The sequence below is a fragment of the Neomonachus schauinslandi genome, chromosome 3, assembly GCF_002201575.2.
Source record: "Neomonachus schauinslandi chromosome 3, ASM220157v2, whole genome shotgun sequence".
NCBI classification, from domain to species: Eukaryota; Metazoa; Chordata; class Mammalia; order Carnivora; family Phocidae; genus Neomonachus; species Neomonachus schauinslandi.
The window spans coordinates 13428622-13713864 of record NC_058405.1 but is presented as its reverse complement, the minus strand read 5'-3'; the positions used below and the strand labels follow the sequence as shown (position 1 = coordinate 13713864).

Sequence of the window (285243 nt, the reverse complement as noted above, 5' to 3'; positions counted from 1 at the left end):
GTGTGTGTGTGTGTGTGTGTGTGTGTGTGTGTGTGTGTGTGTGTGTGAGACAGAGGAGAGCCTTCCTGAGAGCACATCAAGAGATAATGCCTGCCATTCTGGCATTTTCTGAAGTGGCTTCTTCCTGAACTGTTGGTACACTCTGTGACATGAGTCATGCTGTCTCTTTATTAAAAATCCATCTTCTCCAGCTGAGGCAAAGCAAATATTTACCCATATCTAACTCTGGTCCTAGCCATGGCAAATATCTGCACTTTCTCCATGGAACTGTCCAAACCCACTTGGCATGGCTAAAGGAAGGAAGATACTCTGTTTTTCCTCAATCCTTCCGGGAACTGAAAACCCAGATCTCGATCTCTGGGCCCCTGCCTGGAGTGAATCCTGCCCACCACCACCTGACAAGTCATCTTGGAAATCTGTTTTCACCATGCTGTGGCTCTTCCTGCCTGAATCTACACACCTCCTCTTTTCCTTTAAGATCTACTGAGCTTTGTAACTCCTTCATTCACCACTTCTTTCCCTTACATCCAGTAATTTCCTACTGCTACTCAATACCCAGGACGTATTCCACCTGAACACTGCTAGCCACCATGTCTGCTAGTGTGGTTCTGCCATCCCCCTCCCATTGCACCCAAAGCCCCCTCCTTATACTAACATCTCTTAGAAGTATGGCAGTCTTCTAAACCCCACTTCAAACCTCCCTGCCTCCCTGACTGTCCTGTGAGCATTAATCAGCACCAACTTTGACCTCTAGAAGCAATTGCTAACGGAAGCTAGTGCCTATTTGAGACAATTTATTATGTTCTGCGTTACAGTTATTTCATGGGAGTGTGTCTTGTTTTTCCGGTGAGATTATAAGTCTCTTGAGGGCAAGATTGACATTTTCCCACTTTTTCTTTTTCTCTCTCTTTCCTTTTCCTGCTGTTTAGAGTTTGGGGTATGGAGCTAGATAGACCTGCATTTAAATCTCAGCTCCAGCACTTTCTACCCATGTGAAACCTCTGTGGTATTCATTTTTCTCATGTTTAAATGAGGATAATAGCTACCCCTTCAGTCGTTTTGAGAACTCACTGAAATAGCACACGTGAAGAAACTAGTATAAGTATACGTGCCTGGCACATACTAAATGTTCAACTAATGAAAGTTATGATAGAGTACTTAATTGCACATTCATGAGCCTTTCTGTTCAATCCAGCAAGAAATATTTGAGCACCTTCTGTGAACCCGATACTGTGCGTAGGTGATGGAGGGATGTCAGGAAGCCAAACGACCATGTTCTCATGTACTGTGGAGGCTTTTAAGGCTTCTAGGAGTTTGTAGACTGACCCGAAGCCCTAGAAGAAACCAAAGTAGATAGTAATTATTTCTAAAAATTGATGAGAATTCCCTCATAGTGGTGTCATTTTTTAAAGGCCCTTTCAGTGTATAGTGTATACCCATTAGCATCTGCTATGAGAGTGGCTAAGGGCTCCCAGCGGCAGGGTGTTCCCTGCTTTTTCCCCCTCTGTGCAGTCCCTGTTAACACATTGGAAATGGAGGCTGCCACCAAAGAACCGAAGAACCGATGACCACAGGGCATGGTTTGATGAGTTGTTGATGAGATGAAAGATGGGGTGTCTTCCCATTCTGCCTGTGGGTGGAGATGGGTAGGCAGAGGGGCTGATCACCAGCAGCAGCCTCCCCTATCCCCCCAACTTGTCCCCTCCCCACAGGTGTCGTTCATGCTTGTCGGAGGGCCTGGGGAAATGTGCTGCGGATCCCTTCTAAAGCTCCTGGGAGCCCCATACCCCGGTCTCAGGATGGTCACTGAGTGTGGAGTGTCTAATAACTGTCTCCTAAGTTGAGTGTCTCCTTTTTTCCGGCAGCTGATGCCCCAATTGGAGGGGATCAACCATCCTGCTAAGATTCTGCTGCACTAAAAGTTAAAAATGGAACTTGGGAAAACTGTCTTAAAGCTGAAGCGTAAATGTCTATCTGGGTTATTTTGCTTGAATACGAACTTTTAGAGGAATTCGAGGCTTTCTCTGCTCCCTTTTGTGGGTTGCTCAATAAAATAGGAAACCTTCCACATTAATTCCTGTCAGAGTAAAACTGCAAGTGGTAGAATTCATTGGTTTTCGCTTTTACAGAATGCAGAGTGCCTTGATTATTGAAATGAAATACCGCATTATGAATGTCCCAAAGGACCACGAGGTTTCTTGTCTGAGAAGTGCCCACTGAGCTGGTTGTGGTAGAGGGGAGCGCGAATGCTTCAGAGGAGGGGAAAGGCATTCCATAATGTGCCTGACTCCCTGAGTGTCCCACGGTGGATGCATCAGCGTTTCTCCACAGCATTGCGTGATGTTCTGTTTCTCCGCCCTTGACTTGGCTGATTACTAGATCCATTGATGTCAGTTTGTGCCATAAACTACCCATTAAACCATATTGCCCTCAGACCTGCTGAGTTCAGGTCGTGTCCTCTAGGGAGCTTGGAGGTGGAGAGAGAGCTCTGGGCCCCTTGAGTTCTGTCCACACTGTGGCCACAAGTAAAGAAGAGCACAAGGAGTCTGCATCTCAGAAGACTCCGACCCTGTGGCATTGAGGGGAAGGATGATTTCCATGTTAGTTTCTCTACTCCCCTTCCCTGACCCATCCTTGGGGAATTTTGGACCAATGTTCCTGACCCCCATATAGCCACTGCTTCTGATGGCTTTCCCTCACCCTTGACTCTCTCAGAAAGTCTCCTGGGAATGTTTAATGGAAAAATATAGGACAAGAAAATGGCTCCTTCGCTCAGTGCAGGATTTAGCCATAGTAGCGACCTCCTGTCACGCTCTTACTGTGGGTCTGGCACTGTGCTAAACGTTGTTCACACACTGATTTGCCTGGAAACCCTCCTAGGGAAGTGGCCTTATTATTGATAGTTCCTGTTGAGGAGGGAGGGTCCAGCAATGTTAAATTAGGTATCTCAGGGCAGAGTCAGACAACGAGAGCTGGAGTGTCCTGGTTTTAGAGTCTACACTCTCAGGTCCCATGACAGATCACTCTACGAGTTTAAAGAAAAAGTTTCCCCAAATTCCTATCTTTATTTTGTCTCTTCCTCTCTTCCTTTCACCTGAAATTTCTACTCCTCTGCGTTCTCTTTGCTGCTTACTGCCCTCCGCCCTCCCATCAAACCAAAGAGCAGCTGATATTAAGTTCGTTTGTTCTTAAATATAACTGTGTCTTGGCACCCGAGGTGCTGGAAGTCTCTGAATACTTAGAGCTGTCACTTACTGCTGTCAGTCATGTGGGCTTATTCCGGGCGAAGCACAGGAAGGCTTGCCGGTGGGCAGTGCGTTCCGAGGTTTGGGTGTTAAGGATGGGGTTTTGCCAGAACCGTGTAGCTCAGATTACCACACCTTAACTAGCAATCCGTTTTTGCATCACGAGCCATGGGACAGCACGTGGCTTCTGCTGCGGTTTGCTCGGAGGCTTCATTTACAATGAAGCCGTTGCATCAAAACTGTTGAAACAAAGGTTTTATCCAACGTCCAGCACACGGGAGACAGAGGGCTTAGGCACAAAGGGACGCGACTCAAGGGGCCAGTTAATTAGACAAACCCAGGAGGTGGGCATTCCCAGGGCCCCTGCTCACCTCTTCTGCTACCTGCTTCAATAACGTGAAAATAAAACTGCAGAGGTAGGAGATGTGGAGGAAGCCTGCAAGAGTCAAAGAGCATAAAGACACGTAATGACCACATGCAATTAATTTGCGGACGTTGATTGGGTCCTGCTTTGAATAAATGACTCCTAAAACACATTTGTGGGACAGTGTGGGAAATCTGAATATGGAACGAGGACTGTCGGATTTGCAGGTACTGTTGTTGATCTGGGTAGATGCAGTTGGGGATGGTGGTTATAGAGGAAACTGTCCTTAGTTTTTAGAGATGCTACTGAGGTCTTCAGGAGGAAAAGGTCATGAAACTTACTTTAAATACTACATCAAAAAATAATAAAGTAAATGTGGCAAAATGTTAATAATTGTTCGTTCTTGGTAATGGGTCTGTGGTGTTCATTATACTATACCATGGTGACTGATAAATCTAATGAAATGGAAAATTACCACCTTGGTTTAGCGGTGTAAAGGCAACGTAGTGATTTATAAGACCTATTTACGGGATAATTGCCACGTATACAATGGCCATTAAGCCTATTGTGAATATGTCAGATTCATTTTGGTGAGTCTTTTTGATTCCCAAGCCACTGTGCTCAAGTGCACTGGGAAGGTTGTCGTACGTGGCTGTTATGTGTGTGTACGGGTGGCTCCAATGTTGTGCTCCAGCTTAAGAAGCACAGAGAAGGAAGCCTGTCTGAGGTTCTGACCACCCCCAGAGCCAGGGGGCTCATGGGCCTCCACTGGGCAGATCTGGGAGGCTGTCCAGCCAATGAGGCACCCAGGGTCAGCCCCTGCAGAGCAAGGCTGGGAGGGTGGAGGCTGTCCTCCCTCCGCTTCTCTTTCAACCCCTCCTCTGGCCCTTCACCTCCTGTTCTTGCCTGCGGCTCTTAATGTAAGTATATCCAGGCTGGACCCATTCTCTGGCTCCTCTTACCTGTGCACGGAGTCTCTCGCTTAGCATATTTCCTGCTAAATTTTTCCAAGTCAGCGCCACTTCCTGACATCTTCCACCATTTCACCTGTCCTTTCTTGAAGCTTTTCTTGTTGAACTTTTATGACTCCTCCCGTTTTTACTCTGCTTAAGGATTCACCATAACAACTTTGTTTTTCCCAGTCGCATCTGCCTCTTCGTAGAGGGCTGGTGATGCAGAGTCACTCCCAAACGCATATGCACACACCTTTGGTGAATGTCAAATTTGAAATTGTTCATGTGCTAAGTGACACATAGGAACATGCTTAGAATTGTTCATCAAAATCGGACTATGTGCTTAGCATTTGGAGCATGTCACTGAGTTTCGTTTTTGTTGGCTGTCAGAGTCTTTTCCTCCCAGTGGTAAGAGAAGCTCGAACTCACCTTCCCCTATTGCTGAATTCTCTAGTTGTTTCCCTTATGTTGCACCCTGGTTTGTTTGGGGTAATTTAGGTTTTGAGCATTCTTCTCTTGTTAGTCTCTAATGCCTTTTCTAAATTGAAATTCTTCCTTCAGGGAGCCAAGAGCTCTGATGTTTCTAAATTTACATCTGGGTAACAGATTTGCTAGAGTTGGAATACTGGGGAACAAATTCAGTGTTTCAGAAATTTTATAAGAGTTACATTCCGCAAGGTCTCATCCAGTGAGTTTCGTCATCAGGGACAGATGGTCTACTTTAAGGATGATCAGGAAGTTTCAGAAACATGACATAATGTTTATCTCTCTTAACATTTTTCTTTTTGGTTTGGCTTCTGAGAAACACTCTGTGTGCCCGTCTTACTCTTTCTCTGTCTTTGGCAGATTCTGGTAGAAATAATGTCCAGAAAGGCTTGTGCATTGTTTTTTTATACAGAGAATATATTTGCTTTTGATAATATATTGGCTATACTTTTCCATCTTTAGATCATAAAAACTCCATTTTTTTCTCTTATGAAAAATAATATGCTTTATTTAGGAATAAGCAGATAAACCATAAGCTCTCTGGGAAAGACTATTATAGGAGAAGAACCCAAAGGTAATCATTTTGACCCTAAGTTGTGATCAAAATCATTCTTTATACCTGCCCTACATCTGACATTTAGACACAGCGCTAGCAGCAGAATCTCATGAGCATGCTCCTAGGATGGCATTTAATAGGATGGGTCTGATGACATGATGTATGCTCAGTGATTAAATTAAAAAAATCTGAAATGCAAATCAATTTTAAACCATCTTCGTAAGAGTAGGAAGATGCCCAAACCCAACCATGTCAGTTCCTTTCAGAAAGCAGTATTTACTTAGAGGTAGTAAGGCATGTTAGAATTCTTTAAATTGTTGTGTATGCTGAATATTCTTTATTTAAAAGTAGCACACGTATTTTTTTTCCTCCTGTCTCGAAATGTAAGTATATTATGCCTACAATTTGTTTGAAGCATCTGTGCCCACTACAATTCACACACACCGTCGTCACTCCTCCCTTGCATTCTATAGATCCTTTAATAGAGTTCAGAGTCCTCAAAGCTTGGGGGTGAGGTGGGGTAGGGAGAGCGTGTACTCCTAGGAGTACAGAACGACACCTCTGTGTCGTGAGTCACTCCTGTGCAGAGCTGGAGTTGTTAGCTACTACATGGCCTGTGGCTGTTTGCTCTGGAGACAGACGGAGAGCAGGCTTTCACAGAGCGGGAAGAGCTATGGCCCAGGAATGATGGAGCATTCTCTCCAACAGTGGCGGCCAGAGCCAGGTCACATTTTCTCCTTGGGATTTACATCTCTGCGTATTTGGCTCCCTAAAATAAGGCCCTGCCAACACTGGTCACCTAAGGAACTAAGCCAAAGAGATGGTTGATTTGCAAAACAAAAAAGAAAAAGAAATTAAGTAACAACTCTACACAGAGGGGGTAAAAAGGAAGCAAAACAAAAGAGGTGGAAGCCCAAGGGATGCTAGCCTTCTCATTCAATGAGAATTAATGCATGTGATTATTGTACTATTTATTATTAATTGTATACAAAATGGTAGAAAGTGGTTGCCTTAGTAAGAAACTTTAGTAAAAGTAAGATATTGATAATTCTGCATTTTTTCATTTATTAATTGATAGTACTTGATTTCCTACAAAGAATGGAGCTTGGCTCATCTTATCAAAATAAGATACTCACCTCTGGCTTCTCAATTGTAAATAGAATCATGAAATACTGAATGCAGGGGCCTTGTCTCTAGCCCTTAATTTTTTAAATTAATTTATTAATTAACTTACTTATTTTTAGAATGCATCTTTCAACTAACATCTTTTTAAAAATTTTTTTATTAACATATAGTGTATTATTGGTTTCAGAGATAGAATATAGTGACTCATCAGTTGCATATAATATCCAGGGCTCATTATATAACGTGCCCTCCTTAATGCCCATCCCCCACCCCCTCCCCTCCAGCAACCCTCAGCTTGTTTCCTATAGTTAAGAGTCTCTTATGGTCTGTCTCCCTCCCTGTTTTCATCTTATTTTATTTTTCCTTTAAAAACAACCCCCACCCCAACTGTGTATTGGAAAGTGTCTGTAAGTACTATGAAAACTCACACATTCTCAGGTCTCAGTTCCTCAAAACCTGGAGCTGAATAAGCCAGACATACCGCCCATGAACTTGAAATAGTTATGGGCTGGCTCAGCCTGGGTCATGGGTGCCCCCGTATCCGCATCGCTCTATGCCCTCTGCTTTCCTGTGAGTATCTCCTCCCTGCCTGACCTCCGTGTCAGCTTCCTGCCCTCCATCTTGGAACTCACAACTCGAAGGGACACTCCCAAGGGAATTGAAACATGTTTACTTACCCTAAGGGGAAATCTGGGATATATCTTGTGGCCCAAGGGATAGGACTAGCATGCAGCTTTGGAAAATTTAGTTTTGTTTCTGTGTCACAAAATTTTCTAGTTTGCCTTGAGAATAATCAGAGCTGTTCCTTGGGGAAAAATGAGAAGGTGGTAAATCTTGGTTTTGGTCTTGGTTTCCCAAGAATTACCAGCTACCTCCTCTTAAGATCAAGGACTCTTCACTTCCCCCATACTACCTTGTCCAGATTTATGGTATCAAGTAACCCTACAATACCATGGTAATTGATGATGGTTTTAAAAAAATTAGTATTGCGCCTCCCAGGTAACATTTTTTATTGGTTCTTCTGAAAGCTTAAAAACAAAAAACAAAAAAACAAAAACCTTAGTTCTCAAGAGAATAATCGTCTAGTTGTAAAATTGTGTCAATTTAGTGAATGTTGGGGGAGACATTTGAGAAGATTTCTTTGTCTTTTATCATCTCATCGAAGCGGCCATTTACATGTAACCACTCCCAAGCGAGCCCAATTTGTCTCTGATCATACAACGTAGCCCATAGCTGGTTGGGGGCCATGGCACTCCAGGTAACACAAAAAAGTTTCTGAAGAATCTTCTTGCTGTCAGTACCTCACAAATTCCTCCATGTCCCCCTGCTGTTGAGTGCTACCCAGGAAAGAGGTCTAAGATGCAAAACTGCACATGACTTTCAGCCAGTTGGGGAATAGGAGCTGGTAGAGTAGACACGTTGGCTTCTGGTTTACTGGTCCCCAGTGCTATCTGACTAAACGGATGAAGTGAATAACATATTCAAATAATACGAGAAGAGCAAGTGCTCTTCTTCAGCTCTCGGTACTGTTTTATTGATAGGTAAAGTTTGGCTTTACCTTAGAGATTTCCTTATAATTCTGCCATGCAGCTATTTCCTTGGATTCGTTATAACTATAATCGATACTACGTAACCGCCCTTATATTTTTGCTTTGTGCCTTTATTATATATTTATTAAGTATAGTGGGAATGGTTTTGCCCTGACTTATTTTAGGGCAGCTAAGTGATGGTTATGGAGAAAGAGTTTAAATGATTATTAATGTGAAGCGGTGTAGAATGGGAAAAGGGAGAGTGTGCTCCACGTGAGCCTTAAGCAGCACGGCTTTATCACCAACAGTGGAAAAGACCAGTGTCTGTCAGGACTGTCCCTTTCAGGGAGGGAGGGGCCCGACCAGGGCCTGACAGCTTTCTCTTCTGTCATCCTGTTACACCAGGGATTATGCATAAAACCAGGACACTCCCCTCTCTGCATGTTAAGTGATATGACTATTGTTGGTGCTTCTACCACACGATGGGCTGAGGAAGAGGAGGGAATCGGGAAGGACCTCAACCAGGGACAAATAAGGAGGAAGAGGAACAGGGCTGGAAGGAAAGAAAATTAGAAGCTGAGGAGTGGGAGGAATCTGGAATAGATCTGCAGAGTTTACTTAATGAGTGGTACTCATTGGGGGCATTTCCATAAGTTTGGACTTTCTAACCCACGGGCACCTGGTAGAAGTGCACTTCACCCACCAACTTAAAGTGTGTCCGTATAACTTGCTTTGGCAATGAAATAGGAGGCAGGTGATATGTCTTTCATGTCTAGGTGGAAGCTTCCAGAGACAATGTATGCCCCCCCCATTCTCTTTTTGTTCTAGCAACATTTGAGAAAGTGGTTGCTCCATCAGCTGGATCCCCAGATGACTACCATGAGCAGAGCCCCCTGTCAAACTGCAATGGACATGTGGAATGACTGAGAAATAAACTTGCAGCTTGAAGCACCTGAGATTTGGGGGATGTTTGTTACTGCCATGTAGCCTAGCCTAGCCTGACTGATACAGAAGGAGTAGGCAGAAGCTGAGAAAAGACCAAAAGCAAACATAATAAAAAAGAAAGGAAAAGAGTTAAAGATGAAGAAAAAGGGGAGGAAAAAGATCAAGGAAGATCTGGGGAAAAGGAGTGAGCAAAAAAAAAAAGAATGTAAGAGAGAAGAGAAAGAATAGAGGATGGCAAGAAGAAAGAGAAATGGGAAAGTGGCAAAGGAAGAAGAACCCAGGTGATGGAGGGCATGGCTGCCCAGGATATCTGGGGTGATAACTCGCTGTGTAAAGTGAGTGTATCGGTCTTGATATTACTGTGCATGTTCCTTTATTTCATAAGTGGTTGCTAGCTAGTATCTTTGTAGTTTTGCCTCTAATCTGTATATTTAAGACTGGCATTATTTTTACATGGAAACCAACTAAAACACATGGGCATGAGATGGTGTTTGAGACCGGACAGTATAGCTACATTATCACATAACAGTTTGTTGAAGGACAGAGCCTGACAAATCTGATTCTGAGTTCTTCAGACCATCTTCCCAAGCCTTACCTTGGGAAGCCCCAAGGTAAGGCTTCCACGTAGCTATCTCAGGGGTTACGTGGACCAAACGATTGAACTACCTTGGTTTTCCCCAGGGCAGTTGCACTTTTACCTGATGTGTATAGCAGGCTTCCATGCAAGATTTTATTTGAAGAAAGGGTTTCTCATTTTAAAAGAAAAAAAATTTTTCTAACAACAGATCCAGTCCATCATGGACAAGATATCAAAACATTTCTCTAAGGGCGCCTGGGTGGCTCAGTTGGTTAAATGTCCAACTCTTGATTTTGGCTCAGGTCATGATCTCAGGGTCATGAGATCGAGCCCCGTGTGGGGCTCCCGCTGGGCATGGAGCCTGCTTAAGATTCTCTCTCTCCCTCTCCCTTTGCCCCTCCCCTGCTCTCTCTCTTTCGCTCTCTCTCTCTAAAACAAAACAAAACCCAAAAAACACTTCTCTAATATTGCCTCCAAGCATCATGTATAAAATTAACTCTTCATTCAGAATGAAATGACATTTGCAGTTGAAAAATACGACTTCTTAAGGGAAGGTTGCTGTCAGCCAGGGATCTTCATTGATCAAGGGGCTTTAAGAATGGTCAGTGGGAAATGAAAGATCTGTAGTGGGGGTCCTGTGGAGGGAGGACCCCCTATGTTGCAGGAATGACTGGAACAGGAAAATTGCCTGGAGCTCTCACTTTACAGAAAGCCCTTTCCCTGTTCAAAATCCAAAGCTATGTTCTAGCATTTTCATTAGAATGCATGGCTCGTCTCCGCTCCTTCCCAAGGCCAGGGGCAGCTGCCCGGATGGGTCTGTTCCCCAGGGACCATGACCAGTCACCCAACAACAATAGGGGTGAGGATGAGGATGAGGTAGGGGAGACTAAAATGATGCCTTAGAGGCTGCTTCTGGTGTGGATCTTTCTCTCAGGATAAGCCACACTGGCCACCTCTCTGTGGGAAAGGCAACCCTTGGGTCTGCAGCAGAATCGGGGAGGCTCCTGCTACACTCTGGACCACGACAGACCCCTGTGGGTTTTGGGTAATTTGGTAGGAACGAGGTAAGAGCAGTGTCAGCCAGAGAGGAGTGTCGCACACCAGGTTTTATTGGAAAGGGAACATAATGGCAGTTATCCAAACAGGAGCCGAGACAAGAACAGCATCTGGAAATTTGAAAAGTTAAATGAAACTACTGCGGTGGGCTCCCCTGCTCCCTCGGTTGCTTGTGAAGCAGGCAAGTTGCACAAAGCATGAGAAATTCCTAACTGTGCTTCTAGCACTAAATGCACTGTCCATTCACTTTATATTATCCCAGACTTAGATACTTGAGGGAATATTTTTCATCTGTGGATTGGTGAGATTTCTAAATTCAGAATGTATGGAGGTAATTTGAGCTGTGTTTATATAATACATGTTCGTGTTGGCATTTGTCCCTAACTCTGTTTCTGTAATCATGCCTCCCCACCCGGCACTGTAACTTTGGCTGAGTGTAAAGCAATAGCCCACCAGTGGCTAGGAATGGTCCCACGCGGACAATCTAGAATGATTTTTTCCTGCTAACTAAATAAAGAAATGCTCATATTTACCTGATTCATCAGCTTGCAGATGAAATAGTCCATTTCTCACATTGGTTATAGTTGAGATATTTGGCACTGTAATAATGTATTGGAGCCAATGAAAACCAGAACTTTCTCTGCCCTTAATACCTGGAGAGGAAAGAAATTGCATTAAAACCAGTGTCCACTTGGGTACCCAAGGCAGGAAGGCAGAGATTGCTTTGTCTCATGTCCAGGGCATGTTTTCCAGGAGGAGAAAGAAGAAATTCATGGTTTGAGGAAAGGGGGGTGCCTGAGAGTGAGTGAGGGAAGCCCACAGGCTCCAGAACTAAGGGGCAGTAAATAACCAAAGACATACAGTGCGTAGAGCAGGAGGGGAGAGGGGCAAGAAATGCCAAGGACTCCCTGGCTCTGGGCAATGACAAAGGGAACTAGAGACGAGGAAGAAATCACAACAGAATCAAGCATGGGTCAGGGCTCCGTTCAGCCCAGCCTGCCAGTGTGTGAGCTTGACCGTGGGAAGACCCAGAGTCGCGTGCTTGAGGATGGATGGTTGAGAAACAGGGAAGCTGAATGACTGGGTACAGGGAAAAGAGTAACCACCCAGGCTCAATCCTGGAAGACATACTCATTGACTGACAATGTTCACTGGAGACTTCCATGAGGACTTTTTTTTTTTATGTTGGAGCCTTGTTATATCATTAGAAAATGTTCTGAATAGAAGGGTAGCTCTGTGTGTGTTTTTTTTTTTTTAAGATTTTATTTATTTATTTGACAGAGAGAGAGCAGGAGAGCACAGGCAGGGGGAGGGGCAGAGGGAGAAGCAGGCTCTCCACTGAGCAGGGAGCCCGATGCAGGACTCGATCCCAGGATCCTGGGAGCATGACCAGAGCCGAAGGCGGACGCTTAAGAGCTGAGCCACCCAGGCGCCCCTAGCTCTGTGCTATTCTACCTGTGGATCCTGGGGAGAAAAAATCTGTATTAGTGTCCTAGTCTTTCAATTCAGTAATGCCAAAGAACCGTTAACATCATCGATGGACACATGTCATACATTTGTCAAAACCGATAGAATGTACAAGAGTGAACGCAAGGTACACAATGACTTCGGGTGACTGTGATGTGTCCACATAGGTTCATCAGTTGTGGCATGCGTCCCACTCTGGTGGGGTGTGTGGATAGTTGGGGAAGCTATGCGTATGTGGGGGCAGAGGGTATATGGGAACTCTCTGTACCTCCAGCTCAATTTTGCTGCAGACCTAAAATAGCTCTAAAAGTGAAGGAGCACTGGGTGTTATACGAAAACAACGGATCGTGGATCACCGCATCAAAAACCAATGAGGTATGGTGACTAACATAACATAGAATTTAAAAAATTAAAAAAAAATTTAAAAAGATAAAAATAAAAGTGAAGTCTATTTTAACAAGAAAAGAAAGCAATCCGTGATCATACAGATGAAGAAGTGAAGAGACAGCATCAAATAAAGATATGGATCAGTACTACTTAATTATTTACTATCTTCGGTGGAAAATTTCAAGATTTTTATGCTAAGGTAAATATGCCTTATACCTGATATTGTCAGAATTAGTGAATGTCTTGGATGTAATGGAATCCAAAGAGATGTTTGGGGTAATAATGACTACTCTTGAAAGTGGAAGTGGGGTAATTAGGTCCATTAGTATAAATTCCTATGCATTCCTATGCACTAGCACACATATACTTTTACGCACACACACACATAAAGTTTCACCATTCAAAACATATTTAAAATGCCTAAAGAGGAGCAAAGACTCACACCTAGCTTTGAACTTGGGAACTTTCCGCACAATATGTTTGCTGTGTGTGTGGATTTGATGAAACGTGCCTGTGCTCAAGCCAAGACACACTGTCACTGGGGCTGTGTGGCTTAGAGACACAGGGCTTTGCCAGTGAAGTGTGTGGGTGTAAAACAAGGGAGAGAAAGTGATAGGGCAAGATTCAGCTCTGGCAGGCATTAAAGAATGTAATATTATGCTTCCTGAGGTACCTTCTCATTAGTGATTCAATGAGGACATGTTCATGCTTCAGATGGATGTTTAATGCCTTGTCTTAAGTTAAGTGAAATGTTCCTGGAGATAAATCCATCTGCTTTCTCATGTGCTCTGGATGCTTAGTAAATATTTAATGTCAACTCTGCATCTTCCTCAGGTTCACTAAGTCATTCTCTGCTTTCTCAGGGAACAGCCCTGGCACTTCCTCAGAGAGTAAACCCTGCTCCTTGATCTGTCCCTTCCAGAAAGGCCACCTTCGCATAACTTGGAGCTGACTGGGGGCAGACGTGTCACCCACAGTAACAGCCCACAGTAGCAAAGTCTTTGTGGGCTGCCTGCTCTTCGCTACTCCCAGCAGCTTCTCCAGGTAATTCTTATGGTTACTTCCATTTTATCAAAGAGAATGAAGCTTAGAGAGGGCCCAGCTGCCCAAAGATGAATGGCTAGGAACTGGTGAGCAGAGGCTGGGACCGACATGCATCTAGCACCAAGCACACGTTTATATAATGGACACTTTACTCTTCTGTCCCTGGGAGGCACCACCTTTATCCAAGAATCATTTATCTCCTGGGTTCCCACACTTAAAAGATGTTTCTTAAGGGGATGGAGGCCTTTCCCTCTGGTCTCAACAGGGGAGTCATTCTCCCAGAACTGAAGTTGGGGCCCCACCATGTCACACAGCAGCTCACTGAGAACAAGGTCTCCTGAGAGCCCGGGCCAACAATTCAGAGCATGTTTTCTGATTGTATGTTGGCGCTGTGTGGTTGCCTCTGGTGCCAAGAGTGTTTTTTGTCTCAGAAATTGTTGCCAATTTTGTAACCGAAAGTGGAAAAGTTTTCCAGTCGTCAATAATCAGGCAGCCTACACTACCACTGGTAGGTCCACAGGGCACAGAATGAAAGGAATCAGCATGGCTTTTTCCTTGCCCAGCACACGTTTTTTTTAAGTGATCAGCCCAGAAATGCCATTTGTTCTTCAGAGTTACTCATGCTGAGATGCCTTCTTACCTCTTGGAGCTGAAAAACTGAATTTAACAAGATGAATGGTGTGAACCTTGAGGCTGCATGGAACTGGAGCAAGATTAGTTATTTCTCAATTGCCAAATAAATTCTAACCAATTTATAGACGAACAGGTAATGGCTCAAATCCACAGGATCTCTTCGGGTTGCCCTGGTACTTGGAAACTTTTCCAAGAGGAAATATGTGTGTGTTTTACAAAAGCCAGGAAGAGGGAGTTTCAGGAAGTCGAAGTTACCAAGTTTGTAGCAGGTGACCAAGCCCTGAATAGCATCAGGCAGATACTTAGCAAACATACATGGTAACTTCATCCTCTAATGTGCTTCTGCCCCTGCCCCCAGGGGCTACGCTGACCTGCATATTATTAACTGGAGCACCAGGAAGTCCACCTTGGCTGTGGGGCCTCCCTGAGTCTTGGGAGGCCCTTCTGGGTGGGCCCAGGATAGGAGGAGTGTTTCTGGACCACTCAGATTCGTGGCCTGCCCCTAATACACCGTCAAGTCTTCAGTTGGATTTTCACATTAAAAAAGGCAGAAAATTGAAGTACCATACAACCCAGTAATTCCAATTCTGGGTATTTATCTGAAGAAAAGGAAAACACTAACTCAAAAAGACATATGCACTCCTATGTTTATTTATTTATTTATTTATTTTAAAGATTTTATTTATTTGAGAGAGAGAATGAAATAGAGAGAGAGCATGAGAGGGGGGAGGGTCAGAGGGAGAAGCAGACTTCCTGCTGAGCAGGGAGCCCGATGCGGGACTTGATCCCGGGACTCCAGGATCATGACCTGAGCCAAAGGCAGTCGCTTAACCAACTGAGCCACCCAGGCGCCCCACTCCTATGTTTATTGCAGCATTATTTCCAATAGCCAAGATATGGAGCAACCCAACTGTCCATCTATGGATGAATGGATAACAAAAGATGTATATATTGTGTACACACAGACACACATACACACACACACAGGAATATTACTAATCCATAGAAAAGGAATGAAATCTTGCCATTTGTGACAACATGGATGGGTCTAGAGGGTATTATGCTAAGGGAAATAAGTCAGACAGACAAAGACAAATACCATATGATTTCACATACATGTGGAATCTGAAAAACAAAACAAAAGAACAATGACAACAAAAGAAACAGACTCATAAATACAAGGAACAAATCGGTGGTTGGCAGAGGCGAGGGAGATAGGGGGAATGGGAGAAAATAAGTTGTAAAATAAGTAAGTCATGGGGATGAGAAGTACAGAATAGGGAATATAGTCAGTAATACTGTAAACGTTGAATGGCGACAAAGGGTAACTAAACTTACTGTGGTGAGCATAATATATATAATTGTCACATCACTGTGTCATACACCTGAAACTAATGGAATATTACATGTCAACTATACTTTAATTAAAAATAAAAAAATAAAAATAAAAAGGCAGATTGAGCTCCTCCCTCAGACCTCTAAAAGGAGTGTAAAGCGTTTAAAAAAAAAAAAAAAGATATAAACCCCGACAAAAAGGAGACCACAGAAACCGAATTTTGCATGTTGCAAAACAGATGGATGAATGGCCACTGACTTGGCAGATCCCAGGAAGCTGAAACCTAAGCCAGCAGCAGGTAGAGACAAGAAGCAACCTGATTGTGCTTCAGAAAACCGGGAGTGGTGGTGCCAGGTGGTTTTCAAAGTGGGGGTGAAGCAAGGGCTGGAAACAGGAGAGTGGGTTGAAAGTCTGAGAGGCAGATAGATGCTAGGCTCCTTCTCCCCTTCCCATTCTGCATAAACCCATGAGCATGCCCCCTTCCCCCAACCCCAGACAGGAAACTAAAAGTGTGTTTTTGGAGGGGTAAGCCAGAGGAGTTCTGGCGTGGGGAAAACCCAGACACAGCTCGGGGCAGCCGTAGTGCGCTCCATGGAGCTCTGGTTCTGCTAACAATCAGCTTGGGCTGGGGAAGGCGGGGATAATTTGTAGTCGCTGCCAATTTCAGAGGGATAAATACTCCCACCAAAGCTAATTTTAAGCTAACAACATAAAGTCTCTGATCATGGAGTTGGAAAGAGTTGCACATAATTAGCTTTTTTGAACTGGGCATGCTGGCTCCAGGACCACCAAGAATGCTACAAATAGAGGTATTAAATGGAATTTTACGCACCAAACTTCGAGATCACCTCCACCTTCATTTCCTCTTCTATTTAATGCCCATATTCAGACATCCTGGATAATACCTTATAGGGAGTAAATTGAAAGTTTTTTCCCTTGGAGAATATGACTGATTGGTAAGAGATAAGGGGACCTGGCAATACTTATAGTCATGAGTGCCCTCATGAAATGGCCAACCAGATTGCTCCATAATGAAGTCCATCTGACAACAAGCCCTCCCTATAAAAAGCTTTCAATGGCACTTTATAGACTTACTCATATGTAAGCAGACACCCAATGATGACCAGTAATTTTAGGAAATAAGCCAACTTTAAAAGCCAGAGGTGGAAAAAATTGAGAGCAAAAAGGAATTGGGAATAAAAGAGAAAACAGTGTCATAGAAAAACACTTCAAAAAGACTGGGATGGATTTTTACATTCATGAAACAAGAAAAGGAAGGCTTTATAAAGGAACATTTAGAAAGCAGAAAGAAATCTTAAAAAAATTTTTTTAAAAGGTATGATAGGAAAGCAGGAAAATCTCAACAAATAAGTTGAAAGATAAAGTTCAGGAAACTTTCTAGAAAGGAGAAAAGGCAAATAGGAGTTTCATGAAAAAAGAAAGAGGAAGCAAGGAGGAGAAAAGTATCCAACAAATGCTACAAATTGTCCAGAATGGAAGTCCATGAGTTTCCATAGTAAAGGGGCTACCAATTGTGAGCAAAATGGACAGAAAAGGCCCCAGCCCATGCACATCACTGTTAAATTTCAGAACACTAGAGACAAAAAGTTTCATGAAGCTTTCGGAAAGTAGAAACAAATAATCAAGATTCAGAATGGCATTGAACTTCTCAATACCATGCTGGAAAGTAGAGATAAATGGCCAATGCATGCCTTCAAAGTATGGAGGGGGATGTGATTTGCAATCTAGTACTCTGTTTTCAGCCACACCATCCATTGAGAGGATAAAAAAAGACATAGTCCTATATTCAAGGTCCCCAAATTTTCCTCCCTTAAAAAAAATTAAACCAAAATTTTCTTCCCTTGTACCTTTTTACAGGAAGCAATTGGAAGAGAAAACAGTTTAGTTTAGTTTCGTTTTTAATTTTTTTTTTTTTAGGGAGAGAGAGAACACAAACCGGGGTGGGGGGGGGGGGAAGGGGCAGAGGGAGAGGGAGAGGGAGAGAGGATCTCAAACAAGCTCCACACTCAGCATGGAGCCCGACATGGGGCTCCATCTCATGACCCCAAGATCATGACCTGAGCCAAAACCAAGAGTTGGATGCTCAACCAACTGAGCCACCCAGGCACCCATGAAGGAAGAAAAATTTTAAAACAAGGGAGTATATAAATTAAAAAAGAGATTGGATCCAGAAAACAATCAATCAAACATGGAGTAGCCAAGGCAATCCCCAAGGGCGATGGTGAGAGATCCTGGAAGGACATCTCAGCAGTAAATCTAGAGAACATTAACACCAGATCCTAGCAGAGAAGGAAGCACAGGGCTCTGAAAGAGTGGCTCAAAATAGAAAAATCAAAAGCATACTGAATGTGTGTCTGTTAAGAGGAGATTTACATACACGGTAAAGCATTTGGGGATTAATTAGTAATAGGTACATAGAAAACTGAGCAACACCCTCCACCAAAAAAAAAAAGGAAAAAAGGAAGGAAGCAAGGAAGGAAGGAAGAGAGAGAGAGAAAGGAAGGAAGAAGGATGGGAGGGAGGGAGGCAGGGAGGGACGGAGGGAAAGAACTCCAGGGACTTAAAAATAAATATAAAAAAGGAAATGTGACAATAGTTCACTATATGGCTCAGCTGGAAATAGGGTTCTCTAACATCATAGCAACATAAAAGGCCATATATTGATCCAAACCAACTGTAATATCATTGTATAGGAAGAATATGGGAGGGAAGTGTGTGTGTGTGTGTGTCTGTGTGTCTGTGTGCTTGTGTGTGTCTGCAGGGAGGAGAAGGGCTAAAAAATCAATTCTATTCTATGGAGAACTAAAAACAGTAACGAACACTGTGAGCACATTATTTAAATAAATGTAAGCAAAATCAAAAGGCATAATCAATAGCAGTCATCAAATAGAAATAGTTAACAGTTAAAGTAGTTGGGAGGCAGGCGAGAAGAGGCTGCTGGGATTTTATTAAATGAGACTTGCAGAAAAAAAATTCATTTTAATGCCATGAACACATGTAATTTTGATTAAACAATAAACATATAACAAGAAAGAAATTGTATTTAGAGAAGATGGAAAACTTTAACAAGGCTAGAACTACCTGTGAATACCTGAATGTTCTCTAAATGATTGGCACGAAAGATAGTGTACACTGTTGGCAGAAGCAAGCCATAAAGTGTCATGCCCATCCCCAGAGGTCTGGTGCCCATTCACAAAGGGGTGGCAACAAGGTGGCCAACAATTTGACCATGTCCACCTTATCATGAGATTTCCTAATATTTGGAAAACTTGCTAATGTGCTGGCATCCAGATAAAGTATGCCTATAAATTTCTCCCATATGCTACCATTACCCTTTGACATACTTCTATGTAGTAGGGACTTAACCGAACTCTAATGACCAAGTTCTATGTCTGTCTCATTCATTAGATGTTGACTTTGTGAATTCAGTTTCACGTAGTAAATATTTCTAGAGGACAAATACTCTGTGCTAGACCATGCAGTGTGCTCAGGAACCAGAGCCCAGCTGGCTGGCTGGCCTGCCTTCCTTCCTTCCTTCCTTCCCTCCCTCCCTCCCACCCTTCCTCCCTCCCACCCTTCCTTCCTTCCTTCCTTCCTTCCTTCCTTCCTTCCTTCCTTCCTTCCTTCCTTCCTTCCTTCCTTCCCTCCATTCCTTCCCTATTTGCATCTAATTATGTGTAGGAGCTGGGGAAACTTGGTAAGCAAAACAGATAGAATTTCTTCCTCTTGGAACCCATAGTCATAAAAGGGAACTGGATGTGTACAAAAATTAGACTGGAGATAGATCAGTCTTCTAATTCGCATAAGAATCTTGGATAAGGCTTTTAGTTTTCACAAGAGGATGTTAACCCTATTTTTCACCCAGTTGAGTTTTGAAGTGTATGGATTCACATCAGCATTGCAGAGAGGGAGTGATTAAATCTGTCTGGAAGTAGCAGGGAAGGCAACACTGAAGAGAAGCACATTATATTCTATCCCTAAAGCCTAGTAGAGTCCTTGGCACAAGGTTGGTAGACCTAAATGTTTCTTGAATGGATAAATGGTGGAACGATGGATGGATGGATGGATGGATGGATGGATGGATGGATGGATCGACGGATGGATGGATGGATGGATGGATGGGCTAGTTCATCTGAAATTCACCTTGGCTTATTAAGAAGGTGATTCTAAGAGTACAGAGACCATACACTGGAGATTGTCAATAACTCGGATTGATCCCAAAAAAGACAAGTTTTGGATGGATCTGATTCTAAGGCTTCTTCTGTACAGTCAGGACATGAGTATTCCAGTGCCTTCAGCTTCCATAAGTACAATTTTGAGTTGGGCCTAAACTCCCAGGGGTCACACGCTTTTAAAAGTGTTCATTTTTAGAGCTCTTTGTTTCCCTGGCTTAGATTTCAGGGAACCACTGGACTGGTTACACATACAGACTTAGGAATTTCTTTTTAGATATTTTTTATTTGAGTTAGAAACACATTTTCCATGCTCTCATTCCAGGTTGTTCTCTTTACCAAGGTTAAAATATATGTGTGTGTGTGTGTGTGTGTTTATATGTATTTTTTTTTAAATACAGGTTTTAGGGGTGCCTGGGTGGCTCAGTTGGTTAAGTGTCTGTCTTTGGCTCAGTTCATGATCTTAGGGTTCTGGGATTGAGCACCACGTTGGCTCGCTGCTCAGCAGGGATCCTGCTTCTCCCTTTTCCTCTGGCCCTCTCTGCACTCCTACTCTTTCCCTGCCTCCCTCTCTCTCTCTCAAATAAATAAATAAAATCTAAAAATGAATGAATGAATGAATCAATCAATCAATCAATCATTCCAGGTTTTAAATAACTTTTCCATCCAAAATAAAATTCTGTTCCACTCATTCTCACCCTTGTCTAAATCCAAAGTCATTATATGTATTGAGAAGGAAGTTATTTTCTTATGTTTAAAAGACAATAATAGCTGTTAGGAGACAGATCTCTGTTACAGTGTTAACTCTGCAGTGAAAGAGCCTTCTGGAATCAAACAGTTGTCTCTCAAGGCAGCCGAGTGATTTCAGTTGAGTTGTAAGGATATTTCAGACTGCATTTAGCTCACCTTGCTGAGCTGGCTGTCCCATGCTCACTGCAGAAGGCAAGAAGAAACTCCCCTAATAAATCTCAGGCTGCTCTCATTGAAAGGAATCATCACTTCAAGGAAAGAAGAAATGTAGGGCCACCAAAACAGGATGACTTCTGCTTACTAGAAATAAAGAGCAGACATTTCTTTGTTTCTAATTGCATTTAGTTTGCACTTAACTCTTTGAAACTGTGGGAAATGAGGTAGCACTAACTTCAAGAGTTTGATTGTGAGGTACCAAAACACACACACACACACGCACACAGGTGAGCCCATAAATATGCTTAAAAGGTATACGCCAACTATAAAGGCATCTTTTTGAACGTTAAAAATATTGGATCCCTCAATTGGATCCCACTTTTGGATCTCAGCACTTCACTCTCTTGGCTTTGTAGGTGAGTAACTCAAGGCAGCGTGTGGACCATTGTTTTTATGGAACGCAGTTTATGAGGCAATGACAAACCATTTAAGCCAGTTCTCAGCCCCCACTTATTCTCTGAGGGGGGACGTACTTCCCTACTTGCTCTCAGGGCCTCCGACGGGTGTTGCAAAGGCGTGCAGCCCTGGTTGGCCACAGTCCGTCTGCCCGCGGTGCTCACGTGTCTGCCGCGGCCTGGGGGGCTGCCCCTCTGCTTCATTAGAACCATGCTAACCGTATTTATTGGCATTGGCTTTTCGTTCTCAGAGATAAACACCTTGGAATGAAAATCAGGAATCTCCACTTTCCAAACTTGCTCTCACTAGCATGGCTGCAGCCAGAGGTTGGCTTTATGGCCTGTGGAAGAGGGGTTTATTTTATTTCACTCAACAGTTGTTTACTTTTTAAAGCCTATTTTTTTCTGACACCATGGTTTAGGCAAACGTGAAAAGAGGCAAGGCAGTTCGCACTTAATTTTCCCACGGAGATGGAGAATGTCATGCAAAGTTGTGTTGTGATATCGAAGATGGGATTTTTTGGTGTTTTGGTGGGAGAGGTCTGTTGGTCCTTGCTACTCAAATTGCAGTCTGTGGACAACAGCGTCAGCATCACCTGGCAGATTTTAGAAATAAGGAAACTCAAGCTCTCCGTCTTCTTTTTAACAAGATGCCAAGCGATTCATATGCACAGTAAAGTATGAGAAGCACTGGGTAGGATGCTGTCTTTCATTGATACCAATGCAGATTTATTCCAGTGGCATTTGTCATCGAAAGGAAAACTAGTCCACATCATACTTTGGTTTTAAGAACCCAGCATCCTCTTTTGCCCACACACCTCTAGAGACTTTCAAGTATTTGGCTCGGTTCCCATTGCTTGTTCATTAAAATCATTATCTCAGCTCCTTTTGCAGCTAAGTTGTACCTCATGAAAGTGGGTAACGATAGTCTTTAAATGGGTTTCACACAAGTGTTTGGACTTTAAGGTCTGAAATTTCCAGAGCATGTTGGAACTTGCAATTATTCTAGTAACTTTTACTACTTTTACTGGATTCCAGTAGTTTGGGGCAAAACTTGTAAGGGTTATTAGGAGCTTACATTATAATTAATATTATAACTGTAATATTTTTATGAATGAACAAGTTAAGCATCACATTGAAACATATCTAAAATATGCACGTATAATAGAACAGCATACTCTAGATGACCATGAATTCTGTCATTACACTGATAATAAACCTTCCTATTAGAACTGGGGACTTAAGAGCAGTTGACAAATGAAAGTTTGCCATGGCTTCAGCTGCCCCAAGTTTTGAAAGTTACTTGGAATTGGTAGACACCCTTGCATAGTGTTTGGGATCCATTTTTGAATACAGCGAGTGGATATTTTTTAAAGATAAAAGCTCTATATTTTAACACAAGGGTACAGGGTCTGAGGAGTACATCCAACTGAGATCTATATCAAACCAGCTCTAAGAATGAAAAATCTGTGGGGGAACAGGAAACGGACTGGTTACTGGGCTCTCACCTTGGGTAAAGTGGAAACAGTATGTAAGCAGTGACTCATATATGTGAATTCTTGCAGAGAGGGCTCCTAGGTGAAGAGATGAGTGTATTTTCTATATAACACCTGTTACTTTTAATACACACATCCACACACATAAGTTTCTATGTGTTATGACTGCAATTCCTGCTGCCTGTGGTTTAGGGAAATTATGAAACTATGAAGCATAGGTCCTCTTTGGAAACTCTGGAAAAGATAGGCATCTTGTGCTCCTCACTGTTTTTTCATGGTCCTCAGGAGGAAGTCAAGACAGTCACTAAGGAAGGAAAAGGACATTGGGCAACTCAGTTTCTCCCCGCTGACTCAGACTGGTTGGAGTCAATACACTCGTCTTTGCATATTGCTCCCGAGAGAGCAAACCTATGCAAAATTGTATTTTTTAGTAATTTCCTTTTAAGATCTAACATAAAACAGGTTTATTCTTAATACCTAGCTGAGATCTAGGTGACTAGAGAAGACTATAGATTGGGTGGGGGAGATTGGAAAGTCAGGGCAATCGGGGAAAGATGGCAAGAAACAAAAAGTCTTAAGAAGCTCTGGCTTCGTAGGTGGGGGATTTGGACCTTCAGAGGAAGAGAAGGGGACACCCCAGAAGATAATTTCCATGCCAGTCTGAGTCTGGGCCCACTTTCAGCTGTAAACCACCACCACCACCACCCACCACAATGACAACAAAATCACAACAAAGAAGATGCTCTCCCCTTAAGGGTCAAGGGAGGGGAACAGAGCAGTAAGCAACTCCCCAGGAGTGCTCCTTGTACACCTTTCAGGTCCTGGCCTCACCTTATTCCCCTCTGGGCTATAATATTTGTGCACTGAGAGCCGAAGACAAATGGAGGTCTGATACCAGGTATTTAAATCTATAAATTATAAAACCCAGTCCAGTGGCTAACGGAGCCATGTCGCTCCCAGGACAGCCTTGCCATGAGGGAGCCTCACAGGGACCTGGAACACATCCGCTGGGGTAGGATGGGGGTAAGCTGGTCCAGGCATGGGAAATATCCAGGAGGGGGCTGCCCTGCACAGCTCTGTGAGGTGCTGGGCCAAGCAGCTGCCTCTTCTCCACACTTCATGTTTCCAACTCAGGATTCCAAATCAGGCAGTTCTAAACCCCCCTCAGGACTTTGCCACCTGAGCAGTGGGTCTGCAGCTATAAGAGGAGCCCAGTTCGCCTAAACATTGCCTGAGTGACTGGTGTGGCCGGCGTTAGACAAAAGCTCCCACTGTTCCTCTGGTTCCCATGGGCAAAGGCTGGGATTGTGTCCTCCCTCTGCACGCACATGCACACTCTCGGCAACTGCCCCCCTGTCCTCGGGCTTGGGCGCCCAGTTTGTTTCCTGCATCCTCCCCAAGTCATTCCTATTTGCTCGACCGGTCAACAGCTTGCAGAAAATTTCTTTTACATTGAAAGGAAAATGCTTTGTGTTGTGGTGTGTCAGATACATGGGGCCACTGATGTGTCGGACCCAGTGCGACATGGTCTGGTCCATGCCCAGGTTTAAGGTGGCACTCTAGTTTCATCTGGTGTCACTGCCAACAACAAATTCCTGTTCACTAATGGTGCTGCCCTTGCCTGGAATGCCTACCACCACACACACACACACACACACACACACACACACCTCGCACAGAGCATTTCTTCCTTTTTTGGCAATTCCTGCTCATCAGTCAGGACCCAGATCAGTTTTTACCCTCTCTGTTAAGGGAGTAACTATTGAAACCCTAACCCCCTCCGAATATGCCCTTATTTGGAAACTGGGTCACTGCAGATGTAGTTAAGTAAGATGAGGTTATATTGGAGCACCGTGGACCCCTAATCCAACATGACTGTTGTCCATATAAGAGGAGAGAGAGGCAAACAGACCCAGCAAGGAGGATCCTTAGGAAGGCACAGACGGACAGAGGGAAGGTAGTCATATGACCAAGGAGGCAGAGATTGGAACTGTGGGAGGACACATTGCTATTGTTCTAAGCCATCCAGTTTGTGGTACTGGTTATGACAACCCTAGGAAACTCAGTGACCATTCTTAAAACTCCCAAGCACAGTTTGTTAATGCTTCCCCCACGTGGATATACTTTACTAAGGCACTATCCCATTGGGATCGTTAGGATTTTCATGCCTATCTGTACAACTGATTAATTTGTGATTTCGTTAAGTGTTGCTACCCTGTCATATTAACTGATATCTCCTAGCGCAGTGGTACTTAATAAATACAGAATGAGTCAATGAATGAGCAATTGAGAAGGTTCATGCAAAGTGAAGAAAAATTAAATACTTAATGATGAGTTTGGGTGAAATAGCAGCCCTAGCACAAAGGGAAATAGCACCCTGCGAATATTCCTACTGTGTTGTAGCCTAACAAAAAATTTTTCAAAGTATTGCATTCATGTCTATATTCTCCCTCTTTTAGAGGGATCCAAATTCAGACAAATTTTCACAGTGAAAAAGCAGGTGATTAATTTTCCCAGTTCCTAATAATGCCAACAGGAAGAATGGCTCTAAGTTCCGAGGAACCCCAGTTCTGATTTTGCCCTGATGTGATCCCATCAATGACCAGGTCTCCTGCCCACTATAAAGGTCTGGTGTGGGCCTCCTGGGGGCACAGTAGGACAGTTCTCCTTGCTTCCCACACTGAGAAAAAGAAAACAAGTTCTATTTCCAAAACAAACTCTAAGGAGCAATGCAAAAACATAGCCTGAGGGAAATGAGGAGAAATGAAGGTTTTTAAAATAATCCCTTAAAGGGGGAAATGTCACCTTAATTTAATTGGGGCTTTGCTATTACATTTCTTCTCTATCTGTGACACAGTTAAAGTCTATTATCTAAAGCACTGACCCAAGATGAGCTACTTTTTCTCAAAAAAAAAAAAAAAAATCTTCCTGACATCATTTTCCAATGTCTTTTGTGAGTCCTTTGGTTCTAAATTAATTATTCAAAGGAAAAGAGAGTAAATCAGAATTTCAGTTGGAAGGCTGGGGGCATGAGTAGTTTGAAAACCATATTCAACATTATGATACAGATTTACCCCTAGAAAAAAAATGTTTACATGTTTTAATAATACAGACTATGGAATATAAAGAGTGACAAATCCTCACCCGTATGGGCATACAGAAGACAGACATCTGAATATGAGCAATTCACCCACGGTAGGGATACTCCCCAAAGATGCAATTTATCAGTTTTGAACTTGAACACCATATAATATATTTATGTTTATTGAAAAGAGGCATGTGCTTTAAAAATGTTACCACCGTGTCTAATATTCTCATTTTCTCTTCATAAAAATCACACTATCTATGATATATAGATCTGCCCTTGGATGTCAGGAGCCTTGAAATCTGTTCCCATACCTGAGAGCTGTAACCTGAAAATGAGGCCTGAGGAATGAGTGCATTCTACTATGTCTCAGAAATTATCTACAATATTTTCTCTAAACCTATATTTTTATCAAGTTTTAAATTGATGAATTTCTTACCATATTAGCATACACCATGGCAAGCGAAAGAGGAAGCTTTATAATTTTTGCTGGTGTATGCTTTAATTAAAAAAAAAAAAAGTGGTCCAGAAGTTTAAAAAGATCAGCTTCAAACTCGTCAAACACAACTAATTCCCAAATTAACTTTTATTTACCTTGTGGCTCCCCAGAACTGTCAACCAATGAAGAACAGTGAAGAAAGAACAGATACTATGTAAACAGGAGAGACTAGAAATATTATATGAATACTCCACACCCCATCCCTATGTCCTTTTCCTACTTTGTTTTTTTTCCCTATTGAACTTGGTACCTTCTAACATTCCATAGAATTTTAAACTGTGTTTATTGTCCTGACCCCTGCTGGAAAGTAAGCTTCATGAGGGCATGGAATTTTTTGTATGTTTTATTTTCTGATGCATCCTTAGTGCTCACGCAGTGCCTGGCACATAGTGAGCACGTAGTAAGTATTTGTTGAATTAACAAAGAACTTCAGATATCCTGCAAACTCCAGAGCCCCCATTTTCTGTCAGTGTTTAGTTAGAACAGAATGTGGTACTGTGTTTTCTCAAGGCCTATTAGGTTATGCTTTACAGAAACAATAAACTGAGTAACATTTCTATGACACTTAAGCAATTTACAGAGTGCTTTCTCATGCATTGTCTCATTTGATTTTCTAGCAGCCTCCTAGGGAGCTTTTTTTATTCTCACCATGTCACGAAGGAGGTTACTGAATCTCAGACAGGTTAAAGGATTTCTCCCGAAACATCAGAGGCAGAAAGTGTTAGCACCCAGAGGGGAAGTTGTGCCCTCTGAGGGCAAAGATTATCTACTTTCCCCTCAGCCAGATGACTTCTCATTTCTGGATTCCTCTCAGGCTTGTGCAGGCTGCACCCAAACTGCCTTCTATTCAGCATCCCTGTAAGTGGCCATTTCAGTGACCAATGACTTTTTATCATAAATGCATCTAGGTCAGATTGTTTAATACTTCATAATTTCAGGTAACTCTTACTTGACAACCATGTTCTTATTGCACACTACTTTATCAAATCAAATAGAGGGGATAGTCATCCCAGGTGGTTTCATTTTCTTTCATCCATGTCCTACAACAGTTGATCAAAAACAAAATATATAACATTGTGTCAGACACTCCGTTATACATTAAGAACAGTGATGAACAAGAAAGGCTTTTAATAAATGATTTCCATGGGGGGGGGGGGACAAAAAAACCTCTCAGTAAACTAGGAACAGAGAGAAGTCTCCTCAATTTGAGAAGGAATATCTACAAAAAACCCCATAGCTAATATCCTACTTAATGATGAGAAACTAGAAGATTGCCCACTAAGAGAAGGTACAGGCAAGGATGTCCCCCTCTCAGCCTCCTTTTTAACATTTTGCAGGAAGTTCTAGCTAATACAGTAAGACGATAACAAGAAATAAAAGGTGTATACTGATTGGGAAGGAAGAAATAGAACTACCTCTGTTCAGAGATGACATGATTGATCTCTGTAGAAAATCTGAAAGAAGGGGGGACATTGGAGGGTGAGACGAACCATGAGAGACTATGGACTCTGAAAAACAAACTGAGGGTTCTAGAGGGGAGGGGGGTGGGAGGATAGGTTAGCCTGGTGATGGGCATTAAAAATGGCACGTACTGAATGGAGCACTGGGTGTTATACACAAACAATGAATCATGGAACACTGCATCAAAAACTAATGATGGAATGTATGGTGATTAACATAACATAATAATAAAAATAAATAAATAATTTTAAAAAAAAGAAAGAAAGAAAATCTGAAAGAATCAACAAAAAAACTCCTGGAACTAATAAGCAGTTGTAGCAAGGTGGTAGGATACACGGTTAATCTACAAAAGTCAGTCACTTTCCTATATACCAACAATGAACAAGCGAAGTTTGAAGTTAAAAACACCACCATTTTCATTCGCATACCCCAAAATGAAATGCTTTGGTATAAATCTAACAAAATATGTACAAGATCTATGTGAAAAAAAATGACAAAACTCTGATGAATGAAATAAAAAAGCTAAAATAAAAGATGGTCTATGTTTATAGATAGGAAGACTCTGTATTATCAAGATGCCAGTTCTTTTCTACTTGATCTATAGATTCAATGCAATCCCATGAAAATGTCAGCAAATTATGTTTGAATATCAACAAACTGACTCTAAAGTGTATATGGAGAGGCAGAAGACCCAGAGTGGCCAATACAATATTGAGGGAAGAACAAAGTTGCAGGACTGACCCTATGTGACTTTAAGACTTACTCTAAAGCTATGGTAATCAAGACAGTATGACATTAGTGAAAGAACAAATACATTAATGGAACAGAATAGAGAGCCCAAAAATAGATCTCCATAAATATAATCAACTGATCTTTGATAAAGAAACAAAAGCAATACAATGGAGCAAAGATAGTTTCTCAACAAATTGTGCTGAAATAACTAGATATACACCCATGGGGAAAAAAAATCATCTAGACACAGACTTCATACCCTTCACAAAAATTAACTCAAAATGGATCATAGACCTAAAGTAAAATGCAAAACTATAAAACTCCTAAATAGTAACATAGGAGAAAACCTAAATAACCTTGGGCATGGTAATGCCTTTTTAGATATAATACCAAAGATACAATGCATGAAAGAAATAATTTATAAGTTGGGCTTCATTAAAATTAAAAACTTCTGCTCTAAGAAAGATAATATCAAGAGAATTAGAAGATAAGCCACAGACTGGGAGAAAGTATTCGCAAAAGACATACCTGATAAAGGACTGTCATCCAAAATATACAAAAAGATCTTAAAACTCAAAAATAAGAAAACAATTCAGTTAAAAAATGGGCCAAAGCCCTTACCAGATGTGTACAGATGGAAAATAAATATATGAAAAGATGCTCCCTATCATATGTCATCAGGGAAATATAATTTAAAACAACAGTGAGATACAACTATACACTTACTAGCATGTCCAAAATCCAGAACACTGACAACACCAAATGTTAATGAAGATAGGGAGCAACAGGAACTCTCATACATTAGGTCTGGGAATGCAAAACGGTACAGCCACTTTGGAAGACAGTTGGTATTTTACAGAATGAAACCAACTCCTACCATGTGATCCAGAAATCATGCTCCCTGCTATTTACCCAAAGAAGCTGAAAACATATCCATGCAAAAACCTGCACAGAGATATTTATAGCAACTTCATTCGTAATTGCCAAAATTTGTAAGCAACCAAATATCCTTCAATATGTGAATGAATAAATAAAAAAAGACATGAAGTAACCTTAAAGCATATTTTTAAGTGAAAGAAGCCAGTCTGAAGGAGCTAAATATTGTATGATTCCAATTATAAGACATTCTGTGGAGGCAAAGTAAAAGGCAAAACTGTGGAGGCAGTGAAAAGATCAGTAATTGCCAAGGGTTGATGGAGAGAGGGAAGGATAAATAGCCTGAGTGCAGAGGATTTTTTTAAGGCAGCAAAACTACTCTGAATGATCCTGTAATTGTGGATACATGTCCTCATACATTTATCCAAACCCATAGAATGTACAACACCAACAGTGAACCCTAATGTAAACTATGGGGATAATGATGTGTCAATGTAAGTTCATCAATTAAAACAAATGTTCCTACCCCACTAGGGAGAGGATAATAGGGAAGGCTATAAATCTGTGTAGCTGGAAGTATATGGGAGATTTCTGTGCCTGCTCTTCAGTTTTGCTGTGGACCTAAAACTGGTCTAAAAAAATAAAGTCTTAAAAATACACACATGCATGTGTGTACGCACACACACACACTATGATGGTTTCATTTCTACCTAATCAGTGTTTGGGCATTCCCCCAAATGTTGTCAGCCAGAGATAAATTAGATTAGAAATTTTGCAAAAGTAAGATTTCTCTGCTTTCATAGTTTTCTGAGAAAATTCAACCTGGCTGCAGCCAAACGTATTACTGTATTTTGAAAGCTTTTTCTGTCCCCAAATGGCATCATGAATGCAAAATAACCATGTATTTTCTTTTGCACTTAAAATTCTCCATCTTCCCTGGTGTTTATGGTTTATATGTGAAAAGGTCAAGTGAGAAAGTTTTAATAACAGAGCCAACAATTTCCACCACCCTTACAGCCATTTATGACTGGGGCCACCCTTCCCAAACCTTGTCTGGTGCATGTGTGTAACAGGAGCTCCCCTATTTTATTGGGCTGCTGACAGGGTGGTGTTCTGAGAGGTTGTTTCCCTAAAATGCTGCCATATTGTTTGATGTGGCCTTTCAACATGGAACTCATATGGTACATTCAATTTTACAACTTTAATCACAATGAGATGGCTTCCATTTAGCACATTTTGGAAAATAAATCAATTGCTAATAAAGAAGCTTCTGGTCATTCTTTACTCACATTGCCACCACATCCTCATGACAACCACCTACGTCATCAGAACTCCAAGGCTGAAGTTCTTAACATTTTAACAGTGGCTCTTCTGGTCATTCTGACACTACACATTATAGGGTTATCCTGACTCCTTTCATTTGGGATACTATTCCGTGACTAGGACATCAACTTCTTACTTGCCTGAGTTCATCCTAAGTTCTAAATGCTATGAGACAGTCAAGAGTTACATGTAGGTTTGTGATGTTATTTAAAGGTTGTGTGTGTATGTGAATGACACTAGTAATTATCACTCCCATTTAGGACAGCCTCTGTACTCCCAACTGTAGGATTTTCTCCAGAGTTCAACCATGTCCACTTAATTATAATAATAGTTAATACATAGCACTTGGCACTCATCATGAGCCAGGCGCTATTAGTGCTTGTATTTTCTGTCATTTAATACTCATAAATAAGGTAGGTGCCATTATTATAATTGAGGAAATTGAAGCATAGAGTGATTAAGGATCTTGCCAGAAGTCACACCGCTTGTAAGTTATAGAATTGGAATTTGCAATCAGAAAACCTATTGCCAGAGGCTTACTGATAACCATTACGTTATATTGGCTTTTCAGTATAACAAAAAATACCTTTGAAGATAGTTCTGCAAAAGAATTAGAACTGTAAAATTTTTCTTTGAAACTACCTAAATGTGATCCATGTGTATACATAGTACACTACACACACACTCACACTCACACACATGCACACACACACAGATGTTTGCATACTTCACACCCCTTTCTTGAAGTCTTCACTATATGACTCATTTAAGGTTTGAAACATACTAAGCTGAATATATCCCATCTGTCTACAGAGAACACATCTAGAACTGTGCCCCCTTTCCCACCAGACAAGTCTACACAGATTCCTGTGTGCACCAAACCAAACAGGATAAAAAGGGGAATCAACCTGTGTGCAATTCATTTTTAGCCTGCCACCTCACCTTCATTGGTCCATTCCAGGATGAGGGTGGAGATCCAGGATCACAGACAGGGATCCAAGGCACAATGTGCTCAGGGTACTGCCTGACAGCAGTCCTGCTCTTGTTCCAGTGTCCTCTTCCACCTACCCCTGGGCACATTCCTCTCTGTTTTGTTCTCCACGTAAAATGCTAGAGATCTATTTAGGGCAGAGCTCTGATTTGGATGTCAAATAAAACTGATTGATTTTATGATTCTGTAAAGGTTACCTCAAAAGATGAAATGGTTTCTGCTGCAGAAGAGCACCCATAAATCCAAGCTATTTGTGACAAGTCTTGTCCCACAGTAGGAAGATGGATTCTTGGATCTGCATCTAATCTAGACATGATAGCAAATTTTCCACTGGAGTTGCCTCAGGGGCTCCTGCTGTCTACGTATCACAGAAGTTTACGTATATGAAGACAACATGGTTAAATGAGAATTCGTTGCTTCCTAGAGTAGTACCATGAGATTGAAAAGTGAAGTCACCATAGTATTCCATTGGCAAAATAAAACAACACACCCTACACCCGTTGGTTGGCTCACTGCCATTGGTTAAGAGCCCTAAAACATGTTGCCTCCAAATGATTGAGAAAGTCAGTGCATGACCAGAAGGCTTCCAGCTCTCTGAGCCCTTCCAAAGCTCCAGGAGGGCAAGGAGTTTTCTTGTTTGATGTCATAGAGTGGGTGCTCAAAAAAATTTAAGTCAAATGGGTACACAAATCTTTGATACATCTTGAATTTCTGGATATCCTCAAAACTCTTTGGGATTCTTGGCCCAGCAGATGGAGGATGGGAGCGATGGACAATGGTGACTATGGTAGAAAAGTAGGGGAGAAAACGGGTGAATGGATGGTGTGTGGGTGTGGGTGTGTGTGTACACTTGTCTATAGACATAAGGCAACAATGAATGGCTGGGCTGTGATGCATACTAATCTAAAGCAAGAAGATCCACTGAGCATGTTTACTTATCATTCCTGTCATCCTAAAATGACTACCAAAGACACAACAGTAGGGAAAACTGGAAGTTACTTAAAGACATGGGGTGAGGAAAGGGAGTGAAATTACTGCTTATGTGCCAAGCACTACAGTAGGCCCTTCATGGGACTGACTCTCTGATGCGCAGAATTAGCCGCAAGGCAGAGAGTGTGGATTTGCTCTGCAGGAAGAAGGCTGAATGACCTCATGCATGGATGACTGGCAGCATAATGACTCCAGCCTGGTCTTTTGACTGCAGTTGCTATCCTTTATTCTTCTCAATTCTTACATTTACCCACCCAGTTCAGGCCCACATTGCCACTTGCCAGTCTGCCTTGGCCTCTCTTTACTCCTTATGACCTGAGCCAGACCATATCAATATCCAAATCAGACCATATCACTCTTCTTTAATTGTTTGAAGTGGCACCAAAGGACTCCCCAGATCCAGCCCTTGCACCACATAATTAAAGTCTAAGGCCTCCCCCAACCTCCCCACTTGCCCTCTCTGCTTTATAGTTCCCCACATGCAGCAGGATATTTCTCACCACCACATTTCTGGCTGTTCTGTCACCCATTTCTGGAATTTCAGTCCTTCCTACTTTGCCTGGCTAACTTGGAATCATCCAGCACTTAGCTGAGACCTCAGTTCCTCCAGCAATCTTGCCTGATTGCCAGGTTGATTTAGGGACCCTTTGCTTTATTTCCACACTCTAAATTTCTGTGCTGTAAAAACTTACCACATTATGTTAAAAAGAGTCTTATGTCATCTATCTTACTAGTTGTAAATTCCTTAAAGGCAAGGGCCACATTCTACACATTTTTGTATACACAGGGCTTTGTATGCATTGCTTGTAATAAAGTAAATTTTTAAAATTGCTTTTCTATATTCTGTATAAAAGAATAGAAAAGGGAAATTTAATAGAGTGGAAATGTCATCACAAACTGTTTCTGGAATGATACGGGTGGATGAACCGGGGGAGGATGGGGGGTGGAGGGGAAGATAGGCTTACAAGAGGAAACAGGAGAGCGTTCACGAAGGAATGGTTTCAAATCCCAACTCTGCAGCTACATATTTATCACTGTCACTGACAACATTCAGCCAATGACTGAACATTTCAGGGACATGAGCCTGCCAGGGGACTCTTCCAACGGGCAAGATTTGATCAGAGACTTCCAACAGCCTGTCCAAGATGTTCCCACAACTGCACTGTGATCTTGAGCTCTTCTTATCTGCTCCTTCCTTTCCTCTCTTCTCCCACAGGCACTAGACCTGCACTATGGTCTGGTGGCTCTTCATGCCTACCCCATTCCTTCCTCCTTCATCCTTTATAGGTGCTTCCCTCAGTACATCTCTTGCACATCTAATCCTGCCCTGAGGTCTCTTCTCAGAGGGCCTGACTGACAAAGGGGTACTAAGTGTGGTCTGAGAAAACAGGTACTAAGATGGGGTTTGGAGACTAGTTCATTCATCACCTGGCTGGCGAGGAGAACCCCATCCTGAGTGGAATGTGGGGCATACATAGTCCTTGGCATGAGGTGGTGGCCCTTCTGCTGAAGATTTCACTGGTGGTGACCTAGAAAAATATTTCAATTAGGAACAATCGCGCCTCAGATAAACCTCATTGGCAGAAGTGAATGCCCTTTGCTCTTGCAATGATTCAAGAAAATCACATATTTAAAAGCTAAGAGGGGAAACAATGCCCACAACCACAGCAGAGTTGGCTAATAATTACTAATTTGGCACCCTATAGAGGGATGATGAGAAATTGAAGGTAGTAACCACACAGTTAAAGGCTAAGTATGAGAGTTAGAGAGACTCTGGTAGCTTACAAAGAGGCCCTTACCTTGCTGCAATTGAAGAGTGGACAGAGCTAAGGAGCAAACTCAGGACCTCATAGAGTTGCAGACCTCCCGAGATGCTTAAATGCAAGGCAAACCAAGCTGTTTATGCTAAGATCAGGGCTATGGTCAGGAAAACCTGGAACCTTAAAATATGCGATGGGGATATCTGGATGGATGACCCCAAAGATTTTGGCTCTGCAGATGCCCGTGAACACTCAGAACCTTCTGTACCCTCCCATTCTTAGTAAAAGCAATTACTTCTGCAATGCTGAGGATGCTACAGAGGCTTTTCCCTTGCAAGGCAACAAATGCTTCTCTCCTTTCTTGCCTGCCAGGTGGATAACGAGAGTTAAATCCCAGCATAACCTGGCTGGGGACATATTGGGTCTAATAAAGGAGGGAAGAGATTACTCACCAAGGAGCTGAAAGAATTAGCTAGTGTGTACTGGGAGGATCCAGCCGAGAATGCATGCCTGAGATTAGAATTTGAGGGTGATTGATCAAGGAGGCTAAAATAAATCTGGCTAAGCAAAATTACCTTGATTTGGGGGTACTTTTTTTGCAACACAGGATTAAGTACTCTGGATCCCAGAGGTTGGGGTAAACTCACTGTAAGCCTGAACATGTGTGTCCCACACTGAGTAAAGTGGAAATGCTTGGGTTTCCCTGGCAGATGGTGGAGGAAGGCATAGAAGGCTGGAGTGTAGGCCTGCTCGAGTAGATAAATTACATGAAACCCAAAGTCCTTCTTGAGGTTTATTCCCCTCTAGAGGACTCAGAAGATGCAGCTGTCACCCAGGCCATCAGGAATGCACTTTCAATAGGGTAAATGGCATCATTAAGAAGAGCAGCTTATGCTGCGTAAGAATTTGCAAATGCTCTGAGGGGAAAAATTCCAAAGAATGCAAAAGTTCCAAGGAATGCAGGGGCTTACCTCAAAATGTTTCTCTTCTCTCAGAGATGTTGGTTCCTGAAGTCCTAGAGACCTTAGTAGCCTTCTGATACCTCCCAGCAGATGTTTGATGTATATCGTCTTATCTTTTTCAGTTACACTTAGTAGAAGGTTAGTCTGCAATGATCTACTTAGCCTTTATAGAGATGATATCCCTTTCTTTAGTACCTAAATATGAGCATAAGCCAGTAAATAATGAATATAAACCAATAGTCAATAGATAATGAACATGAATCAGTAGTCAGGGCTCCACAGACAGTTGAGAAAATTCATTAACTTGAGAAGCAGGGATAAAACAAACAATAAAGGAAAAACAAACTGAGAAACAGATATGAAGCAGGGGCAAAAGAATAAAAACATGGTTATCCTTACCAGAGAAACAGGATAAGCTATCACAGCCATGAAAGAACGATAGGATATTATCAAAATGGAACATCTGAAGAATGAGCAGAAGCTTTTGAAATTTAGAAATTATTATAGTACAAATCAATAACTCTGTAGAAGTTTAGGAAGATAAAGTTCAGGGTAAAATAGAACAAAGGAGCAAAAAAGGAAAGACAAATAGAAGAGAAAATAAGAACATAGGGGATCAGCTAATTAGATTCAATATTTCAGAAATAGAGAAAAAAGAGAGAAGAAAATTATCAAAGAACTAACTAATACTTTCCCAAAATTAAAAGAAATGTCTTTCTAGGAAATGCGTAAAGATAAATGACTGAAAATATAAATAAGACTCATTATCATTAAACTGAAGAATACTAAGGATAAAAGGATAATCTGAAAAACCCCCATAAAGGTCAAATGTGTCACATGTGAAGGGCCAAGAATTACAATGGCACCAGAATTCCCAATTACAATATTAAGAGCTGGAAGAAAATGGAACAAGGTCTCAAATTCTGGTGGACAATGATTTTCTACCTAGAATTCTCTAAGATAAACTATCAATTAAGTATGAGTATAGATTCCTTACATTTTCAGACATTTGAGATTTCAAAGATGTCCCTCCTATGTATGTGTTCTTAGAAAGCTACTGGGGATATCTGGATGGATGCCACTACCAAAATGACAGAGGAAACCAAAAAAGAAAAAGACATAGAATCTAGGCAACAGGGGCTTGAATATATAAACAGTCTGTGGGAATTAATCCACAGAATTCTGGTAAAGAAAATGCCAGGATGAGAGCCCTTGGGCATAAGGAGAGAATTGGGGCAGAAATATGAGGGTGGCAGTAAGGAAGGCTTCAATGCCACTAACATCTACTAAAGCAGAATTGATTTATCTGTGTGTTTGACTAGCCTGAGAGGAATACACAATTCTTTTGGAGAGGTTGGGTAAGAATTCATGATTAGCACAGAGAAATGTAATGAAAAAACAAACTGTCCAAGAAAGAAAAAAACAGTAATAGGGTACTTTGTGGCTCAACATGAATAATGATTACATACTAGATGCTAGATATTTAAATAAAAATTACTATATAAACTTTTTGGGAAAAAAGAGGCAAAGAAATGTGTATGTGGGTACGGGAAGTTTCTCTGAGGGCTTCCACCTCATCTTTCATAATAAGGAGTCAATGGAAATGTCTAAAATGAACATTACTTAGACATACAATGGCAAATATCAAAGCAAACAGCTAAAAACATTGAATGTGTTTCCAGGGAATAAATCTTGGAGGTGGAAGGTTGAGACAGGGGAATTATGTTTATTTTTAATAGTCTTTAAGTCATTAGATTTTTTTAAACTTTATACATGTATATATTTATAAAATTAAAGACCTGGCTGGCTCAGTCAGAGGAGCATGTGACTCTTGATCTCGGGGTCATGAGTTCAAGCCCCATGTTGGGTGTAGAAATTAATTAATTAATCAAAAAAAAAAAACACAACTAGTCATTTCCACCATAAGAAAAAGCAATGAGTAATTCACAAACATTTAAGCATCTACCAGTCTCTCCTATCTTAAGACAAAGAACACCACAAGCCTTCCTTGACATTTTGGTTTCTTCAACCTGCTGCTCCATTTTCTTCTCTTCACACACCAGCTTCTTCATGGTGATTATCCTCACTGTCCCCATTTACTTATCCATCCATCATGCTTGTGGACCTCTGCGCTGGTCAATCCCATGACTTCTCTTTCCTTATTTGACAGTGTCAACAGCCTTCTCTTGAGGCTTATCTACAACAATTTCTCCTACTTTCTGTGCTTCTCTGGTCACTCCTCCTTCTCTTCACTCCCTCCAAAGCTTCTGCTTTCTCTATTTAACATGCAAATTTGCTCCATGTACCTGTAACTCAATTCCCAGGTCATTTCCCAGGTTCTTCTCTGTACCTGTTCTGGGACTGACCTTCAGCGGGGTATCTTCTCTCTGCTTCCTTGGACTTAATTCCAGACATGCTTGACTCCTCACCTGCTCTCATCTAACAGGAGGTTACCAAGTTCCGTTGAACTGTGGCCTGAATCTCTGGCCTTTTGCTCACTCTTCTGCCCAACCCCAATCCCTGAGACTGCTGCCTGGGCTAGAGATTGTAGTTTCTACTTGTCCAGGCAAACAAACAACATGGCCCTAAGGAAGGAAAGAACACATGTCAGAGGGACAGAGAAAAAGTCCAGGGAAGAACTTCAGAAGGTTAGAGAAGAGAGCTAGGGATAAGGTTGGAGCAGGATGCTAGAGCTACACGGGGCAAGGCCTTTTATTCAGCTTAAGGATTTGTGTTTTATTTAAGACCGGTGGAATTGTTTGGAGCATGAAATACTTTTGGTCATATTTCCATAAAAGATGAATTTGGATGAAGTGCAGGGAATGTGTAAGATGTGGATGAGAGAAAAACAGGAGTGGTGCAGGTGAATAGTAACAGTAGTTGGATTAGGGTGGTGATAGCTAAGATGGAGAGATGTCTTTGAAACAGGGAGGGATTTAGGAGGTAGAATCAACAAGCCTCTGTAATGACCTCCTGTTAAGGGTGAAGAGAGAAAGGCATCTCTCACATGAGCCCCACATTTCTGGCTTGAACCTTGAGTAGCTGCTGGTGGCAATCAAAGATAAGGAAGATGCTGGATAAGGACCAAGTTCTGTGGAGAAGATCATTAGTTTTTGAGCTTGACATGTGTTGGAGACAGCTAAGTGATGATTTTTAAGAAGCCGGTTGAATATACAGTTCTGGAGCACAGAAGAATTATCTGAAGTGACAGGTAAAAATGGTGTAGTCCCAGGTGTACCAACTTCCTATCACTGTGGTAACAAATTGTCACAATCTTTTAGTGGCTTAAAACAGCACAGATCTATTATCTTACAGTTCTAGAGGTCAGAATCCAAAACGGAGGTCAGAAGTGCAAAATGGGTTTCCCTTAGCTAAAATCAAGGTGTTGGCTCTCAGGATGACTCTTTCCCTTGCCTTCCCAGCTTCTAGAGGCCACCTGCATTCTGCATTCCTTGGCTTGTAGCTCCTTCCTCCATCTTGAAGGCCAGCAGCGTGGCATTTCAAATCTGTGTCTCTCTCTTCCCACTCCCTACTCTTTCTCTCTCCGACCTCTGTTACTATGGTCACTTTTCTCTTTATGGCTCTCACCTTCTGGCTTCCCTCTCATAAGGACCCTCACGGTTTCACTGAGTCCATCTGGATAATCCAGGATGATCTCCTCACCTCAAGATTCTTAGTTTAATTATGTCTGGGGGAAAAAAAATCCCTTCTGTCATGTAACATGACATGTTCACACGTTCCTGGATAGGATGTGGACATCTCTGGGGGATTATTCTTCTGTCTGCCACAGGTATACAACCCTGCAAATGTTTATTGAATAGGTGACTTAAAAAAAAAAACAAATGAGGTATTTTAAATGACACGTTTTTCCCCTCTACTATGACAGAATCAAACTCAGAAAGATAGAGAAGTACGATGGATGAGCTAAGGAAAATAATGAAATTTACAATACTGCTGAAATCCAAGTTGTTTTTACCCAAAAAGTTGTAGGTGTTTTTGATCCTAAAGAAATTGCCCATTTTGAACATGTCTAGGAAAAATAAACAATATCTGAATCCTGGCATCTTGAGAATTTGTTCAGCTTCTTTATGGAGGCATGCTAACCTAGAGTTTGGTGAGTTGTATATGGCATATCAAGCTTTGTTAAGATACCATGTGGTAGGGGGGCTGCTTTTCCTAATCTGCTCACTCTAAGTACTCACATCTTGACTTTCTTTGCCATAGTCGCAGGACACAGAGTACATAGCCACCATGAAGGTGACATGATTATGTCCTGTGAGGTACTCACATAAGTGTTGCTTCCTGCCCCTGTAACTCTGAGATGTACTGTTTGAGACCAAGAAATAGCAACGTCCTCTTAGTCTGGTTATGTCATCATGCCGCTGGACAAACAAGCAAAAGAAGGGTTAGCATTTAGGCTGGTAACTTTGACCCTATCAAGAGACAAAGGGTGGAAGGAAAATGTGTGGATGGAACCCAGGGAATCCCAGGGATGCTGTATTATGATACCACGTCCATTGGATGACTCATGCAGGCTAAACAGAGAGACCCACCTAGGACTCAGAAGGATATGCATGGCAAAAGACTCCAGCCAAAGGGAAGAAGAAGTGGAGCTGAAAGAAGGAACTCAAGAATACTCGGTTCACACTCAATGGCAAGTTACAGAAGTAAAAATGGCAACCATTACTCATTTTTTCTTCATTGCCATGGTATGCATATATTAAATGTTTTACCTGGGTTCCCTTCCCTTTCCTTTTCCTGAGCTCCACTATCATATATAGTACTTATTAGTGGCATATATGCCACTTAGCTTGTGGGTGGAATGAGAATGATGGAACACAACAGAACCAGGGGAGGAGTGGGTGTCACTCAGATAATCTAAACTTAGAGATGGATGGAGTAACTGGCAAGACTCTGGGTTCTTTTCCTTTCAGTGCACTTTTGATATGTGAGGAGAGTTAACTTATGTTAGCTAGTTTGGGCATTTTTTCGAACTGTCAAGATGGGAATAATGATGTGGTGGATTGTAGGCAACCAAGTGGACCGTATTAAGACTACATCAGCTTTTTTTTTTTTTTTTTTTTTTGATGGCACAAAATCATCACCTTTCCAAGGGTATGCTGAATTCCTTCTGTGGAATTATTCCCCTCCATTGTGTATTTTGTCTTGGCAAGGAAACGGAGTTAATCTTGGGAAGCCAACAAGCCAATCTTGGCAGCCAACAACAAAATAAAACTAAAAAGGACAAATGTCCATAGCAGGTTTCACCAACTATAGATAGGTCTAGTGCCATATTTGGAGAATAATTAAACTCAAGATTTTTATAGTGTTAATAAGAGTGTCTAATTTCTCCACGAAGGAGGAAAGTGTATGCAGTTTACCATACAATTACTATATGAATTCAGGTGTATCAAAATCAAACATTATAGGGGAGGGTTATCTCATAAACTGTAATGTCTTTTTTACAAGGATTTGAGGAAAATTTAATCTAACTGTGACTACAGGATGAGTCTCCAATTTGGTTTTCTCTTCTGCTTTGATTGTTCAGTACCAATGATCTGTCTGCGTGTATCTGTTTGTCCCAGCCATTCCCTCCTTCTATTATAATGGAAATTGTAGCAAATTCTCTCTCTCAGAGAAAATTCAGCAGCTGTGTTTCTGGAACCCCATCTACCTCTAATTCAGAAGGAGATTCTGTCTGTTTCCAGTGTACACATAAAATTCCTTCCCTTCATTTATTGCCCAAGACTAGGGTTTTTCTCTTTGGGGGATGAAGTTTGTCAAATGCCTTCCCATAGCCCCACCCCTTTTTTCTGAGCCCTCCCCAGTATCCAGCAGGCTTCCCTCTCTGCCCAGATACTCATTTGTGTTTCTTTTCTTTTTTAAGATTTTACTTATTTGAGATAGAGCGAAAGAGAGAGAGAGAAAGAGCATGAGTAGGAGGGAGAAGGGGCAGCGGCAGAGGGAGAAGCAGACTCTTCACTGAGCAGGGAGCCCGACACAGGGCTCTGTCCCAGGATCTGGGGATCATGACCTGAGCCGAAGGCAGACACTTAACTGACTGAGCCACCAGCCACCCCTCATTTGTGTTTCTCCTAAAGGCACAGTGGCAACCACCTGGCATTTGAGAATTTCATGCCCACAGTTGGGTGCACCTCAGAAAGCTCCATGGCCTGCCCTGACTGAAGGTAGATTCTGCATCCTCCAGTGAACGCCCTCACTTTCTCCTGTGAGGGAGAAATTTTTCTCTTAATGATAATTTCTGATCCTTGCCTAGATGGATGGTGCTCACCTGCCTCCTGATATTATTAAGATGGAGAATTTATTGTCCTATCTCCTGTACCATTGCCATTTTTTTTTCCAGTTGGTGGGTCATTTGTATAAAAGTGCTTCTAGTCAAGGGAGCCGATTGTTTGGCTTGCATGGGAATCAGACAATTGACTATGAAACCAAATCCCCAGTCTGTCTTCAACATTATGCTTTGGTCTGGTCACTCTGAGAGGGTGAATGGAGCAGGAGATTTCAGAGATGGGTATAAACTATTATAGCTTAAGTGCTCCTTAGAGCCCATCTGATCCAAACCACACATGTTAAAATGAGGAAACTGAGGCCCGTCCAACAGAAGGACCTTCCCACAATTGAGAAGAGACTATTCTCACATTCATTCCCCTACCAGCCACTGTTGCTCTTTCCTACAGGATACGGGCCATATCATCTTAGGAAAATTTCAAGTGTACATTCAGTATAGTTTAGCTCTTGTTACACAGCTCTGCCTGATGCTTTGGTAAGACGTGAGAGTCCCTCTCTTCTCTTTAAAACAACGACTTCACTGGACAATGACGACTATTTCCTGGCTTCCATGATGTTTTGCTCTCATCTCCCCCCCCCACCCCCAACCAGTGACCTCTAGCTACTGTCCTGTGGACTCCAGCACTGTCCTGCCCTGTCTTGCCTGCATTCCTGCTGCCACCTCGAGACCTCTCCTCCACCACCAATGGCCAGTGACCATCTCATTCCCAGCTCCTGTGAGGCCTCCATTTCCACCATTTCACCTCCTTTTTGCATTTGGTATTAATGACTTACTCGCCCAATGCCTCTCTGAGTCAGATATATATGAGTTCTTTTGTATGACACTTTTTAGAAACAGTTTTAAATTATTTTTTAAATTATAGAAAGCTTGAGAGAGAAAAGGACCAAAGTATGATTATATTCCCATATTTCTAATGAAACAATTATTCAATTGCTGTATTGCCTTCTGATCTATTTTCACATTTTACATATATTATCTCAATTATTTTTTGTATCTCTGTGTATTTTTCATGCTTTTACTTGTTGCATAGTATTGAGTAGAGTGTTCATACCTTAATTTACAATGATATTTGGTATCCATAATAAAGAACAAAATTCATATCCATGATAGACTGAATTACTCTAAGAAAATTTCCAAAATGGGAGCAAAGTACAAAGTATGTGACCCGCAGTTGACATGCAGTATTGTTCACTGAATAAATAATAACTTAATTTTATAGAAGAAAGATTTCTTGAATCTGGAATGCCTCTGAATGAGAATCAGGTTTTTCTAGACTCTCTCCACATCCTTACAGTAGGCTGAGTAATCACTCTCCCAAAGATGTCCGTGTCCCAGAGATCCCTGGAACTTATGAATATGTTATCTCCCGTGGCAGAAGGACCTTGGCGGATGTGAGTAAGTGTAGGATCTTGAGCTCAGGGGATTATTTTGGTTTATCCATGTTGGGCTCAAGTGTCATCACAAGGGTCCTTCTAAGAGGGAGGTAAGAGGGTGAGAGAAGGTAATCTGGCCATCAGAGCAGAGATTGGGGTGATATGCTTTGGAGGTGGAAGGAGCCATTGGCCAAGAATGCAAGCAGCCTCTAGAAGGTGGAAAAGACAAGGAAATGGGTTCTCACCTAGAATCTCCAGAAGAAATGTGGGTCTTCCAACACCTTGATTTTAATATGTAGAACCCATTTCAGACTTCCAGCCTACAGAAGTGTAAGATAATAAATCTGTTTTGTTTTAAGCTACTAAGTCTGTGGTAACTTGTGACAACAGCCACAGGAAACAAACACTATCCTCTTCCCTCTCAGGGCCCAAACTCTAGAAGCTCTGTACAAAACATTGTCTGGTGACTCTGGGTGTTCTTCAGAACTCTACCTCCCACCTGTCATTTCGCTGCTTCTCCTCATTTTGCTGCTTATCTCCCATGCCTTGTTTTTTTTTTTTTTTTCCCTCTGTACCTAGCCCCTTTGAATTTTGATGAGTGAACCAAGCTGACTTACGTGATCCTCTTCCTTGATAACTCGGCTTTTGTCTTTTCAGTGTCTGGCCTTACCTGGAATCCTGGGCCAGAAACAGCACCTAGTGCAGCATTTGTCCAAAAGAGGAGAGTAGACAAGGGTTTCCAGATCCATAAGACATGGGCAAGCTGTCACTATCCCCAAACTTCCCTGAGCTCTAGATGCATGTGTCCGATAACTTATGGGCATGCTACTTGGATGTGCCCATAGATTCTTAAACTCCACATTTCTAAAACTAAACTCACAATGTCCCCAAATCTTTCCTCTTCCCTTGCATTGTCCATCCTGGCTCTTGGCAATACCCAGTCATCTCCTCCTCAAACCTCAGTCTTACTTGAGATCCTTGTGTGTTTCTGTAGTGTGTATGCCATTCCCATGCTCAGGCAGGGACAACTGCTCACTTGTTTACTTTGGGATATTTATAGTTTACACGTCCATCAAGGGCTGTGGTTAGAGTAGAGCTCTTATTTTTTGGTATAACTTAGCTGTCATCAGCTGTTAACAAAAATTACATATAATTTTTATATGTAAATAAATATAACATTAAAATTGGTTTGTCAATTAATAAAACAGGCAGAGTGACAATCTAACCATATGCAATGCATGGGTTCTTCACTAGAACCGCACTCACTAGTAAACTTCCCTGGACCTTGCCAGTCTAATCACCGGCTCTTTTCCCTCCTACTGTGAATACTTTTCAGTGCTTCTGGAGGTCACAGCAAATCCTCCTTTTAATATCAGCCTAGTGTTACAGAAAGGTTTTTCCTCTTTCCAGGTTACCCTGATGATAGCAATAAAAATCATCACTGTAAATCATGATATAGACATTCATGTTTTGCTCATATGCAGCAAAAGAAGGGGTAGCATTCCACACTTGTCACCTCCAGTGCTCAAAAAGTGTTACTGGGTTGAGATGGCATATTGAAATTGGATCCCAGGGGTTCACCTTGTGATCACTGAATGAGTTTGTTTTGTTGAGACCTCCTGACTTCCACTACTTTATTTTGACCCTCAATAAGAATAGCAAGAAGTCTGTCTCCAAAGGGTTCCCTGATTGGGCACTTTGTCCTACTGGGGATGAGATTCTTAAAGATCTTACCTGATATTTACTAAAAGATGAGTACTTAGAGCTTAGACAGGACAGGCAATACAGAGATGGACAAACCATGTACTTTTGGGAGAGTAGACTAGAAAGTAAGTAATTTTTATTTTTCCAAATGGGATCCAGCCTTATTGTTTTTCTGTCTGTAAAAATATTTTTTCATGACAAAGAAATGAAGGTAAGTATAAACTAAGATATAAAATAAATACCATCTTAAATCCACCGCTAAGATTTTGTCACTGTTTACATTTGGTTCGTATTCTTCCAGGATTTTGCCTAAGCAGCAAGTAACTCAAAGGTTTTTGTCTGTGCCAAAGGGGGAAAAATGAAACAGAGAAGCTAAAAGTGTCAAAAATAGGAGAAGCCATCTTCTATTTGTGCTGTGACAGCAAACATAAGGAGTCAGAGCCCAGAGCCACACATAATATTCCCTAATGTAATTAGGAAGCCAAACCTATCTGTTTCCTTCTGCCATTGGGAACCCTCAAACTATGTAGTATGTAGCTTAAAAAAAATGAAAATGAAACTGACACAATATCTTTCTTTAAATGCACTGAGGACTGAGATATTAGCCCCTAACCCGTGGAGAATTGATGTAGCCCTTGATTTACTAGAAAAATCTGCTGGGGAACATTGTGTTTTCTCATCGCCATCCCTGACAGATTCATGCTTAGAGCAAGGCCGCTTTCGATTGCAGAGGGAGTATTTTCCCTAAATTCACCCACAGCATAATTGTCCTGAAAATGAAGCTACAAAAGGTGAGAAGGTCCTTAGGAGGCACTTGAGCTGACAGATGGCTCCACCGCGGCCCTTATAGAAAAGACAGGGTAATTCCATCAGCTTTCCAGATCTTGGCCTCCTCCTCTGCATAGTGGGGCTAGAAATCCATGTTCAGGACCCCTCCCCAGGATGTTTCCCCTGAGAGCAAGTGAACACGAGGGCTGGGAGCACTCCCATCATACACAAATATCAGGAATTATCATCCCTCCTGGAGCCATAATCACACCCCTCATCTCAGAGCAACGGAAGTTCGTGGAACACACACACTTGCCTCTCCTACCATGTTTCTGTTTAGACCCCACAGCCCACATCGGCCGCACACATATTGAAATACGCAAGGCCTCTTCCTTCACCTGACCTGCTGCTGCTTGCAGCTTTCTCAGTCACTTGGCTGAGGGAAGCAAGCATCTGAATGCAGCTGATGCACGTACAATTTCCATGGAATACTGAGCCTCGTAAAAACCAAGACTAAAGAAGAAGGCAAAGATAATACAAATCTTAGAAGCCTTATTTTTCACTAAACCCACCCTGATTTCCTTTGGGCCATAGGACAGGGCTCCCTCGAGCATACCTTCTAAACTCCTTCTTGTGACATCCCAAGTTCTCCATTACTCACTTCCTGTTCCATCTCTCCCGGCTCATCATTTGCTGCTCCGCCCCCAGCTCTCTTCCCCCAACCTGGGCCGCGCTCTCCGCCACCTTCTTCACTCTCAGCCAGCACTACCTAAAACTCCTGGAAGAACCCTGCCTTCTCAGGCTTCCACACCATCGTCCACACATGCTCCTCTCCCACTCTGGGACTCTCCTGTCCCCATCTGGTGATACCACCTTATCCTTTAAACAGCTCGTGCACCCCCTGACCGAGCAGGCCATATCCTGCCACTCCAAAGTGGGCAATGTGCTCCACACTGCTTATACTTACCTCATCAGAATACCCATCCACTGAATTCTCAGGGCTCAATTTAGTCGCCTGGGTCCCTCAGTGTTGCAGTAGGGGATGGTCCCTTCCATCTTTGTCCTACAGGTACTTGGCATGTGCTAGCATGCAGTAAATGCCTATTGCAGTAAGAAGGAAGGAAGGGAGGAAAGAAGGAAGGAAAGGAGTTTGCTCAAGATGGAAACAGTACACTTTGCTTTTTTAAGATGAAACTAAATGTTTTGATAGGAGGAGAACCAAAATAGTTGTTTCTGTGGGGAAGGAAACACACACATGTGTGTGTTTATGTGCACATATATGCATATGTATATATATGCATACATATGCATACATAACGTATGTGTGCTTTTATGTATATACACACAAGCATAAATATTCTCATTTTCCTGGATCATCTCTCAGCATATCTGCAAGACCCACAGTGCATGAAAATGAAATTAATATGATCGCAACTATGGGACAGATAAGGACTTTTTTTTTTTTTAAGATTTTATTTATTTGAGACAGAGAGAATGAGAGAGAGAGCACATGAGAGGGGGGAGGGTCAGAGGCAGAAGCAGGCTCCCTGCCGAGCAGGGAGCCCGATGCGGGACTCGATCCCGGGACTCCAGGATCATGACCTGAGCCGAAGGCAGTCGCTTAACCAACTGAGCCACCCAGGCGCCCCCAGATAAGGACTTTTAACCAGTTTTCAGCAAACGGTTATCGATGTTTACTTTTGAAACCACACACATAGCATGTGCAGCTGGTGACACTCCCTGGGCCACCTGCTACCTAGTGCTTCTTCAGTAGTGCCTGGTTACAAAGATGAGGGAGGAAAATACCAGATAGCCCAACCTCATATATATTTTGTCACTTAGTCTGTGTTTGGGCAAAAGCGTCCAAACCATGTGTGTCCGCGGTGTGTGAGATGGCATGGGGCTCTGGCCACCTGCCACAGCGGATCCTTTGCTTAGTTTCCATGTGCTGTGTTAGCATGACAGAAAGCAAATCCAACTGGCCACAGGAGGTGACAGGAGTTGAGGCTCAGCCCTTCCTGAAACCAACCCATGGCCTCGCTGGGCTGATAGTGTTCCGAATAAATTTTCCAGTTCCCTTGTCCTGTGTAAATAAATTTTAAAAAGAAGCAGTCATCAACACTGATAGAAAAATGTTTTACAAAAACCAGAATAATTCCTTTTCCTTTGGATGACACTTCACAGATTGTTCAGTGTTTCACACATTATCATTTTGTTTGCTCTCCACAACAATGTTGTTGTTGTTCAAAAAGCAAATGAAGAAAATGAGAATAGAGAGGTAAAGTTGATTTCCCAAAATGACTCGAGATAAGCCTGGAAAACTGATTGTTTATTTTGGATGAGATATTTATTCCGAAACAGAAGTGCAATACAGTGGAAAAACAATGAGCTTAGGGATAGAAGGTATTTAAGTTTGTCCACATGCATTGATAGAACCTGGACAAGTCATTTGCTTTCTCTGGGCCTGCTGTTCTCACCCTTCCCTTTGCACGTCCAAGGAGTTGGTGTATATGCAAGAACATTGTCAGTTATGAAGTGCTCACTCCTCTAGGGGTGACTGCCACCATGGCGAATGGTTGTCACCCCCTGTGATTGTTGTGCTGCAGGAGGCCCGTGTGACAGTTTGAAACCGGAGGCTGAATCTGTGATATCATGAGATTACATCAACTCCTAACACTCTTATGCAAAGGAGAGTACGGGACACATTCATAAATCATGACCTGGTTTAATGTCTTATTGTAACTTACCATCTGTTGACTAAAATCGCTCCTGTTGCTTTGATTTCGGGTGATAACCCAAAGTTTTAGTAAGAGATGGGCACTTTCATTAGAAATTCTCAAATGAGAGGCGCCTGGGTGGCTCAGTCGTTAAGCGTCTGCCCTTGGCTCAGGTCATGGTCCCAGGGTCCTGGAATCGAGCCCCGCATCGGGCTCCCTGCTCCGCGGGGAAGCCTGCTTCTCCCTCTCCCACTCCCCCTGCTTGTGTTCCCTCTCTCGCTCTGTCTCTCTCTGTCAAATAAATAAATAAAATCTTAAAAAAATAAAAAGAAATTCTCAATGAAATGGGCAGTTTCTTCATTTAGTTGGAAAGTAGCGCCTGTAACAAAGTCATGCTATTGTGTATAAGACAATAGAATGAGTAGCTCTGATGAAAGTTTTCACCTGCACCAGAGGTACGAGCATTTTTAATTTACATGAAGACTGTGTTCCAAAAGCTCCCTTATATGTTGGTTGTTTGAGATTTATAACTCAAGTTACACAGTAAAGCATGGTATCAATGTCAGGCCAGCCCAGCCAATGCCTACATAATCATAGTGTGGGCAGAGTGAAGAGTAATAATTCTGCTGTGTTTGGAATTAAAAGGAATTTTGTGGACCAGCATGGTTATCCATGGACTATGGGAAAGTGTCCTCATGAATGGCAACTCAAGGTGCTGTGAGTACATGTTCCTATTTTCACAAGAGCTGGGGAAGACCCATACCCCACTGCATAAGAGGAGTCCCCAGGGGAAGGAGACTCCCTCTGCAGCTGTACTGGGCACACGGCGCAGGATGAGAAGGGGTCTTTCACCTTGCCTCTGCCATGGTGTCTCAAAGGAAAAGAAGAAAATGCTCCACCTATGCTTTGGGGCTTAGTACAGGACATTCCTATTTATAGGACATTCATAATTTAGGTGTTTATAGGTCAGGGAGTGACTATGATGCATTTCCTAATTTTTATTCCCTGTTGTAGACATGTAAGACAGGCAGTCTTTAATTGTAAAATCTAAAAAACAGAAACAGAAATAACCTGGCCCCAGGATGGTCAGCCTTGTTACTATGGCAGTTTGGTTGGCCTTTTCAGGTTTAACATTCAAATCCTCAAATGCAAGGAAACAGTGTAAGAGACTAACATCTTCAGAAATTGAGGCAGACATGAGATTAGATTGAAGGATACTTATTCAGGGAAAAAAAGAAAAAGAAAAAAACTTCATTGTTCATGCTTTCACAAAAATGAACCAGTTATTCAGTTTAGCTTTTATCTGACCCTGCCGCTATCTTTCCAATGTGATTTTTGCTGCTAGGATGGGTAGGACCCTGGACTGGATCTGAACTGTCGCTGGAAAGGATAAGACCAGACCTGATCCACCTGGCAGGTATGAAGTGCAAACAATCAGAGGCAGAAGTGAGACTGAATAATTTGGAATTGAAGGCTGGGCTAATCCCACAGTTTAAGAAAATCCTTAATACTTTAAGGGGTAGGCCATTGGGAAAGCTGAGGAAATTGAGCCCCTCAGTACAGACAAAGGTGCCCATGAGTTGTTGAATTTGAACAGTCTCAGAGGTGCCCAGGTGGGCTGCCCTATTTACTGTCAATGGTTTGGCAATCAGGAAACCAAGATCCTAAGAAGAGGCCAGGGAGAGCTTTTATTCACCAGAGGTTAGAATTACTCCCACCTGCAGAGATTCTGATTGGATTGATTTATGGCAGGCCCAGGAACCTGTGGGCCACACTTTGAAAAACAGTGGACTGAAGGATAGTTTTAGATTTCACCCCCAAGCTAGTAGGTCAGCTGTGGCACCAACAAGGAAGTAAGTTAAGATCAAGGGCAGGTGAAGTCAAAGTGTGTACGGATGCTCAGTATCAATCAGCAGCTTCCCATGCAGGTTGAAACATGCTAAGGAAGCCAGCAGATGAAGAATAAAAACTAGAACCATTCTGAACTTTGGTCCCAAGACAATTGAATCAAGAAGGACTTGGTGAGTATTTTGATGTGATAACTCTGCCCCAAGCTGCTACCCATCCCCACCACTCCCAACTCTGAAGAGTCCAGACATGATTTTAGCTGGGTGATTACATAGAAAACAGGAACTGTTTTGAGAGAAGTTGCAGGCAACAGGGACCTGATGTGGAGGGCTGGACCGGGCGTAGATCATCAAGAGGAGGTCAGAAGTTGAGAAAGTAACAGCAGCACCACTGTCCAGAGGATGGACACATTCCTCTAAGTACTGTCTTCCTTGGACAAGCCAGCCCTGGGGAAAAATGCACTCAATCCGTTGGATTTGGTTCTGCCCAGATGGTGGTCACACCCTGAGGGTCCTTAGGATGGTTGAAGGCAAGATGTGGCCTCGCTGGAAAGGCAGGACACTGAAAGTCATAAATGATGGGCATTGAGCTGATGGGGACACAAACTGGCTGGCTTCTCCCGGGATTAAAGCTGGCAGAATGGGAAGGAAGTACAGCATAGGGGCGAAGAGACAGCTTCCACAGCCAAACTGAGTTTGGATCTTGGTGTTATTGCTTCTTGGCTTGAGAAACTATGGGCAAAATACTTGAATCTTAACTATTTTATCAGTAAAATGCAGATTGATTACAGTTTCTACCTCTTGGGTTCTTGTGGGGATTCAGTGCGACCATTGAGGTAACATGGCTGGAAATGACTGAATAGACACCCCTTATGGTGGATGTTGCTGCATTATGAAGTTCTTCGACTTCTCAGGCCTTTCTCTACCCATCCACCTTCCTTTTGAAGCACTCCCTGACCACTGACTCGTTTCTTGTAGCATATACTATACACTGCGATCTGCTCTGTGTTTTAACACTCCAACACAACCTTGCTTTACAATGAAGTTGAAGCTGAGGGTTACGGAAGGGGATGTGGGTTGGGGGGGATGGGGCAACTGGGTGAGGGGCATTAAGGAAGGCACGTGATGTGATGAGCACTGGGTATTATACGCAACTGATGAATCATTGAACACTACATCTGAAACTAATGATGTACTGTATGTTGGCTAATTGAATTTAAATAAAAAAAAATTTTAACAACAATCAAAATAAATAAAATGAAGCTGCTTGAAAGATTCATCTCTACTCTGTCATTTCCTCACCAACCATTCACCTGTGCTCTACCCCCTCCCCACCTCTTCAGCTGCTCTTGCCAGGGCCTCTGACCAACCATCTAATTGCCAAATCTGTGGGCACTTCGCAGGAGGTTGCCACCCCTGGCCCTGGCCCACTCCCTCATTCTTGGGCTTCTCTCCCTCCTTGCTGGCCATCCTACCAAGGTCTCCACTTCATGAGCAAACTGTACCTTCTCGATGCCATGAAACTGTCTCTCCCCTGTACCACCCTTCCCCTACCCTTTCCAGGCACTCCGAGTTTCTCACCAGGGTCTGTCTATCTCTATTGTGGTCATTTCTCCAGCGCGTTGGGGCAGCCTTCTCACCTTTAGAATATAGAACTTTCCTGTGTCTGGAAGTCTTCCTGCCTCCCACACCCCACAAAGTTTAATAGATCCATCAAACTACAAGCAAGGTTTTATTTTGAAGGTATAAATCTATTATGTTTCCTGTCCCATGCCCATCCACAGTTATTCACATTTCAATAAATGGCTTCATGGACATGGTTCCAGGCCATAAAGTTAGGAATCATCTGTGATTAAATGCTTTCTCCATATCCCACAGCAGTGTTGACAGAAGACAGAACAGTGCTACCTCCAAAGTATATCCCCATCTTGCCATCTCCCCTGCCACCATCCAAGCTACCATGACTTCCTTCCTGGACAACTGCCATATGCTTGCTCTTCCTGCTTCCATTCTTGCCTACCTACAATCCATTCTCTACCTAGTAGCCAGAGTCATGTCATGTCAGCTCACTGCTCACTGCCTTGAAATGCCTCTTTTTAGCATTTTTAATGCACATTAAAACCTCTTGCCTTGGACTTCACAGCCTCCCCTGATCTGACTCCTGATGACTTTTCCAGCATCGTCTTGGGTCCCTCTCTTCTCTCTTGCTGTGCTCCAGCCTCACTGGTCTTTTAGTTTCTGGAGCAAATTTAGCTCCTTGCCTGTCTCCAGGCATAATGTTACCTGGAGCATACTTCCGGAACATTCTTCTGCCTAGAACATTCTTTACCGTGCTCTGTGTATAACTTAATCTTTCTCAGGTTTCAGCCCTTCCCTTCAGTGACACCTCCTTAAAGACGTCTTCTCTGAATACCTCATCGAAAGTGCATTCCCCTGACCCATCATTCTCAGCACCACCTCTTTCTTTTATAGCATTAGTCATAATTTGTACTTATTGTACTCATTAAAACTGGTTTTCTTTCAATGCGCACCACACCTCCTTTAGAATCTAAGTTCCCCGAGGATAGAGACTTGGTTCACCTCTCTGACCTCAATGCCCAGCACAGTACCCAGCTTGTGAGTAGGCTCCTTAAATACTTGTTAAATGACCAGACGAATTAAACTTATTAAATTCAGTGGTCTCCAGAGATTACACAGCACAGATCAAAGCCCTTGGCACCCATCCAGGCCCCTCTGCTAACATCTCTAAGCTTGGTGCTGTGGCCATAGCAATCCCTTGGCAACCTCTAAATGGAACACCTTCTCTCAGGATAGTACTTCTTTCTGGATTATTTTGCCTGTGTCCTTGTCCTCCTCAAGAACTCGGGCATCATCTCCTTTATGATTTCAACCATCGCTTCCCACCAAAGATGACAGCTTACACCCTCATACCCCTCATATATCTCCACGATGGCATGGCTGCCTATTTGGAGCTATTTGTCTCTCCCCGATCCTGCTCTCCTTTGGACTGTATGTGCCTCAAGGACATATTTGTCACCATATTACCAGAATCTAGCACCTTATATAGCACATAATTGGTACTCAGAAAATTTTGTCCTATAAATATCCCTCTCTGGAAGCTTCTTAGAATAACTATATTAGCCCACTCGTATATTAGTGTTACTGAAGTCAATATGTTGATAATTTTAGGCTACAAATTCAATATGGCATATAGGGTGAATTAGCATGATGTAAGCCATGGTACTAAAATTATATATAATAGCATCATTAAACCTGGTATCAGATAATTAGATGTGATAAGTGACTTGAAAAGGTTCTAGGTGCATTTTCACTAATGGTTGATTCTTTGTAATCATGGGCATTTTTAATATTGCCAATTGACATGTTCCTTGGTGATAATCCATTTGCGTTGTGAGAGCTTCATATTCTACAGCATGTTGTCTTTCTCTCTAATGGTAGAGCAAATGTGGCTTTACACATTCATTACACTGGACAGCATCAGTCAAAGATAACTGGAGGATCATCTCCAAGGGTTTCCAGAGTCTCAGCAAGACAAAGGTGTATAAGTGGCCACGTTTGTCTCAGCCTAGAGAACATGAATTTTCAAATCATGTGAATCTTAATCTTTCCTTTGTTTTGTCCAATATTAATTCCATAAAGCAATAACATATAAACCACCTTCTTGTGCCAGGCAAGATTGGAGCTCTGCTCCTCCAGCATGCTCTGTGGACATGACAGAAATCTCAAAGATGGAGGAATGACTGTCTAGAGAGGGAGGTGGATCCAGTGGATATGGGAAGTGAACGGCTTTGCATAGAGCCTATAATTCATCAACAGTTTTTACACAAAAATACCAAGATTGCACTGCATACAAAGTACCACAGACGGTGTTCTGGGGATTATAAGAGTACAGAGTCCCTACCCTTTAATTTTTTGTTGCCACTTAAAAATTGCTTAGTGCTCCTGTTATTGAGGGAAGCAGAATCCAGTTTAAATGGTTCAGAAGACTTTAAAGAAGGTGCTATCTGCAAAGGTGAAGGCCCCGTAAAGGTGGCCTATAGGAGGCATGAGGCACTAGTGGGAAACCATTCTCTCCTCTCTTGGGGGCATGGAGGAAGGGCCCTGCCAGCACTGGACCTATGGCAAGTCATGGTCACTTCCAGAAATGCACCTCCTTCTAGGTGTCCAAGTGATTCAGTCCATAGAGAATCAACTCCAGGGCACAGAAAGGTGGGGTTGAAGGAGAGGCAAGAGGAGAATAACCAGCTAAATTCCACAATTCTAATTACCAAGCTCCCCTCACACACTTTTTTTTTGAACCTTTCCCATTTCCAACCTATTCTTTGCCACCATATGGTTCTGAGAACCAGCAGCCTAGAAACATGCAATTTAAATTGAATGTCTCTCTAATGTCCCTTTTGTGCTCTTTGTTATTCAGATTGTTTACATAGACCAAGGGTCACCAATTACTTTGCCCCTCGAGCTAGATTGTGGAATGCCAGGAAATTGCTTTCAGTGATACTGCAAATTAAAAAGCAGAGTCACAGAACCTCAAAAGACATAGATTATCCAGCCTGCTATTTGACTGGGGGAGGTCAGATAGCCCCCATATTCACTCTCCTACCTGTAAACTCAGCAAAAGGTTTTTCTCTAGTTGCAGTAACAAGTAACACCGTATTTTGCATGTAGATAGTCTTGATACCATGCTTCTACTTTTATTAAAAACTTTACTGTTCTTTGCGTGCACACCCTGTCTTCTTTCCTACACTTCCACTAAATCACAATGAACTGCAGAATGAATTCATAATCTCTGCAGTAGATTCATATTTTTGTAAGTGAAATTAGGTATTGCACATCCGCGGCTAAAAAGATGATTTCTGCTATTCCTAGTTATTGCGTTTTTATGTTTATCCCATTAGTGTGTCAGACTCAGCTTTCTGTTTATTCATTTTCCCGGAATAGTATTGATAATCTCTTGAAAGTTTTCTGCTGTAATCTGTTTTCTTTTCATTTGCCATTAAGATAGTTTTTCATTGGTTCAAGCACTTTTGATCAGCCATTTTTTCCAGTCAGTCATGCTCATTCTCTAGGCTCTCTTTCTTGTACTTTTAGCTCTCTTGATAAAAGTCATATGAACAAAATATTTGTGTTCTTTGATCTACAAATGCACCACTACTTTATTTGAAGTATTTAGAATTCCCCTAATTTTGATTTTACTAATGTAATGTTTCCTTAGAGAATAATATTAATGGGTATTTGGATTATATTAGGATCCAGTTAAACTAGTTAAACATTTGCCTGATTTTTACCCTTAGTTTTTGTGGGGTTTTTTTCCCCCACTGTGATTATGCATTGAGCCCCTAGTTATTTGCTGGAGGTTAAGCCAGCACAGATCCTGCTGTCAGGAAGATTTTATTATAAATAAGACCCCCCACACCCCAAACTGTATCACCTGCCCAGACCCCTGCACTGAATCTCAGACTCACATTCAGCTGCCTTCTATTGAGTGGCCAGTGGGTATCTCAGACTGAGCATGTGACCAGATTTTTGACTTCCCTCTACTAATCTACTTCTCCCTTTCTCCGTAAATGGCAACTTCATCCTTCCAAGAACTCAGGCCAAAATCCTTGGAGCCATCCTGGGCCTTTTTTTCCCTATCACATTCCACAGCAATCCTTCAGAAAGACCCATTGGTTCTACCTCCAAACTCTCCATTCTCTTCTAGGCCACCACTTTCTCTTGCCTAATACAATAATCAATAGGCTTCTCATTGGCCTCACTGCTCCCACCATTGTGCCCCACCTTACAATTATATATGCACTCTTTAATATAATGTCTTCCTGCTAGAATGGGAGATCCAGGAGGGCAAGGAATTTGCCTATTTTCCTCCCTGCTGTATCACTAGCATGAAGACCAGTGCCTGGCACAAAATGGGTACCTAAGACATAGTTTAAAATTCATTAATTAAATTAAAAATAGAAATACCATACTTCCACCTCTGGGTACTTACCCAAAGGATATGAAAACACTAATTCAAAAAGATACATGCTCCCCAGTGTTTATTGCAGCATTATTTATAATAGCCAAGGCATGGAAGCAATCAAAGTATCTACCATCGACAGATGAATGGATAAAGATGTGGTATATATATGTGTGTGTGTGTGTATATATTATATATAATATGTATGTATATATACATGTATATAATATGTATATATATAATGGAATATTATTCAGCCATAAAAAAGAATGAGACCTTGCCATTTGAAACATGGGTGGACCTAGAGGGTATTATGCTAAGTAAAACAAGTCAGACAGACAAATACCATATTATTTCACTTATATGTGGAATCTAAAATGCAAAACAGATGAGCAAACAAAAAGAGACTTGGATACAGAGAACAAACTGGCAGCTGTCAGAGGGGAGGAAGTGGGGGTAGTGAAATAGGTGGAGGGGATTAGAGGTACAAAATTTCAGTTATAAACTAAGTAAATCACAGGATGTAAAGTACAGCATAGGGACTACAGAAAAAAAAAGAAAAAAATCACCGTTGAATGAATGAATAAGCATGAGCATGGACAACCATTGTTGAATGTTGAACGTATGATTGCTACACAAGCCGTCTGAGACAAGTGCTGTGCGTGTGGACATGAAGATTACTTCTGGCTAAAAGACCAAGGGCAGGTCACACCTGAGGAACCTCTGCTCCACTTTATGATCGAATGGAAGGCTGATAGCACAGTGGTTGAAAGCTTGGGCTTTTCATCAGACATGTCCAGATTCAAATCCCGACCTTGCCCTTTACAAGTTATGTGACCTTTGGCAAATCACTTCATCTTTCTGCCTCTCCATTTTCTTACCTGGAAATGTGGTATTAAGGCCTGTTTGCTAGAGTTCCCATGAAGAGTGAAGGGGTTCGTATATCACATCTTGACAGAGCCTGGCATGAGAGGCACATGTTAGTGCGTTGTTGGTCTTGCTGGACAAGTTCCATGGGGGCGAAGATCAGTCAGAGCACAGCCTGTGGCCTATGCCAAGCAGAATGTCTGATCTTTCTGGACATGGGGGGCACACACAAGGAACATGAGAGAAAGATGAAGAGGAGATGGTTGTGACCAGACCACTGAAGACCTGGGATGGCAGCCACAGGTGTGAGCTTTACGCAGAGGCATGAGGGAGTCATGGAAGGCATTGCTCAGGGGCATGGCTAGAATGACATGATCAGGATCATTTGATTCTAGTTGGTGTAGAAGAAGGATATCTGTATGCAATTTACTAGTGCAGCATGGAATCTGGAATAAGACAAACCTGGACTCCAGCCCCAGCTCTGCTGCCTGCCAGCAAGTTACTTCATCTCTCCAAGACCCAGTCTGCTCATCTGCTTCCTGAAGGCAGTCATAAGGCCTACATCACAGAGTGGATATGATGATTAAATGAGGTATTATTAATAAATAAAAATCTTAGATTGTTCTGATATGGGGAGAGCACTCTGTGAGCTATTTTCTGAGCCTCACTAGGGTAGTGACATTAGGCGAGAAAGAAGAGGACAAATTCTGAAGACGTTTTGCAGATGGATTGTAGAAAGACCCGGGTCTTCCTACTACTTAGAATTGAAGAGCATTCTCTTTGCTCTCAGGTGCCTGTAATCAGCCAACATTCTTTTTTTTAAATTTTTTATTTCAATCAATTTAATTGACATATACTGTTATTATTAGTTTCAGGGGTAGAATTATTTATCAGTTGCAATCGGACAACAAAAAGAAATAAAAGGCATCCAACTGGGCAAAGAAGAAGTTTCACCCTTTGCAGACATGATACTCTTATGTAGAAAACCCTAAAGATTCCAGCAAATAATTGCTAGAACTGATACAGGAATTCAGCAAAGTTGCAGGATATAAAATCAATGCACAGAAGTCAGTTGCATTTCTATCCACTAACAATGAGGCAGAAGAAAGAAAAATCAAGGAATCGATCCCACTTATAATTGCATCAAAAACCATAATATACCTAGGAATAAACCTAACAAAAGAGGTAAAGAATCTGTACGCTGAAAGCTATAGAACACTTACGAAAGAAATTGAGGAAGACACAAGTGGAAATGGAAAAACATCCATGCTCATGGATTGGAAGAACAAATATTGTTAAAATGTCTATCCTGCTCAAAGCAATCTACACATTCAACGCAATCCCTGTCAAAATACCCATCAGCATTTTTCACAGAGCTGGAACAAACGATCCTAAAATCTGTATGGAACCACAAAAGACCCCGAATAGCTAGAGGAATATTGAAAAAGAACCCAAAGCTGGAGCCATCACAATTCCGGACTTCAAGCTGTATTAGTCAGCATTCTTACTTACAAGTAAGAGAATCTGCCCTCATTGGATAAAGCGTTTAATCCTGCCTACCTAGCTCATAAAATCTTCAGAAGGTCCCAAGAATCAGGCCCTGAGTCTGTTTAACAGGAACCATGCACAAAGCATCCTGCAAAGACCCTACCGCTGCCACTGGGAGCAGACACCACAGTTCACACCTCGGAGCTGGACAACAGAAGCCAGAACCTCTACCCTTGCTGTCCAAAGGCATCTAACTGCCACCTTTGCCAGAAAGTGAATTTTATTTTTTATTTATTTATTTATTTATTTATTTATTTATTAAAGATTTTATTTATTTATTTGACAGAGAGACACAGCGAGAGAGGAACACAAGCCGGGGGAGTTGGAGAGGAGAAGCAGGCTTCCCGCTGAGCAGGGACCCCGATGCGGGGCTTGATCCCAGGACCCTGGGATCATGACCTGAGCCGAAGGCAGACGCTTAACGACTGAGCCACCCAGGCGCCCCTAGAAAGTGAATTTTAAATGGTGCCTACTCTGTCCCATTGGTTCCCTTGAAGTGGAAGTCTTGCCTGGCTGGTGCTGGTGGTGGTAGCCTGTATCAGACACCTTCACCAGAGCAGCAAGGAAGGCCAGCAAAGAAGTGTATTTAAAAGAGGCTCAGAGGCCACAATTACGACAAGTACCAATTTCTACTGTTCACAGAAATTAGGAATCAGGAGAAAGAGGTTGGAGGTGAAGAGATACTGAAAAGCTGACTTTGGAGTTGAGATTCCAGTGCAGTAATTCAATGGCATACATTTAGTGGACATTTGAATGTGGATTTGGAGTTTAGAATGGCATTATGGGGACGGTCACACAGGTAGAAACTGCTGAAGCAAAGCAAGCGCGTGAAATCATGTGCTAAACTCTTACGGTTTTAGGACATTTCTCCTTGCTTTTGTTTCTTTAATTTTGAGAATTTATTTATAGCTGGTAAAGTAAAAAATACTCAATGAAGCTAAAAAAGTATATTGTATTTCTTTAAGTGACAAATTTATCTTCCTATAAATCAAATAATTATTTAATTCAAAATTTAATTCATTTAAAATAATGATTTTATTAAATAACAGTTACTCAATTTTTGAATTAGAATTATTTAATGTTTAACATAATACATAACCTAAAATTATTTAATTTTTAGAATTAATTTCTTTTTATTAAATTAACTAAATAATAATTAAATAATTATTAGAATTCTTTAATTTTCAGAATTCTTTAATTTTGATCTTGCAGACTTGAACAGGATAACAAATATCTTGGGGACTCAAGAAAGATCAGATACAATTTTATACACAATATTCACATTGTTCGCCAATTTGGGGGCCTTCATGAATTTTGGAGGATGTGTTTTCCTTCAAGCAGTGAATGAATTTTAATCTCTGAATAGTTTTCCTACCTCATAAGGTTTTTGTATCAGCTAGCATTGGATCAGAAGTCAAAGCAGAATTGCTATGTATGAGAAAACATATGGGATCTATTATAGGGGTTAGACCTATAGGCAGGTGCAGAAGCTGGTGGCACCGTCTCTGTGGGCTGTGTCTCTGCACTTGATGTGGAGCCTGAAATGTAGAGCCTTTGGTCAGCCAGATGGATAAATGGGGAAGAAAGCTGGATGTGGTTGAGAGCAAGAACAAACAGCAGCCTACATTGATGAACCGGCGCTCCCACAAAGTTAATTAGAACATGCAAGAGACAATTTGGAGGCTACATCTGCGCCTTATCACTTCCATCAACCTCCACCACCATCACCATGATGCCATGGTGGGGAGAAGCTGGAGTCCTTCTGCACATGCACCTGCTCCAAACCTTGGAAAAGCTGGAGGGCAGATCTTACAGGAGCTGGAGGTGTGATAAGTTGGATGAGGTGCCACACCAATCAGGCCAGCTAGCAGGTCTGACATAGTATCTGGATCCTGACACCGCCGTTCAGCTTTGGAAGGAAATATGGCTGTTGCTTCACTTCCACATTCACATCAGATGTCTCTCGTGGCCACCACTAATCCAGAACCTTTCAAGGAAAGGAATCTGGGAAACAGTTCCAGCTTAGATAAATCGAGACAGCACAGTTGTAAGAATTTATACTCACAGTATTTGCATTTTATAAGTTATCTCTCTCCCACCTATAGAATGGGTGTGATAGAAAATTAATAGGCATTGGATGACAACAACAAAAAATCTTTTGGATTACATTTTTCATGATTTTGACTCTAAACAGGCTTTAAATAAATTGTGGCCACATCTCTTTTAAATTTGCAACTTACTTCATCCCTCCAAAATTCCTTGTATTTGAGTATCTTATTTAATATTCTTGCACCCACAGACAGCACTAAAAGATGAATGAAATAATTATGGAGTATCTTAAACTAAAGGACTTACTGAATTATATGGTAATGAGGCACACTGCTCTGCTCTCTATTCCTGCAGACAGGGTCCAGATGCTTTAGGGAGGGGAGCTAAGTGGCTCCCTCCAGAACCCGGCTGTCTGACCTCCTACCCAGGGTCCCGCCATAGTATGTTCTTACTTATTTCCTTTTAAACTCTACCTTTGTTTATGAAAGTTCATTATTCATTATCCGTCTTTGTCCTTTTTCCCTCCTTTTGACCTCAGACTCTCTTCTGTCTCTGAGATTATTTCCTCCCTCCTGCTCATTAAGCTAATAGACTAGCAAGAGAGAAAAAAAAAAAGTTCTTTGAAAGGCACTTCTTCCTTGAAGCCCTTGAATGATAAGCTTTTAATGATCTACCACTTTCTTCTTGGTAAAATGAGGCTGGGGGTCAGAGTCATCTGCCTATAAGAAGAAAAGTAAGACTTCAAAGACCACCTTATCTTTAGAAACACATCAACCCTCCTGTCTGATTCTCCTCTGAGTTTGTCATTGTTTCTTTCTTTCTCCATATTACATAACAAAGCAATCATACTTATATCATTCGTGTGCATGACTAATGTTTTGGGTTCTGTGAAAAATAATAGCTTCTTTTCACATATTATTTAAAAAACTATTTTTAGACATATCTTGCTAGATATATAGGTAGGCACATAGATGGATGGATGGATAAATGGGCTGGTGGATGGGTAGGATATATAAATAAATATATTGAGTGTCAGAGAGGAAGGGGCTACTTGAAATCATTTATTTTAACAATGATCAATTATTAAATAGTTAATATTTTAATCAATTATTTTAACAATGGTCCCACCTTTTCAAGTTAAGAAAGATTTTTCTCCTAAGAAAATCTTATTTATGAAATAAGATCCTTTTCGGCTCTATCTATTTATAGAAACTATAAGCTTCAGAAAGTTCTAGAATTTGAGAATTCTGAACTACAAACCACTGAAACCTCTCATTTTATATGTAGAAAATTGAGACCCTAAAACGGTAAGTAACAAACTTAAGCATAGGAGCCAAAACTCGAACCTAGATTTTCTAAATCCTATTGTTTTCTCCTGTACCACTTAGAGAAATATATGGCCTAAGCAACTTGCATGTAAAATAGCCTCATTTGATCAGACACCATTTAAGTGTTAATGCTGGAATACAAATGATGCGATTAGGGGGCTGGTAGATTTACTTCTGCATCTGGACCGAATCATATTACACCTATAAGATTATGGCCTTGTAGTTAAACCACAGCTTGAGACTGGATATTTTATGTTTTTAATGACTTGTTTTTAATATTTTTAGATGTGAAATTGGTATTGTGGTTATATTTTTTTGCAGTTCTCGTTTAGAAATACATACTGAGATGTTTATAGATGAGATGATCTGATGTCTTGGATTTGCTTCAAAATAAAATAGTTTTGGGGAAAAAACAGATGAAACCAGACTGGCTGTATTTGGTAATTATTGAAACTGGGTGATGCATACCCAGGAGCTTATTAAGCTAGTCACTATTCCCTCTACTTCTGTTAACATTTGAGTTTTTCCATAACAAAGAGGTAGTTTTTTTTTTAAGATTTTATTTATTTATTTGTGAGAGAGAGAATGAGAGAGAGAGCACATGAGAGGGGGGAGGGTCAGAGGGCGAAGCAGACTCCCTGCCGAGCAGGGAGCCCGATGCGGGACTCGATCCTGGGACTCCAGGAGCTCATGACCTGAGCCAAAGGCAGACGCTTAACGACTGAGCCACCCAGGCGCCCTCTTTTTTTTTTTTTTTAAAGATTTTATTTATTTGAGAGAGAGAATGAGAGAGCACATGAGAGGGGGGAGGGTCAGAGGGAGAAGCAGACTCCCCGCCAAGCAGGGAGCCCGATGCGGGACTCTATCCCGGGACTCCAGGATCACGACCTGAGCCGAAGGCAGTCGCCTAACCGACTGAGCCACCCAGGCGCCCCCAAAGAGGTAGTTTTAAAACGAAACACTGCTCCTGAAGCATTGAAGGTGAGAAGCCTCATCTCTGGAGTCAGAATAGGGAGACTTCCATGCCAGATCTGCCACTTACCAGCATCCTCTTATTCCACCTTTGGAACCGGCAGAAGGTAGCTTCCTCATAGGGTTGTAAAAATGAAATAAGATCATAGTAAAACCCTTAAAACAGCTCCTAGCACGTTTGTAATCACTCAGATTTTACCTAGTATATTATTACTGTCATTGTCTCCATGGTCTACTGTTCCCTCTCCACGCCTACGACAATGGTTAAAAAATAAATGTTAAGGGGCGCCTGGGTGGCTCAGTCGGTTGGGCGACTGCCTTCGGCTCGGGTCATGATCCCGGGGTCCTGGGATCGAGCCCCGCATCGGGCTCCCTGCTCAGCAGGGAGTCTGCTTCTCCCTCTCCCACTCCCCCTGCCTGTGTTCCCTCTCTCGCTGTGTCTCTCTCTATCAAATAAATAAATAAAATCTTTTAAAAAATAAAAAATAAATGTTAAATAAATAAAACAAGTGAATACTATTATCCCAGGATCTGAGCTAGAAGGAGGGCTCACTGGAGTGTTCAGATGACATGCAGCAAGGAAGGCGAAAGGTCAGACCACCAGATGCAGAAAGAAATCCTCTTGATTGGAAAGATGAACCTGTACCCAAATCACAGCAACCTTATATACCCCACTCAACTGAGAAATGGGCACCGCAGGTGGCTTTGGCCTGGGGCTGGACCATGTGTTGTCTGTCAAGGCCAGCAGATTTGGCTCATTGCCAAAGGAATTGTTCTGTTGCCTTCAGCTACTCCTCTCCTCTTCTGTGCTTCGCTTTCTTCCTCAGTCCCCCTCCCACCGCTGACCTTCTTGTCCTTTCTTTCTGGAGAAGTGCCATGGTAGAATGGTGGGGGTAGACCAGAAGGATCTGTCTGCAAGGGCTGTATGGGAGATGGGACCGTGATGGGAAAGGATGTCTTTGCCCAGAATTAAGGAACAGCACATTAGTCATAATAAAGCCCACTTGTAATAAAAAGGTCAAGACCCATTGCTTTGCAGAGGACTTGTGGGGGGGTCATCACTCTTTCGCAGGTGCCCACTTTAAACGCTGTTAAGTGTATGGCTTTGGAAACAAAAACCCGGTATTGTTAATTTACATTTGCATTGATAAATGCAGAACAGATTACTAACCCTATGAATAGAGGCCCAAGTCTTTAGAATATTATGAGTCTGCACACTGGGGCACCATCCACCACAACACCCACCCCCACATGGTAACTAGTCCAGCTTCTGCACTAACCACCTGCATCACCCCCGCAGCAAGCTCCGGGTAAGCAGGCCCATGCTTCAAGGTCTTCTTGCTTCTTTTGCCTCCACCTCAAAAACTGTCCTCTCTGGTATCTCCCTGGCCTGCTTCCTTAGTGTTTGATCAAAGACAGCCTTCTGGGTGTGGCCTTCCCCGAGGGCCTTCCCTGATGACCTTCCCCGACGAGCTATCCCTGCAAATCCCTGCCTGAACCCGCATTTCCTATCCTTTTCCTCACTTTACTCTGCTGCATAGCATTTATCACCTTTTAACACACTATGTAATTTTTTCACTTAGTAATGAATCTCCCCCACCCAGTGCAGGCATGTATTCGTATCTGTTTTCTTCTTTAATAAATCTCCAGTGACTCAGTTGGTTACGCGTCTGCCTTTGGCTCAGGTCATGATCTCTGGTCCTGGGATGGAGTCCAGTCTCTCGCTCCCTGCTCAGCGCGCAGCCTGCTTCTCCCTCTCCCTCTCCCTCTCCCCCTCCTGCTACCCCTCCCCCTCCCGCTGCCCCTCCTCTCTCTCTCACTCTCTCGCTCTCGCTCTCTCTCAAATAAATAATCTTAAAAATAAAATAAATAAATAAATAAATAAATAAATAAATAAATAAACAAATAAATCCCTAGTGCCTAGAGCCTTACCTGGCACATAGTATTAAATAAATATCCGTTTCATTGAATGAATGATGATGAATGAACAAACAAGGGAATTAAGTACTGGGATACATATGAAACTTTTCATTACAAGGTGTTGCGCATTCATTTTTACCTGACAAAGGCCAGTTTTCTCTCCTGCCTACCTAGGGTCTGTCTTTGGAGTTCCAGCTATCTGTCTGAGGATCTGATTTACCCTGGATGTTCACAGCAGTGATGGATGTCCCCATCCTGGGAGCACGGCCACATGACCTTCTCCTCTAGCCCACAACAGGAGAGCATCTAAGTCAGTAAACACTACTTTCACAGGAGAGACACACACATGGGGTGGAGGCTGTACTTTGTTTGTTGGAGAGTCCCAGAGCTTGTCTGGAGAGAGTTTTCAGGACGGCGCTTGGATTTAAAGCCTGGGTCAGTTATCAAATGTCTTACGAAAAGGCTCCTCTTGAAATAATACAGCATCGATTTTAAATACTTTACAAAATATATTCAAAAGAAGACGATCTTGTTAATGTAAGCACATAGAAACCATTCAAGCTGTTAACAAAGTCTTTACCAATATGAAGAACTCCTCGCTTTGTTTCCTTGAACGCATACAGTTCATTTACCGTGGATGCATTTACTTGTAGAGACTGTTTAAAGTTTCTGATTAAGGAAGAAACCAACTATACTTTCTTAAGAATGTTGAAAAAAAATTTTAAACCATGTCGCAGTTGAATGATGTATCAACTTATTTAAGGAACCTTTTCTTCTGAAGGAGCAGGAAGGGGTTGTAGCTCTCCCTATTTCAGCCTGACACCCTAGGCCTTAGAGACATTGAGTCCTCAAGTCAATGCAGTTGTCTATAAAGTAACTGGGTGCTTTCTGCAGAGTGCTTTCTGCATCTAAAGTACGTGACAGGAGCACCGTGCTCCCCCTGGACTCTTCCCTTAACAATAAGTTGGCATCTTATAAGTCCTGCGTTTTATAACAGAGTATCCTATTAGAAGAGTCTAAATATGACACTTCTGTTGGATTACAATTTATGTCAATTTTCCTCTTGTAAGAAGAAAACTCTCACTCAGAGTAAGATTTGTCAGAAGGTAACAGCTGTTTTTTGTTGGACATGGATTTAAGTAAACATTAAAGACAGTGGAGCTTTTACTAAGATGATTTAATAAAGCTCATTAATGTGGTTGATTTACATAGCTGACCTAAATAGAAGACAAAATTCATCTCTGCTGCAGTAATGTGTCATCAAAATATATTAATGTATCAGATGCACTACCAGTGTTAAAGTTTAATTTAAATGTAATCAAACTTGTTAAGACAAAAGGCAACTCGAAGGGAGACATGTTAAAAATAGTAGAAAATAGTTTACATTTATTTTCCTTTGTTTTTAAACCATGCCAAGTGCTCAGTCTGCCTCACTGGGAGAGTATTAATAGCATTTCTCTGTTATGAAAAAAAAAAACCCAACACTGAGTTATTTTTGAGATTATAGATCAAAGCTATTAGATCAATCAATGTGAAAGCCAGTGAGTAGTTGGAGCAGAGCTGTAGCTCTCGGGAAACATCCCTTGGTCTCTATCAGCTATATTCGCAGTAATGAATCAGCAAGAAAGCACTTGACCCAGCAAAATTCACCCGTGCATCTGAATTGTGACTCATGATTCTGAGCCTCGGAGCACAAGGCTCTGAGCATGTTTTCTGCCTTCTGCTTCCACGCTCAGCCCTCCCACTCACTCTTCCTTTGCCCCACAGTGACTGAGGATGTCCTATAGTCCACTTGCTGAGTATGTGATTTTTCGCCCATGAAGACCTCTTGGCCCTCTCACAGCTTTATGGGAAAGGCGGGACAGGGGAATTACACCTCAAGTTTGGTTCCAGTCGTTCCTGACAGCTGAGTACAAGGCCATGGCTGTGCAGTCTGTGAAATGGGAGAATTCAGCTATGAATAGTAAATACAGAAAAAATTGGCCGCAACACCCGTGTTTATTTGAATATTGACGGGAATTATTCAAAGCATTTTTGGAACACTAATTCCTTACCTTCTCTCAAGGATCTGGTGAGGATGACCATCCTGTTGCAGAGATGAATCCTAGGCACGGGGATTGTGGGCATGGTCACATGCTACTCATTGGGAGAGGTGGGACTTGAACTTGGGAATGGGTTAGAGCCTGCGTTCAACCACTGCATCATGAGGCCTTTCAGATGGTAACAACATTCATGATCATGTCGTATTATGCAAAATGTAATGAAGTGGAGAGCATGGGGTTTGGAGTCAGTAATGTGGCTTCCTGTTAAAGCTGTGCACCCAAATAGTAGAGGGAACTAGAGCAAGTTATTTAACTTATCTAAGCCTCAGTTTCCCCTTATATAAGATGGATTTACTAAAACAGGCCCTATAACAGGGTTACCTTTGCTCAGTTCCCTTTGTCACCTGTCTGGCTCTCTTCCCTCTACTCATCTTTGTCTCCCTAACCCCTGTATCCCTCCTCCTCTTTCCTGCATGTACATTGTTGCAAAGTGCAATTCACTGTATGGTGAAAACCTGCGAAGTGCTCAAGAAAACCTGTAAATGGTCTAGGTTGTGCTGTGCCCACTGTCATGGATGTTAAAAACTAGCTAATTCATGAGGGCAAGATCAGGGAAGAGTCTTAAGTCAGGTAAAGGAACATTGTTTGGAGAACTTGTTTTTCTGCAGATTTGCATTTCCCAAGTGCATTATTGATACTACTGGGAGTTACCAAAAATAAATAAATAAGTTTGGGGATAAACAAAATTCAACAGATTTATTTCTTGCAGGACTTCTCAGATCCTTTAAAATGCTAATGAACTGTATGAATCTTCAAGTAGACAATATAGTATGCAGTGTTTCCCAAACAAATCTGTAAGGGAATCCTTTTGATTTTCCCAGATCGTCTTGTAGGACTAGGATTTAGCAGAAAAATATTTGGGAATGTTTTGGACTCCAGTGACACCAATTAATAAATGTAAGACTCAGTGCTTGGGATTGTTTTTGTGACTTAGGGAGTAAGGCAATGAGACTAGGACCATACCTCTGATTCCATTGTGGAGCTGGAACTCGAGCCTTTTGAGGAAGCTGCAGCCTGGCCCAGATTGTACAACAGAACTAGATTGTTCTGAGAACTCTAGAAGTAAAAGCTGATTCATGGATTTATCTTATCAATCTCCTGGGATATAGAAACTCTAGTTACTAGTCCTTAGGCCATTAGGGACAGTGTAGTGAAGTCTCAGTTGTATAAGTATATGGGTCAGAGGCTTGAGAAAGAGTTGAGAAAATAATGACAAGATTTACAAAAGGCTAGAAAAGAGTCAGAGGAGAAACACAAAGATTATCTAAAAGTGGTAAGTCTGTGACCAGCCCTATTATTATCTGCCCACTCACTCTTAGGCTGAAGATATTAACTGGGAAGACATATATGGTTGAGTAGGTTGTGTACTGCACATCTCCAGGGGTGCACATATTTCAAGAATGGTGACTAGAATATTGACTGTAACCTGAATAATGGGCGGGAGATTTGCCAAACATAACCTCCCTGGTCATACACAGTGGCCCTGGACATTAACCTCAGAGATTAAGTAAACTAACTGAAAATGTGTTTTTACAAGGTATCATTTTGGTCTGTCAGTCTCTAACTGGGTTGTCCATTTAGCAGAGTTCTTAAAGGTAGGGGCAAAAAATCAAACAGGCCACCCATGCAGCTAAAAACACACAAGAAATCAATTCAAAATATTATAAAAATAGGATTTGAGTAACTTAATTAAGAATTTTTAAATTAAACCTCTGTATTTCCTTTAGAACATTTTGGGAAGTTGTCTATATTTCCATGTTTCCAGGAAAATCTCTTCCCTTCTTATATTCTTCTACATGAATGCAAGAACCCACCAAAATTTCGCTCACCAACTCCCTGCCAAAACATGTCAGTTGAGTATGATTCTTTGCTCAAATTTTAGGATGAAATTGTGTCTTGAGTTGTTGTGCCACTGAGGGACCTAAATTTTGCACAGAATCCGGGTCCATCACCCACCTCGGCCAGTAGGTTCTTTAGAAACCCAGGATAAAGTTTTCAACCTTCTGTCCCTCAATGTCCCTCCTTGTAAAGTGAAGATAAAGACAGTGACCTCCCAGATTGAATATGAGTATGAAGTGATAAATTATTGTAAAGTGCTTTTCAAAAGAGATAGTGCAATGAATGCTTAATAATAATCTTTCCAATATTGAAGACATAAAGATAAATTAGACAGCCCTTTTGTCTCCTCTGAGAACAATGACAGAATCCGTATTTGGGTGTCAGTTAGTCTAATTGGGGCAATAAGTACTTATTAGTTGATTCAGTATGAAAAAATGTGTTCTAATTGCTCATTTGGTAAAATTTACATTTTTTGAAAAGTTTGAGAATCTTTTGTTTTGCTATTTTCAGTATTAAAAAGTCCTCTAAAAGGAAGATATTGATTTCTAACCAAAAGGCAATTTCCTCATTAGACTTAAATGTGAGATCTTGAGAATAGAGAATTTTTTAAAGTGTGGTCCAAATTATTAGCTCAGTGATGTTATATAACTCAAAGTATATATAAAGCAAAGTTATAAATGCTTAATTATGTTAAAAATAACTTTAAGATTAAAATAGATTAAAAATATCATCTGTGCTTCTTAGTCAGGGATCCAGCAAATTGAGAACTTTTCAAATTACTTCTGGAGCATGACGGTTAATTTGTGATAAAAGTGATAAAAGCTTATGAAGGAAGTCTTTGTCTTGGCGGCAGGGCCTGAGGCTTCCAAAACTGAGAGCCCGATTTTGCCCAAGTGTCAGATGTACGTGGATAGTTTTCCGTTCATTGACAGCAAATATTTCCCGTCAATATATACAAATGTTTGTTCCTATAAATAAGCATCACTTAAATGACTCCCCACAACTGTGAGTTTTCAAATGTTGTTTATTTTGAGACCAAAGCCAATACTTCAACTTCTAAGTGGAGGAGTCTCAGCCCAATTTCTGGTGCAGGAAGGATTCCTGGCACTGATTCAGCGACTTGGGTGTGTGAATTTTTGTGTGTGGAGGAGCCGGTGGGGAGGGGCAGGGGGGAGGGAGGTAGCGGTGGGGGAGGGGGCATCTGATGGGGCGGGGGTTGGGGGGCTGCATGGTCTGCCACTGTGTGAGGGTCCTCACTGAAATTTTGAGGAACCACAAACTTCCAGAGGGGTAGAATCTTTTCTGTGTTTTAGCAAAAGCCAACCATTGTGTTTCTGTCTCCTCGCCTTCAAATAAGGGACTAGAATCTAGATGAATAGAAAGATTTCTTCCAGCTCTGGGATCCATGATCATAATCTCACCATAATCCCTTCAGGACTGGACTGTTTTGCAAAACAGAATAATTACATTTGTAAGTGACCAGGCTTGTTGAGGAGGCTGGCAATGCAACAGGTTGGGGGCACAGAGAGGGAACTTGTGGGCATCAGCTCGGGAGATACGAGGGTGTGGGCAAAGCAGTGGCAGAAATTGGGATGAGTTCAAAAAGAACAATTCTCATTTTGTTTTGCTGGAGCAGAGAGACCTGATGACAGAGTTCAAGATTATAATGACTCAGTGAATATTTAAACACGGTTATTTCTTCCTTTTTCATTAAGCCTTTTAAATGTAGAGATCTATAAAGCTCCAAGGTTTTTAAGGTTTGAGACGTTAGAGAAAGAAACACAGTGACATGAAACCAAATGATGTAAGGTGATGTACATCAGCGTCAGAAAGCTGTTGCTAAGGTGAAGTGGTTTTTCTCTCTAATCCAGATGGAAGGCTCAATAATTGCCCATTTCTGGTAAAGAATATATCCATGACATGATCCCTTTTCTGAGGCAGATAAAGCAAAGCCAGATGCTTTCTCTTTGCACAAATTATTTTTAAAATAAAGATTAAAATTTTATTATAAAACACAACACATGTTCTGGGAAGAAAATTCAGAACATTTTATATAAGTTTGAAATTGTTCATTTATCAAGAATATATACTGAGGTCTAAATGGATAGCAGAAGGAGATCATTTGATGAATCAACCTGAAAAGAGGTAGCCATATTTTTGAATTTAGAAAGGGAAGATAGGGAAACATCTAGAAGCGAAAAGAAGGATCTGGCCCCTTATGATTGCTGATGGAGGGATGGTGGTGAGGGGTGTTCTGGGTGTGAAGAAAGAAAGACAGAAGCCAGACTGAATCAGACTGAAGAGTGGATGGAGCCGTTAGTACAGAGAGAACAGGGCATCGCCAAGAAATAACTATTAAGAAACAAAGGGTAGAACTTAGTGACAAGTTGGTGGCCAGCGCAGTTGAACACAGAAGCCCCTCTCACACTAATGTCTTCCAGAGTTCTCCCCGGACCCTGGAGTGTGCATCTTCTGCTTGGAACACATTTCTTTAGAGGGCCCATGACATGCTTCCTTGACTCGGCTGATCTCTATCATGGGATTTTTCTCAACGTGGCCTGTCCTGTTTATGCAGTTATCCCCCCAACTCCCGCTCAGATTGTCTGATCCCCCTTTGCTGTGTCCCACTGTTCCTTCTATTTTTTTTTTTTCCCTTAACACTTAACACTTTCTGATTCCTGTGTTACCTGTTCTGTTCTATTTAGAGCCAGCATGTTGCAGTGGTAAGGAAATGGACTGTGGAGCCAGCCTGCCTGGGGACAGTGGGCTCCACCACTGGCTAGCTCTGTAGCCCCGGAAAGGTTACTTAGATGCTCAGGTAACCTTTCCCATCTGTAAGATTGGGACAATAACAGCGGGTATTTCATAGTGTTGTGCTCAACACATAGTAAATGCTTAATAAATAAATCATCTCTACCGGCCGCCAACCTCCAAGACTAGGAATTCCCGAGAAGCACTTGTCATGAATGGCATTTGGTGGAGGAAAGGGATGAGTAACATGTTTTCTATAAATTGGTGTTTCTCTTGGAACATAGAGTTTAGACGGGATGAAGATTTGAAAGGGTAGTTATGCCCCTAGGTCCCTACACAGCCACCAGGGGCCCTCTGCTGTCCAGAAATACCTGGGCAAATGGTCTCCGAGATTTGGCTGAGGAAGAAGGCTGTGAAGGTCTGGTCCAGCCAGGATACCCTGGAGCCACAGGAACTTCAGGGTAACTGTGGTGCTAAAAAATGACTGGAAAGTAGCATTGAGTCATGGTAGATGCTTCACGAGTTGTTGACAAAGTTGAGGACCTTTTTAAAGTAGGAAGATGGAGCATCAGAAAGAAGATGTTGAGTTGAATGAGGCAAGCAGATATGGGTATGGCCCAAAGAACAGGAAGGAAAAAAAAAAAGATTTATCTGGACTTGTGTTTCCCAAAATGTATCCCCTAGAATATCATACCAGTTAGATGTTTTTCAAATAAGAGGGTCTGTGATAAAATAAATCCTCAAACGTGGCAAACTATATACCCTTTTTTTGGAGATTCACAAAGCACATTCCCAGAATAAAAGCTCTGAGAAGTCCTGTGGTGAAAGCACATGTTTAATGGCTCTTCCAACATTTCCCGAACCCACTTGGCTGTGGATCCTTTTCTTTGGGAACATTTTGAGACGAGCATCCATAGATCTTGCTTCTGGGATCACTGTGTCATTCTTTAAGCTCCTCAGGGTCATGCCTGTATCTTGCTCATCTTCAGATCGTCCCTGCCTTGTTTGGAACCAATATATGGCAAGTATTCGATAAATCCTGATCAGATGCGTAAAGAAGGGGATCCAGGGAGGGTGGCAATCCTGGGAGAACCAAAAAGAGGCGGAGTGGGGACCGGGAGCTTTGGAAAGAGTTTCATGTAATGGTAGAAAATCAAAACCAGTTGCATTCATTCTTGAAATGCAAGCTTTAATCCAAGTTGCACCTGTTATTTCCCACAGCTAGTCCAACCTTTCACTCAGGGATGATGGTGTCTCCTCTAGTCCACGAGCTCACATACCCTGAGCCCGTGACCTCACCAAGATCACCTTTTTCGTCAAGCCCACCCATTTCTCAACCTTCTGGAAAAGAGGACACTCCCGTTCCATTAAAGACCCTGTCTCTGGAGCTGGGCTGCTCATGGAACATCAGTGAACCATAAAATCCCAACTCTACAACAGCATACGCCATTGAGCGGCACTCAAGTTGTTCTCGATGGCGGGGTGGGGGCGGGGGTTGACTCTTCCTTGGTTTCCACATGCATTGCTCCCAACAACCCTGGGAAGCACCTAAGGAGGTGCTCTGATGTTTGGCCTCAAACACAGTTTCTTACTCATCCTCTACCATAGTTCAGTCTGCCAACATTTTTTTCATTTATTTAACAAACATGTATTATCAGTCCCATGGGTCAGGTTCTATCATAGGCACTTGGAATATACCAACAAACAAAATAGTAAAAGCCCCCTGCCTGTGGGGGGCGTAGGGGGCTTATATTCTAGTGGAGGGGATCGACAACAAACAGTAAAAGTCGATTATACGTTATGACAAATGGAGGCAGAAGCTATGGAAAAGGAAGGAAAAGTAGAGGAAGTAGTTCTCTTCTCATCCAGTTGCTGCTGGACCCCTGTCCAGCTTGACCTCTCATTCAGAAGATGGGCAGGAGGTAAGGGATGAAAGAATCTTCCAAGTCGTCCAACAGGGGCAAGAGAATGCCAGCCACCTGTAGCATTTCAGGTTTGGGGATTCTCTTCTCTGTCGTAAACGCCACATTAATGCAAAGAGGTGGAGACAGGGTCTAAGAATACTCATCCTTTATTACAAGTAAAATTAGATTATAGTGCATATGAAGGAAGCATGGTAATTCCCCAGCCTGCCTAAGAGAAAATAGGGATGAGCAGCAAAAGATATGTGTGGTCTTAATGAAGAGGACTAATCGGGAAAAGTCTCACCGTTCCTTCCTCTTTACGCTTATTTCCAGAATTCACCATTTTGAAAGACAGTGGTCACTGGCAAGTGTCTTTCACCATGAATAGCCAACAGTATCATCATCCTCTTTGTCTCCTAGTCTCTTCTTTTTGCCCCACAAGCATCTGAAATTCTGGAGAACTGTAAGCCTCACCTGCATCTCAGAAGCTTGTTTTCAAATGACCTCAGTTTCAGGGCTGGCGTGTCCAGCAACCTTTGACCCGATCTTCTTTCTGCAACTTCAAGTGCTCTTGGACCTCAGGAAAGGAGGCCTGATGCAAGTATCATGCCAGAAAACAAACACAAAACCAAAAACAGTGGGACAGTTGACATTGGCCAACCCAGGACTTAGTGCGTGGTTCACAAACTGTGCTATGAGTCACCCCGGGGAAGCTGCAGTGAACTCGCAGGGGTTCCGTGAGACATTTTCTATTTCCAGGGAAAACACAGCAGTACTCTCAAAATGTGTCAGATGGTGTGCAAATTACTAATTCAAGGTAATTCAGTTTCAGTATGAGACTCATGCTACATTCCTTTCAATGATACCATCTATCTTTGCAAAGTTGGATTTTTAGCAGTGAGGAATACGAAAAGCAAGTACTGCACAAAAATCATTGTGGACCGGTAAATGAAGCGTAGTGGTTCCAGTCTGATTTCAGGCTTTGAGAATTGTATGCAGTGCCCAATAGGCACGCACAATCTATTAATAACTCATTAGGGTTATTTAAGAATGAAATAAAAATACTACTTTTTCTTCCGAACTTTTTCTATTAATTTTTCAAACAGCTACAAAGTTGTTAAATATAAACAGTCAACTAAGTTGTTAGGACCTAATTACTTATTAAATAGAACATTTAGGTATTTCTTTTGGCCTAGGAGCATGGTGAAAAAAATACAGGATGTCAAAAGTGCTGCAAAGCAGGAAAGTGTGGAAATCTCTACTTTAGTGATCATGTTTTGACATAATCACTCTTCAGTGAAATCTCGCTAGAAATCTAGAACCTAAGGATGATGATAAAATCAGCAGTAGTAATAGTAGTAGCTAAGATATATTAATAATTAATTATGTGCCATGTTTTATGAGGTTTTCTCAGACATCATTTTATTATTTACATGCTTTATGCAATTTATTTCGTTCTGTTTTCCTTACCCTAGAAATGTTAGTCCTGATTTTTCCCAGAGTCTTCTGCCCCTGGACCCATGGAGATATATAGGAACCAGTTGATCTTCCTTGCAATAAATTCAATTGAAAACACTATAACTTTTTTCCTGACAATCATAAAACCAAGTTTTCTATTCCCTGCTACATTTTCAACAATTTGCACATTAAAAAAAAAAAAACAAGCAAACAAAAAACTACTAATCTTTTCTAAAGTATGCAAATTTTCTCCAGTAAAAATCCATCAATCAAAATTAATTCAGCATTGCTCCATGCTAGGCACTGTGGAGGATACAAAAAGGTTTTAGTGCATGGTCTCTGCCCTCAAGGGACTTGTGGTAAGGTTTCCACATAAAACAACTAGAGGAAAATAAAGAACAGTATATACTAAAGGACCAGGTAGACACATGTAGGCTAGAAAAGCATACCGGGAGATTATACTGAGAGAGACCAAACTGTCACAGACCAGGCCCATCTGCAGTGGGCCTTTCTGTCTCACTTCTCTCTTGGCTGTAAACAACCTTCTCCTCCTTTTAAGCCCTCTCTTCTGAAAAGTCAACACTTCCATCTGTTCTAGGACACCTACCCTTTTCCACTCAAAGGAAGATTTTGTTTCTATGGAAATCACCTCCATTTTAAACATCATCAGAGATAAGTTTCCTCTTGACCATGAGCTTGCTAACTTTGGTACATCCAACAAAAGGAGTGATCTCCTAACTGCACTGTGCCTTTTAGCTTTTATATTATTTCCTCTTTCCCTTCTCTAGGATTTTTTTTTTTTTAATACGTATGTAGGCTACATCCATTGTCCCTATGCCTTCCGTGCCTTCAGTGTCGGTTTTTTGTTTTTTTTTTTTTTAGAAAGGAGCACTCGAGTGGGGGTGGGGAGGGCCAGAGGGAGAGGGAGAGAGAGAATCCCAAGCAGGCTCCAGGTCCAGTGCAGAGCCAGACACAGGGCTTGATCTCACAACCCTGAGATCATGACCTGAGCCGAAACCAAGAGTCAGACGCTTAACTGGCTGAGCCACCCAGGCGCCTGCCTGTTCACTATCAATTTTTTGCTTGAACCCTGCATTTCTCTTTGCCACTGTGTTACTAGTGTTATTTTTAAATTTATCCATTTAACCATTCAACACAATTTAGTGTCTGCTATTACATCACCACATGTTCTAGGTACTGGGGATAAACTGATGAACAAGAAAGACATGGTCACTTCTATCACAGACACTAGTGAGATCATAAGTAAGGAAACTATATTCACAATACACTGTGATAATTGCTATGGTGAATACAATGTCAAGGGGCCAAGGAAGTCATGGTGGTCAGGGAAGGCTTCCTGGAAGAGGTGATATGTACATTGAGTATTGCAGGATGGAAAGATGTCAGATGGGCATAAAAGGAATCAGAGCTGTTTTATACAGAAGGAATCCAGGCTGTAAATTAGCAAGAGAATAATACATTCTAGGGATTAAAACTGGTTTAGTAATACTGGGTATTAAGTAGGAAGGAAGTAAGTTCAAGAGGAGTGGTAAGAGAATATACTCAAGAATTAGGCAAGGAGTTTGTCCTGAAGATAACGGGTGTCACGGAGTGACTATGTAGATAATGACATGATAAGATTTGTGTTTCCATTTGGCTGTGGGATGGCTGTGGTATGAAAAGTGAGGGCCAAGATTGGAAGCAGGGAGGTGAAGAGAAGACAGAAGAGGATGAGGACTTGAACTAGGGACACAGCAGTGAAGATGGGGAGACATCAATGAATTCAAGAGATAGGAATCTATAGGACATGGGAGTGTTTGCATGTTGGTAGTGAGACAGAGGCGGGCATAAAAGATGGTGGCCCCATTCACTAACGTGGGAGACATAAGAGCAGTGTGTTCCAATAGAATAAAAAATAAGTTAGGGACAAGGTGAAAATGAGTTATCTCTGGTCCATTCAAGTGATAAATTCGGCATAGAGGTCAAGAGAAAGGGACAGAGTTATAGATCTTGAATTCATCAACCTGGAGGAGATAATTGACAACTTCTGTTGGACCAGTATCTATGGTTTTGATTCCTCTGGCCACCTTCTTTACTTTGACACAGTTCATCACCTTCTTGACACTTTTTCTGTTTGGTTTCTCAACATTCTCCTTTCTATTTAGTATATCATGACTTCAGTAAACATTAATTTTCTTTCCAGAGTTTCAAGGCTTCCACAATTGAGTTATAGACAGAAGGAGGAAGAGAAGAGGAAGAAGGGTCAGGGGAGAGGGGGAGGAAGGGGAGGCAGATGAGAAAAAGAAAAAGAAAGAAAAGTCCAGCTTGGATCTGCAGTATGTTGTATTGATCAATTCATTAATTCAAAACACATATTTATTTATTTATTTAGTTAGTTAGTTAGTTGTATGGTTTTATTAACACAAATATGATGTGCACAACAAGCCGTTTATTCATTTTCTTCATTGCACAGCCTGGCATTGGGATTGGTGACTCTGATTGCCAGCTGGGCTGCTCTTTCCACAATAGCTTTGCGGTTCTTGGAGGAGACATTGTGAGCAATCTCTGCACAGTAAGATTCGTTGCACATCAGCAGCACTTCAAGCTCCTTGACATTGTGGACTAGGAACTTCCGGAAGCCACTGGGCAACATGTGCTTTGTTTTCTTGTTGCTCCCGTAACCAATGTTGGGCATCAAGATCTGGCCCTTGAATCTTCTGCGCACCCTATTGTCAGTGCCTCTGGGTTTCCGCCAGTTGCGCTTAATTTTGACATAGCGTTCTGACTGGTGCCAGATGAACTTCTTGGTCCTCTTTTTAACGATCTTGGGCTTCACCAGAGGTCTGAGGGCAGCCATGATGCCCAGTAACAGATGGCTGCCACCTCCGCAGGCAGCGCCGAGGAAGAGCCAAAACACATATTTATCATTGCGCATCTCCTGTCAAGTGCCAGGCACATACTCAGTTGGATGTTGGAGAGACAGTAGTGGCTTCTGATGCTGGTCAGCTGGCTGAGAAGATAGATCTTAAGTAATTAACCAAATAAACGTATTCCCATGCCCTATAAAAAGTGCTATAAAGTAAACAACATCTATAAAATCTTGCTACTCAAAGAGTAGTCCACGGACCAGAAGTAGCAGCATCACCTGGGAGCTTGTTAGCAACGCAGAATCTCAGTATCCACCCAAGAACTACTGAGATAGAATTTTAACAAGATCCCTGGGGGATCTGCATGCACATTAAATTCGAGAAGCACTGCTCTGAAGTGCACAGGCTGGGAGAGAAAACAACAGGTGGGACCTAAACTCATCGTGGGGTCAGGGAAGGGCTCCCTGAAGAAAAGGCCACTGATTAGGCTAGAGAGGTAGGCTGGGGCTGGATAACATGGGACCTTGTAGACCACGTTGAGAACTTTTATCTTGTTCCCCAGCCCACGCTGCCATAACAAAATGCCCTGTGGACAAGTGGCTTAACCAACAGATATGTACTTTCTCAGGGTTCTGGAGGCTGGAAGTCTGAAACCAGGGGACAGTATGGTCAGGTTTTGGTAATGGCCTGCTCCAGGCTTGGAGATGACTGCCTTCTTGCTCTGTCCTCGCTTGGGTGAGAGAGAGAGAAAAGATCTCTCTCCCTGATATCTTTTCTTAGAAGGGCACTAATTCCATCATGAGGGCTCCACCCTCATAACCTGATTATCTCCCAAAGACCTCATCTCCAAATACCATCCCACTGGGGCTTAGGGCTTCAACATAGGAATTTGGAGGAGACACAGCTTAGTCCATAGCAAAGATTTTGGGCAGAGGACTGTAGGTAGAATAATCAGAATTCTACTTTTGAATTTTTATGTTTACTGATATGTAGAGAAGGGACTGAAGGGGTCAAGAAAATATGCAGGAGGCTAGCTAAAAGTCTGTTTTCATAGTCATAGTGAAAGATACGGATAGCTTGGACCAAACCGCATTGGTGGAGACAGGGCGAAGTGAAACATTTCTAAACATCTAGGTGCCGAACCTGACAAGCTTTTTTTTTTTTTTTAAAGATTTTATTTATTTATTTGAGAGAGAGAATGAGAGAGAGCACATAAGAGGGGGGAGGGTCAGAGGGAGAAGCAGACTCCCCGCCGAGCAGGGAGCCCAATGTGGGACTCGATCCAGGGACTCCAGGATCATGACCTGAGCCGAAGGCAGTCGCCCAACCAACTGAGCCACCCAGGCGCCCCCTGACAAGCTTTGATAATGGATTTCATACGGTGTTTGGGGAGAGAGGATCAAGAATGACCACCAGGTTTTTGCTTGTGCAAATTGGATGGATAGGATACCAGTTCTTGAGACAGGAATCATGAAATCAGCAAGTTTACTCATGCCATGCTGCTAGATATGACAGAAATGTAGAAATAAATATAAGAGTGGCACATTGATCACCTGCCAGCCGCTGTATAGATGTTTTAAGTACATTATCTTAATATACCGTGCAAACCTTGCCTTCTGGGGTGGGGAGATCAGCTCATCCTTAGGGGGTTAATGGGCTGGTAAAATGAACAGTGCCAGCATGCTTTCAGAGGAGAAGAACATCAGAGAAGACGATGTGAACAGAGAAGCCATAACAGAGGAAAGAGGATGCAAGTTGAGGTCTAAAGGTTGGATAAGATTTTGTTAAGTGAAGCTCTTGGGCGTCAGGTCTAGGGACGGACTGCAGGAGCCAGGTCTCGGAGAAATAAGCGTGACTCCATCAAAAAGTTCACTTGGGAAAACAGGGTAGAAAAAGTTGAGTGGAAAGAGAGAGGCCAGATTATGGAAAATCCTTCAAAGTCTGTAATTTGGATTTTAAAAGAGAAGACTTTGAATATGAAAGGAACATGACTTTACATGACGGGAGAACCCGTCTGGCAACAGGGAATCTCGGACATGGGAAGGCTTGTGTCCCAGAAGCCAACTTACAAGCATTTGTACTATCCAGGTAGCAGGTCAGAGTTCTGAACTAGCCCGGAGGGAAAAAAATCAATGAGATCTAGTTTCATTGGATGAAGGTACGAGAATGAGTCAAAGATGACTAAAATTTCAGGAATGAAATGAAGGTCATGGTAGTCTCATTGTCTGAATCAGGGAGATGGGGAAGACGAGATTCGTAGACCTGTGATTGTCCATTTGCAGGCAGTATGATATTAAGTATATCGATAGCTAAAAATAATTGTCTACCTGTTTGACCACAGAGATTATTTAAATTTTCAGTAAAAATTATAGTAGGCAAAAGCCTAAAAGTTATATGTGATGGATTTACATCAGGATGAAAACTGTTGTAATCCTCATTAGAAGTATAAAATCCAAGGGGGCATAACGCATGATAGTCTATTGAAGACATAGCCTACACATCATATGAAACCTTGTGTTTCAAACTGCAGTTAGCAAAATCAAAGGAAACCACTACCTTCCACCTCAACTGTGACATCCACTGAGTAGTTGCTCGTAAACAACAGTGCATTGGTTCAACCTTTCAGATGAATGGGGCTTTGTTCCTGCTTTGGTTTAGTCATGGAGGCATGACACTTCATTTTTTAAATTCAAAATGTTGTGTTTCAGTGGAAGGAAAATGTATGCTTTTTGTGTTCTCCAAATGCCATATGGGTTGTTTTGTTTTGTTTTGTTTTGTTTTGTTTTGTTTTGTTTTGAGAGCATGCAGGAGTACTGTTGACTGGGGGAAAAAATAAGTGACCCATCCAACCTTTCTGTTTCTTTTTTCCTGCTTTTTCTCGGGGAAATTCAGCACCTCTAGACAACCTTTGGGGAGTGGCACCCAATGATGCCCCTTGGGTCGCGTGCCGTATGCATTCCCCTGTGACTATCTTCCTGTAATCACTGCTTCATTAATGACAATATGGACCAATGCACAGTATTTATCAAATGGTACCTGAGGTCCCTTAGGATTAGGGGAAAGCACACCTAATCCTCTCTGGGGTGCCTGCCAACAGGACAAAAGGGTAATGTGTAGCTATCAGTTGTATTGTTCAGAATCCCCTAACTGAAGACCCCAGTGGTTGGAAAAACTTAGATGAAAGCTCTAGGAGCTACAGGAACTAAGCACTGCAGTCACAGCTGTTCTTCAGGGAAACTGTGTGCGAAGGGGTTAAGCATGTTTTGATTTTGAATATGCACTCGGGCTAACACCGTCTCCCCCGCTAAGACAAATCATCTGTAAAATGCTCTGCAAGGTATCCCCGCCCGTGGTCGACGTGCGGTTCCTTCCCACCCACCCCTACCCCCCCGAAAAACAAATCCATGCTTTGTCAGCCGGGAGCATGACTTCAGTTTCCTGTACGACCTGGATCCCTTTGGAATCTGCGGAGTTGGTATTTCCGCAAGTATTTGCAGTGCAGCCCAAGCTTGAGGCTGGCTGTCTTCAAGGGTGTTTTCTCCAGCTACCCCTCTCTCGGCTCTGCCAATTATGTGCCACTTTGTCTTGGTGCTCTGATTGCTTTCTTCTGAGAGGGAAATTCCTCTTTCATCAGTATGGATGCACTGTTTTCACACACGGCCGGCGCTGTGTTGCTGTGTCCGTCACCCTATGAGGGCCGGGCTCAGACGAGCAGGGCTGACGAGCTGGCCGGCGATTGGCCGCCCGCTCCGCCGCGGGGAGGGGTTTGTCGGGAGGAAGGGCTGCAGCTTTACAGCAACAGAGTTTAGACTGTCTTTGCTTCATCATCTGAAGGCAAAATTTTCCAGCTACGGCAGACGGCTCTCAGAGTACAATACGCAGGGAATGAGGACTATTTACATGGAAATTTCTTCCTCATGATGCCGCGGAGAAGCCTCCTCGGCCGCCCGATTCTGCCAGATGTTCCCGGGGTTACTGTAAACGGGAAGAAGAGGCAGAGCTAAACAAGGTAAGAGAATCATCCCCCCCTTCCTTTTTTTTTTTTTTTTTTTTTTTTGAATGTTTAAAGAGTTTGCTGCAGTATGCTGCATTCCATGTGTGTTGCTTCGGGAAGCCAGGGAAACCGGATTCCACTAATTCAAATGTAATACTTGCAGGGGACCCTGGAGTTTTACGTAACATTCTGATTTGAGGGAAAGACATGGCAAAGCTTGAATTGATGCCGCCTGTCTGGGGTGAGGCATAAAACGAGTTTTTATTCCAAGAACAGATCTATTTATTTCTTCAGCAGAAACCATTTGAATTCTTGGGACCGTTCTTATTTTCTCGGTGGAGAGCGTTCTCACACTGCCATCGTTAACTCCCGAATAAATAAAGTTTACATTGATCCTATTCTTTGAAAAACGGGCTTGTAATTAAGAAGAAAAAGAAAACTTCGCCGTGAATCATCATCGGTGGAACGTTTAGCTAAAAAAAAGAATATATATATATATACACATATACATATATGTGTATATATATATATACATGTCTGTTTGTTAGAAACTAGGGACCTGCCTCGTTCTGTAATGCCAGGGCGTTGAGTTTCAAAAGAACATTTTTAACAAGCTAGCAAGAGGTAGCTTTCTGACAAGTTTTCGATACTGTAGTTCAATGTTTACATTTCTTTTTCTGGCATGTCTGAGCCTTTGTTTCCAGCTTAAAAGTGGAACCATTATATTCAAAAGTAAAGCTGGGTTAATAATGCTTACTGCAATTATCTGATCTTTATGCATTTTTAATGAGAACACACAGCCAGCAGAATAATTTAATAAGGGCAGGCTAGCTTTTAAAGCTGTGTCTCACTATGCCGAACCATATCAACTTTCTTGCCGAGAAGCAGCAGGGAGAAATGATGGAGATTTATTTTTAACACACTTGGCCCAAGAGAAGGAAATGATATATTTGTTAAAGAATTCTTTCTGCCCTTTTCCGTTTTAAATTTCTGCCAGGCATGAGGAAACTGTGCTTTTTTGTTAGGCCTCGGAAGCATGTGTTTACAATAAATGTGTAACATTTTTAGAATAGTTAGCAAGCACTGAAGCGAAGGAAAAAAATCTGACTTGCCTAACCACTACCACCGTGAATGTTCTTCAAGAAACATCGCTGTCCTTTTAAAAGACAAAGGTTAAGTGGAAAGATATTTGTTAATTTGTTAATACGTGAATTTGGGGGCTAATAAAGTAAAAAAAAAAGAGAGAGAGAGAGAGAGAGAGAGGAGGGCATGCTTCTAATCTTTCAATAAGATGAAGTTTCTCCAGCTACCCTGCCTGTTTTGTGAGGGGCTGTTCAAATATTCATTTAAAGAAGGGCAGTGCCACGTAGATTCTTCTAGACCCACTGTTTTTACTTTCAAGGAGAAGTGCAGGACACTAGCCCAGAACTTCTGACGTCATCCCCCAACTATTTCTGCTGTGTGTTCTTTTATTCAGGCTCATGGAGAGGAATATTGCTTTATGTCCTGGCCAGGAACATTCTGACTCCCTCTTGGCAGGTCTTGAGTTATGTCTTCACAGCGTAGCCCGGCCTTTCTAAACCCCCAACCAGTCTCCAGCATAACTAGGGCATCTTCTACCTGCCTCTCCTCGGGCGGGTCTGAGCAGGTTCTCTGCAGGGTTCTGGCTGCGCAGGCAAAAAACGGCGGGGAGCGGAGCATGGCTTTGCTTCTGGCCCAACTTCCCCTTGGCACAGCCCAGTACTGCCACCTGGGTGGACAGTGCCTGTGGCCTCATTCCCAGTTCCCCTAGAGCCACTATTGAGGACCACGGTTATGCCACCAACTCCGTGGCCGGTTGTGATGGTGGGAACAGCTGCTTTTATAGAAAGAGCACAATGTCCTAGGGCAGATGGGCTGAAGGGAGGGAAGGCCAATCCTGCGGGTTGTTAATCCATGTCACAGGTGGTAACCTTGGTCACAGAGCTCAGGGGAAGGTTAGTTTCTTAACACAGAGCCTTTTAAGAGAGAATTTCCATCAGAACAGACGGGAGTTTTCGGGAGTTCCTGGTTCTAGTTGACATTCCCTTTCATGCTGCCTGTGTAGCCTTAATAAGCAAGCACCCACCTCAGTTTCTCTTTCTCTTAATAGAACTGAGTAATACTTGCTACACTTTCTCTCATAATTCTAGCATTTTGAGAGGCCTTGACCTTGTACCAAAAAAAAAAAAAAAAGTCATTTGTCTCTTGCTACAATGAGCTATTTAAAGTACAAAGGATAAAACCTCTGTATTAATGAAACTGTTGGCAAATGCCGTAGGGTATTAAGATAGTCATATTTCCAGAACCCTTCACTCTACTTCATGCTCATGTCCATTTTCTAGGGATATTTATCCTTAGACCAACAAACAACATTTCCAAGGAAATCAGAGCGTCGGTGTTTGCATTTTCTCCATCGATCTGGTCTAATATACTAGAAACTGCCAACCAGACTATTTCAGACGTAGACCCTGTAGTGCCCAAAGCATTTCGTGCTATTTTTGCCTTGACTTTGCATTAAATTTGTGAAAGTGGAATGAATAAGACAGAAAATAAGAGGAAAGGAGGAAAATATGCTTGCAAAATATACTGGTTATGTAGCTTTACTGGTTAACAGCCTGCCTCCTCTCTGCTAGTTGTTTTAATTTGCTGTTGCTATGGTGAAAACAAATCAATATCACATGGCTACCAGCCAGTCCCGTGCTCAGGGAGTGCCATCGAAATTCAAGATCAGGTACTCAAGATTCCGAGCAATAATTGGGAGAAGAGCATTTAGATTCGAGTTGAAGAGAATTCCTGACGGTAGACGGACTAGGCTCAATCTCACACGCATTTTCTCTCCCTTCCATCCTGCACTTTCTTACCGATAACAAGAGAAGATGGAGAGAAAGGCATAGTGATTTGTTTACATTTTCCGAAATGACAAAACATATCATCAACATAGAAGTAGGTTGGTAACATTGCAAGGGGATTCTGATTAATGAAAGGGGCATGTGGGGCCTGTTGGTTGTTGAAGACATAGTTTGGGGGCCTTTAATGTCCAGGTACAGCTGCACCTGAGAGCTGACAGGGTCAGAAACATTTTCGGCTGTCGTGTTAGGCAGAGAAATCTGGCAGCTCTAGGGAGCAGGTGGGCAGTGGAGGTGAGAGGGGCATGGCAGAAGGGCGGGGAGTGTAAACCATCAACGCCAGCCAGGAGCAAAGTCAAGGGGAAGCCATAGGTCCAGGGTCTGGGCCAGGTGAGCACGGAACCCCAGGGGCCAAGCAGAACAGGGTAAAGGGCACTTAGCTCTTTTCACGAAGTCTGCCCGAAGTCCTAGCAAGGAAAGAGAGGAAGGGGCTGCGAAGAGAAGCGAGGGGGTCATTCACACAGGCATACTTTCTGGAATGGTCAGCTGAATCAGATGGGCAGAGATGTGCCTGGCTGTGGGGAGCCGGGAACTTGATATTTCACGCTTCGGTTTCTCTCGGAAGAACGAGGCAGAAAGACTTAGCTGGGCTTTGTAAATTAGTTACAATACTGTGTTTCTCTCTCTCTCTCTCTTTTTTAATTTTACTCAGCTCTGTTGTTTCTTATGTTTTGTTTTTTAATGTGTACAAACTGTGAGTTGCAGCTGTGGTAATATTCATAGTAAGGAGTCCGAGGGGCGTCATGGTTAGGTCTGCATCAGGCCCGTGTCTCCAACAGCTCTGCATTGTTTAGCTGGGGCAAGTCCCCCCTCTGTTGCTGAGAGTGAAAACAGGTGTGAAAGGTAGAGCCCTAGGGTTTCTTTTGTGAACCTGAGCCCCAGGCCCGTGGACAGAGTTTCAGCTGGCCTCCTTCCCTCGACATGGCAGAAATGTTTGGTAATAAAAGTGGACCCACCGACTTACCTTAGTGCTCTGACAAAGAATGCATTGTCTGGGAGATGCGAGGTCAGTATATTCCATCAATCAGTCAACAAGTGTTTATTAAACACCTCTTGGGTTCTCTGGCTTTTGCTCTTTGGTTAGAATGAGTCAATTCCCTAATACCCGACTTAGTGTACGTGCAAAATAAAAGGCAGAAAGAAATGATGCAAAATTGTAAGTTTTAAAGACTTTAATAATAAATTTACTGGCTAATGTTAATTTCACATTAACTACCAGGCATTTATTGTAGGTTTCAGACAGCTCTTAGTGTTGGGGGGGGGGGAGAATAAAGGAAGGAATTTTGAGTTTTAAATGTCTGCATATACTTTCTTCACCTCTATTCCATTTCTCGGCATAAACGCTGTTTAAATAACATACAGAGATGTAAGAGGAACAGCAGACATAGGAGAATGCTCTGAAAAATCCCAAATATGAGGCTGCTGAGAGCAATCACACAGTCTCCACCGGCCGAGATTCAGTGCCGAAGTGACTGGGGGAACATGGATGTGTCATCTAAAAAGCCTCCAAAAGTCACCAAAAGGAAATCCTAGACCCTCTCCCACACTCCCAAGCCTCAGGGTACCTGGGGAGCCCCTGATGCAATTATCTGGCCATTCCCAATCCCAGCAAGGAAACCTGATTCCAGACCCTGGAGGATTAAACTACCCCCGCCACCTTTTTTCCCCTTAAAAACAGTTACTTTAAAAATATATATATTTCCCCTTTTAAACACAGTTTTTGCTTTGTTTTGTTTTGTTTTGTTTTGTTTTACCCTAACATCTCTGAGTATTTTCTGGGTGTAGACAAGCTGCAAGGTTAGGGACCCAGTTTGGGGGAGAGCTGAGAGGGCAGACCGAGGACGTAAACGAGCCTCAAAAAGTCTTTTTAGTTATGAGTCTTGGCAGGCAGATGGGCAGTGCTAAGGTTTATGAGCATCAGTGCAAGCTGACTGCTCTAAGAGCTTTGGGGGTGGTGAGCCCCCTCAGAGGACAGAGGGAGGAGGCAGGAAACACCCAGTGAGGCAGGTCCTGGGCCTTAAGCATTTGCAATCCACAATCGCTGGGGAACAAGATACTTACAAACAAGATAAGAATAGGTCAGCACACAAATGTCTTCAGAAGGATAATTAACATATGTATAGTTTCTTACACTTTACAAAGGGCTTTCACAGACATTATCTCAATTAACAGTTCAAAAAGAGGGTTTAAAAACCAGGAGCCTAAAATTAGAGCACTAGGTAAAACTCCTGGAAGAGATGAGTTACAACCCGGATTTAAAAAAAGTATTTGTTTTTATTTTGTCTGTGGTTAGTTGACATGAATTTTGAAGAGCAGGAAAAACTTCTCCGTGTCCCTGGTACGTGTATGCATGTCACTCTCTCCTGTCCCCACAACTTTCTTGGACAACCCCTTATAACTAGTACTGGAGGCAGCCTAGTTGCCAAGGCAGAGCAAGAAGAGAGGTTGATTGGCTTTGCTTTCTCAGCTCTGACTGCTCCGAAGGCAACAGGGGACAGAACCTCTAGTGGCTTCATGCCCTGACCCAGCCACACAGCAGCAAGGTGAGTTTGGCTATGGATGGCAGGCAGGTGCTTCTAGAACATAAAATTCATTAATGGTTGCAAATGGCTTGCAGACCTGGGAAAAACCAAAGTCAAGAATGAAACCAAAATTCAAAGTATTCCATTTGCCCATGAGACCTCCCATGCCTGTAGGAGGTCAGTTATTTTTAGAAATCTCAGATATACCTGATATCATTTACATTATGATGCAAAAATGCTGGGTGTGATAATAATAGCAACGTCTTACATGTATAAACCATTTCAGTTTTTATCATCTCTTTAATGGTCACAAAATCCCCTTTTTGTTCCCATTTTATGAGTTAAACAGAAACTGGGGGCACCTGGGTGGCTCAGTTGGTTAAGCGACTGCCTTCGGCTCAGGTCATGATCCTGGAGTCCCGGGATCGAGCCCCGCATCGGGCTCCCTGCTCGGCGGGGGGTCTGCTTCTCCCTCTGATCCTCCATCTCATGCTCTCTCTCAAATAAACAAATAAAATCTTTAAAAAAATTTTTAAAAAAACAGAAACTGAACTTGTGTGAGATGAAGCAAAGTTTTCCGTAGCCAAAAAACAGAAAAGTTAGTCCTCAAAACTATGGGAATCTGTACACATGATATTCAGCGAGATAAAGCAATCTTTAAATGAAATCACCCTGCAGTCTGACAAGGAGTTTTCTTGTAACGGATGTTGCATAGTGCATAGAGCCCAACCCAAGCAATTTTGGAAAGACAGTAATGTTCTTAATTAAGATATTGAATTGTTTTAAAAATCTATAAATTTCTGGCATCCTGGATGCAAGCTTCAATTAATCAACTAAGAAGTATTGGTGGAGCATCTATCAGTGATTTACTATTTGTAATTTTAAATGCTCTGGTAGTTTGGGAAGGTAGAACTCTGTTTGGGCTGGAGTAGTAGATAACTTTATTAGAGGAAGAGATGCTTCCTATATCTCTGGACGGATGTACTTTGTCCAGATCAGTGGTTCTGAAGTGGAATGTCTATACCCCAAGCCTCGGTAGGGCAAGATTATTCACTAGGTGAGGAGTAGCTGAACTTGCATCTTATCCATTATTTAGCTCATCCTTTTAAAATGTCAATTTTCATATGTTTGATAATGTATGTGACATATTAATATTGTTATGCAAGTATAACATTTATAAGTAAGTAACAACCTTATGATAGTTGTCCCTGCTCCAGAGTATTTTTCTGATGGGGGATATGTTCAAAAAAGTTTGGAGAGGACAGTAGTCAAAATCAGAGAAGGGAAGGTCATCTCCAGAGGGAGGAACAGCATGACGTGATGTAGGGGCCAGTGTGGAAACTTGTCTTTGGAGAACAGGGATGACATGTTGGGGAGCAGTGGTCAATAGGATTAGTGGGGAAGTCAGTATACGGAAGACCCAAAGAGCTATGAGGAGGAGTTTGATTTTGTTACCTATAACATCACATCTAACGCTTTAAAAGTGTTCAATTAGGACTTGTAAGATAGAGTTAGAGGTTTGAAAATTTGTAACAAGTGATGCCACTGGCAAAAAAAAAAAAAAAAAAAAGGCAGTGTTCTAGGTATGATGTAGGAAAGAGTTGGATTAGACCAGCAGTGTGAGGATAGAGGAGAAAGGGCAAATCCAAAAGGTGTCTTGAAGGAAAAGTAAGAGAAGCTAGTGAGAGCTTAGAAGAGCCAAAATGACACTGGTGTTTCTATCAGGAGAAGTATCAGTGGAACCCTAACAGAAAATCGAGATGGATGGGAAAAGGGACCAAACAATAGGAATGAGGTGGAGGAAAGGAAGGAGATGATGAATTTTGAGTTCTGGTCATGGTGCTTTAGCTAATGACGGGTCATCCAAGTGGGCTCTCCCACAGACATTTGACAGTGTGGGAATGGAGAACAGCTTAGATGCGAGGTTTCAGATGTAAATTGAGACAAACCTATGTTGAAATCATAATTGAGGCCATGGATGCTCGTAACCTTCAGGAGACAGGCAGATGACCAAGGATGAGCCATGGAGGAGGACTGGCAGAGGCCTAGAGGAGAGTAAGAGTTAGCAAAGGATCAAGAAAATAAATACCCACAAGGGAGCAAAATTGCCAGCCAAAAAAAAAAAAAAAAATAGTACTAAGACTCTTAAGCACCATACCACAGTCTCCTTGGTTCCATGGATGACAGAGCAGCCTCCCACACTGTATTATCCTACTGCACATAGTTTACCCTCTCTGGCCCTTTGAAGGCAAATATTGGTTCACTGTAACGGTGAGAGTCACAGAATATTGGATGGAGGGGGAGCCTGGGTGGCTCAGTGAGTTAAGCGTCCAACTCTTGGTTTCAGCTCAGGTCATGATCTCAGAGTCATGGGATGAAGCTCTGCATTGGGCTCTGCACTCAGTGTGGAGTCTGCTTGTTCCTTTCCCTCTGTTCCTCCTCCTCCTCTCCTCTCTCTCTCTCTCAAATAAATAAATAAAATCTTTTTTAAGAAGAATACTGAATTGATAAGGAGATCCTCATAGCTGTGTTTTTCATATATACAGTTGACTTTTAAAAAAGTAGGTTTTCAGGCATAACCACAAGAAAACACTTAAAGCCAGCCGTTATCAACTCCAACATCTGTATCTTGAAATACACATTTTGGGGTGGTGGTATTGGTTAGGATCGGAATTCCAGAGAGATTGGAGATTTCCCTGGACACTGGTCATCCTATTCTCACAGACCCAGAGGTCCATTTATTCTTGAATCTAGCAGGTCTCTGCTGAACCCAGCCATTAGGACTGCTCAAGAAAATGAGAAAGCATTCAAAGTAGGCAAATGGTGGTTGTCCTCATACCAGATACCTAGAGTGCGTACACTGCAGAATGCCTCTCAAATTTCCGTGTGCAGAGGGCATCACCTGGGGATCTTATTAAAAATGTACATTCTGGGGGCGCCTGGGTGGCTCAGTCGGTTAAGCGACTGCCTTCGGCTCAGGTCATGATCTTGGAGTCCCAGGATCGAGTCCCGCATCGGGCTCCCTGCTCGGCAGGGGGTCTGCTTCTCCCTCTGACCCTCTTCCCTCTCGTGCTCTCTGTCTCTCATTCTCTCTCTCTCAAATAAATAAATAAAATCTTTAAAAAAAATGTACATTCTGTTTGGGTAGATTTGGAATGGGGCCTGAGATCGTGCATTTCTAACAAGCTCCCAGATGATGCTAGCATCAGTGTAGATGGTGGCAAGCCATTGGGTCTGGCATGGTTTTAAAGGAGGGCTCCACAGGGCTGGAGGCCAGGACCTGCCTCCTCAACACAGTAAGCCTTTCCAGGATGCTCAGGCTCCGAGTAGGGTGAGCCTTATCTCTGACTTATCCCTTGAGCCTTGCCCCAAAGCTTCTGTGGTCAAGGGCGAAAGGCAGGGACCTGCACGGTTTCCAGCAGGTTCTGTGGCTGTGGGCTGCAGGTCTGTGCTCGTGACGGCTGTCTTCTCTGTGGACAGGGACTCTTAGCAATTCCCCAAGAGATTTCCTCGCCAGTCTCCAGGGAAGGCTAGTGAGTTTGTTTACCCGTCTCTGTTCCAGAGATACTTTTCTCCTATGAAATCTGTGTTCAAAATCAGCCTTAGACTCTGTTTCCTCTGGACAGTGGTCGGAAGGGGGACCTGGGAGTCTGACATAGCTACTCCAGTCCTCATGCCCTCGGTGGATTAGCTCAGGGAACTCTGACAAACTCATCATCACCCTTAATGGTGCAGATAATGCCATTCTCTCGTCATGCTCTCCAAAGAATACGAAGAGTAGAGAGGAAGGGTTGTTATATGCAGTTAAAGTTTCAAATGCTAGTTTTAACATTTTGCAATAGCAATGAAGACAATTTTAGAAATGCTACTGTCTAATGTGGTGGCTTAAGTGAAATGGCCAGGCCTGACTGTGGACAGTTTTATATGTTGCTACAAGTCTTACACCTGGTTTTGTGTCCATCTGTCTCCCCTTGCTTGAGTGCTTCGTTTTCCGGTCTGTCCCACATGTGGCCCCACTTTCCTGGCCCAGGAGTGGAGCTAAACTGATTTAGAGGAAGTCTTCCCTGCCCAGATGCCCACTTACTTCACACACAGATGGCCAGTGTTTTTATGCATTTTTAATTTACCAATAACCTTTTAAGAATGAAAGGAAACGTGTCTATTGAGCTTATTGAGTGCCTACTGTATGCCAAGCCCTCTGCTGAGAGCTTCATGTACATGGACTCAGTTAAGCCTCTTTATGAAGAACAGAAAGTCCAGGGGGGCTGAGTTACTCGCCAGGGTCAGCGAAACCCGTCGGTGGTCTCCAAACACCCAGGCCTTTTCCCAAGGTGCTTCCTTGGGGCTTTGCTTTAGAGAAACTTCTCGTACATCTGCACATACTGCTGGCCCAACTCCCTCAACACTGAGGCAGAACACAAACAAGCAATTGCTGGTGTAACCATGCAGGCTTGAGCTCAGTTTTAGCCAGGAGCTCCTCCTCACAAAGGGACTGGATCCATCACCAGGGATGGCTAGAGCTTTCTCTCCGTTATTCATTGTCATTGGTTGGCCTTTTCTTGAATCTCATGTGCGTGTGTGTGTGTGTGTGTGTGTGTGTGTGTGTGTAAGAAGCTTAAAGACCTAAAGATGTCAACTTATAGATACCTTAAATAGACACCAAATAGAGCCCATTATCGGCTGTGAGGCCTGTGAGGAGGCGAGATGTGTTGTGCTGTGGCCGAGGCTCGAGGCCCGGGGTGGCCGTCTCCTGCCCCCGCTCAGCCTGCTCCTGAGCTAGCCCACCGTCTCCTCTCTCTTGCTCCACTGTCTGCCGAGGCTGTCCCTGGCATCCTAACAAGCTCCCAGATGATGCTAGCATCAGTCTAGATGGTGGCAAGCCATTGGGTCTGGCATGGTTTTAAAGGAGGGCTCCACAGGGCTGGGGGCCAGGACCTGCCTCCTCAACACAGTAAGCCTTTCCAGGATGCTCAGGCTCCGAGTAGGGTGAGCCTTATCTCTGACTTATCCCTTGAGCCTTGCCCTTCACACCTGGCTCTGAGCTGGTAGAAAGGTCTATTTATTTGCCCCCTTAGGAAGCCCATCATTCTAGCCCTAAAGTATAAGCTTCCTGGCAGCCACCACAAAGACCATCCCCTCAGGAAACAAAACAAACCCTATCTCTCGTTTCCCTGTTTCTTTTCTTTAAAGTTCCCTGGTGCAACTAGGCTGCAATTAAGAGTCAGGATCAAAGGGGCTAGCTGCCTCTGGGGCTGCAGGGACCCACGGAGAGCTTCGGTCTCCTTAACTCCTTACTCCCCATGACCTGCTGCTCACCTGCTCCTTGGTTCTCTGGTGCTCAGGGGGTGGGAGGGCGGGGGCTTGGGGAGACGCATCGGGGCCCGCGGAGGGGCCCCTCACACACTCGAGGGTCTAACAGCCCCTCCTCCAGAGAGCCACCCATCTGACAAAACCCATAAGCCTAAGATGCAAATTGGGGGGAATCCCAAACTGGGAGGAATTGGAGGGATTGTCTAGCACAGTTCATGTCTACCTTCTACCACAGCCCTGGCAAGCAGGTTCTCAGAGCGGCTTTTCCCCTCTGTTGACTGGACAGTCACTACCTCAGAATGCTTACAGACCATAACATTTTATCGTAAAATTCATCCTTGTGCTGAAATGAAATGTGACTCCAGTGACTTTCACTCCCCAGCCCTCGTTTGGGCCTTCAGAGTGACCCAAATGCCTCTTCACAAATTAACAGCAGTCAAGCTTCCTCTGATAGGAGCAGTTGACAACTCCCTTATTTAGGCTATAATACCTTTATTTATGCAACTTAAGACACTCTTTTGAGTTTCTCTTATGGACCCAAATCTCTATCCTACTTGAACCTTGAACCAGCAGTGATCGAGGGAGGGGTGGGGCACTGCGCTCCCTGAGCTCTGTTAGCACAGCGTGGAAGAACTGAGGGGTGGAGGTGAACTTAGGAGGGACAGGCATCTTCCCCAGTGATGTGGAATGCTTTAAAATTATCTTCAATCCCAACAATAGGCCGTAGACACCTTTGGAAATACCTGGCAAGTTGTTAGACATTGACTTGCAAAACGCATAGGATGATTGATAGATTTAGTTGGATATATATGTACATAGGTAAAAATAGAGATTAATAACAGATATAGATACGTAGATACAGATTTAGATTAATATAAGTAGAGATTAATACTTATATATCCAGATAAAGATATTTAGATTATATATTATGTATTTAGATTGATACACACACACCCCCGCATTATACATTATATTAATGTATACATTAATATACATACACACAGCAACAGATATAGGTTGGTGTATATACAGATACAGATAGAGAATCCACACAATTTGAATACCACACTAGAGCAGTTTTCAGAGGTCAAATACATGTTTTGGGTGCTCTTTTGTTGTTTTTGTTTGTTTGTTTGTTTCTGTTTTCGGCTCCACAAAATGGTGATCACTTTAACTGTGGCTCCCAGTCCTCCCTGGTTCCTCTGTGGCTCTCAACACAGTCCTCAGCAGCTCGAAGACACGCTCCGCCATCAGTAGATGCCAAGGTCACCAAAGGAACTAATTAATCCCAGCTCCAGTCAACAGTGATCTGCACGAACCTGTCCTCCTTCCTCAGAGAGGGAGAAACCAGGAAGGATTTTCTCCCTCAGTTCTGCCCAGGGCCCCTACTCAGGGCCACCCTGAGCAAACAAAGGAAGGGCTGGTCAACTATTTCCCGACTAGCTGGCCAGGTTTTCATCTAGAGAAAGCCTGTTCAAAGGCTCTCAAACTCCAGAGACAAGTCTGCCAGTTTTTTCTTAGGAAAATCTCTAGGTTGAAATTTAACTTAAAGATCCCCAGGCCTCCTCTCTGCCTTTTTTTTTTTTTTTTTTTTACTACTAGTTTTACTAATGTCCATAAACCCCGCCCCCCCCCTTTTTCAAAGCTAAAAATTTCCTTTTTTAATTAAAACAACAAATTTCCTAGTTGACCCCGAGGGAGCATAAATTCCCCCCCCCCCCGGGGTAAAATTTATGTTGTATAACCCAGACCATGATAAATAATTGATCAGAAAAAATAATTGAGAGGAGGGGTTATTTTTGGAAACATTGACAGCCAGGAACCCAGGATGGGAAGTTGGAGAATGTTGCTGTTTAAAACATTGTGGAAACCAGAGTGAATATCAGTCTCCTTAGCCAGATACATGTCGGGTCTTGAGTTAATGGTTCTGCGCCTGTGTTTTTATTTGATGTTCTGATCTCTTCCTTCCAGCCTGAACGATTAGTGCAGAGAGTCACGGGAAGCAGCAACATGGGGCTGTGTGCTTTGTCAACAGTACGGAGTCCCTGTCTTAGATGTGGTCAGTGCAGTTCTGTGTGAGCCTGTGGCCCTCTGTGGCTGCCCCCGCGGGCCCTTCCCCCCCCCCCTCCCCCCCCGCCAAGCTGCCAAAGTGGGAGGGCCATCGGCATGGGAGTTGGCTTCCCTGTAGTTTGGCAGAACCCAGCAAATTCTGGAGTTAGCTTTGTGACACTCTCCATCTTGCTCACTGGCTAAAAACAGAAAGAAAGAAAAAAAAAAAAACCTACCCAAATCAAAACCATATGTTCCATACAATATCAGGCTTCTAGAGAACACCGTGCTATTAAATAATCACCATCAACCTATCCACATATTTGAAGGCTACGGGAATAGGAGCCGACCTGCTCCGGCCCCAGCTGAGACAGGTAGAGAAGGACAATTCCGTTCCATTCCTTTCTCAAAATGGCATGTTGCTGGAGCTCTTTCAGCTTTAATGGGGGACGCAGAAAGAGGCTGCATTTACTAACTTATTTCCCTTTTTCCCGTCTTCCTTCTTCCCCTCACATTTTCAGGATTGAAAATTAGAAACACTTTTCTCCTACACACAAAATTACTCACACGCACACACACACACACACACACACACACACTTTTCTCCCCCCTGTTTTGAAATGGCAGTAGCTGCCTGAACAGTCAAAGGGTTCGTTTAGAACGTAGCCAGCTAGTGCAGTGGAGTAGCTGGTTCAAGAGAGGGGTCACCCTTTTGGGGAGGGGGCTTCCAGGGTCCTGCTAATAGGGCATTTCTCCACCTGGGGGTGGGTCACACAGTTGTGTTCCCTCTGTGAAAACCCAGTTAGCTGGACGCTTCGGATGTGTGGCCTTTCTGTTTCTAATAAAATTTTTAACATGTACTGCCTACCTAGCACTATCTCTCGTAAGATAAAAGGAAAGCAAGTCGGAAGGGGTCCCCATGTCCTTTCCCCCTGCAGCCTCCCCTCCTTACCTGTGTCTCCCCTACTTTCTGGGCTCCAACAGGGAGCAGTGGGGTTCCATTCCCCCCTAATGATGAGCTCCGTGAAGCTCCTACCCCGGGGGCAGTGGGAAGTTAATGCTTCAAACTCAGACTTGAAAAGATCATCAGTGTTAAATAAGAAGGATAATAACAATGCCACTTTGTCCTGGGGTACAAAGCATGTCCTTTTCTCTCCTTGTGCTTATGTTTTATGTTTTATAAACACCTGCAAGTTTTGCTTTAAAGTGTTTTGGGGGGTTCTTTTTTATCCTATTGGGCAAACAAGACTCGCGGAGAGAAGGAACCACCTGGGGACTGCAGATGACCATACCCTTTGCCCTTTCTTGCCCTGCAACCCTAGATTTGTGGGAGTCCATATAAGTCAAGGGAATGTAGGTCTCAAAAAATAAACAAGGATGGTAAGGATGGCAAGAGTGTGAAGCTCGCAGGTACTCAACAGGGATTTGAATTCTAGATTTTCCAACTTCAGATGAACAAAAGTCACCAAAGTCACTTGGAACTTTGATCTCCTGGTTGGCACAAGTCAAGGGGATGGTGCCGTGTTTCAGGATTTTGGGGAAGATTTGGGGCAACAAGATATTGGAAGTGCCCCCCACACAGTGAAAGCCCTTTGTCGATGGGAAGGGGCTGATCACTGTTTTTGTTTCATCTTTACCTGTTCGGCCAGGGCAGATGCATTCTACTTAGTGACGTTTTCTTGGGAACAGAAACATTTGCAGGAGAAAAAAAAAAAAAAAAAAGAGTACCGTGTGAAAGGTTGAGGAAGTATATCTTAAATTTTCCTCAATTCCTTTCCTCTCATGGAATTTATCCACTGGTAGGACAGATAAGGTGTATAAATAAACCACCACGGTAAAGGTAATCCATGTCACAAGGGAGGTATAAGGTTCTCTGTCAGTAGATAGATTCCTGCTGTCCAGGTGAGGCAGGGACGTCTTCCTGGAGGAGGCGGCCTCTTACGTGGCCTGTGAAGGAAAGCAAGACCATAGTGCCTGCACTTGGAGAGCACCCATGCAGGTTTCCCTGGAGCGTGGGGCAGAGTCTAGAGAGTACTTGTGGGGGGGCATAGCGGAAATGCTTGGCACGGCTGCACCTCAATGATGGATGATCCTGAATGCCAGACTTTGAATTTTGAACTTTATTCCAAGGGCAGCAGAGAGCCACCAAATGTTTGTGACCTGGTGAGCGAGGGGGTCAGACACTGCTTGGGGGGGATAATTCTGTGGGCACAGTTTAGAGCTGAGGACTGTGGGCCCCCAGGAAGTCATGACGGAGAGAGCGGGGATAGTGGTGACAAGGATTCGGCAGGAGCAGCTTCCCAAAGGCTGGGGCAGGACTCATGGAAGCCAAAGGAAAGGGAGGGAGTCTGGGAAGACCTGGAGCCCATGAGCTTAGGTAACAGAAACTTTCATGACACCGGGGACAGAAACATGTGGGAGGATGGGGGAAGACAGGCAATTGGTTCTGGTTGTTGGAAGTTTGAAGTTGGAATGTTCTCCTGGAAGCATAGGTCTGGGCTTCTGTAGAATGAATACAGAGCTAGATGTACATTCAGGACTCATCCATAGAGGAGTGGGATTTGAAATCAGAGAGGAGTTTGAGATAGCTAAGGAAGCAAGTGTGATCTAGAAAATGGTCAATGGCCCAGCCTTGGGGAATGCTGACATTTTAGGGGATTTCCTAGGCACATTCCAGTGGCACGGAAGCCCAGAGTGAAGGGCCTTGCGGAGATGGCCTTGGGACAGGTGTGTGGGTCTCGGGGCATTTCTTTGAACGCCTCTGGATCTGTGAGAAGCGATCATGCTATTCATTAGGTCCTAGAAATGACATGGGTCGGCAAGGTAATACGGATGAGTATTCAGTTTTCCTAAAATGAAGTGATAATGGGAAAGAAAGAAAGTTCAGTGAAGATGAGGACTGAGCCTGGTACCTTGATGTGCAGAAGTGAAGACAGTGCCCTGACCCTTGGGTGACACCTGGAGAGTGGTGGCTGGGAGGCTGAAGGGCAAGGTGCCAGAGAGTGGAAGGGAAAACATTTAGAAGGCATGGAGTATTCAGGGCAATCAAAGGGATGATGGAGGGAAGAGGAGAGGAATCAGGGCTAAGATGAGACTGTGTGGGATTGAGGAAGGGTTGGCTAGGCTGGCGGAGAGCACCTGGTGCAGCTTTGAGCCTGAGGAGGCTGCTGGGGATGGATGGGATGAAACCACTGGGTGTTTTGAAGATTTGTAGGAACAGGTGTGACTCTGCTATAACAGGAAAGGTGAAAAGCATCCGATAAATTGGAAGGAAGGTGTAAGTTGAGGACTAAATGCTTCTCCAGAGAGACTCCCAGAAGCCTTTGCCTTGACATGAATCCTGCTCTATTCAAAATAGCTGTAGTGGGGAGGCCAACATACTGCATCGATCCTCAGTTATTAATTAGCAATTGGCTTTGCATCATTGCAGGCTTCTCGATAATATGGCGTCTGCCGCTTCTTCCTAAGTTCCAATACCAGTGTTGTTTGCTGTTCTTCTTTTTTTGTCATTTTCCTTAACTTTTGCCCTCATTTCACTGGGGTCACCAAAAGGCTAATCATGGGCCTAGCACTCTTCCCCTAAATAATAATCTGCCAATATAGATGCCACAAATAAAGCCTCCTTATCGTAGCAATCCCCCATGCATTTTAAACTTGAACCTGGCAGGTAGTAGATGCTCAGTAAATGTTCGTGGAATGCAAAGGATTGATTGAAGTGTCTTATTACTAAGACAGGCTTTTGTAGAGGTGATTATTAGCTACGGTTCATACTCACAGGTGCACACAGTCCATCATCCACCCAAAGGCATCCAGAAGTTTCTATTACAGATGAAGAGAAGATGCATTCTTTCCCCAGAGATTGCACACATGGCCGTGTAGCTGTACTATAGTGCTGGAGAGAGGCCAGCTGAGCCTTAGCCCCTTCAGCCAGGGTGCTTTTTTGCATTTAAACTTCAGAGAAGTTGGCTGATGAAGGCAATGGGCAGTCAGAGACTTAAGAGCAAAATTCATCAACTGGGGAGTGATCTGGAGCATGCTGACTTTTACGGGAAGTTTTAGTTGCTTAATTGCTGTAGGACACATGCTTCTGGTTACGATCACCTGCACGATGTGTACAGCACATCTCACAGAATGGATTGACCTATTTATTTACCCTTGAGGGCCACTTCAAAACTAAGTAAAAGACAAGTATGCCTACAGTCAAGACCAGAATGAGCTCTTACAGCCACTGGGACAAGGTCGTGTTGCTCTACTCCGTTCTCTGCCCCACCCAACTCCAACCCTTGGAGAAGAAAGAAGTTGTGTTTTGCTTCCCAACCTATTTCAAAGCCCTTACCAGTTACTCCAAATGCTGGTTTTGTTGGCTGCACACAAACTCTCGGGAAGCTTCTTAAAAAAGCAGGCAACAGATTCTTAGGCCATGGCCCCTGAGATTCTCACTTGGGATGTGTGGGGCAGGGCCCAGGAATCTACATTTATTGCAGAAACAGATGATTGGAACACAAATGATTAACCTCTGGGCACAGGGGTTAAGAGACAATTTAAACCCTGCATTGAAATTCTGCCTGTGCCGCAGACTAGATGATCCGTTTCAGGCAAATTTTAACATGTACTTGCCTCTCATTTTTTTAAAAAAATGTACTTAATAATGCCCACTTCTCTGGGTGATTATCAGGATTAAATGAGAGCCCCTATGCCAAGAACTCTCTATCCTGCACAGAATAAACACTCAATATATCATGTTGGGATATAGTTCTTTGGGTGAACATGAAGCTACTGGGGAATAATACCCAATTGATGCTGCAGACCCTTTCAATTCTACAAAGAGTAGGGACTCCAACATGACTATTTCTGCAATTTCTTAAAGTCTTGTTATCACTCACAAAGACATCACTGGTTTTGCCACACAAACGCAAGAAGGATATTCTACAAAATAATCTTATGCCAGACTTTTGGGAACACTTATATTTGGTAGGGATGGTAAACCAGTGGACCACATTACCCAGAGGAATGCAGTTGCTTTTGAAAACAGGAGGACTGGGCCACATTTGGAAAGCTGCACACAATGCATGTGTGAAAATGGAGCACTTGACCCAGCTCCATGACAGCCCATGCCTTGAGCTGTTTTGGCACAGATAAAATCGATTCTGTCCCCACTCGGGCCGTTTTTAGGTCATTCAAGCAGATGGTAACTGGCTCACATTGGGACCAAACTCCTGAACTTAAACTTTTGGAAATGAATGAATAAATGAATGAATTTCCTCTGGGGCCAAGAAACACTCCTGACATCTGGCAGTCCGTTCTGACCTTCTGGTCCCTGGGGAAAGGTTGGTCCTTTGTGGCTTAGAGAATAAATAAGCAAGGATTGCTCCAAGGTGTTTCCTGCAACCATGCGTTCCTTCCTTCCTGGATGTAGTGACCCAGTTGCCTGTGTTGGGAGACTCAATATAGCATGACCTTTTCTTCCCTCCAAGAACCCATCGACCTCAGAGATATATTCCCAAGTTAGGTGCTTGCTGGTGTCCCGGGTCCTGAGATTTAGGTCACACACACACACACACACACACACACGAAAGAAGTGTGGTATGGAGTCCATTTATTTGATCAGCACCCAGGGAGAAATAAGGACAGAAAAGTGAAAAAGAAATACAAAAATAGAGGAGGGAGTACAAAGAGAAATTTATGATACTCTGGGCTAGAAACGTCTCAGTTTCAGCTTTCAGTTGAGAAAGATTTCTAAATGTTTCCAAATCAAAGTATATCTGCAAATCTGCAAATCCATTGTGAATCGTTTTCCAAATGCTCATTCCCTCCATTCAGAAAGCACTGATTAAAATCCCAACTGCATGCATAGGACGCTGATGCTACGTAAAGCAAGCACAACAAAGATGATTGGTAGCCAGCAGTCCCAGCGAGGGGTGAGGACACACGTGGGCACGCACACAGGTGCACACTGCGAAAGCCAGTGGAGACCCTGGGAAGAACCCCAGACACTTAATGCTTAATGGAAGGCGGGAGGGAGGGAGAGGACTTCGGAGTGCGGCCAGTTAGGCCTGACTCCCGTTGGAGTGGGTCTTGAATTGAGAAGGATGCCTGGATTTAGACAACTGCCAAGGAGAGCGGAAGACATCCCGTATCAAAGGAAACTGTTCAAACAAAAGCCAATAGGAGGAAATGAGCTCATATTGTGTGCACACACGGGGTTCCACGGAAAGGAAATTGCCTGATTCAGGACACTTCCGATGCCTCCTGAAGCTAGCAACAAGGAAAGGCTGGGCCTGTGTTCCCACAACCTGGAGAAGGTGCCTTCCTCAACCCAGGGCTGGCTACAGTGAAACGGGTCGGATTTTAGCAAAACTCCCTACATTCTTCCAGAAACTTCGATTACAAGATGTGTCCTTGGGAACCCGCAAGGCGATTCCTTGTGCTCTTCCTTGTGCTTTACGGTATTTGGATCTAGGAAAAAGTGGGGAGCAAGCACTGGGCTCAAAGGTTCTGGTCTCTTTATGGGTAAGGCTCACTCATTCTTCAAGCTCCATCAGCCAGCTGAGGCACGGCCTGTGCGTATGCCTGGCAAGAGCCACGTCTCTTCAGGGCCCTTTCTCGGCTTCCTGGGCTGGGCCAGGCCAACTGGGAGGAGGCTCCCTGATGGGCTCAGAGCCATGTTCCATGCAGGCCCCTCAGCCAGACCAACAGTGGCGTCCACAGCTTTGCTACCTGCCATCCTCTATCCAAAATACAGTCCTGACCATGAGCTTTCGATTCTCTAGGGTACAGCCTGGTGCTGCCTGGTGCCCCATGGGGAACTCAGAGGCAGGCATGACATTGCCAGTCCCCAGGGATCTTAGGGACTAGAAGAGGAGCATTCATTTCGGTAAACATCATAAGAAATAGGAATTTCGCTGCCCCCCGCCCCCGAGAGCCCCTGGTGTGTGTGGGGGCACCTGTGAGTTGTTAAAAAGCCTGGAATGGGCAGGACTTGTGGCTTTTTTGGGGTTTGTGTTTTTTTCCCTCTCTCTCTTTTGTGTTGCCTGATTGACAGTTTGAGTACAGTTAAGCTTGGATCTGTGGGGATGCTATGTAAGTGGCACGTATCATGGAGGCCTTTCCACTGACGTCATCCTCTGGAAGTGGTGCCGGCGGAAGGCAAAATGCAGGACCAAGGAGGGCCCCATGCTGGTAGTGGGGCCCAGCAGTGTGCTCCCCGTGACGGAACCTCCCTCGTGCTCTCGCTCTCCCTCTGCCTCTGCATGCACCCCGAGAGCTAGGGCATGTCTCAGGCATCCTCTGTCCGTCCTTCCCCGGGTGATTGTCTGCAGCCGGCATGCGCAGCGGATGGAGGAGACCAAGTTGATCACAAGACTGTGCTCCCCGAACACATCAAGTTCCACTGCGGTTTAGGTAGATGGATTTTCGGTTTGCTCAGGGGGATGAAAAATTAGGGTCCTTAAATCATGTTCTAGCCAGACACAACAGCCACAAGGTCAACTCCAAGGACGTGAGGAATAGAGAGAGGGGCTCTCCAGGGCCGTGGAGACGCACCAAAGGGCAGCCAGCAAAGAAAGGCGAGAAGGGTGTTACAGTCTCCTTCTAATTAGCATGTTCCTTCTAATTAGGGGCTTCTGAGGCTTATCAAGCCTCATCTATAAACTAAAACTAATAGGCAGTTAGGTGGGGGTTTTTTGTTTTGTTTTCTTTTGGGGGATTTTTTGTTGTTGTGTTGTTTTTTGTTTTTGCTTTTTTCCTCCCGACCCTTCAAGGGAAAAACACACGAATTAAGATTTAATTTGCCAGCAAACAGCATAACGTGAATGCACAGAAACAAAACTATTTTATTCAGCATGGATAAGGCTGGAGATTTAGGGAGATTTCTGTCCTCCAGCATAGATCTTGTTTTGTTATCATTCATCAGAAGCTGCAAGATAAAAAAAAAAAAAAAAAAAGGTAGAGGAAAAACTTGTCCGAAGATTCCTCCTTGTTCTCCTCACATCTCTGGCTCCTAAAGCATCAAAAAGGCAGAAGCGGGAACCACACCCTTGTCTTGGCCACGGTGTGGACAGTATTTTGCCCTCCCTGCTGGCTAAAAATGACGAAATAAAAACACAATTCATCTCACATGACATTGGATAATGGTGGTTTCAAAATTCCTCATAGTTTAAAGACTGATTTACAGGATTAGGTCATAGAAATGCCTGTAAAATTCCAATGTGATTATTTAGTTATGTGTAGTTTGTTGCAAATATTACCACATGCCCCGAGAAAAACCCCACTTGTGAAGATCTTTGAAATGAATTTGTTTGCTTGCACGACTTTTTTTTAGCTGTCTTGAATAAACACGGGCTGTAATTTTGAAAGCAACAAATTAAGGGATGGGGGGTCGGGGGGAGCAGGGGAAGGAGGCCAGTGCCCAATAACACTGCTGAATAGATCAGGATCAGGAAAGCTAAGAAAAATCTGGAAACTAATAGAGACAAGTCAACTTACATTCAGAATGGTCCCACAAACTATTGATGTTCACCAAGAACCATGAAACTTTGGCTTTTTCATGTATTAACGGACCTTTTGTGTCATTGTTTTACAATGTAGACCAGCTGATAATGCGCCTTGTTCCTCATTGACTTTGCAATCTCATTCTTTGCCACAAATATAATGGCCTGTTTGTTTTGCTGCTGGTGCACACTGGCCAAAGAATCAGACATTTGTTTCATAGTGCTTGTTTTGAAGAAATCAGTTCTGGGTACATCTTTACACTGCCCATAAAAATAGAGGCTTATCTGGGTGAAAGATACCCCAGGTCTGCACTGGGATAGGTGACCATGGTTCCACTACTATAGAAAATGAAAATGAAATATAATAAAACTCCATTTCAATCCGATTACTAAAGAGCCTGAATTGTAGACTGTTCATGAGGATGTACACTTTTATTAATTATAACAACATACAGCAATTTGAACTGGCCAAGAGTATTTCTCATAATGGCTCTTAAGAAATTCTTACTAATGAAGAGATAGGAATGATTTATAAGTAGTGTTACAGGTATTTATATCTAAATGATGGTAATGAAATGCCTAAGAAGTTTGGTCTCATAAGTAGGGTAAATAATCCCATTAGAATGATGTTAAGACTGTTAATTTATTCAGCAGGCACACCTCCCTCTGCCCCCTTCTTTCATATGCAATTCAAAGGTAACCTTTAGCCTAGTCTGGGGGTGGTTTCAACTCACAAGGGAACTCTGATCAGTTGGTGGTGGCTGCCTGCCTGGAAACTTGTTTTGAGAAATCTTCCAGCGCCAAGTCTAGATTCATAGGGGAGAAAGTACCAGGATTGGTTAGTCATGCCTGCTGTGGACGGGCAAGGTGGGAACAGGGAAACTGAGTGACATCCGTTTGCTACCCTTGGCTGGGGTGGTTCAAAAGTGATGCACGGTTGGTGTTGTCACAAAATCATCTCCAGAGTAGACTGCAAACTGGTAGTAAGTTCAGTGATGGTGGTACCATTTTCTAGGTAGCTCCAAAATCCAGCAGTTAAAGGTTCTTTCTACCTGAATGGTAGCCATTGAGCCCCCTTAATTCACTTAAACCCTAAGTGAGAAAAGTACGTTGAATTTACTAAATGTAGCTATGTGAATGCATTTTTATTTTTTCTAAGTTTGAGGAACAGAATTATTTTTGTGACCCTTCTTTCCTACTGAATGTGATACTTGGGGAATGAAGAGTGCAGGGTGCTGTTACACTGAACGAGCCCTTTGAAATGGTATTTTGATATTTTGTTTTAATTTCATGTGTAGTCATTACATTTTTTGGAAAGGAAGTAAACAAGTGCTTGTTTCTCTTCACTAAAATCTGAAACTCAGGGCCAGGTCCACAGAGCACCACAGTTTTGTTTTATTTCTATAATAAACAGGACAGAGGAAGGCAACTAACTCTTTTTAAAGCACCTGCTTTAAAATGTTCTAGGCACCTTGACAATTGCTTTCAAAATGTTAAAAGAATTTTTTTTCTAACTTAACGCTCCCAACTTCCCCGAGAGATAGGGAATATTGTCCCGTTTTATACATAAGAAGAATGAGGTTTAAGAAGGTTAGACTGCTAGGTCAATATGGAGCTTAAATTGGAACCAGCTTCTAAAGCAGGCTGAATTTTCCGTGTGGAGTACAGAATTTAAACATAAGCCACTTCTGCCAACTTTTAAACAGGACTTTTGCAGGGACATTTTATGTATTGACTAATAATTCTAGAACTTTAGCATTTTAAGAGTCCTCAGTAAATTTTGGCTACCACTGTTTCCCCCTCTCCCTCTCCCTTCCCCTCCCCCTTTCTCTCTCTCTCTCTCTCTCCCCTCTCTCTCTCTCCTTCTCTCTTTCTCTCTCATGTGCACATATATGTATATAGGTGTGTGTGTCTCTGTAGAGTGACTGCCTATTGAACTTCAAATGTTTATTGCAAACCACTTTGCCTTTTTATTTTTAAAAAAACGTGAATGCCTGCTTTTTATGGTAGAAAATTATCTAAACCTAGAAAGGGTAAATTTTTATAGGAGGATAAAGACTGTAAAGTATACAATAAAATCAGCAGTGTGTGTAAGAAACCAGAATATCATCCTGACATTTTATACAGTATGTAAATTGCAGTTCTAATCCAGAGGAAGTCTGCTTTTAGTTAAGCGCTGTGAATAAACTCCTGTTTCTAAAATTCTCCCTCTCTCTTTTGGTGGGAGGGGGGGCAGTATGTTGGCGGTAGAGAGAAACTTCTTTTTTTTCTTCTTTCTTTTTTCTCTGAGAAGGCTTTTTATTAATTTCTTTTGCTGAATTTTTGACCCTGTAAAGAAAAAGAGAGCTATTGTACCAAACCACACAACAGGACAGGCTCCCCCAGAAGGGATTTTTCCTTCCTGCTGAAGGACACAGGATATCAGCTTTATGAGCTGGTTACAGTCAGCTTTATCGCAAAGCCAGTAGATTTTCTTAATATACTTATTGCTGTTCTGTAAATAGCACGGGGACAATCATGAATCTGAATCACTTGCAAGGTGAAATGAGGCTGATATTGGTAATCTTGGGGAGAAAATATTGAAATTAGTAATTGGAACTCTTTCTTACTGAGCAGGCTGATGATAGTCTCCACGCCAATCCGTTGAGTACCCATTGTCTACCTCTGAAATTTATTGAGATACTGCATCCTGGAAGCACTTTATTCAGAATACTGTATAAAATTCTCCATAAATACAGGTGATAATATTAATGATCATAATTGTATTAAAATTTTTAATTAAGACATGAAGAGAGAGCCCCAAGATTGTCCACCATGTTTCTTTAAAAAGCTACTCATTAAAAACTGCAGCACGCTTTGTTTTTTTTCTGTATGTTCAAGAATATGTACAGGGATAGGCATCTGAATCCTGGCTATATGTGAATCCCATAAAAGCCATCAGAGAACAGGCTGAGATTTTTTTTTTTCTTTAAAATGGTACGCTACCCTTATTTTTAAAATTCTGAGTTGTCTTTTGATTCCCTGTGAAAGAGGGACAGGAGAAGGGATATTTCCTAAGATCTAGGACAGCTTTTAATTCTAGAAGAACGTTACTATAGTCCTTCTCAGAGCTCTTAGGGAAGGCATCATTTCTCTCCTGTTTCTCTTGCTTGTTGGCTGAACTTAATGATACGACCCGGGACACTGCTGTGTGGATTCAAACGTAAAGTGTCGTGGTCATTGAAGCAGTGGTACTTTTCATATGAAAACTGTTTAGAACTCTAGATGTTTTTAGTTCATTCATTAGTCAGACAGCTAAAAGAAAGAAAAGAAGCGTGGTTGGAAGATTAACAAGGTCACCTGCTCTACATTTTAATCACATTTTGATTGGGTGGTTATTATTTGTATCTTAAACAGTTTATAAGAAGTTAATATTTGAATCTGCAGACCAATTACTCTACCTGTGATTTTTACCCCAAATCATTGCTGTACGCAAATCTTGAAAACATTTAGTCTGCGTCAGAGCTGACAGGGCAAATCCTTCATTATACTTTTTAAACCTAAAATAATGTGTCATCAGACAATCTCATTCTAGTTCAATATTTTTGTGTTGCACTAGAAACAATGTTTCTTGGCAAATATTTCTTCCCATATTTATTAGTAGTCCTGGATTTAACATGTAATTATTTACTCATTGCATAACAATTTACTTTTCGTAATATTTCATAGACGTGTTTGAGGCTCTTGTACATGGTTGAATAGCTTAGTTGATTAAAGCAAGAGACAATGATTACGGGTCGCTGATACCATGGACTCGTGCTTCATCCCAAGCCTTAGCCAACCCTTCTAAAAATATGTGCTCTGAGTCCCCAAAAGGATCAAGCCACGGCATAATATTTTTAACCATGTAAAATACAAAAAGAAACTCTATGTTCACTATCACTGTTAAGAATAATAAAATCCAGATAATGTTTTTTTTTTCTTAGAATCCCCCCTTTTATTCTGAAATCCTATAAAATGAAAGGAGGTGAAGAGAAGGTGGAGCTGTATCCTAAATGTAATGTTAAAACTGTCTCATCTGGTGCCTTAGTGGTTAATTTTACATTAATTATGTTTTATTATTAGAAGTAATAATAAGGAGTTATAATGTAATATTTTTATGCCAAGTTCTATGAAAAGTGTTATGCAAATTTTTACTATATTAGGAAGCTACAATTTGCAAGCCATTGTCACTCTGTTCATTCTTTTATTTAATCTCTTTTCTTAAAAGTTGGCCAGCCCCCTACCAAAGCCTACTCACTGTGAGTTTGAATTATTCAAACTAACATCAAGTTGTTTAAATATTAAACTGTATTTTACTTGTGACTTATTTTTCAGTCACACTTATTATTATTTTTTTTTAAAGATTTTATTTATTTATTTGAGACAGAATGAGAGAGAGAGAGAGCTCATGAGAGGGGGGAGGGTCAGAGGGAGAAGCAGGCTCCCCGCCGAGCAGGGAGCCCGATGCGGGACTCGATCCAGGGACTCCAGGATCATGACCTGAGCTGAAGGCAGTCGCTTAACCAACTGAGCCACCCAGGCGCCCTCAGTCACACTTATTATTATAATTTCTGCTGAGCAACTTGGACAACAGACTATGATATGCAATGTGCTTATTGTATCAACTAAGTGGGCAAAGTTCACATCAACAAAAATGTGTCCAAATTTAACAAAGTAATGTGATTTCCCTAGTTCACTACTTTCCTTGCATTTTAGGTTGTTCAGTCTGGAAAGTATATTCACATTTTATAAATGATCGTCCCTAGATCTTCGTGACATTTGACCTATTGTTCAGTTTTAAATGAGGAAATGACATGGTTGCAAGCATAAAAGCCCAGGGGGCATTTTTTAGAATTTTCTGAATTTTTTTGTTTTATTTTATTTTCTGAAGATAAAATATTTGCTTCCTGAAGAAAAGATACAAAATATTTTCTATCACATGGTAAGCATTTGGATCTGACATTCTACATTGTTAGAATTTAAGAGATGCTTACTATCTAATGATATGAACATACAAGAATTTATTTTAGCATTTCCTGTCACTTAACATTGACATTGATTCTAATTTCTTATTTTCATAAATTATGCTGTGATTAATATACTGATACATAAGTATTTAATCCCATACCTGATTTTTTTTCCTGTAGGATATATCCTTCAAAGTGGGATTCCTAGGAACTGTATATTTTTTGATGCTTTGAATATTGGAGAATTCTTTTCATTTTCATGTAGGAAATATATGACAGAGTATGTTATTTGGAGTAATAATTTCCCTCAACATTCTATGGATATTTCTCTATTGGCTTTTAATGTTTTATACTGCAAAAGAGAAGCCAATAAATTTGGTGTTGTTTTTTTTTAAGATTTTATCTATTTATGTGTGTGTGTGTGTGTGTGTGTGTGTGTGTGTGTATGAGCGAGAGGGGGGTGTGGGCAGAGGTAGAGAATTTCAAGCTGAGTGTGGAGCCCAACACTGGGTTTGATCAGGACCCTGAGATCATGACTTTGAGCCGAAATCAAGAGTCAGTTGCTCAACCGACTGAGCCACCCAGGTGCCCTCTATAGACATTTTTCTATTGGCTTTTAATGTTTTGTACTGCAAGAAAGAAGCCAATCAATTTGTTTGTAGTTAACTCTTTTTTGGGCAGAGGGCCTAAATCATTTTAGAAACTTGCCCTTGTCTTAGTGATTACTAGAATGTTCTAGGTTCTCAGAGCTTTTCATTGGCTTTGCCTAGGACATGGAAGTCTCTTCTTTCTTGGCTCCCTTTGCACTTACTTCCCCCAATTTTCTGGTCTATATCTTTTAATTCTGCTATTTCATCTGTTCTTTTATTTTTATCTCTCCCGGGACATGAGTCATTCTTTGTTTAGATTTTTGTTTTCTGACCTCTGTGTCTGTGAGCAGCTATTGGATCATTTCAACCTCTTTTTCCTTTTCCTCTCTGTTATATAAATATACCTCAAGTGTATTCTGCGCCTCAGTAACTCCATTTTGTGCACTGTGAGTGCACATTATCGCATAAAAGTAAGGTTTTAATTCTGCTACTGAAATGGTGATTTCCTTACTTTCCTTTCTGATGCCATCCAGGCACCTGGTTCTTTCAGTCCCTTTTCAGTTCAGTCTGTGGTCTCTTCTTACCATCTTCACTTTCCTGTTTCAAAGCTTATGAAGAAAGGATGGGCGTTCCTGAATTTTACCGAAAATGCGAAGCAAGATGCTGTCTTAAAATTTCTTCGTTTTCTTTTATGATAAGCCTTGAGCTCTCCATCTTGACCTTCATTTTTTTTTTTTTTTAATTTGCAGAATCCACTGGTGTCATATTGGATCTTTATTGCATATCTAAGTTTTTGTTTTTTGTTTTTTGTTTTTTGTTTTTTTATTGGAAAGAGGCCTGTCCAGGCTTGGTTCTTTTTATTCAAGACAGGGCACAGAAATCTTTTTATAGCTCCCCACTTGCCACCTGACTATCAGTAGAATCGTCTTACCAGATAGGCAGCAGAGGATTCCTTGGGGTAAGTTTGATTGCGTTCAGTGGTGCAGCACGCTCAGCGTAGCCAGGAGGGAATTCCAGCCAGGGGGTACCCAGCGCGGATGTGTCCTCTCCGCTTCAGTTTCTTGCCCTACGGATTACTGCTCTCCACCAACATTTCCTCTGCTTAGCCTTCATGCCAAGCATTCAACTCAGCCAAGCCTCCTTCCTGTGGCCTTTCCCACTGCACAAGGGAGACAAACCACTGAAATGCTGGTTTTCAGGTTCGTGTAGCTACTCAGTAGACTGTTGGATTTTTCAGTACAACTGGTAGCAACAGAGACTTCAAAACATGTAACTGACACAGTTTCCCTATTTCTAGCCCTCCAAGTTTTCTCTTTCCATATTTTTATCAACCTATAGTTATTTCACTGGGGATTTGGGCGGGGGAGTTAGGTAGCTCCTCCTGCTGAAGTTGATATTGTACCAAGAAGTCAGAAGTTTTCCGTTAAAAATGTATCGAAGTCATTAAAACTGGATTGACCTTTTTGTTGTTTGCATTGTTTTTTATTCTCAGGAAGACTTCCATGCCTGTTATCAAAGTATATTCTTTTGCCCTTTTGTGGAATATCTTTTTAAGCAAATCAACATGTAATTTATTTTGGTGAATAGTACAAGTTGAGTTAATAAATTCAATCAATTTATTCTCCATTTCCCCCCCCAATTTTCCTAAACAATGCTTACTGAATAAGGCATCCTTTCTCCATGTGTAGTACTTATTATCTTGGATCCTGAGTTCTTGGGTATACTGACATCCCTTTCAAGATGCTTTTAGTCAATTGCATTGATTTGTCTGTGTACTCTTCAGCAGAAACAAACAGTTTTAATTGTTTTTTTTTTTTTAAGATTTTATTTATTTATTTGAGAGAGAGAGAGAGAGAGAAACAGCATGAGAGGGGATAGGGTCAGAGGGAGAAGCAGGCTCCCTGCTGAGCCGGGAGCCCGATGTGGGACTCGATCCCAGGACTCTGGGATCATGACCTGAGCCGAAGGCAGTCGCTTAACCGACTGAGCCACCCAGGTGCCCTTAATTGTTTTTGATTGATAGTACATGAATCCATTTACTAAGGTCGATCCCATGTATTATGATTCTTTCTATGAAATTTATGTTCTGTCCTCATCTATTTCTTCTTCCAGAAAAATCTCAAAATCATTAAGTTTGTTCCCATACTCAAAACAACCTTCTCTAACAAGAACAAAATATCCTTTTGAGACTTTATTAAAACTGTTGAATCCATAAATTAATTTGGCAAGAACTAATACTTTTAAATGATAGGAATGTTAGAAATATCTCTCAATTTTTTTTGATGATACTTTGTATCTCAGGTAAAGTTCGTTCATTTTTTGTCCAAAACATTTCAGTTAACATTATTCCCAACTGTTTTATGTTTTATATAGCCATTATGAGCGATATATTTTCTATTACATATTCTACCTGATTATTGCTAGACAACAAGAAAACTATTGGTTTCCATTTAACTTTATTTCGTTATCTCATTTCTGGCAGCTTAACGGAACTCACTTTTTCCTTGTGAGATTTAAATTTAATTCTCTTGAATTTTCTGGGTATATAATCCTATCAAATCAAGATAATGACAACATTTTCTCCTCTTTCTCAACAGTTACACCAGATATTTCTCTTACATATTAATGTATTGGCTGCACTATTTCTTGACTCTTAAAAAATTTGAACAGCTAATCTTCTGAAAATTCTCAAAAATGAACGGTTAGTGACAGAGGTTTCTCTGTATTTTATATCCTGCCATGAATGCAAGTTTGCCTAGGGAATTTTAAACTAATTATAGCAACCAGCAGTAGATCTTTCATCTTACTAACTGAAATCCAAGACACTTAAGTATCTCATAAATATTAGTTTCATGATATTAAAAAATGCAGGGTGGTACATTTAGACTGATGGCACATAAGTTTCCTGCTTCATAGGAAATACAAGTTTGAAATATAAATTTAAAGAGAGCCAACTACTTTTTTTTGCTTTGCCTCATCCATCCATACATTCATCTATCCATCTATCCATCCATCCATCCATCTACTCAACAAATATTTCTTGAACCCTGTGCTTAAAGCGAAAAGAATGAAGAAGTCTAATCCCAACCCTATAGAATCTCAGCTTACACTTACTAAGGATGCATCGTTCTGCTCACGTAACTGCACCCAAAAATGTTCATGGCTTGATTAAATGATATCAAGTGAGTACTTACATACTTATTAAGTTCTTATTACACTAATTATATGCTTATGAGCTAAAACTTGATCCTCTGAAAAACAAACATTTGTGACATGTGAGTAAAACCAAATATCGCTTGTGGATCCTGTTCATCCATTACTAGAGGGCTTCCCTTTCTGCCTGTCCAGTTCTTTTTTCCCCTGAGTTGAAGAAAGTCTGCAGCTATACAGGTGAATGCAGGAAAAGTAAACATGTTTCAAGTTCACGGGTTTTCACACTCATCAAAAAAAAAAAAAAATCTTTGGGAATCCTCCCTTTGTAAAATGGTGATGCACAAAAATTCTCTTTTTATAGTAACACCATATTTATTTTTAATACTTATTACAGAAGTTATCATATAGTGTTATTTGGAAGCTTACAGCTCGAAAATATACTAGATTTTTCTTAGGAGTTTTCCAACAAAAAATTTTCAAGCGTATAAAATTTTGACTGATAAATGTTGCTGAGTAAGAAACATTTTAAATATTTAGATTAAAATATTATAACACTGACCATCTCCAAATGTGTTAATATTTATGATTTCTCTTTGAAAAATAAACTATGAGCCACACCTAAAAATAAAATAAAACATAATATATTCTAATTTTCTTAGCATGCTGGAAGATTTTGTTACATTATGATAAAAAGGAAGGCATTTAGTGATATCCTAGGAGTGGCTCATGAAAACTTTGGTTGCAAAAGTTTAATTAAAACAAAAACTAATGTTATCAACTTACTCTAACACATTTACTCTAACTTATCTCTAAAATGCCTTCTGCAAAGCATTTGCCTCTATTTTGAAAATATATTTTTCAGTCTAACCATTTGATTTGAACTTGCCTTTTTGTCCTCTTTTGACCCTAAATCTAGTCCCCTCTTTAAAATTTAATTCTTATACTTGTAGGAATATAAGATGATCTACAATTCCAAATACATATTATCCTCAGTCATAGCATGGACTCCTAAGAAAAACAATTAATTTGATGGATTTCCTAAAGCAAGATTGATCTTGTCAAGTGAGAGCAAACACAATCGAAACCAAATGGACGCAACTTTTCAGTGACATGAACAGCCCAGGTGCCCTTGGCTGGCTCTGATATTGTAGTAAGTAAGTGAGTACATTAGATTTCCCAGCCCCAGAGTTGTGACACTAAATCCAGAGTATGCCCCCACGATCATTTTAGGCACGGGAATGATCTGAAGAAGCACTGTTTTCTTCTCCAAGGAGGGTTAGCGATTCAGATGAAATCTTTAGTTTTAACTTTGTGTTTCTGCTGCAGGGTAACAAAGCAAACCCCACGGGGTCACAGGTGTCTCCCCAAAGATCTTTGTCACTACTAGGCAAGAAACATGACTCCTAGCGTGTCCAAGGCACAGGTGGCCCTAGAGACCCTGTTGTTCAGTATTTCTCGAGTGTTTCCACTGAGGCATCCTTAAAGCAGAGGAGAGAGGAATTGGTCTCCTGAGGCTGAGAACGACTAACAGAAGAAGGTTTCTTATTTATCTGAAGACTCTAAATGGTACCTTCTACTCCATTGTGTATGTCTTCTCTAATATGAAAAATTCAAAATTACTTACCCCTGAAGTTACTTGACTTTCCCTTTCATCCCAACCCTTTTTAGTAAAATTGATGCTTTCATAAGCTACACTATATGTTTGCCTTCGGCTGTGGGGCTACTCACACTTGAGTCAGACAACCATTGCTTGGTCCAGTGTCTCCTTTTTTTTTTTTTAATTTTTTTTTTTAAGATTTTATTTATTTATTTGAGAGAGAGAGAGAATGAGAGACAGACAGCATGAGAGGGAGGAGGGTCAGAGGGAGAAGCAGACTCCCTGCCGAGCAGGGAGCCCGATGCGGGACTCGATCCCGGGACTCCAGGATCATGACCTGAGCCGAAGGCAGTCGCTTAACCAACTGAGGCACCCAGGCGCCCCCAGTGTCTCCTTTTCATGGTTGGGTAAGCAGAATCCTAGAGAGGGACTGTGACTCACCCCAAATCTCCTGCCCCCTCCCCGCTCCCGCCCCGTGACTGTGAAGAAACTAACTCAGCGCTTCTAACTGCCAGTTCTACCCATTTGCTGACAATTAGGCAATTAAGCTACTCCCCAGGGTAGTCAAGTGTCTTTCAGAGAGCCTTTACTTCTTATACTTTGCCACTTTGGAAAAAGAAGTGCTGATGGCCCTTTCCTTCTAGAAACTGCCTGTGATCTAGTGAGCTAAATGTGTTTTCGGCAGGGGATGAGGTGAGTGAGCTAGTTACCTATGAAGTGTCTGCAGTCTACCCGGGGACTTGTGTATTCAAGCACTGCCTCGTCTCCCTGACTCTTGGTAACCAAAATGCTTCTCCCTCTGAAGGAGACCATTGGAAAAGCCTAAAGCATTGGCCTAAGACATATGAGTGAACCCTTAAAACTGCTGGCTTGGGGACAAGATCTTCATCTTCAGTGTTCTCTGAAAATAGAGCAACTACCATTTGAGAAAATGGATGAATCTCAGAACGCCTGTTAGCAGCAGAGTTGATGGGGAGTTAGTTAAAGCAACCAGCACCGTGAAGAAGTTGTAGCCAAGCTTAATAGATATTTTCTGCTGCTGAGTCATTCTTACTGGAAAAAGTAGTGCAGACAGGATCATCTCTGCCAAGTGCTTGCAGAGGTTATCAACGTGGCCTCAACCAAAATTTCCACCATCAATGTTGCAATTTCCTGCCCTGGGTCAATGAAGAACCTAGGGATGAGATGCCTTCTACTGGGGCTCTGCTTCAGGTCCTCCAGATTCCTTCATAGATGGTGTATCTCTTGGGTCTCGGCAACAACAGAGTATAGATGGGGCAATGGAAGTTCAAGTTCGGTGGTTTGCTCAAGGGCAAACTGCATCTCTTGACTCTTAGCAGTTGTGGATTTAAGTTGTGGATTTACATTTCTCATTTATACAAGCTTTTGTTAAATCCTAAGAAAGTCATGTTGATTATATTTCAATCAGCAAAACATCATTTACGTCTGCACATAGAGTTCTATTATAGTCATAAAAATTATTTCGTATTTCACTCCCAGTTAAAAAGAGACTTCATTAGCAAAATAACACTTTACATGTAAAAGCACTGTTAATATGGACAAGTTGCTTTTTCATACACACTGTTAATGACAAAAAATTGGGGGGGGGGGGTTACTGGGATATACAGAGTATAAGTAGGTAGCCATGTGATCATTTGCATACCAGAAAAGGTATTGTTCAGACTCTCTTTTTTCCTTTCTCTCATTTTATCTTGTCAGAGTTGGTTTGACTCAAAGCTATTGGTTCTCTTAGAGAAGGGAGGTCAGACCAGTTTGAGGAATAAGCAGCTTTAGAAGAGCAATTGAAGTAGGCACATGGGAACACAGGTGATAAAATCATTTTGGAAAATAATGAACAAGTAACTTGAGAGCTTGTCGTGAGGGTGGTATCACAGGTTATGCCAGGTTATTAATTTTCCAACTCAGCAGTATGCCTCTTAAAAAACACTTAAAGGAAAATGGATACGTTTTTGAGAGAAATGCAGTTGGTAGAGGAGATTAAGGAACCCAGTGAAGTCCACAGGTCATTAGACCCCGGAAAGCAAAAGTATGTACATTTAAATAAGAATTGCGTCTTTGGGAAGATATGCAAAAGATGTAGTTGAGAGAGCAGCCTTTTGTATATTAAAGTAGACATCTAAAGATTTCATGGTTCATCTACAGAATACCAAAGCAGCCCCTCTCTGTTTGTTGTTTGTTTGTTTGTTTCCCTCACACCGGCCTCTTAGGGAAATGACCACGTCACAAGGGAGCAGAACCCCAGGTGTAGGCGGTGACCATCAGGCTTTGCTCTTTGCTCCTCCTTTCACAGGAATTCGGGGACAGCACCAGCCCCTCAGTTTCCCCTTCCAGAAAATGGGAAGCACGTTGGCCCCCTCAGAAGTTGCTCGTGACCAGGAGCAGCGCAGCCCATGACTTATTTTTCCCTTTCCCCCCAGTTTCCCTGTTGCACTCCTCGGAGTGGCGGCCCGCTGTTGCCATGGTAACAGCACTGGGTGCCGTTGCTTAGAAATAACGTCACCTGGTGGCAGTGGAGAGGCAGAGCCGGGGTGGTGATCAGCCAGGGAGGAGTGCCCCATCTGCTGGGGAGGGGGCCGGGGGAGGGGTGCGGAGGAAGGAAGGGGCCGGAGCTGGATCTGACAGACCGCACGGGGTGCTACCTGCCTCCAGGGATTGGCATCCTGTTACCTAAGGATGCTCGCCTGGGTTACATCAGAGCGCCTTACGTTTTTATAGAATATGCACTTTGTTGCCGGGGTTGTCCTATCTATTTATTTATTTATTTATTTATTTCTCAGAGCTCCGGGTTTTAAGTGCAGTAAATATTTGTTGTTGATTTCAATTCTAGCAGTTAGTTCAATTTCTTGAAAGATTAAGAGGAATCGTTGACTCAGACTCATTTCTGTAGCCTGCTTTATCCTTGGGGCTTGAGTCATTCCTTGTCCACAGCGATTTTAAAAACTATGGCAGGAAATTGTGTTTTTTTTTTTTTTAACTTCTAGGGTGAATGAAATGACATTAAAATAAAAATCCTTTTTTAATAGATGGACCGCTCCCTCATCCTGATTTTCTGGGTTCCACTTTTCTGCTTAAGTCCCACAGTGTTCTGTAGAGAAATTTTTATTTTGTTAAATATTAATGAAATACCATGGCCTTGGCATGTCTGACCCTGGTGGTTATCTTTTTATAGTGTTCAAACAAACCAGTAGCATTCTGCTTCCTTCTGGGGTCTTCTGAATCTTTGGAATGTCCAATCCACATACCCCATATCTGGTTCCATGCCAGAATAACCATGCTCTGCAAAGTTAGTGGGGTGGGGTTGGATGTGAAAAGAAGTTGCAGAACTAGAAGGTTCTTCCCATCAGAACCTCTCTGGGATGTATTCAACCACTGGGTTACACATCTCAGGGAGAAGGGGACCAGGCTATGGCCACTGTCTCAGGGGACGAGGGCAGAGGAAGATTTGCTCTCTCTGGTCTGCCTTCAGAGATATGTTAAACCCCCAGAGTACACTGTGTTGAGGGTCCATGTGGCTCAAAAATTGGGCCTTCACTTGCTACACAACTCCAGGGCAAGGGATGGCACCACTTGGAGCCCAGTCTTATCAAGGAACATGTTCACATGCACTTTCAGCAAACTTTTCTGCTGACAGCCTTCAGGAGCCAGTATTGCTCCCACTCAGAAAGTTTGAGACCCTCCTTTAGGTCTGAGACTATAGCAGCTCCCACTACCACACCCATGAAGACTGGGCTGGGGGTGTTGGTGAGTTCTTGGTGCACAGTAGCATTCTATGTGCTGTTCTAGTAGAAAAGAAAACGTTAAGAAGTATTAAACCTCTGGAGTGCTAAGACCCTAGATCTGTGTCCTTTTTTTGCAGGCTAGCGCTTAAGTATTCAACACCTGCTCCATCCTGGTGCTGAGTGCAAAACCCTGTCACTTCTCCATCCTACCTGGGTGCCCCCTCAGATGTGGACTCTGGAGTAGGAACACAATGGACTCTCCAGATCCTCCCCCATACACCTGCTCCTGTTAGATCTCACAGTTCAGACAGCTTGCTAACAAATCTAGGCCAAACCCAGCAGAGCTGATAAGATTTCCAGAAGAGTGCCTAAAAATACATCTCTCCTTAAGTCAGCCTTGCCAATCACTGTACAATCACAGACCTTTAAGGCCTTAAAATTTGTTGCACCCCCTCCAGTTTAAAGCTAAGAAATTGGAGTCCCAGAGAGCTGACATAATAACAAGAACAACAATGGTTGAGGAATATTTCAAATCACATCATGAGGATGGAACAAAACATACCATAAAGACAGACACAAACTATGAGCTGTGTAGTGTACTCATTCATTTATTTGTCCCTTCATCCGCACACTCATTCAGCAAATATTTACTGAGTGCTTACTATGTCTTAAAGTTTCTGTGTTGTCAGGGATACACGCAGACCTGCCCTCACAGATGTTACATTCTGGTTGAGGGAGAAATTGAAAAGATAAGTACATATGTGAGTATCTAATAATGATAAGGACTTTGGAGGGAAATAAAGCAGGGTGAGCTGGAGTGAGGAGGTAGGACTGAAACCATATTACATCAGGAAAGTCCCCCCCCCCCCCCCGCCAGGCTGACATCTGAGCCATATGACTATCTGGGAGAGGCACATTCTCAGCAGAGGGAACAGTGAAGTCAGAGCCCTGGGGCAGGCCAATGTTTGCTGCTCACGGACCAGCCCCAGGCAAGGAAGAGTGGCTTAGGGGGAATGGACAAGGAAGCAGAAGGTCAGGGAAGGTGGGCTGCTCATGAAGGTCAGCATGGGCTCTTGGCTCCTGGCTTTCACACCCAGGAGGTGGGGAGCTATTGGGATTCCCCCGAGCAGAGAAATGACATGATCTGATCACCTTGGCGGAGGATCTCCCAGAATAATGTGTTGATACGGGACTGCAGCGGAGCCTGGGGGAGAAGTGGAGGAGACTTGTCAGGAGCCTGTCACGTTAATGCAGATGATGGTGGTTTAGAGGAAGGAGGCCGCTGTGTGGGTGGTGAGCAGGGGCTAGATTCGCGATCTGTTGGAAAGGCAGAGCCAGAGGATCAGATAATGGATCAGATGAGGGCTGTCAGAGAGAGGCAGGAAGGGGAAGGAAGAGGAAACAGAGACAAGAGACGAAAAAAGGGCACAACTCTGGGGAGTCGTCACTGTCTGGTGGGCTTAGAGCTATAAACTGGGGGAGAGAGTGGCAGAACAGAGCCCTGTGGATTTTGCAACCAAACTGCCTGTGCTCAAGCCTGTTCCCCGCTCCCTCCGCATTCACCAGCCTCTGCTAGCCTCCGCCTCCTCCAGCTAACCCTGGCCACCAGGCATAAACTCTTTGATCTCTCGGCTTTAGTACCTTTCATCTCAAAAACATGCTGGCAAAAGGTCCTCAACACATGTTTGTTTGAAGCCAGTACCTGGGTCTTATCTCACCACTAAAGACGTCCCAGGAATCTGTCAGTCCGCTCTAAGCACCTGCCTTTTTCTGCCCATTGAGATGTGAGCACTTCTCACAGCTCCTTCTCGGCGGCTGCTCAGGCTCAGGGAAGCCGCTAGCTCTGCTCTCATTTGCAGAGCTCCTGCGAACTGATCCAGTCCCTCTTGGTAGGGGATACTCGCCGTTCCCGCTTCGGATGTCACTCACACCCACCCCCAAGACACTTTACACACCTAGATGCTTTATGATGCACACTCAGAGAGCAGGTACAGTTTCCACAAGGAGAGAAGAACAGCCCTGTCCCCCAGGTCCTCAACTCCACAGTCACCTCCACGGGTACTCTTGATAGAACTCAAGCCTTCTTGAGTTCTTGTTAAATTGTCCTGTCTCCACGGCCTTGACTTTTGAAATTGACAGCGTCCCTTCTCTGCCCCAGCTCTCAAATGCCAAGGGCAGATGGAGAAAGGGATGAAACCATACTTTCATTTTCAGAATAAGCGCATGCTCTCGCACCGGGGTCTTGCCTCCTGGGCCACGTGACATTCTCTGGCTTGATCTCGTGTCTTCTGCTGCTGCCTGCAAGGGCCACCCGAAGCTTCAAGAGCTCTCTGTAAGCCCCAGCCCCACACCTGCCTGTCCAGGCAGGTAGAACATCTACCAGACTCAGAGGGCGGGGGCTGTGAGACAAAAGCTGCCCCAGTTCATTTTCCTCCTCTGCAGCTGAAAACCAGGCTGTCTCCTTCACCTCCCACCTTCTTTCAGCCCTGCGTTTGAGAAATGAGCATCTTCTTTCTTGAGGGCCCTCCGCTAGAGCTGGTGGTCTCTTCCCTCCTCGTCCTTTGGGCCAACTCCTGCTCTCTGGCCCACAGCTCCATCCTGCCATTTCCCCACGCTCCTGTTGTGTTTCCCTGCTTCCACTCAGGAAAGAAAGGGGAGGCTGGTTGGCAGCGAGATGGAAGAAGCAAGCTCTCTCCCACTCTCCCGGGGGCTGCACTTAGTGCATTCTGTGAGCCAAGCCCAGGTTCACAAAGGGTCACCTCCCCGGGAGCACACAGGTAATCAGTGCCCATCAGACTGCAAAGAAAAGAGAGTTCCAAACTTCCCCTGTTGCTAATGGTGTTCTTGCAGCACCAAATACTCCAAAGAGCCCCAGGCACTGAGCATCCATTTCCCAGTGGTTCCCCCCCTCCCCCCGCAGCTGGGAACTAGGGAAACTGCCACCTGGAAAGTCAGCCATGACATCCTCGTTATGACGTCTGTCCATGTGCCCGTGGTCTCCTCGTGGCAGTGGACCCTTCTGGCTACAACCTCCATCTTGGAGCTCTGAAACTCTCTCCAGCGCCCTTGATACTGCAATATTCAGAGGATCTTTTGTCCCTCATTATTCTTTTTCTATGGTTTCGCTTGCTCCTCTCCTTTCTGTCACCTCTAAGTAACTGAACGGACTGTCCTTGACTCACTCAAGCCTTTCTCGTGTCTTCCCTGGATGGATACACAGATGTTGATACAGACATAAATCTCTCTACCTCTCTCTTCAACCTCAATGCCCCTATTTCCAATTAGCTTCCACTTCCTTACATCCTTCCTCCTGGGCAGAGCATCAGTGTCCACACAGGATCCAAATTTTGAAGTCCTCTTTGACTAATCTCTTCCCTGCTCTCTTCATTCCTGAAAATGATCGGTTTCTAATGAATTTACCCCAACCACACCCTCTTCCTTTTCCTTCTCACTACTGCAATATAATTTTCCACCTCGATTATGCCTTTTCTCTGGACCATTGCTATAATCTCTAACCAAGGCTAACCGCCTGTGAGACCTTCTCATTCTGATGCATCCTGGGTGAATCTAGAGAGAGAGCTTCCTTCAGCTGAGGTCTTGTCTAGATCCCTCTGATGCTCCCCAGTATCTACCATACTAATGATCCTGATAGTTTATACCTGAGTCTACTTAGTCAGACTTATGCAGGCTATGACCTTACGACACTATTCTCCCTGTAAATTTAAGGAAACATTTCTTCAGAAATTAAAGGGGACAGTTTTCCCCCATTGTCCACATGACTAGGGAGCATCTCTAAAATGTAATGGGCAGGAGTAAAGCATGTTGGCATCTTACAGGGTCCGTGACTCCCTCAGAGCGAAGAACCGGCCTGTAGCTCACGACTTTTGAGTGTCCTGCTGGACATTCACAGAGATAAAAATCCTGTTCATAGTGATCTGGGTCAAGATCCTAACTGTGCTTTTTTGCACAAAGTATTTTTTTAATTTAATTTTTTATTTTTTAGATAGTTTTAATATAACTGAATTTTTAAAGAAGGCAACAACTGTGTAAGTTGCGACAAGATTGTTCTTTATCTTGCTAGGAACTGTAACAGGAATTGTTTGACATTTTGAACAGCCACATCACTTGTCATACCTCTGTTAGTCTGCATTTGTGCCGGTCACTCTCAAAATCATGGTACATGCATGCAGGGGTGAGCGTCTGACCACCTCATTCTGTCTTCTAACATACGTGTACCTAAGCACTGAAATTTCAAAATACGCGTTATTTGTTTTATTAAACATTCACTTCCTTTGACATCTTAGTTATATTTCCATGTGGTGGTATATTGCTTTTTACAACATGTGAGCTTGTTGGCTCTATGATTTATTATTTTCATTTGGTGATCATTGAAGTTATGTTACAAAAATTTTGTCCAGAAAGGGAGGATTGGCATTTGTAAGGCGTATAGACAGGTAAGACAGCCGTTCGGCTGGTGATATTGGAGAGAGAAAAGGAAAAAGGTCAGCTGAAAAGCAGTCCTGTCCACGGGGGCTGTGGCCGGGGAAGGAAATGGAAGTTCTGACAAAGACTTCTCTGGGAATTCAGGGGCTAGATTGCAGCCTGCAGCTCAATAATCATTTTTTTCTGACTGCAGCCACTGGGTTCCTGGACATCCAGGAAACCGGTAAGTGCGGTCAGTCTTAAATGGTATCTAATACAATTGCTTTTATTCTCATAAGAGCGTCTCCTAACTGAATTATAAATGTTTAGATAGAAAACACAGACACAGTGAAAAAACATAATTTGAATACAAATATGTGTTGAATATATTATATCCTGGCTGTCATTCCAGGAGTATATTTAGAAATTTCTCCTCTTCTAATTAGAGATGGGATTTCTTTCTCTGCCCATTCCTGGAAACTGCAGTGAAAATGGACTGGAAATTTCCTTGTGTTAAAATGAGACCTGGATTTTATGAACCTTTCACTTGCATTTTTAAGATAACAAGAGAAAATTTTTAGATGGGAATTTCTCCTTTTATTACTGTTGTCTTGAACATTGGCTTATCAGACCCGCCGTTGTGACCTTGGGTGGCCAGTGTCTTGATTTCTTCAAGGAAATGCATTTGAAAGTGTGTTCCAAAGAAAAAGTACCATGTAAGATGAAGGCATCATTGTTAGCCTTGGTTCTTTCTCTGCTTAGAATGCATATGTGTTTGGAATTAGTCTTAGAAGAGCATCCATCAAAAGTTTGTCTAACTAATACTCTGGGAAGGACTTCCTAGAGTGTACCAACTTCATAGAAAGGACCTTTCTACTTCCTATTATTTAGACTTCATTTGCTTTATAGAAATTTATAACTTTTAGTGAGTGGAAGTTATTTCCATCTGTCACGTGTGTGTGTATGTGTGTGGTTGTGTGTGTGTGACTGTGTGTATGCATGTTGTGGGGGTTGTGTGTGTATGTGTGTGATTGTGTGTACATGCACATAGATGTTAGGCATATGGGTGCCACAGCTAATATTGATAAGGGGATAGATACTGTATAGAGAGCACTTACACTATTTAATCTATACTGGTTGCAGTACATATATTTATGGCTTTTGTGTTTTCAACCCCTTGATTCCAAACAGGAAGCTGGAACTCGGAGAGCTCAGGTGACATCACACAGCTAATCAGGCTAGAAGAGCAACTAGAGCCCCACATAGAAAAATTGATTCTTACCCCTAAACCGTGCAGAAGTCTCAGAATGCCATTTCATGTATATTTTCAGTAAATTAAAAAGAAGCCCATTTCAAGGTTCTATAAAGAAACATCTTTTTAAGGACAGCCTACTCTTCTTCAAAAAGTCAATGAGGTCCTTTTCTATTTTTGCAGTGGGGCCTCTCAAGTTCCCGTATTTTTATTGGTCCATCAGGCTTCCTGTGGGAAGGCCCCAGTGAGGGACCTCTTCTTGGAGGTGGCTGTGATTACAGGGCAGGATTACACCCTCTCCTGGAGGTCAAGTGGCTCTCAGCCCAGCCCTCCAGCTGGCAGCTTCTCCCGTCCGTCCCCTGCCCAGGCGTCTGCATCTGATAGGTGCGGGAAGCGGCCAGTCGTTGATCAGGGAAGAGAGCCCACTGAGAGCTATTTTAAATCAAGCTCCAGAAATAGAAGTGGGGATGCTCAAACGTCAAGCCGCTCGCAGGAAGGAAAAATCATGCTTTAAACATATATTCGGAGAATTTTAAACATTAAAAAGAGGAAAACCGAAGATGCTCAAAATTAGAGATTAGGAAATTCAAGGAGACCTAGTTTCTTTATGGTAATGAGATTTATGGAAAATAAAATTAAAGACATCATAAATTACTTAATGGGTAACGAGTTCTTGACTGTCTGACTCAGAAATCGGTTTGTTTTGCAAGGACCCTTTGATGAGCTCGCTAGGAGGCCAGCCGATGTCTGGCAGAGAGCTAAATGCCATCGGTGACCGAAAGTGAACTGTTTTCCTTAAGGCAGTCTTAAATTTTGATCAGTCTCAGCCTCGAGATCGGGCATGATTGATGTTTTCCCCTTCAAGAATGTACAAACTAGCTCCAAAGCATTAGCAAGGTGAGGACACCCGGGGTCCCCGGCCCAGGCTTGTCTGGGAGCTGAGGGGTGTGGAATGAAGGGAGGTCGCCTCGCTTGAGCACGGGCTGTGCTCTCCAGACGGGCCTGCTGCACCCTCCTGCAGCTGTAAACAGACGTGAGCAGCCCATTCTTTCATGCAGTCCAAAGCCACAACTTTCTGCAAATCGAACACCTAGAGGAGTTTTAAATGTATTTTGAAAAATGAAGTGTCATGTAAGTAAAGACTGTAAAAATAGCTTGCGATTATTTTGTAGAGTTAGCAGCAAGTCCTTTGGTATTTCGGGAAATACTACAGAACTTCGTTTCTTTATCCTTGAACTTCAATCTTGCTTTTCCTTTGAAGATGGGTCCTGAGGTGAACCTCGATGTTCGTTGTATCCGGGCGCTACAAAGCAGCCCCTCTGTAAAGAGCACCAGCAGGAAGGGGCTGAGGGCTGAGCTGCTAAGACCTGCTTCATCCTGAACAAAACCTACAGGCTCGAAGTTAATTTAGTCTTGTAATTTTCATAGAATGACGTCTTGTCTGGGACAGATCTCTCAGGTGTCTTTTGTTTAGTTGAGTTGTGTTTTGATCCATCAGAAACACAGCCACTGGGAGAAGCCCCCAGTCAGCCCTCCTGCAATTATTTCTTTTGTTTTTGTTTTTGTTTTTTTTACGATTTTATTTATTTGAGAGAAAGAGAACACAAGCAGGAGGGGCAGAGGGAGAGGGAGAAGCAGACTCCCCTCTGAGCAGAGAGCCCGATGGAGGACTAGATCCCAGGACCCCGGGATCATGACCAGAGCTGAAGGCAGACGCTTAACCGACTGAGCCACCCAGCCAGCCCTCCTGCAATTATTTCTGTGGGAATCCGTGACCCCAAGACCCTGTGATCAACTCAGGGCTGACATCCTTATTCCCTTGGTACAAACGGGGGGACCAGCAAGAAATGCCTACTACAGCAGTTCTCAGACTGGAGCAGGCTTCAGAGTCACCCTGGGAGGGCTTGTTAAAACACAGCTTGCTGGACCCCACCCCCGGATTTTCTGAGTCAGTGCTTCTGGGCGGGGCCTGAGAATCTGCATCCTAACCAGCTCCCAGGAGTCGCTGCTGTGCTTGCCCAGGTATTACCCTTTGCAAATCGCAGGGCTAACGATGCTGGGTTTTGAAGATCAAATAATTTCTCCCTGGGGCAGATCCTCACGCTCACCCCTGACCTTCTTGGCAAGAAACAGGGTAAGCCAATGACACGTGCTCGCATTTCGCTTCCGGATGGTACTGACATTCCCTATTCAGAACCTTATTCCCTTCGTTTAGACTTTGGTCCGTATTACAGTGCAGATGTTCGTTGGAGGGGGATCAGGAGTTTGTTTGACAAACATTTGTTGAGCATATTTTTCACACCAGGCACTGAACTGAGTTCTGAGGACTTGAAACTAATGGGGAAGGTCTATTACATATACAGGGCAAAACCTGGAGGAACTTACACCGGGAGCAGGTGGTTGGATAAGTCAGTAGTTAAGTTGTTGAGAATTAGAGGGTCATACTTAAAAACGATCACCAGGTACTGTCAGAAAGTGGGCTAGAGAGAGGTCATCAGAGGGGGCAATGCGGGTCCTAGGGAGCAGGATTTCAAGATGCAGGGACACTGAGGGCTGGCCACATCAGTGCTCAGCCCCCAAGGCCACGGGCATCTCCTCCTCCCCGAGGGGCTCAGAAAGCCACGAGGGGGAGAGAACACGAGACTGCCGAATGCCCGAAGAGGACAAGGAAAGGAACACCAGTGAAGAAAGCAGGCCAGAGAAATCACTGGGAGGAACTACTTCTGAGTTCTGCCTGGGTTCTGCGCCGGAAGGAGCTAATTGGCATAGCATTGATTGGGACGTTGGAAATAAAACTGAAGCACGAGTCAAAAAGAACTGAGAAAAATGGCTGCACGAGCAGAGCATTGGGAGAAACGTAAAACAGAAGGAACTGGAAAATCATGTCACTGTATACAAAGTATTTTCTGTTTCCTCCATCCTCTGTCCTTCATGGCAGCAACCGTGACATGTAGGTAGGAACCGTTACCCACATTTTACAGATAAAGAAATTGGATCTCAGAGAAATCGACTTACTCAAGGTCACATGAAGGAACTTTGGCCAAATGAGGGCTAGAAGCTGGCTCATAGGACGGGGTACTTTTCCACCATTCCACGACATTCTGTGTTGGCTGAGAGAAAAAAAATGCAAAGCCTCCGAAGACATTGCCATCAATAGAAATCTAATGGCAGCTCCATACAGCTCTGAATTTTGGAGGGGCTAACGAGAAGCAAGTGAGTTTAATTTTCATAGTAATATTTAATCCAGTTAGTTAAAATATTAGCAACTCACCGTGTAGTAAAATATGAGACAAGATTAACGAGATATTTTCACCTTATTTTCTGTATGAAGTATTTGAAATCAGTGTGAATTTCACACGTAAAGCACAACTCAGGAGCTGAATTCATTGGAAATTCTTGATCTGGATTTAGAGCTCATAAAATGTACAACTAAAAAGTGGATTTATGTACTTGAGTCAGTCCAAGCACACTTGAAAGTTTTCCAATAACTAAATTGAGGATCAATGTTTAAGTTACATTAATTAAGAATAAATAGAAATTTAAAATTGAGTTCCTCAGTGACACTAGCCGCCATTTCAAGTGCTCGGAAGCCACATGTAACTGGTGGCATCCTTCCCGGAGAGCAAAGCCCTAACATGTCACTCCTCCTCCCGGGAATCTACAGTCTGGTAGATCCAATATGTATTTTGGTCTATGTGTTAGCAGAGTTTAGTCTCCTCCTTTGATAACCGTGTCAAAAGTTGGTTTCCTCCATCCTTACCCATCATTGGCCATCTCCTTTGGTGGCCTTCCTTAACCTCCTTCAAATCTGCTCTCTCTTCCTTATTCCCACAAGTGCCTGCTTGTACCCATTCCAAAAGGTGGAGGTTGTGATGGCCTAAGGGAGGCAGTGTCTTTGATAACAGTAGCTCTGTAACTTTTAGGATAGAAACAGAACAAGCTGGAAGAAAGAGGGGACTCGTGAGAAGATAGCAATGTATTGAGGTACAATATGATGTACTTCCGCTTCCTTCTGGAACATCGTTGACTTACACAGGACTCTGGCCATCTGAAAGCTTGGCTCATCTGCTTTTAAAAGCAAGTTCGTCTCCCTAAAGTCTGACCAGCTAGATTCTGGTTGGATTTTCATAGTAACTAGAAACGGCAATCTGTTTCTCCCAGGAAAATAATGATTTCTTGCCCAAAAGTATAAGCAAATGGGTACCCCAATCCCCGGACTGGGCTGAGAGCATTGTTCCTGCGTGGGTTTTAGGAATACTTGAGTAATTACTCATTTACCGTCTTGCATAAATACATGTTTGCCTGTTTCTTTTCCTGCACGTGAAGCCATGGCCAAGGTGGTGCTGCCTTGGAGGATGAGCTTCTCCTGCATCTTTTTTGTCCTGTAATCCCATCAGACCCTGGTCCATAGGACTCAGGGACTCTATGAAATATTGTGTAAATCTAAACTGGATGCGACCAACCTATCATTTGAAACCTCATTATTAGTGTCTTGGCTCCACTGGGTACACAGGCAGGAATGTTTTCTTGTCCCTTGTTTCCCTCATCCTTTGTTCTCCACCGGGGTTAGAGAAGGGGGTTGAGGTAATGAGGATGCAGGTCCAGGCTGGTCTGCGAAACCTGACCCAGAGTAAATTTGGTTATTAAACTCATCTTCTTGAACTGCCTAGTTAAGCGAGCTGATGTTAGCTGCTGGGAAGACAGTGCTGCCAAACAGACAAGCAGGAGCCTGCCTGTCCCCTCAAATATTTTACAGTCGGAGTTAGGTATGTTCTCTCGAGGTGGCCAGATTCCTTACATGCACATACAATTATTACTCATTCAAACACTTCTACTAACAAGTAAAAGAAGTACTGGGATGAAGTAGCATTTCCTCCTAGTCCCAAGAGGTGTCCTGCTGAATAAATGTTCCATGATCAGATAAGCTTGAGAGACACCATTGTTTCTCTTCCCCTATTAGAGACTCACTCAAGAGCAGACAAAAACAAAACAAAACAAAACAAAACCCTATGGCAAGGAAGCCTGTTCGGCCCGGTTTACCTGGAGTTAACAAAACTTAGCTACCATGAGACCTACTTTTTCAGGGAACATTTGTGAGCCGTGCAAAAATTATTAGTGTCTGAACTTATTTGTAATGCTGATTTTAAATAATCGACTTCCAGTTTCCATTAAGTTCTTATTTAAAATTTTTTTAGAAGGACGTCAAGGCTAGGCATGCGGTGGATGTGGCTTGTAGCACATACAATCTGTGAAAATGATCAGCGTCTGATATTCAGTCCTTTATTCATCCTGGACCCAGCAATGGGAAATTTCTAATATTTTAATGATTCCATAATCCTTGAAAACATTAAAAGCAACTAAATATGATGATTTTAGAAACTTGAATTTACTAATTATATTTTTGTTGTAGGTATGTGATTTAACTCCGGCTTTCCCCGGAATGGAGCAGACCGCGACTCCATTAAAACCTAAACCGAACTAAACTAAAACTAACTTGCATTCATCCCTTGAGTCAGTGAGGCGGTCATCAGTGAAATCGGTCAGTCAATATTTTTTGAGGACCTAATGGCCATGAACTAAGGCACCAGGGACACAGAAATGACAAATACAAATAGTCCTTACCCTCCGAGCGCTTACAGCGTAGAGGGGAATTCTAACATGAAGCAAATAGGAACAGTAGAGAGGAAGCCTAAGAGACCTAAAAATAAATATTAGGAAGCTTCTACCTATCCATTTCTAAGTTCAAATCTCTGTGAACTGGAAAGGATGCAAAGAATAAGAGGCTCATGCTTCATCCAAAATGCCAATACCCTTATTATATAGGAGAGACACAACCCGGATGATTGTTGATAGCATTTCCAACAGTAAAATCAATGGCCTAAATGTGAAATTAATTGGAAGCCACGGTTCTAAATACACTGTTTTGGCGATGAGGCACATTAGATGGGATTGTTTCGGAATGCCTAATTATTGTGTCTGCCACACTCATGTGTTTGAGTCATTCCTAACTTTTGGACTGCTGCCTAGATCATTTCTGCAATCCGGTTGCAGTCGTGTATTCTCTCTCTCTCTCTAATGCATAACTTTCCTCACTAGCCTCTAAGCTCGAAGCTCGAAACTGCACTTTCGCAAATTCTAGTTAAGGGCTGAAACAGTTTGTCAGAGCGTTGATTCCAGCGAGTTTGGGTGTAAGTTGATGTTTTCTTTGTGTCCTGCAGGTTCATGATTTCAAAGTGCCTGTGCGAAGTTACTTTTGCTGGAAACTGCAGCCTGGGCTCTTGTGGTGTTCAAATCATTCTTCCGTCAAATACACGTTACCCTGACCTTACAGTGGATGAAGATACCTCAATGGTCTGACTTTGCCAATTGCTCAGTTTCAGCATTTAGGAAGGCTGGGAGGAAAGAGAAATCCTGCCAAGGTCTGAGCATCTCGGTGACTTATTTTCCAGCACCATCAATAGCTGTGAGCGTCAACTGAATATTCTCCCAAGGAGTGCCATGATCTTGAAGTCACTTTATTAAAAACGGTTGTGTCTGCAGATCGGTCAAGAGACTCGGACGTTTACAGCCAGAGATGACACTGAGCGTGCTTCTGCTGTGGCCTGCAGTCTTCAAGGGGGGCATATTGATTGATGAGTGACTGCCTGCCGATAAATCCTCTCCTCACTGCTTCCTGGATTGGACTTCACTAGGCAATCTATCACTTACCTTCACACGCACATGTGGGGTTTTTCACAACAGTAGTTTCAGAATCACTGGGACCTGGATTGATTTCATCATTTGACGGAAACGAACAGAATCCCCGGCGCCCGAGCACCATGGCCTTGAACGTGGCCCCCGTCAGAGACACAAAATGGCTGACATTAGAGGTCTGCAGGCAGTTCCAGAGGGGTACCTGCTCCCGCTCCGATGAGGAGTGCAAATTTGCTCACCCTCCCAAGAGCTGCCAGGTGGAGAATGGAAGAGTCATTGCCTGCTTTGATTCCCTCAAGGTAAGGGGATGCGTTTCCCGTGTCACGTCTGGGTTTCCCAATGGAAGGTTTTCTGTGGTACTTGTAGAGGAGTTCCAGTTGTTTCTAGGTCCTGTTTTCTTGTTTGTGGTGACTACTGGGATATTTTCACCCACTTTTTTTTTATATCAGGCATACATAAATTTTTCACAGATCCATGTTTAAATTAAAAATACATGATGATGTATTTTGGGTCTGGCATGACATTCATGTACCCAAGAGTTTTAAATCAAAGTCTGGCTTGTGACAACTGAAGATAAATATTTTATTAACATTTGATCTTCTGGAGGTTATATAAAGGTGAAGAAATTGAATGTGTCACTTTTATGTGCCAGTTACTCTGCTTCTCCTCTCGAAGAATTTTCTACTCTTGTGGCTTTCTTTCTTGACCAAGGGTTTCCTAAAATACTTCTTTTTTTTTTTTTTTTTTTTTTATTTATCTGAGACAGAGAGAATGAGAGAGACAGAGAGCACATGAGAGGGGGGAGGGTCACAGGGAGAAGCAGACTCCCTGCTGAGCAGGGAGCCCGATGCGGGACTCGATCCAGGAACTCCAGGATCATGACCTGAGCCGAAGGCAGTCGCTTAACCAACTGAGCCACCCAAGCGCCCCCTAAAATACTTCTTAATAGGTTTTTCATTCTCTCTGACAATTTGTCATGGCTAACAGAAATTATTGCGTACACACTCAATACTCCTGAGAACCCACTGTGTGTAAGTTAACCGATCACAGAAGACATGAATGTGATTCAAGATGGCATCCTTGAGCTCGCTATCTGGGAGGGGAAATACAGCACGTCAGCAAATAACTATAATACTGGACAGGAAGGAACATGTGCCTTAAGGGAGAAAGAGACCTCTGTGGGGATCCATAGAAGGGAGAACTGGCTTCCAGCTGGCCATTTCAAGAAATTTTTTAGGAGGTCAGCAACCTGAGGTATACACTGAGTCCGGTGGGGTTTGGACCTGCAGAAATAGGGGAATTATAATGAAATCTCTAATTGAAGGAAATAGGGGTGACTTAGCCCATAATTCTTTGAGGTTTATTTTGCCCTAAAATAGGATTCTATGAATCCCAGATTGCCTGAAACAGTCCTAACATCATCATGATATTGTTTCCACTGGATATAAGATACATGGCTTAAAAAGAGCTTAACATTTATATATCTGCAAAACTTCATATAAATAAGCTTACCAAAGAGTTAAAAAAAGAAAAAAAAAAGTTGATCCATGCTCTTGGGAAATCTTAGTGCTGTGAGTTTACAGAATAGTGACGTTAGCCTGTTCTTGGATATTGAAGGTTTGGGTATGTTTTGGGGGATGGTTTTTATCTTAAACTAAAAAGTTACGTCTTATGATATTTGTAAGTCAAAACTGAAATATAAGACTTCATACGTTTAAGTACATCTTAAAGGGACAATTTGTCTATACACTAAAGGCAGAAGGATACATTTGTAGCCCAAGAGAAGTTTTTTTTAAGGGTTAAAATTTGGAAAATTAGGTATGTTATTTATCTCAATAACTACCCCTATTTTATTCCTTTTCTCATAAAAAGTTTATTAGATTAGACTTTAAAAGTATGAATTATTTTGTCTACACAGAAATAAATAGATGGATAATCACAATTAATATAAAGTATAACAGTACAAACACATTTTTATATTAGTATTTATTTTGCTTTTAGTCAAACAAGTAAACTAAGTATGTATTTGCTTCTCTGGTTGTCACCAATGGAAGCATTCACTATGAAAAGCAGTATAGATTAAAAACTAGATCCTAAGAACTTCAAGATATGGAAACAGGTCAGAAATGAGAAATTCATTTTCCAGGTCATCCCACTTCCTTCATTTTATTAATCCAAGCCTTCTCCGATTGCCACTTCCTTCATTTTATTAATCCAAGCCTTCTCCGATTGCCTATTTACTATGAAACCAACATTTTAGGACGTTTCTTAAAACTTTTAAATCATTAAATTAGTTAAGGAAGTATGAGGGAGATATGTCCAATGTATCAAGGCTAAGTATTCCTTGAATATCAAGAAAACAACAACTCCCAGATCCTTACAATTTATTACCTCACTGTGGATTCACCAGGACCACAATTGTTTGAGGATTCCAACCCATGGAGAAAGGATCCAGAATGGTTATGTTTAGCATAAAAACATGAACCAAGCCATGAGAATATGAAGCTTTAAAGATCATTTTCAGAAGTGTCTAGTAGAATCATTTTCAAGTGTTGAAGCAGTTACATATTGCCTTGAGTTATCTGTTCCCTTTGAGAATTATAAATTTTCAGATTATTCAATTTGAGTGTGATGTTATTTATTTTTAAAGTTGTCAAACTGTAAAGAATGTGAAAGGAGCCCATAGCCAGAAGAACAAGACAGACCCAAGAATAAGACCCGACCACTTCCCCGCTTTGAGTGGGTCACTCATCACTTCTTAGCTTTTTTGTCTCATGGGTAAAATGAGGATATTCACCAGTGAAATTGGCTCAGGCATGCACAGTGCCCAGCACCATGCTGGTCTATTCACCTTGCGAGGTGGATGTAAGAATTACGAGTTCTTTTGGGTGCCTGGGTGGCTCAGTTGGTTAAGCAACTGCCTTCGGCTCAGGTCATGATCCTGGAGTCCCTGGATCGAGTCCCGCATCGGGGTCCCTGCTCGGCAGGGACTCTGCTTCTCCCTCTGACCCTCCCCCCTCTCATGTGCTCTCATTCTCTCTCTCTCAAATAAATAAATAAAATCTTTAAAAAAAAAAAGAATTACGAGTTCTACGATTAGGACAGGCAAATTAAAAAAGGCACTCAAAAGTGGTAGCTAAAAAGAAAAAGTGTGATGACAACATACTTAAGCTGTTTAATCTTATTTCATTTAATATTTTAAATAAGACCATGTCGCTCAGTGGAACCAGCCTAAGACAGAAGTGCAAGGGCTTTGAATCAAAGAACTCTGTCTGGTTACAGGTGAGCTCTCATTTGAGACAAATTACTTTACCTCCTTGATTTCAGTTTCCTTTTATTTAAGATTGATATAATAATTCCAACTTCATAAGGTAACTAAAAAGACTAACTGGCCTAAGATATGCCAGATGCCTAGCATAGGGCACGACATGGTAGGGACTGGTCATGGTAGACATTGATTTTGATGACTGTCTTTATAGGCAAGACGTGTCCAACCCATAAAGCGTCCAACTCTTCATGTGTCCAAACTCTTAAGAATCTATGGTGTGGGTGATAATAGCTCAGTGATACAAATTAGTCATGACATTACAAGAAATCAAGTTTGAGGCAGGCATTATTTTTGTTGTTATTATTTGTTACAAGGTATTTTCTCAAACACTGTGGAATATTTTTATGCATAAAAATAAGAGGAAACTGTGTTGGCATATCTAGACCAGTCTACTATAAGCCTGAGCTATTCTTGTTTTGTTTTGATTTGTTTTTTGTTATGCATTATTTGCATCCATGAGTAAACATCCATAAACACATACTAAACAAATTTGTGGGTGGTTAGAGAAGAGATTTGCTGAGGTCTTTGGAAAGAGAATTGTACATGTATAAATACTTTTATAAAAGATATTTCAGAAAACAGAGCAGAGTTCTTACTGATGACAACTTGTACTTTTTTCACAACTGTTACCTTGTTGCAGTTTAAGTGAAACCACGGAGCATGCATGGCATTTGTGATATTTTTTTAACAGTGGATTTGCTTACATTTTTTCCGGAAGGCCAGAACATTCTGGAACATTGTGTTTTACAAGCTAGGTTAACTTGACAAAATGCAAATTGCTTCGTGAGCAACTAACTTCCCTGCAGCCTTGACCAACCCCATCTCTGTGCCTTTATAATCCATGAAACCGTCTCCCTCACAGTTGAGATGTTTGAGATTTTTCTTTTCAGGTTCTTTTCCCTCTAACCGAGTGAGGAACTAATCTGGCTTGTTTTGCAAATTGAAACATCCAGAAAGGAATAAACGAATTAGCTGTAATGCTTATTGAGACGAAAGGTTTTGGCATTTACCACTTGATGAAGTATTTAATATATTTGCTTCAACATGTTAATTCCGACTGAACTTAAAAAAGGAAACAATTTTTTAAATCATGTTGCTAGTTTTGACAAAACAGAAACAAAAAGCACTCCTAGAGTATTTGGGGAAATTGTTTAGACTTTACATAGTAAAAATTTGTTCAAAGACAGCGTGATTCTTTCAATACCTGAATGAGATGATGTCACTCCCCCATTCAAGGCCTTCCAGTGGCTTCTGATCTTACCTGAGTAAAGACCAATCCTTAGGAAAGCTGTTTAGGCCCTAGGAGATCTGCTTCTCACCTCCAGTCACCTGATGTCAGTCCTACCCCTGTCCCTTCATCCACCCTGCCTCGTTGCTGTCCCCTGGATGTACCAACTAGGTTTCCACCTGACGGTGTTTGCACTTGCTCTTTGCTCTGCCTGGAATATTCTTGCCTCAGTTGTATGAGCAGCTTGTCCCTCATTCCCTTCAGGCTTCAGATCAAAAATGCCGACAGTGAAGCCTTTCTGCCAACCTTATATCAAATAGTTATTTCCCCATTGCTGTGATTCCATTTCCTCACCTTGTTTTACTCTTCTGCCTAACAATGATCGCCTTCTGATAAACTATACCCGTACTTAGTTTTTGTTCATTATCTACCCCCCCATCCTTTCTGCTAGAATGTAAGCTCCATATAGATGAGGATTGTATCTTTTTTGACCACTGTTGTATCCCCAGAGCCTAGAACAGTGTCTCATACACATTAGATGCTCAATAAGTATTTGTTGAATGGTAGAGCATGTTCATCAGGAATGTATTCAAGCCTCTCAGATGGGGCTGCCGCAATATGGCTGTACAGTAGGGGTACATTTCTCAACAGTCTATGTGACCGGCACCCCCTGGAGTTGTGCAGTGCACAGCCTGTGCAGCCATGTGGTTTGGCCCCATTCTCAAAATCTCAATAGATTTCAAAATCTATTTTGAAGGGAGCTCTGTGCAGGAATTGGAGACACGAGTGTGACTCTGGAAGTGTAATACAACATTGGAGAATTGACAAGTAAATTATTTCACTTTCTCTGAAGCTACACATGATGCAGAAACTACTTTTTATTGCTCTCTCTTTGGTGCTAAGTTTCAAAAATATAAAAAAAGGTAGATCCTGCTCACTTATTTACAGGATGCTGGCTATAAGTGGGCTGATGGCAAATAAAATTTTAGTCTTCATATGTATGGGTGAAAATTTCAAAATCGAAAATGGTAGATAGGTGACCATTTTGGACAGTTCTTAAAAACATACTAAAAAATGTATGTCATTGGCCTTGACCTTAACTTCATGTTCTTGAATTGCTTTCAAATAGAGGGAAATTCTTTGTAGGAATTGCTTGAGTATTTTTTTTTTAAGTTATATGCTCAATTCTGGCCTGATTTGAAAGTATCTCAGACAATTTTGTCCTTACCAATAGAAATCCCTGTAGTCATATAGAGCCATTATCTGCCAGGCATTTTTCATGTATTATCAGTTCCTTCCGACAACTCTGTAAGGTAAATATTATTCAGCCAACCATTGTAGTTGTGGATGCAGGTTCAAAACTGTAAGCGACTCATATAGTCATATAGAGCCCATTATCTGCCAGGCATTTTTCATGTATTATCAGTTCCTTCTGACAACTCTGTAAGGTAAATATTATTCAGCCAACCATTGTAGCTGTGGATGCAGGTTCAAAACTGTAAGCGACTCACACGTAACTCACATGTAACTTGTAAATTGTGGGGAAGGGACCTACTCAGAGGTAAGTGTGACTCCAAAGCTGCCCCTCCCTTCCCCTCCTCCTAATTCCTTTTACAGAATAAATCATTGGTCTAATGAATTCTAAATCTCCTAATATCTTAATAATATTCATGTTTAACAAGTTTAGCAAATTGAGGTGTCAAAAACATTCTAAAAAGAAGCTCCCAGGAATAAACCAATTTAGGTACTAAAATTAAATATTTGAAAAAGAGAGAAAGCAAGGCACGTATATTTTTGTTTGTATTTATTTACAAACATTATACCATCACTTACTAGGTCTCAGTAACAAAAGTGGTGTTCGTCCAAGGTATCGGTGTGTGTGTGCGCCCATGTGATTCTGATTTCGGATGTTATGATAAAGTGCAGGACAGGTACTACTTTAAGGATTCTTGGACCCACCAATTCTACTTCCTGCGTAAGAGGTCCATTTCCCTGTCATCTGACTTCTGCCCTCCAGGGCAAATGAGCCATTTGCCCCTTCCTGGCATTATTCAGACCTCCATATAACAGTTTATCCCTATAAGTGTGTGTCCCTGTATAAGCCCATAAGCTTCCTAAAGGTAGGATTGCGTCTTACTCATCTCTGTGTCCAAGCACCTAGCATGGTATCTGGCACGTAGCAGAAAGGCAAGAATAACCATTCACAGAGTGCATAAATTAACAAAGGAGTCCCCACAACTTGAACTTCAGATCCCAAACTTCTCTGCATGGCTGTTCATCATTGTCTTTAATTTCTCTGTTTTGTTCTGCAAGCCTGATCAGCTCCTCCTTTGGAATTCTCTCCTGCTCTCCACCCCCCTCCCCCACTGGTACACTCCTCGTTCTTCTACCACTGCAACCTTCCTTCCTGTTTCACCTCTAATGCCACCTCTTCTTCTCCTCGCTCCCTTTTTGTGGATAGTCACCAGGACTCAGTGTTGGCCCTTCCTAGGTCAGGTCAGTGATCAGTTCTGAAAGGGTGTCTGCAACTCAGCATTCAGTTCCCACTTTTGTGCCCATCCGTCGCCATTCTGGGTGTGTGCCCTTTCTCTGCCAACTCTCTGGTTCCAGATGCCCACCAAACACCCCATATGCGTGGTCCATACTCGCCTGTAGTTCCACACATCTAAATCCAAACTCTTCATCCTGTCCCTGCCCCAAGTCATCAGCCCACTCCATCCCCATGCCTTTTTCCCCAGGCACAAAACCTTAGCTTGATACTGACCACCATGCTGAGGATCCTTAGTCTTTCTTTTTCGTTCTTGTTCTGATGGTAGGGAAGTATAACATCTTTAAGAATTAATAAAAACTATGGGATTTTTCCCTAAATACAGACTATTGCAACAAATCTCAAGATCCTGAGGGTTTCACGTTGGCCTCTAGAAACTCTCTATGGCCTGCAAGTTAAACTCTCGTCTACACAGAAGTCTCACACACGAAAGTGGGCACAAGAAGACCAGAGGGTCATTAAAGATACTTTGTGGTTATTTCTCTGGGGCCAAGATTAGCACCTGATACTTGCTAATACTCAAGATATTTCTATGCTGAGGAAGAGTTTACCTCTAGCTTCTGGGACAAGAGGAGGGCCATTGCTCCTGTGAAGGGCAGGTGGAATCCACTTCAGTGCCTTTAGTGAGCAAAGGAAGGAGGATTCTCAAGCAGTGTGGCATCTGCCTCCGTGTCCTACTTAGGGATAGCACACACGTGGCATGTATGAGTGATGCCACCTTCCTGGGGACACAAGGTCTACCATCGAGAAACCTACATTCAAACCTGTCTAAAATTAAGAGTTAGACAAAATAATCTCTGTATTCGTTTCCCAGGGCTGTCATAACAAATTACCAAAGACAGGGCAGTGAAACACAACAGAAATGTCTCACCTGTCAGTTCTGGGGGCTGCAAGTCCGATCAAGTGTTGGCAGGACCATGCTCCCCCTGACACTTCTATGGGAGACCGCTTCCTTGCCTCTTCTAGTTTCTGGTAACTCAGTCTGTTCTCTGGCTTATGGCAACATACCTCCAATCTCTGCCTCCAGCTTCAGACGTCTGTCTTCATGTGTCTCTCTTCCCATGGTCTTCCCTCTGAGTCTGTGTCTGAATTTCCCCTTCTTAGAAGGACACCAGTTATATTAGGTTAGGGCTACCCTTTTCTGGTAGGACCTCATCTTAACTAGTGACAAATACCTGCAACGACCCTACTTCCAAATCAAGTCACCTTCTGGGGGATAGGGATTAATCCTTCAATTCATCTTTTGGGTGGAGGGGGGACATAATTCAACCATAAGAAGAATATCTAAACCTAGAAAACATCAGAAATCAAACACTGTAGTCTAATTCACGAGCCCAGATTGGTTTCAGAATCCATCTCTACACCCTGCCCTGGATAGCCACGCGCCATCATCAGAGTTGGCAAGAGAGAGGAGGCTTGAAAAACTCCAATCTTTGGTACTGAGTAGAAGGAAGAGAGATGATCAGCTGACATTCTATAATTACAATAAGCTGCGTTTAAAACACATAAAAATAGATAAAAATAATTCACAGAGAAAAATGGCAAAACTTACTTTCTCTAAAAACCAAATGGAGTTAAATATCACTTTCACCTTAATTATATTCTTTAATAATTACATTTGTTTATTATTCACTTTGCCTTGGGCGGCAATGCTAACTTTTGTTAGTCTGTGTAGCAGTTTCTCATGAAACCATTTTTTCACCAAAGCTTAAGGAGAAAGACACATTTACCGTGATTTAATATTCTATTTTTTTCCTCAAAATGGAAATAGCATGTTGTCAGGACCCCTCCTCCTTTCATTCAGACTTTCGGTTTTATTTTAGGACGTTTTTTTTTTTTTTTTTTTTTAAAGATTTTATTTATTTATTTGACAGAGAGAGATACAGAGAGAGAGGGAACACAAGCAGGGGGAGTGGGAGAGGGAGAAGCAGGCTTCCCGCCAAGCAGGGAGCCCGATGCGGGGCTCGATCCCAGCACCCTGGGATCATGACCTGAGCCGAAGGCAGACGCTCAACGACTGAGCCACCCAGGCGCCCCTATTTTAGGACGTTTTTAATACAATGTACGAAGCAAAGATTTTAAAGTCAAAGCCCTGACCTGGGAGTCTGTATCTGAGCCCTGGCTTTCCTGCGGGTCATCGTGTATTTCCCCTCTCTGAGCACGCTCCGGGTGCCCCGTCAATCAATATTCATTCATTCATTCATTCATTCATCCATTCATTCATTCATTCATTCCCTCTTTCACTAAACAAGATGTGCAAACCAAGATATGCAGGACTCAGGAGGAAATAGGAGTGAGGCACTCCGCACTCACTGCTGGGGAAACCTGGGGACCAGTGCAGGCTGCAGAGGGGAAACTGAAGAGCTCATGACCCCACTGAAGATGGCAACTGCCAATCAGCCACACACAGCTGCCTTCTGAGAATCCTGGGGATTTTTTTTTTTAAGATTTCATTTATTTATTTGTGTGAGAGAGAGCATGAGCAGGAAGGAGGGGCAGAGGGAGAGGGAGAAGCAGACTCCTCCCCGCTGAGCAGGGAGCCCAATGCGGGGCTCAATCCTGGGACCCTGGGATTGTGACCTGAGCCAAAGGCAGACGCTTAACTGACTGAGCCAGCCAGGCACCCCAAATCCTGGGGATTTTTAAAAAAAGAACCAGAGATGCAGTATTTTGGTGTGAAGTTTCCCAATTTCTAAACTTTGGCAACCAATTAAAATATTTTTAAACCCTGAAGTTCAAACAAAACACACCTACAGGCTGGATTCCGTCTATAGGCTGCCACGTTTAACTTCTGTTCAAAACCAAGAAACAAGTATTGATCGTGGGAACAGCATACACCCCTTCTTCCATCAGTAGCGATCACAGAGGGCAGACCGAATTTATCACCTGCTCTGAATCATCCCTGGAAGACTTTATGGGCATCGTGTTGGTGAATCACTCTGGTTTCCCCTTACCTCACTGGCCGGTCCTGCTCTGTCTTCCTTCCTGAGTCCTCCTTCTTCTGACCTCTAAATGCTGGCATCATTCCAGCCTTGGTCTTTGAACAGCTCTGTGTTTCCTCACATCCACAGTGACCACCTTACCCTTGTAACTCACCAAGTGTGATCTTGCCTCAGAACCTTTGTACTTTCTGGCCCATATTCCACAGAACTGGACTCCCTAGATGACCTCATCCAACCCAATGGTGATACACATCTTTTGTATGCTGAACATTTCTTAACTTCTATCTCTGGCCCTGATTTCTCCACTAAGCTCTAGACTCATGTATTCGATCGCCCCCTCCCTGACATTTTTACCTGGATATTTAAGTGACCTCTCCCACTCAGTATGTCTATTAATAAGTTTTTGGTTTCCCCTTCAACCGACTGTTCCCATTGTCCCTATTCTCAGATGGTGCTGTTTATTCACCTGATCAAATAAAACCTCTTGAAACCCAGCTTCAGTCTTCTCTTCCTATTACCACCATATCCAGTCCATCATAAGCCCAGCTTTCACTGCCTTCAGAAGATATCCTAAATTCGAGCACTTTCCAGCACTCTTGTCATGACCGAGCTGGCCCAAACCACCACATGTCTCGTATGCACTTTTGTAACAGCCTATATAATAGCTCTGGCTTTCGCCACTCCCTCCTTGAGCTGAGTGACCTGTAGGTCACGTCACTCTCTCCCCCAAACCTTCCAGTAGCTGTCTGTTCCATTTCCTACATCACAGCCCTTCAGGCCCCCTGTGCCCTGGTTCCCTGCTGCACTCTGGCCCCGTAAGTCGACCACGCTTCTCCTCACCCCTGAGCTCCTAGCACACTGGCCTCTTTGTGCCTCAGGGCCCTCTGCATTGGCTGCTCTCTCTACTTGGAATGCTCTTCCCCCGTGTAGCTGCAAGCCTCAGGTCTTGACTTGGGTCTGGGCTGAGACAGATGGCACACATCTATCCACAAAAGCCAGCTCAGAAATTATCCTTAAGGAGTGTGATCTATCTCTGTGTCTCCTCTGGGTCTGTCTCCACCATGACAAGGTGAGGCTGTAAGGTGGGGATCCCACTGCTGTATCCTTGTATCCAGCACTCGTGGGGTGCCCCATCATATTTGCAAGTGCATAAATGTATCCTTAAGTCTTACACTTCTAAATGCCCCTGCTCTGACAAAATTCAAGTCACTTTCCTGGCTACCTACTGCTTAATACTTTCCGTCAATCTACAGACAGATAAAACCTCAAAGCTAAAGGCTTTGTACAAATAAGCTCTTTGCTTTACAACCTGAAAGGTGTTTCTGGGTCATGCTCACGTTTCTGGCTGCCCTGATAGACAGATCACATGGAGACTTGCTCACAAGTGGCAGCTACAAGTTACTAAAATTCACGGATTGGCTCATTTTGCCACTGTGGGCAACTCAGCAGTTCCCAAAAGCCTGGATAGAGACTTAGGCTGGTACTGGGCAATATTTCCACTACTCTGCTATAAAATAAGGACACTGAAATACTTTTGTTTCAGTTTTGTTTCACTTTTATTGGGGTAAGAACATGTGACACCAGATCGCCCTCTTAACAAATGTTGAAAGGCCTGACACGGTGTTGTTAACTAGAGACACCCTGTTGTCCTGCACCGCTCTAGAATTTATTCATCTTGAACAACGGAAACTGTATAAAATACATTTTGCAGGAAAATATTGGGATAGCAGAATTCTGAAGGGAAATTCTTTCAATGCAAAACTTTTTTTCTTTTATTCAGAGATTGTTTCTTCTTTTTTTTTTTTTTGATGATCAAAATATTCCTTTTGTTTCTAAAGAGGTTTTCTTAATAGATGAGTTTTATTGCTCTTTTTCCCTTAATAGCCTTACTTAGCCGAAGAAAAAGTGAGCAACTCTGTGTCAGTTTCCCATTCTTCTTAGGAGTTATTACTACTCCATAAAATTCAAAGGTAGGGACCTACCCATCCATACTCTCCGACTCACCACCATCAGATTCACTCGTTTGAGGCATGCACACAGGAAAGGCTTTGTCATTAGAAAGTCACTGGTAGGTCCACATATTACCTGAGAGGAACCCAGAAGTTCCTCAGGCCTTTTTGTGTTAGCAAAGGAGGACAGTTTGAGATCCATCAAATAGGCAAATTTTCATGCGGGTGGGGGTGGCTGGAGGGAGGTGGGGAATGAGCCTGACCAGAGACTTTGAAACCTGGAACAGACCTAGAACATGTCTGTTTCAGTGTACGGGAGCAAGTCCCCAAGGATCCAAAGGCAGCAGGTATCCAGTGCTAAGGTCTAAATCATAGAGGGACTCGCTCTGGAGCTGGGGAGACCAGGGCTCCTCTTGGGGACCTTCCCCAATGACAGATTGCACCTGATTTACAATTTCCTTGTGAACTGACCTGCTAATACTAAGTAGCATAGTCTTTCCACTTGGTTGGGTTCCATTTCCTTTGGCTCAAAGCTTATAGTCTAGTCTCTATTACTCTTTCTCAGCACCGTCATGACCAAGAAGAATGAAACTGATAGAGGACGGATCCTCCCCCCTGCCCCGAGCACCTACCTTTGGGATTCAGGGGGTGGATGTTGACATATTTATTTGTGATCAGCCATACCTGGCCGTCCTTCCCGACCCACTGGCATCTTGGGGCTATGTCTGATGCGACCATTTTCTTATGACCGAGGTGGTGGTCATGGTATGGATAATGGGTGGTGAGCCCCTTTGAAGATGAGATGTTGCAGGAGAAGGAGGAAGGGACAGTGACTCAGAGGTTTTAACGCAGTTGAAGCAAAACACAATGACTGGTTTCAGCTTGAGTCATGTTTATGTTTCACTTAGTCTACCGTCATCTTATTTGAGTGACATTTTGTATTCTTAAAAAATTATCGCTTTTGGTTTTCGACTGAATAAGGGATACGGATACCAAGGCACATTCGGGATCCATCTTAATATAAAAGCATGTTTGTTGAAAAAGAGAATACAGCATATCTAGGCTTTTTAAAAATACCTGTCTGGTCCACATCTCAAATCTCATTCAGAAGAACGTTTCAAGCGCTCCCAGCTCTCTGTAGAATCGTTAATAATGACACCAAAGATATTATTTCCACACCTGCCATGAAACGAAGCATTGACCCAGATGCTCGGGATGTAAAATTAATCAGCAGCAGCCTCATTTGAGAAATTTAATTCATACCGCTTCTCTTCTGCTCCCGTTGGGCACTTGGTTGTTAACAGGCATGGTGATCGCGGGAAAATATTGGGATAGCGGAATTCTTAATGAAGAATTCCAGTAGATCCAGATGTTCGGAGTGGTATATAAAGCCACAGAGAAAGAAGTTTCATTTCCTCGAGAACTTCACTATCTTTGTTCATTTATTTATTCTAGAGCCCTCACTGGCCCGCCGCTGAGTGCTGAGCACTGTGTGTTTTAAACAACACGCAGGCACCTTGTTCCCGGGGAATTCACAGTCCAGTAGAGGAAACAAAAGGAAAGTAAACAAACTAATTGAAGAATCACAACTTATCCAGACTGCTGTGAATTCAGGAAATCCTGAGTGTCCACAGAGTGGCAGGCATTGGGCCAGGCCCTGGCAATACAGCTGGTTATAAATTCAGCAGTTTCTGGACCTCACGGGGTTTTTGTTCTAGTGGGAGTGATAGAAAACAAATGGCCAGAAACAGTACCCCCCCCCCCGCCCCCAGAAAAAAAATTCAGTTATGTTCAAGCCGTGAGAAGTGCTAAGCAGGAAATAAACTTGGATAGAACCCAATGTGGTCGGGGAAGAATTTCAGCAGGAAAGTTGGCCTGGGATGTGATCTTCAAGGAGCTGCTCTCTGAGCAGAGACCCGAAGGACCAGGAGGAGGCAGCCAGGTGGAGAGAGAAGAGCTTCACCAGGCACAGGGGAAAGGGAGCCCTGAAGCCTGGAAATAAAAGTACTTCCCTCTTTCTGGAAACAGGAGGCAGGGCGACCAGAGCTTGATCAGTCTGTCAGGGGGAGAGGGGCCTGAGACAGTGACTAGGAGAGAAACCGTGTAGGAGTCTGAGTCCTAAGATTTACACGACAGGATGACATGTTCCCGTTTGCCTGGTGAGAAGGCCACTCTGCCTGGAGAAGGAGTTGCAGGAGAAGGCCAGGCCCCAAGATCATTTGAGAGTTTTTGCATCATCCAGATTGAATTAATTTTAAAATCTCACTTGTCTTTGATATTTTTTAACAAGCCTGCATAACTGTCCAAGGAACCCCTTCATGCTTATTTTGGAACTTTTATCAGGGGCCTACAGTATCCTCACTGTAGACTTCGTCAGATGGTAGAATTGCACCAGAAGAGAGAATTCATTTACCTCTGGTGCTCCAGGTGGGCTAGAAACGCAGGAAATCCTAGGCCTCCTGGCCATGTTTATATAACATCGTCTTGTGGATGACTGCCTGGTACCTCCAAAGATCAGGTGTGATGTGAGGGGAGAGACCAACGTCCTCCGTGAACTCTAGCACTTACACCTGGTAGCAGGCCACAAGTGCAATGCAGAAGGAACTTTTTTCAAAAGAAAGGCTTCTCTAATCTCCTTCATCTTAAACTTTTCCAGCTGGCCTCCCGCATCTCTCTCCCTTTTGTCTCTGAACTTCTTCTTCCACTGCCCCCTAAACCTCTCACCAACCCATCCATGGCTGTCCAGCCTTGTGCCATATTCCTCGAGAGACATGGACGTGTACGATGTAGTTCCAGCTCTCATGGGTTTTATAAAATAACTGGGGAGACTAAGAGCCACACAAAATTAACAACTAAATACCGAACTATTTGGCACTAATTATTTCAAAGAGCCTTTTTCAGAAAAGAGTAGTATGGGCTGCAAAAGGCGGCCAAAACATGTCATGGAAAAGAGCTTTCCGGGCTAGGTAGAGATCAGCTCAAAGGAATGACTGACCTTCACGTTGGATACCCCGTATCTGTGGCTTCCACATGTTTTTTTTTTGTTTGTTTTTTCTTGGGGACTTCTGGAAGCATCTATTCAGTAAGTCTGAGTATAGATACCAGGAATCTGTATTTTTAGAAGCTCTCCAGTGATTCATATGCAGGGCCAAATTTAGAAAATATTACTCCAAATGATCTCATCACACCCTGAAGCTGTTTGTTCTCACGCTGCATAAACCTAGGAAGCCTCCCTGGAGGTCTTACTGAAAGTTTCCATTTGTCGTCCAAGGTTCCAATAAAGGCACAAAAGTCTGGTGTCTCACAGGTGGCATTGCCCAAGTCAGGATAAAAACGATCAGGCCCCTGTCCCATACCCTTTGACTTCTTATTCTTATGCCCATTTTAATGGAAATATCCAACAACATAACAGCCCCCGAGTGATTAACCATAACTGTAAACTATAAGCTTGGGATTTGTATTGTGTCCTTTAAAAAGTTCTATGCCGGGGATATTGAGAGGCAGTCTCAGGCAGAACTAATTATTTAAATGGCCAATCCAAGCTTAGCAAGAGAAATTTTCCCTGGTATCAGTGGTGGAATATTTGGTTGCCTGGCAACCAGCAAATATCTGTGATGCAATGGAAAATCATTAGTTTGTGTCTGGGTTGATTGTGTAGTTCCTAATACCACACTTGGTTCATTTCATTGATGATACGTATTCCTGTTATAGCTTGTTACATATCAAAATGGTGCTGAGCTGCAACTTTACCCAGTTCTAATCTTTACTGAACACCAGCCAACTGCCTAGCCTAGCCCAAATGCACACGGTAGAAATAGATGTTTGGTCCATACAGAAGGCGACAGGATAAGAGAGTGAGAGCAGAATAATTTGGAGATCTGTAAAACTGCTAAGTAAAATGAAATCTAGTGGAGTCCTTAGAGTGATGGTACAACTTTAATCATGAACTCTCCAACTTTGGAATTCTGTGGATTTCTACCATGTGACTAACACCAGCATTTAAAGTAAAGAACATAATATATAAGAGACTTTAATCATAACTTTCCAATCACAGTCTCCTAGAAACTGACAAAATATATGTGGATAGTTTCAAAGTTTGATCTCATTTATAAAGGGCTGCTTTACATTATAAGAACCAAAGAACTGCTATTTGTCAAACTTCCACATTAAACATCTGCCAAGATATCTTATTAGGTAGGTTTTCTTAGTGATAATGAATGGGTGCATAAAATAAAACATGCAACCCTGTCATTGTCAGATTCTGTCCACACTAAATAACGGAGACATTCATTTCCCCTTGTCAAAAGTTCATAAATAACAGAAGTAAAACCAGCGAATTGCTGAAGTAGTCATTAGTGTAAGATTATTGTGCATGCAACCAAAAAGACAGTTTGCAAACCAGACCAAAACACTGAGGCTCAGGGGTGCATTGTTGTAAAGTAGCTTCTAGTGTGAGAAAGCGGATTATTCTTCACAGAGACTGGTTACAATATGAGAAGTTTCTTGAATCATAGAGAACTCGTCAGTGGTTACCTCCCTTCAACCTTGGGAAACAGTTCACATTTTGCTCATGATGTTCTGAGACATAAGCAAGAAGTGATCCAGGTCAAGTTAACCTTGCAAAATAAGATAAATTAAACTTTGTTTGTATGACTAACCTGGTTTTGTCTGCTCAGGAAATTTTCAAGGCTGGTCTTTGATTGTTTTTTGATTTTAACACCCTCTTTTGTTTGACCTCTCAAACCCAAATCATAATTTTTAAAAGTGATTGATTTTGATTAATTTCTCTCTCTCCCCAAAAGATTTAGAATTGCTTTAGGTAACTTTTTATTAGCCAGTCTAGGACATTTGTACAACAATATAATTAATAGCGTTTTTAATGAAAATCATGGTATATTAATTGGTAATTTTTGGATGAGTGTTCTTCCTAATTACTTATTAACCTTTAAATCAGATATACACAAGGGAATGGAGCAAGATTCACGTCTTTGAGTATCTGAAAGCTTTTTCAAGGTGGTTTTTTTATAAAAGGAATCCAGAATAACTGTTTTTTCCCCCAGAGGAAACTCAAAATTATATCAGGAACTAAGTGTGGTGTGATGCTTAACATATTAATATGCTATAGAAGTTTTCGGTGTACCTATTCTTGGCACTCTAGTGAATCATCACTAATAGAAGTATGGCTTAATAAGATAGTAAAGATGATGCCATCAATTTTTCTTTATCATTTAAATTTGCAGGTAGTTGCAAACGGTGCTGTAAAGAGAAAAAAAAATTATTATTAGTTGAGATGTTCTATTTGAGTATTTCACTGTATATATTAGAAAATGAAGAGGCCTAGACCCACAGAAGATCTCTAGATCTTTGGCCCCAAATATCAAGTCTGACTCCATGTAACTAAAAAAGGCTTGATAGATAAAGCATGATGTGAACCTGGCTCATCGCCATTTAGACAGTAGGTCCATTTAAATGGCTGAACATAGACTAGGTGAAGAGACAAGTGGATTTCAGAAGGGAAGAGTCCAGTTCCACCTCCTCTGATGGGAGAGGTCATCCCACTCTGGAGGTCTTCTCTGTGGCCCTGCCTTTTCCCAAATTTCTCTTACGCTTTTCTATCTATCAGCACTGTTGAATAACAGTCACTCTTTGAAGGTCTATGTTGCTTTTCACTCTTGGTGGAGATTCATTTTGTCCTTGGGCCTTCCCTCTAGGCCTTTGACTTGTTAACTTTTCTACTTTCTCTCTCTGTCTCTGCCTAATTCATTCATGAAACAAATGTACTGAAGCCTGATATGTCCCAGGTACTATCTTTGGCATAGAGAATCCAGCAGTGAAGACTTCATGTTGGTGATAGTTGGATGGGTGGGGGTGGGGGCGGGGTGGATTCAGAAGTGAGTATGAGGTAACTATCATCCGGTGTGATAAGTACTGGGAAAAGTATCTGTGTGCCCTGGAGCATGGAAAGTTCCAGGGTATGTGCTCTGGAAGCATCCTAGGAGCTGGCCAATTCAGACTGGGCACTGGGGGAGGTCAGGGAAACTTATCAGACTTGACTAGGAAAATGCAGGTGGTGGTAGTGGCTAAGAGGGTGGAACATGCCATCTCTGAGTCTTCCTTCTCTGACTCCATGAGGCCACCTGTATTCTTAGTCAGCCCATCTCTGTCCTTTGCCTGGGTCCATTCGTTTCCATCTTCCATGTCTCCCTATTGGATTGTCATTTGCTTAAAGAGCAAGCCCTGTGAGGACCATCCATCAAACCATTATGGGACAATAAAGAATATGCTCTGCTTAAAGGCCCTGCTGCAGGTCAGAGGAGGAGTCTGGCTATTCATTCTCCCACAGGGATTCCCAGAGGGGTCTGTATGCAGTTGTAAGTGAAGTTTTAACTGTGGTTCTGCTCGCCATTCCAAAAAAGAAATAACTATTATTTTATTTATTTCTTATTTTAAAGATTTGTTTTTATTTATTTGAGAGAGAGAGAGAGCACGAGCAAGGGAGAGGGAGAAGCAGGCTCCCTGCCGAACAAGGAGCCCAATGCAGGACTGGATCCCACGACCCTGGGATCATGACATGAGCCGAAGGCAGATGCTTAACTGAGCCACCCCGGCGTCCCAAAGAAGTAACTTTTATTTTTTATTTTTTTTAAAGATTCTATTTATTTATTTGACAGAGACACAGCGAGAGAGGGAACACAAGCAGGGGGAGTGGGAGAGGGAGAAGCAGGCTTCCCGCCGAGCAGGGAGCCCAGTGTGGGACTCGATCCCAGGACCCTGGGATCATGACCTGAGCCGAAGGCAGACGCTTAACGACTGAGCCACCCAGGGGCCCCCCCCAAAGAAGTAACTTTTAAAACGAGAATTAAGACAAAATGCTAATCTGTAAAAAGAACAGCAATAAGTACATACACACATTCAAGAATTTTTAAAAAATGGATAAACAAAATGTTTCTTGAAAGGAGAAGAGACAAATGAAAGAAAATCATCAGCAGCATCATGGCTGCCATTTTCTGAGCATATCTACACATTGTCAACTGTACCAGCCATTGTCTGGGTACTACATGTAATTCTTCAAACAATCCTGGAAGGCAGGATTCTCAAAACAAGTCCTGGAAGGGTCTTTGGCACAAAGTATGAGCTCAGTAACTATTTCCTAACTATTTCCTGAATCAGTGAAGACACCAATGCTTCTAACCACTTGGTGTCTGTCTCTCCCCCTCCCTCACCCCCAGAATATAAATTCCTTAAGGGCAAGAAGCTTGTTTTGCTTTCTTCCATATGCCAAGCACCTAGAATGGAGGCTGGCACATGGTAGGCATTCATTAGATACGCCACCTCTAAAAGACAAGAAAAGAGAGACTTAGCTCAATTCTGGATTTATGCAAAATCACACATAAACTGGGACCATTTAGGACTTGACCCCATGTCAACCCATGTTATTCTTCCCTTTACATCACACCAGTCAAGCCTTTCCTTCTGTACAATCATTCTCTGATTATCTCAGGCCTGCTCTGGAGATACTTTTCCGTCTAAACATTCACCAATATGGTTTTGTTTCAAGGACTTAGCACAATAGCATATACTGGTGAATATTTAGCCCAAACCTATTAATAATGTAAATTATCAACTTTCCTAAAAAATAATTGGAGGGGGGAACAGAAATGGAAAACTTTATTCCTCCTGCTTGTGCTGGGAAAACCATAGGGGAATGCACGGGCAAGAAAGGATTGCCTGGGGCCACCTGGGTGGATCAGTCAGTTGAGCGTCTGCCTTCAGCTCAGATCATGATCTCAGGGTTCTGGGATTGAGTCTTGCATTGGGCTCCTGCTCAGCGGAGGTCTGCTTCTCCCTCTCCCTCTGTGCTCTCCCTTTCCCTCTCTCTCTCTCTATCTCAAGTAAATAAATAAAGATCTTTAAAATAAAAAAGTAAAGGGGCACCTGGGTGGCTCAGTTGGTTAAGCGACTGCCTTTGGCTCAGGTCATGATCCTGGAGTCCCGGGATCGAGTCCCACATCGGGCTCCCTGCTCAGCGGGGAGTCTGCTTCTCCCTCCGACCCTCCTCCCTCTCATGCTCTCTGTCTCTCATTCTCTCTCTCGCAAATAAATAAAATCTAAAAAATAATAATAATAAAAAAATAAAAAAGTAAAAAGAAGGGGTTGCCTGTCCGCTGCATCTGCAGTGGGGTTTCAGCTACTGGGACATCGCAGCTTAGTCTCAAGAGAATTTATTTACATTATTAACATGTAAAGACAAACTCACTGGTGTGTTACGACTCATCCTCATAATGAAGGTCATTATGGTAAGCAGGCATGTGTGGGCAGACTGTAATCCTGAGTACAAGAGCGTAGTGAAGTGCCTAACTCGTCACAAACCTGGCAGGTTTGGAAGAAAGGCAGCAATCTGTTGTGATCATCAGAATAGTCCAGGTGTCTCAGATTCACGAAGTGTGATCATCGAGGCATTGGGTGGTTTACCACACGAAATTGCAGCTCTAGATTTTTCTGGCTCTTTCTCTAATAGTCGTCTCTCTCCATTTTTCCCCATTAGGGGGGGCAAAATTAAAGATTCCTAATATTGAAAGTGTTACAGAGAATGATGCACTCCCATATGCTATAGAAATATAAATTGGTCTTAGACGTGTTGGGGGACAATTTGGAAATACAAATTATATTCATAAATGTTGATAGTATTCAAGTCAGCAATTCCACTTGTAGGTATTTTTACTAAAGAAATACCTATATGTGTGAATAAAAAGGCATGGACTAGGGTGTTCATGTCAGTAGTATTAATAACAGTGAAAAGTAAAAACAATCACCAAACTAATCAATAAAGTCATCCAGGGAGGGTTAAATAAACTATGCACCCCTGATACTACGAAGTACACGTGACCCATAAAAAAATGAGGTGGGGAACCACTCTGTCTGTTTGTCTGCTGTATCAAACACACACACATCTAACTTGGAAAAAATCTCCAAAACATATTATTTAGTAGGAAAAAAAAAGCCAGTTGCAATATTTTGTACACTATAATCTGTTTGTACTTAAAATGCATTCCAAAAGATATATTTCTATAGATACATATATAATGTATATATTATATATGTATTGTATATCACATGTTATAGCATGTTATGTTATATAATAGATAATATGTACATGTGATGTATATTACATGATTGTATCTAATATTATATATATGCTACAATTGAGTTGCAACAGCTAAGCTGTAACCAGAGACACGATCATCCTACGGCTTTTAACCACATGACATAGACCAATGAACAAGAAGTTCATGTCACTCTCATATGGGTTGTGGTGGGTGCTCCACAGTCATTCAGGGCTGGGGCTCCTCCCATATCATGGCTCTGTAATTCTTTAAATCTTAGAGTTTTAGAATCTGCATGGCCAGGGCTGGGTCACTGCTATATCCAAGTCCCAACCAGCCTTAAAGGAAAGGAGAAAATATGGAAGAACCCCACTTGCTATCTCAAGGGTCCCAAATTGGAGATAGCATACATCCTTTCCACTCCCAATCTTTTGGTGAAAACTTAGCTAAACATCCACCCCTTATAGCAAGGGGGGGCTGGCAATGCTGGCCCCCGCTAGATGACCACATACCCAACCACAGATTGTTAGGGTGAAAGTGAAAGGGAATAATGTTGGTGGACAGCTAGCTGTCTCCTCCACCATATAGGGGACTTAACACAAATAGAAAACAGAGGGAACATGAAGTTTTACTCTCGAGTAAGGATGAGGCAGCATGTCAAAGGAAATCTTTGCTTTCTCAGTGTTCTTGGAATTGTCTAACATGAGTAGGAGAGACTATGACAGCTTGACAGGCAGGGAGGTCAGTTGCCTAATCTGTCCAACTCTGGGTGATAGCTCCCTGCAGCCCACTTGACCTCCCACCTGACCTCTCATAACTCGTGCAATATTGCCTTTCTCCTCATCTTACTCTTTGCCTCCTATATCTTTACTCCACTATCCATCCATGCTAGCCACCATTGAAATGCTCTAAGATTTGGAAGCTCAACACCTACTGGACTGTAATTGTATTAAAAAGATAGGTTGCCCCTGGCCTTTATCCCTGCACTGAGATTTGCCCAATGACTCTGTCGCTCACGCAAATATATTGAGCATTTATAACAATGTGAGCTACAGTAGGAACTAGAAGTGATGAGAGAAAATTTTGGTTGACACTAACCTTCCCCTTCAGAAGGTCTGTCTAAGTAGCCAAACAGCACATCGGCGTCTGAATGATGAGTACCAGTGGCTGTGGGTATGCCCAAGTTAGCAGAACAGCCATTAAGGTAAGAAGGAGTTCAGAATGGTGAATGCGGACTGGGGCGGGAAGTTTAAGAAAAGACCTCTCAGTGAGGTGAGACTGGAATCGGGCCCCCAGGCATATGTGGTAGTTGTCAAGACATAAAACCATTCACGTGTATTCGAGGGATGGAGGGGTCCTTTATTGTTCACCTACTATATGCTGTGTACTGTGCCAGGTAATGTTGCATGCATTATTCCACTTATCCTTACAACACATCATTAAGGTAGAGAGCCTAATTTTACAGATAAGGAAACTGAGGCAAAGAGATCTTATAATAGTAATTCAGGGTCTCAGAGGTAGTAAGTGGAACAGGTGCAATTGGTGTCCAGACCTATATATTTTCTGGATAGATCTAGATTTGTCTGGTTTCTCATTAGCTCACTGTGTCTCAGAGCCTTTCGGGCAGGAGGAAAAGCAGGGGCAATGTAATGTGATGGAGCTGAGTCTGGTCTGCTGAGGGACAGGGAAGCGAGCAGGTTGAGTCGCAGGATGTCATTCCATATGCTTTGGGGCTGAGGTCACCCTGGTGTCTGAGCGCTCAGGTACAAGAAGATTGAGTTCCTGGTAGGAAATGCTGTTTCACATGCTTTGCTTGGCATTGAGTTCTCCCCCAGCCCCGAGAGAGAGAAAGAAGCTCTACAAGTCAGTCCAGCTGCACTGGCCCAATTTAACAATTTAACCAGTTTAGAAAAGGGGTTTCATTGGCAGAAAACACCCCCAGCCTCTAAGCAAATGGTGATGAGAGCCCTGCATTACTCCAAGCTACTTGTGGTCACCAGGAGCGAGAACAGGCAGGGTCTTCGTGTCCCTGACCTATGGGGGCTCTAAAGGAAGCTCTGCTACTTCTGTCACATTTCTTCTGGTGGGACCCATTCTCAGTTCTTCACAAGGTGACAGTATTGCCATGTTTTCTCGGAGCTTGCACCCTTTGAAATGCCTCTGGGTTTCTGCAGAGATTCTCTAGCACATCCTCGGCCTTGGAGATTGCTCAGCTGTCTCTCCCTGGTACTGCAGGCATCGTCATTTGCCTCTTCCTCATGAGGCCCCTCTCAGCTGGAGAGCCTCAGCAAAAGCTCTCTTCCTACGCTAGGTCCCCTTCTTTCGTTCTCGGACCCATGCCGTAGACAAGCCCCAAATGCTGTTTGAAGAGCTTTCCTCTAGAAGGGCCTCATTATTCTGATCAAATGGGAGAAGATCATCCCAATCAATTAGAAAGATATGGCAGGAGGATCCTGTATTACGGAGAACCCGAATGCCAAATGGCGTACTTCATATTTTCTCCTAAAGCTATTTTGGTTGGGGGTGCGATCCCCTGGGGAAAGCCTCGGAGTTCCTTGAGCAGGAGAACGAGAGGATAAAAATGAAGTTTACAACCCGTAGTCTGGTAACAGTGTGTAGGATTAATTGCAAGTGAAAAAAAGACTGTGTCTCACAATTCTAAAGTATTAATATATGCCCAGCACCATGCCAGGCTCTTGAAAAGCATTATTTCACTTAATCCTCACTACCAACCCTCTGAGCTTGTGCCCATTTTGTGGATGCAGCAACTGAACCCTACAGAGAATTTCCATGTTTCCGTTGGCTGGTAGGTGGCAGAGCCGAGTCCCGTGCCAAGGATTTCAACCCTAATACAGCAGGCACAGACAGGTCAGTAGAGTGAAGCCAGAGAAACTCCCAGGAGGCTGGTGTGGAGTCCATACTCTATGAGGCTCCAGGAATAATAGAACAGAAAGGAAGGAGAGAGCATTCACAGGAAGGGCTTATGGACTGAGAGCAAAAAGGAAGTCAAAGAAAAGAGAGAGAGGACACTTAGTCCAGGCACATGTCAGTGGTCATATCATCAAACTCCACAATAACTTTTGTTTAAGATTAATTTATTTGAGAGAGAGAAAATGAGTGTGGGGGGAGGGGCAGAGGGAAAGAATCTCCAGCAGCCTCCAAGCTGAGTGTGGAGTCTGCCGCAGGGCTCGATCGCACGACCCTGAGATCATGACCTGAGCTGAAATCAAGAGTCGGACACTTAGCCGACTGAGCCACCCAGGCGCCCCTCTCCACAATAAATTTGTGGGAAAGACCTTATTTTTCCTATTTTGTGGTTGAGGAGATGGGTTTAGAGATTTGCAGTGATTCTACAGTACCTGAGTAGCGGCGCAGGGATTCGAACCGTGCCCCGAGCACCCCCCAATCTGCTGCCTTTGGTCCCTCATTGCATTGCTTTAAACATAGCTTCAAGCTTGAGCCCTGGGCATGGGGAGGAATCACAATGCCATTCCCAGAAGTGGGGGAATCCTCAGGGAGAACAATGTGTGAGTAAGCATTGGGCACAATAAGTTTTTTGGGGGGTGAGGTGGCAGGTGTATGTTCAGGAAGAAATTTCTTGAGTATCTGGAGACTGGAGCCACCATGCCCATTTGAGTGGCGGAAGTCAAGAGACTGATGCTGACCCCTCAAGGAAAAACAAGTGCAGTCAGAAGAGGAGGGCACTGGAGTCCGGGGAGCAGGACTGCCCACAAATAGAGGCCAGGAGAAATGACAGGTGACAGCAAAAGAGATGGAGAAGTCACGGCACCCGACGGGAAAATAAGAGGGCGCCATGATCCGACACTTTCCAGACAGAGGACGTGTAAGGAAGGTTCTGAATCCAAGCGTGTCTCAGCCAGCCGGCTGTCTGTTCACTGCAGCCTGCCCAGGCTGCTACCATGATGTTTTGAATCATGTCACATTCATAAAGAATATATTACATTCCGTTAAATGCTGTAACCACAAAGGACAATGAAGGCTTTACTCTCTTGGGCACCCACTGCTTTGGGTGGTAAATGCCCTGTTTTCACAGCAACTCCCTCGAACTGGTTCTTGTTTTCCAATAAACTATTTGCTGAACATTTGCCTTACATAAACAAATAGAAAAATAATAATAGTGTATATTCCCTCTGAACATTATAGGAAAGTGTAGGCTTCCACTTAATGAGGTTTGGAAACAAAATAGCAATTTTGATGTCCTGTCAGGCTTGTGAAATTGCGATTCTACCAGGATTTTACATTGAGCCAGAACCAGCACATCCCAGGGTATAAATTAGGCATAATTGGATAGGCACCGATTCTTTCGGGTCACTGGGATAAATTTAATGCTCTAATTGAATAAATGATACTGTTGTAGCCTGAAAAGCTCTCTCCCAAAACTTCTAGCTCGCTCTCTGGCAGTAACTGGGGAAGTTGAGTCTCTTTTACGATTTTATATGTGTTTTACAAACCTAACCCCACATCTGGAAAATGGCTCCAATCTAGACCTATTGGTTTCTATTTTCCACTGAGGGAGGAAGGATTTGCATTATTAAAAAAGTTCTCTGATTAATTCTGTTGGAAAGTCATATTTAGAAAACACAGTTCTATGTTATTCAGAGAAGAAAGCTTTGTCATGTATCTTATCTACCTAAACTTTGTAGGGATTGACCTAGTTGGGTGAAGTAGAGAGGTTTTTATTTGATCATCGCTTATACCAACTATAAGTTAAAAATTTATATTAAAAAATTTTTGTACCTTTTTACATAGCTCAAACATATGAAAACAAATTTATTTACTTTTACTTTTAATTTAATGATATTTGCTATTGTCCTCTTGTATGTTGTCCAAATTCTTCAATATACCCAACATGAGCCAGGAGTGTAATGATCTGACAAATGAAGGATTTTATGGTATATCAAATATAAGAACTCTGAAGGACCTGGCTTTGGATTCCAGATCTATACCGTTGATAAGCTAGGTGACTTTAAGCAAGTGATTTGCAATGAAATGGTAACACTGCTAATATCTAGTCTGCTTGTTAGCTCATCGAATTTTCATAAGCATCAAATGATGTTACAAAAATGACAGTGCTTTGAAAACTATTAAATGCTTACAAATAAATACATTGCCATATGGAACTAAACTAACACATTCTATGTTGTTACCTCCAGGACAGTCCCTAAGGGGAGGAAAGTGAGAGGGCTTCTAACCCTGCTTAATGTGGAGAAACTCTGTTCAACTTTTCTACCTTCTATCTGATTTATACATTGGTTTTCTGCATAAGGCTTCTTTCGAAATCGGCTGCTGAAAAAAAAAAAAAAGGTTGAAAATCACTCTTCTGTGTCCTATTGGGCTTTTTGCCCATATTCTTCCTTCTTTAACTGCCAGCCCACCCTTAAGCAAGTAACTGCTCATTATCACCTTTACAGAAATTCTAAAAAGGTAAAATTCCAGTTAGGTTCCTTCCTTGACTTCTTATCAGGAATTCCGGTTAAGTTCCTGGGTTGAATTTAAAACTACTGGTTAAAGTGTGTTTTTAGATGAATTACTATTATTCTTTAATTTTCTTTTTATCCTTATGCATAATTAAGAAATTACTATAATAAGAGAATTCCTTTGTAGCTAATTATAATCTATTACATTACTTGGAAATAAGAGTGAAATCTTAGACGTGTTTACACATGTATCAGATAAAATGAGCAAATCGGAAAACTGATCAGTACCCAGTGTTCAGCTAATATTGGGTTGATATGGTTTTAAGTTAACTGTTTAAAAGCCTAAATCATTACTTCAAAATTGCAAATCATACAACTGCAGGCTATCTATAGTTTTTGTAGATTCTTATAGTAGGTTTCTCCCGAAGAGCTCAGGACATTTGACAGCAAGTTCCTCCATCATCATTTACATTTCTAAGAGGGACTAGGCAGAGGAAGAGGTGAAGAAGGCACAGGAAAGGAATAGAAGGAACACATCCTTTCCCACGTGCCTGCGTGCACACACACGTGCAGGGGCACACACACACACATGCGCGCATGGGTGCATGCATGCACGCTCATGCCTGTGTGCACGCGTGCACTGCTTAAGGGAAAACAACAGAACAGAACTCCAGTGGGGCTTTCTCTGCCTCAAGCACGGAGGCGTGCTGGCTGAGCAAGTTCCACTGCTAGTCTGCACATATTCCATTTGACTCTTTACACAGAGGAAAGGGGAATCATAGAGAACATTTCTATAACCACTTCCCAACCCTTGTTCTCTGCCTTGCGACCTGACTGCGGTTCCCAGGGCTCCACCAAAATTAACCTCGAACGGATCACCAATAACTATTTAAATGCCATATTCATTGATCATTTTTGCAACTTTTAATTTTCCTTGACCTTTCAGCAGTATTTGACAATGTTGGGCACTTTCACTTTCTCACCCGATACCACTTTGTCCAAGCCATACCTTCTCGTGCCTTGCCTTTCCTTCAAGACCTATATTGTAGACCCTCTAATTACCATCTGAGACTAAATGGTGATGGCCTCTTCTTGCCACCACTGTAACTTAAGTGACTCATATTACATGATATTGCAGCGATTTGTGGGCACTATTGGGAGTCTGGCCTTGGGCCACCAGTGTAAATGCCTGGGACATAAATGGGAAGCCAACTCTTTGGTGATCCTCATTTAACTTTTGCCCCCTCTGAGCAAGGAACAAAGTAGCAAATGCTTTCAGAAAAACCTGAAGGGATTCCCAACACCAGGAAGGGAGGGAGAAAAATAGGTGTCCTACTTATTAGCTCATTTTCCGTGTGGAAAAAACATGCATGGTAAGTAGAAAGCCTTTGGACATTGGTCTCCTGGGGCTCAGTAGAGACTGATGTTGGTTGCCAAGCAACAAGAACAAGGCTCAAGGACTTTCTCTTCTAGCTGGGAAGCATATCTGGATGGGTTCTCAAACAAGATTTCTGGAATTTATAGGGAGGCTCAACCTTGGTTAGATCACTCAATGTTCATGAGTCCGCCAGCACCCCTAGCCCTTTAGAATCTTGATTCTTGTTGTCAGCATAGCATCTTATTCAGTATTTGTTTTGTGCATGTTCCTGTTATCTTCCTAGTTAAATTGAAAACTCTTTTGAGGGATAGAAAGGATGCCTAAATCTTATGGATCCTACCCCCCAGCATTCAACATATAGTGTTATCTTCAATAAAACCATATTAATTGATTGATGGATTATTTGAGCTACCAGTCTAGTTTGTTGTCAAAGATCTTCCTTTTATTTTTCTTACTGGACCTAAATTTATTGACACTTGTAGAGGCCAGCTTTACCTTTCAACTTTTTACTTCCATTGATTTTTCCATTGTGTGTGCCAAAGCCTTAAATTGATTCCAGTTGTTTAAAAGAGATGTATATTTTTCTTCTACACATTCTAAGGGGGAAAAAAACTTGAATGTGTTTTCCCTAGACTAAACCAAAACCAGATAGTTTTTCCAGAAATGTATGAATAAACAACCAAGTGATTACTTTAGAAGCTGACATGCCATTATATTGGATTTCAGAGAGGTCAGGTAACTCCATATTTCATGTGACTCCAGGTGAAAGAAAAAAATATTTAGTCAGCAAGAGGAAAAGGAAAAGTAAACCCAAAAGCTCTCTTGTTCAGATTTGTGGTATAAAAACTGAGCAATTTAATGTAGAAACAATATGGCAAATTATATTAGTCAGGGAATCTGTTGCTTTTAAGATAAAAGGGATATTCATAGCATTTTTTGCTGTTTAAAGACAAAATAGTTCTCCTTTCATGATCATAGAATCATAAAATCTTGGATCTGGAAAAGACTTTAGAGAATTAAATTATTTTCCATCAATGCCAAGACGGTGACTCCTTTAGGGCAAGGATTGTATTTTTTACTCCCTCTTCAAAATGTCCGCAGTGCTGAGTCAAGAGATGTGCATTCATCTCCCTTAAATAACAGTCCATGATGTGGATCATTGGTATAGATTCACAGCCATAGGGGGTAAAAGGAAGACGTCAACTTCACTTTCTGGAATTGTCTTTCTCTTTGGTAACCGCCCATTTTGACCCACAGAGCTATTATAATAATAGGGATTATATCTTTGGGATTTTCCTTGTGTCACTCATCAAAATGTCATGCAAAGAGCTACACTGGTGCTTTTGTTGCCCGACAAGCATTGGCTGGCTACCGGAATGCCTGCAGGCCCCAGTTCGTAGAGAACTGCGCAGACCTGCCCATTCAAAGATTGTTGCGAGGGCCTTGCCTTGATAGCCCCACAGTACAGCCCCTTACAATGATCCTCGATCAATACTCACAGAGTTGTCTAGGAAGTCCTACCAGCTGTCACTTAAGGGTAATTAACACATCTCTCTCAATTATGCATGCTGGTAGAAGAATTTCAAACATTTGGCTGGATAACAAATTCATCCCCTCCATTAGAGAAAGGTCATTCCTCTGGCCATCTGGATATTTACTTTTCTTTAGAAATGAACTTCATGGAATTTTTCTGTCAGGAGGGAAAAATGATGAGGACAAAGGGAATTTCTTAATAAAAATAACTCCTGTTCACCGTGCCCACAAACCACCAATCTTAGATGATATATCCAGTCCTTATTTATTCCACTATTCATGTGTATCATGCTTCAGGGGCATACTCTTATGACAAGAGTTGCCTCCCATGACCCTTAGGTGTTCTTATTGATATCTATAGCAGAATATCTCTTTTTTTCCTCCTACGTGTTCATAAAAGGCACCTGCAACTATGTTCGGGGAAGTTAGAAAAGAAAAGGTGCTAGGAGATGGTGGCTAAGTCCTGACTCCATGGGATGATACAGGCTAGCAGGAAGGAACACAGAATAGTTGTAATACAATGATCAGATCCTTCCCTGTCAACCAGGCACACAAAACAAAGCCCTGTGGGAGGAGGAGACATGCCTGAGTGGGACTAGGAAGGCGTCGTGGAGGAGAGGGTGCCTGAGATGGGCCAGTGGACGTGGAGGAAGAGGGCATTTGAGGCAGAGGAGCCTCACAAGCGTGGGCGTGCAACCAGGAAAGTGGGATGTTTGGAATTCGAGAAGAAATACAGGTGGACTGCCATGTAGAGGACTATAGGGCATGGAGGGAGAGAAAATAATAATGATTCGTTGAAACAGGATTGTGGGAGGGCCTGAACAAAAGTGAGGAATTTGGACTTAAGTCTGTACAACAGGACCATGAAAGATTTTGAGCAGGGAGATGAAAATTTAGCAAAATGACCTTCGTGACTGTTAGAGGTTGAATTGCATCCCCCCACTCTTATGTTGAAGTCCAAACCCTCAATATCTCAGAATATGGCCTTGTTTGGAGATAGGTCCTCACAGACCTGATGAAGTTAAAGCAAGGTCATCAGGGTGGGCCCTGATCCAGTGTGACTGGTGCTCTTATCAAAAGGGGAAATTTGGGGGCACCTGGGTGGCTCAGTAGGTTAAGCATCTGACTCTTGATCTCAGCTCAGGTCTTGATCTCAGGGTTGTGAGTTCAAGCCCTGTGTTGGGCTCCACACTGGGCATGAAGCCTACTTAAAAAGAGGGGTGGGGACTTAGACAAAGAGACACAAATGGACAGGAGACAATGCAGAGAGACGCAAGAAGATGGCCATGTACAAGCCAAGAGAGGCCTGGAACAGACCCTTCCCCAGAGCCTTCAGAGGGAGGGTGGCCCTGCCAACACCTTGACCTTGGACTTCTAGCCTCCAGAACCGTAAGACGACTCATTTCTGTGGTTCAGGCTGCCCAGGCTGTGGTCCTGTGTTCTGGCAGCCCCGGTGGACTCACGTAGCAGCCGTGTGTGAGATGGGCTACAGAACGCGTGCTCTGGGAATGTAGGAAGGCGGCCTCACAGGACGGTGATGATGAGAAATCAGACGAGGAGAGAGAGCAATGGCAGTGTCGTAGAGAGAGGCGCTTCCTGATTGAGCCCCTGGCAGAAATGTCAAGGTGTCCTGTATAGCAAATAATGTGCTCCTGGTGCTTTGTTCAGGGTTCGGATTGGGCGTGAAAAGGTCCTAGTTGGTCCTGGCTCTGATACCAGCTGGTGGTCCCAGGCAAGTCCTGCCCCCTTTTTAGCCCGGTGTGCCCATCGTGGAGGGAGGGAGGGCACCACGTCATTGCAGATTCTGCATCCAAGACCGTTTGGATTTTATGATGCTAATTACATGAAATTTGATGTTTGAGACAACGAGTACACATTTGTGTGTGTGCGAGTAAGCTTTATAACCCCACCTGTTTCTAAAAGGAATCTGAGGGGACTTTCAGAGTTCAGCATCATTGTTTTTAAAAGGGACAGCAAAGTAGAAAATCAATGTGAAGGAAATGAGAAACATATTACAGTCACCTGAGGTGAACTCACTACGGTATTGGATTTGAACTCTAACTCTGAGTTTCCTGGCAGTTACGGCAAAAAGAAAAACCTGGGCTCATTGTCTGATAAAAAGCAGTGTAATATGATTAGTTCTTGAGAAAAACATCTAGATATGCTGACTGCTCAGATAAGATCACATTTAAGAATACGCCGATTCAAGATAACACTAAGCGCCGTGCAAAAATCCATACTTTTTAATCCAATAATTCCACTTACACCGAGGAAATAAAAATGGCAGGGGGAAGGGCTGTGGGAGAAAACACTTGTCACAAAACTATTTATGAACGTGTAAAACTATAAAGAACCAAAACGGGAGGAATAGTTACTTGTGATGCATCCATGCAGGGAGTATAATGTACGCGTCATAAACAAGACTCCCCAGCTGTTGAGGGGAACAAGTTGATGGTAGCCCCCATGAGAATAATCAAGAGCTAAAATTATTTCTTCACCAAGATTATAACTTCACCAAGATTATGGAAAACCTCAAAGGGAGTCCTCAAACATAGTAATAATAATAATAATAACTCTGAAGCGTGATCACCCCCATATAGCCCCAATTTTTAATAATGTTTACAATTAAATTTAAAAGAACAAGCCAGCTCACATATTCAAATTTTACTCGTTGGCTGTGCTTTATGGGATCTCATTTTTTAGCTAAAAGGAAAGGAAAAGATTTCAGAAATTCAAAAACAGCAAAGTGAAATTACACTATTTGGAAAAGGCTGTTAATTTCTTGAAACAGCTTTTGGTTTTCAGAAGTGATTTTTGTAAACATGCGTGGATGTTGACGGTCACGCAGAAACCCTCCGTGCTTGCTTCTGAGGTCGCTGCAGCAGGCGGCATGAAGCATGCGCTAACCTACTGGTAAGGGGCTAGGGATGGGTAGGTCCATCGGTCCTCTGTCCACGGCGCCCTCACAGGCCTCCCCACCTTGGTTAATCTCTTCTAGTGACCCAGCCACCAGTATTCCTCTTCCGATCACCTGCTCGTTGCTCACTGCTGGTAACGAATTCTCTGCGTCACTCTCCATCTTGCTCTTTCTTTCAAGAAAGGAAAAGAGCTTGGACCCCTGGTGTTCACTTGAACGAAACCGACTAATTATGACCAAGAACTAGCTCTTAACATTGAATTGAAACGTTGAAAATGTTTTCATTTTCAAATTCCCACAGCATGGGAGAACAGTCTAGAAATGAGCCAGCCCAGGCCATAACTTGAGAAAATTGGCTAGAAGAAAAGTATAGGTACACATATCACAAACTGGTCCAGTCTCTGGCAAAGCGTTTCCAAACAACACGAAAAACAATCCACGTAATAAAAACTACATTCACAGCATGAGGGGTGGGGGGGAGGAATCACATTATTTCAATTGATGCAGAAAAACCGCTTGATAAAATTCAGCACCCTCTCGTGATAAGAAGAGGTAAGTTCCTCTTCTGCTAGTAGCCCGTTTCCCTCTTCACCTCTCTATTCTAGGTTCTTCTCCTAATTTCACATTTTTTGTTTTGTCGACTATTTTCTTTTACCTGCACAGAGTGATTAAGAAATTACTTCACGCTGAAGTTTTCATCATTTCGGGGTTATTTTCATTGTCAAAGGCCTGGACCAGAAAAAAGTAGGAAATATCCCCCCAGAATGAGTCTCTCGTGGTGAGGTCAGACCCAGGAGAGCTGGATGCCCTTCTTTCCATTGTCTGGCTGACTCCTAGTTCACTCCAGCAACGGCCATTGAGTTTCGAATTGAAATGTCAATAGCCTGCAACTTACATTCATTTATTATTTATCACTCACTACTTACGGGTTTTTGAAGAATTAAAATTCCTTTTTGAGCACTGAACATTTTTTTCTGAGCCTCTATGCTACCAGTTATGTTTTTCTTATCTGTCTGTTGAGAACACACCTTCCAAAGGTTACTGTGAATTCAATTAACTATCGTGTGTTTGAATCTGCATTTTGGTCCCAACAACAGCATTTTATGACCTTGGAGGCTGTTTATTCACTGTCAGGCAGTGTTGGGTGGCGCATACGTCCGTGTTCCCCTGGCTAAAGGGAAACATTGATCATTTCAGAGTAAAGTGAGTTCCAGAAAACTCTTAGAAGGAATTGCATGTATGTATGTTAGAAAGAACAAACGACCCTCTGTCTCAGGACTGTGAACTTGAAGATGGAGGCTCGCAGTGGTGCATCCTGACTTCTAAAGGTCTGATGTCTCAGCATCCTAGCCTTTGCCAGGCTAAAGGTGGCTCCAGTGGGTTCACTTTAAATCCTGAAAATAGAAAAAGCCGTCCATGTGATTATCCTGAGGCCAATTTTCAGTGGTTTTCTCTGCTTTTCCTCTTTTCCACACATCCGGCTGCACGCCTGCCCTCTCGCGACGCACACTCAGGCCCCTTCCCAGAGGGAGAAACCCACGTTCTAAAGAGTCGATGTTCTCTTTGTGGGCTACTCATCAAATTAAGGGAAAAAGAAAAGAAAAAGATCTTATTAAACAGAACGGCAAACTGGAGGCAGTGAGATTTGAGGATGATTTTATATTGTAAGGTGTAAATCAGGTTGGCAGAGGGTGACCAGGACTCTTCCAGAGCTCTGTCCAAAAGACCTTTTCTCCTCTTGCTGTTCTTCTGAGAGGAGCATCTGCGGCCTATTGCTTGAACAGACTTTCTGGACGGCTTTATCCCCCCAGTGTGGACGGCCTGGTCCATTCCCAGCTGTTTAGATTTTGAGGCTGAGGTGGAGGCTGCAGAAGAGCCACCCATTTCCTTTCAAGGAGGAGAGTGGGAAAGGTCTGGGGGCTGGGGGACTGGGGGGCTGGGGGCATGGTGGCCCCCACTCCTGGGCCTCTGCTATTTAAGCCCTTCAGGCTGTTGCAGCCTCAAGCCTGCTGCCTGATCACAAGAGCAGTGCTAAATGGGAATCTGTATGAGATCAGCAAAATTTAGTGATTGGGAGTCTGACATAATGCACGTTCTCATAATTTATTAAAGTTGCTAATACATTTGAAAAATCTGTGAAGAACATGGAAACCTCTGGGTAATATCGTCCAGTGCATTAACCCTCCATTGATTTTGCATCTCAGTCAGAGTAAAAGTCCTTCTGATGACCCGTGAGGTTCTCCACCCTCTGGTCACCTCCCTCCCCTCACGTCTCCACTCAGCTACCACTCTTGGCTTTGCTCTGCCCCGCCACACTATTCTAGAATACACTAGGCACACTCCCGCCTCAGGGTCATTGCACTTCCTGGCCCCTCTTACCAGGCTTGTTCCCGTCTGGAAAGTTCTCCTTGAGACCTTCTTCAGACACCCTAACAAAAATTGCAAAGTTATCCACCCACTCACTTCTTCTCCCCTTTAGATATATTTTTTCCCTGGCACTCTGCATTTTACTTACTGACTTTGTTTAGTGTCTGTCCTGCCCCATTCAAATGGAAGCTCCCCAAGGGTAGGGACTTGTGCCTGGTTTTGCTCATTACTCGTTCTCTGGTGCTGAGAGCAGCGCCTGCCACAAGAGAAGTATTAAATACGCATTGAGTGAATGACCGATACAAAATAGTAGTGAATTCCGTCCAGGGACATGAGGATTGGCAGCATCTGCCATAACGTCTCTCCTCTACTGAGAAAATCAGCAACTTAGACACTGAGGTCAACAACTCTAGGGCTGGGGGCTTCCCAGGGGAGGGGAGGAAGCCGGGCAACAAGGTGCAAGGAGCTTTGCCCTTGGCTCTCAAGAGAGTTGTTAGAATCCTAATTCTACCACCTGTGAGCTCTGTGACCCCGGACAAGCTGTTCAACGTAGGTGAGTTGTTTCTCTCACTTCACTCAATCTGTGAAGGAAAGCTCATTATACAGAACTCCAGGGTTGTTGTGAGAATCAGGGTCAGTGTACATAAAACATCTGGCGTATAGCAAGCCTCCTTGAAAATGAAAGCGATTTTCATATATGTTAATCATTTGTATTAATTTGTAGCTGTTTGCCTTATGGGTAAAAGTGGAAATTCACATGCTTGTTGGCATTTTCATTTTAGGGAACACATTGAGTCTATTTTAAAACTCCTTGCAATAGTATTTTTGTCCTTATAGAAAAAAAAAGCCTACTACATACACTTCTATTAGGTTCCAGTGTGGATTCGTATTATTTAAGGATCCTTAAATGGGAAGAAATGACCTCTGAAGCAGTGGAAATCATCTTCTATCTATTCCCCTCCCCCCCCACACCCCCAAGCCAGATCTCTTCCCACAAGGTTTACAAGGGTCTGGCCTTGCAAAATCTATGTCTTCCGAAGATTCACTTGTTAAGCAAACATTGATGGCATACATGTTCTCTCCACGACTGACTTTTCTGAGCACGTGGGAGAGCCTCCCCTCAGGAGCAGCTTATAAGAAAGCCCTGAGACTGAGTCCTAATGATAAGAGCAGCCATCGGGGGTTAGGTGCTGCCCCAGAAGAGCAGGGAAGGCAAAAATACTTCCTCAAGGGTGGCTGGGGACAGGTTGGAGCATGGTTCACATGGAGGAAGGTCAGTGAAACTAGGCCTGGGAGGGGAAGTGGAATTTGGACAATTTGAAATAAGAAAGAGGACAGAGGAATGGAAACGGCTTGAACATAGCCAGAGAGGAGGCAGGAAGTCATCGGGTCTTAGGTTTCCCAGCTTCAACTGGCGTTGTATCTAGGCTGCATGGATCTCTCGGAGGTGAGCTTGGAAAGGAAGCTGTCTGTCTGACAACATGGGGGGCCTTGCTCACAGATAAGGACATCTGGACATGACTCAGGAAGGAAGGGAGTTTCTGTGGGGTCCTGAGGGGGAGGAGTAATACGCCCAGGGCTCTAACCGAGGAGGTTCGTTCATGGCCGTCAATACCTTTCACATGCCCAGGCCTACCAGACAGGCATCACCAGACTGCACCTATCTCCTGAAATTGAGATTCCAGTATCCAGTTGCTTGCTTGAAACCCCTACTTTGATAGGCAATGGGCATCTCAAACTCAATACGTCCAAAACACAATTCCTACAGTTTCCCCAAACCCGTTTGAACAATGCCTTCTGCCTCTCGGTTGATGTCACTTCTACCCTTCCAGTGGCTCAGGCCCAAACCCTTGCTCTCCTCCTTACGGACCTCTTTCACGATCCATATCCAGTGCCCTGGGGAGTCCTGTGGGGTCTTCCTTCAAGATAGCGCCAGAACCCACCACTTCTCACCTCCACTGCCACCAGCCTGGTGTAAGCATCATGGTTCCTCCCCGGGATGCACTGACACAGCATACTCGGTCTCCCTGTGACTACTCTGGCCCATCTGTCTGTCCCTAAAAATGTCAGTTAGATCCTGTCACTCCTTTGCTCAGAATCTCCATTCCTTCAAAGTAAGCTAAGGCTTTCCAATGGCCTACAAGGCCCTACATGACCGAACTTCTGTTATTTCTCTGACCTCCTTTTCAGCTCTGCCCTGGCTCAGGGTACCCAGGGCCATGGGCTCCTGGCACACCTCCTCCTGGTTCCCTGGCCTTAGACATGCCAGATATGCTTCCTCCTTGGGGCACTTGTAGTGTCTGTCCTCTCCACCTAGAACGTGCTTCTCCCGGACACGGGCCATGCCCCGCTCTCCACTCCCTTGGAGTCTTTGCTCCAAAATTACCTTCTCCGTAAGGCTGGCCCTGCCTACTGAATTGTAAAGGGCTGCCCACCCCCCTACAGCACTCCCATCCCACTTACCTCACCTTTTTCCCCTCAGAACTGGGCACATTCTACTCTATAACTTACTTATTTGTAATACTCATTGCTTGTTGCTTGTCTGTCCTAATTAGAAGCTAAGTGCCATAAAGACAGGGGTACTGGTGAGTTTTGGATGAAGGGCAGAGTGCTGCTGGCAGGGAGGGGGGTGAGGGTCTGTTGTCAGCATCAGGCCACACTCAGTGGCTTGCCCTGGCAGTGAGAATGAAAAGCTAGCGACGGCGCAGGGGACCTAGCGGCCATATATCCAGGGCCAGACCGCCCCACGTGGGGGACGAGGGGCTTTGTGGTAGATGAGGCACCAGTCATAGGGTCCAGCCTGTGTGGTCCTGTGAGATTCACTGCGCTCCAGACCCAGGGACTGTCCTTACTGATCGCAGAAGCAATCAGGTGACATGGAGTAGATAAAAATGAACAAAATCCTGATCCTATAAAAACAGCTCAAAACCTCCCAAGGGACCCCACAAAGTGTCAGACCCTGTGCCCTGGACAGGCAGAAGCTTCATGCTGGAGTCATCCATAGGACGTGGAGAGCTCCCTGCCCTACTCTTCCTGGGGAAACTGCCCTCCACTGGGGCTTTAGGCCTTTCTGATAAGCAAAGAATAGATATATGCCTCAAACACGCATGCATAATTCTTAAGCTATAGTTTGATATACACATAATCCATTTATCTCCCTGAAATCCAAGGGCCTCACCTCCTGATTTTGAAAGCTTGCGATCTCCTCAGCACAGGGTAGCCCTTGGGGCTATTGGTGGTCATCCTGCTACTCTGATAACATGAAGATGTGCTGAGAGTGGTCTACGTTGGTTGTTCCCTTCAACTATTAGTTTGATGTATTAAAATTCAACCATATTTATAAAATGTACTCAATCACTTTAATTGGATTTGTGAGAATGTATGATTTATGAAACATTACATAGATCCTTCCGGCTAATGCTAGACTTAACTATTACTTATTACTCTGGTTTCTTCCCTTTCTCCTAATCATGTGTACATGCATTGCAAATCTACGTATCTAGGGTTACTCAAAGATAGGAACAATTTGTTTTTCATCTTTGTATTCACTTGAGCCCAGCATCATACCACACATGAGGTAGAAATCCATAATTTATATTCTTAGAGCATGGCAGTTTTGGAGTCAGGCTAGGTAGGTTCAAATCTTGGATTTTCCCCTTACTAAGCTGTGTGACCTTGGGCAAGCTACTTAACCTTCCTGAGCCTTAGTTTCCACATTTGCAAAAGGGAGATAAAAATAAGACCTACTGCAGAGGCTTATTATGAACACCAAAAAGATCATTCATGGAAAGCACTTAACACCATGCTTGGCATATCATAAGCATTCAATAAACATATAGTTTTTATGATTATATGATTAAGTGAAAGAAACACAGTGATAAACAGCAGTGGCTCAGGGGTCACACTGCCTGCGCTGAACTCCAGGTTCTACTTCTTGCTACTTGTTTGACCTAGGACAAGATTTCAATCTCCCCAGGGGTCAGTTCTCCCAACTAATTATAAGGAGGTATTACGGGTGCCTCCCTGACCCACAGGTCTGTCTGAGACCGTGCACTTGAGACACTTAGCACAGTGCCTGGCATGTATATAATAGTAAGCAGTCAATAATAATAATAATAATAATAATACCTACATTCGATAAATGTTACCAAGTGTTATTATCATGTAAGTAATTATCTTTTTAAAAAAACATTAGGTTCTTTAAATAATGGATGGATTCACTTTATACATAAATTTGACCAGCAATTTCTGGACTATCACAAGCTTAAGTGAAATCCAACCAGTAGCAACGGATGGGAATATTTGGCGTTCGCTGAGAGAAAAGACTTCTTCCATAAACAGGTTATGGGGAGGTCCTAAGAGGAAGAGGGAGAAATGCCGTATCTCAGTGTTTGGCCAGATCTGACGAGAAGGGACCCCAGACTCTGAAGACAGCTCTGCCCACTGGACCAAAGAGATGCTGCCCCTGAGCCCAAGAGTTCTAGACTCCACCCTCCTGGGTACATTTTGGAGAAACACTGAGCTGCAAGAAGTCTGAGAAAAATTAGCAGGGCATCTGTCCCCTGAAGGTGGGTGACAGTGGGGGCAAACCCAGGAAGATGATCCTTGGTGGGTGTGTTGATGAGGAGCAGATGGCCCTAGTGGGCCGCAGGCCCCAGCCTGGGGGCAGGGTTTTCCGGATGCAGAGTGCAAGTAGAGCTCCCATCAGGGAAGGAGCCTGAATGGAGGCAGGTTCTCAGACCCTGAACTTGGAGGTAAAGAGAGAAGCCCCGGGGTACTCTCAAATGTAAGAACTGGGACATCCAGTGGGTGAACAAGGCCAAGAGCAAGACAGAAAGTTGGAGCTTGGGTCAGAGCAGCCATGTAGCCTTCAAAACTGGGGATACTGAGTCATTATCAGCCAGAGCAATGACCCAGTCTCAGTTCAGGATTTGTCTTAGGAACCCAGGAAAGGAGCTCAGGAGGGTGGGATAACAGGAAACCTGAGCTGAACACAGCAGGCCCTTTCTCTGTACACTCTTCCTACCACGTTCCCTCGGTGAATCAAAGTCCCTGTGAAGGTGACCTCGCTTCATGAGGGAGACCACAGAAATGCATATCGACCTTTGTCAAAGCAACTTCAAAATGCTGGCCAAATTTACACATTTTCTTTGACTTCCCTCCTGCTTCACTGAATGATTCTCCGCCCCCCCCCCATGCAATTTTAATATCAAGGACAATTTTTATCAAGTCTTTCTCTGTAATCAGGATATAAAAATTATCCCAACATTTCTCTTTGAAAATGGTTCTTCAGAGACTCAGTAGGCCTTTATGCATTACTAATGAGTTCTTTAGTGAAACATTTTGTCTTTTACTAAAATAAATCTCTCCTATTAAATCTTCCATATGAAAAATCTGATAGCATTTAAGCTGGCTAAGTTTCATTTGTGGAAAATCATCGTGCTTGTGAAGGATTTAGGAGTCGTTACAGTTTGTTTTTGATCAGGCAAGGGGATCAACATCTGAGTTGGTGAAAAAAGTTGGAATACACATTCGCAGAACGGAATCTTTGTGTTAGGAGACAGCAGGGTGTTTTGCTGGTTAAGCCTCCTGACTTGTGAGGCACAACATTATCTAGCATTTCTTGGGGGTCTCATACATTAGTTCCTCAGGCTGCTGTAACAAGTAGCACAAACTAGGTGGCTGGGGACTACAGAAACTTACTCTGTCACCGTTTTAGAGGCTGGAAGTCTGAAATTAAGGAGCATCTGCACCACCATGCTCCCTCCAAAGAACTAGGGAAGGACCTATACCAGGTCTCTCTCCCAGCTTCTGGTCATTTCAGACATTCCTTGGCTTAGAGATGGGCAGCTTCTCCCTGTGTCTGTTCACATCATCCTCCCCCTGTGCATGTTTCTCCCTGTGCCTAAATATTTCCTTTTTTTTTTTAAAGATTTTATTTATTTATTTATTTATTTGAGAGAGAGAGAAACAGCATGAGGGGAGAGAGGGTCAGAAGGAGAAGCAGACTCTCCGCTGAGCCGGGAGCCTGATGCGGGGCTCGATCCTAGGACTCCGGGATCATGACCTGAGCCGAAGGCAGTCGCTTAACCAACTGAGCCACCCAGGTGCCCTAAATAGTTCCTTTTTATAAGGACGCCAGTCTTACTGGATTAAGGCCCACCCTAATGACCTCATCTGAACCTAATTATCTCTGTAAAGACTCTATTCCCAAATAAAATCACATTCTAGGTACCGGGGCTTATCCTTCGGGGATGACACAATGCAGCCCCGTAAAATTGAGCCTCCAGTATCAGCTCCCTAATGTCCATTTTCAAACAAGGCTGCTCATTCTGTCCTAAACACCTCTTTCATAAGTTGGGCCAAAAAATTGTTACCCATAGCTCTTCCACTGACCACGAGGGACAGTGGAGAGGGGCACACTTTTTAGTCACTTGGGGCCAGAATTGAGTCCTGGCTGACTGTGACGTGGCCTTGGAAAGTACCTTCAAAGCCCTCCGAGCCTCATTTTCCTTACCTTTACATTCCCTTTAAATACCTTTAAATTACCAAAGCTGTAATAAGATACTCTGTTTCCAGAATGCTTTTCAAGGTGTGATACAAACGTTCTCTTGGATTTCTAGTCGGCAGCCTCGGACGCTGGGCTCTGCCATTTCTACCTGTATGACCCTGGGAGGTTATTTGCCCCTGTGTGCCCCCCTTTCATCCCTTCAAATGAGAACATTAGCAGTACCGCTGTTAAGATCTTGTATTGAAGATTAGAGTATAATCTACAGAAAGCACTCTGAGGCTGCCTGGTACGTGATATGCACACTGTTACATAAGCCTTAGCTATTTTTGTTGAGGGTGGGACCACGTCTTAGTACCCGGTGCGTAATTCCATCCCAGGCCCTGGCACAGAGCAGATGCTCCCAAAATGTTTGTCGAATGAATAAAGGAAGGGAGACCACAGGAGCAGGCCCACACCTCGGCCGTGTAGCAGCTCAGCTCCTACCCCAGCAGGCAGCGCGGCAGGCAAGCGAGCCCCTGTGCCTACATCTTCCCAGGCGGTGTCTTCCCGAACGAAGTGCAGCTTCCTTCTGCTGTGGTCTGGTGGGCTGGCCAGGCCCGCACCACCAGGAACTGCAAACCAGCCTGAGAGAAGTGTTCCCTTCTTGTGGGGCTAAAAATGAACGCACTCTTGAAAGGACACTCTATCTTTCCATCTCCTTCCTGAGCTTCTTAGCCAATCTTCCTCTGCTCCCTGATGTCTTTCCTCGTCTTCCTCCCCTTGCTGCCCACTCCTCCCCCGTGCGCCCCGTGCATTCCTCACCCACCCTTCTCCCACCTCCGAGAAGCCTTCCCAGCTCCAACACCAGGAACCAGGGCACTCTGGCTGTGTTACAAGTATATTTATAATCAGGTGTGATGTGCAAAATATTTTAAGATAAATACCTCCCGGACGCGCAGGGAGCAGGGAGACAACACCAGAGCTGGGTCAGGGAGGCCCCCTGCTGTGCGGGATTTAACAGTTTGATTCTAGGGAGTGTATGGGGAGCGGTGCTAGGATTCAGGGGCGTGGCCAGAGCGACCAGAGAAGTGGGGAAAACACCTGAAAACGCCACAAGCTTGGGACAGCGGCTGCTTTCTAACCAGGACACGAGTACTTCCTGTCTTTGGAGAAAAGGCACAGCTGTTCAGGAGCGTCTCCCCTAAACACCAGCCATTGAGGCTGATGGTCTATCCGTGTCCCAGTTCCAGGAAGACCTCGGTGGCGGTAGGTGATTCACTGCTCGGTTTACAGATCAGACTGAAAAAGACTATCTGATAACAGAAGACGTATAGTGACATTTTATGTCTTTGGAAAAATGTCACTTATTTAAAAAGTGGCCAGCTTCTGGAAGCACTAACAACCAGTGAGAATAAAAATGGCAGCCAGCATTTACTGAGCATTTACTTTGTTCCAGGTGCTGTGAAGGCCTTTCTAAGGCTTCAGGAATTTAACTCCCGCAGAGTGATTGTGAATGAGTCTGGCTTGTTTTAATTTTCCAAATGGCCAAGTCTTCCTCCCTACCCATCTCCCCCTCCACATACATCCAACTGGATAATCTGAAGTCAGCAAAGCATCCGACTCTTGATTTCAGCTAAGGTCATGATCTTAGAGTCATGAGATTGAGCCCCTTGTGGGGCTCCACACTGGGCATGGATCCTGCTTAAGGTTCTCTCTCCCTCTCCCCCTGCCCCTTCTCCTGTTGGCTCTCTCTCTCTCTCTAATATATATGTAAATATATATACAGCTTGGCACATAGAAGGGGATCAATAAGATTTGTCAACGAGAAGAAAGGACAATCATTTGGTGCCCTCTGTGTAAGGGTCCTTGTACTTCTGGGCTTTGAGGAGAAGGTATAATAAATAGACTAGAAACATGTGCCCTTCCCCACAGGAAAATTCCTACTGCTGTGATATTAATATTTCATAGAGCTTCTGTTTCACCCATGGCCATGGCAATGCACACATTTATGAACGGGATGTTAGGAAATCTAGACCCTGAAATCAAACAACTGCTAAACTGGTTTTGTGTTAATGTTGATATTTTCTCACAATCCACACTCACCAAAGTACCTCTGTGACAAAAGACATTCACCTTCCAGTCAGATAAAATTATTTTCAAATGAAGCATCTGATGCCCAGAAATTAGTTTCCTTAAATCTCTCACGAATGCAGGGGCAATTTTTAGTGTCACTGATTTATCTTAGTTGGCACATTTTCAGTTAACATCTGAACTGAAAAGACCAGTAAAAACAGGATGTGGCTCCTGAATTAAATATGACAAACAGCTCTTTCCAATCACAAGACAAAAATGGTACAAGAAACTAAAACTGCATAGGGAACCAAAATCCATTAAAAAATAAAGATTTAAATATGCTTTGAAATGGCAAACTACAATCAACCCTCTTTGTCTCTCTTCCTCGTTTATCAGTTTTTATGTTTTGCCTACCTAAAATGGTTATAAAATTAGGTCCTAATTGCACTCACCACTAGTGCTTGAAGGAGTAAGGCAGTTGTCACAATGAAGGGAAACCATCAACAAGACAAAAAAAGCAACCTACTGTATGGGAGAAGATATTGGCAAATGAACTATCCAAAATATATAGGAAACCTATACAACTCAATACCAAAAATAATAATAATAATAATCCAATTTAGAAATGGGCAGAGGACCTGAATAGATATTTTTTCTATAGAAGACATACAGATGGCTAACAGACACATGAAAAGATACTCAACATCAGTCATCATCAGGGAAGTGCAAATTAAAACCATGATGAGATATCACCTCACACCTGTCAGAATGGCTAAAATCAAAAGCACGAAAAACAGGTATTGGTTAGGATGTGGAGAAGAGGAACCCTCTGACACTGTTGGTGGGAATGCAAACTGGTGCAGCCCCTGTGGAAAACAGTATGGAGTTTCCTTAAAAAACTAAAAATAGAATTACCATACGATCCAATAATTCTACTACTGGGTTTTCATCCAAAGAAAACAAAAACACAAATTCAAAAAGATATATGCACCCCTATGTTTGCTGTAGCATTATTTACAATAGCCAAGTTATGGAAACAACCCAGTGTCAATTGATATGTGAATGGATAAAGAAGATGTGGTGTAGACATACAATGGACTATTACTCAGCCATAAAAAAGAATGAAATCTTGTCATTTGCAACAACATGGATGGACCTAGAGGGTATCATGCCAAGTAAAATAATTCAGTCACAGACAGGGAAATACCATACCATTTCACCAATATGTGGAATTCAAGAAACGAAAGGAAGGAAGGAAGGAAGGAAAGAAAGACAAGAAAAACAGATTTTTTTTTAAAGATTTTATTTATTTATTTGACAGAGAGAGACCAGCGAGAGAGGGAACACAGGGGGAGAGTGGGGGAGAGGGAGAAGCAGGCTCCCCGCAGAGCAGGGAGCCCGATGTGGGGCTAGATCCCAGGACCCTGGGATCATGACCTGAGCCGAAGGCAGACGCTTAACGACTGAGCCACCCAGGCGCCCCGAAAAACAGATTCTTAAATACAGAGAAAAAATGTGATTGTCAGTGGGGGGTGGGGGGATGGGTGAAACAGGGGATTAAGAGTACCCTTACCATGATGAGCACTGAGTATGTACAGAAGTGTTGAATCACTATATTGTACCCCTGAAACTAATATTAACACTGTATATTCATTATTTTTCAATTTAAAAATTAAAAACTAAAAATTAAAAAAAAAGGAAACAAGGAAGGGGGCAGTTGCATGAGTCCCAAATCTATTCACAAAGTGCTGGTGATGGCCCTAAGGTGCCCCCAGCCCTCTATTGATAACAAATGACGCTAAATGCATTATTTAGAGATGGGAAAACCCAGAAGCACTCTCTAAGGAAGGTAAAAGCATTAGCACTGGGGGAGGGCTCTGGGGGTCACCCCACAGTCTGGGTGCCGCAGTGGAATGACAGGTAATGCTGGTTCAGTTGGTTTTCTGGGTGGCTCAGTCGTTAAGCGTCTGCCTTTGGCTCAGGTCAGGATCCCAGGGTCCTGGGATGGAGCCCCACATCGGGCTCCCTGCTTGGCGGGAAGCCTGCTTCTCCCTGTCCCACTCTCCCTGCTTGTGTTCCCTCTCTCGCTGTGTCTCTCTCTGTCAAATAAATAAATAAAATCTTTAAAAAATAAATAAAAAAGGAAGAAAAAGCAAACTAAACTACAGTTCCCACCATCACTTGGGCCAGTCATCTACTCAATGTGCTTCAGACTTCCTCCTCTCCCCCACACCCCCATAGCTGTGCACTCGTTGGCAGTGGGGAAAATTGGAAGTGTTGGTTACTGCCTATCAGCATTTGTGATTTTTCCCTAGTTTCCCCATCTGGCCACTTCTCCAATCTTCCTTAGATCTTCCTACACGTTTCCTCCATCCCGTGGGAGCAGGAAATAAAGGAACACTCCCCAGAAAAGGGAAGATCAGATCGTAAATATGCCCTTTTTAATCTGTCTTTAATAAGTACAGAGTTTTATGCTCTTGACCAAAAGAGTATTGCATACAACATGAGTTGTACTATAAATTGAACTAAATTACTAATAAACAGAAAGAGCTTATTTTAAATTCATACATAATATTGATGATCCGGGCAACTGTTCATTTTGATGGAAGTTCTGGTTATCATTTGCTTATAGCGATTCCCTGAATTCAGTTTCCTCTAATTCCAAAGTCCTGATGTGGTTGTATTTTATTTGCTCTATTATGTAGTTGGAACTAATAATACAAGGAGCTCATGTGGTTCAATTAGTTTATTTAAATTCAAAAGAAGCTTAAAAGCCTAATCTGTCACTTGCCTTGGAGTACAGCTATATCAGCTGCATAGTTAATGTTATAAATTAGGCCCTGATGTGAGTAACCATTTTATTCCCCTACACTTTTACTTGCCCATATCCTTCCGGAAATGTGCTGCAGAAGGAAGAGAAGGTTCAGGCCAAATGTTCAACTCAGCCTTTTGCCACCCGACTTAAACCCATAAAAATGATAGACCAATATAAATCTGCTGCCCTGGTCAAATCGAGGCCTTTCTTCCCCACCCTCCCTCCACTCTGAAAAAACTTGAGAGTTTCTGAAACTCACCCAGCCAGTTCAGTCCCTTAGAAATGTCTGCTGGACAACTTGTATGTCACGAGGGCCAAAACGGTGGTCTGTTTGATTGAATTTCTCACTTTCAAGCTGCGTACACTGTAGGTACTTAATAAATTCTCCTAGACTTCATCAATTTTGACTTAATTCGCCACTTCTGCTGGTGTGCCCTGTGCCTCATCTGTCATGTAACTTCTCAACTATTCTCAGAACGTGCCGGGGCTGTTGCCAGCTAAGTGTCTGGTGTCACTCTTTACTGTAACCATTGGTAGAAGTAGCCTTCCCCTTTCACTAGATTAGGAACATTCAAGAGGAAAGAGATGTGGAATTGACAATGTAGAACAATGTTTCCCAAGCAACTTCTGCTGTCTCTCGAGCTGTCACAGCCAGCAGAAGGAGCCGAGATATGGGAATATGAACGCACCCATTCGACAGATGAGAAAATTGAGACACAGACCATTATAATGATTGGTAAAAGTTCGCATAACCATTTGGGGATGAAGCCATAACCAGAATTCCAGGATTTTCCCACTGGAATGCTTACTTGCTTTAACGTCTAGATGAGTCATGCCATGCCCATCAGCGTGGTCAGGTTTGAGCAGGAAAAATATCAAAGCGAACCAGATCTGAGGCTCTTCTGAAGAGAGAAATGGCCAGTGTTGGCACTGATTGTGAGAATAAGAGTAACAGAGGGTTAAAGAGCTTCATAGCTCCTGGAAGCACGGGGTTAGAGAAACCGAACGAGGATTAGAGAGGTGATTTTTAATACCATTTCTTTTTCTCTACTATGCAGCGTAGGTGTTATTAGTAAGAGTGATGATGAGGATGAGAATGGTAAGAGTAATCATATCAAAACCTTATGGAGGCCTCGCCGTGTGCCAGAAACTGTTCAAACACTTCACGGGCATGAACTCTTCGTCTGTACCAAAAGTCTAGAGGGAGGAACTCCTGCTGTCCCCGTCTTGGGGACAGCTGGAGGCCAGAGAGTCCCATGGCAAGAACAGCAAAGCTGGATTCGGAGCCAGAGCGGTCCAGGGAAAGAGTCTGTTCCCTTTACCACGAGTGCAAACCGCTTCTCCAAGAGAGGTTCCAAGACAGACCAGGTCTCAGGAATGTAACTCCAGGACGAGAATCTGTCATCCCTTCGGGAGCTCGTTAAGCTGGTCTCACGTGTATGGGATGCAGAGGAAGCTGAGAGCCTCTTCCATGGCCAGCTTTGGGGTCCAAGGCAGACTCCTGGACTCAAAGGACCCCTGCAGGCCACTCTCAGAGCACATACATCTGCCACCAGTCACCAGAGTCAGCACTTGTCCTTCCAGAGCCTGGCCTGCTCACTCTGAAACACTATCGTGTACTGAAAACGGGGAGTGTCCAAGACCCAAATGCAAGAGGCGAAATTCAGTAGGTCAGACGGTGACCCCGAACCTCAACTGGGATTACTCTCCCCCAGAAGGACCTGTTTTAGAGCCTGCGGATCAATGACTCAGCCCACACCAAGATCCAATTCAAATTACCCCCAAGTGATACATGCAGCAGGGGCCTAGGAACTGTTTGAATTGTACATCCTATAAAATCCATAGCTTTTCCCATGGAAAATGAGTAGGATATATTCTGTCGGCAGTTCCTGTGGGCAAAAATTCCTGTTGTGAATCACTTTAACAATCTCCTAATTAATCTGTTTTCTTTTCGGCGTCCATGTTTTAATTGACTTTTTCAATTAGGAGCATACTAGAAAAAGATTCTAAAAATTACTTGTTTTAAAATAAGCATTTAGAAAATCTCATTTTCCAATTACGTTTCCCCCCCCTCACACCGACCTGATTCTGAAATCTTTTCTTAGCCACGGCTGCATTTATTCGATCCCACGCCATGGAACGTAATGGCCGTGTAATTCTGATGGCTCCAATCTGTTGTCCTGCCAAGTACAGATTCCAGTTTAGCATCTTTCCACATTCCGGTGAGAATCGACATGGGTCCTCTGTATTCGAATCTTCCATGGTCGCTTACTTTAATAAATTTAATTTGGCTTGACATTTTTACTTCTAACCAATACTCCCTAATCTAAAATTCCTGGAATAGAGATTATTTTTGAAGGTAGAATAAACTGCACAAATTCTGTGTAGATGCTGGCAGAATTCTGCTTTTGTTTTTAAATAAGTGGTCTCCAAACAATGTAAACTATAATAAAAGTAGAGAGAGTAGTAAATAAAAGTAGTATGAAATCGAATAGTCAGAGTACAATTTTGCATGTAGTTAGCATAAAACGATGCTCTGCTCCTGCTTAAAAACTCCGTGGCAATGAAGTTCAAACCCCTCACCCTGGCTCCAGTCTGCTCCTGTTTGCTGTCTCCTCACCCCTGCTCCGACGTGCATGCCCTCTGTACTCCAGCCTCGGGAAACTTCATGCATGACCCCTGATGTTACATTCACCTAGCACATTCTCCTCGCACATTCTGTTCCTCTCGTTCTCATTGTGTGTTCTCTTCCCTCAACACACACACACACACACACACACACACACACAGAGGCACCACTCACTCACTCCCTTGCCATGTTCCTTCTTATCCTTTGGGTCCCAGTTTAAATGTCACTTCTTCGGCGTCCTTCCCTGACCCACCACCCTCTCTCACCATTCTCCTCAGAACACATATCACAATTTATAATTGTACATTTATCTGTGTCGTCCTTTGGTTAAATGGTGCCATGCCTGGCACACACATGGTTAAGATCTCCTAGCCTGAAAGTACACCAAGAACAATGGTGAGTGTGATCCAGACCACTTGTGGTCTCCATACCCCCAGGGGTGAGCAAAGCACCAGAAGGCCTGATGTCCTCAGGAGTTTGATCCCCACATTGGCCCCTTGGATGGGCCCATCTGCCTGCCTTCGCCTGGGCTCCTGTGTTTCATTTCCAGAAGACTCTCCACATGGACTCCGCCTAGGCACCCTCCCATCCCCATCCCACAGAAACCATGCAGTGCTCTTCTCTAGAGGCTGGACCCTACTTCTCTCACTTCCCCAGACACAGTGTTTAACCAAGAACTAAAAGGGAGGGAGAGTTGAAATAAAACAAAAAACAATCCTAGAGGCCACAGGAAGACTTTTCCAAGACATTTTTATTTTTATTTCTTGGACTAAAATCGGGAGACACCACTTTTGACGCCGCTGTTGTGTTTTACAATGATATACAGAGACGCTGTACATTTCTGCACACTGCCCTCTCCCTTTTGGTTATGACAACTTGCTATGATAATCAGCAGTTTTTGTGTGATGATTCATATCCTGACAAATCTTACGCCTTCACAAAAACTTCCTTACAAATTGTTTACTGTGTCAGATAGCTCATTATATTTTGACAGTTGCTTTTCCTTTAGGATTTTAGAATCCTGGAGGATCCTTTACTAAAACTCTGCCTAGATTTTCCCGGTTCTTGAATTAGTATGCCTCAAACATCCATGGTGCAACATACTTCACAATATTAATACTAGATTGAACTCTGGTGCAGGGCTGTTTATTTATTTTTTATTATTTTTTAAGATTTTATTTTTTTATTTGAGAGAGTGAGAGCAAGAGCACGAGTGGGGGGGGGGGGGGGGCCAAGGGAGAGGAACAAGCAGACTCCCCGCTGAGCAGGGAGCCTGACCTGGGGCTCGATCCCAGGACCCTGAGATCATGACCTGAGCCACCCAGGCACCCCAGGTCTGTTTCTTTAAATATGCATACTTGCAGAAATACCCCAGAGACCTGAAAATAATTTTAAATATAAGATACTTGAATAAGTATAATTAAGTAGCTTTCATCATGTTTTAAAGTAAAACTCCGTTCTACGGAAGAAACAAAAAGCCATAGAATGCAACTAAATCTGTGATCTGCACGTCCTGTAAACAAAATATCATATACAAATATTTTCTCCTTCTTTGGTAATATTAACAACATTTACTCGATGCTTACTATGTACCAGGCGTATGTACCTCTAAACTTTGTGCATATATTAATTCATTGAATCCCACAACAGCCCTTAGAGAAAACACAATTCATGGTTTTTGTTGTACAGATAAAAAAAAAAAAACTGATGCACAAGAAATTCAAGTAGTTTGCTCAAAGTTACACAGATAAGAAAGAGCAGAACCAAGTTATGTGCCCAGGAGTCTGCCTCCAGAGCCTGTGAGCTTAACCATTTCTCCATCCCCCTACAGAGGGACAGACCCAGGCAAATAATCTTTTTCCATTCGCAAATTCTCATATATATTTTACTGTATTTTAAATTGTGTTATGCATCCCTATTATTATATATATGCACCCGTATTATCTTATCAAGGATAGCACTAGATTTTTATCTTTCCTAGATTTTAATTATTGCTAATAAGTAGCTTGGTGTAGTGATGTAATTGAGTCAGGTCGACATGAATTTAGAATCTAGCTCTACCGCTTACCGATTATATGACCTCGGAAAAGTTCCTTAATATTTCTGAGCCCAGGGCGCCTGGGTGGCTCAGTTGGTTAAGCGACTGCCTTCAGCTCAGGTCATGATCCTGGAGTCCCAGGATCGAGTCCCGCATCGGGCTCCCTGCTCGGCAGGGAGCTTGCTTCTGCCTCTGACCCTCCCCCCTCTCATGTGCTCTCTGTCTCTCTCATTCTCTCTCTCAAATAAATAAATAAAATCTTTTAAAAAAAAAAAAATATATTTCTGAGCCCATTTGCTATTTTGTGAGATAGGTACCCTTATAGCTGTTGTAAGGGGAAAATGAGATAACCATGTATAGATTGTCTGGCACGTAGGTGATCAATAATATGCCTTACTCCAAGTATGTAAGTAAGGACACTAGGAAATTGCATTAATTCTCATGAAAAAGAAGGTTCCATCAATAAATTACTAATTCAATGTTGTAAATCATGTTCTCTTGGCTGAAAATAGTTTATACAGTTCCTTAAGTGTCCCAATTGTATCAAAAGATAATAGCATTTACAAGAAAACCATATTTTTCTAGCCTAATCGAAAGTTTTACATGTAGCTACAAAGGATTACATTAGAAGACTAGTGAATCAAAGGGACGGTTATATGAATGAGCAAAAATGAAGAGCCAAACTGGTAGAAGTGTGACATTTCACAGATTCCGTCACCATTGTATGGAACTCTCCTTCCCCAATCCCCTCATTAGGACCAGCTGTATGTTTCTGCACACAGGCCTATATGGTTATCTTGTATACCTGAGCCTTTCTGGGTGTCAGCCTCCAGGTGAAGTGATGGTTCCTAAAGAGGGTGTGGGTTGAGGTTGTCAGAGAGAAGTCTGGGGTGCATACTTTCTGTATGAGAAATGTCATTCTGTTTAATCCTCTCCCACCCGGGCTGATGGTCCATAGCTACGTCTTGTATCCCATGAACCACCTCCCATCATAGATGATAAGAGTATATTTGGGCACTTGGCCTACACGCACCCAATCCAGAGACTGGCCACACACCTGTTGTAGGAGCTGACCCAATACGCACGCTTCTTGGAGATTTGATTTTAGCAAACTCAGCAATTGTCAAGGGAGAACATCACAAAACAAAGAGCAAAGGAAAGTTAGGATAAAAACTATCTCCCCAAAACTGCAGAGACAAGTAGATGGAGAGAGAAAGAGAGAGATTCCTAGGCCTTTTGGATTTAGATTATTTTTCACTGTGGTTCCAGTTTACCTGTGTCTTTATAACAGACCTTCCAATGGTTGCCCCAGGATGGCTGTTTCACACATAGGAAGCTGCAGGACACATTCAAACTATGAGCTTGCGACTAAGGAGACATACTGGGGCGCCTGGGTGGCTCAGTCGGTTAAGCGTCTGCCTTCGGCTCAGGTCATGATCCCAGGGTCCTGGGATCGAGCCCCGCATCGGGCTCCCTGCTCCGCGTGGAGCCTGCTTCTCCCTCTGCCTCTGTCTCTCTCTCTCTCTGTCTCTCATGAATAAATAAATAAAATCTTTAAAAAAAAAAAAAAAAAAGGAGACATACTGATCTATAACCATTGTTACAGAATTTTATTAACAGAAATGGGACCAATTCCTTTTGATGTTCCCAGTACCTGCCTGTGTCCTTCCTGCAGAGGGTGACACGACCTCTAATGCTAACAGTAGAGCCTCAGAACAGCATCGGTTGATGAGCCCAGACCACAGGGAGCAAGCCTGCCACTGACATCTGCCCTTCTCCACCGCGGCAGGGGAAGGTTCACGCTGGAGAGGGGCTTATACTGTCAAAAGTGCAGCTGAAATTTGCGGGAAACGGAGGGAGAACTCCAGATGTTTAGAATTAGGATGACTATAAACAAATTTGTCTCCCCAGATCCACTACGCTTGCCATTTAAAATTATTTTTATATCTGGTAAACAAACCCATATTCTCTTTTCTTGGTTGCAAATAGACTAATTCTTTAGGGAATGATAATACTCACACTGGTTAGCACAGTCTGCTCTTCTTTCTCCAGGAATTGCATAATTCACACATCAACATGATTCTCTCAATCGGTAATTTTGAAAACTTGGGAATTCAGTATGAACACTCCATTTGCAACTATTCTTCGAGACTGGCTTTATGCACACCTGTCACCTAATTAATTTTTTTCACTGTGCCGACTTTAACGTCAAAATATTACTTTAGCCATAAACACTCTTCACTGTGTCATATCGTGACATTAAATTTGATACAACTGTCATGGGAGTGGGGCAGGGACATGGGGTAACAGCTTTTGCGTACCAAACTAATTAGCTGCAGGTAATTATCTGAGTTTATGCCTGGAATTTTCACTAATGCATCTATTACTAAGAAATATCCACTCCTATAGGACCATTGTCTCTTCTTCAATGATTTGGACTAGGGGTATCTTCAGCCAATCTGGAACATGCATTTCAAGAAGTTCTTATTACTGTCCCCACTGCACAAATTCGGCACGTCATCATTCATATTTGGTCATCACCCCAGCATGCACAAACCAACGTAGAGCAAGTTCAAAGAGTCCTTTTGATAAGTCCCCATAAAAATGCTCCTCTGGTTGCCTTCCACACCGCCTAGAAGGGTCTGCCTTTACTCCTAGCTCTCAGGTTTCTTTAGAGTCTGTTGTCAGAGTTGGAATCCATTAGACAGAACGGCAAAAAAATCTCAGGAAGCTTCTCTGCTGAACAGGTTTGAGCAAGGTTGATAATCATCTAATGCCTGATTCAGGTCTGTTGTACGTTCCAGCATGCGTGCGCATGTGCACGCACACGCACACATGCACGCACTCGCACGCACGCACAGGATCCTTACCTTTGTATACGTGGAGCAATTGTGAAATGGTTGACAATAGATGACGGCTGCTCCTAACAGTCCTAAAACCAAAACATTCATTTTACAGGGCCGTTGTTCAAGAGAGAACTGCAAGTATCTTCATCCTCCAACACATTTAAAAACTCAACTAGAAATTAATGGGAGGAACAATTTGATCCAGCAAAAAACTGCTGCCGCGATGCTTGCCCAGCAGATGCAATTTATGTTTCCAGGAACCCCACTTCATCCAGTGGTGAGTACGTCGCATCTAATGATGGGCTTGATGATTAAAGTGTTGGTACACGCAGGGCCACATTGACCTAAAATGGCCTCCCCCTTACTTTGTCTCTGGCTACAATTAAAGCGAATAGCTTTGAAGCTAAATGGATGCTGAAAATAGGGCTTTTGAAATTATTTAAATGGAAAAAATGTGTGTGGACACAGTAGGCAAAGACAGTTCCTAAGCGGTACCTGGGAAATCTGTGTCCCTCCAGCTCTTGCTCACCGGTAAACTCTGCGCTGGAACCATCTTAGAATGGAAAGAGTTCTGCATTTTCATGTAGCGTGTGAAGTGATGATCCATGTAAAGAGGAGGCGTCGATGCCTATCATATTGTTAGCAACTTAGCAGAAAGACAGTTTCATTCATTGGCATCATTTTATAGGGTGAGCGAAGTGAGAGACCGGAGAAGTTAAGTGATTTACCCAGTGTCATGCAGCTAATAAGCAGGTGGGGCTGGCACTGGGGCTCAAGACATCCTGAGCGGGGCGCTCTCCGCAGTCAGTTCCCCCCCGGGAGCCCCACAGCATCCCCAAAGAAGGCTGTCTGAGGCCGGCCAAGGGTGTGGCGGCTGTGACCAGGGCCACAGGATTAAATGCTCAAGGGAGTTCAGTCTTTGAATACGTATTGTGTCATATTTTCTCCCTGATTTCAGTGTTTGAAAGTACTTCCTTAAAAGTCTGGGAATTGTTTTAGGAACAAGGCCCTGGGGAAAAGGAGTGCATTTGGCTTGAGGGGATTTCATTTACATTGGTGAATTATTTGTCAAAAACAAGCTAATTTTTTTTAAAAAAGAAACAAAGCCAGTAAAGTGAGCAAAATTTGCTTTTATAAAGAAGTACATACACAAAAGACTATTATTTAAAAATTAGTCTTTATTGTGTGAAAAGTCTATGTTACTGAAAGCTGCTAAATTAAAAAGGATAGCTACCCCTGAGATGTACTTGTGATGAGATGGGGAGGGTGGGAACGGCCGGAAGAAGGAGAGAATCCGGGCAGATGGTTAACAGTTCTGCTTGTCTCCAGGTTTCTGCTCAGCAATGGTGGCACAAAGTAGCCAGGGCCCAGCTCTGCCCAGAGTTAAAAAAAAAAAAAAAAGTACCAGGTGCAGAGGGCTCCAACGTAAATGAGATACAGTCTTTTGGGAGTAGACAGAGTCATGAGACAGGCAAAGTAAGATTCAGGCACAGGGAATTATGATTTTGAATGAGGCAGGAAATGCTGCTTGGAGGAGGTCCCAAATAAGTATATCCCAAAGGATGAGTATATCCCAAAGGATGCGTAGGGGGGAGCCTAGATGTAAGGAGAGCATAGACAGAGATCTGAATACATTTCACACCATACAGAGGCATTTAAGTGGATCTATTTAAAACCACACACATGTATAATTTAAGGTTCTCTATTGATATATGTGTATAAATTATTTTATTAAATTACCTACAGCTAAAATAATTTTTATTCATATTAAATAATGTCTGTAGGAATAAATTTAGAACCACCAAGGTCAACATAGTAACACTGCATTATGTGTCTGTCTCACTCATTTTAATCATTCACTTCTTATTTATTTAGAATTCATAAAGATTGACCCTGGTACTTAATAATGGCAGTGTTAATAAGAAAAGTCCATTCCCGTTGTTAACTATTAGTTGAACTTCTTTTTGGAAGTTATATTTATGTATTGTCTCAAATATTAATTAGAAATTAATAACCACAATTCGTCTATGAAAAAGGAATTGTACATTTAAATATTTCAATAGACGTTTTAAATCCCAAGAAATCCCAGAATAAGAAGTGTGATGCACTTAAAAATCATCAACTCTACAAACAAATAACTTCAGAGTCTCAGGAATGAATTAGTGACCTAGTACAGTATAACGGGCCAAATAACAGCCCTGAAAGGTACAGGGAACGTGTAAATGTCACCTTATAAGGAAACCAGGTCTTTGCAGCTATGAGGAAGTTGGGCATCTTGAGATGGGACAGTGCTCCTGGATTAAATGCAATCACAAGGAGCCTTATGAGAGAGAGGTAGGGGGAGAGTGGGCACATGTGGAAGAGGAGAGGGACAATGTGCCCGTAGAGGCAGAGACAGGTGGTGAGGCCAGAAACCAGAGAATGCCAACAGCCACCAGAAGACAGAAGAGAAGAGGAATAGATTCTTCCCTGGAGCCTCCAGAGGGAGCATGAAATGCCAATACCTTGATTTGGTCCCGGTGAAACGGATTTCAGGCTTCTGGCCTTCAGAGAAATGCAAGGATAAATTTGTGTTGTTGTAAGTCGCCAAGTTTATGGCAGTTTGTCAGACTGGCCACAAGAAATGAATAACACGTGGGAGTTGCTTAAGACAAACACACTGATAAACACAGAGTAGCAGGTACCACTCCCTTTTAGGTCTCCTTCTAGGCTAACCTTCTCTAAAGAACTATGGATTTTTCCACTCCCTCCTAACTTCCATCTACCCTAAACCTAGTCCCTTGATTATCTCACCAGTGACCTCTGTATTGCTAAACCAGTGGTCTCTTTTGTCTTCACTGTGTTCGTTTGACCTCTTAGCCATACTCAACCCACATAATCAACCTCTCCTTTGCGGAACGCTCCTTTCCTCTCTAATCTGTCTTCCTCCCTGGGAAAAGGCTGGAGATGTTGCCCGTTGTGTTCCTCTACTATATGTGGAGGCTCCTGCACATGGAGGTTCCTGGCACTGGACGTTTCCTTCATGGATCTCATCCATTCCCATGGCTGTAAATCATATGTAAGCTGCAAACTCCCCAGTACATGTTTCCAGTCCTCTCCTCGGAGCCCCAAGTTTGCATATCTAACTTCCTACTGGACTCATCTTTAAATTGCTCACAGGAACCTGACATGTTCAAGCCCGAATGTTCCCATTTCAGTAAATGCAACCAGCAGTTTCAAAAACAAAATTAAGCAGATTCTCTCACATCCAGTTCATCAGCAAGTGCTATCATATCTGCTTTCAAGTCTGTTTCCTTCTCTACCTCCCTAAACCTGCATCTGAGCCTCCATCAATCTTTTATTCAAATATTTCCTTTCTAATCTGTCAGTTTCCACTCTTGCTTTATTCCAGTGTATTCTGCATACAGCAACCAGAGGAATATTTGTAACACATAAAGGCATCATATCACTCCCTTACTTAAGACCCATCAGTGCTCTCCCATTTCATTAGAGACAAAGCCTAAACATTAACCATGACTATACTCTAGAATGTCATCCGTGGGCTGGTCTCCCCCAGCTCACCAACTCATCAGGGGCCACTCTTTCTGTATTCACTGGAACCAAACTGAACTTCCAGTTCTGTGAACACACAAAGCTCTTGCTTGCCTCATGGTCTTTGCTCTTGCTGGAAGTATCCTGCTGCTCTTCACATGTTAACTTCATCTTATCCAGAAGGACTCCGTATCCATCCCCTGTGACCCACCACCAATCTCCATCACTACCAATGAGGCCTCCTGATTTCTACTTATCCATAAAAATAAATTGTAATTTTGTTTGTTCTTTCTCATTAGGGTTTAAGTTCAATAAATATGCACACAGTGGCCTGGTACAATGTCTGCACCAAAAAATACTCAGTGAATGAAAACACAAATCGTTCTTTCCTCTTATAGCTCTTCTGTCTCAAATTCACCATATTTTAAAAGTCCCCTTCAGTTTTTCCTCCTGGCAGTTTTTCTCTCCCCAGTTCCTAATAGGATATAACAGTAATTCTTTTTTTCCTTTCCTTCCTCACACACTGCACCCCCCATCCAACGCACAGCCTTTGTGTGTACACTCAAGGTAAAGAAGTGGGTGGTTAGACCTAATAAATGGTTTTAGTAATACTGCCGGGTACAAAATCAATACACAGAAATCTGTCATGTTTCTATACACTAATAATGAACTATCAGAAAAATTAAGAAAAAAAAATCCCATTTACAACTTCATCAAAAAGAATAAAATACCTAGGAATAGATTGAACCAGGGAGGTAAAAGGCCTCGTACACTGAAAATTTTAAGATATTGATGACAAAGATTGAAGAAGACAGAACTAAGTGGAAAGATATTTCATGCTCATGGATTAGAAGGATTAATATTATCAAAATAGCCATACTACCCTAAGTGATCTACAGATTCAAATAATCCCTATCAAAATTCCAATGGGTTTTTTCACAGAACTAGAACAAATAACCATAAAATTTGTATGGAATCACAAAAGACGCTGAATAGCCAAAGAAATCTTGAGAAGGAAGAACAAAGCTGGAGGCATCATGCTGTCTGATTTCAAACTATATTACAAAGCTGTAGTAATCAAAACTGTATAATATTGGCATAAAAACAGACACATAGATCAATATAACAGAATAGAGAGCCCAGAAACAAACTCACTCACATATAGTCAATTAATTTACAATAAAGGAGCCAAGAATATATAATGGGAAAAGTCTCTTCAATGAATAGTGCAGGGAAAACTGAGCAGCTACATGCAAAAGAAGGAAACTGGACCACTATCTTACGCCACGCACAAAAATTAACTCAAAATGGATTAAAGACTTGAGTGTAAGATCTGAAACCATTAAACTCCTTTCCTAAAAAAAAAAAAAAAAAAAAAAAAACAGAAAAAAAACATAGGTGGTGACATCAGTCTTGGTGATGATTTTCGGGGTTTGATAACAAAAGCAAAGTCAACAAAAGCAAAAATCAACAAGTGGGACTGCTTCAAACTAAAAAGTTTCTGTCCAGCAAAAGAAACCATCAGCAAAATGAAAAGGCAGTGTATGGAATGGGAGAAAATATTTGCAAATTATATATCCGATAAGGGGTTAACATCCAAAAATATAGTAAGAATTCATAAAATAGAATAGCAAACAGACAAAATCCCCTGCCCATTTTTTAAATGGGCAGAAGATCTGAATAGACATTTTTCCAAAGAAGACATACAGATGGCCAACAGATACATGAAAAGCTGCTCGACAGTACTCATCGTCAGGGAAATGCAAATAAAGATCACTGTAAATCGCCTCACATCGGGGCGCCTGGGTAGCTCAGTCGGTTAAGCATCAGACTCTTGGTTTTCAGCTCAGGTCATGATGTCAGGGTGACATGGAGCCCTGTGTTGGGCTCTGTGCTCAGTGGGGAGTCTGCTTGAAGATTCTCTCCCCCTGCCCCTCCCCTGACTCATGCATACGCACACACGTGCTCTCTCTCTCTCTCTCTCTCAAGTAAATAAGCCTTTAAAAAAAAAAAGATACCACCTCACATCTGTTAGAATGGTGTTATCAAAAAGATAAGAGGTAACAAGTATGGCCAGGAGGTGGAGAAAAGGAAATCCATTGCATTGGGAATGTAAGTTGGTGCGGTCACTGTGGAAAAGAGCATAGAGGTTTCTCAAAAAATTAAAAATAGAACTACCATATGATCCATCAATTCCACTTCTGGGTATTTATCCAAAGAAAATGAAAACACTAACTTGAAAAAATATCTGCACCCCTATGTTCATTGCAGCATTATTTACAATAGCCAAGATGCGGAAACAACCCGAGGGTCTGTAGATGGATGAATGGATAAAGAAGTTGTGGCATATACATACAATGAAATATCATTCAGCCATTTTAAAAAAGGAAATCTTGTCATCTGCAACAATGTGAATGGACCACGAGGGCATTATATTAAGTGAAATAAGTCAGACAGAAAAAAATAAGTACTATATGATCTCACTTATACATAGAATCTGGAAAAAAACAAACAAACTCATAGAGACAGATAGAAAGATTGGTGGTTGCCAGAAGCAGGGCAAGGGGGCTGGCAAAATGGGTAGAGGGGGTCATAAGGTACAATCTTCCAGTTATTTAAAAAAAGTAATTCATGAGGACGGTAATATTCAGCATGGAGACTACAGTTAAGAATACTGTATTGCATAGCTGAAAGTTGCTAAGAGAGTAAATCTTAAATGTTCTCATCACAAAAAGGCAAATTCTGTACCTCCATATGGTGATGGATGGTAATGACTTACTGTAGCAATCATTTCACAATATATACAAATATCGATCATTACATCATACACCTGAAACTAATATAATGTTGCATGTCAGTTATACCTCAATTTAAAAAAAAAAAGAAAAAGAAAAAGAAGTGGGGGTGGGTAGCCTTTAGTAGGATAGAGATTTAAGAGCCTATACAACCCAGTCCTCAGGGACAAGGTCTTGCACTGAGTATTCTGCCTTCCAGAGATGCTTCTGGAAGTAAAGAGAGGAGGCTTAAGGGGATGCCATGTTTTAAGCCTTTCAGTTTGAGTGCCAAATACCTACCCTTTGAAGTCAAAGCTTTCTAAATGTATGAACTCTCATGCTCCTGTTTTAAAAAGTCAACTGACTAAATTTTAGAGCCATAAAATACCTCAGGCCACTTAGTCATTATGCTCAGCACTGATCCTTCCTTGCCACTACAAAATATCAAAGAACCCGTGCTGAATGTGTGTGTGTGTGTGTGTGTGAGAGAGAGAGAGAGAGAGAGAGAGGGAGACAGAGAGGTCTTTGAACCTGGATCTACTGGTATAATATACTGAGAAAGAAGACTAGCATGCGAGAAGCTGAAGAGAGAAACACAGGACTGTGGAATGAAGTCCAGAGATGAGAAATAGCAAGGCCAGTATTTCAGAAGCCATTTTCGTCCAGAAGACGCCACAGCTTTGTCCTCCAGCCACTCTAGCTGCAGCTGGTTCTGAGAGATGATCAAGGACCCGGTGGATCCCATCTCAGACAGCCTGGCAGCAGGCCTTGTACAGAAACCATGGGGCCGAGGCTCCCGGGAGCGAGCTGGTGTGGCCCCCGGGACAAGAATCATTCGGAGGTGCTGCTCTTCTCTTTTCTTAGCTGCAGCTAAGAACTGAATTCAGACGTGAGGACATGGTGTCAGCCTGGACTCTACCTGCGGAGCTTAATTTCCGTCCAGGATCTGGGACCCACTGTGCCGGGGCAGTGGCTCTCCAGAGCGCTGTTTGGAGCAGCCTCGCCCCTCCCATCTGGAGGAGGCCTTGGCTGATGGTGGGACACAGCTCTCCACCAGCACTCTGGCCTCACACTCAAAGACATCAGCACAGCTGGGGGGGTTGCCCTCTTCTGTTTTAAGAAATTACCAGCAAAATCTAGGGAGTGCAGAGAAATGGAAATAGCCCCAGACTGGGAAGTCAGGAGTCCCGGGCGCTTTGCCCTGACTCTGCCTCAGCGGCACTGACCTTGCATGATCCATTTGGTCTATACTCTAAATTGCTTTCACCCGTAAGTTCTCACGGCCACCCTTGTCCTTCATGGATATTGAGAAGGTTAAAGAAGACAAGGTGTGGGAGAGCAGTTTGAACAGTGGGAACCCTTCGGAGGCACAAGGTATTACTGTCAACAGTAATAATAAGAGTGCCCATCTCTGAAGATGAGGGTAACTTTACTTTTTACTCATTACCTTCAATGAAAAACACTCAAAGAGAGAGAAAATACCTCATTGAAACTATCTTCCTAAGACCTATACACTTTTAACTTTCAGCTGCACATGGAACAATGTATTTTCCCAGCCCACATTTCAAAAAAGAGAAGACATTTACTATCATTTAATAATCATTAATAGAGTTTATACCTCTGTACTCACATTTCTATGCTGATTATATTCCTATTCTAGACACAATGGGCCATTTGGGGGAAAAACTTTATTACTGCAGGTTTTACACTACCGATAAGAGCTGTTATTTACTGAGTTCTGACCATGGGAACGGGGGAGAACTAATACCTGATTTGGCCCAACTCTTGAAGCTAAGCTTAAGGTTTTGTGTCCCGTCTGCTCCTGAGAAAACTAAACCCCAGCGAGGTTAACTCACTGCCCAGGATAAAAGTTAACTGGCAGAGCTCTGGATTTGAATTCAGATCGCTCTCAGTCTAAAACCTGTGGTTTTATTTGTAAATAATACTCTCCCAGAGCCCTGTTAGAGCTATCATTAGTAAAACAAACTGCAACATCCATTTTAGATCATTAAATTAGATGAACAAGTAACGTACATTTTGGAAAGCACGCCCTTCCTAATTGTAATAGATTTGCTGATAGGCAAAAAGGTTTCAGGAAATGAGTTTTGAGGTTCTGACATCCTATTGACATTCAAGGTACAAGCTGTCTATATGTCACCACACGGACCCTGACTTCAAATGATCCATGGGAGGGAGGGCTGGGGGTGTGGGGGAGAGCTCTTTTCTTTCAGTGTTTACTTTGATAATTGGTCTCTGGGTTAAATTACACATTTAGTACAAGTGTTTTAATACTTACAAACTGGGCCACACATCAGATCATGTAGTAAATTTTTTTAAATGCAAATTTCAAGGCCCCTGCCTAGACCTATTGAGTCTGGCCATATCTCTATTTAAGAAATTCCCCACAGGCATTTCTGATGTAGCTAGTTTTTTGAATCACTGATCTGTTGTGATTTATGACCTTTCAGGGTGGATTTTTTTTTTTCTTTAATTCTAACATTATATAGTCATACCATTCAAATCACTTGGCTTTCTTTCAAGAGCGCTAACTTATAAAAGCTATAGTTCCTGAAAACCACAACTTTCTGTAATTATGGCTCAAATGGGTTGAAAATAGAAAACACACACATATAAAATTTTGGAGAAAAAAATTCCTAACTGCCATCTATTTCCCATGTTGAGACCTCATGTTGCAACTCTGTCCCAAAGTGAATTTTATGTCTGAGCCATAAAGATCTAAGAGCGCCCCCATGGGAGGGCTACGGCAGCACTCACAGACCATTAGAATCACCTCTTGTGGCCCCCAGACACTCCAGTAAAGACTTCCAGACTCTCTGAGAACTCCCTGCACATACTTTCAATATTTCACTGTTTTCTAACATGAGCATTCATAAGAGATATTTTTCCATTATTGCTGTCAACAAAAAATTTGTTTAATAAACATAGATTGTTATTTTTCCCATATGTTCAACAACTCATTCAGAGCCATAAATAGAAAACAAGAATGTTACTCACAATGTATAAATAGCAGAGTAGCGTGACAGGGCCAATGGCAGGGTTCAGTATTAGAAAATTACATTAACACGTGATTGCAAATATCTGCACACTGGTCCTAAAAATAAAGAAGGTAAAAGTCATCCAATCACTAAAAAAGCAAGCAACCAACAAAAACCGTTCAGGTACAATTCGGGGTAAAATTTATTCTAAGAAAAATTTTAGCATCTTCAGTTGTTAACATTGGTTCTAGAAGAGTGAGGCAAAGTTCCTTGTTCTCATATTATTTCCTTTCCGAGGGGCATATTTTTGGGCGGGGCTTTTAAAAATAATCATCCCCTCAACCCCTTAGTATATCTCTTCTTGTCTGTGGACAAGGAGTGTAGTGATAGAGAAGTTTAAATAAGGTACGGAATGCCTTTATCACTGCTGTGCTGATTTTGACCTAGGACACCAAACTAAATTTTAATGGCTGGTTGAAAAATTGGCCGACTGAAAAGTTCATGCTCTTGCATTCAAGGGAAGGTTAGATCTAAACATGGTTGAGCTGGACCATGAAATAGCAGGTCTCTATGAACATTGCCTACAAACATTGGGTACTTGCATGCTAGTGAGGGGCTATGGGAACATAGCTGGTGAGTCTGAGCAAATACAGCCCCAAATAATCCCCGCTTTTTGTGAATGTACAAACTCGATCAACTGGAAAATCAGGCGCTATTCAAGGTTTTTCTTTATTCATTTCCTTTTTGAGATCCACGGAGGAGAAATGAGAGATTTTGAGTCCGCACTCCACAGGTTTTACTCCCTTACCAACATTCGGTGTTTGGAATGATGAGCAATTATAGTGAGAATTAGTATTTTCTTTTCTTGAGACTGCCTTCATAGAATTAAAAGTTTAACCTGTCCTCTGTAATTAGGTTTCTACAATGTTCTCCCATGATTTTTTGTGTGGTTTTAGGAAGAGAGGATCTATGTGGATTCCATTTTTAGTAAGCAAAACAAAACAGGGAAGTTTAATGAACTTTCTCAGATACTGACTTATGCAACTGACACAAAGAGTCTTATCTGTGATGAGTGAGTTTTGCTCAAATGACACTTGCTGGTGATCTTTTTAAGAGTTTTATTCTAAAGAAATCTTTGTCCTGTGTTGTCTTTCCTTTAACAGCCCACTTTTCCTGTAGGCCCCGCCATAGGGACAAACACGGCGATTAGCTTTGCTCCTTACTTAGCGCCTGTAACCCCTGGAGTTGGGTTAGTCCCAACGGAAATTCTACCCACCACACCTGTTATTGTTCCCGGAAGTCCGCCCGTCACTGTCCCGGGCTCAACTGCAACTCAGAAACTTCTCAGGACTGACAAGCTGGAGGTACTTCAATTATATCTGTGATTCGAGATGCATTTGTGGTAGAAGTGTACTTCTATGTAAGTGAACGCTTGTAAGATATTCATTCAGTCTTGCAAAACAGCCACGTGCACACACACACGTTCATCTAAGCACCATGCATTCGTAATTCTGTGGTTTCAATTTAAGGCAGAGTATAAAGGAAATCAGTCTGTAGGAAAAGAATTAGCTTAGCACAAACAAAATTCACCCGCGGGGAACGTGTGTTCAGGGGCAAAATATTTAACAACCAGTAGAACTATGAATCAGTCACTGTGCAGGCCATAGAATGGCTCCAGAAGGCCTCCAGATGCTTGGCATTAACCTCTGATGGATCCTGGAAAGGTCCGAGAATGGGCAAGTCAGAGGCCCAGCAGTCAGGGCAATTGGGGCGGGGGGGGAACTTGGGCACAGAGGTACGAGTAAATAGAACTATGACTGTTGGCCACTTGGTATGATCATATTTCAATATTTTAAGAACTAATATTGTTATATTGGTATGTTCCCGAATATCAGCCCTGGTTGTATTACTGGTAAATAGGGGAACTGGAAGCTGGGCAAATTTAGTTATCGACTGAGATATTTTCTTTAACTTAAGTTCAAGTGTTCTATAAAAGCCAAGAAAACAAGTTCATATATTTATAGAACATAATTCTTAAGTCATGAGTCAAGCCAGTATTCTCTTTAATCAGAGTTAGAGGATTTATCTTAACTACTATAGCCTGTGATATTTAATAGAGCATTTTATACAGGTAGGCAAAGATTCTGATAGATTTTTCAACGAGCTCCTTTAATTCCAGTTCCCATTAAAGTTGTTAGGTGATGTATGTATGGTTAGGATGTACACTGTGCTTTATATTGGATCATTGGAGAAAGTTATTTCAATGTGCATTTGTTTAAATATTTACCCAATAAAAATTTTTAAAAAAAATAAGTATTTACCAGATAAATCTTGAGGGCAATAAAGTGTGGCTGCCTAATATCAGCTTCAGTCTGGAGTTTATGTATCCCAAAATGAAAAGACTATAGTTCTAACACTACTGTTTTGATCTAGCCTGCCCCTGTGACTAGAGAACAGACCTTTCATGGTCTGCAAAAGCGTTTGGGGCTCCACCTGCTGGACCCATGGAGCTTTAGTGTTCAGTTGGTGAGTGTGGTTTAGAAAACAAATTAAATCAGCTGAGTTGGGAAAAAATCGTCCTCCCCAACAGGACTAGTAGACAAAGACATTGAAAAATAACTTACAGTGACTTTAGCAGGGCAGCTTGCAGTTCATTTCAAACCAGGAATGAAGTCGGCCACACACACAGATCCTTGGTAAACGCTCGATGGCCGGTATGTACCTCGGACGCAGGTTCAGACCAGAGGATTGCATTTAGAGATGAAGGCTGACTCAGAATTGATGGGAACACCTGAGAAATTTTTATTTGTACATTTTATGAACTAAAGATGGAATATTGGCCTATATCCAAAGCAGGAGGGAAGAATGAGCAATTTTGTGACTTACCTATTTACCCTTCAAGCCCTCTTGGCCACTGGTCAGTGAAACTGTATTCTGCAAGCCCCTTTGACTTTCACAGGGCTTGACTGTCACGTCAGTGACCCTTCATATGATGTCACTGATGGTCGAGATGCCAACCACCACTTCAGTGTACTGACTTTGGAACTAGAGCCTAAAAGGAAAATAATTTACAATTTTACTATTAATTCTGCCCTGCTAATGATATTTTATAAGTATTATGTCTATTTATTACTTATGTCATCTTATTTTAAGAACTAGTCTTCAGATCAGGATTAAGGATACTCTTAAATTCTAAAGAAAACTTTCTTTACATGGTAAACTTTTGATCCACCAGAATTCTTAGAGGATGGAGCATTCTAGTTACTTGAGACTTCAGGATAACTAAGGATTAAGGACTAAAAAAGCAACGGTAACATCAGCACTTCAGACTCTATTCCTACTTCCCTCCACTTATTTCTCTCCTTTTTATCTTTTCTTTCTGTCTGTGCTGTCAAAAATAATAACAGAGTGACCTTAAATGCAAGTTTCAACGTCTTAGATACAGTAGTTCTGACTTAGGATTGTAAGTGTAAGTTATCTTTGTAGAGCAGGGGACTTAGGGGGAAACAGGAGTATTCAGATTCACCCCACCCACTTCCCATCCTCAGAGGAGGAACAAATCTGTTTCCCCCAATTCTTTCTGGAATTGTTACAGCTATGCCCTGGGGGCTTGGTCTGTGATGCAACTATCCCTCCATGTAAAAAACCTATGGCATCCCAGAGTGGTCAGGGCAGGAGAAGATTTGGATATGGATATAGATGTCCAAATTCTGTACTACATATACACATATATTGTGTCCTAATTATTACATATAAAGTAGATACCGAGATAAGCACACTACCCAGAGATAAAGGGAGGCTTTGTTGATATTCGTGATGTTAGCCCAACTGCAGACTTTTGCCTTAGTTTCTCAATACAGAGTCTCACTCCAGAAAAGAGGGCAAAGCAGAACTCAGATTAGTTTGTCAGGGACCCTAGTTGAGTTCTGGACAATCAAATTTTTATCGGAATGTCACAAAAGCCACCATTAAAAGAGAGGAAAAAGCATGTATTCCTTTAATTTTTTTTTTTTTTTTTTTTGGACATAAATGGCTGCGCTGGCGGAGGTGGTCGCCGGCGGCCATCAGGCTTCCTTCTGCATCGTCCGCTCTTGCCCTCTGTGTCCTAGGTATGCAGGGAGTTCCAGCGAGGAAACTGTGCTCGGGGGGAGACCGACTGCCGCTTTGCACACCCCGCAGACAGCACCATGATCGACACAAACGACAACACCGTAACCGTTTGTATGGATTACATAAAGGGGCGTTGCATGAGGGAGAAATGCAAATATTTTCACCCTCCTGCACACTTGCAGGCCAAAATCAAAGCTGCGCAGCACCAAGCCAACCAAGCGGCGGTGGCCGCCCAGGCAGCCGCGGCCGCGGCCACAGTCATGGTAAGTGGGGCGCGCCCGCCGCGCACCTTCCTCCGCCCGCGCCGGGGAGCCGCGGGGCGCCCCGCGGGATCCCGACGCTCCCCCCTCCCGCCCCCCCCAAGGCGGGAACTAGGGAAGGCTGCCATCCCTGCTGCTCCGCTGCCTAAGTTCTGTTGTTGTTTTCCCCGTTTTGTTTTGGTTTGGTTTCCCTCCTCCTTCCCTTCTTCAGCACAATAAGTAAATCCCTCAGGCGCAGGGAACCCCCGGCGAGCCGCCGGCCCCCCTGCCCCTGCGGCGAGCCCGGCCCGGCCTCCTCCTCCTCCTCCGGGCGGGCTCCGCGGCCTGGGGCCACCGGGAAGGGGGGGCCCAGCGCTCCGGCGACGGCAAGATGGCTGAGCCCCGCCGCGGAGCCCCGGGCAGCGGCGCTTCGCAGCGCAGCCCCGGAGCCCAGAGGCCCGCAACAGGTGACCTTCAGGGACTGGCTCTTCCCCACCTGTTTCCCCCCTTGCCTTCAGACTTCCTCCCCCTAAACGAAATTGTGTCATGAAACAGATGAAAATGGAGTTGTACTGACTGGTGCTTTAAAAAGGGGGAGGAGGGACTGTAACCCAGCCTGGAGTCCCTGAGTCACTGTAATGTCCCTTAGAGACCAGCCGCCAATGCCGCCTCCCCCTCTTTCTCCCCCTCTTCCTCCTCCTTCTCTTCTTCCCCCTGCTTCTCCTCCTCCTCTTCTCCTCCTCTACTCCCTCGTCTCCTCCTCCTTCTCCCTCTCCTCCTCCTTCTCCCCCTCTTCCTCCTACTGTCCCCCTCCTTCTTCCTCCTCATCCTGGGGAGTCTGTTACAGCTCTAGAGTCTCAGGCCCCACCCCAGACCTTTGGGGTCAGAATTCTAATTTTAAAGTATCCTCAGGTGTTTTGTATACACATTAACAGTTGATAAGCCCCTGCCTAGAACCCTGGTTCTCAAACTCGTCTATATTTTGGAATTACCTGAAGGGTCTTGAAAGGTTCCAATATCAGCCCCGTCCCCCAGAGTTTTTTATTTTATTGGTCTGGGTGTGGCCTGGGCGGTGGCCTTTTGTGAAAACTCCCCGGGGATTCCGATGTGCAGCACAGCTTGAGAACCATCACACTAGGTTGTAGAAATTGCTAATTAATTTGTTTTAAGGTGAGATCGCCGGCTTATCAGAAGCCTATTATAATATATGATAGACACTGTGCATTCATTCATTCATTCATTCACTGATTCATTCAGAACACGTAATGAGAGCGGCCATGCATCAGACACTTGCTGGGGAGCATCCAGAAATTAAGCAGGTTTTCTTGCCCTCGAGGAGCTTAGAGTTGAGTAAGTGAGGGCAACAGTGCTCCTCAGTGATGATGGAAATGCATGATGGGGTCCAGCGGGGCCTGAAAGACTCAGTGGGCCGTCCTTCCTTAGAAGAGACAGGGCTTCAGAGATGAAAGATACACTTTAAAACACAGTCTTCTAACTACAATATAGAGAAATTCTCCCTCTTTTTTGTTCTAGTAAAAGAACAGTTTGCAAAACTGATTGTAATTGGGAACGGAGCAGGGGCAGGTCTTGAACACATAGCAAGTTCTGGGTTCCACGTTCAGTAATGAGAATACAAAGGAGTAAATCGGTTACTTAATGCTGATGAAAAAGGAACTCTTTTAGCGAGCAAGGGAAGTCTTTTATACATTTCTCCAATGTGGACTCTGTCTTTCCATCCTCGTAGTGAAGATCTCATCCTATAAGGAGTAAAACTGTTTTCACTGTAATCATTATTTTAGGCCAGCCCCAATGTATCCTAACTGGTACACTGATTGTTAGGCCCAAAGCACACGTTTTTCCACTGCACTGACATGATAAATCGTAACTGGGTACCAGGGTTATCCCCAGGGCTAGTCAGGACTCTGGGACTGAGACCAAAACCCAACTGAAGTAGCTTAAATTAAAAAGTTGGACTTCATGTGGTGCCCTCCAAAGGGAGTAGAAGTCACATAGAGATTAGGGGCGCCCAGATCCAGAAAGTGGAAAACCAGTAGATCCCTCTTTTTTTTCTCTTTCCTGCTTCTCTTGGCGTATCAGCTCTATCTTCTAAGACCAGGTTCTCCAGTGCAACACTGACCACGAGTCTAGACACCTGTGGGGACACATTCTTATGTCTTTTGACAGGAGAGAAAACAGCATCTTCTACAGCAGTTCTGGTTAGGGGAAAAACCCTAAAAAACAGTTAAAGGTCATTCTGGGGGTTGTCCTCATGGTTAGAGTAATAGCGTGCCATGACCGGCTCAGCCTGGTCACAACAGCCATTTCTGGCCACTGGCGTAGGAGATGAGGTTCTGGGGGTATGAAAAAAATTAGTCCCTATACCTCAAATACCTGTTGCTACAACAAACCACTGGTACTAATTGTAACCGGAGAGCTGAGCCCCGAATTTCTCTGAGCCTTGATTGTACCTGCCTGTTTATGAGAAGTACCCATTCTAACATCCACAATCAATATATCCTTCAATCACCGAAGGAACAGTGCAGCCCGTGTAGGTCAGTGGTGGGTGATGGGGAGAAGAGAAGAAATGGCCATTGGCACAAACACGTCATTCCTCAACCTGATATTTTAAGCCCAAGCCTGTACCCCTCTGCGCGCCTGCCATGTGCCCTTCCTCGAATTTGCACATCATACTCATCAAGGTGCGTGGAGGTTATTGCAGTGGATGTCAGTATATTTAGTTACCATAGTTCCCGGGATTGTCATACTGTGCCCAAATTTGGAGTTCTGATATTTCAGGGGATCTTGCAACATCGTCAAAGACAACCCAAAGGAATATAGTTTCAGAACAAAAGCCAGCTTCTTTCTGACAATGACATGAAAATTATTGAATTTGTCATGTCTTTTTAGTTGAAGTGAGAGGCTCATTTGAACCAGCCTCAGTGCAGTTGGATAAAGTCAAAGTGTTCTTACTCTAGCGGCAAGATTACTCAATACACTGAAAAAAACCTCTTATTTTATTTCCTTATTTAAAAGAACAAATGGGAGTGATGACTGCAGTCAGAAGATATTAGTATTCCATTCACCTGGGCTCCATATCCCAACACAAAGAATTTCTGTGATGCAGTTTGTGTTATTGTCCAGGGATTTCCCTTTCTTTTGATTAATTAGACCCTGAAAATGCACTTAAAGCTTTGATTCCAGAAAAGGAGACATTTATTTTCTTTAGAGCCTGATTCTTTCACAATACGTCTTAGAACGTGAGCATCGTCCTCACCAGATTTTTTTTTTTTTTTAAAGCGAAAATAAGCCAGACAGAACTTCTCTTTGGTAATTTTCACACAAAGGGTATCTGATCTTCCAGCAAGCGATCTTTCTTCACACACTTCAAAATGGGGCTACACAGATCCCTATTTTGTAAAAGGAAACAGGACCAGCTGCCCTCAGCTAGAGAAGTTTCAATTGTCCAAGAAAACATGTAAAGGGATTTTGAATTCGATCCTATTTGTCCACATCCCTTTCTTCCGCATCAAAATGGCAGCTCTGATGATTGTCGTCAGGGTTTTCTGACTTCTCAGATTTGGTCTTTGCCCGTAATGCCCGGCATGGGCCCTTGGTTTGCACACCTTGACTCGCGGTTGGATTGTTCTTTGACCCAGAGAAAGGAAAACCCCGCTGGATGTACACAAACCTGCAGGTGGCCCAGAGAGGGCAGGGGACCCAAAATGTTGGTGAGGCCAACGAGAATGGATGCCAAGTGACCGACACAGAGTAGAGGCTCAACTAAAGAGAACCTTTTTCCCTGCTTAGGTGCCTAAGGAAGCTCCCAAGACCCACCAGGCTCAGTGATCTCTCGGGTCTAGTCTAAGCCTGAAGACCTTTCAGTGTAGCTAAACATATGCCAAATGTATTCTCTCAATCAGAATATCTGTGCACTACAAAACCATATTATAATGTGATTATTAATCCACACAGATTTTTTAAAATACACTCTACACATGTGCTTCAAAGCATGAGGTGTGCAAGATACTGATAGGTATGCTCAACCCTCCAAAACCTTAGCGTTTCCTTGAAAAGACCCGACATACGCGTCTAGGAAAGATAACCCACAGCCTGCAGTGGGAGAAAAGGAGATGCTGTTGCCGTCCAGCTCAGTTGAGAGCTTTGTTTCTTTCTTCACATTCTTGGATTATTCTGATTTCTGTGGACATTAAGTTTCATCAATCAAAGATCAGAAAAAAAGAATATTAACCTTCCAGGTGATTATCCCAGGGGGAAATATTTAATATTTCTTTTCCTACTCGGAGACTTCATTAAATGATGCTTTGTTAAATCGAAATTTTATTCATAAGTACCAGCCTTTGGAGACATAATCACTCTTCTAGTTAGCACAGCAGACAAAATCAACCCAACAGTAGATTTGCTCTGGAACTCCCGAGGACTGGAAAAGTGGAGAGAACGGAGTTCCAGAAGATTGAGGCCAAATGATTCCGGGCTGGTGCACTCTGGGAGAACAGGCTACACAGCCTTATGTAGTTAGCACAGATTAATTTAAGCTTAAAGAAATGCATTATTTAACAATCTAGAAACTGTACAGCAACCAAAGGTTTTAAATGAACGTGGAGTCATGGGAGTTACATAATGGGGAACTTACATCCGCAGAAAGACTATCCAGTACAAAGAAGCTTTCTTATTGTGGGGCTCTCTGGGTTTTAAAAATGTTGCAATCCTACTTTCAGGACATTGATTTCATATTATTTGATGGCCTCTCTCAAGACTGCCTTACAAAACATTTCTCTGTTGGCTGTTCTAAATCTCTTCTCTGCCTTCAATCTTTTTCCCTCTTTATTTCTGTCCCCCCCTTCTTTACCTTTACCTCCTGTCATCTCTATACTTTTGATCCTGAATCATCAGATGATGACGAAAAGCCCTTGATTTGCGAAGGAAAATGTCATTAATTGTTCCTCATTTTGAGAGCTTAGTACTGTCCCATCTTATCTCAAATGCCATAGTTCCAACTCAGAACTTCAGAATACCACGTTTTGTATTGATTGCGCAAACCTTAGGGATTTACCTATTGTGCTACACATAGAAAGGGGGTATTTCATTTTTTATTTGCATTGGAGCTATTCCTTTGATTTTTTTTTTCACAGAATTCCATCATAGAATTTTCCCATCTTTTACAGCAATTATCAAGGAATAGGAAAATTTTTTCATTGTGGTGAAGATTCAATCAATCTTTGTTATTATTTCAGCTGTTTAAATGAGACTATCTGCCCCAAAGTATGGTTATAAGTTAAAAATATTATTTTACGTCTACTATTTCAAGCAGTCCTTTGCTATTTTTTTTTTAGCTGTTTGCTATTTTTAGCTGTTGTTCTGAGAGTTCCACTTCTCATTAATTGGGTTGGTCACTGATTATAACTAAAAGTACACACAGAATTATTAAGTATAAATGATTCTGATAGCTGAGAACACGAAATACCTGTTTTCCAAGGGTATTTTCTTAGCGTAATCCGGTAAGTTGATTGAGATAAATTGGATTATAATTTCAAATGTAGTGGAAAACAGAATGGATGATAAGTTAGTCGGTAGAAGCAGTACAATGGATTGAGAGTGGGAAATTTGAGAAACTTACTATTCATATTCAAAACTTGTTAAGTCTGGAACCTGCTCCCGCATTGCCAGATTCACGCTAACAGACTGAAGAGAAGAATTGAGACAATTATCCACATGATTCAGACAAAAAAATTAAGATCCAAACCCAAACAGTTTTGCCTCAATGATCTTGTGTTTGAATATTTTTTTGCCTGAATTTCTTGTCTCAGTTTGCCACTTCATTTTGTTAGGCTAGATCTTCATTAAAAATGACTTTTACAAAAGTTGAAGAGAATATCTTTTTTTTTTTTTGACTCGGATCTTATACTTAGCACATTTGTTATTTTACATTTGAAAACTAACTTATCAGAAGTTCTTCAGTCCTATGGCCCTTGAAAATTTTGCATTTTTTTCTGAAGCAATATAAAAAATGCTTATGGTGTGTATGCAAGCTGCTGTTTTAATTAACTTTCCTGAATTTCAAACATCTATATTTTACTCTCTTATATGCTTTTAACTAAGGTATAGTAGATGCATTTTTGCTTCGATACTAATTTAAGGTGTAATATTCATTTCTTTAGAGAACATTTTTGTTGTTGTGCATGCCTAGTGTTTTGTACGTTGTATATTGCATTCAGAATATTTTTTTCCTTCTCACCTATCCACAATGCAATGCCGTTCCCATGATGCACCTCTGCTTGCTGTTTACCTGTATGTTAATTCGCTTGAATCCCATTGGCCCACTGCCATCATGTGCTCGCTGCCTGTTATTAAAAGACTCAGTCGACTGCCAAAGCAATGAAGCGACCTCTCGAAGCATCTGTAGACCTGGTACTTTGACCTTTCACCTTTCGCTTTGCATGTAGCTTTTCAGAGAACCATCTGAGATTTGTATTACTTGTAAAATCGGTTGCAAACAATCATTATTATTAATTAATGGAGAAAATTCAATAAGGTGTTTAGCCATCTCATTGTCATACGTAATATGTGAAATAAATTAATCCTAACAAATTTTAATACCTTTTCCAAAAGAGTGAAGCAAATTTAAATTACTTGCCTCGGAAAATGTTCCTTATAATTCTTATTAACCTTTAAAATCCAAGCAATTGCCGTTTAGTTAATGAAGAGAATAGGTATTAATAATAACACACATGCTTCTTTCCCCCCTTAGAATAGTTTAACTCATTTTAAAAGCTGAAGCCATTTTTTTCTTTCCTTTTTTTTTTTTTTTTTTTTTTTTTTGGTGTTGCTTGATAGTTTTTCTTTTCCTTAGTTGAGATGCTACCGTTTTGGGTTACAGAAATCATGCTTTCGCTCTCAGTAACAAATTCTCACTCATTCGACATTGCCGCTGTTTAAATTAAGGTGCATGGCAGAGGCATCTCCTTAGCTGTCATTTTGAAAAAGAATGTTGTAGTTGATGATCTCTGTGGACCCTGGCGGTGTGGTGACTTTGAGTTATACACGTCCTATCCAATTCTTTACTTACAGGCCTTTCCTCCTGGTGCTCTTCATCCTTTACCAAAGAGACAAGCCCTTGAAAAAAGCAATGGTGCCAACACGGTCTTCAGTCCCAGCGTCTTGCACTACCAGCAGGCTCTCACCAGTGCGCAGCTGCAGCAGCATGCGGCCTTTATCCCAACAGGTGCGTGCCCTGGCGGTTCCGAGTCCTTTGTCCGCGTGCCCTTCGGTCATGTGCTTTCTTCGCATTTCCTCTAAGCTGTTTGGTGGCATCTAGTTTGCTTGTAAAGGTATAGTCAGTGTAGCCTGAGACTCATCCTTGTCCCAGCTATCGAGCGGTATTTCCTTTGGCTGGAATGATAGCTAGAGGCTGCTAGGATTCTAAAGCCAAATATTCTGTAGAGTCGAGGCACAGGCTGAACCCGTGAGAAGCAGAAAGCAGTGAGGCCTTTCGGTTTCTTGTGTTTACACACGCTGTGTAAAATTGTTCATGTCAACGAGACCTTTTATGTGTGACAGTTGAAATTTGTCTTTAACCCTGAATGACCTAAAAATAGCAATTCCAGTAAGTACTAACCTTTTTTTTTCCTATTCCTATTCAGAGCACTAAAAAAAACAAAACAAAAACAAAAAAAAAAACAAGGCTATTCAAATTAAAGCAACCCTCTACTCATATTTTACATTCATCCTCTTCTCTTTCGCCATCCTTCTCAACTTCACCAAGTGCACAAATAGAGCTCTTATCCTCGGTTTCTAAGCCAATGCCTGATAATAGTAGCTGCGAAGGTCCATTAACTGTACCATTCCACTAGGAGATGAATTCTGTTAATCACAGAATCCTGAAGCTTAGAGGATTCTTCGTGATCTCCTCATACAGGCGATTGTTTTACAGATGACAAAACTGAGGCCCCCTAAATGGGAGGTGACTTCCCAAGGTGGCACAAAGAGCCAGCCCCTAGTGTCCCTGTGACCAATCCAAAGTCCCATGACATGACACCACCCAGCTTCCACATGTGGAGTCACAGAGTTCTCCCGTAGAGCTTGGCAGACATAAAACATCAGATAGAAGTGAAGAAACAAAAGCGTAGTGCATGGCAACCCTCCCCCATTTTTTACCCACTTCCCTGACCACAGACCTATGTACACCATGTACGCACACAGAGTCACCTTAAGTGGATCATGGTTTTGACTTCCTTGGTCTGCATTAGAAGCAGGGATGATAGCCTCAAAATAAATAAAATTTCCTAGTATTCAAAAAAAAAAAAAGAACCAGAGGGTGACTTAGGCTTCTGTGAGGAGACTGTCCATTCAGTTCTTAGTTTTGAAGTCCAAGTTTTCATCCCATGAGAGTGACTCGAAGGTAAATACAGGTGAACAACAGTTTTATCACAAAGAGCTTGTTGGTCCTAATCCACGTGGTTGGACTTTTCGGGTCTGTTATCCATCTCTTTAAATCCTGTAGCCTATCAGGAATTAACGTGGGAGGGAGTAGAAGTATGTCTGTGGTATTCTTTGTATAAAAGCTTCACTTTAAAAACAATGATCAACTTGTTAATGATACTTATTATAGTAAACATATAAATTATATCAGCAAAATGGTTCTTAGTGTTTAGTTTTCATATTTCACTTCTGCTCTTCTCTTAAGGAGACTTACAGACCTGTAGAGTGAGTCTCTACGTCAGTACTTACTGGGGGTTTCCCTCCTGTTCTAGTACAACCTCAGCCAGTGACATTTCAGGGCAGGCATCTAGCATAGCAGGACTTGTACTTGTAATCCACTGGATATAACATGTTTATAAAATAATTTCTAGTAGGTAAACTTACCTCGAGGTCTTAAATGACTTCCTTAAGCGTCTTACAGACCTCGTCACTAGATACCTTAGGAGAAAAAATTAGGGAGGAATGTACCGAGGGGTAGAACATAAAAGGACAAGTCTGTTTCTGGAGACTGGGTAACAATTTCACTACCATTTCCTGGCAATGCCTTTGAAACCTTGGACCTAAGTCGTGTGAAAGTCTGAAGGCCTCTAACTCGTATTTAACACTTCAGTCCAATCATGACAGCTCTGTTAAATCACTGCAAGAATCCTTATTTTAAAGTATTTCACCTGGAAACCATTTAAAGACTTCCAAAGCAAGAATGGATAACATCCCTTATGCAATGACCCGATCCAGTTGATGAAATGACTGTATGGAGGACCGAGAGGCTGTACGGGCTGCCGTGGTTGTGCACTTCCGCCCCCTGCTGGATTCTTTAAACACTGTCCCAGTGTGTCCGGCAACTGGCAGTTGTGAGACTTTGGGAGCCCAAAAGTGGGTCCTAGCCCATTTCATTCTGTGAATTACAAATGTTTCCATCTGTAACATGATATCAATATCACAGTGAACAGCTATGTGGCTCTCATGCTCTGAAATGGTATTTCAGCTTCGAGGAAGTTTTCACATGTTTTTCTTAAATGATGAAAGAGAAAATAATTTAATCAAAAGCAAGTTAGCATAATCGTTCCCCCACTTAAATCCCTAACAGAAATCTCACTGTTTGTTTTGGCTCTAGTTTTTATTTCAGGCTTTCTTTCTCATAAACCACATTTTCAACTCAATTTTAAAACAGTAATGATGATAATCATTCACGGTCAATCACCCTTGTCTTAAATCTCTGCAAATTAAATGACGATGTTCAAAAATCATTTTTGTAACTTGGTAGATGATGGGTCCCTGATTTTTAAACTGACAGATTTTGATTTTTCTGTAAGTACTTTCTATCAACAATGATTGTATATATGAAACACAGAGCATCTCATGTGCTCCTGGAGGTTACCCTTTACAGAAAGGCCATTCCTAGTGAAATTCTGGGGGTTGTTTTTTTTAAGATCCCTAATTTCCTTTCTTGTTTTTTCACTGAGGTATAATTGGCATATCACATTGTATTAGTTGTAGGCGTATGACATAACGGGTCAATATTAGCAGACACTGTGACATGAGCATTATAATCAATCCACTTGCCATCTGTTCTCCACAGTGAAGTTTTTGATATCTTACGAAAACTGCCCCATTGACACCACGCGAATTTGGATTTTAGGAATTCTGCCTCCAGGGTGTGGAGATAGGAGTATAAAACATTGTGCAAAATATGGGATTCTTCTCCCAAACCGTGCTCATAGAAATATCACCTTGGCTGATGCCCTAGCACGTTTGTAGTGGGTGAGACTTTTCCTTTTCTCCATTTTTGACAGGGATTATTTTAATCTAGGAGTCCATACTTGTTCTTCGCTATGTTAGGCCAGTGGCAGAAACCACACACAGTCTCAAAAACAGCAGGGTCATAATTCTCGGCATTTCTCTGACAGGTTTATTGTGTTACTATAAGTGTTCTTACAGGCATTGTCTCATTAGTCTTCGAGAGAGTTCTGCCAGTGGCCGGCATGATTATTTGCATTTTGCAGATGGGAAAACTGAAGCTGTGTGTCTGTGCTGCAGAGTGGAATATATAATTCGTGGAATTACCCAGAGAATCCTGACTCACAGATTCTAGCGTTGAAATATTTGTGCAAACGCAGCAGAGAACAGTTGAGAAGTCTCTGTTGAAAGAATTAGTTTCTTAGTGGAATGCTTCAGCCGGTCAGAACAAAACGACCCACCGAGTCCCTCTTTGATTTATCTCATTGTATTGGATGTACAGAATAAGTAGAACAAGGAAAAGCACTAGTGTAAATATTGCCTATTGATCCCAAACCGTAAGGTTACATAAGGTTATCTATCACACACCTTGGTGAAAGATTCGTCAGCGTTTAGTTGAAACGACCTGTGGCAGCCACAGCCAAATGTATGTGCCCCCCTTAATTCGGCAAACAATTCTTGAACGCAGAGTAAGTTCTAGGTTCCAGATCCAGTAATGAGACTACGAAGGAGTTCGGAACGAGGGAAAAGCCAATACAGTGACGGGTGCTAAGGGCCCGTCGGGGCACGAGCAAAGCTCTGAGAGTGCAGAAAGCACTAGTGTGTTGGGGCTGTCAGCATGTGCTGGGGGGGGTGGGGGCAAAGGAAACTGAGAAAGAAGTGACTGTCCGAAGGAGAAGAAATTTGCTTAGGACTTTGAAAGGAAGATTTTACCAGTGGCAGAAGAGCATCCCAGGCAGGGGGGGACGTAGTTGGGGAGAGCATAGTTAGGGAGAGCAGGGGTTGGGGAGAGCATAGTTAGGGAGAGCAGGGGTTGGGGAGAGCATAGTCAGGGAGAGCAGGGGTTGGGGAGAGCACAGTTAGGGAGAGCAGGGGTTGGGGAGAGCACAGTTAGGGAGAGCAGGGGTTGGGGAGAGCATAGTTAGGGATTGCAAGTTGTTCATTTTAGCTGCAATGTCAAATACTGAAGGGGTAGGCAGAGGGTACCGAGGCAGAAAAGACGAGGAGCGGAATCTGGCACTGAGTCAGACGGCCACGCACAGCCAAAGCTATGCGTTTCCAATATTCATATCACTTTTAGACCACAAAGAGAGCGAGAGAAGTTCATCAGATGAATTTGGTCGAGCATTTCAGCCACATCCTGAACTGAGCTAAAGTGACATGTTTAGTCCCAGCTCAGTGTGGCTGCAGGAGGTGGCGGTGGCGGTGGTGGTTTGCAGCCCAGGGACATTCCCGCGGCCACGACACAGGAAAGAAACACTCCCCCCCCCCCCCCCCCCCCCCCCCACGCACTGGAATGCAAGAGAATAGCAGAATTTGTATAGGGATAACTTTGAATCCGGGCACGGTTCGCTTTAAAATAAAGTCATTGACAAAATGGGTACTTTAATAAATTTTAGGAACCAGCTGCTCCCAGTACACTCACTAATGACTGAAAACCCTCATTCAACCGATCGACCACCTACTATGTGCCCCAGAGACCTAGACAGACATGAATCCTCCCAGAGTTGACAGGAGAGGAGGAGAGATGGATATTCAATACATGCCCATATAAATATGTAACTTAAATGCTTTATAAGGCCGATGAATGAAAAAGTAGAGTTCAGTAAGCTTAAAAATAATAAACTGATTTAAATGGCAGATGGAGATAGGTCAAAGAACAATTGAACAGTTTTCTAAAGAAGTGACACATACCTTGAGACCGGGAAGATGAAAAGAGTGGGGCGAAGATTATTCCAGGCAGAGGGGAGGGCTTGTGGGAAGCCCAAAAGTAGGACAAAAGTGTGATGTGTTCAGCTCAAAGAAATGAAAGGCTAATCTGCCTAGGTCACGGTGCCCGCCCCCGGAGAAGGGTATGGAATGGAGCTGGGAAAAGAGTCAGAGAGTGGACCATAGGAGGCCTTTATCCTAAAAGCAATGAAAAGGCAGTGAATCATTCCAGCAGAGAAGCGAACAGACCTGTATTTAGAAAGGTGAAGAGTGGAGCGGATTAGGCAGGGGACAGGAAGGCAAACAGGATGACAAGATAGGACGTCATGACATGGCCCAGCCTAGAGATAATGGCGATCAGGACTGGAGGAGTGGCAGTAGAGATGTACAGACAGACCAATATAAGATGCATTTTAGAAACAGAATTGCTTTGGCTTATTGGTGAGTTGGAGCAGGGCATTTCAAGAGGGAAGGTAGATGCATAAATTTGGAAGCCTTGAGCTTATAGATAGTATTTAAATCCTGGATTGAATGATATGCCCAGAAAAAGTACAGAGTAGATGAAAAGGAACCAGAACTGAGTCCTGAAAAACTCCAGCATATAAGCTATAAAGTATGTGTGTGTCTGTGCGTGTAGGGGGGGGGAGGGACAGGGGGTATTAGAAAATCCAAGGGAAAAGAATGGTTTATTATGGAGGGAGTGGCCAAGTGTTAAATGTTACCAAGACTCACATTAGATGAAGATGGAAGAGTTCCTAATGACTGCAGAAATAGGAAGTTCTTGAGGACATTAGCAGTTGGAGTAGAGACCTGAATATGGAAGTCAACTTGGAGAGGATCGAAGAGCAAGTGGGGTAAAGGAAGTGAAAATTTATGAGCAGGCAACTGTCCAGAAGTTTGTTTATGAAGATTAGAAAGATAGGGCCAGAGAAAGAGAAGGGTTTTGAGGGGTGTGTGTGTGTGTGTGTGTGTGTGTGTGTGTGTGAAGTCAGATTCATTAACATGCGTTTGCTGAAGAATCCAGTAATAATCCAGTTTAAATAACCTCTGTTCCTGACTGGTTAACGTTAGCCTGACCAAAATGTAGATCAGGCAGAAAGTATCCCTCAGGTGTGGACAGTTCAGTAGAGAGAGAACAAAGGTCTACGCATCTCAGATTCTTCACCTGGTATCTCAGAACACAGTTCTAAAACCCTAAGCAGGTACACCCATTTGTTAAAGAGATGTTTCATTCATTCATTAAAAATGCATGCTCTGTCACCTCCATGACACACCATCTTCAGGTATATAATCCTTATATTACCTTGATTTTTAGTCTAAGGAACTGAACCAGAAGTAGATAATTCATTTTTTCAGTACTCTACCACATACATTTCTCTTCAGGGTCAGAGTTTTCGGATTCAAGCATATTAATACGGCCCCCCGCAGGGAAGGTAGCTATTCCCCTGGAGGGATTGAAATCTTCCCTCCCTTTCCTCCCTCTCCCCCATCCTTCAACTTGGACACCAACCTGAGATATCCTAGGAGTTTTGCCAAAGATCTCCCTCAGGGATCACCTAATAGCAGCCATGACACAGTCGCTAGGCCTGGTCCTAAGTCAGCCCCAGTTTGGCACTGTTTCGCCTCTACGCTCTTTAGGCTTTATTGCTAGGCACCGCTCCTTTATCATGATGAATCTCATAGCAGAAAACAGGTCACGTACACATCCAGGTCATTCTGTCACAAGAACTTCAGTCTTCCTATGCTGTAGGGCTTCTAGGCAATCATCTAAAATTCACCTGACCTGTGAGCCTTTGATTTGGAGGATACGGAATCTTAGTTACTGTTTTGATTTTCACATTGTTTTTGACATGAAACAAGCAAACAAGCAAACAGACGTTTAATGCAATAAGGTCAGTGTAATCCAGCGAATACAAGCCCTGACCTGGATTTAGGAGTAGATTCTATTTCTAGCCTTACCCTCGATCCCCACTACGCATGACCTTGGAGTAGTTACTATGCCTCAGATTTTTCATCTGTAAAATACCCACTTCCTACCTTGGAGGATTAACCTCGATGATGTCTGTAAAGGTCTTAGAGGAAGGACACTCTCGACATTGTCACATGTCATTCTTTAGAAGAATCATGTCGATGGAGCCGAGTAAAAAGTGTGAAAAGCATTGAAGGAGTGAGCTTTGAGTAATATTGGCTTCCAACAAGTCAGAGATATTTGTGTCAGTCCTAAAAAACGTAAATAACTCTAAAAGACTGTGTTAACTAACCCTACTGATTTCTGGTTGTGCTTCAATCTCACTTTGAATGTTAACTCTAAACCGCTAACCTGTTTCTTTCCCTTTATTCACTTCTTCCACCTGCCATTGCATGACATGCAGGGTCAGTTTTGTGCATGACTCCCGCTACCAGTATTGGTAGGTTTCAACCTTTTTTTATTTGTCTTTTTCTATTATGTACAGTACCTTCACTTGCTTGAAATTTATTTCAGAGATGGTAGAAATGCTTTAGGAGATGGTAGATCTGAAGGCTTTATTTGGCTTTAGAGTTAATGGATAGGTTTTTTAAGATGTACTTGTATTATTTAAGAAAATGATCGTTTTAATGTGACCAGAATAACCACTGTGCTAGAACAACCACTGCAAGACATAAAACCACAAGTACTGCTTTTTAATGATCTGTATTTTGTTTCTCTTTATAGTTTATATGGTTTAGCATAAGAGAAAAAAAAAAGCTGACTTTATCAGAAAGGCAGGCTAATTTCATCAATGTTTTAAAGTTTCATAGTGGTGTGCCTTTATCTCCTTTTTGCTGTGTGTTAGAGTTATCAGAGTTTCCCAGAAGTATTTATTTTTAAAAACCGTAAATGGATGTATTTTGAAAACAAATGTCTGAACTGCCTTGCTTTAGTATCCTTTTTAATTTTAAGTGTCAATTTCTTTGGGGTGATTATTTGGACCTTAGCACTCCCTTAGATGTTAAATTTTAATACTCTGTCGTTATCTCTACACATCCAGTGCCTTGGTACAAAGTCTGTCTTTAGGACGTATGGAGGAGTTCCATTTAGAATAAAGAGAAGTAAACATTGGCCAAATTTGCCTGCTACTTCGCAGTAACTACGTTGGAATTTACATCAAGGCCATGATTTTTGCTCTGCCATTTATGAACCCAGAATAAACCCCAACCTCCAACAATTTCTGCCCCAAAAAAAGCAGCTCCAGATTGACAGAAATGTTCAATTTAACCATAATTAATTCCAACCAAAGAATATCCTACCCCAAATTAGGCCGACATGTCGAGCCTTGGATGTTCTAGAATGACAAAAACGAGTATCAGATCTTCTTACTTCATTGGACGTTCCATTTCGCGTTTTTGGAGGAAACCTAACCGTACCTACAGCCATAGGCTCCCCATTGGGAATGATAAATTGCCAGAAGTAAAAATGTTGATAAATACATCAACCAAAGTAATCTGCTTTGGCCTTTCTGGGAATCACTGATTATGTTTTAAAACTTCCTTTAATTGTACTTGTAATAAGCTATTTTCCCTTTTTTATTTCTCTCCCATGCTTCCTTGCTTTGCATTGTGATTGCATGCCATCTGCTGGTTTAACCCATGATGGCTTGCTGCTCTGATATTCACCATGCCAAAATACCACTTCTATTACCATAATGCTACACCCTCCTGTTCATTGCTCCCATGGTTCCCCTCCTGAAAGTACCCATGATGCACAGCGCTACGTCAGCCACTGTCTCTGCAGCAACAACTCCTGCAACAAGTGTCCCCTTCGCAGCAACAGCCGCAGCCAATCAGGTTTGCTCCTTTTAAAGCTTTCTTTCACAAATCCCAAACTCTAAATGAGTGCTGATATTTAAAAAAAAAATTCTCGGTGAGAATTTTTTTTTCATGTTTATCCATCAAATTTTATTTTTTTAATTAGTTTATAGCAAGCACTTATGGACAGGTTGCACTTATTTAGAGTTAACATTTACTGCAAATAATGATGTAGCTATGTTTTGTGTTGCACTGTTTGTTTTCGTACCTAATATTGTGTAATTAACCTGACAGGCTTCAATTCCTTTTAGTACAGCGTTACGTATCCAGTGGTTTGTGAATTGCCGCAGAAAAATCGTAAAAGCTCGCCCGTGGGTGCTTGAAAACTGGCTCTATTTCGATTCAGTTCATTCAGACCCTATCACCTCTGTTGGGGAGGGAAAAAAAAAATTCTCCTCTTAGAAAAGTCTCCCCCTTTTGCCTTCGTGTCAAATTTGAGGTCTGAATGATGCTTGTCAACATCTCGCCTTGGTCGCCTGTGCTCCCAAAGTCACTGGTCCCCACTTCACAGTTTGTCTAGATACTGGCCTAAGAGCCAGGGTGTACTGGAAGAAGAATGCTGGGCACTGAGTTCACAAAGGCTGGATATAACCAAGTAGGGATGTTTAACTCTGTTGGTTTAATGCATGTGCCAGTAAGACCATGGATGTTCTATTCTCAGTGAGAACCAGTTAATCACGGGCTGACTGTACCCCTAACCCCAGCCAGCGGGCTCGCAGACTTGTGCTCCTGGCACAGGAGATGCGCATGAGGATGGGTGAGCATCAGCCCTCAACCTCGCCTAGAGAAACACGTTACTGTGCACGCCCTCCCTTCATACAAGAGCAGTGGTTTGGGCTTTGTTTTTAGCTTAATTTTTTTAATCAGCTTTACTGATAAAAGATAAAAAGAGACATAGGAGTGAGCTGGAGGGAAGGTTGGAGCTAATGGAAGAAATTGGGAGAAATCATGTCAGGGCGTCAATGGCGGATTCCAGACTGCATTCTGCAGGTGGGAAGGGCTGATTCACACTTTCTACATCCAAGTGAATAAGTGATTCCAGGGCCATAGGTTTCATCACTGAAAAGACAAGTGTGAGTGCACTTGAATGAAGGAATACAAGTGAAGTCCCCTGATAGTTCTGGCTGCGTCCTCTGAATTGTGACGAAGGAGGAAAGAAGGCAGAGGGGGGAAGGCGAGCCCACATGTGCTCTCAGAGGCAGATATAAACTGTTGCTAATTCTTTAGCTCTTCATTTACCACCTCAAAGAAGCCAGCTTACCTCTAAGGAAAGCCAACTCAGCCTCCAAACAGATATAACAAAGAATAGCAAATCAGTTTCTTAGCTGGGAAGACTCAAAAGAAATGATGGGGGGCGCCTGGGTGGCTGTCGTTAAGCGTCTGCCTTCGGCTCAGGTCATGATCCCAGGGTCGTGGGATCGAGCCCTGCATCGGGCTCCCTGCTCCGCGGGAAGCCTGCTTCTTCCTCTCCCACTCCCCCTGCTTGTGTTCCCTCTCTCACTGTGTCTCTCTCTGTCAAATAAATAAATAAAATCTTTAAAAAAAAGAAAAAGAAATGATGGAATGAAAGAGGGAGAGAAAGTTTGCATCCTTCCATTACTAGGTTCAAAGCACCTCTTTTGCTCGTTTTGTTATGAGGAAGCTAGATACCTGGATATGTATGTCTAAGTCCTGCCTTCTTGAACCACGTTTTTGTGATTTTTGACAGAATTTTTGTGACAAAGTCCTTTCGTAAGAAGACAAGTATAGTATAGTAGTATTCATTATGGCAAGTTAAGCACTTCTTTTTTTATTTATTTATTTTAGAGAGGAAGAGAGAGAGCTATCGCATGCAGGAGCAAGCGCAAAGCAGGGAGGGGCAGAGGGAGAGGGAGAGAGAAACTTCAGCAGACTCCGTGCTGAGCGCAGAGCCCGGCATGGGGCTCGATCTCAGGATTCTGAGATCAGGACCTGAGGTGAAACCAAGAGTCAGACGCTCGACCGACTTCGCCACCCAGCCGCCCAGCAAGTTAAGCACTTCTCATACTGAGAGATCTTTCCTAAGAATGGAAAGGAAGTCAAGATAAAGAAATACTTTGGAGTTTGAGGATAAATTCCATTATTATAATAAATACTTAATCACGTATCATAAATATTTTTTCCAGCCTAGTGATTTTTTGGGCTCCCTTTGGGCTCCCAAAAACTTTGAGAGATTGCATGCATATATATGCGCAGGTTTGTGTGTAGGGAGGCAGGGGTAGAAAGCATGAGATATGCAGAGACTAAAATATATCATTTTACAGCAGACTGCAATTGGTAAAGGAACCAAGAGGTTTAACTTCAATTACATTTAAAGAAATATTATTAAAGAACTATCTGACAGTAGCTTCGAGAATCCTAGACCCTGCGTTGTACAGTTTATCGGATATAACAGTTGCTGGATTGCACTTCAGTGATGAAGAGGAGAAATCCTTTAGCAGCTCTTGGTGGAAACCACAGAAAAAGAAATAATCATAAATATAAATTATTCAGGCATGATATTTTTTACGTATTTTCAACAAGTTTCGAAGAGCAAAGCAGCTACAAAAGAACTTAGAAATCTTTCCAGTGCCCCCGAAGTCAGAGATTGCTGATGGCTGTGGCATGACAAATTATCCTGTTATTAATTTCACCCTTTAAACTCAGGTGGAATCATATCCACGTGAACGAGGTGTCATTTAAACGTAGTAGGTCTCAGTTTCCTTCTCTGTGAAAGGAAGCCTAGCATTAGATCACCTCCAAAGTCCCTTCCAGCCCCAAGATCCAGCAGACCTATGGTCCCTCAGCTGCTCTGCTGGACCCAGAATCTGGGATGATAGAAAGCTAGACACCGGCAGACTTGTCAAGTAGAGCTAGGGATTTCAGAGCTCAGGGCGTGCTAAGCATCCTGCCTCCTTTTTCCTTCGTGGAGTGATCTGTCTTTAACACAAAACATGCTGGAGTTTTGACAGTCTTTCAGTTCACTGGATCAATTTAGACGGTCAGTTCAAATAGTTCAAACCTCATAGGTATTTGTAATTAGATCCAAGTCATTCATAGAAGACAGAAGATAGACCAGAACATCCCATGACAGATCCTCTGGTCCAGTTTCCTTTACATGTTGGTCCATGGTGAGCCAAGATGAACAAGCCACAAATCTGTAAATTCTATCCTCAGGGCTTCATCGAGGTGCCGGCAATGAAAGTCTCAACTGAACTTAGACTTGTAGCTTGAAATTCAGTGAAGACAAAATCCAAATACTTTGGGGAAATATAAAACAACTTTTTCTAGTTGTTCGGCTCTGGGCATAGATACAGAAACAAAAATACAATAAATAAACACACTAGTATTACTCGCAATGACTTCCTGTTTGAACTAAGGCCTTTAGACCTTAATATACAATTATATTTAATAATTTTACTATTACCTAATATTATTTATAAACGACTTGTTATGTACAAGATACTATTCTAAATGGTTTCTCTTTCATGTAATGTACTACATATTACATTATATATCATACCATACGTTTTATATTATATGAGAGAGGGTACTTATGTATAGATAGACTCACTTAATCCTTACCACAGTCTTATGAGGACAACTTTGGTCATCTCTATCTTACGGGTGGTAAAACTGAAACAGAGGTTAACTACCTTGGCCAAAGTTAAACAGCCAATAAGTGGTTTTGCTGGAACCGAATCCCAGGCAGTTTGGTTCCAGGAGCCTTATTCTTAACCACCATGCTATACCACCTTTCTCATTACTATAAATACAGGAAAGTCTCTTCTTTCCCCAGTTGCAACTATCTTGCACGTGAGACCCAATAGCAACACACTGTGAAGGAGTCTCAGCTGAAACCAAGGTCACTCCTAAGCCGGGGAGATGAACTGAATTGGAGCCTGGCTTCAAGCCAGAGATGTAATAACCGGCTCACATCTAGAACCATCTAGCGGATATATATTAATTATAAAATATAACCATATGTGAATAGTCTGTGTAATATCATAACCGGTGAGGAGGCTGAAAATTATGAGCAGTATCTATACAAGTCAGATGAGAAGGAAGAAGTAGAGAAGTAAAAAAAGAATTCGTCGTTGGTCCTAGTGAAGCAGGCTCATGGGCTTGTTCTGTGTGACTCTCTGTCTTAGTTCTGTCCACCAGCCAACAAATGGCTTGGTCACAAGGAAAATCGGAAATGAAAATGAGAATACCATATAAATCAGTCAGTTTCAGCCTCACAGAGAGTCAGAATGTGTAAGTCTATAGACGCCTACAGTGGGACCCATTTCGTCTCAGAGGATACATTAAAAAACGTGCAGGTACCCAGCTCAGTATACTGGATTACCTAGGTTCTTCATATTGTAAGACATTTTATTTAACAAGCGTACAGGTTGAAATTCCTGTAACTTGAATTATTATACTAGTGTGTCCGGTCATTGCTTTATTATTTTTTATTTCAAAACTGCATCTGTTTCAAGAGGGGAGAAAATAATCCCCCAGGAAATACATTTTAAGTTTTTGCTTCTTCATTTATATACAGTTTCTTCAGTTTACCTAGTAACATCCTTGAAGGCCCAGTCTATGTGGCGAGTCTTTCCCTGCACCCCTGTAGCTAGACGTGCTTTCTCTGGCCCCTGAGTCCTACAAGGACTCCACCTGTGTGCTCTTTCGAGCATCTTCGCCCGCGAGACAGAAGGGCAAGCTCACGCGCACGGGCAGGCAGGGAAGTGTACAGTCGAGGTGGAGAGCCAACAGTCTGACTGGTCAGAGCCTCAGTGTGCAGGGGTGACTGCACCCAGGTCTGATTCTTCAATGCCAAGGCGGAGGGTTTTGCCTGATTGGGCCAGTGAAGTTCTTCAGGAAGGATTGTGATAGAACAGAACTCTGGGGAGAATGAGCGACGGATCTGAGGCAGGAGTCTGTGGAGAGCAGTGAGGGGTTTTAACAAGAGCCCGAACTGAGGCGGTGGCCCCTAGCGATGACCTCCTTTGCCTTGCCTTTGCCCCTTACACGGGGAGAGTTACTTTTAACCCAACAGAAACATAAAAACTATTTCATACTATGGCAAAACCCATCCTAATAAATGTCCCATGGCAGAAAGAGAAATTTGGGCTGACATGAAGGGTTAGCCACAGGAAGTCGTCCCTGAAGAACCAGAACTCAGTCCCGTCAAGGACAGCAGTTGAATGCACTCATTGGTCACATGTGTCCAGCGTGCTTACCCCTAATGTGTGGCTTCCCACTTCCTACCTAAATGAGATTTCAGAGCCACGAAAGCTCAAAGACCTCCCAAACCTTTGCTCAAAAGAAAGAGTCCCTCTAGGTGTGGAGTGAATGCACATTGCCCGTGTTTCTACAGTGAGGGCTGTGGGAGCAGTGAGGGCAATTATCCATCTAATTCATTCTGGGAAGTGAGCCTGTGCTAAGCATGGAAGAAAAATTCTTTTTTTTTTATTAAAAGATTTTATTTATTTATTTGACAGAAAGAGAGAGAGAGAGTGAAGAGAGGGAACACAAGTAGGGGGGAGTGGGAGAGGGAGAAGCAGGTTCCCCACGGAGCAGGGAGCCCAATGCGGGGCTCGATCCCAGGACCCTGGGATCATGACCTGAGCCGAAGGCAGACGCTTAACGACTGAGCCACCCAGGTGCCCCAGGAAGAAAAATTCTTATCCTTGGATATTAGGAAACTTTTTATGGAGCACCCACCCCACCAGTACCTTTAAAGCTGGTGAAAACAAATTCTATTTCTGGCAAGATGTTAAAAAAAAAATCACATCTGCAAAAAATGATGATTCAGGTTTAAAATTCTGACCTCTAGGTCTTATATCTTCTGAACAGTCCCCCAAAGATTAAATCCATTCAACAGAAAGTTGAACTGAGGAAGAGTTTTTGAAAATTAGTTAATAATATACACACATGACCTTCTATTTATTAGAATATTTGATAAGTCAGAAAATCTCATTTTCCATACCTGCCCGGTATAAATTTATTGCATATGATAATCAACAGCAGCAATGTCAGATCAAAAAAATAAAATAATTACATGCAACCAGGTTCACAACATTACGCTTTATCTGACCTGCTACAGATTACTTGAGAGGGAAGAAAAAAGCTTAAAAGCATCAGATTTTACTTCCTTCTCACAAATAAATGTGAACACAACTTCAAAACTATTTGTATAAAGATTTTCAGATAATGTAAGTTAGCCTGTACTAAGCGAGAAATCTAGAAAGGTAAGGTCATGTTTTACTTAAACTCTCATCTCAGAGAGTTTTATGAAACATCTGTTATGCAAAGCCATCTGTCAGGACTATATTCAGATAAATGTAGGAGGCATTAAACATTCCCCACTATTCACCACCTGACCCATTGGGAGCCTGTTTTTTTTCATAAGAAAAATCTTGGTTCTGCAAAGCCTTGGTGCAGCGGGGAGGAGGCTTCTGTGAGAGTCCTCTGCTGAACATAGGGTAGTAACTGGCCTCCACGTACAGATGCTCAGACTCCTCCTCCTCCCAGTTTGCTGGTTCCCGGGGAACAGATTATGGAAAGCAGCTGGGGCCCAGCTATACTGCACTCCAGAAAGGCCCAGACAGCAAATGTCAAAATCCAGCCCTGGTGACTAGTCCTCGGGTGGAGACATCTATTTCAGCATTAGACTTCAGACCGTGGAAGCAGCTTAAGCACCTTAAACTTTTTGCTGATGTTCTAACTATAGAAGGAGGTTCCATTTCAGTGATGGATCAGGTTGCTTCAAATGAGACAGAATTGTCACATCAAATATTTTGTGGAGAATGGCAGCAGTAAGAGTGGTGTGTGTGTGTGTGTGTGTGTGTGTGTGTGTGTGTGTGTAGGGAGGGTGGAGATGGGAGCTTGCCATATCTCTTCAAGTAAAAAAAAAAAAAACCCACAGATTTTTTGAAATTGGGGTATTTGCATTCAGTTAACGCTGTTGGTTACAGCTACTTGGCAATTTGAGTGTAAGTGCTATGCGCAATGTGGCTAGGTCATCAGGAACCAGACTTAGCATCAAGTGTGGTCAAAACATTTTTAGAGGAGAGGTGGGTCTTGGATCAGAGAGCCATAGAGGCAGATTATGTTTTCTCTTGAAGAAATCAGAAAAGAAGACAGTAGACCTTTTAGTTTTCTGCTTCAGAAGCAGCTGCTTTGCAGGACTAACTACCATGAGGTTTAATTAATAAATGTATCTGCAGATTCTCTGAGGAAAGGCTAAGTTACCTAAGTGTTGTCGTCTAGCACATTTTCATTGTTCATGAATAATTTATACCTCATGGTGAGAAACTTGGGTAGAATTCTTTTGTAGATAGCACCTAAAGACATAATATCAGCTCCGATTTTGTGCAGCTGAAGAGAAAATGTCAAGGGTCCTTATGTGGAACTTGACTGCCTTGTGGATTGTCCTACTTATTATACCTCAAATCTTACCCTCTTTTGCATTTTGATGGAATTTGGGGGGCAATCTTTTTAGATGGAGAAGTTCTAGTCCCAGGAGTATTTGGGCTTTTGTGGATGGTAACAAAATCATGCCCAACTTTCCTAATTTGGGGTTTTTCTCTTTTGAGCAGAATGAATGTACAGTTCATCCTGTATGTGTGTTTATTTCAGCTCTAGATCTGTAAGGAAAGAGAGCTGAGCTACAAGGCAGGAATTCAGATCCATTTTCAAGGGTTGAAAGATGAATGGGGTCTCAGTCTTTTTAAATTTTTTTTTTAAGATTTTATTTATTCATTTGAGAGACAGAGAGAGAGAGAGAGCACAAGCAGGGGGAGAGGCAGAGGGAGAGGGAGAAGCAGACCCCCTGCCCCACTGAGCTGGGAGCCAGACATGGGGCTCGATCCCAGGACCTGGGATCGTGACCTGAGCCGAAGGCAGACGCTTAACCATCTGAGCCACCCAGGTGAGCCCCGGGGGGTCTCAATCTTAATAAAAATTGTTAGGAACAGAGTACAGTTCTGATTCATAGGCATTTATCTCCCCAAGTTCTGCCACCACTGCCCTCCCTCGCGCGCGGCTCCCTGCGTGTTTGGGGACTTGCCAGGCTTTCTGTGAGGGCAGATGGAGAGGAGAGATCCTCACGGCTTCCTGAGGAGGAGGAGGGATAGCCAGCTACCCTGACTGTTCCTTCACTGACTGGAGATGACACCAGTATGTGTCACAGACAGTTGGCATTAAGTCTGGGCTCTCAGCCTCTGCTAGCATTCTCTCTGGGCCACATTGCTTGAGGCCATGGCTCCAAGGCTAGACCTGGCTGAGCCTGCTGATCATTCTGGAGGCCGCCAGTGTGGAGAGGTGCTGGTAGCTTCCTGGAGTTTACCGCCTAGTCAGAGAAACATGGCGCAGTCAGGGAATGTCACAAAGCGAAATGGTCAAGGACTACGTGGGAGGGTAAGGCCCTCCATGGCAGGGCCTTATCCCTAAAGGGGCTAAGGAGTAGGTCTTGAGGGAGGCATGGGAATTCGACAGAGAAGAACCAGTGTGAAATATAAGGGCTGGAGATGGGCGTGGGGTCAGGGGAAAATGGAAGCCATAGGCCTGAGTGTACCACCATCCTGCTTTACGTGCGTTCTCATATTTAACTTTGTCGGGTGCGTCCTGTTCTCCCCCTTTTACATGTGACAGAATCAAGGCTTAGGCTCTGATCAGTACTAGTGCTGCATTTGACCTCAAGTCTAGCTGACCCTGAAGTCTATGCCTGCCCCTGACCCCCGCCTCTTCCCCAATAGCCTGTGTGGTTCTGACGGGCGTTTCAGAACCAGTCCTGGACTTTATCCCGCAGCAGAGGCAGAGAGAACAGCTATGATTCTGTCAGATCTATAGGAGGGGGGTGGACACTAGCTCAGGGGGGCAAACGACCAGCTGTAGGCCATGCTGTGGCGAGTGGGAGTGAGGGGAGGGTGCATTTGGGCAGGACTGGAAAACTCAGTTGTGCAGGCGAGGAGGGATTAGTTGCCGAGGGCCTGGGAGGGCAGGATGAGAGCTAGACAGTGACGTGTTAAATGAGAGACTTGGAAACATTGATCTATGGCAAGTGAGCAGGTAGAAACTCGCTGAGACAGGCCAAGGTCAGGTTCACGGGGGAGGAAGCTACTTCATCGCCGAAGAGATGACATTGGGATAGAGAGAAAACAGAAAATATGAGTAGGGTTAGATAATTAAGAATCAGGGAAATTCAGGGCTCTCTAAGGGTGTCCTCCAGCTTCTGTAATACCTTTACCAACTTCCTTGTCCCTGCCACACCAGCCTTCTACAAGACCTCTCTCCAATGACTGACATAGAAGGGTTCTTGTTGACACATCTTCCCTTTTATTTGTACTACGAAGGACCAGTTTGTTCACTGGTGTTTTCTGACATTGGAAAAACTATAGCTGTTCTAGCATTTAGAATCTGGCATGCCTCAGCATCAGGTATGATATGCTGGCGCTTTTGGTCTGTTTTACCTTCAGTGACCTAATTGTATTATTCTTATCATCATGCCCTTCACTCAGGAGTTTTCCGAGATCCTCAGAGCTTATGTCAATGAGCTTCCCGTAATCAAATACAGATACTCTTCACTATTCCCCACAATGCCCTTCTGGGAGCAGCATCAGTAAGTTGGCCATTGTAAATGTCACCCATTTTCCCAGAGTCATGGCTACATTAGGCATGGCAGGTCTGACCCAAGACCGCCATTGACTCATCCTAGTCCTGAAAGGCAGTAAGTTGTAGGAGCAAATTTACTACAGTCCTGCCACACCTCCACAGCAATATACAAAAGGAAACTGTGATGCAAGTTACATAGTGGAAGAAGGGCCCAGGTCAGCAGGGCCACTTATCCAAGTCACACAAATATTAAGACAGCAGGACTAGAACCCAATTATCTGTGTCCTTCCTAGAGTACTGCTTTTTCTTTCACCACACTGCCTTCCTGAGAACATGTTTTAAATTGTCATCCAAGGGGCCACAAAGTAGAGAGCCCATAGACAACACCCAGACAACTCACCAGCTCTCCTTTATAGAGCACTTTCCAAGAGCCAGACATGGTGCTAATAAGCCTTTCACAGGAGTTATTAAAACCCAAAATGGCCCTGGAAGGGACTGTTCTTATCCCCAATATGCAGATGAGGAAATTGCAGTTTCGAGAAGGCGAGAAGCTTGTCGAAGATCTTCAATCCAGTGGCAGAACCACAGTCAGAACATCCCCAAGCTCCTAACCTTCCATTGCACAGTAAGAAGGACCTAGAATGGTTAAGTGACTCGCTCAGGGTTATTTAAGGGTTAGAAACTCGTGTCCTAACATCACACTTAGTCCTCTGTCAAACCGCAGTGCAACAAGAGTATGTTAACTACACATTTGTTTTTGAATGATCAATAGCTTTGCTTCCGCCATAGAATTTAGAAAGGTTTTTGAGGAACCAAAAAGATAGCCAGGGTTGTTAACAACTTGATTCCTTCTTTTTCTCCAAATATTTTTTCCAGTAATAATTTCGTAGTTCTTCCACCAGTCATTCTTTCAATATTTGTCATTGTTACACCAAAATTATTTGAAGAGGCCAGAGAACCACTTTAGTTATGAGAATTCGGGAGAAGAGGAATTACTTGACTCGATTCCTACTGTTCACCTTTTCTTTGCTCTTCTCTGACCCCTGCAACATGAAGGATGGCCTTGAAATAAGAAGTTAAAAAAGGGAAATCTAAGGAGTATGTCAAGAATGAAAAGAAAACCCCATTATATTTCTTTGCCTTGGAAAGGGGTGCTTAAGAGTTGCTTTTTTTTTTTTTTTTTTTAACATAAGCTCATAACATAAGTTCCCTGGCTCTGTCTGTGGTGTATGTGAGATCCAGGAGAGGAGAGGTGAAGGTCTTGAAGCTAGAAGTGTAGACATGTGGTAGACGAGACTGGTGTGCACAAGTGTCCATAACTCATGGTTTGCTCTAAGCACAGTGATCTACAAATATTTAGTAAATGCCACGTATACCTTGTCAAAATATTCATGTTTTGTGGCTTAGCCTAGGAAGTTAAAATAGGTGAAATATTACCAAATAAAACAGTGGTCTTATATGCTTCCTACGCCCAAGTACTCACTAAATACCTGATCTAATCCTCTCAACTCATGAGTCAGTGACAGTGTTTGACTCCCACTGTAGAGATGAGGAATACTAAGAATAAGAGGTGCTGAATCACTTACCCATGGTAACACATGGAATGGGCCTAGACATTGGACTTGAACAGGATCTAACTTTAAATTGTGGAAGGTCCTGCCTCTCATACGATGTTAACTTTCTACAGCAGTGGACACTGATCATCAGACACTGATGGCTACTGATGCTTTTGTAATAAAGGATTTTAGTTTGAAAAATGATAAATATGAGTGACAGTCAAGACTTTGATGAATAGAGAAATTCGGCCTATATTTAGTTAGTTGTCAGTGACAGGTCAGGATATGCAAATATAGAAAGGAAAGTAAGTGTATTTGACATCTTCCATATCTTCATCTCATCAAAATCAGGTTTATTACCAACACAGATGGAGTGCCCTACAGATCATATAATATTTAAGTGCACAATATTACTATTTGAATACCCATTTAAATAGAAGCTGAAGCCAAATTTTATTTATCCCCTTCTCTTTTAAGGGAAAGGAACCAACACTTACCAATAAGCATTATTACACATCAGATACTTGCTGTACATTATTTCATTTACTACTCAACAGAACTCTGTGAAGTGTTTTATCCATTTTCCAGAGGAGAGCAAATCTTAAAGAATAACTTAAGATTCAAGCAGGTAGGAAGTTGACTGGACAGTTTTAGAAATCAGGTTTGCCTGCCTCCAAATCCTGTTCTCCTGTGTCTCCACCACATTTGAATGAGATTGGAGCTTGTGGTCAGTGTAGGATCGGGATGAACTTCTTTATATGGTTCCCTTAAAAACTTCTAACTATTGAGTTTCACTATTAGTTTTTGAAGTTTTAACCATTTAAGAAGAAAGTTCTAATAGAAGCAAGCCTTTTTGAAATCCAAGTTCAATATCATAAACAGTCTGAAAATACTGTTGCTTGATGAAACCACAAGGAAATTCAAATTTCAGTCCAGTAAACAAGAGCTAGAAAGCAGATGGACAAGGGCACCATCTCACCCTTTCCCAGAATGGTAGAGTGGCAAATAACTTCTGGCTGGAAAGAGTCTACCAAGAGGTGTCCTCTCAACCAGGACTTTCTCAAACAATGGTAATTTAGAAAGAGAGATACTGTTTTTCTCCACGGTCTCCACAGAACCTTACCTTCATACCAGTCTCAGATTAATTGAACATCACTACTTGGGAGTGGTTGTTTGGGGTGGCCTGGAGGAGGCAACTCAAAGGAGCCGCTGGGAAGTTGTTTGGTTGTAAGCAAAGCAGGGAGTGAATTAGAAAGTGAACCTAGCAAGTTGCTGATGACTCAGGTGTGACACAGAGAGCCAGGGATCCCGTTTTGAAGCCAAACATAGGAAGGAGAGAGAGAAGCAGGAAATAAGCATTGGGGTAAAGGGGGAATAGGGAGTTATTGTTTACTGGGTACAGAGGTCTGTTTTGGAATGCTGCAGAGTTCTGGAGATGGCTGGTGGTGATGGTTGCTCACGGGCGAGTGTATTAACGCCGCTGAACTATACATTTAGAAATGGTTAAAAGGGCAAATATTAAGCTATGCCTGTTTTACCACAAATTTTAAATTGGCCAAAAGATCTGAGTAGACATTTCTCCAAAGAAGCAGGGAGTAGGATTGGAAAGAAAATGTCTGATTGTACTTCTATTAAATCCATAGCACAGAGTTATTCTTTTTACATTAAAAATTCTCTTGTTGCTGTGTTTTCCTTTAAGAGTTTTCATAAAGCAGGTACCTGAGTGCAAATGCAAATCCTTCCTCAGTGAGCCATCCTTGGTGGAAGCTGGGTCTATCCTGAGATGCCAGGCCATAACAGAAACCCACTGTTGACTCAGCAGCAACGCACCTTCATACCTTTTCTCAACAGACATTTATTAAGCACCTACTATGTGTAATTCAGAATTCTGGGAATACAGAATCGAACAAAACAGTCCCTGTTCTCCTGAGTCTAACCTAATAAGGGAGACAGGCAGTAAACCAACATGCAAATAATTCCTGTCAAAGTGATTATCAACTAATAAGGATCATCTCGAAAAGCAGAAATGCCAAAAGGATGGTCTTAGCCACTGAGTTTTGACAGAGGACAGCAATAAAGAAATAAAAGAGAATATAGGTGCTTTCTTTGTATTTTTTCTTTATTTGGGGGGTCTCCATTTTGCCATCTATTCTACCATGGTATTTTGGCTCCTCCTCGCAGTTGTTAGGGAAGACAGATGGTAACCTGGTGTAGCTCCCCACCAGAGGTGTCCGTGTGGTAACGGGCAAAGTAGGAAACTGAGGCTCAGAGGGTCACCAAGCTTGTGGGTGGCACAGACAAGCCTCCTGAAATTCCACTCCGGGACTCTGATTTTTCCTTTGCACCATGATTTTACACACAATTAAGTAGTTTTCTTAACCAACCTCTCTCTCTCTCTCTCTCTGATACACATACACAAACGTACAGGCAAAGAACTAAAATAGAAAAAGACCACTGATTTTGCTGGAAATGTTGTTAGATGGCAGTGTCATCCTACCGGTTCCCAAAATGTACAAGATGATTACGACACACAGAGACATGCTTCATGTGTCACACTAATCTCACTGTTCCTTTTGCTGAATCTTCGCATTTACTTACTTTCCTGCCTTTAGTGTCCTAAAAGCCAGTTGTCAACAGGCTGAATTATACATTCTGCTCCACAGTTAAAATGAGTACTACAGCCAAAATGTGCTCAGGATTCTAAGTCCGACATAATGGTGGTGGATACAAAAGCAGGGTATTGAGCAGGATTGAGGACTTGATGTTGAATCCAACAGGATCTTGTTTCTGTGATTTTTCTGGGCCCAAATCCTCAATTTATTACTGGGAGTAAAATCCCATATTGAAAAGAGCAGGTATAAATGACTGCCCTTGAAATTTCATTTCCATTGCTGCATAAACTTTTTTAAAGGTATAAAAAAGTTTTCTTGGATTCCACCTTCATGCCCAGAGGTCACCTTCAGTGAAAGAGCCTCCGATGTGGGTGGCCTATTTAATCCCAGATAGCTTCCCATGCCACGCATCTCAGGGAAAATATTCTAAATGTGATAGTTTTAGAGAAATGTTTTATAATTTTTCTTATAATGTTTTAGAGTATTTTCTTAAATAGTGTGGCCCAAATATTATCTATTGTTTCTTGATACAGTAGAGGAATTTAGCCTCCTTTAATACGTAGACAGGCCCTAATTTTAAAAATGTTTGTTCAGAATTCCCTTTGTCACTTGGTTTAAGACTCAAAATAATTTTCCTATAGAGACAGTGATGAACTGGATGGTAAGGTCTCCGGGTTGGCCTATCAGAGTTTACTTCACTCGCGACATTGCTCAAGGATAATACTATATTAACAGCACGGAACAGGCCACATACCGCGTACATAGATGTTTCTGTATCTTTGAGATTCAAAACAGAGGCCAAAAGCACATGCCTAACTCAAAGCCCCGGACAGCTATGTGATGGAAAAGTCCTTCACCTTCTCCACCTGCCGGAGTAGAGGAACCATCACCCCTGTGAATTCCGTGATTCGGATGTTCGCCGGGGAAGTTTGGTGGGGTGGGGATGAGATGTACGGTATGGAGTCAGGAACGTTGGGCAGGAATAGGAAGAGAAAATCTGGGACTTGTCCCTGCCAGGCAACCAGGGACTTTCATCCCCCCCCCCTGCCCATTTCCCATGGATGCCATATTTGATCTGCCTCCTTTTTTCCTGGCTATTGTAGGGGCCCTTCCAGTCTAGGATTTGGTTTGGTTTTCCTGTTGTTCTGACCTCCTCTGGCACTTGCAGAGCAAACACGGCCCCATAGCTCCTCTCTTCCTGAACAAGCACACAACACTCCTGAATGTGTTTTTGTTTTAAACACTTAGCACTGGCGGAAGCACGAGGAACGAAAAGTCTTCCCTGTGCCTTTTCCTGCTTCCTCATTTATTATCCTACAAGAGAAAGAATCACCCTTGGGTGATGTACGGATTTTTAGACAATCTAAGGGCTAGATTCCTGTCTCACTGTAAAAGCAGCAGAAATGCTCCTCAGAATTCCCTCCAGGGAATTGGACTGGTTGAGGCTGGGTGTGGGGTAGAGAAGGGAATCGTGACTGAAGTCTCACCCCATTCTCACAAGAGTCTAGATTTTTCCACGTGTGACATGGACTCATGCGAAGAGTGCAGTCTTATTCAAATCAAAAATTTCCCTGTACCTATTTTGTCCAGAATAATATAAATTGTCAGTGTAGACCCTGGTCAGTAATCTTCAGTGAGGCCATCGTTACTGCCTTTTGTGCAGAAACTCAATTATTAATATTTTTAAGTGATAGTTTTTCATACATTGAAGGGTATATCTGAAAAATCTTTTTGTTCGACTAATTGGAAGATATTAGAAATGAGTCCTCAACAAAATGATGTCATTAAAAACAAAGGAATTAGAACTTTGAATGTAAACTTTCCATTGATGACAGAGGACAAAACAATAATCCTGACTGTACTGCTCTTTAAGGTCTGCTAAATACTGGGGGCGTTTGGGCCAGCCTCAAGTTGCCCTTCTCAAGAGTGAAACCCATCGTCATGTGTGAGAATTTTCTCCCACCACCCCAAAATGTGCCCTTCCTATATTCATAAAAATTGTTTTGAAAACAAGGCAAATATGGCATAAGACGCTGCCTTCTCTCAGAACAATACTTCCCCCAGATAACGAATAGGACTATTTTCCAAAGTGTCTTTTTATATACCGCTCATTACCTTTGAATTGTTTATGCACTTCAAGTTTACACATAGTCTTGAAATCGGCCAAAGTGCCTAAAAGTGTTCATTTATTAACACGTATCGTTAGACTTGCTCTGATAATGTTATGTTCACAGAAACCAAAGACATTTGCTTTTGGCTTTGGTAATCCATACTGTGATGAAGTCCAGAATTATTTTGTAGCCAAAACTCTACAAATGTCCCTCCGCCTTTGTACAGTTTACTTCAATCAAAATGCTTCGTAAGTTTGGCCTCTCAGACAAAATCGGGGAATTTCAGACAGTAGCAACTGCCATAGGGAAGAGGTATGGAGTACTAGGAAAAGATGGAGAGAATATTAAGCAGCGGAGAGATTGGGGGGTGTGGGGGGGTGCCGGGAGATAGCAGTGAAGAGAAACATGCATGACAGAATAAAAAGAAAATAACTGTAGGAAAAAAAAAAAAGCTATTAGGATGGCGAGCAACAGGCAAGCCTCCTTAGCTTGGCCATAGTTTTAGGAAATTCCATTCGGTTTTCAGTTTTAAAATTAATAATTAGTTCTGTTTAAGGAGAGAGTGAAACATTCTCTTAAAAATTACATTCCAAGGAAACAGGGCCTTCTAACTGTGGAAGAAGACTTCTAAGGAATCAACCAAGTCTAGAAGTTTTCTTCAGGTGGCATTTTTGTTTATCTGCCATGTTTCCATATTTGTGAGTGATTCTTCCCCCAGCCTGGAAGATTTTTCCTCTTACCTGTCTATAACAGGGAGTAGGGGAAGGAGAGGCCTGTTTGTTTTCCTTGGATATTTCCAAATCCTTAACTTGCCCGAAAGACAGCAGAGATACCTATTGTCCAGAGGGTTCCTCTCCTTGCCGCCATTTCTGTGTCTCGCTTGTGAGTGGTCTGTTGGCCACCTGCTAATACCAGCATTGTGGTCTTGAGTCCTCAGTAAATGTTGACTCAGCCCTCCGTGCACCCAGCAGTTAATAAATGCCTCCTACGTGCCCAGCCCTATCCCAGACATTAGGGATATAAAGGTGAATAAAACACTGCCTCATTCTTAGAAAACTCAGTTTTGCCACAGACCCAGTTAATGCAACAGCCTTGCTTGGAAATGTCCACTTGAGATCCCTTGCGAGTGCTATTCAGATGCCTTCAGATTTCGGCAAAACCACACGAATATTTTATAAGGCATATTTTATCCACATCTTCAAACCCCACACTACAAAGACACTATTGGATGGCTCTCCGCAGGAGGACTGAAGTCAAACCTTATTCCTCTCTTCTAATTGTTTTATGGTTTGGATCCATAGGAACAGTTGGGTCTTTTTACTGAAACGATTTTCCTATCAATTAAGCCAAGCAATAAGCGTTCTGGCATACTTTAATATTGAGCTAATATTTTAAAAGACAGCTCTTCTGATGTCCCTGAATCTTTGTAATGAACATATTTATATAAAAAGTGTGAATATTTCTAGAAGTCATAATTATTCATATGTTCAGTTCCTGGATATCCGTCACAAGGTAGAAAACTCAGAAAGTGGTAATACTTGGTGCCTCTGAAGCCCGGGAGAAATGCTATGTTGACTTGTTTTCTTTGACCCCATCTGGCACGAGGGCTAGTCAGTTCAGCAGTTGAGTTGATGGTGCTGACGCACTCAAGTTCAGTGTTTCAGCCTCTGCACAGACTGTTTGGCTTTCAACCAAGTGCATTTCTCACTCTAGTCAGTTCTTTTTCAAGTGTCCAGCAAGGGTCAGGGCGTATAGATGGCTCAGCCAAAATCTATCATCATCTTGGAAGAGACAAGGCAATGTGGGTATTTCATATCTGATGAATCAGTAAAGGGAGGGACAGTAGTTTTTTCTTAGAGGGAGCCTGTTGGTCAAGTACCCTGTTCCTTTGGGTGAAAGTGCGATGTGTGCAAGTTGCAGGATTAACTCCCCATTAGACCTCCTCCCCCGTTCCCGCCCAGCAGCGGTGACTGCTGGCTCCCTCCGTGTTGCCTACAGCCTTGGCCTCTGCCGGGCTCAGGAAGCTAGCGATCCAGGCTTAGTGGATAGCTCCTCCCAGTAGGTAAGGCTCAAAGAGGACACAGCCTAAAGAGATATTTGGACCACACAGTTATTTTCTGTAATGAGAATTAGTTGCTGAATTTCCAGCTTCTTTTGGAAAATGGAAAGGTCAAGCAGTGTAAAGTCAAGTGGGTTTCTGCACATAACAACTGGCTGGAGCTGATTAGCTGCTCCTCCATTCCTTGTAGGCACGGGGCCTTCCATCTGCCACGCTCCCTACCTGACCCACTCACTCACGTGCACTTCCTGCTGGGGCCCCCCAGTCAGTAGGTTTACCATACAGGGACCCAGTCTTCTTTTTAATAAACTTGACTGCCATTGCACCACGAGTCAGTGGTAGGCACTTCACCAAGGACGCAGAGATTATTAAACGACTGCCCACCCACACATTTCATGGGAAAGCAACCCATCTGATGTTCCTTGGGGCCATTCACGCTTTGTCTACAGTAAATAAATATTAGGCTACTTGTGTACTGGGTTCGTATGGGAACAATTTAAGGATGTGGATGAAGCAGAATCGTCCGATTCTGAAATCCAACCACCTGGAGGACATGCTAATTAACAAATAGATTCCACTGCAGCCAACTTACATTTTTGCATCACAGATACTCTTGTTCCAACCAGAGGGTCCACCGAAGATTCACGCATGCACTAGTGCTTTGAGCTCAAGCCTGTCTTTGTTTTAAAAATAGAATTGCCGATTTCGTGGGCATCAGCTAGTCCCATTTTTTGTGTGTTCTCCTTTTAGTCGAGAAAGGAATGAAAAGTAATCCGTTCCAAAGTTCAGAATTTTGATTTACCATACCAGATTGACTAAAATCTTATGTTAGCCGTTTATCCCCCTTGTTCATCATGGTTCTCCTTATATGAGAAGATCCTTAAATTTAAGAGGCGAGTCTGTCAGAAAGATGAACAGAAGTACATCCTGTTCAATACATTTGATTTTTGCCCTGTCATATATGGTGCCAGGGTCCTCAGAAGCTGAATAGCGGACCTGTGACTGGGGCGGGGCTTCCGCCGCCCTGAGCAGACGTGGGTGCGACATCCGTCTGGAGGAGGCCCCAGGGTAGGGTGTGGTTGGCCACGCAGGCAAGGCCTTCCTGGGGAGGGGCCCCGCAGCCCCACGGTCCCTCCGCGGTTTCTACCCATCCGCACAGTCGCTGCTCGCTGTTTGCTCTAGACCCCGCCCCATGGCCGCCCCTTTCCCTGGTTCCCAGGCTCCCACCGCGGTTCTGAGCACTGATCTCCACTGGCGCCGTGAGAGGTAGAGCCTTCGGGACCACTGCTTCCCCTGGTCAGTGCAGACTGTCACTACACCCTGGAGGGGACTCCGTGCCAGCAGGAGGAGTGAGCTAACATCCGTAACTCACACTGGCTTGCACAAGCACTTTTACGTCGTGCAAACTTGCGCTGCCTTCTCTATGTCTACAACAGTATGACTGGCAATACTAACCTAGCTCTCAGGGTTCTGGCAAAAACCACTCACAGCCCCCTGGAAAATCAAGGGGGCATCTATTGAAATTAAAACAAAACCCACAATGAGGCTTCAGAGAGGGGATTTCTGGGGGATCCAACGTGGTAGCCATCTGACTTACACTCGCTCTGGCAGACCCCAGGAGAATTTTCCATTGCCCCTTCCAAGAAAACACAGGCTGCAGGGCCTGGAGGCTGAGAAAGGAACTTTGGTCTCAGTTTTGGTGAGCACAGGGCAGGAAGGATGCCGATCAGCCGGTCTGTCGAGGTCACTTTGGTGAACTGTGATTTAATTAACTGTACTTTAAAATGGACAGGCTCAGGATCAGGACTTGTCAATATCAGATTCATAGCCCATGTTTCAGGGCCACATATAAAGACAGCACAGGCAGGGAGGGGCAGAGGGAGAGGGAGAGAGAGCGAGAATCTTAAGCAGGCTCCACGCCGGGTGCAGGGCTCGATCTCACAGCCCTGAGATCATGACCCGAGCCGAAATCAAGAGTGGGACTCTCGGCCGACTGAGCTACCCAGGCGCCCCCAGCCTGCTCTTTTAAGAATGCACGTTTCGTACCTATATTGAAATACTCAGACACCCTCTAAAGGTTTTGATCCTGCTGCCCATTAAAATTACAATGGAGATTGAAGATGTTTTTATGTATAGAATATATTTCATATATCCATGTAAAGTTGGAGAGGCGGGCGCCTGGGTGGCTCAGTTGGTTAAGCGACTGCCTTCGGCCCAGGTCATGATCCTGGAGTCCCGGGATCGAGTCCCGCATCAGGCTCCCTGCTCGGCAGGGAGTCTGCTTCTCCCTCTGACCCTCCCCCCTCTCATGTGCTCTCTGTCTCTCTCATTCTCTCTGTCTCAAATAAATAAATAAAATCTTTAAAAAAAAAAAAAAGTTGGAGAGGCAACAGGGAAGCGCACAAATGGACCTATTCATCTGATTTTAAATTATGTTTCTTTGGTGCAAATTAAAAATATAATCTGACTAAAGAAAACCCATATTTAAAACTAGACAGAAGAGCCCTCTTTCCCTTGAAATGGCTTCTCTACACTCTTCCGCCCGTACACCTAATTCCCCCGCCCCCCCCCCCCCCACGGCTCTTCTCTTCCCTCCAGGGCTATCCCCCAGCTGGAAACTGCCCTGTCCCCCCGTGGGCCCTCCGGCCTGTAGTGTCTCACGTCACACTAGTCTCCTGACATCAGAAACAGCAAGCACATGGGCCGCAGGTCATTTCAGAGACACTCATAGGTAGCTGCTTCTCATCTGGAGTCGTGTCTGTATTTCCAGACTCTGTCTCCGCCCGCCCCGCAGAGAACACTTAATTCAGATTGTACCAGCGAGCTCTATTTCTCAGAAAAAAAAATTAATAATCAAATTATGTTTTCCTGAAAAATGCTACCACCCAAAAAATGAAACACTCACAGCTTTCTTACCTTCTAAAATCAAATCTCTTGGACCTCTTGAAGCTTGCAGCTGCCAGGAGAGTAATTCTTTTTTTTTTTTTTTTTTTTTAACACCGCAGAGGTTAGTCCATAAGGTAGCCGAGGATAGAGACCAGGGTAGAGCCAGAGTTTCCTGGCCTGGACACCAGGCCGCTGTAATAGCAGACAGCTTGATAACGTATCCGCTATTTGTGTTTACTCTTTATCCATATAATGTATCCGATGTAGGCTGGGGCAGAGGGGAAGGACAAGCTGGGTGAGTCCAGGTAATGCTCCGAGTGAACTCCAAGGTTAATTTACCATTCACTTAAACCCAGGTGGTTGTACATGTCTCTCTGTTAGGTATGAGTCCAAAGCATTGCTGTAACTAATTTCTATAATAGCCCGTTGCTAGGCTTTCTGTAGAATACTTTTCTTTCCGGGTGCTTAAGAATATCATTCTATATGGCAGTTTAGTGTCACTTACTAAGCAAGGATGTGAATATATTCCAAAATATATATTATTTAAGAATTTGCAAGATTTTGTGCCATAAATATCTTAGAGAGAGTCTTGCTAAAGTAAAAGGAAAGAAGAAAGAGAAGAAGACACAATTTGATGTCCCGGGCCATGTTCTTAATTTGGAAACCTTACAGATAGTATTGAATTGAAGCTAAGGGATGAAATAGAATAATTCCTATTTAATAATCAAATATCTGAACCCAAAAGTGAAGTTATAATAGAACCATCTGACGAATTTGATATTGGCAATTGGCAGTGGCTATTCCAAGATACTGGGATAATATTTACATATCAAATCATTACATCTCATTTTTATTTGTCTATCATTATACGAGACAATGCAATTTTTCCCAATTAATTTTAAATTCTCAGGAACTTTGAAGTTTTGAGTTTCCATTTAGTATAAATATTTAATATAAATGAGTTCTTCCTCTACTTTTATCACTTCCATATAAATCCGTACATTCCAGTAAATTAAAGGATATTCCTATTTATTTCATGGGAGGAATTATTTGAGTTGGTACTATTTGAGTATATACTAAAGCCGTTCTTTCCAAACTGCAGGAGCACCCACTTAAAAGGAAAAGTATCCACATACGTGAATTCTAACATAATGGGATGAGAGATTATACATAGAAATGAGGCTTTTATTAGGAATTGGATCCCAGTGTGCAGGAATATTAGCTTGATCATAAAGAATTTTCACTGTTTTTTTTTTTTCCTAAACATAGACTCTCGGCAGTTTAATAAGTAAATATTTCATTAATTGCACAAAGTTTGGTTGAAGCATTGAACAAAGAATATTTTTGTTAGAACTTGTTAAAAGGTTGGCTTTTTAAAAGCTTGTCATTTAGAGGACTGGGTCACACAGGGCAAACTCCCTGTCTTTTGCAAAGGTATGGAGTTGGAAATGAACTTGGAAATCAGGCTCCTGGGACCACGATTTGCATTTGATAGTTTAGCTTTGTCTGTGCTTTTGGATTTATTTAGAATGTTGTAACTGCTTTATTAGAATGTTGTCCCTTTTTCCCTTTGACGTTCCCTGAATTTGAAACTGGTGGTTATTATACCTTGGGAACAAAATTACTTTTGATGGGAACACATCTCTGAATGTTATATGCAAGTTAACAAATAAATAACACTTAACTTATTATACATTTAAAAATATATTTAAACTTTTCCCACAACTTTCCCCGTACAAACTAATTCTCTGATTAGACTCCCTGATCACCTTAGCAAATATTAATTGGATGATAATGGGAACATATCAGAAAGAGACATGAAGCAGAAACTAGAAAAGGAGATCAGGGCCTAAGCACACTGCATGCCCACATACACGCTGTCAGAGTTTCACAGAAAATACAATCGTGTGCATTCGAATCACCATTTGTTACAGCAGCTACAAGGCAGGAGAGCTTATGTGTAAAGTTTTTCGGCATGAAGGGTGGGGATTGCTCAAAATTACGATTGCCTCAAAAGATGAAAATATATCAAAATGAGAAATTGAAGGAAATTCCTATTTGCAAAGAGTAGAACTTAAACTCGTTATTTTCCCTCACAGAAGGATGTCTAAAGCACGCTTGTCTTTTTCTTTAACAGATAATTCTGAAATAATCAGCAGACACGGAATGGAATGCCAAGAATCTGCATTGAGAATAACTAAACATTGTTACTGTACATACTATCCTGTTTCCTCCTCAATAGAATTGCCACAAACTGCATGCTAAATAAAGAATTAGTTCTTCCGGACAGACCACAACTGTAAGAAGCTAGTGCTGCTATATCATATATGAGTATTAAATATGGTATGCTTAGTATATTCCAACCTAAGATAGTTAACTACCTGCGACCAGCTGTGACGTTTAAAGACATAAAGGATAAAGTTTACTTTTCAAGGGTTTCTAAACATAGTTTCTGTCCTAGGAATATTGTCTTATCTCCATAACTATAGCTGATGCAGAAAAGCCCAACCAACGTACTCATTTCGATTGCGAATATTTCCAAGTTAGCAATAAACAATTAGCATTAGTTAAGAAATCTGTTCCGAGGGCAGGTTCGATTCTAACGCCAGTTACTGTCATTTCCTTTACCCACTGGATCAAAGCATATGTTTCGCTTCTTCACAACATGAATGCTGCAGCAAAGGTGAGAAGTGAAGTAAAACTGACGCCTGTCCTTCAGGTCTAAAATTTGAATGGAAATTCAAGCACAAGTATGGGGGACACATCACAGTGTGGTATTTGGTTTGCCCGGAGATGCCGCATTGAATCGTGTGATTCTAGAATAACATTAACTAGATTGAAAAAGAAACTTTGCACGGTATGAACTTCATACCCCACCAAACAAAGTCTTGAAGGTATTATTTTACAAGTATATTTTTAAAGTTGTTTTATAAGAGAGACTTTGTAGAAGTGCCTAGATTTTGCCAGACTTCATCCAGCTTGACAAGAACGAGGCCCATGCCAACAGTCTAATCTAAGGGATTAGTTGGAAAAACTAACTCACCATCCGGTTGCCTGTTACAGAATAACTTCTAAACTAAAAACCTAGTCAAACAACGAAGCTGTAGGTGAGGAGATCTGTATAATATTCTAATTTAAGTAAGTTTGAGTTTAGTCACTGAAAATTTGACTGTGACTTTAATCTAAATTACTGTGTAAACAAAAAGTAGATAGTTTCACTTTTTAAAAAATCCATTACTGTTTTGCATTTCAAAAGTTGGATTAAAGGGTTGTAACTGACTACAGCATGGAAAAAAAATAGTTCTTTTAATTCTTTCACCTTAAAGCATATTTTATGTCTCAAAAGTATAAAAAACTTTAATACAAGTACATACATATTATATATACACATACATATATATACTATATATGGATGAAACATATTTTAATGTTGTTTACTTTTTTAAATACTTGGTTGATCTTCAAGGTAATAGCGATACAATTAAATTTTGTTCAGAAAGTTTGTTTTAAAGTTTATTTTAAGCACTATCGTACCAAATATTTCATATTTCACATTTTATATGTTGCACATAGCCTATACAGTACCTACATAGTTTTTAAATTATTGTTTAAAAAACAAAACAGCTGTTATAAATGAATATTATGTGTAATTGTTTAAAACATCCATTTTCTTTGTGAACATACTAGTGATTGAAGTATTTTGACTTTTGAGATTGAATGTAAAATATTTTAAATTTTGGCATCACCGCCTGTTCTGAAAACTAGATGCACCAACCATATCATTTTTGTTGGAGAAAAAAAAGAAATCCACCATTTTAATTCATGTCAGTCGACGTCTAATGACCATCTTGTATTGTAGATTTGATAACCCCATCGAAAGAAAATCACATTCTAAGTGTGATCTTACGTCTTGCTTGTATCGTGGCATTTGTTTTAATTTGTGGGAAAGTATTGTATCTAATTTGTATTTCTTTGGTAGTTTCATCTTTATGTATTATTGATCTTTGTAATTTTCTCAACTATAACAATGTAGTTACGCTACAACTTACCTAAAACATTCAAACTTGTTTTCCTCTTTTCTTTTTTCTTTCTTTGTTATTTCACTTAAACTCATTGAAAACATAGTATACATTACTAAAAGATAAATTACAGGAATCACTGAAATATTTTTGTAGACTAATTGTTGTCACGGTGTCTTTCTTTTGTTTCATGATTTTGATTTTTAAAATTATTAGCACACAGCTATTTTCAGCCCTTTAATAATGGGAGCATCAGAAACATCACCTGTATCCCCAGACAAATATAGAAGACTGTATTTTTACTATGATATCCATTTTCCAGAATTGTGATTATAATATGCAAAGAGTCATAAATATGCCATTTACAATAAGGAGGAGGCAAGGCAAATGCATAGATGTACAAATATATGTACAACAGATTTTGCTTTTTATTTATTTATAATGTAATTTTATAGAATAATTCTGGGATTTGAGAGGATCTAAAACTATTTTTCTGTATAAATATTATTTGCCAAAAGTTTGTTTATATTCAGAAGTCTGACTATGATGAATAAATCTTAAATGCTTTGTTTAATTACAAAAATAAAATCACCAGTATCCAAGACATGAAGATAGCAATTCAACAAACACTGTAGTTAAGAGATGAACTCGCCACTTGTGTGGGAACTACATTTCACTCTTGGTTTTCAGGATATAACAGCACTTCACAGAAATATTCTTTCAGCCATACCACTGGTAACATTTCTACTAAATCTTTCTGTAACACTTAAAGAATTCCCTCATTCATTACCTTACAGTGTAAACAGGAGTCTAATTTGTATCAACTCTATGTTTTGGTTGTAATATTCAGTTCACTCACCCAATGTACAACCAATGAAATAAAAGAAGCATTTAAAAGGATTTCTAGTCTTCCTCCTTTTTGTGTGGAGACGGATGGATAATTAGCCATACGAAACAGTCTTCACATTCGCGTAGAAAACCTTTGGTGACTTCAAAGGAGAGCAAGCTCTGGTCTTCAAATGGGAGACTGATGGGTTTTGCTTTTAGGTTTGGCTTTTTAACAGTAAGAAAAGCAATTTAAAGGGATCATTTTAGAAGTTCTTCTGAAATTAGAAATAAAGGTAAATCCCACCACTCGGCCCTCCTCTTCAGGATTCTGCCTGATAATGAAGAGAACATTAGTAACCAAATGGGAACAAAATATCCGTTTCATTTAGACAAGAAAGCGCCACCTAACCCACAGGACCGGCAGGCTTCTGGCCAGAGCCTGACTGGACGACATGGCTCACAGCTGTGGCTGCAGAAAGAGGCAGAATGGTGAGTCCTGTTCCCTGCAGACAATCATGGCCAGGCGGGCTAAGGAGACGACAAGAGCTGAGCATGGCACCTGAGGGCAGGTGTTCGGCAAAGAGACTTCCCCACGAGGTGGTGCGCACCTTCTCTCCTTTCTCCTTCCTCAGCCCATTGGGCCCAACAGTATTTCTGAAGGAGGGGGGTATTAGCTGTTGGCTTGGAACGGTCCTTGTCATGCAGAGGTGGGCAGAAATCACCTCCTGTAGAGGGCAAGGGGGGGGGGGGGGGGGGGGGGGGGGGGGGGGGCAAGAAGGTTTCTTTCAGGGCAGGTTTAAAGCCTCAGCCTTCTGAGTGGTTATGATACCCCGTCACAAGGGAGAGTACCAACATCCAACAGATCGGGCAGATGCTTAAATAATAAAGGCGCTTGTAATTTTTAAACTGTGCCATTGGGATTCGCATCTTTGTGGATGTTTGAAAAACTGGCTCTCTCTCTGGACGAGCAATGTTTTTACTGTAATGCAGAAGAAAAGCTGCTATCACATCAGACGCTCATGACAAGAAAACATTCTCTGTTAAGTTCAAGGTATCAACTTTGGGGAACAAGTTGTTATCTTAAGGGAAAGATCTAAGACAAACTGTACTTAAAATTTTCACACCTGGTTTTATGAAGTGTCATTTCAATCAGTAGACTGACTTTTCATGGAACCACATTAAAATCGAAAGTGAAACTTAAACCCGAGAGAGTAAAACCAGTTTGCCTCTTCCGCATAGAAAATAGTTAAATATAAAATATCAATTATTCTACAATTACCTGCCAATAGAGAAGGGTTATGTCAATTTTGGGGGGCCCAAATTAAAAATAATGCTTCAAACCCAGAAATATATTCTTTCATTATTAATCCGAGTTCTTTTGCAACAGTTTAAAGATTTTAGGGCAGCCAGGCAAACAAAAACATAGTTCAATAGTCTAATATTTGTGGGAATAAAATCCTGCCTTGCTAAAGAATGATTTCTTCCCCCAAAAAACATCCTAGTATATCTAAAATACTAGGCTTTTATTGCTGTTGGACTGTTCCATCTCCACAGAAATGACTGAGTCACTATGACTAAGTATGATTTATACAAAATGAAACATAATAATGATTTCCCTACATGCTCTTGGTGGGGGAGCTGGATGGCAGGAATGAGGACAGGGTGCAATTGAGAATATTCACCGGGGACCCACTTATGTGCCAAGTCCTAAGCTAAACGGTCTGTAGAGGCTTTCAACAAGCCCATCCTGTGTCATTGACGAGAATTACTAATAACTGATAAGTAAATTCTAACTACTACAAAGATTCCTACTCAAGGCGTACAGAGATTCTGCTGTGAGAAGTAGCCTCATTCTGGATCAACACTACCTTTCAGGGTCTGCCCACGGGATGATCAAAAACCTTGGCCTGGCTCATTCCAACTGCATATTCCTCTCATTCAGCTATTTTGAAAAACAACTGCCTACCCATTGGAGGCGTCCCTTTAGCCACCACCCTCTCCCACAAAGTAAATGTCCTATGTGCTACTTGGCCTGTATTTTAATCAAACCCTTAAGATAGCCCCTCCAAATTTGGTGAAAACCCATCTAGACGTTTTCATGATAGGGTATGACCAGACAGTAACTTTGTTTGGTTCATATACACTTGACATAATCCTTAGCATTATGGGGGATCTATTATACCCATCAAACAGACGAGAAACCAAGACTCATAAAAATTAAGTAACTCTTCCAAGATGACTTAGAGTGGCAGAACTCTGAAACCCCGGCTTGTCTTAATTCAGGTTGCCACGAGCTGTATTTGTAGCATCCTCCGAGTCAAAATTTCAGAAAAGAATTCAGAGTAAAGCATCCATCCAGGTTTAAGGTAAAGCTATAATAAGAACCCATTACTAGGTTATATAAATAGGTTTTCTTCCCTATCACAAAAATATGATTTATGAAATGTTTTGAAGCTATGGCTGCAAAGTACTCTTCTAGATTTAGGATGGAGCCTAATTCTTTATATTAGGACCAGAGGGGACTGGAAGGAAGCTTACACTGTATCATCTCTCCGGTGTTATTGTTTTTTGTTTTGTGTTTCTTTTTTTCATCAAGCTTCCATATGGTTCTCTTGAAATCAAAAATAACAAAAGCCATTGTGATTTTCTCAAAAGGACATGCCATTAAGTCATGATGAAGCAGCCCCTGGAAAGAAAAGGATTTCTGGATAAAGATCACACATGGGTCACATAAGCTCTAAAATCCAACTGTGTCCAGAGAGTCCGCCATGTTAGGTTTTGGTGGTGTTCCTTTCTCTGATAACTTGACTGGGGTTTTCCCAGGACTTTGGTTTATATAAACACAGGAAGAAGTTTATTTATCAGTCTTCATGTGTAAACTAAAATAGTCTAAATTAGGGAAGTTTACTAACTCTCCCTTGGCTAGAGAAGCCCTCCTTCAAATAGAGGTTACCCCACAGAAGCACACTGGCGAAACAGGAGGTAAGTGCCCGAATTGTTGGGGGCTCTCGGCTCCTGAGCTGCCGCTTCCAATAGGCTCTGCAGTGCAGAGCTGGGAAGCCACTCACTTAAAACCTGGGGTTTTCGACAGGGAGAAAATACGCTCCAAGTAGCATGGCAGCTTAGGAAAGACCTGCTTCCTCTGCTCCGCCTAGGTCGGAGCAAACTGATAGGATAGACACAGAAATAACAAACACACTACAGATTAAATATCTGTTCAGCACTCTCAGACACACACATGGCACACAGTTACAGGGAGAGCAGCCTACCACATTATCAGCCATAAACATAGAACTGAGGCTTTTTCGCTTCTGCAGAAAGGGAAGATCAGGGTCTGCACTTCACAACAGTCATTTATTTGGTCAAGAGCAAAGTTTCCAGTCGGACTGGACTCTCCACTCTGCTTTCTGCAGCTTCTAAGCTTCAGTGTTTTTCGTCAGGAAGCTGGGGCTGACAATAGGATCTACCTCACCAGGACGTTATAAGGATTAAATAAAAGAAGATACACTGACCACAGAACTGAGCCTGACTGACACGTGGCAAACTCTCGGTGAATAGGAGTTACTGTTCTTAAAATAATATTAAAATAAGCTCTTGTGTTTCCCTGTAAATATTTATTTCCTCTTTCTAACCAAACATCTCTTGGCCACCTAGGGGCACCTCTTCTATTTCCTCGATGACAATTAATGTCAAAAGCTGACAGGCAAATTATAGGGAATTTATACTCACAAATAATGAGCCGCATTATTGCTGTGGAAGCCTACAATTACTTCAACAAATGCTCACTGAGCTCTGACTAAGCACTGCTAAGCTGCTCAAGGGATGTGAACATGAGCAAAAGTCCAATCCCTACCCTCAAGAAGCTTTCCATGCAGCAGAAAAGGAAGAATAAAGCTGGGGACAACAGAGAAAGGATGAAGACCACTGTATGAGTCTCCTCGGGCTACCATGACAAAGCCCCATAGAGGGTAGCTTACGACAGAAGTGTATTCTCTCACAGTTCTGGAAGCTAGCTGTCTGGAATTGAGGTGCACCCCGTTCCCTCTGAGACTCTGGATAGAATCCTTCCGTGTCTCTTCCTAGCCTCTGCTGGTGACCATCAGTCCTTGATGTTCCTTGACCCACAACTGATCGCTCCAATCTCTACCTCTGTCCTCACGTGGCCCTCTCCCTGCGTGTCTCTGTCTTAAAGTTATCTTCTTATAAGGTTACCAGTCATATGGGATTAGGGCCCACCCTCATGACCTCATCTTAACTTGATTATAAATTACAAAGACCTTTTTTCCAAATAAGGTCACATTCACAGGTATGAGGGGCTGGGAGGTCAATAAATCATCCTGAGGGACACAATTCCACCTCCAACAACTAATAGGAGGCTGAATTAAGATTGGTTTCTATAGATCTCAAAGTATCAACAAAAGGATGTGTGTTGCCTTTTCAGTAAAGAGATTCCACCTACATGATGTAACGTGATCAGTCACGACCCCCAGGCCTCTTTCGTTTGCTTTGTTTTGTTATTGTCTGCAGAATGAAGCCATTGGACTACAAGATCTCTAACTTCTAGATGCAATATTCTGTGATGTAGTCAGCAACCTAGCAGGTTCTTGACTAGCCTCAATATTTATTTTACTTGGTAATGTTGATTTGCAAATCTATGTCATTGTTTGTAAGTTTTTGGTGATTGGATTAGTTTTTCTTAGCCCATGCTGTGGGGACAGGCTCTTCCTTTCCACATGCATGAGGAATTTCAGGAGCCTGGCACAAGAAGTCGCAGCCACGCTTGGCTAGGAAGGCCAAGTGTTCTATCTGCAACAAGAACAATGATATCGAATATTTTCTGTGCCCTTATATTGTGACAACCTCTTAGTATGACTCATCTCATTTAATCTTTACAAGCCTCTATGGTTGATTCTATTGTTAGCATCCCAATTTACAGATGAGAAAACTAAGGACTGGAAAGATTAGATAACTTAACCAAAGTCACAAAGTCTGTAGGAAAATGGGCGTTGAAACCAGGCAGTCTGGCTCTGGATTCACAGTGCTTTGCTACCCCACTACCCCAAATGTGGGCCTTGAACCTGCCTCGGGAGAACCTGGGCACTTGCTAGAAATGCAGAATCCCAGGCCCCACCCCAGACCTACTGAGGCTGAATCTGCATTTTAGTCACATCTTTGGTGATTCACATGCACATTAAAATCTGAGGAGTGGCACTATGCTAACCAGGGCCAACCCCCCTCTAGAGGCTCTGTGGACTCTAGAAAGCAGCCCAATAGAAAACCAATACCAACACCTGACTGTTCTCATGTCCCTCTTCAATAACTACATTCAAAAGAATTGTGATTAACTGGATGCAAACTGTGGTCTCTCTGATTTTACTCCTGTCTTTCCTTCATGTAACACCTAGTAACTTCATAAAATAGAAATCAGATCTCAGCATCATCCAAATCAGAAGTGGGTCCATGCCAGGTTTTGTGGGGTCTGAAGGTTATAAAATTGTGGGCAGAGGAGTCTTTAAAAATCCCCCCCCCAAAAATATAGAATTAAATATGAAAATAAATATACAGAAAGCATAAACAGCATGCCATTTTTATGAAATAACCATTTGACACACCTCTATAATATTTTACTTAAATTTTTTACTGTATCTCTTTTTGATTACATCCTCCTATGACAACACTTTTGTAATACCATTTTCTATATAGAGAACAGAAAGGTAATTCAATCTTCAAGCATGGTTGGCTACATTTTTTCTTAGTATTAAAGTTTTCGTATTGACAATTTAACATTCAAGTTCATACACACACACAGAGCTTATTGGACACTTACAGATTCATACCCTACAAACACAAAAATTTTAGTAAGTTCTATTTTTCATATTTCTGATCTAAAAAGAAGAAAAATTATCAGGCATTTATAATTGCTTATATTTTGTTATCCTCACAGATAAGCATCAATAAAGACCAAATCCCCTGCTTAGAATTGTATGCATCTGATGTCTAGAAGAGTTGTCCATGAACTGTATACATATACAGGATTTCATATACATCACGTATACAAGACTTCAAATCATGTTTTCTCTTCCACTACCCACTTACTTTGAGACCTGGGTGCTATAGGATACACTCTCACTGCAAAGCAAACCTCTGGCCCTGCACCTTAATGTCATTATACCAGGTAAGGGGTACTTATACCAAGATGGCTAGCAACAACATAACCACATACAGAAATGCTATGGACCATATAATTATATTTCACAAAACCCAAGCTAGAAGTATCCCTGCTCAAAGTCCTCAGAGCCAGATCCCAAAAATGACTACAGCCACTCCAAACCCACCCCACAAAAGGGAGTGTGACAGAAGGGAAGTTAATGTGGAAAAAGACAGTGGCCCTCAACAATGGAAAGTTGTCTAGAACTATGACCATATAAACATATTGCTAGGCCCACTGCTAGGGATCCTCCCAGGTCCTTGAAAGGACTCATGCAAATAAGAGGTCCTAAAGCTTAAGCTTCATTAGTTTCATGGTATATCTGCCTCTATCCTCTACTTAAAAACCAAAACAAGGGGCACCTGGGTGGCTCAGTAGGTTAAGCGTGCGCCTTCAGCTCAGGTCATGATCTCAGAGTCCTAGGATTGAGCCTGGTGTAGGGCTCCCTCCTCAGTGGGGAGTCTGCTTCTCTCTCTCTCTCTCTCTCTGCCCCTCCACCTGCTTGTTCTCTTTCTCTATTTCTCAAATAAATGAATAAAATCTTTAAAAACAAACAAGCTCCAATATTCAATGGTTTTCCACTGCTGTTATGATAAAAGAAAAAAAATCAAAGATGACACAATTAATGGAAAGATATTCCATGCTCATGGATTGGAAGAACCAATATTGTTAAAATATCTATACTACCCAAAGCAATCTACAGATTTAATGCAATCCCTATAAAAGTACCAACAACATTTTTCACAGAACTAGAAAGAATAATCCTAAAATTTGTATGGAACCACAAAAGACCCCAGAGAGCCAACGCAATCTTGAGAAAGAAGAACAAAGCTAGAGGCATCACAATCCCAGATTTCAAGATTTACTACAAAGATGTAATAATCAAAACAATATGGTACTGGCACAAAAATAGATACATAGACCAATGGAACAGAATAGAGATCCCAGAAATATGGTCACATTAATGGTCATACTTATATGGTCAATTAATCTACAACAATGGAGGCAAGAATATACAATGGGGAAAAGACAGTCTAGTTAACAAATGGTGCTAGGAAAACTGGACAGCTACAAGCAAAAGAATGAAACTGGACCACTTTCTTATACCATACACAAAAATAAACTCAAAATGGATTAAAGACCTAAATGTGAGACCTGAAACCATAAAAATCCTAGGGGGAAAAAAAAAAAAACATAGGCAGTAATTTCTTTGACATCAGCCACAGAAATATTTTTCTAGATATGTCTCCTCAGGTAAGAGAAACAAAAACAAAATTAAACTATTGGGACTACGCTGAAACAAAAAGCTCTGCACACCAAAGGAAACCATCAACAAAACAAAAAGGCAACCTACCAAATGGGAGAAGATATTTGCAAATAGTATGTCCAATAAGGGGTTAATATCCAAATATATAAAGAACATCTACAACACAACACCAAAGAAATAAATAATCTAATTAAAAATGGGCAGAGGACCTGAATAGACATTTTTCCAAAGATGACATACAGATGGCCAACAGACACATGAAAAGATGTTCAGCATCACTAATCATCAAGGGAATGCAAATGAAAACCACAATGAGATATCACCTCACAGCTGTCAGAATGGCTAAATCAAAAACACAAGAAATAAGTGTTAGTGAGGATGTGGAGAAAAAAGAACCCTTGTGCACTGTTGGTAGGAATGCAAATTGGTGCCACCACTGTAGAAAACAGTATGGAGTTTCCTCAAAAAATGAAAAATAGAAATAACATGTGATCCAGTAATTCCACTACTGAGTATTTACCCAAAGAAAACAAAAACACAAAAGTGTCTTTGAAAAGACATATGCACCCATATATTTACTGAAACATTAATTACAACAGTTAATATACGGAAGCAACCTAAATGTCCATCCATAGATGGCTAAAGAAGATGTGGCATATACATTGGAATATTACTCAACCATAAAAAAAAAACTGAAATCTTGCCATTTACAACAACATGGATGGAGCTAGAGGGTATAATGCCAAGTGAAATAAACCAGCCTGAGAAAGACAAATATCATATGATTTCGCTCATATGTGGAACTTAAGAAACCAAACAAATAAAGAAGAAAGACAAACAGAAAAACTGACTCTTAAACACAGAGAACAAACTGGTGGTTGCCAGACGGCAAGTCGTAGGGGGCTGTGAAATAAAGGGGATTAAGAGCACACTTATCTTGATGATCACTGGGCATGTACAGAATCATTGAATCATTATATCATATACCCGAAACTAATATAACATTGTATGTTAATTATGCTTCAATTTTTGAAAAGCGGGGGAAAAGGAAAAATAGAAACCAAAACAAAACAAGATCCAATATTCAAGAGTTTTCCCCTGCTCTTACGGTAGAATCCAAACCCTTTACCCTGGCCAACAATATCTCCAACCTCATCTGATATCATAGTCCACTGCGCTAACTACTGTCCAATCTCTCAGACCTCTTTTCTGTTTCTCAAATACCCAGAGTCCTTTCTGCTTCATAAATTCCTGTTCCTTTGCATGAAATGTTCGTCTTCTCCCTCTGGGCATGGCAGCATCATCAACCAACTGGAATTTCATTGGCTACGAGAGCTGCTTTGTCCAATGTTGCCTCCTTCCCCCAGCATGGCCTTTGTCCGGTTGATTGAGAGAGGTGTATACAGACCCAACTTTGCCCAACTGGAGGCAACACTGAAGGGTCATCTCTCACTCCCCATGGGGTGGGCTGAGGCCTTTGTTGAGACTCACAGCCCAACTTCTCCCTCTGCCCAATCCTGCTTCCTTCCCCTCCACACGGCTTGGAATCGCTACCTCACACTGCTTCTCAGGGGATCCGAACTTTGATAGAGAGGCAAATCTACCATTGATTAGTTCCATTATTCAAGCATTTGATTTCCTTTTAAATTAATGCAAGAAATATATTTAAAGCCACAATTTGATTCTTTTTGACAAAGAAAATTGTTGGCTTATAAAAACGTCTTGCCTGAGAGAGTACTAAATTAATCATAGAAGAAAACGGAGAATGATAAGAAAGAAGTCAAAACTGAAGTATATTTTATTATATATTCCAAAATATGGCGACATCCCACCTACTGTAAGGGGAGATACAGCTTTTATTTTAAAAAGACACTAGTGAAAGTCATATTTAACTTGGTCCAAATTTTTACTCTCCGTCTTTTATATTCCTGAGCCCTATGTCAATTCTTATATGAAAAGAAACCAGAAAAATGATGAAATTGGTTCTTATGAAAGCCAGGTATCTTCATATAAGGTTAAAGCAAAGGTTGCACTTGGTAAATACAATCCCGGAGCCAGATTCAGTTACAGAACACAAGGAATAGAAAACTCCAGAAGGTAGCCTGCTCAACTCGTCACAGCCATTTCAAAGCTATCTGAAGTGATTCTATATCATTCGCAGTGTTTGCATGCTGAAGCAGGTCACACTTGGGAATTAATGCAGTTGGTATATGCACTATTGATGATAAAAGCCTCCATTAAGACAGCAAGGAGTAATTAAGGAAACATATGCACATAATCAATACTCCAAGAGTCATCAATATGTTTCGAATAAAAACCACATGTTTGGTGGTTTTGCTCTGGCAAATATCTTTACAGAGATCAATTAACATATTTAGTGCCCGACTAGCTAAAAACAGGGAGACTGTAGCTCATACATTCCGCCCACAGGAGCCCACAGGAGCCACTGGGGCAGACAGGAAGCTGGGTCAATCTGGGAGCCCTCTGCTGAGCACCGCGGGGGCTGACAGCAACAGCTAGCTTGGCTACCAGTGCCGTGCTCCTAACCCTGGCTCCCCACCTTCTGTCCGTGTGACCAGCGGCAAGTGCACGAGCACCCCATCCTGTTTTCCTTCTTGTGAAAAGGAGCTGATGATGAGAGTATCTGCCACACTTGGGGCGCCTGGGTGGCTCAGTCGTTAAGCCTCTGCCTTCGGCTCAGGTCATGATCCCGGGGTCCTGGGATCGAGTCCCGCATCGGGCTCCCTGCTCGGCGGGAAGCCTGCTTCTCCCTCTCCCTCTCCCCCTGCTTGTGTTCCCTCTCTTGCTGTCTCTCTCTCTGTCAAATAAATAAAATAAAATCTTAAAAAAAAAAGAGAGAGAATCTGCCACAGAAGGGGACTTCGAGAATTAAGTGAGTTAATAGACACAAAACCCTTAGAACTGTGCCTGGTACATGAAAGCATGAGCTGTCTTCGAAAAACACATCGAACTTGAACAAGTTTGTCCTTTGAAAGGAGTTTCTCTGTCACTTCTGTGGCAGGACAGCCTCTGTGCTACTCGCAGGAGGCAAAGTGAACCGGGACGGCCTGGTGGCCTCACAGCGGAGTGAGGTAAACCAGTGTGGCCGGTCCTCAGACACAGACTGAGCTCATCTTTTCCTACCTTACAGTAATGGACCTTCCAGATTTCCATTTCCGGGGGCGCAACAGGGTAAATGCAAGGAATGAATCTCTGGTGGAAAACAATGAAGACAGCTGATTGCAATATTAAAAACATCTCTTTGAAGGCACCGAGGAGCCAACAAGAAAGTAAGAAACGCTTAAAGGCCGATTTAAAAACAAGTGCGGGGACTACTTTCCTGCGAGCTAGCACTACATCTACCCTCTGCCCGGTGGCACGTGTCCACCTGCAATAACCCGGGGTCTCCCGCGGCCCGGGAGGCCAGAAGCAAGGCTGGACCTGGCCTGGCAGAGAGTGGGCCTACCGTCAGCTGGGCTGGGGGAGTGTTCACACCCCGGCCTCAGGCACCGAAAAACCCAGTAACCAAGATAAAGGATATCGTTAATGTAATATCTTTAAAAATCCAAACAACCGGAAAAATCCATGGTGAACAAAATATCAAACTTGTGAACAAAGCCTGCATGCTGCTGTTTGTTCACCTTGCCACCGCATTACTGTGCAGGGGAAACCGTCCCTTCTAATCCAGGCGCACGTTCCCCCCCCCCCCACCCCGCCCCACTCCAAAGTGGGTTTGTGAGGGTAGACGGGGGCCTGACGTCAGATGGGGCCACATGGGACTCTGTTGTAGTCATGTTTTTTAATTGTTGAAGTTCCATTCGCTTTTTTCCCTTGGTCCACACTATGAGAGGATATTCTGAAAAGTGTTATGTATTTTGCATAGGAGAGGATATCTTGGGAAGTGCACACATTTTTCCTTTTGCTTCAGGCTCCAATACGGCTCTATAGGGCCCTGCAGTCTGGCTATGTTTGAATGATTGACAATAAAACCCATAGACTTAGGAGGCAGTAATAATAAGCCCTGTTCTAAGACAGAGAAACAACGTTGTCATGAAAACAAGATTCTCCCTAATTATACATTTACTATTCTATTTACTATTCTCTTCTATAGAAATTTAAGTCCTGATCAATCCCCCGTGGGAACTGATTTCACCACCCACAGTCTGAAAGACACTGTTCTAGGGTTACTCTTAGTAAAAAAGTTCCGAAAAATAAAATCAACCAATCCAAAAGAAGGTGAGAAAGGAGAAATAAAAAGAAACAAACTGAAAAAAGAAAACACATAGAAATCATAAAATAAGATAGTAGAAATAATTATAAATGTCATTAATGACAATAACTATAAGTAGACTGAACTCTCTAATACATTATTGCCAGATTTGGATTATTTTTAAATCTAGGTATGTGATATTTACAATAAGCACATCAAAAACATAAACACACACAGAAAGTTGGAAAATCAAAAAATGAAAGAGAAGCTAGGAAAAACTAACCAAAAGAAAGCTGGTATAATGACATTAATGTCAGACAAAATAAATTTTAAATCCAAAAGCAATGCTAGAGATTTTAAAAGGCCACTTTCTAATGATCAAATGGTCAATTCACCTGGAAAATCAATTCTATACTGGCATGCACATAATAACATACATGCAAAATATATAAGCAATAATTGATAAAACTATGAGCGATCTCCATCATAGTAGGAAATTTAATATACCTGCTTTGTAATGAACTGATCAAGCAATATCAAGTACATGAGGAAATATTTTAAATATTTAAAGAACACCATCAACATGCTTGTTCTAATGAATACAAAACTCAAACATAAAGTAATATGCATGATTTTCTTGCACATAGGGGACATTTACAGAAACTCACTCTGTGACAGGCTATTAATAAATCACAAATATCGCATATCCAATCACATTTTTTTCTGATAAAAAAGGCAACTCTTAGAAATTAATGATAAAATAACTAGAAATTCCCTTTGTTTAGTAATTTAAAAAGTCTTCTGAGTGAAAGCATAATGGAAATTAGAAAACACTGAATGGAATAATAATGAGATATATGTACACTTTAAAGATACAAATGAGGGCGCCTAGGTGGCTCAGTTGGTTAAGCGACTGCCTTCAGCTCAGGTCATGATCCCAGAGTCCTGGGATCAAGTCCCGCATCTGGCTCCCTGCTCTGCGGGGAGCCTGCTTCTCCCTCTCCCACTCCCCCTGCTTGTGTTCCCTCTCTCGCTGTGTCTCTCTCTGTCAAATAAATAAATAAAATCCTTAAAAAAAAATAAAATAAAGATACAAATGAAATGATAATGGAAAATGTATAGCCTCAGATAGTTACATTAGGAAAGAAAGGCCCCAAATTAATAAATCCACATCCAAATTAAGAAGTAAAAAAAAAGCAGTGTAAGTCCCAAAAAAAGTATAAAGAGAATAATAAATGTAGAAGAAATTTTTCCTAAAACAGAAAATAAAGGTATAATGTAGAGAATCAAGAAATCAAGTATGTAGTTACCAGAGAAGCATAATTCAACAGACAAACCTTTGAAAAGGTCAGTCAAGCAAACGGAGGAGGCATCAATCAGGAATATACTGGATTGACATATTTTACAACGACATAACTTAAGACACAGCTCAGATTAACAGGATAGGAAATAGAACATATGCACGATTTACGGCAATACCATCCCTGGAAAGCATAAGTTACCAAAACTACTCCAAAAAGAAATAGAAAATAAAAGTAGATTCTACACTCTACTAATCAATCAAATTGAATCAGTGGTTAAAAATCAATCACGCGTACACACACACGCATGCGCACACGTCAGCAGGCACGGCCAACTTTATGGGTCATTTTCACCAAACATTCAATAAACAGAAAATCCAATTTTATACAAGCTTTTCTAAATGATAGGGAAAAAGAAGCCTGCCCCAACTCATGTTAATACCAAAGTAATGACAAAATCAGGAAAGGACAGTAAAAGAAAGCTAGAATTATGGGGACTGTCACTCATGAAAATAGATCTATCAGCACATTATCAGTTTAATGGAGAAAAAAACATGATTCTTCCAAAGTGCAAATATATCATTAAATAAGATAACATCCATTTGTAATGAAAAAATCAGTGGACAAATTAGTAATAAAAAGGGAATTTCAATATCCTGATAAAGGACATATACAAAATTACACAGGAAGTAACAGTTAATGGTAAAATGTTCAAAGATGCCCTTTACTAGCAGGAGCAAGGTAACTTGCAAATCATTGTTGCTTTTATTCAACATTGTATAGGAGGTCTTAGCTAGTACTGCAGCGCAAGAAAGAAACAAAGCCTGTAAAAACTAGGAAAGAAAACAAACAAAGCTCATTATTTACAGATGGTATAATTTCTTATGCAGAAAACACCAAAGAATCAACAGATAGTTAGATTAATAAATGTGCTTATAGAATTGCTGGGATTAAAATTGATATGCATTAATTAGGATAATCTTATTGTAATAGATATATCTCAGCAGCTTAACAAAATAAAAAATGCATTTCTCATCACGTAAAGCTAATTCAATGGGAGCAGATGAGAAATGGCGTTCTGCTCTCCCCAGTTACTTGCAGATCTAGCTCATAGAGATGCCACCCTAGTCGGTATGTGGCTTCCCAAGCCTTGCTGGCATCAATGTCCAACAACATACAGGAAGGAGTGGGGGCTGAAGAAGGAAGTTTTTATGGGTCAGACCTCAACTGGATGGACATCATAGTTGCCCACGTCCCATTTGTCAGCAACCAGTCATATGGCCACACCTAATTGGAAGGACGGCCAGGAAGAAAAATGTGTGTCCAGGAAGAAAGGGAAAACTCTTCAGAGAAAAGCAAGGTTGTCTCTGCCACATAATAAATAAAAATTGCATAACTGTACCCAACAACAGTTTAAAAATTAGCTTTTAAACAAGATATCAGGGACAATAGCAACAAAACTATAAAATACCTAGGACTATAATCTAACCAATGGTATATAAAACCTTTTTGAGAAAGGTTTTCAAATTTTTGAAAAACCTTAATAAACAGAGGGATATCCCATGTACTATAAATGAGAAACAAAACAGTATCATTAAGATATCACCTCTTCTCATATTAATCTATAGCTTTAATGCGATCAAATCAAAATACTAACAAAGATGTTTGGTACCTGACAAGCTAATTCTAAAATGGATATGGAAATGCAAACAAACAAACAAACAAACAAACAAAACACTAAGAATGCCAAAACACCCCACAGGAGAATATGGTAAAGGATTCCCCAGCCCACATCAGAACTAAGGAACTAATTATCAAACTATAGTAACTAAGAATGTGGAACGAATATAGTGTTAGACAGGCAGACTAAAGGAACAAAATAGAAAGGCCAAAAACAGTCTACCCTTATCAGAAAGATTCACTCATGACAGAGTGACAAAGGGACATGGGAGATCAGTAGGAGCAGGGAAACTACATGATAAATGGTAATGGGACATTTGGTTACTTGGGAAAAAAGTTTTTTTAATTGGATACCTACCCCACACCATACATGAAAATCATCAGTGCCAATTAGATGAAAGGCTTAAATGTGAAGGGCAAAACCATAAGTTTTTGAAAAGATAATACATAAGAATACCTTTACCATCTTGGGAGTAGGGTAAGATATATTAAATGATTTTTTTTAAAGCTCAAAATCATAAAGGAAAAAGATTGATAGATTTAACTCCTTTAAGATTAAGAACTTCTATTTATCAAGAGGATCTAAAGGAAGACAAGACCCAAACTACGGAAAGGTATTTGATACATACATAAGAGATAAAAGATTAGTATCCGGCATTTGTAAAAGGCTCTTACAAATTAATAAGAAAAAAGACAAAACAACCCAATATAAAAATGGGCAAAAGGCATGATCAGACATTTCATAGAAGAGGAAATATATATGGCCCAAAAACCTGTGAGAAATATTCCATTGCATCAATAACCAAGGAAATGCAATTTAAAACCACAAGGAGATAACCATTTCACACCTATCAGATCAGCAAACACTTTAAATGCAGAACAAGACGTACTTTCATACAGTGTTGCAGGGTTGTTGGGAATTTAAATGGGTATCATCTTTTTAGAAAACTATTTAGCATTATTACCTAGTAGCATATTGCATAGGTCAGGAGCTGGGGGTAAAGATCTAAGCCCCAACTTACCTGTGATAACGGCAACCAGGAGTGATAACAGAAACTGTGATAGAATCTACTTAGATCAGTAACTCACACCAGTGCCTTGGTTTAATGTCTTCAAATACAGCAAGAGGTGTAGCATGGTGGTTAAGTGAGTGTCTTGGAAATCTTATTGCCTGATTTTAAACTTGACTCTGGCCACTCACTGTGGGCCTTTGCAAGACACTTAGCCTCTCTATCCCTCAGTTTCACCATCTCTAAATGGGGACAGTAAGATTGAACATTTAGTAAATGCTATTATGATTACTAATTCTTTTAAAATTTCACTGGAAATGAGGATAAAAATATCAGGGGGTTGGGGTGACCAAATTGGGACAGCACCTGCTGAGAACATTGAGAGTTTACTTATCTTCTGGGTTCGCTGTCTTCCCAAGACTTCTCTGAAGTTGCTGTCTCAAGTGAAGGCCAAGTTTGGTATATCTCTGTTTCCCAGCTAGAATATAGCGTGTTCCTAACAATTTAATGCAAGTCAGAAAAAACCCCCACAGATTCCATGTGTGGCTTCCAAGCATAAATGAAGAATATGAAGCCTCTGCTATTTTAAAAGCTAATTACTAGTAAAATACTTTCAGATTCACATTTCCTGTGAAATCAAATTCTGCCTTTGAAATAAAGGTCTCTGGCAGAGCTATTCAGCAACACCTTTGTTCCAGGCAGGGGTTCTCGTTCGGTACAGAACACACTGTACTCTACTCAGAGGATGACTGATTCAGTTTTAAAGAGGAGACAATTAAAGCATACAATTTTTAACACACATTTATAAATATCTACCCCGTATCTACTGAAGAGATATGGATGCTGTTGGTGAGTTCTTTCATTTTGGCAAGTTTTATGGCAAATATCTGAAATAAGATATGTAAAGATACCCAGCTTAGTGCATGGAATTGAAAACAATAAACAAAAAAATTCAACCACAAACAATCTACCTTTGGATGACAGGTTTTCAGACCTTCGTATCATCAAATTTCAGCTTCTTTGGAAGAATATGTTTTATAAATATCTTCAATGATTCCATATGTTTAATTTTTTCAATATGTTTAATTTTGATCTTCTGTATGTATGTATCCTTTTGGTTCTTCTCAAAAAGCTAGGTTAGTTAGAGAAGAAGAAAGAAGAATATAAAGGAAAAAATCATGTAGAGCTTTATGTTTCCTAATAATTCAGTATCATTCCAAGTTGTGTATATCATGATTCAGACCTTGTACCTGGCACCATCCAAATAATAAAAAGTACTTCACAAAGTTGAATAGGTTGGCTTTGAGCTCATCATTTTGCAGTTTCGTGGGTCAGTTTATCTACCCAATTGCACAAACTTTCAAATTCCTCCAGATTGTTTCGTGTCAAGAAACAGAACACGTTCTCTTCTCTTTTTCCTTTCCCCGTAAAAAAGAAAAAAAAAAAAAAAGTGGAAAGAATAGTCCTCACTTGCCATCTCCGTTCCCTCAGCTGTGATTTACTCTTTTCATTTCAGAAAAGCAGAATGCGTTAGTTGAGACCTGGAAAGGTATACAGAATAAAACAACAAATGTCCATTGCCTACCTCCCAGCCTAATAAATAACATGTACAGCACGGGGGAGACCCCTGTGAACGCCTCTAGATCACATAGCTCTCCCTCCTGACTTTGAACTACACCATTGCCACGCCTCTCTTCACAATTTTATCATGTATGTATCCTCAGACCACATGAAATCTTGTTTTGAATTTTTAACGTTATATAAATGATGTCATACGATATAGATTCTCCTGCAACCTGGTTTACTCACTCAGCATTACATGTGAGAATTAGCCATGCACAGGTACATAGTTCATGGTCCTTCTTTTTCACTGCTGTATAGCATTCCACTGTGTGAATATACTGTAACTTATGTCCTGATTAGTAAATATTGTAAATATCCATTTACTATGATGAGTGGACGTTAGTTGTTTCCAGTTTTTTATGCCAAATCCTCCCCAACCTTTAATGTTGTCCATTTATATGTTTTGCCAGTTGGCTATCCCATTGTGACTTAATTTGCATTTCTCCCATTACTAGTACTTCTTCTAAGTGCCTGGCCATTTGAGTTTTCTAAAAATTATTCTGCATACCAATCTCTTTTTTTTTTTAAGGGGGGAGAATTTTTTTCATTTTTTAACATACTCAAATTTATTAAGCCTTTTCTTTACAGTTTAATAAATTCTTCCTCACTCTGAGGTGATAAAGATATCTTCCTAAATTTTCATCTGTAATAATTTGCAAATTATTCCACTGAACATTGCTTTTTGTATATAGAGTGAAGCAGGGATCCAATTTCATTTTGTTTTTTCCCTTAAGAATAATGGAATGCGGGCGCCTGGGTGGCTCAGTTGGTTAAGCGACTGCCTTCGGCTCAGGTCATGATCCTGGAGTCCCGGGATCGAGTCCCGCATCGGGCTCCCTGCTCGGCAGGGAGTCTGCTTCTCCCTCTGACCCTCCTCCCTCTCATGCTCTCTGTATCTCATTCTCTCTGTCTCAAATAAATAAATAAAATCTTTAAAAAAAAAAAAAAAAGAATAATGGAATGCTGCACACCACTTACTGACTCATGTTATCTTTTCCCCCACTGGTCTGCAGTGCCCGCTCAGACATCAATTTTCTGGATGTACTGGCTTCCTAATCCTTCCTTCTGGGTTCAGTTTCTTTTTATTTGATGTGAATCCCTTAGCAGTTCCCTCTAGAAGAGTCAGTGAGGAATAATGTTCCTTAGAAATGTATGAAACTATTTGCTTTTTCTTGCATGACCTATAGGTGGATACACAGCTTAATTGTCCCCCAGCATTTTGAAAATATTTCATTGTCTTCTGTTTCTATGAACTGAGATATTACACGTGAGAAGTCAACTGCCCATTTCATTTGTTCCTTTATATATAATCTGTCTTACCTCTTGCAGCTTTATACTGTTTCCACTTTATCTTTGAAGTTTTGTAATTTTGATATAATGTTTCTAGATGTTGTATTATCTTGTTTGGGGTTCTATGTGCCTTTCAAATTTAGCTCTAAAATACTCTTGATAATTCTTTTTATTATTGTTTCTCCACCATGCTCTTTACTTCCTGCTTCTAGAACTTTTATTAGCTGTGTATGCCTCTCATCTTATCCTCCATATTTCTTCATATTTTCCAGCTCTTTTATTTCTCTGGTCTGCATTCTGTGTGGTTTCATCAGGTATATTTTACAATTCACTAATTTTCTCTTCATCTGCATCCACTCTACTGTTTATCTATCAATCCTTATTTTAATGACAACATCTTTCATTGTTTAAAATGTTTGCATGCTGGGGCAGTTGGGTGGCGCAGTCAGTTAAGCTCCTCACTCTTGGTTTCTGCTCAGCTCATGATCTCAGGGTTGTGGAATCGAGCCCCACGTCAGGCTCCAAGCTCAGCGTGGAATCTGCTTGAGACTCTCTCTCCCTCTCCGTTTGCTCCTCCCACTCCTAAAATAAATAAATAAATTGTTAAAAAATATAAACATAAAAATAAAATAAAATTTGTGCATGCTTCTTTTTTTTTTCAAATCTCCATGCTCTTTTTCCCAACAATGTCCAGTTCCTGAAGTAGGGACCTGGTTCTTTGTTTTATCCCCTTGAACATTCTGAACGTTTATTTCAAAGTCTGAGAGATTGCATCATGTAGTGTTAAAGTGTGTTCCCATGTTGTTGAGTCTCCTCAGTGCTATAAACCTTTTCTTCTGAGCCTGTCCTCAGGACCACTGTCTTCTGGGGGAAGTCTCTGTGCTGTTCTGCACTCAGTAATTCCAGCTTCCTTATGAGGCCAGTGGGTGGAGTTGTTCAGGACCACGGCAAGACAGTCCCTTCTCTGGGTCCTGGCTCCCCAGTAGACAGGGAGATTACAGACATGACCCCCACCCGCAGGGGGCTTTGTAAACCCATTTACTAAGGTATGTTTCCTGCCCTGGAAACTGAATAGATTGTAGCATCCTTGACCTTGTATATTCATAGTCTACATGCTCACCCTTGGGAAATTCACTCAATTCCTTGGGATAAATAGCAAAGCTAATGTGTCAGTTTCTGTTCACTACTTTAGCTGAGTTCCCTCCCAGTAAATAGAGAATATCCCTTAGAGTTTGGCCAACTAATTGGCAAACTGTGTATTTTAGCCACCATTTCCATGTGTATAAATGGAGGGTGGGTATTTCCCAATCCAGCTTGTTCAACCATTCCTGAATGGGAACTCTCCTTTCTTCCTTCCTCAGCTCTCCCAGTCTCCAGGTTGTCCTTCTGTCTCATGCTCATGGGCCTTCCCTCTCACGTCCTGGTGTTCTCCTCTTTTTCTGTTCATATTACACATCATGCTCTTAAAGCTTTTGACCTTGGCCCTCTTATCTGCATAATCTACATGCTCACCCCTGGGAAATACATTCAATTCCTTGGCATAAAGAGTAACATACTAGGGACGCCTGGGTGATGCAGTTGGTTAAGTGTCCGACTCTTGGTTTTGGTTCAGGTGGTGATCTTGGAGTTGTGAGACAGCCCCGCATCAGACTGCACGCTCAGCCAGGAGTCTGCTTGAGATTCTCTCTCTGCCTCTCCCTGTGCCCCCCCCAAAATAAATGAATAAATTTTCGAACAAAAAAAAAGAGTAACATAATAATGACCAGCAAACCTGAACCAGCTGTGTCTCCCAAGATCTACTGCATACATTTTTCACCCACTGCTTATATAGGCACCTGAAAACTTAACAGGCACTTCAGTCCCAGCGCATCCAAAACAAACTCATGGTTGGTCTCATGGAAAGCTTTATTTACTCTCACGCTTATTCATCCTCTTGATGTGGCATGTTCATCTGTCTGCTCAGGCATTGAAGCCTGAAACCTGGTAATATTGTAAATTTGCCCTTTCTCTCAGCAGCTACATCCAATCAACAATAAACCCCTATCTGTTCCACCCATCTGGCAATCCTCCTGTCCATCCTCTCTGCCTCATTTCCACGATGGTGGCCTGGGTTCTGGCCCTGAGTCTTTCCCCTCTGGACTGCTATAACAGTGGCCCAGATGATCTTCCAACTCCCTTTGGTCTTCTCTGATTTTTGTAAATAATTACAGACAAGAAATATATCATATTTTCTTATTATTTCTATTATTGTGGAACAACGAAATCACCAAAAGGAACTTGAAAATAATGTGCTCATTTCTGGTCTAATATGACTTCTGGAGAGCAACCCCAGATTCAGCCTTCCTCAACTTTATACTAAAATTTAAATGACACTCAGAAAGAAACAAAGAATGAAAACAAAGACTGTCAGGTGTCCTGTTGCCAGACTATGGGAGGAAATTCCACTAACAAAATCTACAAAACTGAAATGAACATCAAACTCTATGGACAACGTTGAGTCATGTTATGAGTCTTGAAAAAGCATAGGCAGACTTGCAAGGCAACAGAGAGAGGCATTGTTCCTCTTCTATTGCCTTCCTGGGGCTCAAGGATCCAGTCATTACCAACCAGGACACTGGGCAGCCAGCCACTTTTGAAGATAACACATATTGAAGCAATCTGAGTATCATTTATCCCCTTCCCAACAGAGCCATGTACCTGCCCCAAGTAGAGTAATGCCAAAAACCATAGAGAATAACTATACAGACATAAGATGGCCACTAAAAACTGGGCTAGCCCCCTGCTAATCTCTCACCACCTCATCAGAATAGGATTCCACCAATCTTATTAAACCATACTGCTTTTACAACTCAAATTTACTAAGATTCTGATAATGGTAACCTTTCCTGAACAGATACTATCTATGGAATCAAGTCTCAACTGTCTTGCATAGCATTCAAGGTCTATTCTGTAGATTCAATGTACATTTATAAACTTATCTCTTGTTTTATCTCCAAACATTGGGAACTCCAGCTATACAATATTATTATATATTTCCAAAGCATTTTCTGTGTTCTCCTATCTTCTTGTCTAGGTGTCCCTTACTCCTTCTGCCTAGAAGACCCTCTTCCTTTTTTTTTTTTTTTAAGATTTATTTATTTATTTGAGAGAGAGAGCAGGGGAGGGACAGAGGAAGAGAGAGAAAGAATCCTCAAGCAGACTCTCCACTGAGTGCAGAGCCCAGCGCTGGGCTCCCTCCCTAGCCAACACATACCACAGAGCTTTCTGTATCAAAGACATGCAACAAACATATGTTGAATTAATTGAAGACGAGATGAAAAGGAACCACAGAGAGCTTCTTATTCATCTCAATTTTTACCACTCAATGTTATATTTATCTTGAAAACAATAGCTGGGTTTTGTCACTAAGCCAAGTGGCAAGCTGAAAAGGAACTAAATTATGAATTTCCTTTGCAGTTTTGAAGAGGAAACCCATAGGTGACACCTTCCCTGACAAAGGAAAAAGGAACTAAAGGCCACAATGAGGATGGGGAGGGGAGGTCATGGAACAAAAGGAAGTCTCATACCCTAATCTCCACAAGATGGTCCAGTTGCTGATCTCTCTGGTTGCTTGAGAGCAATGAAATATGTCACGGAAGGTCAGCAGATACAACAATGTTGGAAAAAGCAGGAATGATGCAATTATAAATAACCAAGGTGCTCAGTGGGTCCATCTCAATTCTCTCCTCTCTCCTTCTTTCAACCAAATGATAGAAAATTGCTGTCAATTTTAAAGTCAGTTATGTATTCATTGCATAATAATGAATCACCCATGAAAACACCTCTCACAGTCCTTTCCAAACCAGCCAGACACTCTTCTTGTGAAGTTGCTATTCATTTACATGGTCATCCCAGAGCTAAAATACCACAGAGAACCCGTCCCCTTGCATTGGCCGCAAGAATACTGCTTCCATCATGGTTTTGAAAGGCACAAAAGTTGTGTTTTGCATTCCTCTTCTCACCAAATTCAAGAGCAAACTTGATCTTGCTTTTCAGCCATTTATTTAACAAATATTAGTTGAGTTCTTGTTATGCTCCAAGCACTGTGCTAAGAGCTAGAGGCAAAATGATAAGAAAAAGCAAGCATGGCCCCCTGACCTCTTGGAGTTGACTTTCCCTTAGGAGAGACAGATACCAAAAAAATAATTTCCTGGATAAACATAAATGTAACTGCTATGAAAGAAGGTCTTGTGGAAAATATAGGAGACTCTATATGATAAAGGAATTTGAGTTAGTCTGGAGAACTAGAAAGCTCTCCCAGAAAAGATATGCCCCATGACATTTGAAGGTTGAGTCAGAGTTAAATGGGCAGGCTGCACGGAGGATGAGGAAAGGGAATGTTCCAGGCAGAGGGAAGTAGTGCACACAAAGGCTTTGCTGCCTGAGAAGAGATGTTTATCAACACTGAAGAAAAAACAGCTCTAAAAGCCAATCTTTTGGACCACAGCACCCTCTCCTCTCTCTATCTGCAAGATATTTAGTGGCCAAGTTCCTGGGCTTCTTCATACTATTCTATTTAATAAAAGTTAATTATTTAGCAGTTTGGAAAACTTACAGTTGCAGACTGTTTTAAGAAGTGGGGTGATAGGGGTGCCTGGGTGGCTCAGTCGTTAAGCATCTGCCTTCGGCTCAGGTCATGATCCCAGGGTCCTGGGATCGAGCCCCCGCATCGGGCTCCCTGCTCAGCGGGGAGTCTGCTTCTCCCTCTCCCTCTGTGCTCTTTCTCACTCTCTCTCAAGTAAATAAATAAAATCTTAAAAAATAAGAAGAAGGAGGAGAAGAAGTGGGTGATAAATGTAAGTCATAATATGAGGAAGGGAGAAAAAAAAAAAAAGATGTGAACACCTGAGTGTATCCCCAAATTTTTTAATTCAGTTTCTGTTTTTGTAACTCCTCCTCCACCCTCCTCTCCCTGAACTCAGATGCCTGGTCACAGGGTCAAAATCTTCCCTTCCTTTATTCTGCACTCTTCCCTTCAAATGAAAGGCAGCCATGCAAAAGCCAACTCAGAAAGGATTTCATTACTTGTTTTTCTGGGCGGGCTGTCACTGGACTTACTAACTCAGCTAATGAGGCATTCTGATACATTTTGCTTGAGGATCCTGTGGTGGAAAACAGCATTATTAAAAAAAAAAAATATATATATATATATATATATATATATATATATCAGATAACAGGTAGCTGGTGGGTTTTGCACATTTCTTAACGTTTCCAGTGTGTTTCACTGATTCAGAATGACTTTTGAAACCATTATTTAATTCAATGTTTTTACCTGCCGGCCAGCATATTCTGATTTCTGCCCTGGCATGGGCAATACATTAATCTCCCCACACGATCCTGACATGCAGATTGGCATAGCACGTATTAATTCACCTTTCACTTAAATTGGTTTTCTTCTTACCTTCACTGCATCCAACATCTTGGGCTAACCATATCTATGTTTTTAGCATAATGTAAAATGGGGTCAAACCTCTCCTTCTTGAGCTGGGTTTAATAAATAAAACTAATAGCTGAGATTGATTACCCATTTAGAGAACAAACTACAAAACCTAAGATGGATTGTGTAATTTGCAGCTCTATGACATGTATTAAATTTGCAGACGTAAGATAAATAATTCATGCAAATAACCAAGAGAAGACACCCAAGAATGAAGTTGTATGGTTATCCTTTTACGGCAGATGAAATAAATGACAAATTTCATTAACTCTTGACTTAGGATGTCCTATAAATACATTTTAACAAACCATTACCTAACTGAAACTGGTGTACAGACCAAGGAAATTCTGTTATCTGTCCTTATCTAGAGGTTTTCTAAATATCTAAACCCTTCAAAAAGTAATCTCTGTGAGTACAGTTTTTTTACACTAAAGTCTATCTACTACCTTGTGATTTCAGGAATTAAAGTCCCTCAGATAACTAGAGAAGGGGGAAAAAAACAAGCATGAAGGATATAAGCACTAAATTCTTCTCCTCCAGTTCCAGGAGAGCAGAACCCAGTGAATAAAACATGGAGTAAGTGTTGAACTTTGTTTATACCCTCCCAGGCTTAAATTAGTAAGCATAATCACTTAACCCTTACGCTTCCATAACTTGGAAGATAGGCATACAAAGTCCACTCCATAGGGTGGTTTCATGGTTCAATTAGATTTGAAGAAATCAGGATAATCCTGAGATCCTCCCAGGGATATATATAAATAAGGGATGATGTGATTGTTTCTCAGGGCCTCTGGTGAAGAACTGTGCCCGTTGGCCCTGACACAGGGACATTCCAGCCCAGAATTAGAGAGTGGTTAGGCCACTAAACCATCAAGAACAGGCTCTGTGACCAGGCAGTGTGGATCTCTAGGCCCCATGGATGAAAAGATGAGTCCGGCCTGGCCCTCAGCAGCTCAGAGAGTGCTTGAGTGGGTGCTGAATGCTCAGCATGGGACTCTTTTGTGGTTGGTGAAGTCCCCTCTGAGTGTCTACAAGGCAGCAGAGTAGGTTTTCTGGAATATTCTAAAAATGAGGAGAGTCTCTACCTTCCAAGAGTTCACAGGAGTTGTTTATAACAGACTTGTAAGCAACTAACCTGACCTTTTTTAATCTTTAGAAGAATCTTTATTATAATTATCATTCCCATTTTACAGATTAGAAAACAAAAGCCCAGAGAAGAGAGTTTAGTGATTTGTCCAATGCAGCAAAGATAGTGAGGGACAATGAAACTCAACCTCCAGTCTTCATCCCACTCTCTTAGTTCTTTTTTTTTTTTTCCAAAGATTTTATTTATTTATCTGACAGAGAGAGAACAAGCAGGGAGAGTGGCAGGGAGAGGGAGAGAGAAGCAGGCTTCCCACTGAGCAGGGAGCCCAATGCGGGACTCAATCCCAGGACCCTGGGATCATGACCTGAGCCGAAGGCAGATGCTTAATCGGCTGAGCCACCCAGGTACCCCCTCTATCCTATTTCTTTATGGAGAAGTATAAAGTTTCCTTTTAGTTGCTAAACTTGGACACTTTGTTCTTCTCATAGGGTTAAAAGTTAACTGATCTTTACCAGAGATGATGGATTGGATTTTAGGAATTCCTGGGTTCTGGTTTAAAAGTGCTGTGATATTGATGATTCTGGGTATAAATTCTCCCCAGTAACCATATGTACTTTGGATATAGTGACCTGAGATCTCTGGGTCTCTATAGGCATTGTACTGAGCTACAATAACCAAGAAGTCCCTCACTACATATGGTATCAAACCTGTCTTTGGAAATCTTCTGGAAAGATTGGAAAAGAGTGAAGATTTAGATGAAACCAAAGGCTTTGCACTGTCTGAGTAAGAGGGGGTGTGGGGAGTGGGCGGATGTCTCTGAGACTCTTTCAGCAGGTTCTGCAGCCACACCAATCCAATCCCAGGGGCTGCTCTCGAGGCCTAGAGACTGCGTTGCGCTGTTGTCAGCTGCAGCCCCACCCCTCCCCAATCAAATTTGGCACCAGCACCATCAATGCCAAGCCAACTTTTCTTAAGGCTTTAAAATTTTTTTTGCCTGCAACTGTTGGTGTTTCCAGGCTGCTGATTTCTCCAGAAGCCAGTCTGGGGCACATGAGGCAGAAAGAAAACCCAAGGAACTCACCACCAGATCATCCACTGGGTCTCAAGGCCCCTGGTAAGTCTGCCTTCTCTCCACGTTCCAGAGTCTTCTTAAGTTCGATATGTCATATCCAGAGTTTTTGTTGTACTTGGTGGGAGAAATAGAAAGTATTCCACTCCATCTTTCCAGAGGTAACAGTCTCCTTAACTTGCCTGTGTGTGTGTGAGTGTGTGTGTGTGTGTGAGAGTGTGTGTGTGAGTGTGTGAGTGTGTGTGAGTGTGTGTGTGTGAGTGAGTGTGTGTGTGTGTGTGTGTGTTAAAATATATGTAGCCTAACACTTGTCAAGTTAATCACTTCTACATGACAATTCAGGGGCATTAAGGGTACTCATAATGTCGTACAATCATTGTCAATATCCATCTCCAAAATGTTTTCCTACCCCAAATAGAATCTCTGTACCTATTAAATAATGACTCCCCAGCCCCTCCTACCAGCCCCTGGTAACCTCTGGTCTACTTTCTATGTCTATGAATTGGCCAACTCTACATATTTCATCTAAGTAGAACGACAACATATTTCTGTCCTTCTGTGACTGGCTTATTTCACTGAGCATAGTGTTTTCAAGGTTCATCCACACTGTAGCACATGTCAGAAGTCCATTCCTTTTCATGGCTGAGTAATATTCCATTGTATGGCTAGACCACATCGGTCATCTGTTCACAGGGAAGTGCTGAGGGTGGAGGGGCAGGGGGCAGTGGAAGTACGTGAACATTTCACTTTGGTTTAAGTACCTTACTCCCTTCTCTCATTCTATTAGAACACAGGGAGGCCCGACTCTTGGTCCCGGCATCCTGAAACAATCCTCAGCTAGCTTTTACTCTGGGAAGCCTGTAAATTTATGGGGTCGGCAGAGCGGTGCTCACTCACTTTAATAACCTTCCAATATGGATTTATTCACAATGTAATCTGACACATTTTGAACACCAGGAAGGAAAAAAGAAAAAAGAAAACAATATTATTAGTCTGTGCACATCCCTACTACTCCGGGTCTCATCAGTCCCTGTCAGAGTTCAGCCCTACTCAGACTGCCCAGTGCTGTCACCAAGCCCTGGAGAGCCAGCCAACTCAACCTGCAGGGAAAACAGAAACAGGAAAACCCTGTGTGACTGTGAATGTTTGTGTGTAAGGAAACAAGATGCTTCTACAGAAGTTCACATTTTGTCAGAAGACAGTTAAGGTACTAAGTAGTATAATGAAGGGTACAAATAAAAAATATTTAAAGACTGTAGAACTTGAGAGGTGCCTGGGTGGCTCAGTCAGTTAAGTGTCGGACTCTTGGTTTCGCATCAGGCCACGATCTCATGGATCGTGAGACCAAGCCCCGCATCAGGTTCCGCACTCAGCAGGGAGTCTGCTTGAAGATTCTCTCCATCTGCCCCTCCCTCCACTTGCACACACTCTCACTTTCTCTCACTCCCTCAAATAAGTAAGTCTTTAAAAAAAAAAAAAAAAAGACTGTAGAACTTGAGGAATCAAGAACAGTGTGACATACTGGTAAGAACACTGATACTACAAAGGTAAGCATACATCTCTATCCTAACTACACTCTATGGGCCAAGAGGATTGTTTGATGTTGGCATATCTTCCTGGGGTGACCACCACCCCACCCACCACTCCTACTCAAAAGTGAACATTCCACAAATACTACCTGAACTTTTGCATTTATCCTTAGTTAGGCAACTAATCCTCGTTACTCCCCAAAGTTTAAAATTTACAGTCTCACTGCCATCAAAGGTTAAAGTTTATGGCTTTTATTGCAGATATTAAATATTTTAGGATAGAAAGAAAACTGCTTTGTTTTCCCAAATGACCTATCATATTGTGATGGACTCTGTGATTTTAGATATTGACTTTGGTTTCCTCATGCCAATTCTGTTCATGGTGAACATCAGACACAGCATTCTGGGAGATTTGAAGATCAGGAGAAGTCAAATCCTCATTTATACTGATATCTGAAGACTAAACTGATGGGCCCTTGGTCCCATTCCAAACATATATATGTTGGATAAAATACATCAAATATAATTACATCGATGCCCAAATTGGAAGATGGAATAGGAAATCATTGGATACAGAAACAGAGAAGAAATTCAATCCTAGAGTGGAAAGTCAGAACAGAGGCTTAGGCTGTCCACCAGACAAAATGATACAAGTTCAGGTCCTGGGGAGCAGAGGCAGGTTGGGGTTTTACACCCACATGGTTCCCATAGTGTCCACCTCAGCCAAGGACCTGAGGAACTGCTGAATTCATGAAGTAGGGACCAGAAGTTAACCAAAAATATACTAAATCTAGATCTTTCCCCTTAGAAAGAATTGTACAGTAAACTTAAGACTCAGTTGAAAAGGCTTGGGGAAAAGGACAGAAAATTCAGACTCTTAACTAAACAATGATATATTTGACCATTGCCTAAGTCATGTTTTCTTTTAATGCTGGTATTAACTGAGGCAGTGCAGATAAAGTCAAGTTGCTAATTCTGTTTCTTATGCACATTTAATGAATCATCATCATCATCCACATTGCCTGTCCTAATTAATATCCCAGTTATAATTCTCTAAATGGGACCATCAAAATGGCACACTGATTTCTTAACAGACTATAGAACTGAGTTCCCCCAAAAGAACATTTAGAAGAGAAGCAAGCAGGGCTCAGGTAAAATTGGTTTACTATTAATCAAACTGCTCTGCTTCATCAGTAGAATGATTAAGAACAACTTAGCACTGTTTACAGAGTTCATTGATCAAAGCCTTTGATTTCATTGTCAGGGACCTTGTGTGGGGAAACATAGCTGCAACCCTCCTGTAAATCTCAAGCTGTTGGGATTTTTTGGAGTCACGGCATCATGGCCCATCCATGATAAATGGTTCAAGAATGACCATGAACGACAGTCTGCTCAGTGGGAACAACACACTGCTAATGACATGCCCATGGGTTTGTTCTCTCCACTGCCATTCTTCACTTACAGACACTTTTGTGGTGTGTGTGTACTATACAAAGCTCTTCTTATGGAAACATCTCTCTGTTCCCCACTTTAAATGGACAGCTTGACTTTTATTCTCCAATCTTAACTGTAATAACAGTAGTGATCATGTATATTATTGACTGTAAACTAGGACTTGGGCCGTGTGATTTATATACATTACTCATTCATTGTTTGCAAATGAGGAAACAGAGACTAAGTAACCTTCTCAAGGTCATTTGGGGAAAGTGAGAGAAGCATTTGGGCCCAGTCATGTTTGACTCTGATAACGTATATTATCGGAGATATGCTTTTATCTAGTGTAATTACTGCCTCTAAGAGTAAAAGTTAATATTGGGAAGAGAGAAGTCCATTGGCAATATTTAGTTTAATTATAAGAAGATGCAGCATATATTTATGATGTAAGTATTCAGTAAAGATGCTATCATTCTGGAAATGATAGGAAAAAAGACTGTATTTCTTGATTGCATACATCTACTTATATGGTATATAGTTGGATACTTCACATACTATATACCACTTAATCCTCATATGATCACTAAAAAATACCAATTCTTATTCTCATCTTACAGTTGAAGGCGTTCAGGCTTAGGATGGCTAGGTAACTTTTGCAAATTCACAGAGAAAGTAAGTAGCTGAGTTCTAGTCCACGTGCTGGATGCTACACCATGCTGCCAGTGTGACTTTATAAATGCATCACTAAGATTGCTTTCCTCCTAAGTATTTGTGTACAAAACATATTTGTAATATATTCTTTCATCAACATGCATATTCTCTATTTTGTATTAAGGACCGGAATCAAAATAATCAAAACTTCTCCAAAAAAGTAAAATCTTCGAAGGATCTATCACTGATTATAGACTGTTAATAGCTGAAACGTTAGGGTTTATGGAGTACAACCCACTTAATCTTAATGGTGAGGAAACTGATGCCCCCAGAGAAGTCCCAGTTATACCACCTCTGACTAGTGGTCAGACTATGAACAATTCTCCAAAATGGCAGCTAAAATTAGATTTGTCCAAAAACCATGCCAATTGTGAAGATAAAATAAATAAAACAAATAGCACTCCATGTAGCATAATGTTAGCTAGATTATTATTACCATTGGTACCAACATGACTACATTAAAATTGGGGGATTGACTCTAATGGCCCACTAAATTAGCCAATCTTATACCCACACACACACATGGTCTTCGCGTTCATTGTACAACAATGACATAGAACATGACTTTCTCCACCTGCTGAGTAGATTTCTCTGATCACAATCACCATTTATTCACCTGCTGTATAAGTTCTGTCTGGTTTTGAATGAACACATAATTAAAATGTTTCGTAATTTGGGCGCCTGGGTGGCTCAGTTGGTTGGGTGACTGCCTTCGGCTCAGGTCATGATCCTGGAGTCCCGGGATCAAGTCCTGCATCGGGCTCCCTGCTCGGCGGGGAGTCTGCTTCTCCCTCTGACCTTCCCCCCTCTCATGCTCTCTCTCTATCTCATTGTCTCTCAAATGAATAAATAAAATCTTTTAAAAAAATAAATAAATAAATAAAATAAAATAAAATGTTTCGTAATTTTAAAAAAATTATGCCAAGAAACTTTGGACTTCACAATACGTAAGTTACTCAGAAAGTGAACATAAAGCATAGAGCTGGGTGACAGTAGTACCTGGTTGGCCTCTGGCGAACCCAATTTATGCTTGGTGACTTGACTTTACTATCAATAGCATCCCGTTTTACTCTCAAAAGTGGCCAAACTTGGATGATGAATTGTATGGTCTAAGCACTTCATTTCCAAATTGATTAAAAATTTTTAAATAAATCTATTTTAGAGATGATGGCAAATTTACAAATGTGATACAGGCTACAATCCAGAAGCCCTGCATGCCCTTCACTGTAGATAGGACAATAAAGAATTCCTTGTGTCCACAGGAGAAAATTTGACTCTTTTCTGGGTAAGCCAGGTGCTGTCTTCCAGAGGAACTAGATGATTTCATATTAATTTTTAGTTTCTCCAGAGGACAACATTACCTACATAACAACAAAAATGGTAAGTTGAAGCAAAACACCTCCTTCTATATGAAAGGCTGCAGGAAACACTCAAACCCGCCCGGACAACCCACCCTCAGAGGCCCATATGCCTGGGTCTGTGAGATAAGCTGCATCCCAGGCCTCACAATGCATGACTTGACTATTGCCTGGAGTTTTTGTATTGCATTTGTTATTAATGCAAATAATAACATACATGAGAGACAATATTTCCACCATTACAGAAAGGACACGTTATGTCTCCAGGGAATATAGCAGGACCCTCTAACTAACCGTCAGGCAACAACTCCAAAAGTCATTGTCATAATCATAGTTAGGTTCTGAACAATGCTTGGGCTATAACATATAATTAATGTGACAAACTGACAGCAGGATGCTGTTCATTTCCAATGTAAGCCTAACAGAGGTTTTTTGTTGTTGTTTTTTTTTTAAAGATTTATTTATTTATTTGAGAGAGTGAGAATGAGAGAGAGTACATGAGAGGGGGGAGGGTCAGAGGGAGAAGCAGGCTCCTCACTGAGCAGGGAGCCCGATGCAGGACTCGATCCCGGGACTCCAGGATCATGACCTGAGCCGAAGGCAGTTGCTTAACCAACTGAGCCACCCAGGCGCCCTAAGCCTAACAGAGGTTTAAAGGAACACATCCTAATGGAATAACCTTGTCTTTGTCAGGAATATTCTAGTTGTAAGTAATAGAAATCAACTGGCGTTAGCTTAAAGTAAAGAAAACTTTAGTATAAGGTTGAAGTGGGAGAAGCATGGCACACATCAATGGCGACATATGCAATTGGATCTTCTCATAATGTGGAAAACTCTCAGGCACTAAGCTACCACCCCTGGGACAGAGTGGGCCATTACTGCTTTTCTCTACCTCTCTACATAAATCTGCTTGATTCTATGGCTTTCCTCTGTATATTAGTATTCTCTGCTGATTTATTTGTATACAGAGCCCCCCAAAAGGCATCCCTATTGTAGATTCCTCGTTCAAGTACCTAGTTCACTTCCTAGTTCAAGTGCCCAGCCCTCTGGATTCCAATTCTAAATTCCCAGGAGGAAGCAAATCTGACTGGCCCATGAGGTAGGCATGATGTGTCATGAGCTATGACCAAAGAGAACTTAAACAAATAAATGTAAACATGGGTCCTCAAGAGCCTGACTTGAGCAAACATTCCCAAAGGAACCTACATATGGGTATAAAATGGTTGGGTGCATTTTTACTATATTTCTCTAGTAATTTCCCAAGGAAGCCTATTTTCTATTTTTCCCAAATACATTTGGAAATAAGTTGGGCATAAATGGGCATGCGGAAGCATCATGTTCTGAATAGAAAGTACTGCCATTTTAGCATACTCAACTGTGCCTCTGAAACTTCTGTACAGAAGATCAGATCATGTAATTCATGAGAGTCATGTGAGGAGTGTCAGCCAAGGCACCCAGTGTGGACTCGCGGTGAGGAGGCTGGTGTTCATCACTCTTTACCCTGTCTGCTGTCATCTGGCTATTCTTCCCTAAGCCCTGTGCCTCTCACCATCTCTAAGTTTTCCTAGCCTGTCTATGCCAGACTTTAGGCTGGAAAGAGAGGGTCTTTTTGATAAAGGGATTAAAGACATAATAAATATATCCTTAGACAGTCTGTCCAATCTTGTCATTCAGACATCCTTGACTTCTAAGCAACATGAAAAGCTCCTGAAATTTTAAGGGGACACAGACAAAACTATACCAAAGGCTTAAGTTTTTATAAATTATCCTAATTTTTTAAAACTTGATGGCTCATATCATTTAAAACTCATCTGTCTTTGTGATTTGTTTTATAATCGTTTGTGTTTTGGGGCACCTTGGTGGCTCAGTCAGTTGAGCATCCAACTCTTGATTTAAGCTCAGGTCATGATCTCAGGGTGGTGGAATCAAGCCCCATGTCCGGCTCCCTGCTCAACGGGGAGTCTACCTCTCTCCCTCTCCTTCTGCCCCTCCCCCTTGCTTGCACACATGCGCTCCCTTTCCTCTCTAATAAATAAATAAATCTTTAAATAATAATAATTGTGTTTTATCTAATTATAATTGTCTTATTGGTGTTTTTTATTGAAACAGAGCTTAATGTGATTCCTTTTAAGAATGAATTTACACACAAAGAGATAGCAAATGGGAGCTTTGCTGTATTTTCTATTATTTTGTCAAATTCAGAGTTTGGTTGTGTTTTAATATAAGATTTGGCTTGAAAATGAACAAATAATTACCTAAAGGATGTGACCCAGTTGTGGTTCTTGTGAATTAAGCCTATGTTACTGCTTTTTGAAGAATTATATTGTTACAATTTTAGTTGGCTTTGTTCAGTTTTAAAACACCACTGATTTTAAGTACTATGAAAGTAGAAATAACATTTTTTAATAGAGAGGATAATACAATAATTCAATAATTTGGAACTTGATCATAATTTTAATACCATTTCATATTTAATTTAATTCAATCAACATATTTTGAACACATACTATTGATTAGCCAAAGCACTACAGGGATTAGAAAGATGGGGGGGGAAATGTACCTTCTCCATTCTTCTCGCCTGCTGCCCACACATCCATGAGTCCACATGACAGATGGAGATAAAATAAGCATAACACCAGAGAAACTGCAGTAAATATGAAAAGTATGGAGTGTTTGGGGAATATGGAATGAGAGATTAATTCTAGTTTGAGGGACACATGAAGAAATGGAATTTAAACTAAGTTCTGGATTTGAGGTAAGTAATCTGGTTATTCAATATCCTCAGTAGTAATTTTCAAGATCATCACTTTAAGTATGATTTCTTTCTTCAGAAAATACAGTAATTAATAGGTCACATTGATATTCAACACAGGGACATGTCCGAGTCATCTAGAAGATTTTGTTAAATATACACATTCTCAATAAACACAAGCCCACCCGTGTCCCCCCAGATTCTTAACTGGTGAGACTTGGGTGGGGCTTGGGAACACCCCTCCCCTTACACATACATATACAAAGAAAGCAAGACAAAGTGTGAACACCATGGTGAAAGCTTTAACATGTACTTCAATGTAAAATACTGTTTCTATACATACTTTTTTTTGGATAGATAATGTTCAAGTTTCTTGAGAAGATCTAACTCTTAAAATTAGAAAATTTATCATTATATGTATTTATGAAATGTACTTCAGTCCTTTCTGGAACCCCGTAGAATAAAAACAAAACAAAACAAAAAAACCAGAAAAAACAAAAAACAAAACACAAAATACGTTGATGATAGATATCTGGATGGATAGCTAGTGAGTGACCTGAATGACTTGGTAGTCTTTATTTCTGCTTTTGGAGAGCCAGGGTTTGAGGAGTCCTATAAACAGGCCCAATCCCACGCAAAGGTAATTCCCCAAGCTAGGGTTAAACATCTTACTGAGCCTCAGCCCTACCCCCACTCCATTAGTCACAGATCCAGTTAGAAAAACCCCAGGCTTCAGACGACCTACAGCCCTAATACAGACAGCATTGAGCCCCTGGAGCTTTGCATTTTCAGTATAAAAACCTCAGCAACATGTGCTATTGATTGGTCTCCTTTCTCAATAATTTTACTTGGATTGCTTTCTTTTGAGCACCATAATCATAACCTTAGAATGCCATAAGCTGACCATTTTAGCTTCTTTCATTTTGTCAGCATATAGTGCAGAACTGACATACTCAATTTTATTCTTGGAGCTCATTCTTGTTCATATAACCTAATTATGTTGACAGATTAATATTTTTTAGATAATTTACATATGTTGTAGCATCTTTTTGTTGGAAAGTTTGCATGAGAAATAGCCAAAAATCTTCATTAAGAAAAAACAAAAACACAACTAATAAATACCAAAGACCAATCCCCAACAGAATCAAGTCAAGGCAACTTGCATGATGGAATAGTTTAACTCTGTTCAACTACCTGGCATGCCAAGGAAAATAAAAAGGCTAAATATCCCTGAAATGTGTCCCTCAGCTTCTCTCATTCAGATGTAAACTGGAATCAATTTTGCCACCAGTGCCATTTGCACTGAGGTAGTACTTTGATTAAGCAAACAAAATTTCTCTTTCTCAACTAGTGCGGCCATTTCAACGTGGCTAATTACTCATTAAGTGCTCGTATTTTGTGAAGCTGTGTGAGAAGCATTAACTAGGACGATAATAAAAGAGGATGTACTGTTCTGTAAGAGCGAGAAGCTGGGTTTTGAGGAGATGACCCTGAAAAAGTAGGGTGGATCACTTTCCTTGACAAAATAACCAGCTGGCTGCTGAGAAGGACGACTGGATGGGCCATCCGCTGGGACTGTTCTGTCTTCCCCAGTGCGCCCCAAACCACTGTCAAACGTAATCGTGTGAGAAGCAGAAGAAATTGATGGAAAAAAGATGAGGGATGGAGCTCCCAAGTCTGGAAAATTCTTTTAATCACTTGAAAATAAGATATTATTTGAATCTAATTTAAGAATCTAGTAACTGTGAAGGCTGTTATTAGTCATGTTATACTGGGTGAAGAGATTAACCTTAGCATTAAAAAAAAAAAAAATTACTGTATGACACAAAATACGATGGATCCCCATGGCCTGTTCATGCTCACTCTGGGCACATACTTGGGCCATTTAACTTCTTTTCTTCTATTTTATTTTCCTTATTTTCTTTTCCCACCAAGTGAGCATAGCTGAATGCCTCAATGTTTATAGATAGTACAGTTTAACTGCCTTTCTCCCATTTATATTTTAACTGGAAAAAAAAAAAAAGCTTTCATATCAAAAGACTAAAACCCCCCGTGTAAAATTTCAGGCAGCAGTCAGCAGATAGAAAAGTTGATTTTCCAAATCATTCCTGGCACTTCTAAAGTCCAAGCCCATAGACCGACCCTACTTTGCCTACTGAGGACCCACTATGTTTGAGCTGAGAGTTTCTTTGGGGATAAAGCCAGTTTTAGAGGAAATATCTATATCTCCTCCTCGATGTTGAGAAACTCCCCATTCTTTTCCCTTGTTTTCATCTTCTCTGTTTTACAGGATTTTTAGAAGCAAAGTTATAGTCCATTCAATCGTTCATTCATTTGCAAACATTTTATGAGTTCCCACAATGTTTTATGCAATGTGCCAAGTGCTGCTCAAACTCAAATGAACCAAACACTGTTCCTATCTTCAGTTAGTCAAGGAGACAGTGCAACAATGTGCTATTGGTGTTAAGACAGAAGTCTGGTCAGGGTTACACCAAGGGTCACAAGAAGTAAGTAGTAAATTCTGTCTCCAGTACATGCTACCATACAAACTGAAAAAAAGACATTTCTCCCACTGTGTAAAAAGATAGAATAGTGTCAACCCAGCAAGAAACTAGCACTTGCCCTTACTTCAAATGGGAGAAGTTATTTTGGAAAATTATGTTCTCATTCAAAATCATTAGGTTAACCACAGAAGTATGATAAGAATTATGAAACTTACAACTTAAACATAAACCAGGAAAAAAAGAGATTATAGACCATACATAGAGATGTATCCTAAATAATGTTGCACCTACACTTCTGTAAGCCACTTTTTCAAAGCAAAACCTAGTTTTGAACATTATGCCTGGTCATCTACCTATATATTTATCTATATACCTATCTGATGAGGAGGAAGTCTCCTTTTATTCCTAGCATAGTGCCCTGCACATTGTCGGTGGTCTAGAATTACTCCTTGAATGCTAATGTTAGAAACCAAATAGCATGATGTGAGTTGTGTAAGAATTTGCTTTTTCTCCAACACAGGTGTCTTCTTAAATCTCTTTTGACTTTTGACTTTTGAAATGTTTGATATTCAAATATTTGATATTTGATCTTTTAAGTTTTTGGTAAGAATTATAATTTATCTACATTCCTTTCTGTCATTCAAGAGATATGTATTAAGCATTTGTTTTGTACTAGGCACAGATCTAGGTACTGAGGATTACACGGAACAAGACAGACCAAGACCTTACATTCTAATGGGGTAGACAGACAATAAGCAAATAATCAAAATGATAATTTATGCACATCATCGTAGAAAAAACTAAAACAGGAATATAAGTAAGGATTAGATTGGAAAGATTAGATCTTTCCAAAGAGATAACATTTGAAGAGAAATGTGGGAAATGGGAAGGAACCAGTGAAGCAAAAGTCTGGAGAATCCACAGCACAGCCACTCTGAAAATCTGACCCAACCACGCAGACTACACACAGACTAGTGTACATTCAGGCCAAAAATCTGGAGGTTTTCTTTGATTCCTCTTCTTTCCCATCACCCCTTCATCCAAACCATCATCTAGTCTTGTCAACATGACCTATAAAACAGCATCTCAAACCTCATCTCCATTGCTCCCCTGAACAATCCACTGTCAATCACCAATATGATAGCAACTAGCCCCATAGGGCTATTGCTCATTTGAAATGTGTCCAGTCTGGATGCTGTAAGTGTAAAATATACACCAGATTTTAAAAGCTTTGTATGAAAAAAGGTAAAATATCTTAGTAATTTTTGTCCTGATTATACATTGAAATGATAATATCTTAATATATTGGATTAAGTAAAACACATTTTATTTTTTTTTTTTTTTAAGATTTTATTTATTCATTTATTTGAGAGAGTGAGAGAGAGAGAGAGAGCACATGAGAGGGGAGAAGGTCAGAGGGAGAAGCAGACCCCCCGCCGAGCAGGGAGCCCGATGCGGGACTCGATCCCGGGACTCCAGGATCGTGACCTGAGCCGAAGGCAGTCGCCTAACCAACTGAGCCACCCAGGCGCCCTGTAAAACACATTTTAAACATTAATTTTACCTGTTTCTTTTTACTTTTTTCCGATATGTAATATATTTTATTTTGGAATGTGATTTTTTAAAACCCAAGAGTTTTCTTTTTTGTTATATGTTGTTATTAACTAAAGTCCATAGTTTATTTAGATTACCTTAGTTTTTACCTAATGTCCTTATTTCATTTCAGAACCCCATCAAGGATATTACATTACATTTAGTTTTCATGTCTCTTTAGGTTCATCTTGGCTATGAGAGTTTTTTAGGCTTTTCTTATTTTTGAGAAGCACTGGTCCGGGTAAATTGTAGGATGCCCCTCTTTTTGAAAAAAATTTCATTATTTAAACTAAAACAAAAGCAGTTTACCCATATTTCCTACCTCTCAACTCCCCACCTCTAGCACCGACCAATCTGTTCTTTGAATCTGTGAGCTTGTTTTTTAAAAAATTTTGTCTTAATTCCACAAATGGGGGGATGGTATGATATTTTTCTTTCTCTGTCTGGCTTATTTCACTTAGCATAATACCCTCAAAGTCCATCCATGTCATCACAAATGGCAAGATTTCATTCTTTTTAATGGCTAATATATATATATATATATATACTACAATTTTTTTATCCGTTCATCCATTGATGCATATTTAAGTTGTTTCCATATCTTGGCTATTGGCTATTGTAATATAGCCAATGCCGCAATGAACATGGGGGTGCATAGATCTTTTCGAATTAGTGTTTCCTTTTCTGATGTGGGGTTCGAACCCTTCACTACTGAGGAAGAAGCGCTGGATTTTGGGTTCCCTCCTCGTTGTGGGATACTGTGCCAGGTATGGGGCTTAGAGAGGGATTATGTTCCAGCCTCTCTTACCCATTTCAGTGTGGTTTTCTTCTCATTTGTCCAATGTGTAGTCATCACTCAGCCTGCCTTTAAATGTTTTTTAAGAGAGAATTTTCCCGTATGTAGCTACAGACTCAGGGTGACCATGGGAGGAGGTAAGATCAGGATTTTCCTATATCTTCTTTTTCAGTATACACATTAAGACTATATATTTCCATCAAAGAACCACTTTGCTGTATCTCACAAGTTTTGATAGATAGTATTTTCATTATCACTAGATTCCGAATGTTTTTAAATTTCTTCTTTAACCCACGAGTTATTTAGCATTATAAGCATTTTTAATTTCCATATGTATGGTTCTTCATTTGTCTTTTTGTTGTTTTTAAAGTTCTAATGCAATTATGAATTCACAATCTGAATGGTATCTATTCTTTGAAGTGTATTGAGATTTTCTTTATGGTCCAGTATATGATCAATTTTTGCCAATGTTCTGTACGTGCTCGGAAAAAAATATGTATGCTCTAATCATAGGTTATAGAATTCTCTATATGTCTGCCAGTCCAGTTTTGTTAATGGGCTATTCAAATCTTCAGTATCCCTGTAGTTTTTGTCTGCTTGAGTTATCAGTAACTGAGAGAAAAAGATGCACTGTGAGAGTGGAATTATCCATCGTTGTCATTGTGGGTCTCTGTGTAGCAATATTCTGGGATTCTGAGGCCTTCTATGCCTATGAATATTTGTATCTCATTCTCATACCTGAATGTCACTCTGGCTGAATATTAAATTTCTGTTTCTAGTTCTTCTTCCTTCAAGATTTTAAAACGCTTACTCCATTGTTTTTCTGGCTTCTAATGCTCTATTAAGAAATCCGATGTTTAATCTGATCTTAATTTTTCATACTGTAAACTTTTAAAACTTTTGGTCTCAGATATCCCAAATTTCACTATGTCTGTAAGTGTAGGTTTTCCAGATCACTTTTCTTTGAGGTTCCATAGGCCCTCCCCCCTGAGGTCTTTTACTTGTTTATCCGTCCATTCGTGGGAAATTTCACATTATCATTTCTCTAAGAAGTCATTTTCTTATGGGGATTCCCATTATCTGTATGCTGCCACTTCTTCTCTTCTCCATATCTTTTGATTTTTCCTTTTTCTATTTCTTTGAACTTCCCTTCCTCTTTCTGTGACATGACCTCAATCTGGTCTTCCAATTCCCTCATGTGGTCCTTAAAGGTGTCCCTTCTGCCATCTTATTCTCCTTTGTTCATTGTTTCAACTACTATACATTCCATTTGTAGTATGTCCACTTGGTTACTTTTGTGTTTCTTGGTTTTCATGTCTAACATTATCCCTTACCTTTTTTAGCAGGTTTATTGGGGGCTAAATTTAAATGCTTGGTCCATTCTAATGTTTACGTTTCTGATGAAATCTATAATTATTTTTCTTCTGAAATAGTTGTACTTCTCAAAATATCTTGTCATGTGCATTCATTTTTTTCCTCTGGAAATGCATATGAGAACAGATGCAGGGTGACCCACTAGGGCTGAGGGGAGTTTGGGGGATGCTGTACTAAAACCATAACAGTCCCAAGCAAGCCAAACGGTTGATCACCTTTCTAGACACCATTTTGAGCCACACCAAGTTGCTCAGGGATGAGAATAAATGAGCTCTAGAGCAGAGAACCCAAGTCCAGGAAAATCACAGCCAATCACTCTTTAGGTCTAGAGTTCATCTTCTGCTTCCCCCAAGAGGAGAGAAGCAACATCAGAAGGAACAAGCCTTAGGTTGAAATTCACGAGCCCAGGGAAGTAAGAGTAGGAGGTGTGGGTGGGCAAATGCCCTAAGTTGGTTAGGACCTAAGGAGTTTCTTGGCTCCTTACAAGCACCTTACAAGCTCCTTACAAGCTCCTTACAAGCTCCTGTGTGGCCCTGATTGTCCTCTTGAGTCCACTTGGACTAGAGCTCTGCATCACCACATGTGTGGGGGCAGGTACTGATTTTCCCAAGGCAATAGTGAGTGAGAAGCATGAGCACATGTGTAATAGTTCTTCTCCTATTTTATTATTCTGTAGCAGTGTGGCTGGCTACTTCTTGCCCAAGGCCTAAACCACCACCACCTTCCTCTCCCAGTCGCCTTACCGAACAGTTCCCTCAAATCCTCTCATTACCAGGGTTTCCTCATAATTTTCTTCATTTGATGGTGTTGTACCTCTACATTGCTTCCATGACCTTGGAGGAAGGAGCAGTAATAATGCTAGTTCAGCATCTTCATATCACATATTTGTATGGTGGTTCCTAATTATTTTTACATCTTTTATTAAAAAACTACAAGCTTGGGCGCCTGGGTGGCTCAGTTGGTTAAGCGACTGCCTTCGGCTCAGGTCATGATCCTGGAGTCCCGGGATTGAGTCCCACATCGGGCTCCCTGCTCGGCAGGGAGTCTGCTTCTCCCTCTGACCCTCCTCCCTCTCATGCTCTCTCTCTCATTCTCTCTCTCAAATAAATAAATAAAATCTTTAAAAAAAAAATAAAAAAAATTAAAAAAAAAAACTACAAGCTTCTCAGACATGTAGCAAAAGGGCTCTGGAAATGGCAAAGCACAATAAATATTAATTACATTATTATAAACAATATCAAGATATGTTCATATGCCTACGGTGGCCTAATTTTTAAGAAATATTCTTACATAAAATAGCATTAGAAAAATACTACAATACTATATTTGACCAGAAACCACATAAAATCTGACAAACTTCTGATTTTTTTACAAGTATTTATTATTGTTGCTATACTATTACATTTGGCACATCTACAGGGTTTTTTTTTAATTTCCAAAATATGTCACTAATCTGTAACTTATTATTCCTTAAGCTTCTTTATTGAAAAGACTTTTCTATGGCAAGGTACAAAAAGGCATTCTAGGAAAAACATTCTAAATTACATTATTTACCTAAAAGACTATCTTTATATATTACCGGTCTATTGAAATTTTTCTTTCCAATCAAATTCCATTCATCTTTACATAATGCATGTCAGTAACAGCTACCGTGAAAAAATAACCATAAGCAAAAACTGTTTTGCTGCCTGTCTTCATTTTTTGCTACCCCTCATTTTTCTTTCTACTTCTGTTTGTGAAAGTTTGAATTCCACCTTCTTGATGCCCTCAAGTCCATAATTACTTCTTATAACAATTCTTTCATGATGCCCACATTATAAATTATTCATCATTTTGAATAATACCTTAACTTCTTCAAATGTACCCTTGTACTCTTTTTACTTTTTCTTCTGTTATTATTTTTTCCCAGATTATTTATATACCTTTTTGTAATCTTGCCTTGACACTTCTAGCCTCTGATTTTTTTTTTCCCCTGATAGTTGTCCCTAGAATGGCACTGCTATAGAGAATTAAAGAATCAAGTGATTCTGGATTTTCCATATTTCACTCCTACTTCATTCCTGCTGTCTCCCTTTGCTCTCTCAATTCCTTGCACCTAGAGTGTTCCTTTCTGCCCCATCTAGTCCATTCTTTGGCCCCTGCCTTCAAAACCTGGCTCCATATTAATTTCCTTCAGACAGCTTTCCTTTATTAAACCACTTCAGTTTATTCTGTTTCTCTTAACCTCTAAGAATTCATGTATAAACTATACATATTATCATGTCCTTGAAAGTGCTTGTTATTATAATTTTATTCAGTTATGTGGTTATATATTTTGTAATATTTTACTATTTACATTATTACATCCTTGTAATCTCTAATTTTTCTTGTTAGCATGAATTATAAGCTGTTATTACATAATGTAAATGTGCAATCAGTTGTTTAACGTCAGTCTCTTCTGTTTATAATGTCTATAACTACAAGCTCTTCTGGCTAATTGTCTATTTTTGTATCCCCAGAGCCTAGAATAATATACATAGTAAGTGCTCAATTAATACCATAATGTCTTTGAAATGCCATTCAGGATATCAGTAGGATATCCATCAGAATATCATAAATGCTCGCTGATTTTTTAAAATACTATTTTGTCTCGAATCTCTTATACTTTCTATGGTAGTTGGGATGTATTTGACTCCAAGACACAGAAAACCTCATGGACTTAAACTAACACAGACTTAAACCAAAGGAGGCTAGCTGTTGACTTAGTAAGTCCAAAGGTGGGCATTTCCAGTATCAGCATGACCATTTAATACTGTTTTCCAGCACTTGGATTCTTCTCAAACTTCTTAGCCATCTGAAGCTCGCTGGTTTGCAACCTCAGCCATAAGGCATCACAGCCCAAAGATGGTGGCCACACTCTCTTATTTCAATGTGCAAAGCAGGAAGTAAGGGGAGTGGCACCAAAACAATGGGGATATCTACTCCTTCTTGTCAGACTCCCGGGAATCCCCCAGTCCCAGTGGCTTCTTCCAGTTCCAATAATGAGAACCGAGTCATGTGCCTACTGTTGGACTAACTGGGCAAAGACGAGAGGACTGCCATTAATGATCAATCCTGATTCATCCCTATATTTTTCACCTAGAAGAAACAGAAACTGCTAGGAATGCAGCAACACTGTGTTTACTCTTCAGCCGTGTTAAACAAACCATACTGGAGCTCTATTTTCCTCTGAACATTCAAGCTTTTAAGTTTCTTTAGGCTTTTTTCTTTTTATTTCCTGTATCTTAATCATTAAGCCTTTTCCTTCAATAACATTTACTTTTTCGACCAGAAGGTTTCTTTCGTTGACTTGTTTACATACTCACTTCATTTCTGCACTTTTTCTTTTCAAAAGTGCTGAGACATATTGCATTTTCAAAAAAGAAACAAGTTTATTCTGCCCCTTCCTTTCCACTGTTTATATATACTTCCATTTCTCAACTATATTAGGAGTCTCAGAGGCCAAGAAAATGTCTTCTGCTCTAAATGTACTTGACTTGCCCTTCCCCTTTATGGCTAATCACACACATGTAGGCTTTTTTTTTTTTTTTAAGATTTTATTTATTTATTTGACAGAGAGAGAGGGAATACAAGCAGGGGGAGTGGGAGGGGGAGAAGCAGGCTTCCCGCAGAGCAGGGAGCCCGATGCGGGGCTCAATCCCAGAACTCTGGGCTCACGACCTGAGCCGAAGGCAGACGCTTAATGACTGAGCCACCCAGGCGCCCCCACATGTAGGCTTTAATAGGAAGCAATAGGAATCAGGGTTTCATAGACAAGTAGCACTGCTAATATTACAGACATCGGGGCGCCTGGGTGGCTCAGATGGTTAAGCATCTGCCTTCGGCTCAGGTCATGATCCCGGCGTCCTGGGATCGAGCCCCGCATAGGGCTTCCTGCTGAGCGGAGAGCCTGCTTCTCCCTCTCCCTCTGCCTCTCTCCCTGCTCATGCTCTCTCCCTCTCTCTCTCTCTCTGTATCTGTGTCTCAAATGAATTAAAAAAAAAAAAAAATATTACAGACATCCTCTTCTAACTTGTTTATATTAAGTTCTTCGCATACTTGCCTTTTGCTCTAGTCAGAAAGTCCCCAAACACAGTGTATTTCCCACTTCATCCCACCTTTTCCAACATCTTTCACAGAAGCAAAGGAGCTGGGTTTCCATAGTAACACAAGTGTGACAGTTGAGGGTATCTGGGTATAGGTGAGATAACTCTCAGATTTAGTGGGGAGAGGAGAAATGAAGTGTTTCTTTTTTTTTTTCCTTCCAGTAATGCCCTTCTGAAGCTAAAGAAACCCTAAAGTGTCAGTGCACAGTGTTAAGTTTTCACTATCATACAAATTTATAGCTCTTAGAGAAAATTCAATTTCATTTTATCTCATTTTTATTTTGTCTTTCCCACAAACAAATGGAGACATAAGTTTTTATTTCTAAAATCACTCTCAGAATAGATAGTTCATGCTGGCATAAAAATGAACATGATGAAGGAATCAGGAGACAGACACCCATCTCCCAACCAAATCTTCAAAATTCTCTACACGTTCTGACATCCTTTCTTATGGAAGCTAATCCCTCAACCAGTATTTCACATAAAGGCTCAAATTAGGTAAGTATCATCATATAATACAGAAGAGGAAAGAAAATATGACCTGCTTATCACGTTTCTTTTGCTTACTAGTGGTTAAAAATCTACCCTTATGGCAACATTGAGAATGAACATTGAGAATGAATATCAAGTGAATATGAACTCATTGAGAATGAATATCAAATAGCAAGATGAGAAATATAAATGAGGTGCAACTACCCTAAGGGCGGCCGTCTGTATACTTCTCCTTATCAAGAAAAGTCGGCAGTGATGAAAGGTCAGAGAAAACAGCCTGGAAAATGTCAAAAAGCTCTCCTATTCTTTATTATGCTAAGTGGGGTGACTAGGGAGCCCACTCACTATTTTTTGTGTGACAACTTCTATCAGATGCACTGCAATCCAGAGCTTCTCAACTTCTGGGGACCTAGGAAATGAAAAGTTGCTTAAGGTTACATTGTGGATTCACAATCCCAATGCAAATTTCCAAAAAACCCAAAACAAAACAAAACAAAAAGCAAAAACAAAAAGCCACTGGACCTTTATTTGCTTCCAAAATAAATGATTTTTCTGCTCCATTGCAATGCAACGTACTACACAGATTGTAATGATCTATACAAAGAGAGAAAGTTTGATTCTTCTCAAAAAGCCTAGGAATTTTATCACCATGATGCACTATTTGGATCTTAAAGAGACAGTCTGTCTTTCTTCTGATAAGAAGTGTGACTGTTACAAAGCTAAAGTAACCTCAAATCAGCATACAAGTTTCACACAAAATATGAGACTTGTAAAAAGCTAGGTGAACACTGCACCCATCTACAACATCTTCTTGAAATATCCCTGCCAAAAAAGCTCAGATGTGATTTCTTTTAATTTTAATTCACTTTTTCACATTACTAATCTAGAATCAGGTATCAGATCCTCTATGGTTTCCATGATCTTAAAAGATTCTTCTGATTCGAATTTTTTTGCAATCTGCCTTCACTGCTGATTCCAGAGGCTCAAATATTACCTCTCATACTTTGACAACATTTAATCAAGAAATGAAGACTGAGTTATATTTTTTATTACACATTTTGACATGACACTTGCCCTCAATTATTTTAAGCAAAAACTTGGTATGTGCTATACTATAGCAAGATAATGCAAATATAAATTCTCCATTCTAATATAATGGACTAACAGAGCAATAGAACACTGCTGAATCCAAGTACACCTTTGTAGTAGTTTGATAATTGACAGAAAAGATGGTAAAGGAACACCTGGTTTCTCCAGGAACTCAGACCAACATCCTCTCTACATGATGACCTTGTGGGGAAAGAGAAAGGGCGAAGAGGTATGCCATGATCAAACGTTAGAACTGCAGAAACTTATTATTCCCAAGAAACGTGATTTAGTAACAGATGGGTGTAGACTAGTCTGAGAAGGACAGAGTTTAAGTAAGGTAAATCCAATAACCAGTTATTACAAAATATAATCCAGGAATACTTGGAAATATAACTTCTAAATTTGACGTTGCGGGTATGAGAGAGTGCAACTAACATATGCTACAGAGACCGAACGGTAAGTTTAAAAAACTAAGTAGTTAAAAAAAAAAAAAAAAAATGTTTCAGGAGGCACGCATGGAAGACCCCTGCCAACTGCTGCAGTATGTCTCCTTAAGTACCGGAAAATTTCTCACCCTAAAGACAAAAGTCCCTGTTTTCTCGATTCATCCCACGATTCAGCCCACATTCCCTCAGCACCATTTCCATGCCCATCATTTAGGCAGCATGCCAAGGAGACGACGTTAAACGCAGAATTCATCACTCTCGCCTGCAAAACACCTTGCTCCTTGCCAGCATAGGGCACAGCGACCGGCCCCTCATTCTCCGACCCCTCCCGGACCCCACCAGCCTCTCTGTCTCCATACCACCGGCCCTAGGTGGCAAGGGAATCGCGAGTCCTGGTTGGCTCACATCGAACCTCCGTCATTCGCCA

General features: G+C 42.0%; 2 protein-coding genes across 6 annotated transcripts; one reads left to right on the top strand and one right to left on the bottom strand.

Annotated features, from left to right (window-relative positions):
• Positions 1 to 77318: 77318 nt before the first annotated feature.
• Positions 77319 to 77726, bottom strand: LOC110585880 (60S ribosomal protein L32-like). Its single transcript, XM_044913139.1, has one exon. The coding sequence runs from the start codon at positions 77724 to 77726 to the stop codon at positions 77319 to 77321; it is 408 nt and encodes a 135-aa protein (XP_044769074.1).
• A 3835-nt stretch (positions 77727 to 81561) lies between these two features.
• Positions 81562 to 238462, top strand: MBNL2 (muscleblind like splicing regulator 2). 5 transcript variants are annotated; one of them, XM_044913532.1, is made up of 10 exons: positions 81562 to 81745; positions 128988 to 129761; positions 183198 to 183362; positions 193550 to 193750; positions 196496 to 196759; positions 203108 to 203161; positions 203822 to 203975; positions 211270 to 211305; positions 212607 to 212701; positions 235681 to 235772. In XM_044913532.1, the coding sequence occupies exons 2-10, from the start codon at positions 129588 to 129590 to the stop codon at positions 235693 to 235695; spliced, it is 1158 nt and encodes a 385-aa protein (XP_044769467.1). In that variant the 5' UTR covers positions 81562 to 81745; positions 128988 to 129587; the 3' UTR covers positions 235696 to 235772. The 5 variants fall into 5 exon arrangements, with proteins under 5 accessions (XP_044769467.1, XP_021551703.1, XP_021551705.1 ...); XM_021696028.2 differs by lacking the exon at positions 211270 to 211305; XM_021696030.2 differs by lacking the exons at positions 193550 to 193750; positions 211270 to 211305.
• The last annotated feature ends 46781 nt before the right edge of the window (positions 238463 to 285243 follow it).

What these genes read in the sequence shown, in the direction of transcription:
- MBNL2 (XM_044913532.1), top strand. Translation starts at nt 129,588, where the DNA reads ATGGCCTTGAACGTGGCCCCCGTCAGAGACACAAAATGGCTGACATTA. An exon ending in CGGCCGCGGCCACAGTCATG is followed by an intron (nt 196,760 to 203,107) that starts GTAAGTGGGGCG and finishes TGTTATTAAAAG; the next exon opens with ACTCAGTCGACTGCCAAAGC. An exon ending in TGCGGCCTTTATCCCAACAG is followed by an intron (nt 203,976 to 211,269) that starts GTGCGTGCCCTG and finishes CATGACATGCAG; the next exon opens with GGTCAGTTTTGTGCATGACT.
- LOC110585880 (XM_044913139.1), bottom strand. Translation starts at nt 77,726, where the DNA reads ATGGCTGCCCTCAGACCTCTGGTGAAGCCCAAGATCGTTAAAAAGAGG.